The sequence below is a fragment of the Paramormyrops kingsleyae genome, chromosome 20, assembly GCF_048594095.1.
Source record: "Paramormyrops kingsleyae isolate MSU_618 chromosome 20, PKINGS_0.4, whole genome shotgun sequence".
NCBI lineage: Eukaryota > Metazoa > Chordata > Actinopteri > Osteoglossiformes > Mormyridae > Paramormyrops > Paramormyrops kingsleyae.
In genome coordinates this window covers 1333996-1622353 of record NC_132816.1, presented here as the reverse complement: position 1 = coordinate 1622353, position 288358 = coordinate 1333996, and the positions used below count along the sequence as shown (strand labels likewise).

Here is a 288358-nt window from a genome sequence, read left to right as displayed (position 1 = left end):
GGGAGAGCCCAGACACCCTGCGGAGAAACCTCATTTTGGCCGCTTGTATTCGCGATCTCGTTTTTTCGGTCATTACCCATAGCTCATGACCATAGGTGAGGGTAGGGACAAAGATGGACCAATAGATCGAGAGCTTGGCTTTTTGGCTCAGTTCTTTCTTAGCCACGACGGACCGGTTAAGCGCCTGCAGAACTGCAGACGCCGCTCCGATCCGTCTATCCAGCTCCCGATCTCGCCTACCCTCACTCGTGAACAAGACCCCGAGATACTTAAACTCCTCCACTTGAGGCAGTACGTCTTCCCCAACCCGAAGAGGGCAAACCACCCGTTTCCGGCTGAGAACCATGGTCTCGGAATTGGAGGTGCTAATCCTCATCCCTGCCGCTTCGCACTCGGCTGCGAATCGCCCCAGCGCATGCTGGAGATCCCCAGCAGATGAAGAAAACAGTCTGCAAAAAGCAGCGAGGCAATCCTGAGGTCACCAAACTGGACACCCTCAACACCTTGGCTGCGCCTAGAAATCCTGTACATAAATATTATAAACCGCATTGTTCCTCCTGAATCCGAGATTCGACTATCGATCTCACCCTCCTCTCCAGTACTCCAGAATAGACTTTCCCAGGGAGGCTGAGAAGTGTGATCCCCCTGTAGTTGGAACACACCTTCCGGTCCCCTTTCTTAAATAAGGGGACCACCACCCCAGTCTGCCAATCCAGTGGCACTGTCCCTGACCTCCATGCACTGTTGAGAAGGCGTGTCAGCCACGACAGCCCCACAACATCCAGAGCCTTCAGGTACTCCGGGCGGATCTCGTCCACCCCCGGGGCCCGGCCACCACGGAGCTCTTTAACCACCCTGGCCACCTCAGCCCCAGTGATGGGCAAGCCCCCCCCAGCACCCTCGGGCTCTGTGCCCTCAGATGTCTCAAAGGCAGTGTGCATAGATGTATTTGAGGCAGGGTTGAGGAGGTCCTCAAAGTACTCCTTCCACCTCTGGGTGATGTCCCCAGGTGAGGTCAATAGCCCCCCCCCCCCCCCCCCCACTATAAATAGTAGGAACCAGGAGCTGCTTCCCCCTCCTGATACTCCGGATGGTTTGCCAGAACCTTTTTGAGGCCGACCGAAAGTCACTTTCCATGGCCTCACCGAACTCCTCCCACGACCGGGTTTTTGCATCTGCTACCGCCCGAGCCGCGTTCCGCCTGGCCCGCCGGTACCTGTCAGCTGCCTCCGGAGACCCCCGGGCTAATAATTCCTGGTAAGCCTCCTTCTTCAGCTTCACGGCCCCCCTTACCTCTGGTGTCCACCATTGGGTACGGGGGTTACCGCCACGACTGGCACCGACCACCCTGCAGCCACAGCTCCGTACGGCCGCTTCCACAATGGAGGTCCGGAACAGGGTCCATTCAGACAATGTCCCCAACCTCCCCCGGCATGCAGTTGGAATTCTGCCGGAGGCACGAGTTAAAGCTCCAGCGAACAGGAGCCTCTGCCAGACGTTCCCAGCATACCCTCACTATGCGCTTGGGTCTACCAGGTCTGACCGGCTTCCTCCCCTGCCACCTGAGCCAACTCATCACCAGGTGGTGATCAGTTGACAGCTCTGCCCCTCTCTTTACCCGAGTGTCCAAGACGGAAGGCAGCAGATCAGACGATACGATTATAAAATCGATCAGCGACCTGTAGCCCCGGGCATGTTCGTACCAAGTCCACTTATGGACACCCTTATGCTCGAACATGGTGTTCGTTATGGACAAACCATGCATTGCACAGATGTCCGATAACAGAACACCACTCGGGTTCAGATCAGGGAGGCCGTTCCTCCCAATCACCCTCTTCCAGGTCACACTGTCATTGCCCACGTGAGCGTTGAAGTCCCCCAGCAAAACGATGGAATCCCCCCGCGGCACGCCAAATAGCATACCGCTAAGGGAATCCAAGAAGGCCGGGTACTCCGAACTGACATTCAGCGCATAAGCGCAGATGACAGTCAGAGACCTATCCCCGACCCGAAGGCGCAGAGAGACAGCCCTCTCGTTCACCGGGGTAAACTCCGTTGTTAATGCACCGAGCTGTGGGGCCACCAATAGCCCCACCCCAGCCCGGCGTCGCTCACCCGCCGCAACTCCAGAGTAAAAGAGCGTCCAGCCCCTCTCCAGGAGATTGGTTCCAGAACCCAAGCCATGTGTTGAGGTGAGCCCGACTATATCTAGTCGATACCTCTCAACCTCCCGCACAAGCTCAGGCTCCTTCCCCACCAGAGAGGTGACATTCCATGTCCCGAAAGCCAGTTTTGTCAGCCGGGGATCGTACCGCCAGGGCCTCCCTTGGCTGCCACCCGATCCACAAAGCACCGAACCCCTGACATTCCCCCTGCGGGTGGTGGGCCCACCTGGGGACAGTCCCGCGTGCCTCTTTCGGGCTATGCCCGGCCGGGCCCCACGGGCCAAGGCCCGGCCACCAGGCGCTCGCCAACGGGCCCCTCCCCCAGGCCTGGCTCTAGGGTGGGGCCCCGGTGACCCTAGTCCGGGCGAGGGAAACGGGACTTTGTTATTTAACTTGTTCATGGGGTTCTTTTGGAGTTCTTTTGCTTGGCATTGATGTTGGCCTGCATTAAACACCATGTGGGACAGATGAGCAATAGAAATAATGGGAAAGTCAATCCAAACACAGCTGACATGGAGGTAAATGGCAAAATAGTCAGTTTTGATATTGACACTGGATGCAGTCTGACTGTTATGAATTAAACTAATTACGAAGAAACATGGGGGGAAACAAAAGGCCCCCCACTGCAGATGACTGACATTAAACTTGAGACATGTACAGGTCAGCCTATTAAAGTAATATAAACTGCTGAAGTTGATGTTAACTATCTGGGGCAAAAAACTTCTTGTAGTCACAGGCAGAGGACCTAACCTCTTAGGAAGAGGATGGTTAGAAGAAATCCAATTAAGGTGGGATCAGATAAGGCGGACAAATCAGTTGCACCATGTAAAAATGGAGAAAGAGGCACTACAGCAAGTTCTGGCAGGCAATGAAGAGGTCTTCAAAGAAGAGTCAAGCACCTTATACGGGGCCCAAACTAAGATTCATGTATCCCCTGATGCTACGCCTAGATTCTTCCAACTGCAATCAGTGCCGTATGCAATGCATGTGAAAGTGGACCAGGAAATAAACAGATTGAAAAAGAAAGACATCATTGTTCCAGTGAAGTACTCCGAGTGGGCAGTCCTAGTGGTCCCATTTTGAAACCAGACAGGTCCATAAGACTCCGCAGAGACTTCAAGCTGACAGTGAATAGTGCTGCATCCTTGGAGCAGAACCCCACACCACGGCTGGAAGATCTTTTTATTACACTGTCTGGGGGGATGCAGTTTTCAAAACAATGCATGAGCTATGCATACCAGCAAGTGATGGTGGATGAAGAGTCCAGGAAATACCTGACAGTAAATACTCAGAAAGGAATGTTCACGTATACTAAGCTTCCTTTTGGCATAGCATCAGCACTGCCTATTTTTCCAAAGAATCATGGAGCGTTTGCTGCAAGGTGTTTCAAGGGTGGTGGTGTACTTGTCACCGGTTTGGACCTGGAGGAACATCTACAAAACCTGGGTGAAGTGCTGAAGGGGTTGTCTGATGCTCTGAAACCTCAAACTCACCTGAAACATCACGAGACTCTCTCTCATCGGCTGTGAGGGGAGCTTCGCTACCAATCGTTTATATTACCTGGTGACGCAGCTCGGTGGACGAGCCTTCTAACCCAGGTTACTAAGTGATACTGGTAATTAGTGAATCCCATTTAAGTCTCACATTAACAGATTCACGGGGATACTGCAATCGAGTTTGGAGGAGCCGACCATTCGGCATAACAATTGGTTAATAATCAGCATTAAATAATAATTAATTAAACTTTAATTAATTCAAACATATTGCTGGAGATATTAAAATTTACCTGAGCTAATAATTCCTACAACAGAGAATAGAATACAATAGAATAGAATGCCTTTTATTACAGTAGGTAAGAATACGTTAACATCCTAACATGTAATAGAATAGAATAGAATAGAATAGAATAGCTTATATTACAGTATGTAAGTATACCTTAACATTGTAACATACCTTAACAAATTTATTACACATATAAATATGTATTGTATAATCATATAATTTTTGCTACTAATGTATACTAAAGCTATTAAAGTATGTCAGGTTGTTAAGGTATACCTACATGCTGCTTATAAATGCATTATGAAGGTGCATGGAATGTTCCATGAATGCATAATAAACGCATTTTGAAGGTAAGGTTAATGTTAAGTGTTATCAATGGAGACATGGAGATTTTCATCAGCACTGTGATTGTCAGCCCCTGGTCCATAACAAATCTCTACATCATAGTTAGCCAGGAGAGCGGTCCACCTCTGTCCATAGTCCCTAGCTTAGCAGTCTGGAGATCCTCCACACGTGATCTTTGACCTTCTCTGTGATCTGTAGTTCTTTTCATTTCACTGACGTGTATGCCAGCTGTGGCTCGCACAGGCGATAACCCGCTTCTTCACTTCCTGCATCGAAATCTTCAAGCCCTTAGAGCAGTGCTATCCAAATCACGATCCTCAAAGGCAGAGCACTGCTGATTTTCCAGCCTTCCTTTATCTGTGAGCCAGGTGTGAAGCCTCTGACCGATCAGAATCAGTAGTTATTAGTTATTAACTAACTGGAAGAACTGAAAACACGGCCTAGATTTGGAATTTGGCTACAATTGAAGAGTCCTGCCTGGTGAGTTGTGTCTATAAAGAGGCAAATGGGCATTTCAGGATCAGGGAAGGCCAGCACTGGAGCTTGCAAACAGCACCTACTGCAGCCTCTGAAATGCCCACTGCACAAGCCCACTGCACTGAGGAGGTCTTCACCCCTCACATCCCACTTAGCAGGCCATACAGTGGTCTAGCCTTCTAAATGGTGGATTTAATGCTGTCACCCCTGGATGTGGGCTCTGAGATGCAGCCTCCCAACAACGACACATTCACATTTGTGCCATCCTCAAGGTACTAGTCATCTATGATAACAACCTGCTCACCTGCCCCCGCCTCAGAATCCAGGACTCCGTAGGTGAAGTCCATTCATTACCTTCAGAGTGTGTAATACATTCAGAGAGCTTGATAAAAATTGCCTATGGTATAATTTGAAGAGCTGGCAAAAGTAAAATTTAAACCTCTCTGGTAACGAGTAATTTTCATCAGAATTAGCTTCAGGCAGTCAGTTTGGATTGATGTTGCGTATGTAATTGGCAGGTTGGACCTCTGTCTTGATTTTAGTCTTTTGATGAAAATGGAATTTAGTTTTAGTCATCTGATTATTTTTTTTTAGTTTCAGTCGAAAAAATACATTTAGTTTAGTAATAGTCTAATACATCATTTTCATATTACTAGAAAATTTCACCTCTCTTCGCGGCAGAGTCCTGAAGGAAGCATATGTTATGACGTTGCATTAGGATTGAGTATGCGGTCTTTCAGGACACAGAATTAACTGTTGTAAAGATTGTAATATAAAACATTATACTAATTCAAAAATAGCTTCATATTAACTTGATTAATCATTTTATTTATCATAATCAAATAAATAAATACATAAATAAATAAATAAGACTTGCATATGATGTATCTTCATTCATATTATAAATAAAAACACCAGCCCACTGAACCTGAATACAGAAAACTCAAGTGTCCTCTCTCAAAAGCATAAACAGATAAGTGAAAATCAACTGGGTCGTGCTTATTTCTATATATAGTGCATTACATGACAGTGAACTTTTCAAACACACTAAAAGAAGAAGCAACTATTTGTTTCTGTTCTAGTGTATGATGTTTTCCCCTGTTATTTCCGCTCCACACGGCCTGCACTAAGTCTTATTATCTTTCGCATCAAATGTGAAATATATTAAATTACTTATTTTGGTACATTTCTACATAAAACTTGGGTGGTATGTAATTTTTCATACCATCATGCCATCCAGAGATTACACAGCAGTATACAGTATTTTCAAAAACAACACTATTCTGGTATTTTAAATCTTGCTGATAAAATTTGCAAAGCTGGGAGGGGCTCCCCACAATTTAAATTCACCGAAAGCCCAGCAGCGAGATAATGGCAGAAGAGTTTACAGACAGACATTAGGGACAGAGCTACATGTTTTACATGTTTGAAGTCGGTTAAATACATGTAATCCAATCAGGCGCCATGACAATCAACACTAACTAAAGATGCTGCTTCTTATTGGATCTCTTCCTAACATTATTGTCTTGATTTTATTTGTTGACCACAGTGCCAGTGCATTTCCTCATGGTTTTATTAATTTTTATTATCATCTTGTTTTCATCAAATAAAAGTCTTTGTTGACAAATAAGCGTTGTCAAAGTTTTCATCAACAAAATTAGCACTGATTGGAATGTCACTGATTTCAATCCTGTGCTCAACAGAATAGTGGCATTATCCATGGACCCTTGAGTCCCTTTAACCCCCCCCCCCCCCCCCAAAAAAAAAAAAACGGTCCTGGGGTGCCAGATAAATGGCCTGACCCTGTGCTCTGATTGCAAGCTTGTCTCTCAACTGTTTATATGTGTGTGTGTGTTTGTCTCAAAGGAGAGCAAGGTGGGATATGTGAAAAGAAGCATTCCAACGTACCTATACTCATTCATTTTGTGTGCCTCGTGTTTCACAGTATGTGTCACAGGTTTTTAGACCAGATTTTCAGGTATTAATGTTTAGAGCCGAATTCAATTGGATTCAAATAAACAAAAGAACGTTTCTTTCAATGAGATTACCTACCCGATGGCTTTGCCCTCCAGCCCAACCAGTTTGACAGCCTTGAAGTTACTCGTGGCTTCTCCTGAAAGATGTCACAGTTCCATCTGCTGTATAAAAAAACAATCTGGTCGGCAGCAACACTGATTCCAGGGCATTTTTGTGCTGCAGCTTTGATTGTTTTCTCTCTATTTGATTTGATCCGTCAGACACATTACGCAACTTTGTCTGAGAGACTGAGGATTTATTCAAAGTTGTAAGAGGGTCTCTAAATTTGAGTTCATTTGACTCACTTGATGCTTGAACCTTGACTCATGAATAGAGGTATTCAGGTTTTAGCCTCAGGACACACGTTTATTCACATGGCTAATGTGCTTTTTAAAAGTACACTGCATAAGAGGCTACATTAAAATATTCAATTTGCACTGAATAAAATAACTGAATGAATTATTATGCAATTTAGGTCACAATGTGCCCCTTAACTGCCCCCCAACCCCCCCCCCCCCCTTCCTTTAACTCCCTTCTCATCTGAGGCCAGCCCCCCCACTTCTTAGACTGTCTGTTTCTGATGACCTGCTGAGGAAAGAGCTGGGCATGCTTCACACAGGCATGGCCCCCAGGGTGCTGCTGCCTCGCCAGCCCATTCAGCCGCACCTTCAGACCTCCCCCTCTCCGATCCTGAGGATGCCCCCCCCCCCCCCCACTCTGAAAGAAATCCCAGTGCTAAAGAACCCTTAAGACCTTCAGATCAGTCGCTCACATTTCACACATCATGAAGATCTTTGGAAGGCTGGTTCTAAAACATTCCAGATCCCTGGTCACCAGGATCATCTGGATCGCGTGCAGTTTGCATGCCAGACACATATCCGGTACCCGTCAAAAATCTGGACACACCTACTGAAAATCATTTGCTTTTCAACAATAAAATAAGCCTAAGCATACCTTGAGGTTATGTAAGCGCTGTATTATCTTGTGAACAAGGAAAGAGATGGAGTGCTGTGACAGATGACCTGGCCCCCACAATCCCCAACCTAAACCTTATAGAGTTTGGGATGACACAGTAACGAACAGTAAGAGTAAGGTAGCCAACTAACTGTGGCCCTCTTATTCGATGTTCAGGGAACACATATAGCGAAAGTGGAGGGGGGGGGGGGCTGATGATGCAGGAGGCCTAACCCTAACCCTCCTGTCGGACGGTAAGAGGACACACAGAGCATGTGGGGGGCGGGGGCTGATGATGCCGGAGGCTTTGCTTTTCTCCTGTACCTCCCGGTGTAGATATCCCTGAATCTACCCATGATCCTCTGTGCAGTCTTTACTACCCACTGTAGCACCAGTCTGACAAAATGTGGAGATGTAGAACACTTCTCTTAGTTGTTGTAGCATCTGATATGCATTACTTCATTGCCTCGAGGCCTTTTCCTAAAAGAGGAATAACATAGCTAAAGCAGAGACAAATGCATTCCAAGCAGGCAGGTCTATGGACTACTACTGTAGTCGATAGATGATTCAAGAAAAACTGCATTCCCCAGGATACTTACCTTTATATTTCCTTATAAGTACATATGGAAAATGTTTGCCTGTATGGTGACAAAATCACTAAATTATAATAAAAATATTGCAAGGACATTGATGTGTGTGCATTTAACCCACTGCGCAAAGTGACGTCGGAATGACGTCTTTAATATGTCGTTTTTGGACGTCCAATTTTGGTCCACTGAAGGGGTTGTTTTGTAACGCCAGGCGACGTCTTTTTTTGACGTCTAATGAACGTCTAGTATTGACGGCCGTGGGACCTCCATGTATGGGCTATTTATAGTCCAAATGTGGTCGTTGTGGACGTCTTTTCAACGTCTTATAATATCAAAAGCAGACAAATTTTAGACATTGTGTATGTCGTGTCTAGACTAAATTCATATATAAATGAACAGTTTCTCCATGCTTTCAATTAAAACTTAAATTTAAATAACGTATTGCTGCGACGGGCAGATGGAGGTATCGCTAGCAGAGAAACACGGAGACTACCCTGTCGGGGGAACACCCACTCAATTAATAATCCGTACAAGGATTACATCAGGCACCCAAAGACCACCAAACATAATTATATGTAAGAAACACAAAGTTGTCAGACAACAAACTGTAAGACGCATACACGGTCGGACATTTATGTAAGCTAATTACACACGAGGATCAGACCCGGAACACACAAGACACATGTAAACACATGCGCAACAATAAGGAATTACCTATTAACAATAACAGCAACAACACAACAATGGCTATTTACAACTGCACGCGGGGCATGCTGGGACATGGGCCCCGCCGGTGCTACAGTGTAGACAACAGAACAGTACAGAGCTAAAGTATCATGAAAAGTAAAAAAACATAATTTAGCATTAACCTGGTTTAGCAAGCTGGATGATAATTTGTTCGACCGGGCATCAAGCTGCTGCCAGATTTTGAAATCCCGCGTTCTGCACGTGCACAAAAGTGTCCGCGAGGGACGTGGATAAAACTGTAACAGCTGCTCTGCACTACTCAGTTTTCACATGGTTTTCAGAACGAACATAAAAAACAATGCACGATATAATTTATTGTCATATCAGCGCAAATGCACATAAAATACTTACGCATTTGCATAATAAATCATGTTTGTTTCGAAATAATCTGTATTCACATTTATTATGTTGATAACAACAATGTTGATATTTGTAAATAAAACTATATTTCCTGCACCTGTCATAGTCGTCCAAATAACGTCAAAAAATTACGTTCAAATGTTGAATGTCATATTGACGTACAAGTTGGGTCGTGGATGGACGTTCATATTGTGGACCTAGTTTGGACGTTGTATAGATGTCCAGAATTGGTCATGGACTGACGGACCTAATATAGACATGATCTGCACGTCTATCCGACGTCAAATGTTTAGTGGGAATGATCTAATTGGAAAAATAAAAAATCAAGAGCAACATATTTGTTGTAATCCAATGTCATTTTGATGGCGTTTTGAACAGATCTGGTCCGATTCAAAAAAATAGAATCACTGATCGCAGCTGCATTGGCAGATATATTGGGCTTATTGAAGGACCTTATAGCCAATGAAATTTCACCCCATGTCAGCCCATTCTCATAACATAAAAACCATAAATGCAACATGAAGAACAGATCTGCAAAAATGAAGATCTATTAGGGGAAGGAGATACCCGAGAGATTCTCAAGAACGGCAGAACATCCAGATGAGGACGGGGCGTAATATCTGCGGCACCAGATGACAAGCTGCATCCAGAACCAGGGGTGCACTTCCCACAGCAGACAGAGACATGTGTGTGACATTCCAGGCAGCAAAATACATTGTCACAAAAGCAGGCCTAATTTTCCAGGGTGTGTTTTGGGAGGTGTTGTTGGCTCAGCAGAGCTGGTTTTTCAGGTAGTGAAGTTATCTTCAAAAGGGGCACCTGCTGGTCTCTCACCTCAGTTGAGGAACAGTAAGAGTGCAAATACCTTGTAATGTCCAATACTGCTCAGGCAATGGGCCATTTACCCAGCGGCACAGGAGTATGCAGCACCGTCCCTGACATCTTCTACATCCCCGAGCTGGTAAGCCCACATCCGCACTGCATGCTTCTCAAACACACCAAACTTGGGTGGCAGACAGTCTTCAGCTTTACGGGTGACAGTGGCAGATCATGGTTCCAGCACTCAGTCTATCCCTGTCTGTTTCTTCTGTATGGTTTTATTTCCTAGCTTATTCGATGTCACATATGGATTGTACAAAATAATAACAATAATAATAATAAAAATAATAATACTAATTATCTACTTAGATCTAAGTAGTTAAGACCCTGTTTAGGAACAAAATAGGCAGCTGTTTCTCAAGATTGTGCTCAAGAAAGCTATGCTGCTGCTTGTTTTGCCCTGCTAATGGAGAGCAAACATTTAATCACCCTCCTGTCAGTTTAGTGTATGATATATTATATGTGTGGTATTTGCTAGTTAAAGATAATCCTTGGTTGCTGCAGTTCTGCTGGGGGCAGAATTAATAAGAGAAGCTGTGCTGTAATTGAAATAATGGAAATTTCATTATTTATTTGTATAATAATTGTGTATTTGACAGTTAGACACACTGCAGTGAAACTTTCATAGTTTTCTTTCACTGTCTGAAAACACCTGGAAATATCTTTGAAAAAGTTGTTGCTAATGAGTCAAATCTAAGTAACAAATCTTAGTAATTAATAAGTAAATAATTATTATTGTGGTTTTTATTATTAACAACATTATGAAACATAATAATATAGGTGAGGACAGTGTGAGTGTTATGATTTATTGACTTATGTAATTTATCAATTTTTATTTAAGCAATAATTCAAGAGAGTGTATGTATTGTATTTTTGAATAAACATTTTGTAGTGTTAAAATTCTTAGAACTCCCTACTGTGCTTTTGGTAAATGTGAAATTATAACTATTGTGAGCAAACCTTGGAAATTATTAACATAAAATTATTTTATATTATGTTGCCTGGTTGTATTAATTGTTAATTACATCAGTTTACAGAAAATTTAATATGCCACAATCCATATTGCTGTCTTCACAGTATCCTCAGTGATTTCCAGAACTGCAAAATCTTTTCATATTAATGAAATATTATTCATACAACAATCTAATGCTGTCTAGTCTTGATCACAATAATTATTTCATTTTAACCAATTGTTCATTATATGAGAGACTACATCAAAAAATTATACTCATTGACTCATGATCTAAGCAGCTGAGACAGCTGTCTCTGGTTCAGCACTTAAGCCTACATTTACAATAAATGTATGTAAACATTGTTGGGGGGTTATGAATTGATGGTCAGTGACTCTCATGTGCAGCTGTAGTAATGTGACTCTTGTTTGCAGATCTTCGGCGCCCTCGTGTGGTGCCTGGTGGCATCCACATACGTATTTCCCCCCAACCCCCTGGGATGGGTGATGTTCGTGTCTGTCTTCTGCTTCGTGATCACGTTCATCTGGTTCTTCGTCTTCCTCTGTGGGGGCCACAGGAACAGCGCGGGCTGGGCGGCTGCAGTAAGTAGCACAGCTCGCTTATGGCTGCGGTTCTTAGTCAGGAGCTGGACTGGCTGCAGATTCCAGCATGGTGCCAGGTCTGAGTGAGTGAGTGAGTGTGTGTATGTGTGAATTATTGTGTGACCTTGTGTGTGTGTGTGTGTGAGTGAATATATGTGAGTGAGCATATGTGTGTGTGAGCACGTGTAAATGAATCTCTGCTGGAGCATGTGTGTGAGCGTGTATGAGTGAATTTCTGTTTGAGCGCATGTGTGTGTGAGCGTGTGTGAATTAACTCGAGTTAAATCAGCATGTATGTCAGTTCTAACCTCTTCAGATGTATGCAGTAATTATACTCATTAACAGTGTTCAGTGATCACTCTCAGGCACAAACACTCTCTCACCCTCTTCATTCTGATACGTTGTCAGGTTCATGGATAACATGTTCTTGATATTTGTCACTCATAGGACTTTGCATACCACGGTCTGGCTGCTTTCTTTTACCTGAGCTCGTCGGTCACCCTGGCCTACATAACCTTGATTGTCGGCTCCAATCTTCTTGAGCTAAAATACTATCGGATGGAAATATCGGCTGTAGTGAGTATCCTGAGGACTCCTGTCCACAACCACTTTACCTGCATGCTATTTCTGTGAGCCGCACTTCGATGTGACGTGTTCTTACTGTGCGACTCTCTTTCAGGTCTTTTCCTTCTTGAACACATTGCTCTACTTCATCCACTCAATCTTCTCTGCCAACCGGTGGAAGACTTTCTAAAGATTTCACAGAAGATACAGCCCCTTGTCCTTTCTGACAACAATGGCAATACTGTGAACACCACATAGTGTGCTTGTTTGCTAGCTGATCTCATTGAACACACATAATTTCAGCATTTGAGCATTTTGGGGAAAAAATTAATTTAGCATTGGCCAAGTGAACATGTGAAATATGGACTGCTGTAGGAAAAACACACACCTGTGTTAAACTTTTTTTCAATGGCACATATAAATACTCACCCCTTTAACTGCTGAGTTGTCTGCTCTAGTAAAATGTTTATTATGTATAATGTTGCTTTATGTTCTTACAATTCATGACATTCCCTCTATATATACGAACCTATCAAATTCTACCCATGTGTTTTTCCTTCATAGATAATAAATTGGAATAATGTATGTTTTGGTGTGCATTTTATGTAATATAAACATAACTAAAACATGCTGAAGTCCATTAATTTCAACTGGTTTCCTGGAACTCACCAGGAGTTCACACACACACACACACACACACACACACACGTCTTTGTGGGGACTGTCCATTCATTTCTATGGGCATAACCCTAATCCCAGCAATGACAACCTTAACCTCTACCCAGCCCTAACCTTAACCATAAGTAACCAAACAAAATACAACACTTCTGGCATTTTTACTTTTTTGATTGTATTCACAGATTTTTATAAAATTGAGGTTATCCAAATGGAGGCCTGAAAAATGTCAGGTTTCACCACACTTTGGGGACATACAAATATATTCCTGTTCTAAGCATTTTCCTATTCTGCTGAGTCATTGTGGGACCTTTGGTATGCACGCTGCCATGGGCTGTTGCGTGTTTACTTCTCATGTATGTTGTGTTTTTCTTAACACAATAGAAACAAATGTCAATGAAAAGAAAACAGCATGTAGGTTTGGAGTCCTGTCACTGACTGAAAGGCCCATTGTCTGCCACCTGTCATACTCTCAGCCACACCTGCGGTTAAACGGCAGCGCATAGCCGAGTCCCATTTAAAGGCAGAGCAGAAACCAGGCAGATATTATCATAGAAAAGCAGTGAAACCTGGCCTATTCACACATATACTACTAAAGTAACCTGGAGGAAATGACAGAAAAGGATGTTTTTATGTGTGAACAGATGTTACGTGCACAGATAACGTGGGATACTACAAAGTGCTATGCTGTCAATCAATTAATATTTAGTAGTTGCTGCAGTAATCGCAGTAGTAACAATACCAGTAGTATTCTTAGTAAGAATGCAGTAATAATAGAAGGTGGGGTAGTGGTACATGGCACAGTATCTATTTACACAATCGTGTGTGTGTGTGTGTGCATTAGATTAGGGAAGATAAGTTGGAAGGTGGATCTACATGTGTGGAGTTTGTTTGTCCACCATGTGCTGTGTGGTTTCCTCAAAGGTACTCCGATGGGTGTCTTTTCCCCATATGCTCCCCCATATCTCAACGACACCTTAGTTCACACACATGTACACCATCAATGATCAAGGTGGGTGGGGGGCGGTTGGGGGGTGGGCGGGGTGAGGGGTCCTGGGTGTGGCGGGGGTGGCGGGTTGCCGGCGGGTGGGCTCGGGGGTGGGGCGGCCGCATCTGTGGGGCGCTGCCGGTCTCCGGCGGGGTGCCCGCTCGCCTGCGATCTGGGGGGGTGGGGAACATCCTCTGGGCCGTCCACTGGGCAAGTCCAGGGCATCTGCTGCCGGACTTCAAAGACGAGCAGGTGTGACTGGGAGTGTGTGTCTGAGTGTGTGTATGAGTGCATGCATGGATCGGTGTGTCTGCATGTTTGTCCTGGTACGGGGAGCACGTGGATGATGGGGCGGTGTGGGGGCGGCAGTGAGGGGACTTGGGGGAGGGAGGGTGCGGGGGCTGGGGAGGGAGGGTTGGGATCTGGGTGGGGGAGGGGGGGTCGGGGTAGCCAGGGGCGGGTGTGCTTGGTGGCTCTCGGGGCGTCCCCCTGGTCCCCCGGGTGGGGGTTCTTGGGGGGGGGCGGGTCTCCCCGGGGCTGGCGGGGCCCCCACGGGGTGTGCGGGTGCCGGCGCGCTACCGCCTGTGGCCGTGGGGTTCCTGCCTCGTGCTTGCCGGTGGGGGGGGCCCGGTGCCTCCTTCCCTGCCTTCCTTGGGTGGGCGCGCAGCCTTCCGGTGGCGGGGGCCCGGGTACCTGGCCACTGTGGGGCGGCTGGGTCCGTGACCCGTCGGGGCTCTCCCGGCCGTCTGGGGGCCCCGGGGCGGCGTTGTTGTGGCCTCGCACACACACTGGGAATCATTCCATGTTAACCTGCACACTCATACATACACTCACAACACACAAACATACACACATACACATATGCGTACACACACACATGCACGTACATATGCACACGCACACACATACACTTAGAACGCACACACACATAGACATGCACGCACACGCACACACACGAGCGCCTGGGGCTCTCTTCCCCTATTTTATCCCTCTTTCCCCTTGTCTGGGTGTGTGTGTGTGTGTGAGAGTGTGTGTGGGGGTTGGTGTGTGGCTTCCACTCCCTCCTCTCGGATGCGGATGCGGGTACGACAATGTTTGGACGGTGTTCCTGGTGGTCTGCTTGTGCCTACTGTATATATTTATTTTCTTTCGTTGGTATTGACGTGTTTGGTTCCAGGAGCGGATACTGGCACAGGCACGGTCCCATGTCGTGGCGGTACCACTGGTTTCTTTGTGTGTATACTGTTTGTGTGTGTCCCTGGATCTTATCTTTCAGCAGCTGGTGTGATGATACGGTGTAAAGCAGCAAGATGCAGAAGCTGTCCTCATCACTCTTTCCTTTTTTGTTCTATTGTTTGTTATGTATTATTTCTCTTTCCCTGTCTCTCTCTCTCTCTCTCTCTGACCCCCCTCCTTATTTTATTTTTATTATGCATTTATTTATTTTACTGTCTCTCACCCCTTTCTCTCCTTTCTCACTTTCTCTCTCGATTTTTTTTTCCCACTAACCCCCCCTGTCAGCTCCGGCTTTGTGGCGCATTGACATATAACTGATTAATAAAGAGTATACCTCAAGTAACAAGAGGAGCTTAAATCTGAAGCTCCACTTGTTAAAATAAAAGTGTTGGCACAATAAAGCACCCAGACTAACATCCTGCTTGCTAAACTGCCGGACACGACAAGGGGGAAAAAAAAAAGAAGATAGGAGCAACAACTGTAGAATACGAACAAATAACGCAAAAATAGGAGTAAATAAAATAAATGAAATAAGACAAATGAGTCAACTGCCAGCATCTTGCAAGTCATCAAAGGCTATGGAAAAAAAATGGGTTTTAAGAAGAGATTTAAAAACAGTAAGGGAAGAAGCCTGTCTAATGTGCAAAGGCAGTTTATTCCACATTGTTCGAGCTGCAACAGCGAAAGCCCGATCCCCTCTAAGCTTACGCTTAGTTTTCGGCACACACAGGAGCAGCTGATCAGCTGACCTGAGAGAGCGGGAGGGTGAATAAGGGTGAAGTAGCTCTGACAGGTAGGTCGGGGCCAGACCATTTAATGCTTTATAAGCATACACATAAATATATATATATATATACATATATATATATAAATATATAAATATATATATATACATAAATATATATATATATATACATATATATACCTACATACATACATATATACATAAACACACACACACACATATACATATATATATATATACATACATACACACACACACACACACACACACACACACACACACATATATATATGCATACATATATATGCACAAGCAGACCACCAGGGACACTGTCTAAATATTGTCGTACCCGTATCTGCATCTAAGAGGAGGGAGTGGAAGCCACACACCAACTTTTACACATACTCTCACACACACACACCCATACAAGGAGAAACAGGGGTAAAATAGGGGATGAGAGCCCTAGGCTCTCCTGTGTGTGTGTGTTCTAAGTGTATGTGTGTTGATATGAAAGTGTGTGTATGTGTGTGCATGTGCATATGTACGTGTATGTGTGTGTGTGCACGCACACGTGCATGTGTGTGTGTACGCACATGTGCATGTGTGCATGCCTGCGCGTTGTGAGCATATGTATGAGTGTGCAGGTTAACATGGAATGATTCCCAGTGAGTGTGCGAGGCCACAACAACGCCGCCCCGGGGCCCCCAGACGGCCGGGAGAGTCCCGACGGGCCATGGACCCAGCTGCCCCACAGCGACCAGGTACCCGGGCCCCCCGCCACCGGAAAGCTGCGCGCCCACCCAAGGAAGGCAGGGAGGGAGGCACCGGGCGCCCCCCACCGGCGAGCACGAGCCAGGAACCCCACAGCCACAGGCGGCAGTGCGCCGCCCCCCCCCCGGGGGCCGGCCACGCAGGCACGGATAGAGCCCGGAGCACCCGCCCACCCCGTGGGGGCCCCGCCAGCCCCGGGGAGACCCGCCCCCCCCCCAAGAACCCCCACCCGGGGAACCAGGGGGACGCCCCGAGAGCCACCAAGCACACCCGCCCCTGGCTACCCCGACCCCCCCTCCCCCAAGCCCAGATCCCAACCCTTCCTCCCCAGCCCCCGCACCCTCCCTCCCCTAAGTCCCCTCACTGCCGCCCCCACACCACCCCATCATCCACGTGCTCCCCGTACCAGGACAAACATGCAGACACACCGATCCATGCATGCACTCATACACACACTCAGACACACACTCCCAGTCACACCTGCCTGTCTTTGAGGTCCGGCAGCAGATGCCCTGGACTTGCCCAGTGGACGGCCCAGAGGATGTTCCCCACCCCCCCAGATCGCAGGCGAGCGGGCACCCCGCCGGAAACCGGCAGCGCCCCACAGATGCGGCCGCCCCACCCCCGAGCCCACCCGCCGGCGCCCGCCGCCCCCGCCACACCCAGGACCCCTCACCCCGCCCGCCCCCCAACCGCCCCCCACCCACCTTGATCATTGATGGTGTACATGTGTGTCAGCTAAGGTGTCGTTGAGATACGGGGGAGCATATGGGGAAAAGACACCCACCGGCCCCCCCAAGCCCTAAGTGTCTAAAGTGGAGTTAAAATAGAGGGGAAGGGAGCTGCGCAGTCCAGCTGCGGGCTACAGAAGCAGCCGACCCAGGACCTGCCCAGCTCCCCTCGCCCTCCAAAGCCCTATGTGGATGAGTGGTGTGACGTGGATGTATGTCTAAAATGCAGTTAAGATAATGAGGGGGGGATGAGTGGCTAATCGCCCCCCCTTCCCTCTGTGTGGTGCGGTGTGATGTCTAGATGTGGCGTCTAATGTGTAAGATGGGGGGTGAATAGCTGATCACCCCCCATTACCTATGTGTGGTGTAGGTGGATGCGGGCCGGCAGGGGGGGCGCGGGGCGATAGTCCACAGCGTCGCAGGGTAGCGGGCGCCAGGCAAGGCACGCCCGGACGCACGACGCCTACACCCAGGGGGACACCCCCGCCCCCCGCCGCAGCGCCCCCCCGCCCCAACCCAAGGAGGTGTCTGGGGCCTCATCTGCGCCGGCCTCGCCGACGAGCCATTCATACCCAGATACCCACATTCACCAAACACTCGCACCCCACCACACCCGCACCACCCCAACACCGACGTGCTCCCTCGTCCCAGGCCATACATGCAGACAAACAGAGCATGCATACTCACCAGATACTCACCAGATACACACACAGACACGCACGCCCACACGCACGCCCTCACCAGATACACACACAGACACGCATGCCCACACGCACACACTCACCAGATACACAGACACGCACGCCCACACGCGCACACACTCATCTCGAGGCCCAACAGCAGATGCCCTGGAATTGTCCAGTGGACGGCTCCAGAGGCTGTTCCCCTACCCCCCAGGTCGCAGGCTAGTGGCCCCTCGCCGAAGGCCGGCAGCCCCCCGCGGACGCCGCCGCCCCGCACCCGGGCCCGCCAGCCAACACCCGCCGCCCCCGCCATCCCCCAACTCCCCCGGTCAACCCACCACCCCCCTTGGCCAGTGGGAATGGGCGTGTGTGTGGAGCTAGGGTGCAGTTAAAATGTGGGGGGGGGACACAAGTGGGGGATGGATACCCCAGCCAGAGCTGCGGTCCACCCCCCCCAGCCCCCACAGGCCCTCAATGTCTAAAGTGGAGTTAAAATAGAGGGGAAGGGAGTCGCGCTGTCCAGCTGTGGGCTGCCGAAGCAGCCGACCCAGGACCTGCACAGCTCCCCCCACCCTCCAATGCCCTATGTGAAAGAATGGTGTGACATGAATGTATGTCTAAAGTGCAATTAAAATAATACAGAGGGGGGTGAGTGGCTAGTCACCCCCCCCCTTCCCTATGTGTGATGCAGTGTGGTGTTGTGGGTGTGGTGTCTAAAGTGGAATTAAAAGAGATGGGGGGTGACTAGCTGATCACCCCCCAGTACCTATATGGAGTGTGGTGTAGGTGGGTGTGGGCTGTAGGGGGCTGTGGGGGAATAGGTGGTAATGCAGCAGGGCAGCGGGCATCCAGCACGACGCGCCCGGATGCGCGGCGCCAACGCCCACGGGGGCGCTACCCCCCCCGCCGCAGCACCCCCGCCCCAACCCTATCCTATCTTGTTTGATGTTTTTTGTTTATTTCTGTTATACTGTATGTGCTATTAAGCTTTTTAGTTTTTATGTTTTTATTTGATTCTGTACAGCACTTTGGTCCAGTGTGGGTTTGTAAAGTGCTTTACAAATAAAGTTGGTATGGTATGGTACACCTCCAGCAAGTGTGAGGGAGCCAGAGCCCATGCCTCCAGGTGAGTGGCACCAGCTAATAAAATAGCTAATAATAGCTTACGTTTTAGCTACTGTGGTCTAATGTATGTGTAAAAGGTTAAATATTGTTATATTTTATTTTTAGTTGACGAAGCTGAGCGAGTCAAAAGAAAAAGAGATGAGTTTAGTGAGTGGGAGGATGATACTGAAGACGTTGCCGAGAGAGACGAGGTTCAGCGCTACATTGAGGGCCAGTTCTTCTGGGACGGAGAGGACATTCTAAGCTTCTGGCAGTCGCAGTCAAATCGCCTTTCCTGTGCTTGCCATGGTGTCAAAAATGATTCTCTGTATCCCAGCCACAAGCGCATCAAGCGAGCGCACATTCAGCTCTGCTGGCCAGGTGCTGGAGTCCAGGCGAAATAGATTAAACCCCGGTACAGTGGATGCCATTCTTTTTTTTCCACAGCGAACATAAAAACGCTAAATGAACATTTCCGTGTGATAAATGAAAAAAAAAAATGTCAGTGGTTATTTAGCGTAGGCTGTAATCTGTAGGCCTGCCCTATACAAATCTAAAATAAAAAATTGTTTAGCCTAGATTACAAACGCTGCTTTGTAAATGTTTAAAATGTGTATCATTATCTTGTTATTAATATGACCTGATTTATCGTTCATATTCCTAATCATATGTTGTTGCCAGTTTACAGGGCGATGTTTCCAAGCACTTTCAGGCTGAAATAAAGGCTGTTTTCATTTGAATTACAATGCCTAGTATGTCTATTTAATGGTCGCGGGTGCGGGGCGGGGCGGGTTGTAAAAATAGATACAGTGGTGCGGGGCGGGCTGGGGCGGGCCAAATAATTTCATAAAAGCGGGACCCGCGGGTTGGAAAAATACCCGACCCGCGCATCACTACTACACAGTATCTAGAAGGAACTACGTGCAAAATCAGTGCTGGGCATTTCAGGTCCAGAAGCTACAATCCAGACCAAGATTCTGTTTCTATCAACCAGCTGAGTACTCTGACTGACTCTTTATGCTCCACTGCTTGTGTAACACCTGTGTGGCACCTACCTTCTAATAATGCCACACTAGTCCATAGGCCAGGCTCTAGGTACGGAATGGGAGGCAGTAAATAAAAACAACACGGTTTGAATTTTTTTTAAACTTAAGTTTATAAGAAAAACAAAATAAATATGCATATACTCCTACAGTTTAGTCACATACAGAAATTGACATAAAGTGAAATAAAACAGTAATTGTAATGGTTTGGGCTATTTAGTTAGCTTCTCATATTTTGGTGGGATCTAAATTCCTAATTTAGTTTTCTAATTTTGTTCTGTTAATACTAATGTTAACCAAGCAGATTTTAGTTATAGAGTTCAATCAGAGTATTATTAACCAATTTGACACTAATTAATTCTCTTCTAATTAAATGAAAACAAATTATTTTAGACGTTTAATTTATGTCTAATATTTGACTGATGAGGTAACTATTTAAAGGTTTAACTCCATATAAATAGTGATTTCGGTTTTTTAGTTCGTCAACACCCAAAATTAAACAAAAAATGCAATTTACCATTTCTGACATCAAGCAGTCAACCCTTAAACAGAACCTCTTTTCAACACATTCACATTTGGTCCAAATATATACCTACGTAATGAAAACAACAAATGGTAAATTTTCCCTATTCTTACCAGAGTTCAGTTCAATTAAATTATGAAAATTAAAATAAAGCAAACCAGTCTTTCTTTTTCCGGGAAAAAGAACGTATTCAGATCCTGCTTAAAGAAGAAAAAAGGAAATGGTCATCCAACCGTGTCAAAATCCAGAGGTCTGTATTAACCGTCCGTCTCCAAGTCGTTTTCAGTTTGGGAGGCTCGCCATCTTGACTTCTGTTCCAAGTGTGAGGATTTTGCCATCCACAAGTGCACTCAACAGTTTCAGCCAATAAAAACGGGAAAAAACACTTGACCAATCCCTTTAAGTATTACAGCAAAGTGTAATGTAGTTCTTCCACCGGGGAACTAGTGATGGGCAAAATAATACTTATGAACCATTTGATGTATTTTTTGACTCCACTAGATGGTGCTGTCTGTTCAAAAAAGTGCTCAAAGCATGCCCCGAAGCAAGCCAAGAGCACCATCTAGTGAGGTCAAAAAATACAGCAAATGGTTCATGAAGCTTCATTTGTCCATCACTACGGGAAACCATACATGAAAAAAAAAAAGATAGTCTTTCCTTCACGCTATGGAGGAATCAAAAGGCATCATTGAATCGCTGACCAGAGAGGGTAATATGGAATGTAAGTCCTAATGAAGTGACACACAGGGGTATAATGTGAGAGCATTTAGACTGATTGGCATTTTGAATCATCTGCAGCAGGCAAAGAGTTACAGTAATCAAGTCACGAGATAACAAGTTGAGCTTAGTATTCTAATAGACAATGTCTGAATGGTTCCTGATGTTATGCAAAGTAAAATGCCAGATCTGAGATAGCTGCAAAATGACTAGCAAAGTGTTACGGGTCCCACAAAGCGGTACCGGGGTAACATATATAATCTGTATTAAACAGAAAAGAGTTGCAGCAACAAGGACACATGCGTTGCTTTTTGTGATAAATCGTCTCTGAGGGAAAAAGCGGAAACGCATCTTTTTCCCATCTGCCCAGAGCGACCCCCAGTGGGCGCCACGCACCATTTCCATGTTTTTTGTTTTTGTTTTTGCCATCCTGAGCTATTAAATGAATGGCCATTAATTACACGCCTATAGATAAATATATAAGTACTTATTGCCACCCCCAAAAAAAAATATTTAAATGTTTAAACCTTAATTAATGGTGCATCACAAAAGCACAGCTGGTCACCTATCATCACCCCCATGTTCCCAGAAAACCTTGACGATTCAAGGTAGACAGTGATGTGTTGAATTGTAGGGCAGGCAGCGAATACAAGAAGCTTGGTCTTCAAAGGGTTCTACTGGATGTGGCTATGCTATGATTTTAAAGAGTTTTTATTGTTCTTTGATTATTATAAAGTATTTCAGAAAAGGAATTCCAAAGCGTTTCCTCAAATCCATGTGGATCACATCTGATAAGGAAAATGTACTGGCTCTGTGGCTTAAGGTTAAGGTTAAGGTTACTTTATTGTCATCGACGGCTTTATACAAGTACAAATTGTGATGAGACAACGTTTCCCCATGGCTCCGGTGCAACATCTAGTAACACTGAACATCACATACAACAGGGCAAAAAGGTGCAAACAGGCAACACAATAAAGCGCAAAGGGTGCGATCACATTACAGTACACAACAATTTACAATGAATATACGGAACAATAAAAGGACAGAACAGTACACAACACTACACAACACTCCAGTATTTCCAGTATTTTTGATTGGGGAGCCTTAGTGACTGAAATTGCACATGGTAATTATATTATATTGCACGGTACTATTGCACTGGTTACTATATTGTACAGAGTAACCATGAAAGTGCAGGTATGAGGTATTTCAGAAGAGCTATGATCTAAATTTAAAGTGCGTTCAGAGCCCTGATGGCTTGTGGAATGAAGCTGTTACACAGTCTCGTGGAGGCAGAACGGAAGCTACGATACCGTTTGCCAGATGGTAAGAGTGAAAAAAGTCCATGTAATGGATGGTAGTGATCCTTCACTATGTATCTGGCTCTGTTGCAGCAGCGTGTCTTGAGAATGTCTTTCAAGTGAGGTAGGGGCACACCGATAACCTTCTTAGTTGCTTTCACTATCCGCTGCAGATAGTGATGGTCCGAAGCCTTGCAGTTCCCGTACCAGACAGTGATGCAGCTGGAGAGAAGGCTTTCGATGGTGCTGGTGTAGAATGTCTTGAGGATCTGTGGTGGGGGGCGCTCTTTTCAGTCTTCGTAGAAAGTGCAGCCGCTGACAAGCCTCTTAGTCCCTCAACTCCTCCTCTAAAGCTAAGAGAGGTCCTCCGTGATATGGACGCCCAGGATGTTTTGCACCCTCTCGACAACAACGCCGTCGATGGTTAGAGGTGGATGCACAGAGCTGGATCTCCTGAAGTCGATGATCATTTCTTTTGTTTTGTCCACATTTAATGAGAGGTTGTTGTTCTTGCACCAGTCTGCCACTCTTCCCACCTCCTCTGTGTATGCTGAGATGTCATTGTTTTTGATGAGGCCCACCACAGTCATGTCATCTGCAAATTAAATGATGTGGTTTGAGCTGAGCTCTGCGGTGCAGTCGTGAGTGAGTAGCGTGAAGAGCAATGGGCTGAACACACAGCCCTGCGGCGCGCCTGTGCTCAGTGTGATAGTGTTGGAGGTGTTGGAGCCGATCTGGACAGACTGTGGCCTGTCAGTCAGGAAGTCAAGGATCCAGTTCACTAAGGGGGTGTTTAGGCCCAACCCACTCAGTTTAGGTGACAGTTTCTGAGGGATGATGGTATTGAATGCTGAGCTTACATATGAAGATAAAAAAATGAAATGATTTTATTAGTCTTTTATGGAATTTCCTGCCAATTTTCTCATGTCCCATTTTAAAAAAATAATTTCTGACATATGTGGCTCTTTTGAAAGTTCTCCAAATTGTACTTCCATTCTTTATCTTGGGTTTCCAGGTTATTCTGTCAATGGTCTGCAGGGGCATTTTCTCAGGTACTAGCCAAGTTTCAGCATCACTGAGTAAAGTATTACTACATCTTACCCATTACCTGCTGCTGGGAGACTTAAAAGAATTTGCATGTAATCTAAGCTATTATTCATGTTTCAGGTGCTATCAAGTTTATATCGCCACCTGGTGGCCACATATGGTGTTTCTCCAGAACTTTCTGTCATCATTTCAGGCCTACAGGCTACCCAAAGGCATGTTGTGGTAATCGAGTCCACCTTGTAGGTGGTTGGCCTCTTCTCTTTTACCTTTTCTAAACATTATGGCTCATAAAATGTTCTTTTGTGCTTTATGTGAAACCTAACCCTTTCAGACGCTTCATTACACATGCGAGAGGACGAGCTGCCAAGTAAATTACCCACTGGCTAAAATGTGATAGCGGTTGTTCGTCATATATATACAGCAACCTATAATCCTATAATCCTCATGAAAAAAAGTGAAAAAAGCTGTTTTATTTGTACAGAAAATATTATTGACAGTCAGCTGAAGAGTGACTAGCAGAAAAGACACGCCATGAAACATAGAAAAAGTTGATGGTTACATTGTAGTGCAATTGCCTAATAGAAAAAACTTTTTTAAGTGTTCCCATCATACCCCTGGCAGGACAGGGCATAGGGCAGGGTACACTCAGGATAGGACACCAGCACTCTGCAGGGCACAGCACAATAAGCAGAGGTGGATTTAAAGCCCCAGCTGTAGAGTTGTGAGGGTAAGGTATTATCCAGTTCTTTTATTTCTTATATATTTTTTTTTTGGGGGGGAAAGTTTGGGGAAAGTTTAACAAACGTTATGAAATAAAAGAGAAGGCATCTGCCTCATCAAAATAGAAACACACAGAAAAGCACAAAAGGTTCTGGATTACAACAGAGTACGGGATCAGGGGTCTTAGAAGAGGAGGATTGGGGGTCTTAGAAGGGGGGACTACAATAGAGTATAGGATTGGATGTCTTAGGTGGGGCTACAATGGAATACAGGAGTGGGGGTTTTAGGAGGGCTACAATGGAGTACAGGATTGGGTGTCTAAAGTGGGGCTACAAGTATGGGATCAGGGGTCAAAGAAGGGCCTGCAATAGAGTACAGGATCAGGGGTCTTTGGAACCTAACGCAGCAAAAGACCGCATTGACTTTTTCAGAGATCCTGTCTGATAACTTACCGCTTGATCACTTGAACACAAACAGCCTAGGATATCACATCCCCATGCCAAATCGTTCATAATGGTTCCAATGGAAAATGATTTATGATAGTTATCTGCTAGGCTCTTGGGAGATACCTCATTGGTAGAAAGGGATAATAGTCTATATGCTGGGCCGCTAAGCAGCAGACATAACAAATGCATTATGTCACATAACTGCATAAAGAATTCATTTTCCCATAATTCCTCTGACCTATATGTTTAGCTTTGGCATGAATGCCCCATCATACAGTGTCATGGTGAATTCCATACCCGAGTGGTTACCTTTCAGGTTTAAATAAGGTTAGGATGTGTTATTACCAGTGTAGTACGCTAAGCTTAGTAAAGTACATAAATATTGTCAAATTCCCTTCTATAGCTTCATATAGTTCCCTTGTGTAATACTCAAATTGCCTCCATTATCTTTCTCTCCAATCTACTGAACAATTATTACCTTTGAGTGAAATAATTTCCCTGCTCTTACCGATTAATGGCTAAACCGTCATGGCTGAGTATAGTTCCCCTAATCGTTCACAGAAACAATTTAACCATAATTTAGTCCTTCCAGGCAGCAGATGGCAGTCATGGATCAGCAGTGAAGGAAGAAGCTGGAATCTTAAGCTCAATGAAGAAGAGATGGTTTGGACCCCAGACTGATTTACTTACACACCACTGTGTCAAGCTAACTGGCTGCATTATGTACCAAGCTGGTATATTTGGGCAGAAAAATCATTTGTCCGAAATATGAAGACAGTTGTATGCCTGCGAAGTATATTACTGGCCCCCATGGGGAGATTGGCTTCTTTCGCTTTGCAAGCTACCCTGTGGCAACATATCACTGCCGTTCAGCTGGCATATTTTTTTAAATACTTTGGCAATAAAGACACTTTGAAATAACCTTATAGTCTAATGTCTCAAAGTACTGCGTAAAATACAATAAAGTTACTGGGAAACCTCAGGTAGACAGCAGAGACACTCTGACTCATTTGTGGTGAATGGGACTTACTCCTGAGGCAGGGACAGACCAATCAATGACTCCCGTCTGGACCACATACAAAGAATCAGAGAAGGACTCATACAATGATAAAAGGCTGCCCTGGAATGGGCCCAAAAATTCAGACAGGTATTGAGAATATTCTTGGAAAGGCCTCTAACAAAATTTGTTCAATTTCCTGTGTGTTAAACTTGTGTTCAATTTAGTATGTGGAAAACATCCCTTAATCCCAACGCGCTTGAGGGGAAAGTTAAATTATTAGATAGAAACCAGAAAGAAAATTTTGCACTAAGGTTTGAAAATGCTCCACAGAGACATTTTTACACAACAGCTGAACAGTCTAGGAATGGTCAACTTGAGCCATCTGATGTAAGTTGTTTCTAAAAACATTGTGAACACCTTTAAGGAATGTTCTGTTTTTCACAACGCTTTTGACAGCCCGAAGGGATGTTCCCCAATGTGCTGCAACTTTCTGCAAGAATCAGTTTTAAGGTCAAGGCTTAACAGATGGACGTAGAAGTACAGTACAAGAAGACAGTGGCATTTAAAACCAAACAAGACATGAAATTATGCAGGCAATGTCCTCATTCAGATTTGTGGCGGAACTGTAGAAACCAAACTGTATAATAAAAATAATCTTAAATTCAATATTCTATATTTACCAGTAATTTTAATGATTTCTAATTCTCTGAAATTGCCTGAAGAATGAAAAGGTGAAAATTTCAAAACTTAATAGATTTATTGGCTATATATTATCTCAGAAATAGAATGAGGTTGTGATGTCATACTAGCATTGAATGCCAACATAATCTAACCGCCTCATTGCTCATATGCTTTTCTGGTGATTTGCTTTGCTATCCGATGTCATGAAGCGCAAACCACTCATTTAGGTTCACTTTGAAACTGTTGTACAAATCCTGGCAGAAACCCTAATACACCAAACTGACCACTAAAGCAAGTAGCAAATGAAGTGCAGCCAGAAGAATGTACTGCAGATGTTAATATCATCCATATTCCATATCTATTGTACTTTTAAAGGCCACGGAGATCCTGAACATGATGCCAGTCCATCACAGGGCACACACTCTCCTCAGGAACCACAATGGTAATTCAGAAACAATGATTTACCTAACTGCCTGTCTTTGAATAAGAGCATCTAGAAACTTCAGAATCTCCATGAATAGAGCAGGGGAGATTTTCCATATATATAATTCAATCCATAAACACTAATATTCATTTATTCCCCATACAAATTGGACAATTAATTGAAACGAATGATTTTTTTGTGAAAATGTCCGAGGTGTTGTTTATCTTTATAATACATGAAATATGATTTATTGGGACATGGATTTGGAATAAAAAGCAAGCTCTGTCCACCACATTCTCTCTGATTGGAGTGGCTGAGAGCTCCTTGCTTCCTGCAAATAACCAGTTGGTGCTCAGAGCTTCAGCATGCTGCACCTTGAGAGCTGGTTAACACTGGCCAACTCCACCATCTTGTGTACAGGACATCCACAGAGCCAAAAGACTAAATAGCTCAGGATTGCCTGGCCTTTTCTAAGCCTGTACAATCAGCATCCCTATACAGTGGTACCTCAGAACTCGAATCTAATCCGTTCAGAACTCCGGATCGAATCCTAAAAAGTTTGAGTTGTGATCGAATTTTCCCCATAAGAAATAATGGAAAACCAATTACACCTAAATATGTTTTTTTAGCATTTAAACGAAAATGAACCGGATAAAACAAGAAGAGCGTATACTGTACTAAACACATCTAAGCACATTTATCAAAACAGTAATTTGTAAAGTAAGAAAATAAATGTATCCAAACAATGTGTCCTGCCCCGATCGTCCGCTCCTTCTGTGTGCCACGCCCCCTAGTTAACCCTGTGTGGAATCCCCGTGTGATCAGCTGTTTCTAGTTGTTTTCATTAGCCCTCTGTATTTCATTCACATTTCAGTTTGTTTCCCCAGTCCGGTCATTGTATTGTCTGTCTGCGTTTTGCCTGCCTTACCTGTAATTAATTCCCTGATACCCTGACATCTGTGCCTTTGTCTCAGTTCCGTCCCCGCTCGGCACAATATTATAATAATTAAACGTATTAATGGTTTATTATTAATATTAAAATGAATATATTTTTTTTTATTTTAAAATATATTTTATTATATGATAATAATTACTGTTACTGTCTATCATTATCTAAATGTATTTTTACTGTCTAAATATACGTATTTAGTTAGTGTAAGTTTACATGCATGGTGCTATCACAGCGAATGCGAGGCTGAGACTGAAGCTTTACCCTTTGTTTCTGCTGAGACGTGCCACGTGACTCATTTCCAAGTGCGTACAAGTTATCTTAGGTCGGCGTTCACAGTTTGACTTCTGAGATTCAGATCGAGCTCTAGGTAATTTTTTTTTCGAACTGGTTGGTTCGACTTTTAAGAAATTCGAGTTCTAATGAGTTCAAGAACTGAGGTACCACTGTACTGTGTTCATTGAAAGGCAGGGGGGGGGAGTTGTGGGTGAAGGTTTGAGCAACCTGTCCCCATTCCCACATTTATGAAGCTTGGGGCTTATCCTGATCCTTATCCTGATCCTGGCCGCCTCTGGTGAAGGTGTATAGTGTAAAAGGCCGAAACACCCCATGAGCCAGAGGAGCACTACTGATGATGCATTCCAAATTTTTCAACCTATACCAAGCTTCTCCAAGTCTAGTATTCGCCATTCACCAACAAGCTTAACAGTGAACCTGTTGTACGTGCTTGCACAAAGAATAGTAATATCTTTGCACAAAGGATAATGACATCTTATCCTGTGTTTCGGAATCTTATCCTTGACGGCTTTCATTCTCTGAGACACAAAGGCGTTCAGCTTCCCTTTCAGCATGACTTTGTCTCTCAGGCTAATCTAAAAATGCAGGATTTTAAGTTCTGTGGACTAGCATTACTTCCTTCTACAACAGTCCCTTATTGTAATTTGTAGATACTTAGTAAATATGCTTTTATTATAACCAGAAAGTATTTTGATGCCTGGCACACTGGCCTTGCAGCCAGCAGGTTTTGGGTTTGAATCCCGACTATGGAGTTTGTATATTCTCATTGTGTTCACTGGAATTTACGCCTGGTCCTTCAGAAAAACGTGGTTGGGGAGCTGGTGTATCTGCATTCCTGGGACAGTGTGGACCAGGGCTTCCAGGAATGGCCTCTGGACTCACGGTGGCCTGGTTATAGATCTGTGGATGGGCTAATGAATTTGAAAGTGCGTGTGAATGCAGTCAGGTTCGACATTAAGGTTTATTTTGAAGCAAATCAGTCTTTCAGGCTGTATCTGGTTACATGTGGAAAACTGGCTTTAGGGGTAAATACTGTATGAAGCAGAATTATCAACACTAAATCACACCTTCAGGTGTGACATTTACAAATCGAACAATGAGATCATTTCTTTTGCATGATGCTTGTTTTTCATCCTTTTGTTTGCTACATTTCAGTCCATTACTAATAAAATGAGAAATCAACAAATTAGGATTTTTTTTCTCTTTTTTCTTATCTTAAGCTGCCCAGTTTAGAGTCATCATCAAATGTTCAAATCGGTGAAATTGTGCAGCTCTGATATAAACAGCATAGTCTCTGTACAGCAGTGCCAGGAATAAATTATACATTACAAGTTACAAATATGATGCATTTCAGGACAATTTATTGTTTTTCCTGAAATGATTTTAATATTACCTGAGTTTATATTGCTGTAAGCTTCAGTCTAGATTAATCGAACGGCAGATTAAGCTCTCGGTAGGAAGGAACATTAACAAATACACTTGTGTGGTGGCCACTGATTGGTCAGTGCAGATTAGGTAGGGAGGGGTGTAATTAGCAAGGTGCCAGATGGCAGAAAGGGTACGTGAAGCGATACTGTGGAGTGTGATTTTATGAGCCTCCCACCAGGAGATCAGAGCCTAGACCCATGGATTCAGGAAGCATGTTTTATTTTGATTTGTTTTAGCCTGAAGACAGGGCTGCTCCAGCTAAGGTCTTGTTAACTGCTTAATGGGAAATTGGAGGCAGTAACTGATACAGTAAAGACAGAGAGACATGAAGATTTAAGAGCAGATGGTCGGTTTTCTGTCTGTTCCCGTGTGATTGCCATGCTGTAAAATGTGTTAATCAGTTTTGCTAGAAATTTCAACCATTTATAGAGGGACAAAACTAGCTTTTGAAATAATTGATATTTTGATGACTGGTTATGTACTCTGCAGAGATATTTTTTGAATCTCTTCCCACAAAAGACTGGTTTATAAGATATGAACTTCTGACATTGCTAAATTATGGATTTTAGGATTTGCTGGCCCCCAGGGGAACATCCTCACGTAAAGTTTTCAACATAGTTGTATCTTGAGGAATAATTTTACATTTGGTCCAGTTCATCCTGAGATTTCCACAGCTGTTTGTAAGTGACACTGTTGGCTGCAGTGATTTATAGTATAAATTACACTGGATGTACATCAGGGTATTGTTAGCATCAGACTGCTTATATGAATGATTCATACAAGTGTTCATTTTGCTCCACGGTTAGAAATTAAGCCAACAGTGTTTCTTTCCACAAGTTTAACAGGTTGGATGTGGTGTATTTGTGATTAAAGGTGTTAAGAAAGACTGTTGGATATTAATCCATTTAATGAAATGATGTTGGAGAATGGGGCTGGGGCTCTCTCTCACCTGCATTCTCTCCACACAGGGAAACAACCTTTAGATTACCATAGCTGCTCATCCATAAGAACTATACAAACGAGAGGAGGCCATTCGGCCCATCAAGCTCGCTTGGGGAGAACTTAACTAATAACCCCATGATGATAGCGATCAAGAAATATATAGCCTTGCCCAAAAGACTTAGGCCTTCCACCTGTAAGGGGGGGGGGGGGTGGGGGTGGGCATGGGGGTCTGGTACTATGTGGAATACAGCTATGTGCTGGATGTAGATGAGCTCACTTTAACTCATTATTCCCCACTGTAGTTTCCCTGGGTAAGAGGCACCAGGCAGGTGTGGGTCTACTCATAGCCCTGCAGTTAGGCTCCAATATGTGGGAGTTCACACTGGTGAATGAGAGGGTCACCTCCACTTCAACTTTGAGTCAGGAGATGGGCTCTGACTGAAGCCTTCTTGAAGGCTTTGGGTTGGGAGATGGTAGGTGCCCCCTCTTTGGACTCCATTGATCTATTGGGGGTCTTTAACGCTCATGTGGGAAATGACAGTGAAACCTGTAGGGGTGTGAGCCATGCTCTGTTATTATACATCTGTGCTAACCACAATTGGTCTATAATCGTATTTGAACATTAGAGTGTTCAGAAGTGCACCTGGCACCAGAGCACCATAGACATGTTTAAGCACCTTTAATTTGGAGGCCATTGTTCTCAACTAGAACTAGAACTAGAATTGCCTCCTCCAATTGGGGATGACATACTACCTCAAGCAGAGGAGTGCAGGTATCTTGGGGTCTTTTAAGCGAGGGAAGAATGGAGTGGGAGAATGACAGGCAGATCAGTGCTCTGTCGGCAGTAACGCAGACGCAATACCATTCTGTCGTGGTAAAGATAAAGCAGAGCTGGAAGGCAAAATTAACCGGTCGACTTACATTCTCATCCTCCCCTATGGTCACGAGCGCTTTGTAGTTACCCAAAGAATGACATTGTGAACACAAGTGGCAGAAACAAGCTGCCTTTACAGGGTGTCTGGGCTCAGCCTTAGAGATAAGGTGAGGAACTCAGACATTTGGAAAGTAGAGCTGCTGTTCCTCCACATTGAAAGATGCCCAAACCACCTCAACTGGCTCCTATCTAGGAGTCTCCAGGGCAGACCAAGGACATGCTGAAGAGATTACATCTGACCACGAGGGGTCAAACCAAAGCAGGGTACCAATAAGGACTAACACAAGGGAAAACTAACACAAACACATCTATGGGAAACACAGGTAAGTAAGCCTTAAAGGATTGGAGCAGGTGACTATAAGTACAACTAATGAGGCAGAACGAGGAACAGGTGTGGACCACAGACAATTAACCAAACACAGCTAACAAGGGACAGGTGTGGGTAATTACAATCAAGCACTACAAATTTAAAACACTAAAAGACACCTGGATACAGGAAGGGTAAATTGTAAACAAGAACACAAATGCCATATCCTAATACAGTAAAACAAACAAGGGACAAACCCGAATTCAAAATCGCTAACAAAATTGAGATGGCCTCTGGCCAGCCCAGAACTCACAATGCTGCTGATGTCTGGTCCATAGTTGCACGCTCAGCCCATACAGCCATGTGGCGGCCCAGGGAGCAGAGAAACACAGTAGGGTAACACCAAACGGGATGGTCAGTGAGAACTGCTGGCCAAATGGGGAGAAGATACATGGCACACGGCTGGACAGGTACCAATCCTGACAGGTCTCGATGGATAACCATAAGCAATTTCTATATAAAAGAGTCTGTCTTACTAAAGTCAGTCTAATTTAAAAGAATTCATAACCAACACCAGTCTGAAGGCCAGGGTAGCACTGCCATTTCACAGTAAAGGAGTGCAAAGTTTTCTCTTTATTCTTTAATACTAAATAAATGAAGACAGGAGATATCATTAAGATGCCTCTTTGTAATGTGGCTCATGTCTGGGGTGTAGAGATTTCATAGAAATACTCTGAGGCTCTCTTGGAGCTCATTTGACGGCATCCGTCATTGTTCTTTATTGTATTTTTTCCACTCATCTCTTTGACCCGAGTGTCATGTTTGCTTTGCTGTTGTGTAATGAGCCATCTGTTCATCACAAATGAGTGAGTGAAATGTTTAATTTAAAAATGGTCTCTAATTTATTATCGAGTTCATTGACTTTCATCAGTCTTGCAAACACTTATCCTGGTTAGGGTTGGGGGATGATCAAATTTTCTGAGACACCACCTAATGTTAGTATTTTGATAGGGTTCTTATCATTATAACAGGCTGAAGACATAAACGTTAACTGTAATTTCCAACAATTATTACAGACTTTACTCACATAAAGATAATACTTACATAAAATAAAATATATTCTATACATAAACCTTGTTTTTTGAGTGAAAGGCATATGAAATTAAAATGAACCATACAGACTCACCACTCCGGACGACTGACAGCTGGACATGCACAGACTATGGCACCACAGACACCAGGTGTCACATTAAAGGGGTTTTATTCAACGTAAAAAAGAGGCAAGACAGAAACCAACAGACCACAAGGGGTCAAACAAGGAAATCAACTAAACTTAAGAAAACCCAAGCAGGTACTAATATACACAGACTGATGCAGACTAAACGAGAGACAGCTGTGGCTCATTAGAGACACACAGGGGAGGAAACAGGATTGGTAACAGTGACCTCTGCTGGCCAAATGGGAACATGACAGCAGATCTTGACAACCGACACCTGGCAAAACTCCACCCCTGTGTGGCACGGCCCAGGTCAGCTGATTACTGTGCTATGGCCATCTCTCTCGCATTTCCCTTCACCCTGCTTTGCCCTAGTCATGTGTAGTTAAACTTGCCATCCAAGACCAAATCCCATGAAGACCACCAATGCCTGTTTAAGTTTATGTCACACCCACTACCTGCGAGAAGCAGGAAGTTCACTCTCTCCCTGCTGACGGAAGCTGTGTGTCACTCCAGAGGTGCCTCTGCCTGCCTGCCAGTGTGAAGCCGTCATTTTCAGCAGCTGCAATCAATGTGAAACTGGTATCCCAGAATCCTCAGAAAACTGCTAATTGTTTCTTCATTGTGCTCAGACTGTGTCAAAATATCAGTCCTCTTCATAGAATTCTCCAAATAATTACCCGCACACCATATATAAAATGGCAGCCAAAAAAAAGTTAATTAAACCGCTTTTTTGAGCAGTTCAAATTCAACTGCAGTTTTCAACAGGGCAATAACCAACAATTATAACAAAATGACAGTTTTTCACTGTAATGCACATCAGTCTGTATTAAAGCCAAAGCCATGCTGATGTTTTTAAGTGGTTCTTACGCAATTAACGCTGTGTGTGCTGCTTCACATTCTGCGAAGTCTCGTAAGGGGCAATAATTATGAGGGTGTTGCACACTACATTTACAGGGGAAGAAGGAATTGGCGGAATGGTGATGAATGGTGGCCATACTGGAAGCTCACGGGTGCCCCTGTTTACCTGGAGTCTTACTCTAGTGAATTATGCATCCAGTTTTATTATGAAGTTTCACATGGGCGAAGTTGATACTGCAGAAAATTACCATAGGGCCAATATAAACCCATGACAAAAAGCTCTTAAAGAGCACTTCAAGTGGTTTACAATAAAGGTCTTAAATTCTGCAGGCTCCCAAATTGCTTTCTGGGAATCGCCAGGTGCCATAAATGTTTGTACTTTGTATTTTTTATTGGGTTACTAACCACATATTGAGAGTGAAAAGCATGAGTCCAGAAGTAAAAATGCAGCACACTTAATGCATGCAGAGTTTCTATCAGAAGAGAGGCTGAAACAGTCTTTGATGTCAGACTGCAATGGTGGGGCTCATAGACCAAGGATGGGTGAAAATTGAGGGTCTTTTCTCATACTGACAGGCCAGGGTCATGTCCCATCACATGAGGTTTTTTTTTGACATATCTCAGTAGGTCACTCATTGCTGCATGAGACTCTGCTGTTGAAAGGCAATTTAAGATACATACGTTTGTCCATCCATCCATCCATCCATCCATTTTTCAACTGCTTATCCAATATTGGGGTGGCCATGGCAGGGCTACACCCTGAATAGGATGCCAGTCCATAACAGGGCACACACACACACAAGCACACACACATGCATGGACAGACAGACCTGTATCTTTGTGGGGTCTGTCTATTCATTTCTATGGGAAAAAACAAAATCCAGCAATGGTGACTGTAACCCCAACCTAGCTCTAACCTTAACCATAAGTAACCAAACATATACAAATATTTTGACATTTTTAGTTTTTTGATTTTGTTAATAGATTTTTATGAAATCTAATTTCCCCTTGTGAGGACAGAAAAAATGGTCCCCCCAACGTCAAAATAACAGGTTTCTATGTCCCCACAATGTTAGGTATATGTGGACCACACACACACACACAACTAGGAACAGTATGGGAAATTTTGAGACACCAGTCATCCTAACTGCAAGTCTAGGAACTGCAGGAAGAAACCACGGTACCCACAGAAAACCATGCAACATGGAAAGAAAGTGCAAACTCCACAGCCACACATACAGCAGATGTGGGAGTCAAACTCCTAACCATGTCAGGCAACAATGCTACCCACTGAGATACTGTCACCCACAAATATTTCTCCCCTCTGTCACTAATTATGCTAACTATGGTATAATTATGATTCAAACCCAGATAAATCACACAGTCTCTCAGTGCTTAGGTATAATTCTCCATCATTCAAAGTGTTTAATGCAATAATGGTTACTATAGGCTGTCCCCGTAAGACATACTGTATCTCTGAAATGTGTTGCACAAAATCTTAGCCACAGTGAACGTCGAATGATTTGTGCTCCACCGAGACCGTACCATCTACGGCAGGGGTGCCCAACTCCAGTCTTAGAGGGCCAGAGCCCAGTGTAGCTTAGTTCTTTCCCTGTTCCACCATAAATGATTCGGCTCAAGAGCTGTGTGGTAATTAGCACAAGGAGTTGAATCAGGTGTGTTAAATAAGGGGAAACCCAAAAATGTGCAGGTCTCTGGCCCCCAAGGACTGGAGTTGGGCACCCCTGATCTACGGTTTTAAAATGCCGTTACAAATCTCTGTCTGAGTGTAATTACTCCCTAGCAACCTGCCGAATGGTACGAACTTGCAGGAAGCCGTCATTCAGTCAGCAGTCAGCAATCAGCCCTGATGGCAGCAGTGCTGGTAATTACCGTTTGGCAAGATGCGAGTAAGCCGCGGCATGCACACAATTACGCGTGATTCAGCGCAGGATCCAGAGCGTCGCTTTATCAGCGAATGCAGGTCCAGATACTTACCAGACACTCGTTAACTTAGCTGGTTCAGCAGCATGCGTGTATTCCAACAAACAGGAAAACACTAACATCTTCATGTTTGCACCACATAACCATCCAGATAATATGCCCCAACCTTAACATAGGTTCATTGCTCATAATTGTCCCATTGAAAATTTCAAGGTACTTCAGTTTTAAGAAAACACTGTTAAGGCAATTTATTATAACATTCATTTTAATATGAGCATTTAGAAAACATTGACTAGTTTTGAAATTTACTTTTCTAATATCTGTTGACTCAAAGCACCCCCAACACCTGCAAATGTAATGTACTGTACTTGCATACATAACCTAGAACAGGGGTGGGCAATCTTATCCGCAAAGGGCCAGTGTGTATGCAGATTTTTGTGATAACCTTCAGCATACACAGCACAGATTATCTGTCAGTTGATGTAAATGGAGGCTCTTTGGGTAGCACGGTGGATTTGAGCCCCACCCCTGTAAGGAGGCTTTAGGTCAGTGTTTCCCAACCCGGTCCTCGGGGACCCCCAGATGGTAAGGAGCAAAAATGTGGACCTTCTGGGACTTGAGGTGGCTTTCTGTTTCCATGCTGCCTGAAGCACATGCTCGACACAGTGAAGGGACCATGCTGGGCTGCCTCCCTTTTTGGGAGCTCCAGGACTGTGCCCTCTGCTACCTGGAACAGGCACCAGGGTCCCCCTGCCCCTGTGCTTAACAAGTGGCTGGAAAAAGGATGGATTATATAAATTCAGTAATTTTAATGAGGTTCGGCTAAATGAAACCTAGAGATATAGACTTCCACTATGATGTTAATGGATAATGAATATTTCGGCTGTGTCTGAATTCAGGGGTTGCATCCTTTTAAGGATCTGGTCTACGATGGTGGAGCCTTTGTAAGACTGCGTACTTCAAAGGTCGAACAGAAAGTAAGGATGTCACGAGATCTCGCGATATTACAACATGAGAAGTGAACAGCGGTCTTGCGAAGGCGCTGCAAATCAACTGACGTAAGCATGTCAGCGTCTGACAAAATTACCATAGTAGATGATTAGACACGTTTAAATCTTTTGTGTGGCAGCATTTTAGTTACCCAGCGGAAAATATAAATGGCAAAAGGGTGACAGACAAAACACAAACCATCTGTAAGCACTGTAGGAAAATAATGCCGTGCACAGCAGCTAATGCTACTACTATGCAAAGCTATTTCCAGCACCATCATACAGTAGCTCTTTACTTAAATCCACTGCACCGGTGAAGAAAACATAAAAAAAATGTTTTATGTTTGTTATTTATATTGTCTTATTTCTATTTTTTTATGTTCAATTGAGTAGTCAAATACGAGAGAGCAGCCTGTCGTTTGAGTTTGTGGTGAAATATTTTATGGTGCTAGATATTTGTTCTGTTCTTTACCGCATATGACAGGGGTCTCAAACTCCAGTCCTGGGGGCCGAAGCCCTACACAGATTTTGGTTCCCCCTCATTTAACACCTGATTCAACTCCTTGTGCTAATTACCACACAGCTCTTGAGCTGAATCATTTGTGGTGGAAAGGGGAAAGAACTAAGCTACACAGGGCTCCAGCCCCCCAGGACTGGAGTTTGAGACCCCTGGCATATGATGATGGTGATTATTTAATCATTTAATGATGGTGATGTATTAATCATACATCTGCCTTATTTAGCATTTTTTGTCTTTCAAATTAATCAAAAGGCTGCTTTCCAGTAATATATTTCCTCTTTGAAGTTTTCCTTAAAATATTTTTAAAATATTGTCTCGTCTCATCTCGCCTCGTTCTCGTGAACCCAATATCGTGTCTCGTCTCGTCTCGTCTCGTGGGCTGAGTATATCGTTACACTAGGGTGACCAGACAATCCATGTCAGGGAGGACACTTTGAGCTACTTCGGGTTTTACAAACTACTTTCTAATTGAAAGGCTCCTGTGCTCGGCTAAATAGTTTAGCTCTTCTTGTGCTTTGACTGGTTTGTTATCTTGACTGAAAGACTCATCCAGCTGTTTCACATTAGCATTAGTGACACATGCACATACATTATAGGAGACTGACCAATCAGCACACAGCAAGAGCTGAGTGCTCAAGTGAAATCCAGGTCCGTTTAATTGAAATGGTAATTTACAATTCCTGTCCTAGCTCAGAGTGTCCTCCCTGACATGGATTATCTGGTCACCCTACGTTACACCCCTAACAGAAAGCGTTGTCAAATGGGACCTATGGATAGTTACCTATTGTCACGATCCGCTCCGTTCGATCCCGATGTGTGCCACGCCCCCTCATTATCCACGTGTGCTTTCCCAATCGTGCCCAGCTGTTCCTTGTTATTTCGACTTGTCTTCTGTATTTAGTCCATGTCTGAGTCAGTCTTCCCCAGATCCGTCATTAATGTTTAATGTTGCCTATCGTGCTTCCCCGGACCTGTTTTCCTAATAAATCCCCTTTGTTCCTGATTTCCTGGCTCCGATCGCTTGCTTACCTGCACCGCTCGCCCGCGATCGTAACAGAATGACGGATCTCCACAACAAGCCTCCGCGGATCGAGGACCAATGCCTCGATCTGCTCCAGGAGGTCATATACTGGCTGAACCTGCCGGAGGTCCAAGAGGACCCCGAACTGCGGGATTTAGCCAGCCGGAGCGGGACCCTCTTGAGTGAGATGTCGCCGTCCGGGAACGCGCACACCATAGCGGCTGTGCGTGAAAACCTCCGGCAGCTCGTCGACGGGGTGACGGAGAGGGGGCTCCAGCCGCTCACCCTCTCTCTGGCAACCCCGTCGCAACCACCCACCCAAAGCCGGAGGAAAAAGAAGAGGCGCAAGGGGAGAGGACTGGAGGAAACCCCGACCGTCTCCCTGGGGGCTTGCTCTCTCCGGTTTGCCTCTCTCCTCGCTGATTATCGGGAGGAGTCCCTCCCGACGCAGACCTCAGCGGGGATCACTGCAGCTGCGCAGCTGCCGTCACCGGCAGCCTCTATATTCCAGGGTGGCTACCTGGAATGTGAGGGGATCAGGGCCGTTTGGGATGCAATTCCCCGGATCCCCAAGGCTCTTAAAGGGGCAGCGCCCGCACGCCCGGCGCCGATCCTGGCGCCTATTGCGGACCTGCCTGCTCCGGACGTGCCCGCGGCTGCGCTGCCTGCTGCCGCCGCCGATCTGCCCGCAGCTGCTGATGCCGGCGCTCTACCCGCGGCACCGCCTGCTGCTGATGCCGCCGCTCTGCCCGCGGCACCGCTTGCTGCTGCTGCTGCCATCCTGCCAGCAGCTCTGCTTGACCCGCCTGTCCTGCCTGCTGCTGCTGCTGCCATCCTGCCAGCAGCTCTGCTTGACCCGCCTGTCCTGCCTGCTGCAGCTGCCGCCGCTCTGCCCACGGCACCGCCTGCTGCAGCGTCCGCCGCTTTGCCCGTGGACCCATCTGTTCCTGTCCTGCCTACAGCTCCAGCTGCATCGCCTGCTGCAGCTGCCGCCGCTCTGCCTGCGGCACCGCCTGCAGCACCAGCTGCTGCTGCCGCCGCTCTGCCCGCCGCACGCCTGAGGTACCTGCTGAGGTGCCCCCTGCTGGCCACGAGTCAGCGTTGCCCGCTGCCGCCACCACGCCGGCCTCACCGGTCTCGTCTGCCCTGTCCGCCTCACCAGCAACCCCTGCTGGCTATGAGGTGACAGTGCCCGCTGTCGCCGCTACGCCTGCTGCAGCTGAAGCGACCCGCTTGTCTGCTGCTGCCGCCGCCCTGCCCGCGGCACCGCCTGCAGCACCAGCTGCTACTGTCGCCGCTCTGCCCGCAGCACCGCCTGTAGCATCAGCTGCTACTGCCGCCGCTCTGCCCGCGGCACTGCCTGCTGCTGCTGCCGCTGCTATGCCCGCGGCACCGCCTGCTGCTGCTGATGCAGCTGCTGCCGCTTGGCCAGCGGCACTGCCTGTCTCGCCTGTCCTGCCGGCGCCTGTTCTGCCTGTCTCGCCTGTTCAGCCGACACCTGTTCTGCCTGTCTCGCCTGTTCAGCCGACGCCTGTTCTGCCTGTCTCGCCTATCCTGCCGGCACCTGAACTGCCTGAGGTGCCCGCAGAGGCGCCCCCTGCTGGCTGCACGCCTGAGGTGCCCGCAGAGGCGCCCCCTGCTGGCCGCACGCCCGAGGAGGCCGCTCTGCCTGCGGCACCGCCTGCAGCTCTGGCTGCCGCTCAGCCCAAGGTGCCTGCCGGGGCGCCCCCTGCTGGACTTACGCCCCAGGTGTCTGCTGAAGCACCCCCTGCAGCTGCTGGCCGCACGCTCGAGGACGCCGCTGCGTCCGCAGCGCCCCCTGCGGCTGCTGATGGCCACACGCCCGCTCTGCCCGCGGCCCTGCCCGAGGCCGCCTTTCCTGTCCTGCCCGCGGCCCCGCCTGAGGCCGCCGTTCCTGTCCAGCCTGCGGCCCTGCCTGAGGTCGCCGCTCTGCCCGCGGCCCTGCCTGAAGCCGCCGGTCTGCCCGTCCTGCCCTGCTCGCCTGACCTGCCCGTCCTGCCCTGCTCGCCTGACCTGCCCGTCCTGCCCTGCTCGCCTGACCTGCCCGTCCTGTCCTGCTCACCAGCAGCCACGCCCGCAGCTCCCCCTGCTGATGCTGCCGCGCTGCTTATGGCGGCCCCTGCGGACCGCTCGCCGGCCCTGCCCGTCTCACCGGTCCAGCCCGGCTCGCCTGTCGGCACTGCAGCCACGCCCGCGACTGCCGTCGCCGCTCTGCCTGCAGCACCGCCTACAGCTGGCTGCTTGCCACTCCCTGCTGGCCGCGTGATGGCGGCGGCCCCTGCTGGCCGCGTGATGGCGGCGGCCCCTGCTGGCCGCGTGATGGCGGCGCCCCCTGTTGGCCACGTGCTGGTGGTGCCTGTGGCTGCGTCTGCGGTTCCGGCGCTGCCTCCGCCTGCACCCACGCCCGCCGAGGTGCCTGCTCTCGCCGGTCCTGCCCGTCTCGCCTGTCCAGCCGGCCGCGCCCGCGGCCCCGCCTGAGGCCGCCGCTCTGGCTGTCCTGCCCGCGGCTCTGGCTGCCCTGCCTGCGGCCACGCCCGCGGCTCTGGCTGCCCTGCCTGCGGCCACGCCCGCGGCTCTGGCGGCCACGCCTGCGGCTCCGGCTGCCCTGCCTGTTGCCTCTTTAGAGGCCTTGACTTCGGTCCGCCCAGCGCCGACCTCCCCCTTGTCTCCCTTACCCTTGCCTCAGCGAGGTCGACAGACCCCAGGACCCCGCCTGTCCGTTTCCCGTAAGGGACGGGGACACAGGCGTCGGGTTTTGGTCCCACCTGCCCTAACCCCTGGCTCGCCCGTGCGCCCCCTGGCCGTGGCTCGGTGGCTGCCTGCGGGTCCTGCGGCTCCGGCTCGGCTGTCGCCTCCGGGCCCCCCCGCTTCGGCTGGGCATCGGACGGCGCCTTCCCGGGCTCCGGCTGCGCCTCCGCCTGCTGCGGCTTCCTCCTCCTGCCTGCCTGCGCCGGTGTTCCCTCCTGCTCCCTCCTTGTTTCCTTTGTCGGTCCCTACGTCTGTCTCCTTATCCCCTGTGTGGTCCTCTCCTGCTCCGGCCTCCCTTCCGCCTGTAGCCCCTGCGGCTGCCTTCCCTCGCCCGCCTGGGTTCCCTCGAGCTCTCCCTGTTCTTCCTCCTCCCTTTGTTCCGTCTCCTCGTCCCTTTGTTCCTCCTGTCTCTGTTCCTCGTCCCTCTGTGTCTCCTCCGTCTCCTCCTGGTCCCTTTGTCCCTCCGGGTTTTGCTACTCGTCCCTCTGTGCCTCCCGTGTTCACTCCCGGCCCTTTTGTTCCTCCATTTTCTGTCCCCTCTGTCTCCTTTCTTTGTCTGCCTGTCCGCGTTCCCTGTCCTCTGTCAGGTCTTGTCGTTTTTCTGGTCCTTGTTCCTGTTCTGTGTCTCTGTCCAGTTTTCCGGTGTCTCGTTGATGTTTTACTTTTGTCTTCCAGATCCTGTTCCCCGGTCTCGTCCGTCGCCTCCTCTCAGGCCCGGTGTGCGCGCCTTTGGGGGGGGGTTCTGTCACGATCCGCTCCGTTCGATCCCGATGTGTGCCACGCCCCCTCATTATCCACGTGTGCTTTCCCAATCGTGCCCAGCTGTTCCTTGTTATTTCGACTTGTCTTCTGTATTTAGTCCATGTCTGAGTCAGTCTTCCCCAGATCCGTCATTAATGTTTAATGTTGCCTATCGTGCTTCCCCGGACCTGTTTTCCTAATAAATCCCCTTTGTTCCTGATTTCCTGGCTCCGATCGCTTGCTTACCTGCACCGCTCGCCCGCGATCGTAACACCTATTTGCCTCACCAGTTGTTCCTGCCCTTACCATGCAGTCGCTCCTATTGCCTATGTGGGACACACCCACTCTACCTCTGCGCTATGAATCTTGGGATATGTTGGGCTGCAAAGGATCCATCAGGTGGATCCTTTATGACTCAGCAAAAGAAGGATGCATTTCTGGACTGCATTTGAAGGAGGCTTCGACACGGGAAGACTTTCTCTCACCGCTGTGATGCATTCGCTCTCTGAATGCAACCTTCGAAGGATGCAGCTCCTGATTTTGGACGCAGCCTTTGTGTGTGGGTGGCAGATTGTGGTGATGTGAAAGGTGTCACATGTCCTACCCTTCTAGACTCATCCCTCTGTCATAATCTGCTGGCCTGTCAAGATGCATAATCCAGTTTCCTCCAGTAAAGCTGTACTGATTGCTGGTCCCTCTGTATGTAGCCCTCTCCAGAGGCGTAACCCTTTTTTCCTCAAAACATGGTCTCCATCTTTGCTGACCTTGTCCCTGCCCGTTCCCTGTGAGCGCTAATAGCCATCTTTCTGTAGCCCACTCCCTGGTCACATTTTGGTGTTTGCTGCAGTCCTCACATTAACACTCTATGGAGTATTAACATTAAATGAAGCAGAATGTGATGCCTGAAGGCCAGCAGAGAGTGTAAAGCCAATGGAGGGGGGTCTGTGTTACGCGTAAAGCAACATTATAGTCTGATATGTTTTAATTCATAATTTCAAACAGTTTCCTTATTATCATGGCTCATGGCTCTCAGCGGAGGCGGACGCACTTCTCTCCCTCCCCTTATCTTCCCTGCTTTGCTCCTCTCGTCTCGTCTAGTCTACTGTCTTATACTTAGACTCTCTCAGCCTTGCTCTCCAAACTAAGAAAAATCATGGATTTGATCAACTGGTCTCTCAACGCAATTGACACCATCTTCTCGACGAGAAGCCCAGGTTCGGGGGAACCTGACTGTCCTGCAGGAACGTATGCAGCCGGCTACACGATGGACGGATGGGAGAAGTGGAGGGTCGTGTGGCTGGCAGCTCTTTCTGTGGAGGACATCGAAGATATCTACCTATTCGGAACCTTGATTACAGGTCTTATGCTGATTGGATTAGGCTTTGCCCTGGTTTATCGAAAACTGAAGAAAATGGTGACAGCCGCTCAAAGCCCAACTAGGCTGGCCGGGATGATTGATGGAGTGAGCAGAGCTGTTAGCACTCAGACTGTGTGCAAATTGGATAACATCACGGAGAAGATGACGGCTTTGCAAAGGATTTTGGATTTTTGAAATTACAGCTTCTCGTCCGGAAACCCAAACAACCCCATTCTATCTGCTTTTGGCTCCCCCCTAATCAGCACGGGCCTTGGCCAAAGCCGCTGCTGAATTCGACAACTCCCCCGGAAGAACAAGGCAGTGAGACTCTCTTGCATTCCTCTCCCCCAACCACAAAGACACCCTACCCCCATCCCACGCCTTCGCCGCTTCATACCCTCAGCGTGAACTGGCGGGTCTGTGACCAGCGCCACTATGGCTGCAGGACCGGATGGATGTATGTCTATGCTGGACTACCTCCACCTCCCCATTTCCCTCCCCTGTTGCAAGTCACAACTTTTTATGTTGTAAGGTGTAGTGACCATGTGCTTATTCGCTGAGGTGTTTTTTTTCGGTTCCTACAATGTACTGCCTACTGAGTACAGTCTGGGGGCTGTTTTTTTATTCTCCTCCTCTCTCCTAATGTAATTCTGTTTTTCTCTGTTCTTCCTATATCCCTGTCTTCATGACCTGTCTACCCCCTATAATGTGATGTTTGTGTATATGTATGGTCGAGTAGATGGCCAGTTTTTGCTGTAACTTGTGATTAGTGACATGGCGTATTGCAGCAGCAATAAAGGGTTTCATCATCATCATTTATGACATTTATTTCGGTCAGCGTGAGTGCTTGTCTGTCCTGTCTGTTAATCAACAGCGCGATTATTACCGACGGAGAGCTGCGGGTGTCGCGTGCGCGGCGTTTTTCTGTCCGCGTTTAAACTCCGTAACGAACACCCGCGGGGCGATTATAACTAACAACATCTAACGTCGGTATCGCTACCAAGCGTCGGAAAAGGACAGTTGCTCCTGAGCTTTGCTCGGTCGCCAGTCGGGGCCGGGAGGACATTTTCCACTTTTTTCCCGCTCCGGCAGTAGCCTGCTGTGAGGGGGTTTTTGTGGTTTTTCGACCTCCCAAGAGCAACTTCGATTTCGCCTTGTTTTTAGTTCATACTTGGTTCAGGCAGAAGTTCTTCTGGTAAGTAGTAGTAAGTTTATCAGGTTTAAAATTTTTAATAAAATAATAATTAAGTTCCGTTTTAACACAAGTAATAACTTATTTTAGTGTACTCCGCACGTTACTGCATTTATTGTTACGCAAATTAATCTTTATAGTTAAATACACTATATAAATTTACTGGGCTGGGAGTACGGGGTCATAGTGAGTTAGTTAATTATGGGGCCAGCTCAGTGTTGCGTTTGCAAGATGTTTGCCCTTCTGGACGTTAGTGTCCAGTCGGACTTCATCTGCGAGCGATGTAAGCTAGTGGACTCACTCATGGTCAAGGTTCGCGACCTTGAGGAGCAACTGGCTCGCATCCAATGCAACAGTGAGTTAGATGAGCTAGTTGATACGCCGTTTAGGGAGACGGTGTGTACGCCACTAACGGGGGGGAGGGAGAATGAAGAGCAGAGAGGTCGAGAGAGCTGGGTGACCGTAGGTCGTAGACGCAGGAAAAGGCGTACACACGTTACAGAGGCGGCATCACCTGAGGTGTCTGTGTCTAACAGGTTTCAGGTGCTTCCAGCTTTAGAGCCGGAAGGGACTGGGGAAGCAGGTGGGCCCTTGGGCACTGAGGAGCCCCCTCCCCCCAGAAAGAGGGAGGTTGTGGTAGTGGGGGATTCAATTATTAGGGGAGTAGACAGTTATGTGTGCACGCGTGATAGAGGGTCCCGTACGGTGTCTTGCCTGCCTGGTGCCCAGGTAGGAGACCTTCCAGATCGTGTGGACAAGCTTTTGGCCCCAGCTGGGGTGGATCCAGTTGTCGTGGTGCATGTTGGCACCAACGACATAGGCAAGGGTAGAAGGGCTGTTCTGCAGGATAAATTTATAGAAGTCGCCAATAAGCTTAGAAGCAGAACGTCCATGGTGGTATTTTCCGAAATACTCCCCGTGCCACGCGCAAGTGAGGCTAAGTTAGCTGAGATAAGGAGATTAAATGCGTGGCTAAAAGGATGGTGTAGGAAAGAGGGGTTTAGGTTTATGGGGCACTGGAGGACCTTCTGGAACAGGTGGGACCTGTTCAAGCCGGATGGGTTGCATCTGAACCGGAGGGGAACCAGTGTACTGGGAAGGCGTATTTGTAGAGTAGTTGAGGAATGTTTAAACTAGGGACTGGGGGGGCAGGGAGGTTAGTTAAGTATGTAACTGGGGGGAAACGGAAAGCCCAAAAAAATCATATTATAAGTAGGCACTGTAATAAGCCTACCCTTTGTTGTCTGTATTTAAACGCCAGGAGTATTAGGAATAAAATTCATGATTTAGAGGCTCTTATCTCATTGGACTCTTATGATATTATAGCAATAACTGAAACGTGGTTGAGTGATAAGGATGGACAAGAATATAATATGGATGGTTACACATTGTTCCGTAAAGACCGTATAGGTAAGAAGGGAGGTGGTGTTGCAGTATATGTAAAGGAAATCTTGCAGGCAAGGGAGCTTACTGATATAAGTAAAAGTACGGAAGCTATATGGGTAAAATTAGATGCTAAAAACTCAAATAGCCTAATTGTCGGTGTTTGTTACAGAGCACCCAATGTAGCTGCTGAGGAAAGCAGATTGTTATACAGTGATATTAGGATTATGAGCAATAAAAATGATGTGGTAGTTATGGGTGATTTTAATCTACCGGGGATACAGTGGGACATTGTTGCTGGCTCTTCTGAAAATGAACTTGAGATGGTGGAATTAGTACAGGATTGTTTTTTTACTCAGTTTGTTAACACCCCTACCAGGGGAGATGCCATTCTTGATCTTGTTTTGTCTAATAACCAGGACAGGATTGGTAAATTAGATGTTTTAGAACCACTTGACAGTAGCGATCATAACATGGTTAAATTTGAGGTTAAGTTTAGTGCCCGAAGAGCAAAGTCCAAATCAAAAATATATAATGTTAGGAAGGCTAACTTCAATTGTATGAGATTAAAACTAGAAACCGTGAACTGGATGGAGTTAAATAACAAAACTGTTGAAGAGGCATGGGAATTTTTTAAAAGCACATTATTGCAAGTACAAGAGGACTTCATACCTGTTTCTAGCAAGAATAAATCTAGGAAATTGCAACCTAGGTGGTTTAATAGGGACATAAAGTATAAAGTAAGGAGGAAAAGGGCTTTGTTCCAGAGATGGAAAATAACTGATGATGACATAATAAAGCAAGAGTATCTAAATCTACAGGCTGAATTAAAAAATGACATTAGACGAGCTAAAAGGAATGTCGAAAGGAAGATCGCATTGGAGGCTAAGGATGACGTTAAAAGTTTCTTCCAGTATTTTAACTCTAAAAGAGCTCTAAAAGCTGAAATTACTAATCTGCAGGATAGTAAGGGTCTTATAATTGAAAACGACATTGACATAGTAAATGAGTTCAATGATAGTTTTGCACGGGTATTCACTGTCGAGGACACTAGTAACTTACCAGTTCTTATTACTAATTCAACATCGTCTATAACTAATATATATATAACTGAAGCTGATGTTTTGCAAAGCCTAGCTAAGCTCAAAATAAATAAATCACAGGGCCCTGATGGCATCTTACCTATAGTGTTAAAAGAGATGAGGGATATTATTTGCCGACCCTTAACATTACTGTTTCAAAAATCCTTATCTGAAGGTGTGGTACCTTCTGATTGGAAGCATGCCAACATAACGCCCATTTTCAAAAAAGGGGATAGAAGTAATTTGTCAAACTATAGGCCAATCAGTCTAACTTGTATAACTGGTAAAGTTATGGAGGCTATAATCAAAGAGAAAATGGTAGATTACCTGGACTCAAATAACATTTTGAGGGATAGCCAGCATGGATTTAGGAGAGGTAGATCCTGTTTAACAAATCTGTTGGAGTTTTTTGAGGAAGCTACTCAGGAAGTTGATGATAAGAAGGCCTATGATGTCATCTATTTAGATTTCCAAAAGGCTTTTGATGTTGTTCCCCACAAGAGGCTCTCACTTAAACTCAAAGCGACAGGTATTTTAGGAACTGTAGCGACTTGGATTGATAACTGGTTAACGGATAGGAAGCAGCGAGTAGTTATAAGAGGCTCGATGTCACAGTGGGCCTGCGTTCATAGTGGGGTACCGCAGGGTTCAATTTTAGGACCACTTTTGTTCCTAATTTACATAAATGATATAGACACCAATATATACAGTAAACTTATATATACTAAAATTTGCAGATGACACCAAGGTGGGTGGTGTAGCAGATACTGAACTAGCGGCTCAGCAGCTACAGCGGGATCTTAATTTAATTAGTGACTGGGCTGACACCTGGCAGATGAAATTTAACATAGACAAATGTAAGGTACTCCATGTAGGGAGCAGAAATATAAAGTACAGGTATTTTATGGGACCTACTGAAATAAAGGTAGCTGATTATGAGAAAGACCTTGGTGTGTATGTTGATGCTTCCATGTCTCATTCTCGCCAGTGTGGGGAAGCAATAAAAAAGGCCAATAGGATGTTGGGGTACATCTCCAGGTGTGTGGAGTTTAAGTCAAGGGAGGTAATGCTAAGATTATACAATTCCTTGGTGAGACCTCACCTAGAATATTGTGTACAGGTTTGGTCACCATATCTTAAAAAGGACATAGCGGCCTTAGAAAAGGTGCAGCGTAGGGCCACAAGAATGATTCCTGGTCTTAGAGGAATGTCATACGAGGAAAGGTTATTTGAGCTAAATCTGTTCAGCCTCAAGCAAAGGAGACTGAGGGGGGACATGATCCAGGTCTATAAGATTCTAACAGGTTTGGATGCTGTTCAACCGAATAGTTACTTCAGCATTAGTTCAAATACAAGAACTCGTGGCCATAGGTGGAAATTAGCGGGAGAACATTTCAAACTGGATTTAAGGAAGCACTTCTTTACACAGCGTGTAGTCAGAGTATGGAATAGTCTTCCTGATAACGTAGTGCAAGCTGAATCCTTGGGTTCCTTTAAATCAGAGCTAGATAAGATTTTAACAACTCTGAGCTATTAGTTAAGTTCTCCCCAAGCGAGCTCGATGGGCCGAATGGCCTCCTCTCGTTTGTATAGTTCTTATGTTCTTATGTTCTTATGTTCTTATGTGCCAAAACTGCTATTTATGCAAAATGGTGTTAAAAATGCAGAGAATAGTACTATGCTGTTTTTTATTAATTTTTTATGTGGCTGTGAAGCAGTTATACAAACCCAGGGCTACATAATGTAAGATCTGTTGCATTTCTAAATAGGGCTCATGGACAGTACAGTCCTTTCTGCAGACAGCACAAGTCATCCACCTGTATCCATGTTGGCTCTGCCTCTAGGGTGCCTTAACATAACGTCTCTTCTACCTTGTATAACATCTACCAGGGTTCTGAATGCTGTAAGCTGCCCCATTTACAGAAGGAGTTCCAGTTCCACATTGATTCAGAGCATGACGTCACCATCAAAGTCATTTCTGGACACTGAAGGCCTTTGTCTGTCGTCTAAAACAAAAGTCAGCACTTGATCTAATCTTCATTTGTTCATTTTTAATTCTATTTACTCCTTGAAAATGAACATCAGAGAATAAACCCATCCCTCAATCTGATTGGAAAACCTCCCACCCAGGTGAGGGTCAGAGCTTCACACGGCCTTAATTCCGTTAAGTCTTATGGTTTGTTGCTGTGATGTGATTGAAGATTCTTGTGTTTTGTTTAAGAGCCGCCAAAGTCGATCACAGCAGCCATCATATGGACACAAGCCCTGGCGATGACTAGATATTCATCCATCTGTTTGGCTGTAATCCATTTTTCATTCAGGTTTTTTTTACTGTATCATAAAGCTTCCCAAGGCATAACAGCTTAATCTAATCATTTTTATGAGAAAATGACTTAGATACTCCCCTGGGGAGTTGATGTTTGCTGTTAATTGGTTATAAATGTAAAAAAAAAAAAATCTCCTGCCCCCACTCTGTGTGTGTGGTGCTTGTATGCCCCCCAGTGTAGTTAAAAAAAACACACAGTTAGGCATATTAGCATCGATAAACTGCTTACACTTTGTATGGGAGCGTGTGAGTGTGAGTGGCGTGTCATTCAGAGTGTCACGTGACCTGGGCATCCCAGCATGGGACCCTCTACCTATAAGCAGTATGGAAAGTGGATGGATGGATGATGTCCCTGATCCAGCCGGAGGTGTGGCTGCCAGTCGCGGTCCCTATTCTGCATCTGAACTGCAGTTTAAGGCCCCATCCATACATTCAGGTCACCATATACATACGTTTTAATCAATCACCATAGACACCCGGCTGTCCCAGTTCTATCACTATGCAAGCTATCATGACTCGTTACTGCTCAGCATTGATATTTATTTCATATTATTAGTCCTCCTCCATAATGTTCTGTTCAATCAAAATCATTAGTATACTGGTTATTAATAAGAATATTATAACAGTGTTTCCCAACCTGGTCTTTGAGGACCCACAGATAGTCCATGCTTTTGGTGCTGGGAGGTGGGAGGGAGCAAAAATGTGAACTGTCTGGTAGGGAACTCAGAGGGAGCAAAAACATGGACCGACTGCGGGTCCCCAAGGATCGGATTGGGAAACACTGCATTATATAAAAAAAAAAAATAAAGAAATTATAGCAGGTTGGTTCACCTTGGTCTTTAATCTTACTGCAGTTTGTTGAGGAAAACAATCTATTATTTATTTGATACAAAGCTGTTGGAATTTCATTACTATACATTGGTGAGGAAGATCATCTTGGTGATATTATAATTCTGCATTGAGATTCGTCTCAAAGACTCTGGAATGGCTCTGGAATGCTCATGTTAATTTCCATATTTTGTTTTCACTCCTTTTTTAGAGAAGTACCCCATTATCTTTTGTTATGGAGATATATATCGACTATCACAACATGCCACATCCCTTTGTCTGTCTGTAATTGGTTTGTGTATTCTTTTAACTTTAACCTGTGGCAGTTTGTTCATTGAAATAAAACCACAGATGTAGGATGTGTGTTCCTCAAAATTTATGATCTGAAGTTTGTTCCACACAGAGTCATCAAAGTATGCAGGTCTAAGACCTACATGTACTAAATATGTTTTACTCTCGATTGACTAAGCTGCTTATTTAATATCACATTCAAATTCATATGTAGTATTCTGGTAAAAAGAGACAAATTAGCTATTGTACCATTTAAGAGCAGGAACGTACCAGGTTTTGGTTTCTCACTGCTGAGAGTACCAGACCTGCAGAGTGTTGATTGTTAAATCACAGACAGGTTTATTTGTCTCCAGACACACAGAAGAACTATTTTGACAAATCGTATTGGTTTTATACAGAGTTTGTTTGCCAGAGGGCAGAGAAACACAAGGCTGCTGTGGTGAGTAAGGCTATAGAGGCGTCTCATTTTATTCATCCTACTCTGTACTGAAACTACAAGGGATGCAGAGATACTTCCAGCGAGACCTCAAGTGCTTTGTCTGAAATTAAAAGGTGGTTGCTTTGAGATTTTCTGGGGTTTTTTTTTTGGACCGAGTGTGGCCATTTTCTCACTGACAACATTGTCAAGGGTGAGAGAAAAGGAGGGAGATTGAGGAAGGTAGCAAATGTAAGGTGCTGTGCTCCTGTGCCCAGGGCTGTCTGTCCTTTATGATCTTCTGTCGCTGATGACTCTCTGTCTCTGATGACTCTGTCTCTGATGACTCTCTGTCGCTGATGACTGGCTGTCGCTGACTCTCTCTGATGACTCTCTTTTGCTGATGACTGTCGCTGATGACTCTCTGTCCCTGATGACTCTCTGTCTCTGATGACTCTGTCTCTGATGACTCTCTGTCGCTGATGACTGGCTGTCGCTGACTCTCTCTGATGACTCTCTTTCGCTGATGACTGTCACTGATGACTCTCTGTCGCTGATGACTCTCTCTCTGATTACACTCTGTCTCTGATAACTCTCTGTCGCTGACTCTGTCTCTGATGACTCTCTGTCGCTGATGACTGGCTGTCGCTGACTCTCTCTGATGACTCTCTTTCGCTGATGACTGTCGCTGATGACTCTCTGTCGCTGATGACTCTCTCTCTGATTACACTCTGTCTCTGATAACTCTCTGTCGCTGACTCTGTCTCTGATGACTCTCTGTTGCTGGTGACTCTCTGTTGCTGCTGTCTCCGATGACTTCCTGTCTCTGATGACTTCTTGTCGCTGATGACACCGACCATCTGTGATAGGATGTTATCAAGATGGAAGAGTGGCAAGTCTACAAGCCTGAGGAGGTTAGAACACCGTAGAGGTGGCCTATGATATTTCCCAATTAAGCAGAATTCAGGCGGTGGATGTGGTTTTATCACTGATCAACAGGGTTTATTGTCCTCTGCTGGTGGGAGCTTTTACTGGATTACATCTGGCTGTTTTTTTTTAATCACTTAAGCAAGAATGAGTCACTTGAATGTTGTGTTTGAATTAGTGGCAGGACAGACAATTTCCACTAGGGGGTGATCTTGTTCTGGGGCAAAGTCAGGGCTTACTGAGCATTTGTACTTTGCATAATTCCATTCAATGCTGTATGATATAGAATAAGTTCAACCCATCCATCGTTCTTCTAGTGAGGATCATGGGGTTCGGGTAAATTTCCCTCAGTTTGCAGTAGCAATAACATTATAGCTACATCTGTAACTGCAGTACACTCAGGGTAAATTAGCAATACAAGATTACTAATTGCACTTTGTGTATTCTCCCTATTGTGCAGTTTTACTCCAGGTACTCTGCTTTCGACTAATATATGTGTGTGTGGGTCTGATATACATTACATTGTGGGGACCAAACTGACATTGTGGAGACCATTTTATTGGTCCCCACAAGGGGAAATTCAGTTTTATAAAAATCTGTTACTGTGTCTGTGTCAAAAAAGCAAAATTGCCAAAAGTCTTGTATTTTGTTTGGTTACTTATGGTTATGGTTAGGGCTGGGTAGAGGTTATGGTTGTCATTGCTGGGATTAGGGTTATGGCCATAGAAATGAATAGACGGTCCACACAAAGATATAATTTTATGTGTGTGTGTCCTGCGATGGCCTGACATTAAACCAGAGTATCCCTGCCCCCCTGAGTTGTACGCTCACCATGACAGCGTAATGGTTACTGGATAAACAGTGAGGAAGATGGATGGGTTTACAATGAATAATAGGATCAAAAGCTTTTAATGTCACAACACGCAGAATAAAATTTTGTGAAATTCATGTTGATGGAAAGGTGCAAAAATGCCTTTAAAATTTAAAAAGTTTCAACGTTAATTAAAGGAACATTAATGAGGTGCTTTTGGTGTTTAGAACCTATCAAACACCAAGAAAGTGTTTTATGCCAAAGTTTTCAGGTGTATAATCTAAACAATGGACTGATATGACATTTTATCTTGATGTTACTGTCAGCCACAGTCTTATATCATCTTATAATAAAGTAGGAGTTGTCTTCTAATGATGTTTTAATTTCTGCATAGACGTCTGATCACAATGCACCGCCTACTGGGTCTGGGGTCTTTGAGATATTCCTGAAAATGATGGGCAACTAAAAAAACAGATCACTTGGGCAACTAAAAAAAAACAGATCACTTAGCATGGCTCCACTGATAAGAGTAGCATGAGAAGATGGGGGTGCTTTGTGATGACAGAGATGAGGTTTGAGGTGTCAACAAATGCCTCACATCCACACAAACGCACCGTATCGTAAGTACAAGTTTAACCGTTGATAACAATGTCCTCCCACACTGACCTAGCAGAAGGGTGACAAAAGGTCATTTTATTATCTCTGCTTCAATCATCTCTGGCACATCAAGGTCTTATTTGGTTCCTCAAACATGTTGGGAGACACATTCTACATGGATATTAATAGCAATGACCTGCACCTCCTTTCCAAAAGGAAGGAGGTCAACGTGAAGGTCAGAGGTTCCCAGGGCACAGCAGCCATTCAGGTAGAATGAAAAGAAAAGGCGCTGTCACCAAATGAACACTCACAGAGTGGCGGAGAAAAGAAACTTATTCTACATTCCACATACCCATACCTTACAACACTGAGCCCGCATGACAGCAGAAGCACTCTGCCCTGCAATTCTCTGCCCAGGTTAGACAGGTTATTTTGCTTCTTTGTTTGTCTATTTACCCACCATGATGCCAGCCAAAAAAGTAAATAATTATTATACAAGTTCCCTTATACATGCCCGCTCTTCCTATGGCAGGTGGCGGGGTGTCTGGACCCTATTCCGGAAGCTTGCAGGTGTAAGGCAGGGAATAACCCAGGATGGGGCACCAACCCATCGCAGGACACACTCACCATTCATGATTTTCAGCATGATTTTGGACTGTGGGGGCAAATCAGAGTATCTGGAGGACCCCCCTCCCCCCACCGACGACCTGGGGAGATCATGTAAACTCCACACACACAGAGCCATGGCGGAGACTGGACCCAGGTCATTGCTGCACATATTAAGGAAGCAATAAGCCGTGTGACTGGCATCTCATCCAGGGTGTTCACTGCTGCCTGGAATAGGGACACTGTACTTCATAAGTGATTGGAAGATTGATAGCAAGATATTTATCCATATAGTACGACAGTAGCCTTTTAAAAGCGCTGTAATTTTGAACAAATGATTCAGTGTTATTTGCAATGACTCATGTTTTCACACACCCAACAACAACAAGAAAGCAGAAAGTAATTTAAAAGTCAGAAACAGGAGTGACATCTGTTGGAGATTTCCTAAAATCCATGGAATTACATAAATTGTTTTAGTCAAAACAATCAGTGATTTATGCATTTGAAAATTTAACTGTGTTGTTTAAAGTGTCAAGAAGACTCAAAGCTGACATGTCATAACAACATTCTTAATTTGAGTAAGACTTGTTACTTTAATTACTTAGCCAGTGTTTAAAGCCCAGCTTTAATTCTCACTTCAGACTGTTGTGATTTATAAAGCTGACAGGCAGAGGTTAAATACTCATCCGTAACCCTTCATATAATAAGAAGTCATTCAGCTACCTTATGATAAATACAGTACCGGACAAATGACCTTCCTTGTTCTGATGAACTTTATATCAATATTCAAAACTGAGTCAAAAAGTGCAATTGATAAAGGCCGTCAGAGAGACATGAGGCTACGTCAGCGTCTAGCCCTCAAGCTATGACCAATGTCTTTCCGCGGCTGTTGATTCCTTAGTAAAAACAGAAATGGATGCTTGTTTCACTGTCCCGGTTTGTTAAAGCACAGGTGGTCCGTCCTGCCGGCCCTCATGGATCAGGGTAGGAACCAGTAGAATCTCTGCTTTTCTGCCTCCACTGCTCTTTTAGATTTATGAAGTTCTTCTGGGCAACAGAACTATCCTGCCACCCCAGGCTTGGCTAATCTTAATATATTCAGCTTTTGTTTACTGCTCTAATTATTTATTAAAAACTAATTACTATTTTAATTAAAAGTGCTTCTGCATTTTAAATAATGGAGACCAATAGTGGGGTAAATTGACGAAATATTAATTAAGAACAGGCATGCATTTGGTCACCCTTAACAAACTGTGTCAAATATCGCATGCTCTAATCCTATTCTGGAGCTACTTTTGAAGACACTCACACTCACAGATGGGCCTAAAGTGGTGGTCTGTCCCTTGATGCTTTCCCTCCTTGCCTGCGTGAGGCACCATTTTGCATAATTGCCTGAACCTCCAGTGATCCCATGAGCTTGTTCGGTTGGAAGCATGATGAATGTCCCCATGGTAATACTAACGCTTGTGACTGTGGGCTCCTCCCATGTTCATTGGCTGCATGCTTTTGCTGTGCAGCCTGTATATCAATGTTCTTGGTGATAAAATTGCGCTCAGGTATTTCTGCTGCAGTGCAAACACAAAGCTTTGGGACAATCACTGTTTCCAGAAGTGCCCTGTACTTTATTGGCATCCTATCCAAGGCACCCCCTACCCTGTTCCCCGTGCCTCATGGAACAGCCCCCAAAATTACCCTGAGTAATAGCTGTAACTATTATGTACAGTATCTTATACACAGTTACCATTTATTTCTGTACATAGTCATATATATATATTTATCATTTGTTTAGTTTAGCTTTTGTGTACAGGCAGTCTTCAGGTTACGAATGAGATCCGTTCAAATATGTAGGTAAGTTGGAAAAATAATAATAGAGTACATAATCATAATAATATTCATACACTAATAGGCTTTTTTATGCAGTAATAATATATGTGTTTATAACATTATATATAATGATTTCACAAGTGTCACAGTGGTGCATGCAATCGTTATTATGAATCAGTGTATTTAACCCAAATTGTTACTATGAAAGGCTTTATGGCCGTCCGTTCATACGTATGAGTTTTCTGTAAGGCTGACACTCTTAACCCAGGGACTGTATGTATTTTGACCATGATGTGAGTCCAAATGAAAGGATATAGTCCAATGAAATGGGAGATTTTTCTGTCTGTGCGAATCAAAGAAACAAAATCGCTTTTTTTTTTTAAACGAAAGCTTATAGCTAACAAAGCATAGCTCCAAAATGCCAGAGCTGAGAGGACCGTGTCAGAGATAACAGTGACATGGGGGGGTGGGGGTCCCTCGGACGTCTCAGTGACACCCCTTACCGTCGCCCCTGCTCTGTTGCGGTGGCTTCATTCGAAATGGCACAGCATAACAACAGTAATTCAGAGACTACTGCTTTCATCCCTGAATACTGTCACCCAAACAACAGGCAATCAGCCTCACTCACTCTAATGTGCTGGAAAGAGGCAACGACTGGATTTTAACAATGTAGGTTTTCCCTTTCAAATCTAACACTTAGCGATAAACATAAAAGTGGCCGGGTGTTGCAGAATCCATTGTGCGCTTTTGCACAAAACGCTCTCTGCGATTTCTTTACGCATAAAAGAAAAACGCCAGCAAACGGCTCTGAGTAATGATGGGGAGCAAGTCCACAGCAAAGTCACTTTCCTGTGAAGGGGAAACTTTCCTGTGCACACACAACGGCAGACAAACCCTATCGAGGAGCCGGACGACCATAAACCTGCCTCTTGGCAAATTGATGGGTGGGGTTGGGGGTTCATTTCTCAACACTGCCATCAATGAAAGCATCTTCATTTCTCCTGCACCAGATAGGGCCACTGGCCAAAACAAAGACCTCCAGCGTTGGGGTCATCCTAGAATAGCGGGATGCTGACAGAAAAAGCAGGGAAACTAGTCTGCTCCACTCACATCTGCTGCTATCTCTGACGGATCACATACATCTCAAACAGACTGCTGATTACAATATAGGTCATGAGCCTTTGTTTGGAGGAAAAAAAAAAGACTGACCAAATCCTTACCAACACTGGCTGCTGACCAAACTTTTTATGAAGTAACAACAAACAAACAAATTTATTTTTGTATAGCGCATTATCACAACATTACATAGTCTCAAAGCGCTTTACAGCATCCCCACCCAAAGCCCCCAGTGAGTAAGCCATAGGCGACAGTGGCAAGGAAAAACTCCCGAGAAGGAAGGGGAGACTATAGGCAGTGCTAAAAGTTAGATGAGTGCAATATTTGAATTAAGTGATCAGTGGTCATTGTCAACACATCACGCAACAATGAAATGTGTCCTCTGCATTTAACCCATATGTGGCTTTCGTGACATAGCAGGTGGCAGCTAATTCAGCGCCCGGGGAACAGTGCTTGGGGGCTGTACCTTGCTCAAGGTACCTCAGTGGTGCCTTGCTGGTCGGGGATTCGAACCTGCAATCTTTCAATTACAAGTGCGCTTCCTTAACCATCAAGCCACCATTGCCTATATGAAGTGCAATGTGCAAGCTCCGGCAGATATGACTATGGCAGCATAAGTCGGAGGGAGAGGTGAGTGGGAATGCAGGCATGGAGAGTCCCTGAAATGTCAGCACTCCAATCCCACAAGCGATTGTGAAGCTAGAGTGACAGCACTGTCAATTCAGTTTATCCAAAGCCAATGGCACCGATCCCCACCCAGCTCTACACCTCACACTATAGGTCTAACTGGGAGTGAGGAGTTAGCTAGAGCTAGAACTAGTGTCCCTATAAGCTAAACTAAACAGGTGTTTTTTTAGTCTAGACTTGAATATTGAGAGTGAGCCTGAAACCCGCACATCCGGTGGAAGACCATTCCACAGCTGAGGAGCTCTATAGGAGAAAGCTCTGCAGCCTGCCATAGCTCTTTCTACCCTAGGTACTAACAGATATCCCGCGCCTTGAGAACGAAGCAAGCGCAGGGGGTTGTATGAAGTCAGCAGATCACTAAGGTATTCTGGTGCAAGGCCATTCAGTGCTTTATAGGTTAATAGCAGTATTTTATAGTCAATCCGAGACTTAACTGGTAACCAATGAAGGGAGGATAAGACTGGTGTAATGCGATCAAATTTTTTAGTGCTTGTGAGAACTCTGGCTGCTGCATTCTGTACCAGCTGAAGTTTATGTAAGGATCCAGACGGGCAACCAGACAGGAGGGCATTACAGTAGTCCAGTCTGGAAATTACAAAGGCATGTATTAATTTTTCTGCATCACGAAGTGAGAGCATCTTAGGAAGCTTGGCTATGTTCCGTAGATGATAAAACGCAGTTCTAGTAATACTTCTTATGTGAGCATCAAAACATAGATCTGAATCAACTAGAAGACCAAGATTTCTAACCACCGTGTTAGGTTGTGTAGGAAGGCCACTAATGCTGAGGTGGTGAAACTTATTTCTTGCAGCCTTGGGACCAATTACCAGTACTTCTGTTTTTTCTGTGTTTAACATTAGGAAATTTTTTGCCATCCAGCACCGGATATCTAACAGACAATCTTCTAAATGAGATAGGAATGATGTATCATCAGGGTTAACAGATATATATATAACTGTGTAGCATCTGCATAACAATGAAACCCAACACCATGATTTATATTAATGTTACCAAGAGGTAGCATATATAGGATAAACAGTAGTGGGCCCAGTACTGATTCCTGTGGGACACCATATGCGACTTTGGTGGTCTTGGATGATTCGTTGTTCTCATGGGCATACTGATAGTGATCGGTAAAATATGAGCGGAACCAAGAGAATGCTGTCCCCGTAATGCCAATTACACCTTCTAACCAGTCCCAGAGGATATTATGGTCCACAGTATCGAATGCTGCAGTTAAATCTAGTAATACCAACAGAGATATAGAGCCACGGTCAGAAGCCATAAGTAAATCATTCATTACTTTGACTAGAGCAGTTTCTGTGCTATGGTTTGGTCTAAAGCCAGAAATCATTCTAATCATTTAGTGCCATGAATTCATTAGTATTATGCTTTTGTAGGAAAGAAGACAACTGACGAACTACAACCTTTTCCATGATCTTTGAAATGAAAGGAAGATTTGAGATCGGTCTATAGTTTCCTAAAACACTAGGTCAAGATTTGGTTTCTTTAGGACGGGTCTAATAACAGCCATTTTAAAAGGTTTTGGAACATATACAAGCTTAAGAGATGAGTTTAACACATTTAACAGGGTATTGCTAATCTGCGGTGCAATTTCCTTGAAGAATTTTGTAGGAACTGGGTCTACAAGGCTAGTAGAGGATTTACAGGAGGAAATTAAGCTCAAGAGTTCTTAGTGTTTTATAGGAATGAAAGATTCAAAGGTCTCATTATTGGTAGGCATAAGACTAGCAGGAGGCTGGCAGCCGTAGGTAGCTAAGGACGTGCACTGGATGGTCTGTCTAATCTGAGTTATTTTACCATTAAAAAATTTAATAAAGTCATCACTCTTAAGAGCTTGCGGGACTTGCGAGTTTAATGAAGAATTCTGTGTTAACCTAGCCACGGATTCAAATAGGAATTTTGGACTGGTTTTGTTCCCGTCTGTTAATCTGGAGAGATACACAGGCCTAGCAGTCACTAGTGCTTGTCTGTATTTAGACAGGCTCTCTTTCCATGCAGATTTGAAAACTTCTAGTTTAGTTGAGCGCCATTTGTGCTCTAGTTTGCATGATGCCTGTTTGAGTTCACGTGTATGATCAGAGTACAAGAGGGCAGGTTTCTTATCTCTATGCTTTATCTTCTTAAGTGGAGCTACAAGATCTAGTGTGCTACAAAGGGATTTTTCCATGTTTGCAGTTGTCTGTTCAAGTTCATTTATACACGATGCTTCAGGACTGTGGAAGTTGTTTCATAAATGTTGTTGTAGTTAGTGAGGCAATGGAACGTCTGATTCTGTACTTTGGAGCTGTGGTCAACGGGAGGCTATTTTGGATTTAAAACGTTAACAAGTAATGATCTGAGAGCAGAGGACTCTGAGGCATAATAGATACATGTTCCACCAGGATGCCATGACTAATAATCAAATCAAGGGTATGGTTACAGGCATGAGTAGGCCCGACTACATTCTGACATACACCAAGGATAGCTTCAAACGCTATTTTCAAAGGATCACTATCTTTCTCCATATGAATGTTAAAATCACCCACAATAACAGCTTTGTCAGTACTGACCACCAGGTTTGTTAAAAAATCAGCAAACTCCTTAAGAAAATTACTGTATGGCCCAGTTGGTCTATACACAATAACAATGATGATTTGGGGTGAAGAGCTAGAAAGAGATGAGCCAGCAAGACTAAGAACAATAGTTTCAAATGTGCTGAAACTCAAACTACATTTCTCAGACACTCCTGTTCTGAAAAATTGCAGCAACACCACCATCTTTGCGTTTTGGTCGAGGTATTCAGCTGGAGTAGAATCATTTAGTGACATGAATTCATTCGGTTTAAGCCAGGTCTCCGTGAGGCATAGGGCACCAAGACTAAAATCAGTAATTATTTCATTTATTAATAGTGCCTTAGGGGCCAGTGATCTTACATTCAGAAGTCCAAGTTTAAGTTTAAGCCCTGCATCACAGCTGTTTTCTAGTAACGGATTCATTGTAATTTTTATTAAGTTATTATGGCACACACTACGGTGGAATAGGCTTCTATGATTAAAAACGCGGGGAACAGACACAGTCTCAATAAAATGAACCCTAGGTGATGACTCTAAGCGACTAGCAGGCGGTCGGTTATGCCGGTTTGCCTGCCGCCTGGACTTAGCTCTAGTTAGTCAGCGATATGCCTCAAGGCTATGAGCTATGCTTTTAGACAGGAGGTCGGCACCAGCCCGCGAGGGGTGAATACCGTCCCTCTTCAAAAGCCCAGGCCTACCCCAAAACATCCGCCAGTTGTCTATATACCCCACCCCATTTATCAGGCACCATTCCGACAGCCAGCGATGCAGCGACGATAATCTGCTGTACATTTCATCGCCACGTCTAGCAGGGATGGGGCCAGAGCACGTTACTGACACACACATCTTCTTCGCAAGGTTGCACACCTCTATAAAATTTGACTTCGTGATCTCCGATTGCCTCAATCGGACATCATTAGTGCCGACTTGGATAATAATCTGAGAGTATTTACTTTTACTTTTAGCCAGCACTTTTAAATTTGCCGAGATGTCGGTCGCTCTGGCACCAGGGAGACAATTAACTATGGTCGCTGGAGTCGCTACTCTCACGTTTCTTCACCGATTACTAGAGCACTTTCAACAGGTACGCCTTTTATCAATAGAAGTGAAACCTGTAATTGTATACTGTATATTAGCACCTGTGTCTTATTTGTGATGCATTAAATCGGTTGTATACACAGTACTGTGGACATGTTGCACTGTTATCAACTGATATTGCTAACAATGAACTGGGGTAGGGATATCACGGTGGTGCAGTGGTTAGCACTGTCACGTCACAGCGCTGGGGCCAGGGTTTGAGTCTCTGTCAGGGTTCCATGTATGTGGAGTTTGCATGTCCTCCCCATGTCATTGTGGGGTTTCCTCTGGGCACTCTGGTTTCCTCAACAGTCCAAAAACCTGTTGAGACTAATTGGAGTTAACAAATTGCCCATAGGTGTGAGTGTTCCCTGCAATGGGCTGGCACCCCATCCTGGGTTGTTCCCTGCCTTGCGCCCCGTAGCCTCTGGGATAGGCTCTGAACCCCCTGCGACCCTGAATAGGACAAGCAGTTTCAGAAAATGGATGGATGGGTAAACCTGGGAATACCAGAGGCAAGTTTCAGAAAGCAGGATTTTATAGTTAGCTGGATAACATGTCAGATTTAAGGTAACCTGAGCTAAATGTAAGTAAATGAAGATAAAGGCAATTTAAACTGGGGTACCTCAAATCTGACCAGTCATCTGGCTAAACAAGAAATCCTGCTTTGTGAAACAGGTCCCTGATGCTGCTAAATGGCTTCCCGGCTTGTTCTGGAATGTGGTTAACTCAGCTGTGACCTCATTCCCAGCTCCGACTTCCGACCTCCAAGTTGTCTTAAAGAAACTGCCATCAATCCTTACATATCCAATGGCATAGAGGCTCAGTGGCCATTGCTCTGGCCTCACAGATACAAGGCTGTGAGTAATTCCCTCCCCTGCTTCTCATACCTGGATTTCCACCCTCAGTATACAGACATGCAAATAAGGGGAACTGCTATCTCTAAATTGCCCATAATGTGTGACTATGTGCCCTGCATCCTGTCTTAGGTATCCCCCACCCTGTGCCCTGCAATAGACCGACATCCTTTCCCGGGTACTATTCCCTTTATAAAAATTGTAGGTAAGCTAAATGGAGCAACGTTTCTTCTGTTCTTAAGTGGTGATTACAAAATGCGGGTTGTTACGCCCTGTAACTAGTCGTGTTCGGGTGGATTACTAAGGCCTTGTGAGTGTGGGTAGTAGCGGACAGTATTCCCCATTAGTGCCTAGCCGCCTCCTAACCAATGTAAAGTTTCATTCTTTATTTTTTTTACTGCTCCTGTGTATTTGGTCAATAATGAGGGGTTACTAAGTGTAATCTTGTGTTTTGTGCGTATTTTGTTTAGTAAATATATGCTGTGTCGATCCGAGGTTATGCATTTTAATACTATCCGAACGCTAATACACTGTTAGCGGCTTCTAAGTTGCCCGGGAACATAAAACTAGTGGGCTGGTCCACTGTGTAGAGTGAAAACTTAATCTTTTATAATGGGTCACGATATTTATGTAGTACGTGGGCCTGCTTCCTAATTTGTGTACTATGTGTTTATTTTGTATATGCATATATGTATATGTACGCATGGATGCAGGTCTTTTTCTTTTAAAACAAAAATATATATAAATATAATGTTACTTCAGTAAATCTGTTAGCTTTAGAGATTACGCAGATGAATAAGAAGACAGGAAGCATTGGTAAAGTGTTTAATAAATTCTGGTAAGACCGACCCGGCGAACAGCAGCAAGTCTCCTTCGCGTCTTTCTTTATCCTTTTTACAGAGACAAAATCTGCTTGCGCGCCAGTCATGCCCAGGGGCCTGTTACAGATTTTTGAGGGCTCGTCCGGGATCAGCTTCTCCTGAGGGACGATTGCATGCTGATCCAGTGATCTTCGAACCCAAGGACCGGGGCTGACAATGTGTTGCTGGAGTCAAAAAGGGGACTGAGCCTGAGGAGCACAGGACGGCGCACCTTGGATAACTGCAACACACACCATGTCTGACAACGAGAGGAAGAAACTTAGCTGGTCCATCAAGAGGAGACTCTACCAGCTGACGGCTGATGAAGCTTATGAAGTTGCCACTCACCTCGATCCGGTGGATGGACTCGACCCAACGGAGCCATGCAGAGGCGACGAGAAGAGCTGTGTTGAGTATATTACCGCCTACATGAACAGTACGGCACTCTCTGAGTTGGAGGATGAGGGCATGACATTGTTGTTATGTCTAAAAGATGCTGTTGATTCAGTTTTTGCCAACCGTAATAAGAGTCCCACTTTTTTTAAAGATAGCACAGTGGGCGAACCTCGTACCTGTGTAAGGTCACCTTTGATGTCATCAGCTAATGCTAGCAAGACACAGGGGTTACCCACTAGCTTGGGGGAGGGACAGGACATACTGTGCCAATATAACGTCACCATTCCTAGTTTGGACGAACCACAGCCTATTTCTGAGGGCCACAGTCACTTTAGCAGGCAGCGCAACGCCAACTTACCCCCCATGGTTGCGAGAGGACAGCCTGTCCCCGCTTGGGAAAGTATGATTGCCCTTCGTGATCTCCCACTACTTCAGAGGAGGGAGTTTAAGACACACGGGGGGCAGATCACCGACACTACATCAGATATTAGCTTCAACAGTCTGTGCAGGCAGATCAGCATAGTGACGATGAAATTGTCAGAGGGGTCTTACGCATAATTTAGAGTGGAAACTTTAAGGACATGTTGCTCAACAAGGAAGATCTTATAGTCACAGAGTTGAAGAGTTTTCTGCAGTCCCATCTAGGGGAAGAGAGCAGCACAGAGCTCTTTCAGGAGTTGATGTGTGCTAAACAACATGACCATGAAGCCCCCCAGCAATTCCTATATCATATAATAGGACTGAAGCAGAAAGTAATGTTTGCCTCCAGGCAGGCAAATTCAATCATCAAGTATGACGCTTCTACACTTCAGGTAGTATTCTTGAACACAGTCTACCAAGGCATGGGAGAGAAGCATGAGGATGTCAGACAAGAATTGAGACCACTCCTTGCTGATCCCACTGTTTCTGATGAAGCGCTATTAAGACAGGTTATCCAGACTACCATGGAGGAGAGTGAGCGGAGGCGCCACCTTGGACGCAGCACCAGTTGCAAGGTGACCCAAGCTCATAGTATGCTCGCTGAATCAGAAGAGGCAACTGGCAAAGAAGGAGAAACTAAGGCCAGAGGTAAAGATAATGCCCTTCAGAGGTTGAGTGCCCAAGTTGAGGCTCTGGCCCAGGAAATGGAGACACTGAAAAAGCTGACCATGCGTGGTCACATGTTTGGAGGGCCTCGTCAAAGCACCCACCAGTGTGACCCTGACAAGGCCAGACCAGAAAGGAAGACACAGATGCTTTATGGATGTCCACAATGCATCCCCAATGCCCAACAAAACTGTACCCACTGCTTCTCCTGTGGGGAAGAAGGCCATCGGGCTATTGGTTGTTTGAAGAAGCAAAAGCAGATGGGAAATGGACACCGGTCAGGGCAATGGGACAACCTCTGACCGACCAAAAGGACAAGTCCCAACCCAAATATGCTGTGGCGCCAAAGCGTGGCAAGGATGGCACAACTCGCAATGCACTGGCACATAGCAGATTCCATCCACCAGAGAAGATAGCCCCACTAATTGGCCGGAAGTCCCTATTGAATTGCAGCATGAATGGCTATGCTACAACCACCCTATTAGACACTGGGGCCAACGTTAACATCATTGACTATGCCTGGAAGGACAAGTACTTACCTGGGGAAGGGATACGTCCCCTTGGTGAACTCCTGGCGGAAGATTTGAGTGTGACTGCTGTCACAGGGGATGAAGTACCATATGACGGGTGGATAGAAGTGGTAGTAAATTTGCAAGGTAACGATGACACAGACTTATCCATTCGGGTACCTTTCCTAGTGAGTCGATTCAAATTAGAGAAACCATTAGTTGGTTTTAATGTCATACAGGAACTCGTTAAGAGTAATGAAAGCAGACCTAAAGTCATGTCTGTCCTCGTAAGCTTACTTACTGGTGCTTTGGAGATTGATAACATTAGTGCATAGGCTATGGTGAGCTATATACGGGCCGAGGGACAATGTGGAGAACAACATACTGCAGTAAGAGTGGGCAGGAAAGAAATTACTGTTTATCCTGGCCAGGTAGCTTATGTTAAGTGCAGGGTGCCAGTAGCTATTAGTGACTCCAGCTCGCTTGTGTTATTTGAGCCCAACCTAGGAACTATGGCACTGAAACCACTGAGCATTGGGGAGGGGCTAATGGAAATCCAACAGGTATATAAACCCTTTGTAAAGGTACCCGTGTCTAACCATTCCAAAGACACTGTGACCCTACCCAGCTCAACTGTCCTAGGCACCGTTGAAGCCATCGGAAGGGTGATAGAGACTGACAGTCTGAGCAACGTGGATGGCCGAACCCTGGCGAACACCGTTGACTGTATACCATCACTGAGCTCTGACGGTCACCAACCCAGTATTGCACTGTGGCACCCACCTGTAGATTTGAGGCATTTAAGTGGTGAGCAACAGAGGGAGGTGAGACAGATGCTGTATGAGGAGTCAGGGGTTTTTGCTCGAGATGACGGAGACATAGGGTGCATCCCAAGCCTACAGATGACAATCAATTTAAAGGATAACACACCAGTCCAACGTACATACGCAACGGTGCCGAAGCCACTTTACAAAGAGGTCAAAGAATATATCCAGGACCTGCTCACTAAAGGGTGGATACTTAAATCGAAGTCACCATTTGCGGCACCTGTAGTCTGTGTCAGGAAGAAGGATGGGTCCCTCAGGTTGTGTATAGACTACTGACTTTTGAATCAGAAGACCGTGGCAGACCGTCACCCATTGCCTCGCATCCAGGACCTCATAGAACCCTAGGAGGCCACAGCTGGTTCAGCATCTTAGACCAAGGTAAGGCCTATCACCAGGGTTATATGGCTGAAGGATCCCGACATATGACAGCCTTCATCACTCCTTGGGGCCTGTGCGAGTGGGTGAGGATACCGTTTGGGCTTGCTAATGCCCCTGCAGCATTCCAGCGCAGCATGGAAGAGATGTTGGAATCCCTCCGTGACAACTGCTGTATCCCGTACCTTGATGACATCCTCCGCTACGCTAAGTCCTTCAATGACCATGTCGAGGGAGAGCGTAGAGTTCTGAGAGCATTGCAGGCCCATGGCGTCAAGCTTCGGCCAACTAAGTGTGAACTATTCCGGCTAGAAATCAGGTATGTAGGGAGGCTGGTCTCAGCTAATGGTGTCAGGATTGACCCAAAGGATGTCAAAGCCACTAAAGGAGAGGAGGCCCAGCACAATTGGTGAGGTACGGAAGTTGTTTGGGTTCCTCAGCTACTATCGGGTGTATGTCCAGAATTTCTCCAGTATCGCAAAACCCATCTATGATCTGCTGAAGGTGAAGGGCAAACCTGCAGTAGCCCATGGGAAATATAAGGAGGGAAGAGGAGCGCAGCCACCTGCCAGAACCCCTGTCCAGTGGACTAATGAACATCAGGGGATCCTCGAGGAGCTGACTGACACACTCTCACACCCAACTGTGCTTGCTTATCCAGACTTCGAGCTACCCTTTGTGCTGCATACTGATGCCTCCAGCCAGGGGCTTGGAGCCGTGTTGTACCAGCAACAGAGTGGAAAACTGAGGGTTATTGCTTATGGGTTTCTTGCCCTAAAGTGGGTGATATGTGAGAAATTCAGGGATTATGTGTTCTATGCTCCACAATTTACGGTCTACACGGACAATAATCCACTCACATATGTGATGAGCACTGCGAAGCTGAACGCAGTGGGCCACCGATGGGTGGGTGAGTTAGCTGATTTCCGGTTCGAAGTTAAATACAGGCCCGGTAGGGTAAACATTGATGCTGACACACTCTCCCGCTTTCCACTTGACATTGACACTTATGTACGGAGGAGCTCACGGGAGAGACAATTCAGGCCATATGGGGGGGCTGTGAGTCCACAAAAAGACAAGATATTGCCTATGTCGCTGCCCTGAACCTGACATCAAGCCCAGAGCCACCAGTGAACTGGTCACCACTCGCAATTGGCCACAGTGAGCTAGTCAAATCCCAGAGAGAAGATCCTGTCATTGGTGGGCTGATCAGACTGAAGGGATTAAGGACAGAGCGGGGGCCAGCGGTCCCATGAGGCGGCTTATGCACGAGTGGGGAAAGCTGCACATAGAAAATCAACTACTGTACCGGATAGCTGGTGAGTGACGACAGCTTGTCTTACCATCATAATACCGCCCCCTGGTGCTTAAGTATCTCCACAATGATATGGGCCATGTTGGGGTGGAGAGGGTCATCCACCTGGCACGAAACCGCTTCTACTGGCCTTTCATGAAGAGGGACATTGAGACTTACGTGACCAGAAAGTGCCCCTGCATCAAGCAGAAGAAACCGGTGAGGCACATCATAGCAAGTATTACAACCTGTGCCCCACTCAAATTTGTGTCAATAGATTATCTGCACCTGGAGGCCAAGAAGGGGGGTTATGAATACATTTTAGTAATTGTAGACCATTTCACTAGGTTCGCTCAAGTTTATCCTACGAAAAAAACAAGTCAGGCAGAACAGCTGCAGAACGAATATTCAATGGCTTCATTATAGGTTTGGGTATCCGGCCAGGTTACACCATGACCAAGGTTGAGAATTTGAAAATGACCTCTTCAGGACCCTGAGACATCTAGCTGGAGTTGCTCACTCCAGGACAACCCCATACCACCCTCAGTGCAACCCAGCGGAAAGATTCAACAGAACGTTACTCCAGATGCTGAGAACACTGGAGGAAAATAAAAAGAGCAACTGGAAGGAGCATTTACCCCTGGTAGTGCACGCATTCAACTGCACCAAACATGAGGCAACAGGCTTCTCCCCCCATTACCTCATGTTTGGCCGGCACCCCTGCCTCCCAGTTGACCTGATGTTTGGCCTGTGAACCAAAGAGCAGATGGGAACACCACAGGGCTATGCTAAAAAGTGGGCTTTGAGGATGAAAGAGGCTTATCGTATTGCGGCCCAGAACAGTCAGCATTCCAGTTCAAGAGGGAAGAGATACTATGATCGTCATGTCAGGGGAGTTGCCCTCCAACCCGGCGATAGGGTCTTAGTCCGTAACATGAGCGAGAGGGGAAGTTGAGGTCCTACTGAGAGCAAACTGTACATGTTGTCAAAGGACAAGTGGGTGATGGCCCCATTTACCATGTGGGTCCTGAGACCGGTAGTGGCAAGGTTCATATCCTCCATAGAATCCTCCTGCACCTTGTAAATAACTTGCCCATAGACCTACCTGACCTGCCGGAGGGTCCAGCACCACCAAGAGGGGAACGAGAGAACAGGAGTAATCATGTTAGGAGGCATGAGCGAGGAGGAGCATCCCAAAGCAGTGACCCAGAGGACTCTGATGATGAGGCGCCCAGAGTACAATACTGGCTAAGAGTGCCATCACGGGCTGGGCCCCAAACACGGAACATGGCACCCACCTGTGGGCTTCCGAGAAACTCTGAGTGTCCCCGTGGGGTGCACGAACCGCATAGACGCATAGTGAAATCGGGAGGGCAGGAACCAGGATGGCCTCAAGGTGTTGTACCTGGAAGAGAAACCAGCCGAGAACAACCCAGAAGTTATACTGATGAGGAAAACCTACCTATGGATCCAGAGCAACTTGGAGAGCATGAGTATGCGCAAGTTACGAATGACAGTGACCTACCCGAGGCACCTCAGGATGAGCTGATAAGAAGATCCACGCGAGATAGGAGGCTTCCTCGGATTCTGACATATGAGTCCCTTGGTCAGCCATCTTACTGCCCACCTGGGCTGAAGAGCCTCGTTGGACTCTGTGGAGCACAAGCCCTCCCAGTCTGGGGAATGCAGCCCATTCTCATGCCCCATTACACCACTTACCAGACAACACCATATGTCATATACAAACTCATACTAAGACGAACGCATATATGCATGCGAACATTGTCATACAAATTCACCCTAAATCTTCTAAGGAAGCACCTTTATGGGACTGAGTTCAAAGGGTTTTTTTTTGTGGATGTCGGGAGCCATATTTTGTTTGTGGGGGAGCGTGTGACCCGCATGAAATGTGTGGTCACATTTTTGGGTTAAATGAGGATGGGTTAGTAATTGTAGACCATTTCACTAGGTTCGCTCAAGTTTATCCTACGAAAAACAAGTCAGGCAGAACAGCTGCAGAACGAATATTCAATGGCTTCATCATAGGTTTGGGTATCCAATATGTTGTTCTATCTTTCTTAAGAGAAATAAAAAGAGGAGAGTTCCAAATACCCAGGGCGAATAAGTCCGCCAAGGCTTTTAGAAAAAAAAGGGAATAGTACTGTATATTTCATAATGAACGGTAGGGAGTTCGCGGTAGTGGGACTGCTGTATGACGTAGCGGACGTAAGCTTGCCATTCTGGTAAGACCGACCCGGCGAACGGCAGCAAGTCTCCTTCGCGTCTTTCTTTATTCTTTTTACAGGTTAGTATAATACCATTAATATACATATATAAATATTGCAAGTAAGCTAAACGGAGCAACATTTCTTCTGTTCTTAAGTGGTGATTACAAAATGCGGGTTGTTACGCCCTGTAACTAGTCGCGTTCGGGTGGATTACTAAGGCCTTGTGAGTGTGGGTAGTAGCGTACAGTATTCCACATTAGTGCCTATAGCCGCTTCCTAGCCAATGTAAAGTTTCATTCTTTATTTTTTTTTACTGCTCCCGTGTATTTGGTCAATAATGAGGGGTTACTAAGTGTAATCTTGTGTTTTGTGCGTATTTTGTTTAGTAAATATGCTGTGTCGATCCAAGGTTATGCATATTAATACTATCCGAACACTAATACACTGTTAGCGGCTTCTAAATTGCTCGGGAACATAAAACCAGCGGGCTGGTCCACTGTGTAGAGTAAAAACTTCACCTTTTATAATGGGTCACGATATTTATGTAGTAGGTGGGCCTGCTTCCTAATTTGTGTACTATGTGTTTATTTTGTATATGCGTATATGTACGCATGGATGCATGTCTTTTTCTTTTAAAACAAAAATATATATAAATTAGTGCTGTCAAATGATTACAATTTTTAATCAAATTAATCATAGGGTTCCTGTGGATTAATTTTGATTAATCATGATTAAATATCATTAATTTTTAATCTATATTAATCACATTTAATTTTGCATGAGCAAACAGACTCAAGAAAAAAGGGAATGTATATGCACTTAACATGTTTATTGAACATCTTGAACATGAGTCGGATGCATTCCATCTGCCACAGAAGTGCAATACCATGGATGGACCCATATCAAAAAGCAAGATTTTTTGCTTAGCCGGACAACTTGTCGGATTTAAGGTACCTCAGTTTAAATGGTCTTTATCTTCGTTCGCTTACAATTAGCACGAACTACCGTAAATCCGACAAATAATCCAACTAATCATGAAGTCCAATTCTAGCCCGGTTAATTGCCATTGTTAGCAATATTAGTTGATAACACATTACGCGCGGTGCTTTACATATAAAACTCCGTAGCAACACATCCACAGAGAAGTTGGACGGTATAGCGTGTGCGACCGATTTAATGAGCCACAAATGAGAAGTAGTGCTTAAACAGTATAAGACTACAACTTTCCCTTCTGTTGATAAAGGGCGCAACCATCTTGGATTCTGAACTCGGGATCCTCTGTGCTGCTCCGAGATATTTCTCGGATGTCCGAGAAACGGGAGCGCACAAGAGTGTCCAGCTGCAGACGCCTGTATACTGGAGCTCCACCGGAAATACGTCACCTCCACAGGAAATACGTGATTTTAAGGGGCGTAAAGTGGAGCTCCACAGGAAACACGTGACCAAACTGTGTGTTACAGCGGAATTTCAGTTGTAAAATTCTCAAAAAGTATGTTTTTGTTCATTTATACGCTAGAGAAATTATATATATATATATATATATATATATATATATATATATATATATATATATATATATATCTGGTCTGATCTAGTTTGTGGAATATATATATTGGTCATAAGATGAGCAGTTATAAACATGCCATACATACGCAATTGCTATTATGTTACTTTCCATACACATTACTAATATATATATTGGTCTTGCCTTAACTGTTATAAACATATACTATATACGATTGCTGGAACAGCGCAAATGCACATAAAATACGTACGCATTTGCGCTGTTCCAGCAATCGTATATAGTATATGTTTATAACAGTTAAGGCAAGACCAATATATATATTAGTAATGTGTATGTAAAGTAACATAATATATGACAAGAAATTATTGTGCATTTTAACCTGTATATGCTAATTCGTACTTCATTTGCGGTATATAGGTTGAAATGCACGGTATTTTCTTGTCATATCAGCACAAATGCACATAAAATACGTACGCATTTACACTGTCACAGCAATCGATTGCCGCACGTATCGCTTTTATAGGTGAATGCGTACTTGCGTACCAGTTATATGCAGCCCTGTATGTGTTGTATAAATGATGATCACCATGTAACAATTATATTCAATCAACTGCTAAATTTATTTAGACAGCAACAACAAACAGAATGAAATTTTTTTAAAAAATCAATCAACACACTCATGTGCCAGTAATTTAATCTTTCTCATAACAGACAGCATTAACCCGGAGGGCCCGCTGGTCAACACAGGCATGTAAAAATAATTCCATGTCACGTGTTTCCTGTGGAGCTCCACTTTACGCCCCTTAAAATCACGTTTTCCTGTGGAGGTGACGTATTTCCGGTGGAGCTCCACTCTACAGGCGTCTGCAGCTGGACCCTTCTCGGAGCGCATGTAGCCACTTCCGGCCTCAAAACTCCGGAATCCGACTCGGAATACAAGTTCCGAGGGGAAATGGAACGCACTAAAACTACCCGAAATGGGTTAGAGACATTTCAGTGATTTTGAATCATTCTGCGCTGCAGATGGGTTAATTGCGTAAAATTTTTTAATCAGATTAATCATGATGATGGATTAATCTGCGTTAACCTGTTAATTTTGACAGCCCTAATATAAATATAATACTACCTCAGTAAATCTGTTAGCTTTAGAGATTAAGCAGATGAATAAGAAGACAGGAAGCATTCGTAAAGTGTTTAATAAATTCTGGTAAGACCGACCCGGCGAACAGCAGCAAGTCTCCTTCGCGTCCAAATGAAGTGATGCATAGGACTGCGGTGGCACCCAGATGCATTGGAGCAATCTATATATTGTTCTTTCTGTGGCCATCTAAACTGCTGGCACACCAGAAACTCTTAGGAACACAAAACTCCAACACATCAAAGGTAAATCCCTTTTACTTTCCTGTTATTTCCCCAGCTTCTCTTCTCCCCTCCCCTGCAATAGATGCCTGGTTATATATCTGCCTAATGAAAATAATTTGCGAGCAGTTTACAAGCGACAAACAGGCCTGTCATGCAACACCACTGAGCCCAGAAGTGTTCAGCCAACAAGGCTTTCACTCCCCAGACAGCAAGTGAGAAATTATATTGTGTTAACATGGAGATAATTGCATCTGGCGTGTTTTGAAAGAAAGATGCCTGGTTACCCTCATAAAAGCTTCAGCTTCTCAAATAATTTCAAAATGTTTTATTATGGTATTAAACAGCAGTATCTATCCATCCACTTTCAAAAATCGTATTCAGCATTACACAAAGAGTTGCTTATAAAATTCATCATCTTTGGGAATCGTTTTATAGGATTGCAGTGAGGGTCAGGTATGTTACTTTTTATTTATTTACTAGTTTTAAATTTACATAACTAGCATCTCATCCAGGCTGGTATCCCTGCTTTGTGTCCTATGCTGCCTGGGACCCCGACTAGGATAAGTGGTTGGATGGATGGATGGATTGATGGATAGATTGGGTAATGCATGTCTCCTGGATTTGAGCATAAAATTCTCACTTTCTTTCAAAGTAATATTTGGGGATTAAACCACAATTCTCCACATATGCTGTTATAAATCATAAAATATGGAACATATGTGCAGGGATACTTTATAATTCAGCAGCAAAGTCATTGAACGATTCTGAAGCCAAACACACGTTTATTTGTAAAACTCTGATAAGCATTAAATTGTGCTCTTGTTTTTTAATTATACGGCTGGCATGCTGAGTTGTCGTACAGGCGGATTCCAGATGGAAATTAATGCCAATGCAACTCTGGAAGATAAAGCTGTAAATGAGAGTGGAAAGCTAAGAGGGAATAGCTGCTTTACAGCATGGTAATGCAGTGCACTAGAATCATGGCGACGTTCAGCTGGTTCATCCCCTCTCATCAGCAAGAATTTGCAGTGTTCATGCGGCTCCTTCAGGTGCAACATTGGGCCTCCTGGTCTGGCTCTCAGCAGCCGCATCGCAGCCGGAGGCTCGCCAAACAAACGCGGCTGCATTTGGACCCCGAGACTGAGCCAAAAGTGGGCCTGTGATCCCTCCCCACTTTCTGGCAGCTCATACCTCCAAACTTCCAGAAAACTCTGAACAAAACTCAGTGGAAGTTTCAAGGAGCAGGCGGTCACTTGGAATTATGTATAAATTAAAATGTTCTGTTACATAGTGAAAACTTTTTTGTTATCGATGACAAATTTATCATAATGTTGATCTTTCTGAAATGCTTAAACATGAACACATTTTTGTGTGTCTATCATAGCCATATGATGAATTCTTTCATTCATTTACTAGACCTTTTAGTTGCTTTTTGCTGTAAAAGAAAAGAATTGTTGATTACGTAAAGCGTTCAGGCCTCTGAACTGAACATTTTGCAGGAACTGCTTTGGAAGCAATGAGGAGCGATTCGGGTAAATCTGTACTGGCAGCAGCCCTTTGCAATCAACCCCCATTGTTGTTGAGAAACGTACTCAAAGCCTCTAGAGTCACTCATGGACAGGCAGCTTCCAAACATTCCCACCGTTCCTCGTTAGCATTCAAACATTCACTCTAGGGTTTTTCATATTTCTATGTTTCCAGTGATACTCTACCTGTTTTCTATAGCTACTTCAAGGCTGAGTAACTCACTAGCATACATTTTGTAAGGCAGCACCTAAGGTTCACGATCCAGTTCTTAGTAATTGTGTTATATGTAATACAAGCCAGAAATCATGCACACAGCATTCAATACAGCTTTGTAGCGATAGAGATGAGTATCTTACATGTATTTGAAAATTGATTAAATTAGATTTAACCTCTAATGTACAACTCCCCTGCCTCATTGAGCATAACCCACCACACATTCTCGAACCTCATCCTCCCAGCACTTGTCCGGGTTTGGGTTGCTGTGGCAGCACACTGAGAAGGACAGACTAGCCCTCTCTTTCCAAGGCTGCTCATTCTACGGGATCTTTACATGTTAAAAAGCCAGATGATCTCATTCCTCCAACATTCCCAGTAGGACGTGCCCAGAGAAGCTCCCTTGGTAGATGACCAGGTGGCATCCTTATAAGATGCCCCAACCATCTCAGCTGGCTCCTCTGAATCTAAGGAAACAGCGGCACTGTTTCAAGGTCCCTCCGGATCTCCAAACTCCTCACCCTGTCATGGAGAGCGGGTCCAGCAGTGCTGCAGGGAAACCTCATTTCAGCCACTTGTACTCGCGACCTTGTTCTTTCTGTCATTACCCACAGCTGATGACCGCAACTGAGAACAGAGATGCAGATCGCAACGGAGAACCACAGACAGGCATGGAGACAAGATTCACCCCTGAGAGAGGCCAGCCTACACTCCAAGTTGCTTCGATCTTGCGCCATGTTTGCAAACACATGCTAACTGTGTTCATACAGGGACAGTGTAGCACACTGTAACAGCCCCAATACCCCATATTCCTGCAGCGCCTCCTACAGAATGCAGTCATGTACCATGTCCACTCATACAGCATATGTAGACTGTTAGCATATTCCTACAAATCCTCATACAACTTTGTTGAAGAGAAATGTTGGTCCACTGTGCCAGTGCCAGGCCAGAACGTGCAATGGTCAACTGGGTTCAACTGGGCAAAATCAACTCTCCAGTACTCTGGCATAAGCCTTTCCCGGGAGCCTGAGAAGCATGATCTCCAGGCCTGCTGGACATAATTCCTGCCCCGTGACACCCTGTCATGACCCCCCTGGGCTTAGGCCAGGGACAACTTCCCCAGTTCTCCCCCCAAGATGGTCAGCCAGGTGACCATGGCATAGTAGAAACACACTCTCTGCCCACCTTTTTATAAGTAGAGAATACTGCCCCTTTTTTGAGTCCAGAGGAATGTTACCCTCCCTCCATACAGTACTGATGTTCATCAGTGTGATATGCATCAACCATGTGACCCCTGCAGCACTGCATGCTTTCAGCATCTCATGGTCACATTTCATCTACCCCTGCCGCCTTTCCACCGCAACCTCTGACCACTGCAACAACTTGCAGTGATAGACTCTGATCCACCCAAATCTTTAAGTTTCAATGTTCCGATATTCAACAGAGGGAGGCGTTAGGGAGCCACTGAATGCAGTGGCAGCTAAGAATCTATTTACCATTCGTAAAAGTTGTGTTGCAGCGTGATTACTATTCTTCCTGTACTTCCAACATTTTTAAATATACTTTTTAAAGATGCACTACCGAAATTCCACCAAGGCCTTTTTTGTCTGCATCCCTATTGCATGCATCCTGCCACATGCTCTACACAGTGTCCAATAGCCGCTGCCTGCAGTGAGATAACTGATATTTAGGGGTCACCAGCCTGTTCTTTGTGCTTATCAACTTCACAGGCTGAGATTTCGAAACAGATAACGGAGTGCCGGGATGTACAGCCTCTCTCGTGCCTCCGTGGGATCATTTGGAGGCAGGCTTTCTGACGGGAGCATAGCTGGCATTAATTTGGAGCCAGCTGGGTCCCGTTGATAGACTGAAAAAAACCCACTACAGTAAATAGAGCAGTACACTCCTCCGAGCAAAATGAGACGGAGCCACTGTGTGATTAAGTGGCCTGACCACAGAGAGGGTGGTCATTGCTTTAATGGGATACTAGTGAGGAGGATTTGCTGAGTCAGGAATCTGGCCTATTATTTAAGGGTAATTCAAAGTGCACAAACTCCAGTGACGACTTTAATTAATCTATATTGTGGGATACAGTACGACGATGGAGAATTTTATTGGTACAACAAGTAAGGAGAAGCAACAGAATTGGTTATCCTGCCAAACAGGCCGCTGTCATCAAATGACAACACCCAGTTCGTATTGTACAGTATAAGTAAAGACTGCTGCAAAGTAGGTTACTGATTTCTTTGTGTTTGGGATTGGGCAAACCATAATGAGTCATATTTCACTGAACCGCAGTATAAACATAGTATAGTGTTCGTTTGCAGGACATTTTGCAGAGCTGATGTCGTCAGTGATGTGCAAGGTACCATGGGAGCCTTGGAGATGTGCTCAGAGCTGCCGGTTGTGCTAGAGATTTTCTGTAGAACACGCCCAGCCTGTGCTCATTTGCACTTCACTTGCAAAATTAGAAACTTCTGTCAGTAATTCACTGTGATCGAGTATGGCCAATTATCTGTTAAAAGATTCAGCTCATCTGCAGTGGGCACAAGTTAGTCAGAATTGTACAATCACACCAAAACATATTTAGTATATCGTGTGTGTGTGTGTGCGTGACATACCAAATGTCCCCGCAATGTGATAAAAACCAGTTATTTTGATGTTGTGGGGACCATTTTTTCACCTCCCGAAGCGAAAATTCAATTTAATAAAAATCTGGGCCTGCAACCATAAAACTAAAAATGCCAAAAGACGTGTATTTTGTTTGGTTACTAATGGTTAAGGTTAGAGCTGGGTAGGTTGTCATTGTTGGGATTAGGGGTTTTGCCCATAGAAATGAATAGACAGTCCCCACAAAGATATGAGTACAGGTCTGTGTGTGTGTGTGTGCGCGGGGTCCCCATAAAGATCTATTTACCCGACATGTGCTTGCGGGTGTGTGTATGTGTGTTTGTGTGAAGACTTTCATCTGGAACTGACCTTGATTCTTACAGCCTGATTCCTTTTATATGCAAATATAAACGTGTATATTACTGCCACATATAAGACACATTTGTGCATCAAGGCAGTTAATATGCTAAACAGCAGAATAATGACCATCCCTGTAGGGAAAGTCTCTTTTTCCCAGCTTGCCATCAATGAGATACATACAGGTGAGAAAATGCTTAGGGGTCCCAGTGTTAAAGTAATTGGGACTTAAGAGCCTTGCTTATGGACCCTAGTGGCAGTATTATTCTATCTACCAGGCACAGGATTAAAACCAGCAACCTTCTGTTCACAGGCACAGAGCTCGAACACGCAGAGCCACACACTGTTCTCACCTCTCAGCTGGGTGAGAGTCTATCCACTCTTCCGCTTCTGCCAATAACCTACCATCTTTTCTTCTTATCTGATTGCAGAAGGCTCTTTAGGGTCTTCCCGTAATTTCCAGTGCTTCCAGCAAGTCTGTCTGGGGGTATGTAACTTGAATGTTGAATAAGGTGGTGCCACAATAAAACAGCACAGGCATTATATTTAAGGATTCTGACTCACAGAGAAGTCTTACAGTTTCACAGAAGGTCCTTAATGGAAATTCTCCAGATTAGATTAGAACTTCAAAAATATGTATATATTTAAATAGGTGAAATCACTTTGATTTATGAATTATTAAAAATCCAAGACACATTATAGGAGAGTAGAGCTGATGCCTTTTGGTCATTTTGCATTGCTGTCCTCATGCCTAAATTAAGGCATCCCTGTGGCTCCTGGCCAGATTAATTAAGTGCTTGCTGATGGTGACTTCTCACCATGACAATGTTTATGCTTATTGATTGCAGCCATCAGTAGGTCTAGGTTTCTAAGTACCGTGGCATGGCAGTGGAAACAGTGATCCTGGTGCAGGCTCTGTCTTTTGTCATACAATCCAAATTTTTTACAACTGTTTGAGAAATGAGTGGGATGTGCCTTGACGCATGTGTCTGCAGGGCACAGAGAAGGTTGTGGCGTCCGCAGCCTCAGAAGTTCCCGCCTGTAACTCCGATTTGCACTGCCGGGCAGCTGCCTGACATTCTCCCCCGGGGGCTTTCCAAATCTGCACCCGAAAATCCCCCCCGGGCTCTGAGACGCTCTTCGGCAGCCAATAGGAGCGCATGCCGGCTGAGAGCGAATCTCAAAGGTGTGCGTTTATTTCTGTGCTAATGCGACAAGACAAGCAGCACGTGGGTAAGTGGTGAGATAATACAACTTAGCAGAGATAAATGCTGAGCTACAGTGCTGAGTGTAAAACATACATTTCTGCGTTATAATAAAATCAGACACATAGCAGTCCCAGGAGGGTTTCGGAGGCATGTGTGAGATTCTGATGTCATTTCACTGCATAAATGTTGTTATTCTTCGATTGCGAGCTATTTAAATAAATTGCCCTTTGCATAGTAAGTACAGAGTGTGTGTGAACAGTCAGGAGAGAATCTGAACCTCCATTCCTGTGCACAGGAACATACCAGTCCATAGGCAATGTTCCCACTAAAGCTGCTGCCTAACCTGCTAAGGTCACCTCTACCTATTAACTAGGGTGACCAGACAATCCATGTCAGGGTGGACACTTTGAACTGCTTCAGGTTTTACAAATGACTTTAAAATTGAAAGGCACCTGTACATGGCTAAAAAGTTCAGTTCTTCTTGTGCTTTGACTGGTTTGTTTCCTTGATCAAAAGACTCATCCAGCTGCTTCATATTAACATTAGTGACACATGTATGATTATAAGAGATGGACCAATCAGCACACAGCAGAATCTCAGTGCTTAAGTGAAATCCAGGTCTTTTTAATTGAAACGGTACTTTACAAATCCTGTCCTAGCTCAAAGTGTCCTCCCTGACATGGATTATCAGGTCACCCTATATTAACAGGAAAGAGGTTTGGTTTTAGGCACAAATTCTAAAAATACATAATGTTCAGAGCACTTTAATGGCTTCACAGGAAGCACTGCTTTTTTGGGACCTGTAGGCTCTAGTAAAGTCCCACCTGTGTCTGTGGAGCTCATGTTTGACTGCAGTTTCTTTATTACACTATTGACTTACCTCACAGCCTGGCATGTGCTGTTGAAATGAAGAGGTGAGTTGCTTTACTGTCAGCCTCAGTGCATGTCTGTTTGTATATGTGTGTGTGTGGGTTTCCATAGATCACATTTGTGCACCAAATTGTCCCCAAAGTGTAGTAAAACCTGAAATTTCCTTACTTTTGGGGACATCTTTTGAGGTCCCCATTTGGATAACCTAAGTTTTGTAAAAAATCTTTGAATGCAATCAAAAAAGTAAAAATGCCAAAAGTCTTGTATTTGGGTTGGTTACTTATTGTTAAGATTAGGGATGGGTAGGGGTTAAGGGTGCCGTGATTGTGATTAGGGCTTTTCCCATAGAAATGAATGGACGGTCCCCATTTAGATCAACTTGTGTGTGTATGTGTGTGTGTGTATACCTAATATTGAAATGGTGTGCTACCTAAGACATACGATACTTCACAAACCTACCTGCCCTTGATAAACATTGGCTCTCCATTATTGTATTGTAGTAATCCATCAGCAATGAACCATGCTTGGTTCATTTGGTTCTCCTATTATTGCTATGAAATGACAGCACCTGAAAAGCATCTAAGCACATTCCTGCAATATTACAGATGTTACCCATCAGACATAATAAAAAATATTGAATGTAGACCAGAGTAATTAATCAATCCTTTAATAAATGTAAGGTGTCCACACCTCACCCAAGACATCCATGATGAATCGCATCGGGAAAACGGGAAAAGTTCTGGAAAAACACTGTTTATTCTGCTGTCAAATCTCCTCAGTGTTATCGCTGCATTAAATTGCCCTTTGGCTCTACCCTTCAGAGGGAAAGCGGCCTGTTCTCAGCCATCAAGCTTTCCGCCCAGAGATCTGAGTGCTCTATAAATCACATAGCAGGACTAGCAAGTGTCAAGGGACACTCTTTCTCTGTGAAAGTTCTGTCTTCGCTCGGTGTGTGGCGTGCCGTGCATCCTGAAGGCAGAGGCAGCATTCCTGCCGTGGTGAGACTCTGCTGGTGGAGCGATGCAGCTGACCGGATATGAATTATGATTAGTGTGTATGTTATATAGCAGCCTTAGGGACCGTGCAGTCCCATAAAATATTTAACAGGCTGTTGGGCCTGATGTATCTTCATTCCCATAAATTGAGAGTCATATTTTAATAATCAAAAGTTAGTATGTGACGATTTTTCTGTCCTTATTAAGTGAATTTTTTATTTTTTCATTTTATTTCCACTGCAGTCTCCGTTAATAACCCGCACCCCACTGCATGAAGCATGCATCTCCTTCCCTAATCAGTCACCTAAATGTCGCCTAATTCCACAAGGGCTCTTGTCAGTTTACTCCGGCATGAACTGCACAGGCATCAGCCGGAGACCCTCTGCCCAACCTGCCGTTCCCACACTTTGCTTGATTTTCATAAATCTATCAGGATTTGCCATGAACAAATTTCCCCAAAAAATGCTCTAAACCTGCATTGTCAGCCTCTCCATTACAAACTTCAGTCATTTCATATCTACAGAGTACTATACAGTGGTACCTCAGTTCTCAAACTCACTAGAACTCGAATTTCTGGAAAGTCGAACAAACCAGTTTGACCTAGAACTCGATCTGATTTGAATATCAGAAGTCGAACCGTGAACGCTGACCTAATATAAATTGTACGCGCCAGGAAATACTACAATGCAATTCTTACTTGAGTGCCTTCTTCACAGACTGGACGATTAACCAAATAAAGCAGCGCAATATTACAGTAACTAACAATAAATAAACCACTAACTCACATGTACTATTAGAGCATTTATGTCATTTATTTAAACTTTATTTTACCAGGTAAATTAACTGAAAACCAGTTCTCACTGCTTTACGTGATATTCGTGAGAAATAGCAGATTACACATCGGAACTGCCTGGGATACAAACGTCATGCGTGTAACTAAACTCTTCAGCCAATAAGGGCAAAGGTGTGTCGTCACGGAGGCGGTTCCAGTTTGTGCAGCCGGGTGAGAGGTCGCAATGCATCTAACCGTAATACGAGGGGGTGTGGCACACGGAAGGAGCGGACGATCGGGGCAGGACAGAGATAATGTTAGGATAAGATCTTTATCGTTTTGGAAGCCATTAAGAAAAAAATGCTCTTCTTGTTTTATCCTGTTCATTTTATGTTTAAATGCTAAAAAAAAACAAAAACATATTTAGGTGTAATTTTGGGGGGCCGGGAACCAATTAATTAGTTTTCCATTATTTCTTATGGGAAAAATTCGATCAGAACTCGAACTTTTTAAGATTCGATCCAGAGTCCGGAACGGATTAAGTTCGAGAACCGAGGTACCACTGTACTTAATAACTCAACTGCAGGCAATGCTACAGCATTAATCACATTAACAGAGAGTGAGGCCACTGCTTTTAAAGTAACGTCATTCCCTGCAGTGACGCCATTCATTTGGAAGAAAGTGTCAGGGTTGCTTCACTTTTGTGTTAAAGCAACGTTTGGAGCCAAAATCTCCCTGACAGCATTTGATCCCCCTTCCCAAAACTCCTTGCAGGATCATGCAGAATCTGGATCTGCTTTACATTTACTAATTTCCAACTTTTCTAACCCTGACGACAGCTATGTAAAGCTGTTGTACAGGGGGGGTATGTCAGGTGATGACCTCATTGAAAGACTGCTTAAGGTCTCGCACCCGGGCCGTGAGGCTCCGCTCTGCTCCCCAAGGCTGCCTTCTCTGACTTTTTGTTTTTTTTTGCTGTGCTGGTGCTGAAACGGCTGACGTTTGGCACTCATTCTCCGTCCTGCATTTGTTATTTTCTCCTTCACTACTGTCCCCTGAGAAATTCCCTGCTCCTTCCTCCCACCTCCGTGTCACCTGGTTCCATTTGCTGTTCCCTGTCACGTGAAAACCACAAAGAGCGTCGCTGCCCGCATACTGTAGTTTCTACCGATTCCATTGAACAGCCTGGCCCGTCATCCAAAACAAAAGCTTGATCAGATTGTATCAGTCTTCTGAATCTGTCTCCTTGTTCCCTGATGAACAGTTTACTGCTTTCCCTTTCTGGTGACCTTAATTTCTCAAATGAAATCCCCCTCCAAGGGCAATCGTCTGGTGCCTATTCCCTCTCGCTTTTGTCCTCTGCTGAACCTGCCCCGTCGCTCCGAGAAATTTTCCAGAACCTGCTTCTTCAGCACTGCACGGCTCTGAGTTTCTTTAATGATGACCATCTCAACTCAAAGGCATGCAGCTATTTACAGACACGGCACCTTCCTTTGGCTCTGGAGGTCATTATTGAGGCCGTCTGTTTTCAGTCCAAAGGCCCTCAGAGATCTCTACCTCTTGCCCTCCAAAACTTTATCGCCCACACAACAATGATGTTCTAGAGATGCCTCTTCATTCCTTTGGGACTTTCAGACAGCACCCAGCTGCGTACTCATATACCTCGAAAATACAGTCGTCATTTACACTACAAACCAGAGCAGATCCAGCTGATACTGCATCTTAAACTTACTTAGTTAAAATTTATCACAATGTCTGAATACATTACTATAGAATGGTAAATCTCATGTTTAGTTTCAGAAATTCTAAACCTAGCTTCTATATATAGACACAACATCCATTCAGAGTTCTCCATACTTTATACCTTACTGGTCAATGACTTCCCCATAAGCTACCTCTGAAGAGAACCTTACTGGTCAATGACTTCCCCATAAGCTACCTCTGAAGAGAACCTTACTGGTCAATGACTTCCCCATAAGCTACCTCTGAAGAGAACCTTACTGGTCAATGACTTCCCCATAAGCTACCTCTGAAGAGAACCTTACTGGTCCCCATAAGCTACATTTTGTAATCATACTTCCCACCCATCAGATTACTCGCTACCCTCACATGTTATTCTCAAATACTCCTCCAATGTTGGTTTTTCCCACCCCACCTATATCTTCCTCCATAAACCATGTTTAAGCTGGGGGCAGGGGGTACGGTCAGGTGATGAACCCATTCAGCCAATTAAGCCATTTTACTGATAATAACAACAACCCTATTTTGCCTCTAATGTCCAGCCCATGTACCCAGATGCTGATTCTTGTTTTCTTGGGTATTTTCCTGGCACTGAAGCCAAATTGGCTGTTTTACTATTTTTGTTCACCAAAAATATTTTTGTTAAACTCATAGCGAACCAAAGCCTCCATTCCACTCTCCCTCCCATGTCACATGGTCCTGCTCTCTGTCTCCGCTGAGGCAAGTCTTACATCATGATTCTTTTTTACATTCCTATCCATCACTAACTCTTATAACACTCTATTCCACTTGGCTCCACCTGCTTGTCTAGATCAGAAGACCATTAGATTCTCATTAAACAAAGCGAGCAAGAACAGCATTCCACAGGCCCTGCTGCTTAACTCAGATCCCCTCCCAGATCCTCCCAGACACTCAGCTTACACTTAAAATGTTTTATGACTTAACTGTGCATTCTTTCAAAATCCCATTTCATTATCAAACACCCATTTCCTCCTATGAGGTATCAGGACTGAACATGATTCAGAAATACTTCCACTTTGTTGTTTTTGTCCCTCCTTTTTGGGATTGGATCTGCTACAATTGAAACCAAAATGAACTAATTAGAATCCCACCTCTTATTGCACACACACTGGTACCAAACAAAATGTCACAGTGGGCTGTTACTGCCGCCATCTGCATAAACACCATACCAGCAAAGATCAATCTGCTGTCCCTACTCTTTGGAGGAATCAATCTGCCCAACATTTGGCCCAATTCTTCTGTGGCCTCAAAGCCAAGAAACATACCGTAAGATTTACCATTCGACAAAAATACAGACTTCTAATTATTGAAATAACAAAATGTGACAGGTACTAAACTCTGTGTTAAGAATCGATTGGCCACCAGCCAGATGCACTTTCAGAATCAGGATGAGATTGACTGGGCATGTAAGTTCCTACTTGCTTTTTTTGGTATGGAGTTTGACATATAATAAACAGCAGAACACTGTTGGGGAGCCACTTCAGCCACCACCACTGAGTAGTACCCACCTGGATGATGTGACACCAGCCATTCTATTCCAGTTATGCTCACCACACAGTAGTTGGAGAATTCACCAGTTAGATATAGGGGATGATTAGGAGGCTTTGAAAGGCCCACAGCAGGTAATTTAGCCAGGACATCGGGATACCACCTCTACTCTTTCGAAGGATGCCCAGGGATCTTTTATAGTCAGGACCTCGGTTTTACGTCTTATCCAAAGGACGGCACCATGCAGCAAGCGTGGCACAGAGGAGTGCCTGCAGTGGCAGACTGCGCACTCTGAAGTGCACTGAGGAACACCTACACAAGGCCTTCATTCCTGCTGCCATCAGGGTCTACAGCCCTGCAGACTGTAACAATACTCACATTGCCTGCTCTTATTCAGCCGATGCTCGGGGGTGCAGTGGTTAGCACTGTTGCCTCACACCTCCATGTGTGAAAAGTTTGCATGTTCTCCCCATGTTTGTGTGGGGTGTCCACCAGGTACTTCGGTTTCACCCCAACAGTCCAAAATTCTGAAGTGAATTGGACTTACCAAATTGCCCAAAGGTGTGCATATGTGAGTGAGTGGTGTGTGAGTGTGCCCTGCATTGGGTTGGCGCCCCATCCTGGGTTATTTCCTGACTTGTGGCTGTACCTTCCATGACAGACTCCCTACCACCACCCTGCATAGGACAAGTGGGTACAGAAGATAGATGGATGAATTGCACAACACAGGCAATGTGCATTGCATATTTTGCACTGTTACGGTCTGCTGAAATGCATTTCACATCTGTGGTTACTTACTGTACAGTACTATATAGGGATGCACCGATCGATCGGCTAGCAATCGGAATGGGCCGATTTTCTTCCTGATCGGCCTGATCAATGATCGGCTGATCAGTCTCATGTATTTCCAATTACGAATCGATCTTGCGCATGCGCAGTCATGCGCACTTTCAGACATGCAAAAATGTTCGTAATTTGGAAATTCTTCAGTGTGAGCCAAGCGGATGTAAAATTCGCTATCTGCAGCAAGTGTACGGACCAGGTGTAACTGGGGGGAACCAATACAAAGACATTTTACACAACAAATTTAATGAAACATTTAAAAACACGTCACCCCAGTGAACACGCTCAGTTTGGACAAGCTAATAAAGCAAAAGCTGAGCACTAGCAAAGCATGTTGGAAGCCATCTACGAGCCAGCAGTCTGTGTTACCTTTCGTTGGTATAAGCAGTGAAAGGAGCAAAGAAATTACGAGGAAAATTATGGAATTCATGGCACTGGATGACCAGCCGTTTTCTGTAGTTGAGGATAGTGGCTTCAGAAATCTGATAAATTACCTCAGCCCAAAATATAGAATACAGAGCAGGCGTTTTGGACGTCGAGCTACCTAAGTTGTTTTACCTAGTGTCATATGTCACACACGTTTACTTGCTGCACTTATAATTATTTTAAAGAATATATTAATGTTTAGTTGTAGTTGGGGTTTTATTTATTTGTTTTAGTTTAATTTATTTGAATTTGTAAAGATTAATAAGAGTTTATGAAAGTAAAGTTTTGAGGTGAAGAAAATATGACTTTTGTATGTATTTGCTGTTCTCAGGGCAAAAATCGGTATCAGAAAAATCGGGTATCGACCGATCGCACATACCAAAAAATCGGTAATCGGGATCAGCCAAGAAAATTGCAATCGGTGCATCCTTAGTACACTACTATATGTCCATGGGGGGGTGGGTTCGCGAGCACACTTTTGTACATGGTACCTGAAGTGCAGCGTTCCCTTGGGCAGCAGATTCATGTTGGTCCACAGGAAACAAAGCAGATGGCGCTTCACTTAGGCTTATTAGGGGAGGAAGAACAGAGATGGGAGTGGCCAAGGCTCGGGCAGTCGCAGTCCAATCAGTAGCCAGGAGAGAGAAGCATGACGAGATGTCATGATGAGAAACAACCTATATGTTTATATTTGGCTTAGAAGCCTGCAGAACTGGGACGAGCCTATCATGTGGTCATTATTATCGGCCTTTTTCTGGCCTGAACCACCCCCAGTGGAGCGCTGAGCAGGATGAAAGGCTAAAGTGTGAGCAGAGTTTAAAAACCGCTGTTTAATTTGATGAATGCATTTAAATTGGTCCATCACAGGCTAAGCACCCTGCTTTTGAGATTGATCTAAATTAGATTTACAGTTAGATTCAGATTAATTTTATATTAACCATGTAGACATTAATTAATGACTTTTTATTTAGGATAAATTAATTTCTTTGTGTTTAAAAGCATTTTGACATTAAGATATTTAAAATTATTTCAGCACCTTTATTTGTTCTTCATTAATCAGCCACGCCTTCTGCAGTCAGGTGAAGCTGTTTAAAGGACTGTGGCGTGCACTGCTGTGTCAGGTAGGGGGGTGTCTGACATACCCCAGGAGGGACAGCAGTGTGCACTGCCGTGTCGGGTCGGGGGGTGTCTGACACGCCCTAGGGTGGACAGCGGTGTGTAGTGTCGGGGAGGGGGGTGTCTGACACGCCCTAGGGGGGACAGCGGTGTGCAGTGTCTGGGAGGGGGGTGTCTGACACGCCCTAGGGGGGACAGTGGTGTGCAGTGTCGGGGAGGGGGGTGTCTGACACGCTCTAGGGGGGACAGCGGTGTGTAGTGTCGGGGAGGGGGGTGTCTGACACGCCCTAGGGGGGACAGCGGTGTGCAGTGTCGGGGAGGGGGGTGTCTGACACGCCCTAGGGGGGACAGCGGTGTGCAGTGTCGGGGAGGGGGGTGTCTGACACGCCCTAGGAGGGACAGCGGTGTGTAGTGTCGGGGAGGGGGGTGTCTGACACGCCCTAGGGGGGACAGTGGTGTGCAGTGTCGGGTAGGGGGGTGTCTGACACGCCCTAGGGGGGACAGCGGTGTGCAGTGTCGGGTAGGGGGGTGTCTGACACGCCCTAGGGGGGACAGCGGTGTGTAGTGTCGGGGAGGGGGGTGTCTGACACGCCCTAGGGGGGACAGCAGTGTGCAGTGTCGGGGAGGGGGGTGTCTGACACGTCCTAGGGGGGACAGCAGTGTCGGGTAGGGGGTGTCTGACACGCCCTAGGGGGGACAGCAGTGTCAGGGAGGGGGGTGTCTGACACGCCCTAGGGGGGACAGCAGTGTGCCGTGTCGGGGAGGGGGGTGTCAGACACACCTTAAGAGGGATAGCAAGCAGAACCAGGCATCAGGGAGAAGAACAGGGGACTCTGTTTAGGGAGGGACATAGAAATGGGCTTCACAGAAACAGTGGAGGGACAAAACCACGTCAGCACAAAGAAAACAAAGAGAAAAATCTGAGTCAGAAAAATGGCAAAAACTGGTTCTGGGTTTGGCCATGAGCCCACCATGAAGATTAGGGCGCAAAGAAAAATCAGTAACCAGTCTTATATGGTAAGAAGACATGGGTGATGTGAACGAGCAGGTGTGTCACCTGACTTTGGCCTGTCCAATCATGTCCAATCTCATCCCTCATCTTACACAGTGGCTTATAAACTCAGAACGCCTTTCATTTTAAAAGCATTAGCTTGGTGATTGAAAAAGAGTGCAGCTCGATTCCACTTTTCATACTGTCACGCCCTATGAAATATGAAATCCTAATATATACCATCCCAAATCCGGGCTAATCCTTTACTCTTAATCGAAAAACCCATGTTTGTTGTATGTGGTAAATTGATTAAGTAAAAAAGCGTTGGGATGCCGTTTCTTGGTTAGCAGGCTCATGGTGAAAAAGGTCCATGGGATAAAAATGGTCTTAAATTCCATTTGTAGCCTCTCCCTTCCTTGCAAAAATATTCACACAATATTCACATGTGCTCGTTCCACTTCTCCTGGCCCGGCCTGCTCCGCTTGTCATTTACGCAGCATTTGTATTCGCTTAGTCGGGAATCATGAATCTCCTGCCTGCATTATGGCTCCCGGTACGTTTCTCATTCTGTTGAGGGATGGTGTTTTGCGTCTCGGCTCGGCTCGGATTGGCGCCGATGCCGTGCCCCGCAGCGAAACGAGCAAACTAATTAGGAAAGTGGGTTCTCTCGGAATGTTCTTCTGCCACTCCATTTTTCATTTCCCGTCGCCTCCCTCCCCCGTACTGTGCCTCCATGCTGCGACACCCCCAGCGTTTATAATTCCAAGCCGCTCCGTCGCTCCGTCCCCTGCCCGGTTCGCTCAGGGGGTGGGCGAGCGGAGGTCATGTGATGCAGGGATGGGGGGGAGGGACGAGACTGTCGTTTGGAATGGAGGCTCATGTCTGACACAAGCAGTGAGGGGGGAGTAGAACAGAAGAGATGATTTAGTGGGGAGACAAGAGGTGTGGGATCAGGAAAGGGTCAGCTATCAGGCTCTGGGGGGGGGGGGGGGGGGATGGGGGGTGTCAATTTCATACTGTTATATTATATCTGTAAGGACGGTCCCCCCCCCATTAGTGTAACCCAGGAATAGCAGAATAAATTCTTTGCTCACAGCAAAAGTGCTGATGCTTGTGAGAGGAAGCATCTTTAGGGATGAAACGTAGATCCTCAACTGCTCACATGCAGAACCAGACAAAAACAACCCCCGCCCCCCAGGGGCGTGATAACAACAAAGCACATGTGGCTGGACTGGAAGGATGGAAGCTGGTATCTTCCAAAATGGGGGGGGGACCTTCTGCAGCCTAATGCCAGATGTGGGGGTTACTGACATCACTTAGCAGATACAGTATGTCCCCCATGTGCTGCCCTCCTAATGGTGTTAAATAACCAGAAGTAGACAGCCAGCCAAACTCCCTCAGCAAACAACACGAGAATCAGGACGTAGCTTTCTTGCTGTGTTTCATATTGACTCTTGTAGTGCATGTTGGTGTGGTAGATGAGAGTAAAACTGAAATATCAGAAATAATGATATTAGAACATAACATACATAAACATATATTCTGTAAGGCATCACAGGTAAGGTCTAAGTCACACAATTACACTCAAAACATACAGAACAATTTGTTACTAAAGGTTAAGGTACAGAACATGTTGGCCAGTAAATATCACTCAGCAATTAAGATGAACTAAATGTAAACACAAACATCCCATTAAAAGTAAATGCCCATCAGTACTGAAAGATAAAATTGTAAACAATAAAAAGGAACTTACAGGCAATGTTTACAATGGGCCAAATCAATGATTGTAACAGATTTAAAAGTGCTGTATTGGGCCTCCCTGCACCTAATACATGGCACCACTTCCTGCTTCCTGTACAACTGCAATACCACTTTTTACCAGGGGCAGTGCTAAAACGATCAAACATTAAACAGACTGGGGCAGAACACCCTGTATCTCTTCAGGATGGACAGGCCCGTCTCGTCCATCTGCCTTGTCATTTCCGAACCCGTCTCAGTGCTGGCAGGGAGAGGCATCGACCGCTGGCCCTCCTTGGGCCTTTTTATAACTCCGCTGCTAGTTACTTAGCAGAACATTACATTTCAGATACTATCCCATTATTGCAGCCAATAAAAGGCAGGCAAGGGAATCTCAGCCACTGAGAGACGTTCATTGATATCGACACTGGCATTTCGGGGATCACAAATCATTCCGTGGCCCATTTGATGTATGAAGGATATGTCTACATTTTCATAAATGAATCGGTCAGAGAATCTGACATTTGGGCCAAATGTTTTAAGCTCCATCATGATGTTTCTCTCCAGAATTATGTTAAGCTTGCTTTTCATAGAAAAGCTTGCAGCCTAAAGCTCAGCGTTCCCCACCCAGTAGGCGATAGATTCATCCCCCGAGCTGATCTGCAGACTGTATCATTGGCAGCCCCCCTGCGTGATTGGCTGTGTGCTGCTAATCAGGTAACCCTGCTGTAGGTAAACTCTAGTACATGCACTGTTAATGGGTAGCTTCTCTGTTGTCCTTAGAATACATCCCAGAATTCCCATGTCGCCTGCCTTCCTGATAAGAACATAAGAACATAAGAAATTTACAAACGAGAGGAGGCCATTCGGCCCATCAAGCTCGTTTGGGGAGAACTTAGCTAATAGCTCAGAGTTGTTAAAATCTTATCTAGCTCTGATTTAAAGGAACCCATGGTTTTAGCTTCCACTACAATAGCAGGAAGACTATTCCATACTCTGACTACACGCTGTGTAAAGAAGTGCTTCCTCAAATTTGTTTTAAAATGTTCTCCCGCAAATTTCCACTTATGGCCACGAGTTCTAGTATTTAGACTAATATTGAAATAGTCATTTGGCTGAACGGCATCCAGACCCGTTAGAATCTTATAGACCTGAATCATATCCCCCCTTAGTCTCCTTTGCTCAAGGCTGAACAGATTCAGTTCCGCTAACCTCTCCTCGTAAGACATTCCTCTAAGACCAGGAATCATTCTCGTAGCTCTTCGTTGCACCTTTTCTAAGGCAGCAATGTCCTTCTTGAGGTATGGTGACCAAACCTGCACACAGTATTCTAGGTGGGGTCTTACCAAGGAATTATATAAGTGTAACATCACCTCCCTTGACTTAAACTCCACACATCTAGAGATATAACCCAACATTCTGTTCGCCTTTTTTATTGCTTCCCCACATTGGCGAGAGTGGGACATGGAAGCATCAACATACATACCGAGATCTTTCTCGTAATCAGCTACCTTTATTTCAGTGGAACCCATAAAATATCTGTACTGTATATTTCTGCTCCCTGCATGGATTACCTTACATTTATCTGTGTTAAATTTCATCTGCCAAGTATCAGCCCATTCGCTAATTAAATCCAGATCCCGTTGGAGCCTCTCTGCTGCTAGATTAGTATCTGCTACCCCGCCCACCTTAGTGTCGTCTGCAAATTTAACCAGTTTACTGTATGTATTTGTGTCAATATCATTAATGTAAATTAGGAACAATAGTGGTCCTAAAATTGAACCCTGCGGTACCCCACTATAAACGGAGGCCCACTGTGACATAGTGCCTCTAATAACTACTCGCTGCTTCCTATCAGTTAGCCAGTTTTTGATCCAAGCTGCCACAGTTCCTAAAATTCCTGCAGCTTTAAGCTTTAACAAGAGCCGTTTGTGGGGGACAACATCAAAGGCTTTCTGGAAATCTAAGTAAATCACATCATAGGCCTTTTTGTGATCAATTTCACTTGTAGCTTCCTCAAAGAACTCAAGCAGATTCGTTAAGCAGGATCTACCTCTCCTAAATCCATGTTGGCTATCCTTTATAATGTTATTTGCATCTAGGTAATCTACCATTTTCACTTGAATTATAGCTTCCATTATTTTTCCAGTAATGCTAGTTAAACTGATTGGCCTATAGTTTGCCGGATTACTTCTATCCCCTTTTTTGAATATGGGTGTTATATTAGCATGCTTCCAATCTGATGGTACCACACCCGCAGATAACGATTTCTGGAATATTAAAGTCAAAGGTTGGCTAATAATATCCCTCATCTCTTTCAAGACTAAAGGTAAGATGCCATCAGGCCCCTGCGATTTATTTATTTTGAGTTTAGCTAGGCTTAGTATCACATCAACCTCAGTTATACATATATTGGTCATAGACGATGCTGTATTCGTATTAATTGGTGGTAAGTTACTTGTGTTCTCTATTGTGAACACCCTTGAAAAATAATCATTAAACTCATTTACCATATCAATTTCGTTATCAATTATAAGGCCCTTACTATCCTGCAAATTAGTGATTTCAGCTTTTAGTGCTCTCTTGGAGTTAAAATATTGGAAGAAACCTTTACTGTCATGCTTAGCCTCCAATGCAATTTTTCTTTCTACATCCCTCTTTGATAGCCTAATGTCATTTTTTAACTCTGCCTGTAGACTTAGATACTCCTGCTTGATTTTGAAATCATTAGTTATTTTCCAGTTGTGGAACAGAGCCCTTTTCCTCCTGACTTTATTCTTAATTTCCTTAGTAAACCACCTTGGGTTGTTGGTTGATGATCTTTCTGCTCACCTGTTGCCTATATTCAGGCAGTCCTGAGATAAAAAATGTCTACCTTACGGACAACTTGCACCTACTAACAGATGGCCCTGAAGCATACCATAGTAAAGATTTGAGTTAAAGATAAAGGTTTATAACAACGAATGCACACACTACTTTGTGACGCTCAAAAACCATTGTGTGGCTACAGTGGCTCATCAGCTCAAGGTACAGACTGAGTACTGTACGTAATTGCTTTTTTATTACTGTATTATTATTATGATGTATTATTATGTTTTAGATGTTTTAGTGTATTTGGAAAAGTGTTTAAATGTTTATATGCTAAGACAAACCATTTGACTAGCTAAATAAGAAATGCAAATTTTACTTATAGACAGACTTAGGTAACCGATCTCATTCATAGCCGAGGGACGGCCTGTGTATATTTTGGTATTTCTTAAACGTCACTGGGCCTGAGACACGGGGATGACATGCAAACTGCTCGCATGCAGAGCAGAGACGGGATACAATCCCTCACCTCTGGAGGTGTGAAGCAGCCATCCCACCCACTGAGGCACGGGGCCACATGGTAAATGAAAGTGAGACAACTGCTGTTCGGTATAAACCCTAACCTCAATGAAACTGCTGTTCGGTAAAACCCTAACTCCAATGAAACTGCTATTCAGTATAAACCCTTACCCCAGTGAACAGGGTGAAAAACAAGTTATTTCCGTCTGTTTTGCTATTTAGTGTTACTGTCTATATATTCAGAATGAATAAATCAATCAACCAATCAATCTATCTATCTATCAATTTGGCAGTGTTGCATGTACAGTTGAAACCAGAAGTTTACATACACTTCAGAAACGTTTTTCTCACTGTCAAACATTAAATCAGAATAAACTTATTCTGTTTTAGGTCAGTTAGGATCACCAAATTTATTTGTGTTTGTTAAATGTCAGAATAAACATTTTTTTTATTTTTATTACTTTCATCAAATCAGAAGTTTACATACACTAAATTTATTATGTCTTTAAACAACATAGAAAATTCCAGATGATTCCAGTCTGAGCTCTAGAAGCTTCTGATATGTTAATTGACACCATTAGAGTTAACTGGTGGCACACCTTTGGATGTATTTTAAGGCACACCTCAAACACAGAGCCTCCTTCTGTGACATCATGGGAAAATCAAGAGAAATCAACCAACACATCAGGAAAAGAATCATGGACCTCCACAAGTCTGGTCCATCCTTAGGTACATTTTCCAGATGCCTGAAAGTCCCACGTTCATCCGTTCAAACAATAATATGGAAGTATAAAAACCATGGAAGTATACAGCCATCGTACTGCTCAGGAAGGAGAAAGATTCTGAGTCCCAGATATGAATGTTTGGTAACGCTTTACATTAACTGCATCTTCATAATGCTTTTATATTCCATTCATAAAACGTTCAGTACACCTTCATAATGTATTCATTAAGTATTTATAAACATCATGTATGTATACCTTAACATCATAACATCCCTTAATAGCTGTAATATACATTAATAAGAAACATTGTATAATAATAACAAGCATTATAATTGTATAATCATGTAATGTTTGTTATTAGTGTATATTAAAGCTGTTAAGGGCTGTTAGGATGTTAAGGTGTACTTGCATGCTGCTTATGAATGTTCTATGAATGCATCATGAAGGTGCACTGAATGTTGTATGAATGCATTATGAAGGTGCACTTAATGTAAAGCGTTACCGAATGTTTTTGGGGCAAAATGTGCAAATCAAATGCAGGACAACTGCAAAAGACCTTGTGAAAATGCTGCCTGAAACTGGTAAGATAGTATCATTATCCACAGTAAAACGAGTCCTGTACCAACATGAGCTGAAAGGCCACTCAGCGAGGAGAAAGCAATTGCTTCAAAACCACCATAAAAAAGCCAGACTACAGTTTGTGCACAAAGATCTTAAGTTTTGGAGACATGGTCTGATGAAAGTAAAATTGAACTGTTTGGCCATAGTTATGTGTGCACCTGTGATAGAGGGTCCCGTACGGTGTCTTGCCTGCCTGGTGCCCAGGTAGGGGACCTTCCAGATCGAGTGGACAGGCTTTTGGCCCCAGCCGGGGTGGATCCAGTGGTCGTTGGTACCAACGACATAGGAAAGGAGAGGAGGGCTGTTCTGCAGGATAAATTTATAGAAGTCGCGGATAAGCTTAGAAGCAGAACATCCTAATGCATGCTAATATAACACCCATATTCAAAAAAGTGGATAGAAGTAATCCAGCAAACTATAGGCCAATCAGTTTAACTAGCATTACTGGAAAAATAATGGAAGCTATAATCCAAGTGAAAATGGTAGATTACCTGGATGCAAATAACATTCTGAGGGATAGCCAACATGGATTTAGGAGAGGTAGATCCTATTTAACGAATCTACTTGAGTTCTTTGAGGAAGCTACAAGAGAAATTGATCACAAAAAGGCCTACGATGTGGTCTACTTAGATTTCCAAAAGGCCTTTGATGTTGTCCCCCACAAACATCTCTTGCTTAAGCTCAAAGCTGCAGGGATTTTTGGAACTGTAGCAGCTTTGATCGAAAACTGGTTAACTGACAGGAAGCAGCGAGTAGTTATTAGAGGCACAATGTCACAGTGGGCCTGCGTTCATAGTGGGGTACTGCAGGGTTCAATTTTAGGACCACTATTGTTCCTAATTTACATTAATGATATTGACACCAATACATACAGTAAACTGGTTAAATTTGCAGACGACACCAAGGTGGATGGTGTAGCAGATACTGATCTAGCAGCAGAGAGGCTTCGGGATCTGGATTTAATTAGCGACTGGGCTGATACCTGGCAGATGAAATTTAACATAGATAAATGTAAGGTAATCCATGCAGGGAGCAGAAATATAAAATATAAAGTACAGATATTTTATGGGTTCCACTGAAATAAAGGTAGCTGATTACGCGAAAGATCTCAGTGTGTATGTTGATGCTTCCATGTCTCACTCTCGCCAGTGTGGGGAAGCAATAAAAAAGGCCAATAGAATGTTGTGTTACATCTCTAGGTGTGTGGAGTTTAAGTCAAGGGAGGTGATGCTATGATTATATAATTCCTTGGTAACACCCCACCTAGAATATTGTGTGCAGGTTTGGTCACCATACCTTAAGAAGAACATTGCTGCCTTAGAAAAGGTGCAACAGAGGGCTACGAGAATGATTTCTGGTCTTAGAGGAATGTCTTATGAGGAGAGGTTAGCTGAGTTGAATCTGTTTAGCCTCGAGCAAAGAAGACTGAGGGGGGACATGATCCAGGTCTATAAGATTCTAACGGGTCTGGATGCTGTTCAGCCAAATGACTATTTCAATATTAGATTTAATACTAGAACTCGTGGCCATAAGTGGAAATTAGCGGGAGAACATTTTAAAACAAATTTGAGGAAGCACTTCTTTACACAGCGTGTAGTTAGAGTATGGAATAGTCTTCCTGCTAGTGTAGCGCAAGCTAAAACCCTGGGTTCCTTTAAATCAGAGCTAGATAAGATTTTAACAACTCTGAGCTATTAGTAAAGTTCTCCCCAAACAAGCTTGATGGGCCAAATGGCCTCCTCTCGTTTGTAAATTTCTTATGTTCTTATAATGTTCAACAGTATATTTGGAGGAAAAAGGCGGAAGCTTGCAAGCCTCAGAACACCATCTCAACTGTGAGGTACGGGGGTGGCAGCATCGTGGTGTGGGGCTGCTTTGCTGTAGGACGGACTGATGCACTTCACAAAATAAATGGTGTCATGAGAAAAGAAACTTATGTGGATGTATTGAAGCAACATCGGAAGACATCAGCCAGGAAGTTAAAGCTTATGTGCAAATGGGTCTTCCAAATGGACACTGACCCCAAGTATACCTCCAAATTAGTTACAAAGTGGCTTGTCAATAAAGTCAGTGTATTGGAGTGACCTCCACAAAGCCCTGACCTCAATCCTATAGAAAATTTGTGGGCAGCACTGAAAAGGCGAGTGTGAGCAAGAAGACCCACAAACCTGACTCAGTTACACCAGTTCTGTCAAGCGGAATGGGCCAAAATTCCAGCAAACTATTGTGTGAAGCTTGTGGGAGGAAACCCAAAACGTTTGGCCCAAGTGAAACAGTTTCAAGGCAATGCTACCAAAAAGTAAGGAAGTGTATGTAAACTTCTGCCTTTGATGAAAGTAATAAAAATAAAAAATAAAATTCCCTCTATATATATTTGACATTTAACAAATACAAAAAAATTTGGTAATCCTAACTGACTAAAACAGAAAAAGTTTACTCTGATTTAATGTTCGGCAGTGAGAAAAAAAGTGTTTGTGTCTTTTTCTGAAGTGTATGTAAACTTCTGTAAATATAGAAATGCTTGGTTTTGTTTTTGGCTGTGTGATGTTACAGGCCCTCCGATTCACAGATGATCTCTCAGAATGGGTGTGTTTGATAGTGGCATTCATTATTGAATAACAGTGCCCCCCCCCCCCCACCCCCACCCCGTGGAACATGCAGATGTTAGCACTCCCTCAATGTGAAAATGGAAATGGGCGAGGTGAGAAGCAGGGACAATGTTGGTTGATGCCACGGGGCCTGACCAGCAGGTATGGCGAGGGACATGGGAGAGGAAGGCGTGGTGAGGTTGCAGCGTGCTGGCGTATGTATGGAGGCAGGGCGGCGGAGTGGCAGTGGGCAGGTGTCTGCAGGGCGGTATGGTGGCAGTGGGCAGGTGTCTGCAGGGCGGTATGGTGGCAATGGGCACTCGTCTGCAGTGTGGCGGAGTGGCAGCGGGCAGGCGTCTGCAGGGTAGAGGAGTGGCAGTGGGCAGGTGTCTGTGGGGGGGGGGAGTGGCAGTGGGCAGGTGTCTGCAGGGCGGTATGGTGGCAATGGGCACTCGTCTGCAGTGTGGCGGAGTGGCAGCGGGCAGGCGTCTGCAGGGTAGAGGAGTGGCAGTGGGCAGGTGTCTGTGGGGGGGGGGAGTGGCAGTGGGCAGGTGTCTGCAGGGCGGTATGGTGGCAATGGGCACTCGTCTGCAGTGTGGCGGAGTGGCAGCGGGCAGGCGTCTGCAGGGTAGAGGAGTGGCAGTGGGCAGGTGTCTGTGGGGGGGGGGAGTGGCAGCGGGCAGGTATCTGCAGAGTGGCAGTGAGAAGGCGTCTGCAGGGCGAGGTGGCAAAGGGCAGGTGTTCGCAGGGAGGCGGAGTGGCAGTGGGCAGGTGTCTGCAAGGCAGCGAGGTGGCAAAGGGCAGGTGTCTGCAGGGCAGCGGGGTGGTACCAGGCAGGCATCTGCAGGTAAGAGGGGTGGAAGTGTGCTGGTGTCTACCGGGTGGCAGCGCATCGGCGGCTACAGGGCAGCAGAGTGGCAGTGGGCAGGTGACTGCAGGGCGGTGGGATAGCAGCAGGCAGGTGTCTGCAGGGCAGTGGGGTGGCAGGGCTCGGGCATCTACAGGGCAGTAGGGTGGCAGGGCTCGGCATCTGCAGGGCAGTAGGGTGGCATCTACAAGGTGGGTAAGCAGGCAGGAGTTAGCACAACTCAGGGACCCGTAGACAGTCTACTGCGAGCTGGGAGGGAGCAAAAATGTGGACTGTCTGTGGGTCTTCGAGAACTGGGTTCAGGAACACTGGTGTATGGTGATGAGAGTAGAATAAGGAGCTGGGCAGAGACCCGCACTGCGAGGATGACTGTCTCTGTGGGAGACATCTGTAAATCGAATGTCATGCAGGACACAGTTTATGTGGAACAGTGGGCCTGGAGCATATCCCAGGCAGCACAGGCACAAGGTAGGGCTACAGCCTAGATGGGGTGATGTTATCAGTCAACCTGAGATTTAATTGCAAAAGCAGCTGAAAAGTACTGAAATGAGACACGGAACAGCTAATCCTCTGAAAGCGAGTTCAATCAACAAATGCTAATTTGGGGGTGTGCTAAATTTATTTATTCATCCATTCATTTATTCATCTGCCAACCTCTTATCCTGGACTGGGTAACAGTTTATATTCATATTTCTGTTTCTATCTTATATTTATATTTATATAAGCACATCATTGGCCATCAGCAAACATTCAGCTGGCCCCTCTTACTGTGGTTACACTTCATAACTCATCCACTAGCTGTCTGTGTGGTTTATATCAAAAGGTTAAATGAGTGAAAGTGTTTTGAACAAGGCAGATGCACATACCACCAACATAAAATATGAATATTGTTATTGAATAATGGGACATTTTCCAATAATGTGTTATATGCACAGAGATTATGTTACTCTAAAATTATGTTACTCTAGTTCTGGCAGTTGGAACACCCATCCAGTTTCAGTACCCACTTGTCCTATTCAGGGTCACAGGAGGTCCAGAGCCTATCCTGAGGCAAGCTCACATCCATGGACAATTTGGTAATTTCAGGTAACACCCCAGCATGTTTTTGGACTGTGGGGGAAACCGGAGTACTGGAGGAAACCCCACGATGACACGGGGAAAACATGCAAACTCCACACACATGGAACCCTGGCAGAGACTTGAACGCTGGTCTCAGAGGTGTGACGCAACAGTGCTAACCACTGTGTCACTATGCCACCTCACAAGCAAAGCAAGTAAATATAAATAATGAGTTAAACTAATCAACAACAAGAACAATTTGAAAAATCATCAAAATCAAAGATTATCCACTGCAATATAACAATAGTAGCCTATAATGACATACACTTGAGTAAATCAAGAGCAGGTACAACATTTTAAACTCAGTCAGGCACACTCTATAACCTCAAGGGCCTTGCTGGTATATTTATAGCCCAGAGAGACCGAGAAGAATTCGCGAAAAATGTCAGGAACTGATGACAAGGTGGAGGAGCAGCCATTTTTATAGTTGGCTGGTAAGTAGGCTGTCACACCTTGGGGGGCAGAGATCAGGAGCATCAGGTCTGCGCTGAGGGGCTGTGGATGAAACGGGGCTGCCAGATATGGGGAGGGAGATAGGGGGAGAGTCCTATCACAGGAGAAGAGTTTAGCGCTACACAAAGCTGAACGGTAACAGGCTGGCTTTCAAATAGTTATACAAGATGCAAACAGCATGTTCTGTATACACTCACCTAAAGGATTATTAGGAACACCATACTAATACGGTGTTTGACCCCCTTTCGCCTTCAGAACTGCCTTAATTCTACGTGGCATTGATTCAACAAGGTGCTGAAAGCATTCTTTAGAAATGTTGGCCCATATTGATAGGATAGCATCTTGCAGTTGATGGATATTTGTGGGATACACATCCAGGGCACGAAGCTCCCGTTCCACCACATCCCAAAGATGCTCTATTGGGTTGAGATCTGGTGACTGTGGGGGCCATTGTAGTACAGTGAACTCATTGTCATGTTCAAGAAACCAATTTGAAATGATTCGAGCTTTGTGACATGGTGCATTATCCTGCTGGAAGTAGTCATCAGAGGATGGGTACATGGTGGTCATAAAGGGATGGACATGGTCAGAAACAATGCTCAGGTAGGCCGTGGCATTTAAACGATGCCCAATTGGCACTAAGGGGCCTAAAGTGTGCCAAGAAAACATCCCCCACACCATTACACCACCACCACCAGCCTGCACAGTGATAACAAGGCATGATGGATCCATGTTCTCATTCTGATTACGCCAAATTCTGACTCTACCATTTGAATGTCTCAACAGAAATCGAGACTCATCAGACCAGGCAACATTTTTCCAGTCTTCAACTGTCCAATTTTGGTGGGCTTGTGCAAATTGTAGCCTCTTTTTCCTATTTGTAGTGGAGATGAGTGGTACCCGGTGGGGTCTTCTGCTGTTGTAGCCCATCTGCCTCAAGGTTGTGCGTTTTGTGGCTTCACAAATGCTTTGCTGCATACCTCGGTTGTAACGAGTTGTTATTTCAGTCAAAGTTGCTCTTCTATCAGTTTGAATCAGTCGGCCCATTCTCCTCTGACCTCTAGCATCAACAAGGCATTTTCGGCCACAGGACTGCCACATACTGGATCTTTTTCCCTTTGCACACCATTCTTTGTAAACCCTAGAAATGGTTGTGCGTGAAAATCTCAGTAACTGAGCAGGTGTCTGGGCTCAGCCTTAGTGGTAGGATGAAGAGCTCGGACATTCGGGTAGTAGAGCCTCTCTCATTGTAGAGCCGCTGCTCCTCCACATCGAAAGGAGCCAGTTGAGGTGGTTCAGGCATCGATCTACAATGCATCCTGGACTGGATGGGGGTACACCAAAACAGACAGGGAGAATCCAAGAGAATTGTCGGGTCGGTCGCAGAAGGTCAGATGCCGGGAAGGTCAGTCCTATGTAGAGAGACGGGACGAGGAGACAAAGGGATGGGGGACACGAGGAGATAGTACCGGGCAGGCAGGGCGAAGAGGGCAGGATGGCAGGATCAAGGAGGCAGGCAGAGCAGATGAGGCAGGCAGGGCAGGCGAGACAGGCAGGGTAAGTGGGGAGAGACAATGGACAAAGAAATGCTTAGTATGCATCATGGAACTGGCAACAATACTTTGCGATTTTCTAAGCCATCGCGTCTGTCTAAATAGAGCCCTTCTTTAGGTGATTATTGCCTGCCACTATGCGGCTCCGCCTCTGTGGGCGTGACAGTACCCCCGCCCCCCCCCCCCGACGGCCGCCTCCAGGAGGCCGAGAGGGTCATCACGGACGACACCGGGGTCTCTGAGCCAGCTTGTCCGGGTGTAACCGATGGAAGTCTGCCAACATGTTCGATCTAGGATGTCAGAGCGTGGGACCTAGGATCGTTCCTCTGGACCAAAGACCTCCCAGTCCACTAAATATTGCAATAGTCCAGTTCGTCGTCGGGAGTCCAGAAGCGCTTATACTTGGTAAACAAGAGACCTGTCTTGGACGATGGGAGGCGGTGGAACCGCCACGTCTATAAGGGGGTGAGCAGGACTGAACTGAGCAGGTTTCAGGAGAGATGAATGAAACGTTGGACAGATGCGATATACCTTGGGAAGCGACAGTCGGTATGTGTTGGGACCAACCCTCTGCTCTATTTTAAAGGGTCCTATAAATCTGGCTGACAACTTACGGCATGAGGGTAGTTTAAGGTTCCTCATGGATAGCCAAACGCGTTGACCCACCCGATAAGGCAGAGGGGGACGCTGCCATTTATCTGGTTGAGTCTTCTGCCGGGTACCTTGATTGGAGAGGGCTCGCCGAATGCGATGCCATACCCTCTTGGTTCCTTGATACCATTCCTCTACTTGCAGTACATTACTGGGTTCAGCATCCCAAAGGAAGAGAGGTGGGGAATACCCTAAAATGCATTGGAAAGGTGTAATATGGGTGACTGGGGTTACCCGGGCATTGCCCATATTCTGCCCAAATGGGATGAGTTGCCCATTCAGCCAGTCTGTTCTTGCACAGGAGCCGAAGGGCTTTCGACACCACTTGATTGGTCTGCTCCACCAAACCGTTGGACTGGGGATGATAAGCAGACGTGAGATTCAACAAGATACTCAGTTTGTGGCACAGGGCTTTGAATACACGGGAAGTGAACTGGGGACCCCAATCTGACACGATGTCCTCAGGTATCCCATAAAAACGAAATACCCAGGCGAGGAGAATCTCTGCTAGGTCGGTAGCATTGGGTAACTTAGGTAATGCGATTAGACGACACATTTTGGAGAAGCGGTCAGCAGGAGAGGTTGTCTAGGGGGTATTGAACTGTCGAGAGACAGCATCGGCTTTTGTGTTTTTCTTACCTGGGAGGTAAGTAACCTTAAAATTAAACTGGCCACGTATTCTAAAATTAAACAAAAAACATGGTCCAGTGGGCTTGGTGTGGGTTCAGGCGTTTGGCCTTCTGCAGATACTCAAGGTTCCGATGATCAGTGAACACCTGGAACGGGTGGCGTGATCCCTCGAGCCAGTGCCTCCATTCCTCCAAAGCCAACTTGATTTCCAGCAGCTCTCGGTCACCCACGTCGTAGTTGCGTTCTGTGGATGTTAGTTTCAGCCAACCCATAAGGCATCACAAGATATTCATATTAGCCTGTATTAGTGATGAAGGAGGTCTTCTACTCATCCCCTTTGCAAATCTGGACTAGATTGTAAGCACTCCGAAGGTCTAGTTTGGTGAACACCATTGCTTTCCTTAACTGTTCGAATGCAGAGGGGATTAGTGGTAGTGACTCCCGTCTTTTCACTGATATGGCATTGAGGGCTCGGTAGTCGATACAAGGGCGAAGTCCACCATCCTTCTTCTTTACAAAAAAGAACCCGGCCGACACCGGGGAGGTGGAAGGGTGAATAATACCTTGTTGTAGTCTCTCACATATGTATGTCTCCATGGTCTCCTCCTCTTGGACAGAAAGGGGGTACAGGCAGCCCTTAGGAAGAAGCACCTCCTCCAGGAGATCTATAGCACAATCACGCTGTCGATGGGGTGGCAGCCGGAACGAGAGGGTCTTACTGAAGACATCGCGAAATTCCGTGTATTCAGCCAGAATCTGAGACAGGTCCTCTGGTTCGGGACTCTCCACTGAAGAGACGCAGCAAAGCAGAGCCATACGTCGGAGCAGACATTGATTCGAACATGTGGCTAGCTCACCTGTGCTCCAATTGATCCGGGGGTTATGTTCTTGTAGCCAGGGATGTCCAAGGATCACTGGGTCTTTAGCCTGAGGAAGCACTAAAAAGCTAAGGGACTCCACATGGAAAACCGCCACCTGAAGCTTGATTGGTTCTGTGCGATAGCTTACTTGTCCCCCATGAAGAAGTTCTCCATTAACACTCAGTACTGTGATGGGTTTGGAGAGTACCTGTAGGGGAAGCTTAAGCGAAATCCATAAAAGTACCAGCTGCACCAGAATCCACCAATGCCCGCGTATGATGTTCCTTCACCCAAACAGATGATAAATACTGGGACAGTTATTGTGTCAGGGAGATCCCGATAAACAAGGAGGTGCCTACCTTAGTCAGGGCCGTGGTGGTCGATTAGGGCAGGAGCTTAAAAGATGCCCCGCCGACCTACAGTACAGACACAATCCCTGGGTTGTGCGTCTGCGCCGCTTGGTGGTGGAAAGTGGGGTGCGTCCGAGCTGCATGGGTTCAGCAGGATCTTCCGGGGCAGTTGAGAGTGCAAGAGCGTTTGTCTGGCGGGTTCATCTGCGACGCCGCTCCCGAACACTGTTGTCGATCGCAACAGAAAGACCGATGTAGTCCTCAAAGGACAGGGTGGCTCCACGTGATGTCAGCTCGTGACAAATACGTCTTGACCACACACCCACTAATTATTCCTACCTGCTATATGCATTTATCACATTTAAAGCCTTCATACAGTGATATTTTGCATCTGTTGGAAGCTTACAGTGTGTTTGGTAACAAAAACAAAAACCGTGTCAGAAGGGTTATGCAAAGATTATTACTGGTGTAAAAGATCCTATAGGGATGGATATGATACACATGAATGATCACATCCATCACTCATGGAATATGAGCTTCCATCCAGTACAAGGCTCATGCCAGGTTTTATATTAGATTTTATAGTGCGCTATTTAAGCACAGCACCCATTGCATATTCTCAAAAAGCATATGTATATATTAGAATAGAGCAGTATTCTTCTATAATCCACACAGCCTCTTCAATTTGCATTTATAGACCTATGAGCTTTCTCTGGTTTTGTGGAGAGGCATAAATCCAGGCTGCCTCTGAGGTATTAAAGACATTTTGCCTATGTGCTTACTGAACAAATGCAATATATCGTTCCACATCTGCTCACATCCTTTTATAGCCAGCAGGCTCATATTATCTTTATAGGCAACCAGATAGTTTTGGTCTATAAAGTAAAAATCCAGACCAAGATTTTGCTTCAACAAACCAGTTGAGTGTAAAGAGTCACAGTCACAGAGTACTCAACTGATTGGTTGAAAGAAAATCTTGGTCTGGCTTTTTCCTTTCTGGACCTGAACTGTCCATCTCTCCAGACATCTAAGTGCAGCTGGCCATCATTTTCATTTTATGAAACTGATGTTTTTTACAAATGGTTCAGACATATTTGCTGCAATTACAGATGTTGTTCCTGAGTCAGGGGCAGGTCTGGCTCCTGCTGAAGATGTCAGGTGGGTCACAGGATTTGCTTAGGGGTCCTGGGCTAATATTTGGATGTAAAACCCAATCAATTATAATAACAAAAACCTGTGATTGGTTGGCTATTTGCTAGCTGGGGGTGGGACCGGCTCACCTTGGCCCCCACCATGCAGTGGGCCTGCTTAGGAGTTCTATCAATGTACTGACAGAAAATTGGGTTTTTATAATTATGACAGATTGTAAAGGATCATCTGATATTGCGCTGCTCCATATCTCATGAATCTGTCTGTGGAAAATCACTAAGCTTCAGTAATGCCCTGAACGTACTTATAAAAGGGATCAATCAGATTCAAAGGAGCGATGCGTGTCTATCCCACAGGTAACGAGCAGCGGTTCTGCGTGATGTAGGCGCACAGGACCAGACTGATTGCTGAGTCATGGGAAATGCCTGAAGAGACTCTTTGTCATTGTGGAAGGGGGAAATTCTTCTCTCTTTAGCAGAAAATGTCATTAAAAGCCGCTGGTGAGTTTCACAAAAATCAAAAAACAGAATTTCACTAAACAGAATTGTGTCTTTCTCAGGGATACAGCCTTTGTCACTGACATGACTCAGTGCTTAAAGCTGCAGGGTGGAGATCAAATCATGGCCTACGTTTCTGCACATGACTTCAAGAAGGTCTTGTTTTGATGATTTACACAGTTGGAAACTCCAGATATACCCTGCTATTTTTTAAGGGGGAATTGTGTTCAGAGATATCAGGCTGTGAATCTGCATTCGACATTCGGCTGTTCATATACCAACGATTTATTGAGCAGTTCTCGGAGAGCATAGAAACAAAGTCATTTTTTTACAATGACCCACTTTCTGCAGCAGTGAATGATCAGGCCACTAGACTAGAGCTTGCAGGCTGAACTGCGTTTTCGCTCTGAAAACCTCCAGTGATCAAGGTCAAAGCTAAAACAACCAAAGTTGACCAAAATGCTTAACAGGCAGTGGTGTGGATGTGGAGAGCTGCTACCCAAGTCCTGTTTTCCCAATTCTGAGAACCTCGAAAGAATGTAGAAATACACAAGCAACTTCTCAAAAAGGAAAATGAATAGGGACAAGAGCTGGACCCGCTGATTACATCTTTCGGTTCCTCTCAAACAAGTTGGACCAAGAGTGATACAGAAATGCCATCTATTGTGTACTGGCATGTTTCATTGACGCTGTTTGAAATCTTGGTTAATAATTCTAGGGACATGGGGGGGCGGGGGTTCTGTCCCCAAAATTACAATGATTAGTCCTGGGTCTTTCCATAAGTATTTAAATATATAACTAAAATAGTATTAATCATGCCATAAAACATCAGTCATGATTAGTACCCTCATAAACATAAAAAACAAACATAATTTGACTAAAGTTATATAATCCTGATTACACAAAACAACACAACATAAAAAGAGTTTATTTCCCATTGTGATTTTAACTTAATGATGTTCTTTATATGTAATTACATAACAGCCATGACATTTGCAGATGCCTATTTTCATGCCAGCTCCCATTAAGCAGTTCTCTGTGCTTTGTGATGGATGCAAAGCCATTTAACAATGCCCTTTAAACAAAAACTGGGGCTTTTAACAAATATGTCACTGTCCGCTGATTACTTACCACTAACATGCTCATTCTTCGTGGCCACGCCCACCTCCAGGCGAGCTTCGTGGATAATCCCGCAGCCTGACTATCACCTGACTTTATTTAGTTCATCAACACAGTCCTCTGTGTTATCCATTGAAACTCTGGTCTAAATTCCTGCTTAACCATCTCTACCACATCTTACAGTTTTTCTCCATTGGTTTGGCTCATTTCTTGAAACAGAAATTACATTCTCAAAACTCTAAGATCATTTGGCAAAACACTCTTACAGTTTAGCACAACACTATAGCTCACCTGCAAAAGCTCATATCTCTTCCAAAACTGTTCACTCAGGCTTCAATCTAAATCCCTTTCTCATTTAAACAGTCAGTGTCTCCAAAATGGCAAAGATCCTTCTCAATAGCTTTGGCTCATTTCTCGACACAGATCGGACATTCTCATCATTCTTGGTGCTTTTGTCAAAATAAACCTGGATGGTTGATCACAACAACATGGTTCACCTGCAAAAGCTCATAGCTCTCCTAAAACAGTTCACTCATGTGTCAAAACTACATTTCTTTCTAATCTGCTTAGTCAGTGCCCCCAAAATGCATCGTCCCTTTGGCATTGTGTGAGTACTGCCATACAAAATGTTTAGATGTTTTGTCACTATGGCAGAGGACCAACAATATACAACAGAAAAGAGTAGCCTCCAAGGTTTGACATCACAGATTGCACTCACACTACCAAGGAAATTATAACCATTTTTTATTCACATGCAAAGAAAGTTTCATACATATGTAAAAAGAAAATGTACATTACAGTAATAAATTGTATAAACACAAAATCAAAAAACAAGGACTTATTCAGTGGTCGCTGTACTCATTCTCCCGCTCTTGTCCACTGTCTTCACCCTCCTGATTATTTACACGCTGTTGTCCGTCTGGCCACAGATTCTCGTCCACATCACAGCGGATACTTTCTCTTGCAATGCAACGAGGGAAGAAACGGTGTGCATGCCGCAACCATCCCCTGCATTGATCTCCTGTAATGTCGTCACACGCTGCGTCCATAGCATGGAGCAGGGACGGCTGATCCTGAGCATGATGCTCATACACTCTCCACCTCCAAGCAGAGAAAAACTCCTCTATCGGATTGAGGAAAGGAGAGTAAGGTGGTAGGAACTCCATGACCATCCTTGGATGCGTTGCAAACCAGCCCCTAATGAGTGGGCTATGGTGGAAATTGACATTGTCCCACACAATTACATAAATGGGTAGGTGAGGTCCTATGAGACCTCTCTCATTTTCTGGGATAACATCGGTATAAAGGCGATCCAAGAAGATGAGGAGCTTGTGTGTGTTGTATGGGCCAAGACTGGGGATGTGAGTGGCCACACCATTCTCAGATATGGCAGCACACATTGTTAAATTGCCCCCTCGCTGGCCTGGGACATCCACCGTGGCCCGCTGACCAATGATGTTACGGCCACGTCTGCGGCCCTTGGCCAGGTTGAAATCAAATTTTCCAAGAAATTCATATATGATGTTCATGGTATTATGTTCTTGACTAATTTTGACATTTGAACAGACTATTGTGCATGTGATGACTTACACGATGAAATCATGCTGACATGTTTTGGAGAGAACAACCATTAGACTGAAAATCAGCTAATCAGTTTAGATCAGCAAGATCTATTTTTTTGGAAAATGTGCTAAATGTGGGCTCATTGTGCTAACTGTAGCTACTTGTACATAATCATTTGAAAAAAAGCACAGAGTCACTTGAGACATGTACTAAAGCATTTGCAATTTGATAAAACCAATGAGAAATGACATTCTGTTGTGAACAATTGCAAGGTGGTTTGGAGATTTGTCCATGTTATTTTGAGAATGTCATCTCGGTTTCAAGAAATGAGCCAAACCAATGGAGAAAAACTGTAACTGCATGCCTTGCAGGTGGCAGCCCAAGTCCAGTAAAGATGAAAGGAGCAATAGAACACCTGTCCATGTGAGTGTAAGATGGAAGGAACGATAGAATACCTGGCCATGTGAGTGTAAGATGGAAGGAACGATAGAATACCTGGCCATGTGAGTGTAAGATGGAAGGAGGGATAGAATACCTGGCCATGTGAGTGTAAGATGGAAGGAGAGAGAGAATACCTGGCCATGTGAGTGTAAGATGGAAGGAGAGATAGAATACCTGGCCATGTGAGTGTAAGATGGAAGGAACGATAGAATACCTGGCCATGTGAGTGTAAGATGGAAGGAGGGATAGAATACCTGGCCATGTGAGTGTAAGATGGAAGGAGAGAGAGAATACCTGGCCATGTGAGTGTAAGATGGAAGGAGAGATAGAATACCTGGCCATGTGAGTGTAAGATGGAAGGAGCGATAGAATACCTGGCCATGTGAGTGTAAGATGGAAGGAGAGAGAGAATACCTGGCCATGTGAGTGTAAGATGGAAGGAGAGATAGAATACCTGGCCATGTGAGTGTAAGATGGAAGGAACGATAGAATACCTGGCCATGTGAGTGTAAGATGGAAGGAACGATAGAATACCTGGCCATGTGAGTGTAAGATGGACGGAGCGATAGAATACCTGGCCATGTGAGTGAAAGATGGAAGGAGCGATAGAATACGTGGCCATGTGAGTGAAAGATGGAAGGAGAGATAGAATACCTGGCCATGTGAGTGTAAGATGGAAGGAGCGATAGAATACCTGGCCACGTGAGTGTAAGATGGAAGGAGCGATAGAATACCTGGCCACGTGAGTGTAAGATGGAAGGAGCGATAGAATACCTGGCCACGTGAGTGTAAGATGGAAGGAGCGATAGAATACCTGGCCATGTGAGTGTAAGATGGAAGGAGCGATAGAATACCTGGCCATGTGAGTGTAAGATGGAAGGAGAGATAGAATACCTGGCCATGTGAGTGTAAGATGGAAGGAGCGATAGAATACCTGGCCATGTGAGTGTAAGATGGAAGGAACGATAGAATACCTGGCCATGTGAGTGTAAGATGGAAGGAACGATAGAATACCTGGCCATGTGAGTGTAAGATGGAAGGAGAGAGAGAATACCTGGCCATGTGAGTGTAAGATGGAAGGAGAGATAGAATACCTGGCCATGTGAGTGTAAGATGGAAGGAACGATAGAATACCTGGCCATGTGAGTGTAAGATGGAAGGAGGGATAGAATACCTGGCCATGTGAGTGTAAGATGGAAGGAGAGAGAGAATACCTGGCCATGTGAGTGTAAGATGGAAGGAGCGATAGAATACCTGGCCATGTGAGTGTAAGATGGAAGGAGAGAGAGAATACCTGGCCATGTGAGTGTAAGATGGAAGGAGAGATAGAATACCTGGCCATGTGAGTGTAAGATGGAAGGAACGATAGAATACCTGGCCATGTGAGTGTAAGATGGAAGGAACGATAGAATACCTGGCCATGTGAGTGTAAGATGGAAGGAGAGATAGAATACCTGGCCATGTGAGTGTAAGATGGAAGGAGCGATAGAATACCTGGCCATGTGAGTGTAAGATGGAAGGAACGATAGAATACCTGGCCATGTGAGTGTAAGATGGAAGGAACGATAGAATACCTGGCCATGTGAGTGTAAGATGGAAGGAGAGAGAGAATACCTGGCCATGTGAGTGTAAGATGGAAGGAGAGATAGAATACCTGGCCATGTGAGTGTAAGATGGAAGGAACGATAGAATACCTGGCCATGTGAGTGTAAGATGGAAGGAGGGATAGAATACCTGGCCATGTGAGTGTAAGATGGAAGGAGAGAGAGAATACCTGGCCATGTGAGTGTAAGATGGAAGGAGAGATAGAATACCTGGCCATGTGAGTGTAAGATGGAAGGAGCGATAGAATACCTGGCCATGTGAGTGTAAGATGGAAGGAGAGAGAGAATACCTGGCCATGTGAGTGTAAGATGGAAGGAGAGATAGAATACCTGGCCATGTGAGTGTAAGATGGAAGGAACGATAGAATACCTGGCCATGTGAGTGTAAGATGGAAGGAACGATAGAATACCTGGCCATGTGAGTGTAAGATGGACGGAGCGATAGAATACCTGGCCATGTGAGTGAAAGATGGAAGGAGAGATAGAATACCTGGCCATGTGAGTGTAAGATGGAAGGAGCGATAGAATACCTGGCCACGTGAGTGTAAGATGGAAGGAGCGATAGAATACCTGGCCACGTGAGTGTAAGATGGAAGGAGCGATAGAATACCTGGCCACGTGAGTGTAAGATGGAAGGAGCGATAGAATACCTGGCCATGTGAGTGTAAGATGGAAGGAGCGATAGAATACCTGGCCATGTGAGTGTAAGATGGAAGGAGAGATAGAATACCTGGCCATGTGAGTGTAAGATGGAAGGAGCGATAGAATACCTGGCCATGTGAGTGTAAGATGGAAGGAACGATAGAATACCTGGCCATGTGAGTGTAAGATGGAAGGAACGATAGAATACCTGGCCATGTGAGCGTAAACTGTTTGCCACTGGATCACAGCTGTGCTGTTTTCATGGCCAGATATGGTAATTTTGTAAAATAATCAACATTCCAACTATCTAGGTTTGCACAATATCTCATTGCTATTATATGACGTATGTACAATAATCACCAGGGCTTTAGATGGCGGGCGTAAACATTTGTCTGGACGCCGGCCTTTCGGCTCAAAAATTAGTAATCTGTATAAAATTGGCATAAATATCCTTATGTTCAATAAATGTGTTGGACTTAATACTGCCGCACCACCGGTGTCTTTTTTCCTGGTTAATCCATGATATCTCCTCTTTGTCCCTTTCTTCAGCACCACTTCAGTGCTTATCACTTTCATGATTTACCAGATTTACCAGCATGAGGATGCACTGCTAACCGAATGTAATAAACATAATAATATGTAGTCTCTCCCTGGAGGGCATGCCAGTCCATTGCAGAGCCAGCATCACTCTCTGAAGCTTTTTTTATTGACACTCGGTAGATGCTCTGTCATATAGTGAGTCCCCTTTGAATGTTATTTTTTTCTCTTTGCTATTGTATAACATTTAATCTTCACAGAGACTTCTAAGATAAAAAATAATATTTTTTAAAACATTAGATTTTTTTATTGCACTGAAATTAAATGTCAGTATAAAGAGGCTATTAATTTAAGAGTAAGACTTCAAACAACATCAAAAGCTGATATTGCATTTAATCTCTAAAAAAAACTAAAAAGACAGACAGAACAAGAATACTAAAATGAGTTTTACAAAAAAACCTGTCCCAATTTAGTCATTGTAACTGGGAGGCACTGTAATTGTAGATTTTAAATCCAAGATAAATTCAATTGTTTTTGTGTGTTCGGAAGAAAAGAGGAATTTCCTCACAAAGACAGGCAATTAAGTCATCAACAAAAGGTTTTACAATAGCCCTTGACCGCAAATGAGCTGAAAATCAAATTGAATGAGACAATGGGAAACCTTTTAAATTCACAATGGAATAATCTGGCCTATTTCATACTATGAAGGCATATTAGGGTCTGATGACCTATGTAGGACAAGGCTGTCCAACCCTGGTCTAGGTACGTTGATGTTAAGTTGGGTCTACTGAGATGCTACTGAAGGGGCTGATTATCTATATCACTTTCTCAGCAATAGAAATCATCAAATAGTAAAGATTAAAAACACCCTATTTCAAATTCATTTTAACTTGTTTGGTATTCTATAAAGTCTATTCTAAAAAAGTCAATACCAAGCTTGGATTCATACATTTAACCAAAGATCAGCTGATGTACGTCATTACAGAAGGGGGACTGCATGCCCTGAATCAGGTGGTTTTCAAGCCGTTTTTTATCCAAGGACCCCCTGTGTCCAGGAAAACATGTACTGGCCCCCCTGCACAGGTAATGGTATTGTTTCTCTTGTAAATGAAGCTTTAAAAGAAAGAACACCATACCTACTGTGAAACATGGAGGGGGCTCGGTTTTGTTTTGGGGCTGCTTTTCTGCATCTGGCACAGGGAACCTTGAATCTGTGCAGAGCACAACGAAGTCTCAAGACTACCAAGGCATCCAGGAGCGAAACGTACTGCCACAAAATATTAAATTAAGGGTGCCATTTTTTTTGTCCGTGCCATTTTCATTTCTTTAATTATATAAAATATTCAACTAAATCAATAATCAAAAACAAAGTCTGATTTGTGTTAAATATGGAATGAACAATAATTGATGTCATTAAAGTTTTGTGAGTTTCAAGTTATTTCAGAGAGAAGGGTACCAACAAATTTGACCACTTCTGTATGTACTTGAAGACATTATTTTCATATTTACGAACCAATACGCATCTATTACTAGAACTACTATTTAGGCTTGTGTGGAATAACGTTGACATGGCAAACTTTGGGGGCAGGGGAGTAGCTAAACCTTCCCCCCGTTGCCCTTTATATTGAATTCTTATTTTACACATTCAAGGGCCCCTGTAAAGAGCTGGGTCCCCTGAATCTGTCAGCCTATGCATGCCCCTCCAGCACCCCTGTGTGGGGGACCCTCCTTACCCAGAAGATTTCAGGGTGCCAGAATAATGGCCGGCACTACATGTGAGGTTATAGAAAATGAATTGACACCCTTTGAATGAAAGAATTCCACAGTGCGATGGTAAATGCACACATACACAGGCTTAGGCCTGCGTATCTGTGCATGTAGCCCCTTACAGCCTTTCCAGAAAGCAGCTCCTGTTTTGTTTTCGTTTGTGTTTCCAGCGAGATGATGCCAAACGACCAGTCCTTTCATTTCTCTCCAACATTACTGTAAAACTCTAGTCCTCTAACGAGTCCCTGTCCTTCCCTCCCACCCTCCTGTTTGACGCCCTGCATAGTCTTACATTGCTGTAATCATTATTATATAACTTGATGTCATTATAATATATTCCTTTTAAATTACATTCTTTGGGAATGTAAATTCCAAAAACCGCATCCTGTGGCCAAACCATCCTTTACAAGTAGCAGCAGATTTCTGCTAATTAATTATCCCTCTTCTGCTGTTAGTCTTCTAGGTATAACCCAGAGAAATGACCTCACACTGTACCTGGCCCCAGTTCCTGATAAGTGTGTCCCCCCATCCGAGACATACTGAAATCGGCTGGCTAAGTCAGTGCCCCCTCAGAAGATGATGGCCTACGTGGCCGCCTGTTTTGCCCAATGGGGTGACCGGCACTGAGACCCAGAGCAGTCCTCAAGCCGAGGAGGCCGTATGCATTTCAGGTTAGGAGGAGGACACCCCGTATGCATTTCAGGCCGGGAGGAGGACACCCCGTATGAATTTCAGGTTGGGAGGAGGACACCCCGTATGCATTTTAGGCCGGGAGGAGGACACCCCGTATGCATTTCAGGCCGGGAGGCGGACACCCCGTATGCATTTCAGACCGGGAGGCGGACACCCCGTATGCATTTCAGGCCGGGAGGCGGACACCCCGTATGCATTTCAGGCCGGGAGGAGGACACCCCGTATGCATTTCAGGCCGGGAGGCGGACACCCCCTATGCATTTCAGGCCGGGAGGAGGACACCCCGTATGCATTTCAGGCCGGGAGGCGGACACCCCCTATGCATTTCAGGCCGGGAGGAGGACACCCCGTATGCATTTCAGGCCGGGAGGAGGACACCCCGTATGCATTTCAGGCCGGGAGGAGGACACCCCGTTTGCATTTCAGGCCGGGAGGCGGACACCCCGTATGCATTTCAGGCCGGGAGGAGGACACCCCGTTTGCATTTCAGGCCGGGAGGAGGACACCCCGTATGCATTTCAGGCCGGGAGGAGGACACCCCGCATGCATTTCAGGCCGGGAGGAGGACACCCTGTATGAATTTCAGGTTGGGAGGCAGAACAGAGGCTCTGCTGGGAGGCAAAGGTGGCTCATTAGACACTGTAGGTACAGCTGGGGGCACCGCAACCATAAAATACAAGCATAGATAAAACACTGTGATAACCGCAGGGAACAGGCATAAGGGTCATTAAAAGGGATGGAATATATAACTTTTATCTTCCTGTAGACTATTGAATCCTTCCTTTTGTGCTAGAATGAGTCATTTATATCTTGGCTCTTTTTAAATCCCTAACAAAATGATGTATGAATTTGGAATGAGTCACCAGCACAACTTCACAAGCACTCAGGTACACGGGTGTCACTGGGCATTTAACACATTTCAGAGAGGTTACCAAGAGGCCAAAGACACATCTCTAGGCCTGTGGGTCTGCATCTATACCCTGCTTTCTGTACAGGGGCTGCATGTATACAGGTTTGCCCATCTGCTCTGACTTCCTGCCACACTGTACTGACACACGCTCTGGATAGTAAGGTGGCCCTATGCCCATTAAGAATCAGGATCAAGTAGCACACAGCATGTGTTTGGACAAAGAAGGGTGTGAAGATCTTACTTAAAAGTGAATTATTTTATCGCTCCAGTCAATGGGAATGAGCGGTGGGGGATAGAACAAGAGGAACTTATTGGTCCTGTTTTATAAATTGTGTCTGATTGTGGCACCCCTCCGAAGTGACAGCAGTTTTGCAGGGGTGCCATGTTGTTTAAAGACAATGTCTTTAGTCAAGGACTCAAGGTGCAGTGTAATGTTTTGTTATATTTTCTCGATATCACCTCAGGAGCTTTTGATCAGCTATTATTACTGTACATCCCTATGGCCAGGAGAACATTCTGGTTGTCTATGAGGACCGAATTTATCCTAGGGGGGCAGCCTTATAAACTTGCAGAGAACAGATGGAAACAGCTGACATGCTCACACTTGAGACGCCCCACATCTGCAGAAGGAACCATCTGCCAGAAGGAGCTGCATGTAGCACGATGATGGACACATCCAACACGATGGGGAAATACAGCCCTCTCATTTACATAAAATAACCAAGCCCCAGAATATAGGCTTAAGAGTTAAAAAAAAAGCATGTACACCAGTATATTGAAGTTCATGTTCAATATTAGTGATTAATCTCTAATTGTCATGACCTGCTCGTCCGATCCTCCTGTGTGCCACACCCCCTTGTTACCGCATGTGGAATCCCGGTGTTTTCAGCTGTGTCTAGTTGTTGTTAATTGATCCTGTGTATTTAGTGCTTCTGTATCCGCCTTACCCCTGTCCAGTCATTGACGTTTGTGCTTGCGTTGTGTCCTGTCATTCTGTTATTTCTAATAAATCCTGGCATTTTACATATATATTGTGTTTCTTTAGCAGACGCGTTTGTTGACTTTGTCAAAGTCAGAGTACACAGACATGAATAATCAACAAAAGTTCACGTTCAGGAAATCCTGTTTAGTGCTGACTTTTCCCTTCACATACAGGGTGGGAAAAGAACCAGAATATACCGCTTAGTAACATGAAATGGAATCAATTATGTGGATTTGTATGTCTTTAAGGAGAGACCAGCTGCATATGGTGAAGTACTGAGTGATAAAATCTGAATCTACATTCTGCTCATATAAATGGAGCTGATTTGTGGTTGGAGAGTCAGGCGAAACTGAGGCAACTGTGCAGGCAATCTGTCACTAACCAGCTATTAACCGTCCACTAATCGCCTAACAGCAAGTCCTGAGGAAGAGGGGTAGGGACTGATAGTGAGCAGCGACGGTTTATGTCAGTGCCAAGGACACGGTGAATATCCCTCCTGGCGTGGGCCGACGCTGTGAAACATGGAAGCTACTGGATGCATTGATGGCTCTTCTGTTCCTGGTATTTATCTGAAAACAGGTGTAGCTCATCATAAGCCCGGTAGGATGGAAAACCTACAGGACAGTAGCTCACCAGGACCAGTGTTGCAGACCACTGGTGTAGGGCCTGTTTGCATTTGGTTTTAAAATGCATCTTGGGTGATCAGGTCACAAGTGGCCAGTGGTAAGTACAAGTGTAAATGCCAACCCACATGCATTGTGATCCAATCACTCAAACCACTTATTGTAGTGGTCTGGGGCGCATTTGACCACGTATCTTTTGTAGGGTAAATGCTAATGCATACTGATGTGTCCCCAGCAAGGACGTCACAATAACTGTGTGTGGGTCAGTAACAAAACCTGAACATAAGTAGTGGTCACCTGGACACCTTGGAGAAGCATGACAGACATTTGATAAACAGGGATGTCTCTCGTCTGTCTACTTGTTATCCAATCGCCCGAGACGCATTTTAAACCTAAGTGTAAACTGGGCCTTATTGACGTATGGAAGCTTATTTCAGAGCCCGGTAGGAGAGTGGTTACAGAAAATGAATGTGAATGAAGGGAGATTGTGAAGAAATGCACTTGTCTCTGCCTGAGTTTGATGTTAGTGAGGACAGGGGACCATGGTACATGTGATCGAGCGAGCATTAAGCTGTGCAGTGGGTGGCTGCAGTATCCCTTCAGATCCCATTCTCCCGTGTAAAGCATACAGGAATTTCTCAGCCTAAGGTTTTCCTGGTGTCTTCCTAACTTCTGACATCGACAGAATGGCAAAAATGGCATTTTATGTGATTTTGGAAATGGTATCATTTGGGTCACCTACACAATACTGCACATATTGTTTATGAGTGATACAATTGTATTCATTCTTCAAAAGAACAAGGAACTTGTCCATCAACACTCATGAACAATCCCTAGTATCTCATCTTATTTTGTACAATGATTTTGAGTTTCAACTATCTGAAATGTTTTTTATTAAATGAAGTGGGGTGTTAAACAGGCAGCACTTTGCTGACTTCAAATATTTCAAAGTGATATAATAATTCTAGCCTCTATTGGAGCATGTACATCTTTGTACCTACTTTGTCAAATAATTATAAGAGGTGAACAAAATACACAACTCCATTACTTGAGTCAAAGTATAGATAGTCCTGGTCAAATATTACTTCAATATAAGTGAAAGTTGTTCAGTAAACTTTTTACTTGAGTACTGGAGTACTTGATTTTAAAAATACTTAAGTATTCAAAAGTACATTGTCACGCCCGGCTCCGTACGATCCTTGTGTGTGCCACGCCCCCTCATTACCTTGTGTCAATTCCTGGTTGTGATCACCTGTGTCCTGTTATTTCTGGATAGTCTTTTGTATTTAGTCCGAGTCTCAGTCTGTCTTCCCCAGATCCGTCATTGTAATGTCATCGTAGTGTCACGTTTGATGTTCGCTGTCGTCTGAATAAATCTCCGTCTTGCCCTACCTACCACCTAATTTCGCCTGCTTTCCGGCTCGCTTGCCCCGCAACCTGACATACATTTTCTTTTTAATGTCAGTACATTGTTGTAGTGTTGCCAAAATGCATTTACAGAACCTAATGACTCTGTAGCAGCCTACTGAATGCATTGACTTGCTACTAGAACCTGTAGAATAAAAAGCTTGTGCATTATGATACAATAACTGTAGAAACAAAATTTAATCGACTAAAGGGCAATCATTGTCACGTTTCATGTCTCAGCTCTGGCAGTGTGTGTGTGTGTGTGTGTGTGTGTGTGTGTGGGGGGTCATGAATATTTCACATTGTGGGGTGGAGACCAAATGTCCTCACAATGTGATAAAATCCTGTTATTTTAACATTGTGGGGATTATTTTTCTGGTCTCAAGGGGAAAACTCAACTTTATAAAAATCTGTTACTGCAATGAAAAAACTAAAGATGCCCAAAGACTTGTACTCTTTTTTGGTTACTTATGGTCAAGGTTAGGGCTGAGTTGGGGTGATGGGCGTAATTGTGTCTGATCACTATTTTAAGCCCCAAGTATTTTAGCCCCGATGCCAGTCTTCCTTCAAAAACCCTGGGTAAACTTGACTTAGCCCCTGATTTTTTTTTCAATAGCTAGACACGGTCCTGGTAGGGGTTACACTTGTCATTATTGGGATTAGGATTTTCCCCACTGAAATGAAAGGACAGTCTGCTCGCTTCAAAGCTTTGCTTCAAAGTAATACGTAAGAAGAACCTTTACAGAAATGTAGTTAAAAGTACAATATTTGTCATTCAAATGTAGAGGATTAAAAGTCATACGTTTAAAAAAAATTAATACTCAAGTTATGTACAAATACAAATGTACTTAAGGACAGTACTCAAGTAAATGTACTTTTTTACTGTCCACCCCTGATCATTAACATTACAGTATAGCATATGCGGACTGTGTGTTTTAAGGAGGGTGCTTAATTCATCCTGTCAGTTCAGTTGTTACCTGCTGTCTTATTGAATTGAGTTGAATGTTTCTCCAGTGATGCCATTTCTATTAATTTCTATTATTTTCAGTTCATTAGTGGATTATTCTATAACAATAATGTTCTCATTTATGTCCACATAAAAGGTGCAACAAATACTGATGTAATTAAGGGTTTTACTGTAATATACCTTGTCCCAGAGTTGCTTATCGTAGTACTTACTGTTATTAATATAAGATATATATGTATTTAAAAACTACTGTTTGCATGTACATAATACTTCTATTTCATATGCATTGAAATGCAATATCGACTTGTCTGTGAAAGTCATTTTGAGTATGAATTAGATGCTTAACCATTTGAGAGTATTTCATTGATTTATCTTATGCTACTTTTCCAAAATACATAACTGATGTAATGAATGAACATTATTAATCTAAATTTCATCATAATGGAAAATAACAACAAAAAATTAATGAATGAAGGTTTATGGTGCATCACAGCGATGCATTTTATTATACTAAGGGCTTATTAATATTGTCCTTTACATTCCAGTAAGACTTAAACATAAGCTATCAAATATTCATAACATGTTTCCATACATTTCCGGGGAATACTTCACAATTTTTATCCCCCCCCCCCCACACACACACACACACACACAAAAAAGAACTGATAAAATACATAGTAACAACATTTTATGTACTAAACACATTAACAGATACGTATGGAATCCTTATTGTAGTACTACAAATAGCAAAAGCTCCGTGAAGACAAAGTTGTTAATAAGACAGCTAAAACAAAATAAGCTTGGTAATTCTATAAACAAAAGAGTACAGAAACAACAACCAACCAGACAAACCAATGAAAACAAAGTGAATTCCTTTCCTGATCTCAGATCCCCTGTCGATTCAGCTGCGTCTCCCTTGCTTTCCAGGGAGACCTTTAGCACTTGTTTTTGACATGAGTAAATGCTGATGTTGGGTAACTCGTGTGCCACCCAGGAGAACGGAATGCTGTGGGAATGGAAGATTTCACCAGCAAAAATCAATTCAGGCACAGTGACTGATATTTTAACAAAGCCTGGCTTGCAATGTTACAGAAACCATATTGGTTGACTGTCCAGTCCTCTCCAAACAATCTTACCAGTTTGTGTTTAGCGATATATATATATATATATATGATAAATCACAGAAATGAACACTTCCAATGGTATCCATCTAACTTTTATTGATGCCCGATATTTGTATGATATAATCTCAGTACTGACACGTCTTGTTATCATCCAACTGTTATCGATATCTGAATTGTGTATGATATAATCACAGCAGTATGATATCCATCTGACTGTTTTTGCTATCTGATATGTGTAATATACAATCACAGCACTGACACTTCCTATGATATCCATCCAACTGTTTTTGCTATCTGATATGTGTATGATATAATCACAGCACTGACACTTCATATGATATTCACCTAACTGTTATTTATGTCAGATATGTGATGATCATTTCCTGTGATATCCATGCATGTTACATCTGCTCATCCAGCACAGGGTCACAAGAGCTATACTTATATCTTATAACACAATCTGTAGGTCTGTCTGAAAATAGCTGGAAGTAGTTTTATTCTGCCCTTTCAGTTATTTCCTGAGTTAGACCATTGAAAAGATGGCTATACCTGTTGGTAAATGATAGTATAATGTGATCTCAGCCACCAAGGGCTCTGAAGCCAGGAAGACCGTCTTTAATGTCCATCCACTGTAAATCAATTGCTTGCCTGTCATGTTCCACAGCTTTTTCTGGACCTATATCCTCTCAGCCACAGTATGCAGTAGTGAGCTTTACACACCTGTGAGCTTCATAAACCGTCACTGCACACGACAGGAGACACTGTTCATTATAATATGGACATGATGGGTGACAGAGGCTGGACTCCGCCCCCTGGGTACAGCTTACATAACTGCGTCTCTCTTGCAGCTGTGAGGTCAGAGTGTCTTTGCACAATCTCTCGGATACCTCTAGCTGACCACGACTTTTCAGAACTCCAGCTGGCCATGCCAGTGGGGGGGTGTGGTGGATGCAGGAGGGGGACCCAAGCTGTCTATAACCAGGCAATACGCAAGCTGAAAGCTACATAGATCAAAGTGTAGAGACAACATAATAACATGTGCACCTCAGTTAGCTAGTGTGTCTTTGGATAGTACTTTCAGTCTGCTGCTATTTCTGAAAACGAAGAAATACTATAAATAGCTAACCCTCCATTAACCTGTAGGGGGTGCTATAGTGCTGATGGTAGGAGAAATTGACTAAATAGAAGATACATTAAAGAATAGATGAAATAGGCAACACGTACTTCCTTTAATTAACAATATCTATCATGAGTTTGACTGGTAATCGTCACACATCTAACATGTCTTTCTCCTAGTCAGAGAAAATGATGTTTAAATGATCTTCATACTGGTGTGAAACTATGACATTATGTCTTTGAAGTGTGTCCGCTTAACCATATCAAAACCTCTCCTAAAATCACTCCAGTATTTGCAGCAACCATCCAATTGTGGTAGAAAAATCAATGATAATGCAAATACAATTGTAATTTCAATCAGTAATTACCAAAGAAATTCATAATGACACTGTTAATTTAACTACAATGATTATAATGATTAATTGCTGCTTTGAAATAGTTATTATACTAAACATGTAAAACAATAATGCAAGCTTGCTTAAGTAATGGGTTTTTATTTTAAAAGTAAGATGAAGAAAGTAACTGAAAACAGCCTGTCGAGATGGGGTTGGGAAACCATAAGAACAATGGGCTTCTAACAGGCTGACTTTACCTCGAACTGATAACAGGCCCCTGTAAGCAGAAGCAGCTGGTGTCTGAGGATACCCAGCCTCTTCTTAAGTGTCTGTAAATTGTTGCGTTTTTTTGTTATAAAACAGGTCACAAGACGCATGAAAGACTGCTGAGTGTCTGTTCCCTCAAAGCTTTGCGGTAATAAAGTGTTAGACTCTTATACAAATCGACTTCAGCGAAATTTCTACCACACAATACACCCATGTGTTTTTTGACTCAGCCATTACCTAACTTTACTTGGCTAATCAATAACTCATTGAGTTATATAAGTAATTAAGTTAATTACTTAATTGAGCTGATGCTGTAGTTTAGCAAAAACATGGAATGGCTGGGGTGCCATCTAGCCATCCAACACCATATTAGTGACTTTTTGACATAAGAAATTCATATTAGTTTTTATTGTGTTAATTTGCATGTTCTGTTTTTGTGCTCACACTTACTACAGAGATAAACAGCCTAAAACTTTTGCACAGTACTGTAAATATATAAATTCCGTCATTTACAATTTTAATGTATTATTTTTACATCTATCTATCTATCTATCTATCTATCTATCTATCTATCTATCTATCTATCTATCTATCTGTCAATTTATATGTGTTCACTTTATGTAATTTTGTTGAATACATTTCCATTTATTTTTAATTTATTATAATCTATTGTGCCTATGGCTGCTCCTCTGACCTCACTGACTTCATTTCACCCGCTAGCTAGGGAGAAGTGTCTCAATTTAATTTCTGCTTTTATGGTGGTCGATTCCCTCAGATAAGGTCTTCTTACTTATTGAGCATGATTTAATGCATTTATTCAGAGCTAAGTAATGGGTATAAGCATTCCGGAGCTCTGCTATTAAAGAGACTATGATTAGAAAGTGACGTGAGCGGGACTGTAGAGAGTGGATTTAATTCTGACCTGCTACAGATAGACTGTATATAATCCACTGAAGAACTAAGACTCTGATCTAATTATGAAGGCTAAACCATGTCCTTATCCTTCATTATATCCATATCATTAAAATGAGTACAGTGCGCCTTCAGCCTTACGGAGGCAGACATTGTGAATAGAAAAGTTCTATATGTATGTATCAGTCGAACATGCAGCATGAATGCAGATAAGACAGAACAGCTTATTTATCATCATCACCATTATTACTACTTTATTATTATCATTAGTACTAGTAATAATACTACTCCTAATACTACATGGACAGCTTTCTCTCTGGCCATACTCCTGGAGGGCTGGGGGTTCGGCTCCCGCTGTGGGTTCTGTGTATGGGCAGTATGAATGCTCCCTGTGTTGCAATGATGGTTTCCTCCTGCCTCTCAGTTTGCTCCTAAGAGGTGAGCTGGTGTCTCTAAATTCCCCAGCGTGTAATGTGTGTATGACCTGTGATGGACTTGCATCCTGTCGAATGTGTCGTGTGATGTCAGGACATGTGACAGCTGCCCGGGATGAGCTCCTGCCTCACTGTGTACTGACAAAGAGAGGATTATTATTACTGTTGTTGTTGGATAAGTGGTTGAAAGATGATGGATGAAAGAGTGGACGGATGAGAGAGAGGTAAGGAGCGCGTGCTGTTACAGCGTGTTGCCGCACCCACTACATGATGGGATGAGAACCCGAGTGCCACCGTGCGGAGGATGATACCTCAGCACCACACTATTTCGAGTGGAATGGAACAGTGTGAAGTTTTTCCTGGTGGTTGGAGTTCCAATCCTGCCACCAACTCCCAAGTATTCCCTGTAAGTTGGAGGACCTGCTTACAGAGCTGGATGTAGATTAACGTCATACCCAGGATGAAGCAACTGCAGGTTAAGGGCCTTGCTCAAGGGCTCAATGGAGCAGAATCACTCCTGGCATGAATAGGATTCACACCAGCAACTTCCTGATTGCTGGCACACATCCCTAGCCTCCGCTTGATGTATGGATGGAAATTTTTTTCTGGTTCTCCAACACCCCCCACCAGGAACCTGAGAAGTCACCCAGCTCCTTAATCATTAGGTCAAATGCTGTCATTTAAAAGCTGAGATATAAAAGCAAAGGAGGCCCGAAGCTAATATAAACACTGCGGATGTCACATGCGATAATCCGCACACTCACCAATTAGCGGGCAAAGCCTGCGCAGAGCTAGCAGGGCGCCTGGTGAGCGCCGTGTGCTCGCACGCAGAACACTGCTGCCAAAACATGAGCAACTGCTAACTTTGGCTGCTATTCAATCGAATTAAAAGCCACACGCAGCACTAATGCATCAGGACTACCATGGAAACACTTTTAGCCTGGTGCTTATACATTGAGGGCTCAGAGCTTGAATATAAAGCCTTTCTGCTTTTGTGCCTTTGATTATTTCCTGTGAAAAGTCTCTGCTGCTGTCTAATGGTCCCCGCTCAGCCTCTCCAGCCTAATTTAAAACTGGATACATTAAATGACCTAGAGAAACATGCAGTACATACAGCGCTTTACGTAATTCATGCCTGTCTGCCATTTCATTAAACCTCGATTATTTACTCCCAAAATAATCCCCCGTTCCATATTGTCAATTCCAATGATGAAGGCAGCAGTGCCGGTGTATGTCAGATTACACTTTAAATGGTGCATTATGACATCAAACTGCAGGCGAACTGAATTTAAGTGATATTTTCTGCTGAAATGTGTAACAGGTTATATAATTAAAGAGGACAGTTCTGAGGAGGAATAATATAAAAGGTGGTAAAATGTATAAGAGGAGTAATTTAGGGTTTGCTTCTGTGATTGACTGGATTAGGGATCACGGGTCTCTTTAACAGCTGTGTAACGACTGACCCCTCATTAGTGAATCCTGTTATTGACTAATGCTAAATGTAATGTAGGTGTCCCTAAATGGCAAAAGGGCCAGCTCTGGGTGTTCTGGCGCTCTAGAAGAGACCCTGCTGAGCCCCCTCCCTTCACCCCCAAGATCAGCAGAAAACAAATGTTGTCAATTCATTTATATTTAAAAACATTTCAGTAGCATAGGGTTTCTGGCTGCTAACCAGCTAGCTTGCACCTGTTTCTCAAGTAGTGAAATGTCAAACTAGTGTAAATAACTGTAATGTCACTGAATGCAAGCAGAGGAATTTCTTCTGATTTTTTTTCGCTTGCTTTTGCGCCCCCTAATCAAACGGCACTCTAAGAGATCGCCTGTGATGCCTATATATAGCCCTCTGTAGTGCTGCGATCAGTGCTTTGGAGAGCTAATGCATACATACAGCTACGACATGGGGCAGGAAACTTACAGGGCTGTCATGGAGTTAGCAAATGACACCGAGGTAAACAAAGCACTGTGCTGACAGGTCACATGATTAATCGACTCATCAGGCAACATAGGGATGAGTGCAGATTCTGAAGATGGGTTTGTCAGAAAGCCTCTTTCGGTCAGTCCATTCAAGACCTTGCTGGCTGAGTCACCGAGACTCTGAACTAAACTGTGCCATGGAAACAGCGAGTCACATTTTTTACGATTATTTACAGATGCCTTTATCCAAAATGACATACGATTGAGCGAGCAGGGCCAGCCACTTGCTGGATTGGTTGGGGGTTAAGGGTCTTGCTGAATGGGAGCGGCGATGAACTCACCACAGGATTTGAAGCGGCGCCCTTTCGCTCACACGCACAGCGTGCTCGCCCGCCCAGCTGCACCCCGCCCCCGACATCACCTGCTCCCATTAAACCTCCCACATTCCCACCTTGGCGAAAACTCACACCTTCGGGATGGCAGGCATCGCGTGGGAAGTTACAGGCAGACTGGCACTGATTACAGCTTAATTACAGTCTAATCATCAGAATACAGGACTGAAATGCTTCATCATTCAGTATGGGGGGTATTTTGAATGTATTAACTGTGATAATTGGATGCTAACTGAATAAAGTGGCCCCTGAATGTGGAGTTCCTGTCAGGAATGCGGTCGGAGGGTGTATCTGCGGAGGGAGTTAAGGGTACGGCTGAAGCGTCTTAGAATCAGCATCACTGCAAGTCACATGCCCCCCCCCCTACACAAACTGCCTACAGAGACTACTGATCTGGCCCTTTGCTTTCTTCTAAATCCAGTGAATGATACAGCATCCCCAAACTCTTCCCGTAAGACATGTGCTGTCTCCATAGTGATAACCTTAAAACATTACACTCTGATCCAGTGCTTGTCAACTGCATGCACAATGCGCACTCAAGATACATTTACAGGGCTCTCAAGTCTCACGCATTGACCGTGAGACACCCACATTTGAACCAGTTTACATGGCCACACGCCACACCTTGTGTTTCTCATAAGAACATAAGAGGCAGTAAGGGATAACACCCACCAAGGTGTCCCATTAAATATAATTATTGGATGATGTGCAGGCAAGTGGAGTGGAGTTTTCCACAGAGTTCATAACTGTCCTGAGTTATACAGAGTTAATAGCCACCTACCAGCCAATCAGAAAATAGCATTTGTTGTTTCTGGGTAAATTCCAAAAAATGAATGCGGTAGGCAGGGCTCTCAGGTCTTATACATTGACAGTGAGACACACGCTGCGCCTCTAACAGATGTAATCTCACTCCAAACTTTTCATGAAACTTGAGACCCTCGCATTTACCATAGACAGTATAAACCAGAGGTAGGCAGCCCTGACCCTGGAGTGCTGGTATCCAGCAGGTTTTCTATCCTACCTGATGAGTTACTATCTGCCTGAGATCAGGTGTGGTTCACCATTTAGAATTGGCCTGCCCATTCAGTTTTAACCAATAACAAGCTAGTTTACGAACAACCAAACAATACTTTAAAAAATAGCAAAAAAAATGATAATAGATAATCAATAGGGCCCCCTAATCAATCTGGGCCCATCATTCTCTCTGTCTGCCTGGCTGTTTGTCTCTCTATCTGCCATTGTGTCTGTCTCTCAATCTGATTTCCTGTCTGTCTGTCTCTCTGTCTACCAGCCTGTCTGCCTGACTGTCTGCCTTGCTGTTTGTGTGTCTCTGTCTGCCTGTCTGTCTGAAAGATGAAGCCTGAACTGGAACAGCACTGATATTAAAGAAACTTTTAGCTAATGGTTTTCAGAAGAAAGAAGTCAAATCACATATCCTTACCATCCGTGAAAAGGAATCTTTTTACTGCACTGAATTGATATTTGTGTTATTTATTGTGCAAGTTGTGTGCTATTCCTTATGGTAAAATATTTTTAAAAATATGTATATGATATATGTTTGAACTGAGAAATGCAGCATTTATTCAGGGACTATATTGAGTAAACATCATCTTAACCTGTTTACTTGTTTAGTTATTATGAGTTTGAGCATGAAACACACTTGATAATGAAAAACACTTCCTTCACAAGGGCTCTGTGAATCATGAACTGCATTCCTGAGTTTTTCTTACAACAAATTTAAGAAGTTTTAAAAAACTTGAAAAATAGTAACATTATATCCACATTTCTTAATCCTCTCAAACTCTTCTTTAGAAGTCTTTTTTGAAACATCTTCCTTTATAATACCTGAAACACAGAATAAATCGATAAAATTCAAGTGAATGCCCCCACTGATAGTATCGACAAAGATCTGAGATGAATATATCATCACAGGGTGATATTTCAGGGCACTTAACCGTCAGAAACACCATAAGATGTTTTGGCGAATATCCAGGGAAACCTGCCAGTGGTGCTGCTCTTAGGTGAAATGCAGTCACACAGCCTGCATTAAATACTGACCGTTACAGTGTTTCCCTGACGCTCCTCATTCATGCTAATGAAATGTCAGAGAATCCAAGCGATCAGTGTTACTGCAGTACTGCATCTGCGTGACAGCAGCTAAATGCTGCAAACAGCAGAGACTTAATCTGCTTCATTATTTGAAGGAGATGTGCTTTACCTGGCAAGAATGGACATGTGTTCAGAAATAAATAATCTGATATTGATGGATTCTCCATCCGCTGCCTCCTATCCTGGGGAAGTCAGAAAAACAAGCTTTGTTGACTTTACACACTGCAGTCTGACTGTAGCATTTTTTTTTTCAAAGCTGTGTTTCTAAGTATATCTCGTCTAATGTGAAACTTTTGAATTCAAAATGTACCTGGAGCATAAAAAAGCTGCTTATGTAAAGAGCCAGAGAATCCTACAGTCAGTCCTTATGAATTTGTATTAACTGTGAATCACTGCTTTGAAACGATGGTTCCTAAATGAGAATTTATGATACACACTGAATACACTTCATAAATAAGTAGCACTTTTATCATACACATCCATTACTCTCCAGTATAAATTAGTATACAATATATAAACAGAAAATGTGTTGTTTAAAGGTCTAAGACCTGATATGAGCTCGATGGGCCCTGGCAAAGTATCGGGTTTTGGGTCAGGTTTGGGTTGGTCTTTTTTATGCACAAATCGTTTTTTGTGCTTGCTGGGTCCATTGTTAATTTTCGTTTTCCATACCACGCTAACACCCCTCCCCCCCCCTTTCTCTCAGGTGTACCAGCTACCTAGCAAGCATCCAACTAGCAATGGAAGAAATGCACCCAAAGCTCTCTAACGTCGCCATATACGTGCGTGACTAATATCACCGCAATTTCAGGTTTGGATTTTAGATTTGCTAGTGCAGTTCGGGCCAGGTCAGGCTCTGTCTCAAGGTCTTGGGTACTGGGCAGGCTTGGACTTTAATTTCAGGCACGTTCAGGACTCTACTGTAGTAACAGGTTTGAAATCATATTTCACATATGTTTCCATGGTTTTCTTAAGTGCATGAGATATCCAGCTATGTTTTCTTTGTATCAGGGTAGCACTGCCTCACACCTCCAGGGTTTGGGGTTGTTGCTACAGATGCCCAAAATTAAGGATGCCTGATACATCTCTGAGTGAAGCTGCACTGCCCCAGTGTGAACTTGGTATGTACTTGGATTTTACGTAAAACATACGGATCTAGGATCTCTTCTATTGTCCATTATTGTCAAGTATCACTTGAGCTTTTAGAAAAGCCTTAGTTCTGACAAAATTGTCACAGTCACTGGGGTTTATGTTGGTCCACATAAAGCCAGATACATGATAGCCCCAGTGAGAGGTAGCTGATATTCCCTGACATATCGAGAAAATTTGAAAAGTAAAAAGTACCTCTGAACATCTGTGAGACATGATAGGAAGCAAAGAAAGGGGAAGGCGGTGGGGAGAAGACAGGGGATGCCCCCCCGGGGTGACTGGTTTGGAGCAGAAAGAGAAATGAAAATGCATTATCAAAAATTTACCAGGTTCTGGGGGGGGACCTGATTTTTCACAGACACACCTAAGCATTAATCAGGCCCCCACGGAGGGGCAATACTGACGGAGAGAGAGATGGCAAGAGAGTGAACATGTGACCCGACCCCCCCCCCCCCATCAGCTCTTACAGACACTGCCCCCTATCAAAGGTCATTAAAGAGCCTGTGTGTCATGAAAAGGGGTGGTACTTAAATGCAGGGACACGGGAAACAACACAACGGCAGCTTCAAAATCGGGGAACAAGCGGGAGACTGGAGGACACTGCACTGTCAATGACTGGCAGAGGAACAGGGCAAGGGTAGACATACATATACACAGATGATGCTGTCTGAAGGAGGGATAGGTGCGAGGTGCAAACATTTAATCAAACACTAAGGACAAGAGGCAACAGGGAATAGATGAGGGTAGAACAGGATGGCAAGTTACAACCAGTTGGCTAAACAGGGACATGACGTGGACATATCCTGACACTGTGACGTTTAGCAATTTAGACGCACGTATTGGTGCCTAATTTATACTGTAATTATTTAACAGTTGCATGTCTTCACTAACCTCAAGTACAGTCGACAGCAATACAGTTACTATAATTAGGATCTCTAAACAACAGCGTTGCTTTTTCATAATATGCTGTCAAAATACCAATTTAATATGAACTTGATGTCATGACGGCGTGAATCAGCCAACATATGCCTTCTGGCATCAGAGGCAGCAGTATCATGGGTGCCAGAAGCTGTTACCATGACATGCTTTCCAATGCTGTTTAAATCTGGTACCTAAGGTATGTACCAGTCTCCAGGTGTGACGGCATGATGAGTCTCAAAGCGGCGTACAGCAAGACTTATGACGGAAATGTCAAGCAACAGTGTCCCTGCATCGGCTTCAGTCGACGTCGAGCTGCTTTTATAAAACGGCTAACCTACATTCAGCATGATTTAACAAGCGTAGCACTGAGGATGAGAAAATTCTGAATTCCTAAGCAGCCATTATATCGGATGACAAAGCTGCTGGGCCCAGCAGTGAGGTAGTGAATTCAGCTTTATCAAGAGAACAGGCAGAAATAAAGCCGTACGATGAACTGCCTCATTAGCGGCTCAGAGCAGAATGAGAAAAGCTTCCCAAAGGCTGTACTGTCCTTTCTCTGTGAAGGAGACCTTTTGAGTTAGGGAGGGGGGTAAGGCCACCATCCATCTCTCGAGGCAGCACCGGGCGAGTCCTATCGATCTGCCCCCCTAACCCTCATTCTCAATGGTCACTCCTTTCTTATTTTTCTAAGCTTGCCTTTCGCACTAAGATCAGAAAGTTTGCCCAGTTGTTGTTGTTGTTGCTGCATAGTATAATGGATGGCTAAATTTTTTTTAACAACTCACCAAAGAGCTATTTTATGCCTGCATATTTGGTAATGTCTCTTTCATAATCCGCTTCATCTGAGCTCTCCCGTTCAGCCCTGGTGAAATCCCAGATGAAGATGTACTGTAGTCCATCCTGAAAACCATCACACCAAAGAAAGCTGGGAAACAAGTCAGCTTATCAGCCTGGGATTCTGTACATGTATGTGCTGAGATTGTTGTGACCAGTAAAAGAGCAGTTATGCAGACTTTTTGAGGGCCAGGTACTCAAAGGATAAAGGTTAAAAGAAGGGTTACTCAGCACCTTTAAAGCTCATGCACAAGTTGACATTAAATACAGTAGTTTGGTCAAAACTAGCAAGAACCCCCAGCCCCCCCGCGCAAGCAGGCACACACACACACGCACACACACACACGTTTGAAATTACATCTTTGAGGGGATTCTCCATTCATTTCTATGGGGAAAACTCTAATCCCAACATGAAAAGCTTAACCGCTACCCAGCCCTAACCTTAACCATAAGTAACCACACAAAATTTTTTGATTGCATTCACAGATCTTTGTGGGGACCTGAAGAACGGTCCCCGCAACATAAAAAAACAGGTTTTTGCTACATTGCACACACACACACACACACACGTGCCTGCAAAGGAAATTCCTGGTGCTAAAAAGATATTTTACATAAAGTTACCAGCATTATATTTCTGTTCTGGCAAAACAATTATGGAGACTATATCATGTGAAATGTAAACAATGCTTTTTTTAAATTTTCATAATTGTTTTGCAAAATAACTTTATATGGTAGAGCTGAATGTTTTGTAATATGTGTATAATAATTTAAACAATTTAATTTTAATGTAAAAATAAAATTCCTACAAAGGTTATATTGGAATTATGTGCACAGGCAAGCTGTGCAGAAACACTAAGGTAATTTCATTTTAATGTTTTATTTTTAATTCTAGCCAAAATGGTATTAAAGACCCTGACTAGGATAAGCGATTGTAAGATGGAAGATGGAAACATTAAGCTTTAAAATGAAATACATCTCTTTTAGCTTATAAATAATATTTGCTTTCATCTAGCCGATATATATAGCGTACAGTATAATCAAAGATACCTATAAATCCCGATCCTTATAAATGTTCTGATTGTGTCGTTATCATTCCCTAATTTACTTTCACTGCTGATACTGAAATTTCAATTCCAAAGTGAGGATACCTACAATAACAGAGTTTTAAAACTATGGTACAATTTCCCTTCTGTCACAGTAAGATTACAATATTCTAAAGATAATTCAAGGTAGACTATAACCCTACATAGAAAGAGAATTGTCAGATAAACAAGCTGGAATTCTGAAGTACGAGGAATAAGATGTAAGGGAACTCTGGATGATTTTAAAAAGGAATGCCCAAAGGATGCACATTTTTGAATCCAAGAAAGCCTTTGATTGGGAAATGTTTCTAGAATTTTGGCCATTAGGATCCAGCGCTGTCTATATGGTCACCAGCAGTCATCAATGACTAGATCAGGGGTGGGTAATCTTATCCGCAAAGGGCCGTTGTGTATGCAGGTTTTTGGGATAACCTGTATATCAGCTGTTCAAACCCAGGTGTGAGGACTCTTCAGCCAATCAGTCCTCTAATTAGTAATCTAATTGGGGAGTTGCAGCGAAAACCCGCATATACACCGGCCCTTTGCGGATAAGATTGCCCACCCCTGGACTAGATGGTATCTGTAAGTTTACCTTGATTTCCTCTGTTTTATAAATTCAGCAGGAATATTTCCCAGTCTGTGTCATTTAAGCACCTGACTTCAGGGGGTAGCAGGTAACGACTGAAATCTGAAATCTGGAACAGAATTTGAATTCAAACCCCAGCCTGTGCTGTTCCTACAATCATCCAGTGTCTGTAGCTTGTAGCTATAGAGAGTAAAATAATGTCCACTTGTTCCACATTACTGCACAGAGGTGTATCAACTTGAATAATTGTTATTTTTCTTTCAAAGTTTTGCATATTGTTTAAAAAGTGTGTAAACCTGAGAAGAACAAAAGAGCTTTTTTTGGCAACTTGAGTTTCTGTTACTTTGCGGGTGAAACGAACCAAAGCCAGATTGTGTTAGAAACAGCACTTCTGCCATGGTTTATTTGCACTGTGAAAAATTCACCAATTATTTCCATGCTACGACACTCGTGACTCATGCATTATGCATACGGACAAGCTCTACCTGTTGATGCAGGGTTGTGTTGTGTCTATAACTATACATCTTGGGAAGGTTAAATAAAATCAGTTTACCCTTACAACAGGACAAAGGAGCAGAGGAATGAGCTGTCAAGTGGCATTACATTAAAACGCAAATACTGTGCAGACCACCAAACTCTGGAACCAATATAGAAAATGGGATTCAGTAGGCCTACAGATAGGTACTTTTCACTGATAAGATAATGACATTTACCAGGTTTCATCTGAATGTAGCAGCAGATAGCCTGGTGTAGCACTTTTAACTGTGTTGGAGAATTTCAGTTCAAATGCATCTATCATGAACCACGATCTCTTAGCGTCGTTTAGTTTTTCCGGATTTTGCTGAATGATGATTTTGAGCGTTTTGGCAGGCCAATGGAGAATGTTTCCAAATCAGATTCTGCCTTCCTACACCCTATTCTGTTTCCTTTGCCAATAAGTCCAGTTCTTGCTGAAAGATCATGTACACTAGTGGACAAAATTGTGGAAACACCTTGCATTTTTGGCATTACGCTTTAAAAATTAAAATATTACTAGTAATGTTTATAAACAATCAAAGAATGTTTACAAATATCATATACTGGACGATTAAATTGTAACTGGAGTAACTGAAATGTAGTTTTGCGATCTCTAAAAATTGGAAATGTTTCTGCAATTTTGGGCACTAGTGTATGACTGTATAATATAAAGCACAAGTGCCAGCATGTCAGGCAGCATTTCAGCTCACAGTGAAGCACTTTCTGCTCCCTCTTGTGCACCAACACACACAACCAGCAAAGCTATCAAATCTCACATCCATCTACTCTGTCGCACTTCTAGTTACAGAGTAAGCCTCCAGTCGGACCCAAATACAAATCCCACTTTGACAAATCTGCTGAAAAAGTATTATAAAGGATTGTTAAGGATTAAATTGTTTTAATTAAATTTTAATTGTTTTTTTAATGATGGTTGTCAGTCAGATGCATAGTAATTACCCAAATCAGAGTCTAATCAGACTCTGGTCTCTCTTTTTTTTGCTAGGCAGACGACATGGTTTATCTTGTTAAGCTCCCAATGCATTTTCTGATTCATTAATGGTCTCTTTTCCACCTATTATATATAAATATTCATGATTTTCTTTTTTTTTTTTATTAATTTACTTCTCTTTCACTTTGCTGATGCATTTACTAGGTGAATTAAATGCATTATGTAGTCTGGGGGATATTCAATAATTCACTAATGACACATCATTTTAGACCTGATTTACTTAGACAGGGTCAATATAAACATACAACTGAACAGAAATATGAATGCTCTATGTTCATATGAGATATAACAAATACATTTAGCTTGAATATAATGTATGTATTATATAATGTATAACAATATAATGTTATTCTCAGTGGAGCTTCTATGGATTCCTGTTCAAAGTGAAGCATCGCATTATTCTTTTCCCCATTTTTGGGACACCGTGACCCTGAGTTAATCACCATTATGGGGTGTTTACAGCACCCCCCTGTTTGGCCCCTTGCTGTCCCACCAGTGTGTCCGGAGCACTCTGCCCCATCCAAGTCACGGGCTGTTTTTCAACTTCCCGAGATACAAGCGTGTGAACCAGACCCATCTGTGGCTCCCGATCTTGGTTTATATCTGACGTAAAACACTCAGCGCTGGCCAGGACAGCAGAGAGTGCCTCAGGACAGCAGTATGTCAAGAACGCCCTTGGCTGCCACCCCAGGGCACATTCCACCTCCTCACCAGCCAACCAGCATCTCTGATGTGTCTATGCTGAGTGCCTTGGAGATCTGCACCGTGAACAGTGCTTCCTCATTGATACTTGACTGGAAACAAAATGGACACACAGGCTACTGCATCAGAGACAGAAAATAATACATTTCACCGTTTGTTAGTGTTTCTCACTGTGGTCTTCAGGGACCCACAGCCAGTTCACGTTTTTGCTCCTTCCACGGTCCCTTTCAGACAGTCAACATTTTTGCTCCCTCCTCACTCCCTACCAGGAGCTCAGAGGGAGCAAAAACATAGACCGGCTGTGGGTCCCCAAGGACTGGATTGGGTATTACTGGTTTAAATCGCTGGATATTATCCATTGTCACATCATAACTTCTTACCTGTCTGGTTATAAATGTCTATACTATAACTATAAAACATACTAAAAAATCTTCAAAAACATAAAAACTATGGTGCTAATTAAGCAATTAGGGGGAGATGCTGGACTAGTGAGTTTATTATCATTGCTGTTTGATGTTGTCGGTAGTTTGATAGAATTTTCTGGTCACATTGAGAAAAATGCTTAGTTTCAGTTCACAGGCATAACTTTGGGTCTACAGCCATGGTGAAGTTTCTGGAAAAAAGACAGAAGAGAGGTAAGGGTCTATCAAATTTCAGATCCTTTCGAATGTCAAAAATGTTGAGCAGTTTGCTGTGCAACTACTGACCTTTCTGGACTTCACAATCTTCAGTTCCCATGGTGACAGGACAACAGCATTTGTTGTGTTGCACAGTTTGCTCACCCATTACTAGTTTGTGTAACGTAACGAATCAAACATAACTCAGGTCCAGCATAATAGCTATGTCCTCATGTATTGTAATGGAAACTCAGTCTTATGTAACTATGGCTTATTGGGGATTGAAACATATTCTCATTTTAGCCCTTATTTTTATTTATAGCCTTTTTAATGCTGCAAATGCAGTTAGAAGGAATGTTTTTATACCTGTCGAAGACATTTGATCTGTATTATATATTGCAAAATTAATTGCATCCAATGGTCGTCATAAAAGCCATCATATTTTTCCCACAGGCGATATAATGATTCATTTGTTAAATAGGCTGTTGGATAGTGAAGGACACAGCCGTATAACTTGCCTTCCCTAGTAATGTAAACCAGATGCATGCTCTGTCGCTTAGTTATTCTTCACAGACATTGGTGTCCCACCCCAAGCCTTGAATCATCTTGTTTCCCTAATCAGCTCTCATTCTTGTTTGTTCCTTTTCCCCAATTCCCATAATGTTCCCTTTCCCTGTGTCCCATGTAGAGCTTCAACTGGAGCACCTCTGGACCATGTGTTTATAAACACCTTTAAAGGAGGCGGGACAGAGCTGCTGTCCATCTCAGAGTCATGTGACAATCACAGCCCACATGCATTTCATCTGTAAGGTCCCTGTACAACTATGCACCACAGTGTAAGATCCTCAGTGATCTGAGGCCAAATTTTGCTGGACCCAATCACCCGAAGAGCAAGTTTCTCATGTATTCATCAGTCTATGAAGGACTGGCTTGTAGCTCTGTGAGCTGCTTGTAATTGGAAGGTTGCTGGTTCAAATCCCAGGGCTAGAGTGATATCAATGTCGGACCTTTGAGTTAGACCATTAACCCTAATTTCTCCAGACATACTGTCTGACCCTGGTCTCTGATCTTCACTTTGCATGTCTCTCTGGACAAAAGTGTCTGCTGAATGGGTTATTAGACTAAGAGGATTAGACATTTTAATGTGCAGGAGACTGAAAACAAAGATTACTATAATCTTAAATTAAGTATAAGTCTTTGGTGACCCCATGATGTACAGTATCTAAGCACATAATGCTTTGAAATGCACTTACATCATTTCTTTCATTTTGCTCGATAATGTTTACAACCAACAAAAATAATGTTGGGTCCTTTGCCAAGACAACAGGGAACAGGCAGATAAGAGAGAAGTATCCTGGAGGTGTCAATTCAAAACCAGTACCAAATCAACACAATGCATATCTGAAGCTGTTCAGCATCAGGACCAGAATGTGAACGTTACTTTTTCTCTTTACGTAAAATAATCCTGTCCCGTTGTTTTACATGGCACCTAAAATGATTTTCAGCAGTGGAAATAATGACTATTTTAATCCACAGTAAGACAATGGTACCTTTCATTAAGCAGCCAATGACCTACCAGCTCTCAGCGCTATTTTATCTAAGAGATTATTCATTTTCAACATGACTGAGTCTTCAGTGTTACAAATACTGCTGCATATAAAGACAAATACTGGGTTTTGACTCTTATCCACACTTTTCAGATCTGCTGGGAGGCCTATATGTATATCATGAGCCCTTATTTTATTTTATTTGTTTAACATCAGTGGGTTTTAAGGCTGTTCTGTGGTTGGATCTGCACGATGGGGCCAGGAGAGTCTCTGCTCAGGTGGCACGGCAAAGTGGCCCATTTTCAGAGCCTGTTTTTCCTGATATAGAACGGAGCGCGTCCTCTGTCCTCGGCTCAGATCGGGGGCGGTGTGTCTCCTACCATTTGTCTGGGCTCTGCATCCGGCGTGGAGCTCAAGCGACGACAGGGGGCCTCAGGTTGGTAAGGGGGGTGCAACTCAAAGCGGCCTGAGCAGCAGACATACACAGAGATGGCTGCACCGCCCAGACAGGCCCAGAATGCCCATCTGATATGCAGAGGAATATGGGGAATCAAAGCAATACCCATTGCCTGTGTGGTTAGTAATAAGGCCATCACTCTGTTGTACCAGGAATCTGGGCATGTGTCCAGAAGGTCATAGATTCAAATCCCGTAGATGACAGTGTTATCATATCACTGTTGGGCCCTTGAGTACTTGCCAAGCCAAAAAACATTAAAATAGCAAGGTTGAGAACGCTTACGCGGAACATGAGTACTTCTCAATCCCCTTGTGGTCCAGATGCTCCTGTGCCTGTGCACATTAACAGCAGATCTCCTGATCTTCAGAGTACAACCTCTTCACTGCACGTCCTCATGGGCTCCTTAGAAAAACACCCCCCTGGCCAGCTTTACCCCATGTTCTGAGTGTGCCATTCCGTTCCCCATATCTGCAGTCCCCCACACCGAAATGTCACAGTTGGAGGGTTATGTGTACACCAGGATGCTCTTTGCCAGGCATATGGGAGCGGTGAGTGGCTCAGTGGGCTGAGTCTCCATGCTGGTGATCGGAAGGTTGCTGGGTCAAGCCTCAGCAGAACAGTCACATGTCTGTGGGCCCTTGAGCAAGGCCCTTAAACGCCAGCTCCAGGGTTGCCACACAACCCTGTGCTGTGGCTCCCAAGCTATGGAGAACATGATGAGGTAGATAAAGCGAAGGTTTCCATTGTACCTGTACACAAACATTTGAAAATCAAACAAAGGGTTTATCATCATTTGTCATACAGCTGTATTTACACATGGTGACACTGCACTGAAAGAAAACCTGCACTGGTTCACTCCTTAGAAAAGTAAGATGGATCAGAGGGGACCCAAAATGTGGAATAACTTCTCACCTGATTTGCTGATATATTGCTTTAGTCAGCCTGCGACTTAAATATAATGGAAGTAAAGACAAAAGAGTGATAGTTTGATTTTGTAAAATGATGCTAGCTTAGCATCCCTGCTACTCCACATGTGTTTCTTCAAAGGTAACGAACATTTAATCCTTCACACAGAAGAGCCCAGGCCTCAAACAATGCAGCTAATCAGGCTCCCACTGTCGACTGCTGACAGTTCATCCCCCGCCAGTCCACCTGGATGCCTAACCCTGCCCAAATCACAGGCTCCCACCGATCGCTGTGCTAATCAGGAGCTGTTCTGACACCTGGATCATCATCAGGGTAAATGGAGCATGGCTGTGATTAGCAGGCAGTGTGAGGCGTACAAGTGCGGCGAAACAGGCGGGGACGGGAGCTGAAGGATATTACAGTGTCTGTAATACTGCTCTACCCCTGCCCTATGCCCGGTGCTGGTCTGTACCCATGCCCTACACGCTGTGCTACTCAGTATCCCTGCCCTACGCCCTGTGCTACTCTGTATCCCTGCCCTACACCCTGTGCTGCTCTGTATCCCTGCCCTACACCCTGTGCTACTCAGTATCCCTGCCCTACGCCCTGTGCTACTCTGTATCCCTGCCCTAAACCCTGTGCTGCTCTGTATCCCTGCCCTACACCCTGTGCTGCTCTGTATCCCTGCCCTACACCCTCTGCTGCTCTGTATCCCTGCCCTATGCCCTGTGCTGCTCTGTATCCCTGCCCTACACCCTCTGCTGCTCTGTATCCCTGCCCTACACCCTCTGCTGCTCTGTATCCCTGCCCTACGCCCTGTGCTGCTCTGAACTCCTGGCCTGTGCTGGTCTGTAGCCCTTAGCACCTTTCCCACAACTCTGAACAGGACAAGTAGTATTTTCTCTCATTTGGTGGGTGTGTCAGAGGTGTTACCATATCAGCAGCAATGGGTACATAAACCCTGCCGAATTAGAAAGGCAGTGCCCACAATGGATCCTAGCCATAGTTGCACAGCAAGGTGTTCAACACACTACCATTTCCATTTGAATGCTTCATCGGAGCTGAATGTGGCCCTGCTAAAGAATCATTCTTGGTCATTGGCCAAGAAAAGTATCTTAGATCAGGCTCAGTGATTGGTCATATCAGTGACCACACCCTCCTCGCAGATCAGTTTCAGATATTGCCAGATTTGCTTTACAGTTTTACCTATAAGTTTGTTTGAACTTCGACTGACCCCCTCTAATGCAGGAAGTGTTAAAGAAGAAAATTCCCACATTGGAATCGGGAGGAGAACTTAAATATAGCCTAGTTGTGACTAAGGGCTATATCTGTGCTATCATGGCAACACTACGCATTATCGAGTGCGTCGTCAGGCTACCTCGGAGCCAAAGCAGCCTCCAGTTATTGCTGTCACTGTCGAGGGAGGGGGTGTCAGGAGGGGTGACGATGTTACTGGTCGAATGAAGGACACCCTTAGTGCTGTACTTCATGGAGGCTTCGCACGGATTGCATAGGAGACGCTCTGATGGCTACATGTGCTTGTTTAATTACTGACTTAGGGCAGGAGATGCTGGTATAAATAGTGATGGGGCAATTACAGCTGTTTGTTTAAGGAACCTGCACTGCAATCTCCCAGGCAGCCAGCACTGCAGTTAAGTGCAATGATGCCACATATTAGGCTACAGATCATGAAAACACTAAAAAAATACAATAACATTGAATGTTTGCTCGCGAGATTACTCCTAAGTGTTCAACACACATATAGTGGCAAAATTGCAGAAAGAGACCTGTGTTTGGAATTTTCAGTGCTCACATCAGCAAACAGGGGAAATCACAATTTCCAAATATTTATCTAACCCTGCTGTTACCATTTCAAGCATCAAGACCTTAAAAGTCCCCAGAAGAACTTCAAATCCTTGAGTCACAGATCATTAACGGTTATAGCAAGAATTTAAAGGAAAGAAATGAAGTGTGTTCAGTGCAGTTTGCTCAGGTTAATGGGTAATTGTTGGGGCCGGTGGTGACAGTGACAATCATGGAAAGAGGGCACTTGGGGGACCTTGAGGAGGCTGCATTTGATCTGCCATGAGATCGGTGCCGTGGATACCCTTTTAACCAATCAAAATCCTCCAAAAAACAAAACTCACCTTCCAGGAAGCACTAATGTAGGAAGGGCACGTTGTTAATGTAGGTTGATATTTCATGGATTCAAGACATTTTAAAAATACTGTTCTTGGCCTAAATGTCTTGACAAAAAGTACGTTCATTGTTGAAGTGGTATACATCTAGATGCCAATGTCATAGAGGTCACCCTTGTTATTTTGTGTGTATGAATGTGACCCTGTCACTGCTCTTGTTAAACCATGGACAGTTACTTGATTGTGTTTCTTGGCAGGGCACCAGCTCTGCCATTGCGGAGAGTTCTCTCGTCCTTTCACCTTGGTTGTTTCTGTGTTGATTATTCAATAAAAGGGCACTGGGGGGAATTCCACAAAGCAGGATTTTTTTCATTAGCCAGATAACTAAAGCCAAATATAAGGATTGTTCAATACAAATGTCACTTACCTGTCCTCCTATTGGACAGTTTCCATTTTTGACTTAAGCAATCCATCTATGTGGGAAATCCCGCTTTGTGGAGTAGCCCCTAGATGCTGGAAGTTACTGTACCAATCAATTACCAATAACACATCATGTGGAGAGTCAACCTAACTTCCAAAATGCTGGTAAGATTTCATCAAAATCCGGGAGCTCCCTCCTTATACAAAGACCCAAATAATATCAGATCTTCTTTGATTAGTGTCTTTTCACTCCATATATTTTGGGATTAAAGGCTTAAACGCTTCCCACAGCACAAGAGGACTCAGCAAACAGACACTGCCAGCTGGACAGCAGCGGCCAGTGGAAAATCCCAGCACCACTCATCGCGAATTCTTTACAGATACAATCCGGCCGGACAATGACAAAAGGTACCTGCCAAGAGAGCCCCTTATCTTCTACATGTCGGGGTGACAAGAAGCTGCCAGATACCACAGCCCCAGTGGAAAGAGGTCCATGTATGGATACGGGCTGGAGAAAAGGAAGATAAGCAGGCAGCAGTTATGCAAACCATGTTTAGAGGCTCTTGCAGGACAAGCTTCTCAAAACATAACCGCCTGTTACATTTAGAGAAGTTATCATTTGTTAGTTTCTGCTATAGTCAGTCTCTCCGTGATCTGCAGGAAGTACACATACATAAGTGAGTATGGTGTCGTTATTTCTCAAACTTAGTCAGACATTTATTTTTCAGGAAAAAGATATTACAAGCTCAAATAATTGATATGCAATTGGGGTCGGAGCTGCTATGACAGGAAGAGCAGTCCTACATTAGGGACAGTGGTTGTTTTTATTTTAGCTAAACAATAGCGCCAAAATCAGTAAAGTTCTTTTTCCTTTAAATAAAGTGTTAATGTATTTTAAGAAAAATATTTTACTGTACACTTTAATAAACCTTTTCACTTAACCTGACATTGCAATTTTCACAACAAAACAGTGATAATATGTATTGTTTGTGTAATCAACTTCCGAACAAACCTATATATACACAATATCATATAATATGAATATATCATACAGAAATTTATAAATTTCAAATGAAAAGGTATTAAAAAATCTTTTTTAGAATGCCTTGTTAACATCAGTATTTTGTATATTTATGTTTTGTATAATACTGCAAGCTCCTGTAAAAGTGCAATTTCAAAACTAAAAATATCCTAAGTCATTGGTGGTGATATAATGAATTGGTGGTGATATAATGATGAGTGAGGCAGTTTAGGGTAAAATGGACGGATTAATCAGTTTGTGAAGCTGCCCTTCATTTGCAGAGGACAGAATCAACAGAGGTAAATAGACAATACATGCTAAAGAGTTACCCATATAAAATGTATATTTCAAAAAAAGTCACCTCTGCCGACAAGATTGTGATTTTGCATCTTGCAGTGAAATTACTAAAGAATACATTCAGGCTTGTCTCAAACAGTCATCAATGCAAAGTGTTTAAAATGGTCAAAAACAGCGAAAATGTTTGTGCTTGTGGATCATAAGAACATTTCTAGTTTTGGTTAGTGACTGTCTCTGCAACTTGAAGGTCACATTGTGACAGAGGAAGTACTGACTATTCCTACTTATAATTATTGACAAAAAACTGTTCTTGAATAAAATGCAAAATTATTCAGTCACATATAGGTTGAACATTGATAATAACTGATCATAATTATTATCTGTAAATTGCAATGAATCCTTATGCTCCTTTCACATTCATTTATTTATTACATGACACATATGTCCACATATCACAGTACCTGATAACTAATTTATTTTTGTTTTCTTATGAATATCGAGTACTATAAACAATGCTCAGTCTGCCTTGGTCATTATGATATTTAGCCATTATGGTACCGTACTGTCAATAGCAATTCAGCATTCCTGTTTGCAGAGCTAAAACTAAATTTTAACCTAAGTTAAACTTAAGTTAGCAACGTTTTTTTAAGAACTGACACAAATGCATTAAGAACAGCCAATTTAATATTGCCACTTCCAGCCTGCTTCCCTGTGATCGTACCTTTCTCACTGACAGGAAAATCAATGGCGAATGAAAATTCCAAAATATGCAAGTTTCAGGTGAACTTCTCTGCACTTAAGAAACACACAAAAGGCGGAGCTCCATATCTGCTGGGTTTAACCAATCAGAAGCAGGTTCCCCCGGTTACCTGGCAGCCCCTGGTCCATTCCAGAGCTTCAGCCACCAGCTGCCAAACTGTAATTGAAATTTGCATCTCTGTATCCTGCACAAATTCATGGTGATTGACAAGTGCTGAAAAATGTCCTTTTATACTGCGTATGCTTTCCTTATGAGAGCCCAAAAACTACTTTATGGCAAAAAATGTCTCCGGATAATAATTCACCCAGAAGGGCTCTGCAGAGGTAGAGAAATCTTTCTGGTGACATGCTGACACATAATTACACAATATCACACAGTCGCAATTATGTCAAATTTACATCTGGCCATTATGCTGAGCCTCTGTGCACCATGGAATATAGTGCAAGTGCAACACATCATTTCCTGCAGTCACTCAGGGGCTGGATTGCCATCAGTCTCCAGGCAGCTTTTCTAAGGCTTACAAAATATTTCAATTTGCAGGTTTCGGCCCAGACTTTTGCAGCTCATGCATCATGCGTACAATAACATGTAATGGATGAACTGCCAACTCATTTTTCATACTGTTTTAATTTTTGATTATTGCATTTGCCATGCACTATGTGTAATGCATATTTTCTTGGCTGAATAAAAGGCTACCATTTTACATATACTTAATGAATTGTTATAAACATGTTTCAGCAGAAAACCTGAAAAAAGCCAAATCTATATTTTTCATGGATACCAGGTAGAAGACACTGCCAACATCCAGCTGCATGCCTGATAGTAACAAAAAAAGTCACAGATTCCATAAAGAGAAAAAATAGAAGCAACAAAATGCATTTACTTATAGATTCTTTTCTAGCATATAATAAATGGAGGAGAAGATGACTGGCATGGGATGAGTAAGAGATGTAGGGTTCATGGGCAGAAATGATGGAAACGTACCGTTTAGGGACTCGACTGTGAGCATGCGGCAGCAAGGTGACACGTGTCAGACAGGTCCAGGCACTTTGATCATGTTGTTTGGGCGAAGGGTGCAGAGAAACTATCTCCTTTGGATTTTCCTCAAATCCAGATCCAGCTATCACAGGTTAAACTTATATTTTCTCAATATACAATGCAATGCATATACCAATCGGACCGATTCTCAAAAAAACAGACCAGTGTCCCCATGAACAGATAGATATCATCTTAAAGACCTCCGACTGAGAGATGCTTAGAAATACGAGTAAAACTGCAAATTACTGTTAATGACAAGAGTTATTATATTAATTTACAATTTTAAATAAACAAATATTCTGAAAGTAATGGCTTCCAGAAGCAACCTGATGTTGTGCTTGTGTTGTATAACTTATTACGCTGGCTTTCCTGATTATTTTAGCCGTCTTCCTAATTACTCTAAAAGAAGCAGTTGCTGGTGATATTGCTCCTTTCCCCTTTGTCCCCATGCAAAACGGCTCTCATTACACTCGTTAGCCTAACGAGTCCCGCAGTAGGCGAGACCCTTACCTAGTGCGCAGCGCTGTCACCGACTCACAACTCCCCCACTGTCCAAGTCTGGGAATTACATGCTGTGCGCTCACCGCTGAGAGCAGGACCGCCGACTCTCACCCCTGTTTTACACTGGATGCGTGTCCGCTGCGGTGCGACTGCGCTGCATTCCCATTCCGTCCGAGGCCGTCCGCCAATTAGCACTGGACGCGTTTGTGGTCCGTATCTGATCCGGCGCGCCGCTGGTTTGCGGGATCACATGATCACGGGAGAATAACATTTAACATAACATTTATCTATGTTTTTATGGATAAAATAATGTGTCACTCCCATGTAGGTTACTGAACACTTTATTAGGAGTTTACAAGTACTTCACAGTACAGGTTACATTCATTAAAAATCAAGTATTTACATAGTTAATTCTACTATTATCCTTGTAAAAAGGATGTCTGGGGTCGTACACAATTCCGTGTTTCTCCACCTCAAAATTAACTTTTCGTCGTCCATGATGTGAAGGGGAGTTGGCGCATGCGCTCTGTGTTACGTTCTTGATCCGTATCCGTCAAAAATAGACTTGATGCGTATCTCGACGGACTGCCGGACATGTGACGGAACAGAGACATAGCGGAGACGCAACGCAGCGGATCTGGTGTAAACTGCTGCATTGACTTTATTGGCCGCGATTACCTGCGGCTGCCGTGTCGGAAACGCATCCAGTGTAAAACAGGAGTCACGCATCTGACATGACACTCACGCTGTCAGGTTCTCACGCAAGAAATCATATGGCAAAGCTATATTATTCCATTTTAGGCCTGAAATTAGCTGCATCAAAAGCGCTGGGGTAGTTTGCCAACCATATAGACTATTTGCAAGTTAATAAAACTGTTACATACATGTAGCTTAAATTGTGTGTGTAGACTTGTCTCGAATTGAAAACCTCACGCCAGCCAACTGACCAGTTGGCAACCCTGTGAGGAATTTTTATCTGCTTCTAATTTTATATCACAAAAGTCATATTCACTGTATTACTAATTATTGCTCACGCATATATTACCCTTAACAACCCACCTCCCGGTTCCGATATTGGAGGGAAGAGATACACCGACCGAAAAATAAAAGGCATGTTGAACTCTGTGAAATGGTGTTTGATCCTGACCCGTTTCATTGTCTCCATTAATTTTTGAACCGTAATGTTCATTTCTCCCCACAGGTCATTTGTAAAAGCTATCATATTGCCTTCGGAGAAGGTTCACCGGTTTGTTTTTATCACCAGATTGTTTTATGCATAACGTTCTACACCTTGTGACGAGCCTAACAAAAACGCATAGGCCATGAAGTGTATTCTGTTTTTCCGTTTACCTATTCATGAAAAGCTTATAGCTGACAATTGCTTATTTATTTCATTGTATATAGACATGTTATACAAACTGCTTGGTTTAACTCATCTGCAAAATACGTAGATTAAAAAGTAGGCTAATAGCGGATTGATATGCTGTTCAAATTTACGTCGTGATCAAAGTACACACTTTTAATTAGGCCTAATGCGTTGATTGATTGATTGATATAGGCTTATTGAATGGATGCCGGTGACACTAATGAATACCTCCGGCCAATTCATTGCGAATATAGCTGCATAATGACTAACACGCAATAAATACTAATAATAAAAATGTAATCTGAATATTGGACGACGCCGATTTTCTATACTGCTTTGAAAATATGAAGTGTATTTATCCGCACCACGATATGCAATATGCACCATTAATCTAATGTAAGTAAGTCGCTGGTAAATTGTATGAAATACATAGAGATAAAAGTGTCTGTTGCGTATTAATATTAATACTTTAAAATGAAATAGGCGGTTAAGTAAGACGGAGACGTGCTGTCGGTGGGAGGTTCTAGGCATCGATAAGGAGGTGGGCTCGAAGCCGTGCGACATCCAGGGAGCGCAGCTGTCAGTGAGCCTGCGAGCCTCACGGACATCGGGACGCGTCCCCGCAGCGCAGAGCCGAAACAGTGAGGGAGTGCGTTTATAGCAAATTCAGGTCAGCTTTTTAAGTCAGAAAAGCCGCAGCAAAGAGAAGATCGGGAAGCATGAAAAGGAGGGGGAAAGAGACCGCGATGCGCTCTTGAGCCACACCATGCGTACTCACTAGCGGCGCTGGTTTTGAGTTTATCCTGCCGATTTTGGACGTAAAAAGGCGTATGTTCATGGACTTGTGGTATATTTTTACTTTGCAAGGGAGAGCCCTTCTTTGTGGTCTCGCATAAAATAGGATCCAATTCAAGCAGTGACATCACTACCGCTACTCCAGTCTCCACAACTACTGCTACAAATACCGTATAGTACCACCACTACTGCGACCAGTACAAGAATCACTACTAAAACCATTGATTTTAAACAAAAGGTACGGTACCATTTTAATCTCATTTAACCATATTTTCAAGTAATACTTTAACTTTGCGTATGGATACATGGCTGAATAAAACATTTAGGCTCAGTCTTTCTTTGCAGTTCTATGCTTGCAATTACACAGTGCGCGCTGTTTTTGGAAGGCATTACAGCACATGACTATATATGGCTAGAGTGATGGACTGATTTCTGCATGCAGTAGGAAGTACTACTTAAGTTGTGGTTTGTTTCTCTATTAAGCGTAACCATAAACCAGTGGCTTGCTTGTACATAAACTGAGAAATCCTTTCGCGGGAGCGCGCGAGGCTCGCTGACTTGCTGTATTATTACAAGTTGTATAGATGATGTATTTCACTATTATTTTTTTATTTTCAGTTTTTAAATTGCTGTATGTTTCGTTGGAATCGTCTTTTTGATGCCTTCCATTGATTTACGATCGACGGCTTAGGAGCGCAAGTGATCAGCGAAGCGTACAGTTTAAGAAGTTGCTGGTAATATATGCTGTGCGATTCGACATCGATGATTAGCGCTCGGATTTAGCAGAGAAGAACAGCTATGGGTGGACATCGGCTGGGCTGCGTGAACAGGTGGCAGCCGCGGCAGCAGTGATTCAGTGCCGTTTCTCAATACGGTGAAAGTGCTTATAGCGGCTTCAGGTGTGTCTATGTAGATTTAAATAAGATGCGATCCTTCTCACGCGTGTACATATATGTTTGTTCTTTTATCTTCTTATGTATAAAAGAGGAAAAATGTAACAGGTCATCACCGTTATTATTATTATTATTATTATTATTGATAATAATAATGATAATAATTTTGTTATGTTGAGTGCTTGTATACAAGACACTAAACGTGCGTTTCATATTCCTACGAGAACAGACCACACGGGCTTAGATATTAGCAGTGCAATTTTTCACTGTATTAGTTCCATACTTGCCGAATAATACTGTTTCTGCGCGGATTTTTAACGGCATGTTTAAATCTTGCACACAGGCTCGGTAACAGCTGGAAGCTATCCTGTTGGCAGTATGAAAAGATCTGGGATTTCAGCTTGCTTCTCCCTAAGCCTCCAAATCAGCATTGTGTTGGCAGTACTACTCTTCAGAATTCAATGTGTGACTTCAGAGAGTGCGGAACAGAGTAAAAATGATGACTATTCTCCAGTTTATAATGAAACTAAATCATGCACTGGAAGTTACCATTGCAATGAAGGAGTGATTCTGCCAGTCTGGCAGCCTGAAAATCCATCATACGGGGACAAAATAGCAAGGGCAACAGTCTACTTTGTTGCTTTGGCTTATATGTTCCTAGGAGTTTCTATCATTGCCGATCGCTTCATGGCATCCATTGAGGTCATCACATCACAAGAGAAAGAAATAACAATCAAGAAGCCCAACGGTGAAACCACCACAACCACTGTGCGGATATGGAATGAGACTGTTTCCAACTTGACTCTTATGGCCCTTGGCTCGTCCGCTCCAGAAATCCTGCTCTCCGTTGTCGAGGTGTGCGGGCACAACTTCAACGCGGGCGACCTTGGCCCAAACACCATCGTGGGCAGTGCCGCATTTAACATGTTCGTCATCATTGGCCTCTGTGTATATGTTGTCCCGGATGGAGAGCACCGGAAGGTGAAGCATCTGAGGGTGTTCTTCGTCACTGCAACCTGGAGCATATTTGCGTATACGTGGCTTTACTTGATCCTGGCTATTATCTCTCCGGGTGAGGTGGAGGTATGGGAAGGGCTGCTGACCCTGTTCTTCTTCCCCCTCTGTGTTGCCTTTGCCTGGATTGCTGACCGCAGACTTCTATTCTACAAGTATGTGTATAAGCGCTACCGAGCCGGGAAGCAGAGAGGGGTGATCATTGAGACAGAAGGAGACCGGCCTCTGCCCTCAAAAGTCGACATCGAGATGGACGGCAAGATGCTTAACTCCAACTCGGTGGACTTTCTGGATGGAAGCCTTGATATGGAGGATAAAGACTTTGATGATGAGGAAGCCAGGAGAGACATGGCTAAAATCTTAAAAGAACTTAAGCAGAAGCATCCTGATAAAGAAATGGAGCAGATCATTGAAATGGCTAACTATCAAGTGCTCAGCCAGCAGCAGAAGAGCCGCGCTTTCTATCGCTGTCAAGCAACCAGACTGATGACCGGGGCAGGGAATATCTTGAAGAAGCATGCCGCCGACCAGGCTCGGAAGGCAGTGAGCATGCACGAGGTGCGCACTGAAGTTGCTGAAAATGACCCGGTGTCAAAGATCTTCTTTGATCCCGGCTCATACCAGTGTCTGGAGAACTGCGGCACGGTGGCCCTCAACATCGTCCGACGCGGCGGTGACCTCACAAACACTGTGTCAGTCGGATTCCGCACTGAGGACGGTACCGCCAACGCCGGCTCCGACTATGAGTTCACGGAAGGCGTCATGATCTTCAAACCCGGTGAGACGCAGAAAGAGATCCGCATTGGTATCATCGATGACGACATCTTTGAAGAGGATGAGAACTTCCTGATTCACCTCAGCAATGTCAAGGTGCTGTCGGTGGGAGCTGGGGAATCGAACCCTGAGGCCAATCACGTGGAGACCTTGGCGTGCCTGGGTCTGCCTTCCACCGCAACCGTAACGATCTTTGACGATGACCACGCCGGCATTTTTACTTTTGAGGAGCCCGTGATGCACATCAGCGAAAGCGTTGGCATCATGGAGGTGAAGGTTCACCGTGCGTCTGGGGCCCGTGGCGTGGTGGTGGTTCCCTACAAGACCATCGAAGGCACGGCAAAAGGAGGAGGAGAAGATTTCGAAGACACCCACGGTGTCCTGGAGTTCCAGAATGATGAGATTTTGTAAGTACAAGTTTACATTTACCATTTTTCCCCACTTTGGCCCTGCTTATTTTTATCGAAAGCAGGTTTTGCAAATAAGTGATTTTATATATATATATATATATATACAGTGTATGTATATATATATATATATATATATATATATATATATATAATTTAAAAATATTTATTTATATATATATATGTATATATGTGGATTTACTTTATATTAAGCTGCTCGGTGTGCTTTCAGCCCCCATTCAATAACGCGATTGTTGATCGCTCACATTGTTGTTTACATTGTATTTCCATTTTACAGTGATCCCAGGTACCTCTTTGCTTCAAACAGGGCTTCTTTGTCAACTTCTGCCATCTCTCTGTCCCTTCCTTTGCTTTCTGTTTCTTACTTTCTGTCTTTCCTTGTGGCTTTGCTTTTAACTGTGGATTTGTCATCTATGACTGTGCCATGAGAAAGAACTTAATCTCATAGTCTTGATCTCAGATCATTCTGCATTTTCCTCAGTTAGGCAACACAGTGCAGCACAGGTGTAAAAATTTCCTTAGGCTGAGCAATTAGTTAGTATTTCTGCAGATGTGGTTCTTTGTGGTGACAGAGTAGGACCTGGTACTCATCAGTATTGGTGGCTAGTAAATTCAAATGTAGAGTGGTACAAACTAACTTAGAGAGGTAGCTGGTGTATGCTCATGTGGAGTAGTACCTGGTATATGCGACCTTGGAGAGGTAGCTGGTACATGCTAATGTGGAGTGGGACCTGGTATGCATGCTAATGTAAAGAGCTAGCTGGTATATGCTAATGTGGAGTGGAACCTGACACAGTAATGTAAAGTGGTAACTTGTATGTGCTAAAGAATTTTTCTTTGACAATCCAACCGTATAATTTTATGATACAATGGTCATTCTATGTATTTTTCCCTCCAGTCATTTCTAATTAGACACCAGGGTGATGTTGAAAGTTTGTTGACATGCAGCAGGTTTGATTAATTACGCAAAACATGACTGCTTCAGTAGCTGGCTTAATAGCTACCTTGCAATTATCTAGCGATCTCATCGCATGCTCACAGTAGTCTGGGGGGCCCTTGTTACGTGTCCCACTGGAAAGTGCCATACTGCAGGATTTTATAACTGTAGACAGTAGACATGTTTTAATCATAGGTAATGCCTAGCTGCAGTGGAAAGACTTTAATCACACTCTCCAAAGGGTGGATTAAGGCTGTGAATCAGGGCTGGCTTTTTCATTTGCCCTCTCTCTGACATCTCTACGGAACACATAAAGGCACAGCACTGGGAAATATTTCAGAACCGTTTTGCAGCCACTCACAAACATTCGCGAGGGAACACAAATCTGTTTAATTGTTTAATACTTTCCAGCGCTATCCCTTAATGGGCTCTGTACACGCTGGGAGGGGGAGGGGGATGCTTTGCGTATTTAGGCTGGCTCCTCCTCTCTGTCGTAGTAACAAATATACTTACATTAATATATGAGCCTGTGATGTGAAAAGACAGTTGCTTTGAACAAGGGAACCTGCGTTCTCTGAGATGATATCTTTAAGCACAAGTCAGTCCATAAGCGCTGTCTTCTACATATTACAAGACATTTTTGCCTAGGGTTGTAAAAATGTATGTATGTGTGTGTGTGTGTGTATATATAATGTATGTATGTGTGTTTGTAACATTATATGCATACAATACTATAGTCATACTGAATGTTGTTACATCTCTATGAAAGTCATGTGACCAGTTGTCCCCACAATGTGATAAAGACCTGTTATTTTAATGTTGTTGGGACCATTTTTTTGGTCCCCACAAGGGAAAACTCAGTTTTATAAAAATATGTCACTGCAATCATAAAACTAAAAATGCCAAAAGATTTGTATTTTGTATGGCTAGTTATGGTTAAGGTTAGGGCTGGGCTGGGCTGGGGTTAAGGTTGTCATTGCTGGGATTAGGGTTTTGCTTATAGAAATAAATTGAGCATCCCCACAAACAAATGAATACAACCCTGTGTGTCTGTGTCTGCATTCTATACATGTGTTTGTCACATGAAAGTGTTCTTTGACCATATTAGATGTCTGTGTTTCTAGAGAAGGCGAACCATCATATTCGTTGACAGTAAGTGAACCTGAAGACCGAATGCTGCGTTGTTAGATGATTTTTATCCACCGGCGTTTTAGCTAGACTGTATGACTGTTTGATTTTCTTTGTCCACAGTCCATGTCACCTGCTTTCATATGTTACGGCTAATAGGTCTCAGCCATTGACTTGCTGGAAGGAACTTTATAAATAAATTCTGCCGAGGTTCCCCTTATGACATTTGCTTACTTTTGCCACAATGCACCTTCTTTCGCTGTTACATTGAGTTCAGCTATATGAGAAAATGACTGAATGTCAGAAACGGCTGATTTTTCATTTATAAGTTAGTAGGATGGCCATGCTCGTTCCCCCAGGCCCTTGGTATGCCTGGGCCTCAAGGGGGCGACGATATCCTCTTGGTCCCATCAGGTCCGGAAGTGAGTGGACGAGTGGGAGTAGACGGTCATTTTTCAATACTCACAATGCAGTGCGGTCACTGTGCTGCAGGAGCGATATTCAGGTTGACTGTGCTGACCAAACCCCCCCCAGAAAGGGCCTGAGAGTCAAGGCTGGTGGCATCTGGACATTGGCACACTCCCATGGAACCCCCCCCCCCCCCAACTTAGATTTAACTCTTAATATGTAGGGATCAACCTTTCAGCCAAGCAAATATAAATGAATACATTAATACAGTAAAACATTTTGGCACTTACATTTTAAGAGATGAATAAGAATTTGGGATTCTTATTACGAGTCTAAGAAATGCAGGGCAGCAAGGAATATATCATGTGGCCCAAGGGAAGAAGGAAGAAGGCTTTATGGGGGGGGGGTGTTAATGAAATCAGTGGGGGGGGGAAGTATTTCAGCCTCAACACAAGGGAAAAAAATTATGTAGGAAGACGAAATGGCATCAGATGGCAGAAGGTTTGTGAATGGGCCTGTCAGCTGACCCCATCCTGCCCCATGGCACCCGTCCATATTTTACAAATAAATATAAACTATAAGAAAAAAGCAAACTAGTCGGCTCTCAGTATCCACAGGGGATTCGTTCCAGGACCCCCTGCAGGTAAGCAAGTCCTGTATATAAAATGGCATAGTATTTGCATATAACCTACTCACATCGCTTTAAATCATCTCAAGAATGCTTGTAATACCTAATACAACGTAAATGCTGTATAATATTGTTATACTGTTATGTGTAGGAAACAATAACACAATTGTTTGCCCATGTTCAGTACAGACACAACCATCATAGTCAGGGGCGCCGTCAGGGGGGGAAAGGTTAGAACGATTCTAGGGGCCCAGCACTGACATGGGGCCCTGTTAGTAAAAGGGGGGGGGGGGGCAAAATTCTAATCTTTCATGGGGCCCAAGATTTCTGGCGGCGCCCCTGATCATAGTACATATAGAAAATACACTTATAAATGGAAGATTTCTCACTTTATTCACATAATTCAGCATAGTGTTTGGCATGCAGCAAAAAAAGATTCACTGTTTGGAACTTTCTAGAATTTTTAATTCCCCCACCTCCACCCCCCCGAGTATTTGTGACCCGCAGTTGGTTGAATCCATGGAGGTGTAACCCATGCATAGGGCGTTGGGCGGACTGTGCAAATGCAGCACTAATATGCCAGTATTTCCAGTGAGAGGGGCGACAGGCACATTGTGAACCAGAGTAAAACAATGAAATGGAGAAGATTAATCATTTATCCCACATTTTTATAATGAACTCTGGTTGAGAAGGAGGTCGGCCATGACTCCTGACAGGAGCCGTTTCACGGGGACAGTTTTGATTATCATGTGGCTCACAGGTAACACCACAATGGTGGAATGGTGGAGCAATGACCTCGAGGTGGCCTGGCTTTCTCAACAACAACAACAAACAAATTTATTTTTGTTTAGCGCGTTATCACAACATTACATCGTCTCAAAGCGCTTTACAGCATCCCCACCCAAAGCCCCCAGTGAGTAAGCCATAGGCGACAGTGGCAAGGAAAAACTCCCGAGAAGGAAGAGACCTTGGGAGGGACCAGACTCAATGGGGGAGCCCATCCTCCGGGGGCCGGCAGGGAGAGTCAAATTGGAGAGATGGCTAAGTGCCGAGTCATACTGTCCAAATCGTGAAATTTGAGACACAACCGGGGAGCAGGGGGGAGATGACAAGCCGGTGCCGACGTTCCCTCCAATCGCCAGGCAATCAGAAGTACAGCAGAACAGCGAGCTAGATGCAAGGACGTCATTCCTGCTTTGAATGGCCGGCTTCCCACATGTGGGGGGGGTAAAGTCACATGACTTTATCACACCTGTGGGAGTGGCCAGAGCCATCCACCCAAGTAGATGGGCAGCATCGCATGCCTGAATGCCTGTGATGCTCAGAGGTGGATAGTTCAGGTCCGGAAAGTAAAAATCCAGACCAAGATTTTGTTTCAACCAACCAGCTGAGTACTCTGTGATTGTGACTCTTTATACTCAACTGGTTGGTTGAAACAAAATCTTGGTCTGGATTTTTCTCTCTGGACCTAAACTACCCAGCCCTGGTGATGTTATATAATGGACCTGGAGAGACTCCAGCAGTTTCAGAACCTACTGAAGCTCTTAGCTAGAGTAGGGTGACCATATAATCCATGTCAGGGAGGACACTTTGAGCCGGGACAGGATCTGTAAACTACCATTTCAATCAAAAGGACCTGGATTTCACTTAAACACTGAGTTCTTGCTGTTTGCTGATTGGTCTCCTGTAATCATGTATGTGTCACTAATGTTAATGTGAAACAGCTGGATGAGTCTTTCAATTAAGGAAACAAAACAGTCAAAGCACAAGAACTATACAGCCAAGCACAGGAGCCTTTCAGTTTGTAAAACCTAAAGAAACTCTGAGTGTCCTCCCTGACATGAGTTAGGTGATGCTGTGTGTTGTGGATAACTTCAAATTGTCTTAAGCTGAGGTGGTATGGTTTTACAAAGGCAAATTCCATGGCTACCGTGGTTAATGGATGCTGAAACTCATCACAGCCTGCCTCTTTGGTAAAAGCTGCTGTAGTTTTGGAGTATTATTCACGCTAAAATCTGCCACTGAATAAGATGAACTGCAGAGAGCAAGGCTGAATGAAGGTGGAAGTGCCACATGTGTGCAAAGGCATCCGGGAGGGAGAGGCGGCTGAATTGTCAAGGGCAGCGTGATGTCACCACACACATGTGCCCCAGTAGGCGAGGGCTTGTTCTATAATTCATCTACCTGATAGTGAGCGGAATTGCATTTACATCAGCTGACATTTAACTTAGCCCTGTCGCCTCAGCTGTGTCGCCCATGACTGTAGAGCAGATACACGCGTCACTGTCACCACACACTGGATTCTGCATGCTTTGCTGCCATGACAACCTCATTCCCGCATGCTGTATGTGCACTTTGCCCCTGCTGGCCACCTTTTGACTCTGCTCGCTTACCTGGGATAGGGCCATTGAATGGGCTTTCAGGGGGCCTAACAGAATACCTGTGTTGGGGGCCCCCCCACTCGTGAAATTTACTTCAAGGGACTGGTTCCCTCCCCCCTGCTTGGTGAACTGTACCGAGGGGGCACAACTGACATTTTATCCAGGGGCCCAGAACATCTAGCTACTCCCCTGATCTTGGATGTCTGCTAACTGTTTTGGGGGTGGAATTTGGATAAAAGAGCACATTTTGTCTGTCTGCCTTCTATGTGAACCTATTGTGACACCATCTGCCTGACCTGTCGCTGTGGAAATGGTTCCTCGACGACCTGCGTCTAAGGCTCTGTTTAGACTGACCTTGATGCTTAGACATGGGAAATTAACAGTAAGTCTTCTGTTCAGTGAGTCATTGGATGGTATGTGCGATCGGTCGATACCGATTTTTCCGATACCGATTTTTCCGATACCGATTTTTGCCCTGAGAACAGCAAATACATACAAAAATCACATTTTCTTTACCTCAAAACTTTATTGTCATAACAAACTCTTATTAAACTTTACAAACTCAAATAAATTAAACTAAAACAAATAAACAAATAAATAACCCCAACTACAACTAAACATCAATACATTCTTTAAAACAATAATAGGGGCAGTAAGTAAAAGTAAAAGAACAAGGCACCTTTTTTGTCTTGGAAACATATTATAAAACAAAATGCCACTATTTAAGCATTAATGGCAAGTTTCTCTTTATGAACAGAAGCATTTCTGCCTTGTCACCTGAAATTCTATTTCTTGTCTCATCTATCACATGTCCAGCCAAGCTAAACAAGCAAGTGCAGGGAAACGATCTTTGTTGAATGAAAGACAGCAGACTCCTGGCTGGTAGATGGCTTCCAACATGCTTCGCTAGCAGCTTTCGCTTTATTAGCTTCTTCAAACTGAGCGTGTTCACTGGGGTGACGTGTTTTTAAATGTCTAATTAAATTTGTTGTGTTAAATGTCTTTGTATTGGTTCCCCCCAGTTATACCTGGTCCTTACACTTGCTGCAGATAGCGAATTTTGCGTCCGCTTGGGTCATGCTGAAGAATTTCCGAATCATTCTTGCGTGTCTGAAAGTGCGCACGACTGCGCATATGATTTACTGTGCATATGCAAGATCGGTTTGTAATCGGAAATACGTGAGACTGACCGGCCGATCACCGATTAGGCCGATCAGGCTGAAAATCGGCTCATTCCGATCGCTGGCCAATCCGTCGGTGCATTGGTGATAAATAGTGCATGTTATTAATTATATACTTTTAGCTAGAAGTAGCAATTTATGTTTTGAGTCACAAAACAGGTAACAGAAAAAAAAGGATTTTGGGCTTTGTGGAAGAGGTTGTTTTGGAACAACACAGGTCAAATTGGAGGAGCTGGCTAAATTAACAGTGAAACAACATCTGTTTTCACAACAAGGCAGACAGGAGTTGGCTAAATTAACAGTGAAACAACATCTGTTTTCACAACAAGGCAGACATGATAGAAACAGAGCAGTGAATCAATAAAGTAAACTGGGCATGGTGTAGACTGCCTTCACAAGAAAAAACAGCATATCTAGGAAGGGAGAGTGGAGACAGAGGGACTGAGGATCAAAGAGCAGAGACAGAGGCTCGGATAGCAGAGTCAGAGACTGTGGAGCAGAGGCAGAGAGACAGAGGCTCAGAGAGACAGAGGCTAGGGGAGCAGAAACAGGCTTGGTCAGCAACCCTGCTTGACGTTAACCTCCTGATTCCTGCATGTAGAATTAGCGACATTTTAAAAGTGCTATTTCAGAAGGTTCCAGTGGTTTGGGCTGATTAAGCAATGTCGTAGTTCTGTAGGCCATTCTTAATTCCCGCATGTGTCTGCAAGAAGTTGCGAGAAGCATTGCAATCTGACTGGAGAATCTTTTTGGAAGCCCTTAGTGACAGAATGCCATTGGCAATTACATAGACGACCTTCAACAGCTATGTTCCACTATCCTTTCTTCCTGTCTCTTCATCCCAACCTTTTTGGATACCTTTTTTAATTGACCTTTTGGGCTTGAGCATAAATCCAAGATGGCTTCTCCCCCTTTCTTCATTGCAAGCTGGAGGGTGTAGATGCCAACTGTACCGTCCCCTCGTGCCAGCCTGCCACAGGCCAGGCGGGAATGAGCAGAACCGCCAGTGGCCACTCTGCTGTGACACCTTGTGACGTTTCGTTTCAGATGGCAGATGGCTCTGACAGCAGATCTAGTGACACTTTTCTGAGCAGAAACGTACTTCGGGGTCTCTTGGTTTTTCAGAGCAAATACGTTTTCTTGCACTATTTTTAAGCTGCATCACTGTGTATTTTGTGTCTTTTTTTCATTGGATTGCAAAATTTAGATGGTAAAAATCTTCTATAGCAGAGTGCAGGCTGAGAGATTGCTGATATTTGTCAGTTAAAACCCACTCAACACACTTTTCCGAAGACCAGCAGGCTGAAAAACCTGAGGTTGTGCCTGAACACACTGTTAGTCCTGCTTCCTTGATGTTATGCCACGGAATCTATTACTACATTGTAATTTAAAACCATCCATCCATTCCACCATTCACCTTCCAATCCTTCATCCAGCACAGGATCAGGGTGAGTCTGGACTCTATCCCAGGCAGCACAGAGCACATGGCAGGGGGTCGCAGGTCAGGGTCCGTCGCAGGTCAGGGGGACACCCCGAATGGGGTGCCGGTCCGTCGCAGGTCAGGGGGATGCCCTGCACTTTTTACATTGAAGCAGTAACATTATTTTGTTCCTTCACTTCATGCTACTAAATAGTTGTGAAAAGAAAACTGTAGCTTTGTGATTTTACTTGTTAAAGATAATGACTCTGGTTTTAATGTTTACTGTTATTTAAATGACACTCTTATCCAAGTGGTACATAGCCTTTTGAAAGGGCTATCAGTCTGTCTCTGGGGCAATGCCAGATTTTGCTCGAGAATCCAATGATGAAACCTCTCTGTCAGTCCTGAGATTTGAACCCCAGACCTTCAGAGCACAAGCACAGCCTCTTAACCCCCTGAGCCACACACCATCCACATCTATAGCTGGCCTCTCAGTATTCAATTATACTGACAATGTTCCCAAACAGAGCGTTTCATTAGCAATGCGCGACGAGTACATCATGTCGATACCCTGAATTTGTTTGGCACCCTCTTCAAAGTTCTGGGAGTTTCTGTCCCTCAGAGGCTGGGTAGCACTTATTACATTCTAGCACTCTTCTAAATTTACATTGCAGGACATTAGCATTTTAAATTTGCCAGTATTTCACAAACTTCCCAGATTTATGTAACCACTTTTTATACCTCTTAATAGACAAGGAAGATTACTGTAGATTTACGGCATTAAATATCAGATTTCTTCAGATTATACACTTACTGTAGTTAGCATAGTTAATCACAAAAATTTGTACCTTTGCTTGTCACTACACTGCCAGAAAAAGGGCAAAAATTTGTACCTTTGCTTGTCACTGGGGCTGTACCCTCAAGGGTCTGCCAGTTGTACCCTTAGCTGTAGGTAATTGTATCTTTTAAGGTGTAGAAATTGACTCTGAGGAACATTTCTGTACCATTGATGGTACATTAATGGTGTTTGTACCTTTGGAATCTTCCTCAGAGTCCATATCTGTACCTTAAAAGGTACAATTACAATGGTATAGCCCCAGTGACAAATAACGTTTTTGAGTGTATAGAGATAAATGTACAAATGTTTTCTAATAGTCGAGAATATTCTGAACCTCGTATTCAGCCTCGGCAAAGATAAATGTATTTTTTTTTATTTCATCATTATCACTTGGTGAAAAGCTCACGCATAAGCTTCGCATGTAATTATCCATTATGATTGCTAAAATAAACCCCTTCACCTCCAAAACAGTCACGGTGTTTTGCTTAAAAAATTAACCCTTACATTTCTGAATTATTATAAAATATTATATATTATGATATCATAAAAAGATTTTTTCGAGACCTCTCCAACATAATACCAGATTTCATATACCTGCTTCCTTCTCCTGGGAAACACCTGACGTCACTTGATTGTACTTTCCCACAGATCCAGTGGTTACCAGCATCTTATCCAAAAATAGCCTTCAATAATTTGTGAACACCATACATGAAAGGAAATAAAACATAGTTGTCTGAAATGACAATCGTTACTGCCCTGGATTTGTTGAGGTTAAACAGTATAAGAATGCTAAAGATATTTTGTTTAATTGTCTGTACGAGTCCATAGGGTGAGGATAATGTAACTTGGTGTCTTTCACGATGGGGTTCTTTCGAGATATTTGGTGTGTTTAACAAGGTTGCCAATTCTCACACATCTGCTGTGACACTCACGCTTTCCGACTCTCACATTCGCAATGTATGGCAAGTCCACATTATTACATTATAAGCCTAATGTTAGCTACACCAAAGGCGTTGGGGTAGTTTGCAAACGCTACAGACTATTTACAAGTTAATAAAACTGTTGCATACATGTAAATGTGTGCACATGTGTGGGCAGAATGGTGTCAAATTGAAAATCTCACGCCAGCCAGCTGACCAAAGCTGCCAACCCTGCTTTCATGACCATGTTCTGTAGAGACCTTTGATGTCCTTCATGGTGGTGTTCTTTGGAGATCTTTGGAAACCCCACGACGACACAGGAAGAACATGCAAGTTCCACACACATAGAACCCAGGTCCCAGAGGTGTGAGGCAACAGTGCTAATCACGGCACTTCTGTGCTGCCCCAGAAACAATTGCCTTGCCACTGTTATTATGGCCACAACAGTGTAAAGGATAAGATTGGATATGTGTAGTTATGCAAATAACCTCAATCCTGTTTGGTTTTTACAAAATCTGTCATGCATGTGACCCCTATCACCCGCACAGTATCCATCGCTGGTAATCTGTGTTCTGCATCAGGAAGAACCTCTGATCAGTGGCACAGTTCAATAGAAGCCCTCAGCCTGCCTTCGTCATTTTTACCAGGAATGTGTCGGGAAATCTGAACTCCTCCTCCTCACTGTCTGCCGGCAGGCTCGCCTTACAGCGTAGGGACATCAGTGAGAAAGGCTGTGACGGCAACTTGCCCGGGCTCCTGAGCTCCGTGTAACACTCCCTCCACTTGGGTGCTCGTGATATGGGGGATGGAAGATAAAATGGGGATTTTATAGCCAGTTTAAACAGCACTGATTGGGGGGGGGGGGCAAGTGGATGAAAGCCATTTTTGGGTCTATAGGCGGGATCATGTGTATATTTAAGGGTCAAGAAGTTATATTGGCCTTGTGCAACAAGTACATTGGGTGCTGACTCGTTGAATCACAACCAGTGCAGGAAACGGCTACTACACACATAAGCAGACAATAGATGTCCAGTATATTTATTTACCAGCTCCTTATGTCCAAAGCAACATGCATTTGATAAAGCAAGAAAGTTAAGGGTCTTGCTCAAATCACTCTGCTGACTATGGGATGTAAACTAGCATCTTTCTGGTCACACTGTCCTAACCGATGAGCCATACACTCCACTCCCCAACCTAGTCAGCTAGTTGGAAATGATTATGTGGTGCAGTGAAAACAAGTGACGGGCGTCACGATTCACATAAAGTGCAGGTACCATCAGTGTCGCAGTGGTCCAGATTTAGCTATTGCGGACGGCTTGGAGGAGAAATCGCTCTGGAATCTGCTAGTCAGTGTTCTGACGCTAGGAAACGTCCTCAGACTCCAGGCGTGAGAATAGGTCTGGTCGTCTCATCTGCAGAGAAGAATCCTTCATATACTTTGAGGATCGCACATGTTATCCATTATATGAATGTAAACAGCTCTGCGGATATTATTATCGATTATATACACAGTGAAGTTTATTTACTCTCTCCTGACATGGCTATGAGGGCGCTAGCCGGTGGGTGAAAGGCCTTTATTTAGCCTCCAGGTCCGATCACAGCGGGCGGTGGAATCCTGTCGGCGGGATGCTGCCGCTGTGTTCCAGCACGGGGGGGACTCCACACCTGTTTGCGCAGCTGGGGATCCGGCTGCGCCAATCAGTGCTTTTTAGGCCGATCGTCACGGGTTATCACTTCTAGAGCTTTGGAGTTCATGTCGGGCAGAGTGACGCCCAGTTTGCATTTCATCCTGACATTATGATGCGTACTGTCCTGTTTCCTGACAATAGTGGTCAAGTAAACAAGCACCTATAAATTAAAAAAATATTTCATTCTTTAATGGGGTGCAGTGTATGGGTCAGTGGGTCAGGCCTCTGTGACTGGATGGTTGCTGGTTCGAGTCCTGAATTCTGGAGAATAGTTATATGGCCGATGGGCAAGGTCCTTATACCCCTGCAATCTGCCGGGGGTGTAGCATAAATGGCTTGGACCCCAAGGTTAACTTGTACATGTGTTTGTCTTAAAGGAGATCAAGAAAGACAGGATTTGTGAAAAGAAGAATTCCGATGTACCTGTAGTAATTTTTGTGCAAATGACAAATAAAGCATCATTTCATTTTAAGGAAAGCCAAGAATCTGTTATGGTTTTTAGAATCTCTACCAGGTGCCTCCTCTGTCTGGGAGCTTTGAGGAAGGTTCCGGAAATGACAGTACCGGCTGTCTTAGGGTCGAGGGTAGGAGATAAGAAGCGCCAGCAGACAGCACTTCTGTGGGAATATAATCTCAGAGGGGGAAAGACGGAGGATTTTCCGTTTTTCTTTTTTTTCAGGGGAATTAACCTACTTCCCTGAATAATTTCCTTCACCCGCAATTATTCTGGGCGGCCCCCCCTACTTACGGCAGCGGATGGTAATGCGTGAAGCTGCCGCGACTGTGGCGGAGTGGGGGCGGAGGTCACCGTGACAACGTGGGGAAGACGCCCCCCCCCCCCCCCCCCCCCCCCATGGCATGCATCCCTCGAGCATTTCTCAGCATGTGGGAACTGCAGCTGGAGATTTTTCAGCCCTATTTGGTGCCTGCAGAATGCGAGCATGCGGACCATTCCCTGTGTTTTATTTTAAGTGCCTCGGCTTCCAGGGGGGAGAATGGAGCCTGATATACTGGTGATGGCCAGGAGCCCATATCTCTTAAACATGCCCTTTGGAGGATTACTGTATTGTGTGCTTATGCCTTGATTGCTAAAATGTTATGGGAAAATTAATCACCATGTTATTCATTAATTTTAGCACTTAAGATGTCTCCAGCAGCTAATCCCTATTATTTACAAAGCATTCCTGACAGTATATTTCTGTTTTATTGAATCGAGTGGAGCTACTGACATTGTTTCAGAGGGGATGGGTGGGGCTATAAGGTGTGTTAGAGTGTCTGAGAAAGGAGTAAAGTGTAATACAAGAAACTCACCTTGCAAACCTGACCAGGAAAAGCCATTTCAAGATGGATGGATGGATGGGTCGATGGATGGATGAATCGCTCAACAAAAACATATTTACTTTCACAACTGTCAAAGTGCCCTGAACCATACAATTCCAAAGTTTCCATCTGACAGCGCCTAAGTCCACTGGATAGCACACTGAAGGACACAGGTAACTGTCTGGAACAGGGGCTGCTGACAGAATGGCCGGCTCTGGGATACACTGCGTACTGATTTGGAGAACTAGAGGAACCAGGAATAAGATTAGGAACCAGGAACTCTGATGACAGGGGCTTTAAGCCGCAGTACAAAGCCAAGAAGAGCAGAACAGCAGAAACCTGGTCAGAAATGTGTCATCTGCGCTGCCTGTGTGTGGCAGACAAAGTGTGAAACTGAGTAGCAAGGAGCCTCCTCACACTTATCTGAGCACAGCGTCGATAAAAAGACAGCAGACAGATGCTTCCGACAATGACAATGAAAATTAAAATAGACGTCAAACTGTCCTGAAATGTGCTCTTGTGTTTCGGACCATCTTGAGTGGCGTCCTTACTGGTATTTAGACTGTCCCTGTAACCCTGCACATGACCAGGGTAGACACTTATGAGATCGAAGGATGGATGGAGGAATGAGTGGATGGACAGATGAATGGGTGATTGAGTGGATGGATGGATGTTTATGCTGTGCTTGAACCATGGGAGATCCATCCAAGCCCCGTCTAAGCTGCTCTATTCTATCACTTCTTCATGAACAATGTAAGGCCCTAAGAATGGGACTCTGCCTGCTTCCCACGTCATGCAGCTTCCTGTTGGCTACTCTGATTTCCTCTCGCAATCCAAAGACTAGCAGTTAGGATGAATGGCTCCTCTGAATGGCCCGTAGTGTGTGACTGCGGGTGTGAGTGTGTGTGCCTGAGCCCTGAGAAGGACCGGCATCCCGTCCAGGGTATTCCCCGGCATCGTGCCCTGTGCTGCCTGGGACAGGCTCCAGCCGCCCGTGACACAGACTAGGGCAGTGTTTCCCAATCCGGTCCTTGCAGACCCACAGACAGTCCACATTTTTGCTCCAGAGCAGAAATGTGGATTGTCCGACAGGGAGCTCAGAGGGAGCAAAAACGTGGACCTGTTATGGGTCCCTGAGGACTGGATTGGGAAACACTGGACTAGGGGATTAAAAGATGGATGGATGGATGGACGCATTTTTATTTCATACAATCCTTTTTTTCATTCCTTTTTATTGCTGCCAAATGTTCAGAATGTGAGAAATTAGAAAGTGAATTTCTCCTGAATAAATCCTTTAAACCTTCCACATATAGTATAAGTTTACTTGCCATAAACAAAACCTTTTATACACTCTGGAGAAATGGCTTGAATGCTGAAGTGAATGATGTTGGACGTGACTGTGCGATATGAGATATGTTTCTAAACATTTTGGTTCACAGACATTTTTTTGGTAGCTAAATTCTTGACTTTACTGACTCAACTCCTGCTGATGCAATTGTATTCAGGTCAGGGCTCCACACAGACTGCATATGACATCTCAAATTTAAGGGGCAGCTGACATTTTAGGAAGGGGAATCGCACCATCCTGCCTCTTCAGAGTGAACTCATATGGAGCCCTTGTTCACTAGAAAAATATGCTTCAACATAACTGTGCTTCACTAAGTTGTATAAAATGCAGACATGCTTTATTTACTTCAGGGGTCTCTGACCCTCTATACGCAACACATGAAAATATGGTCTAAGAGCCTCATGTTAGTAAAACCACACCGCAAACTAATATTAACAAAAGCACACCAAAGAGACACCCTCCATGTCCTCCAGTCCAGGTCGACTACTTATACAAGGTCAGCCATGCAGGTCAGTGCGCCTCTCCGGGGATTAATTAGCAAGGAGGAACCTGTACATCAGGGTTATCTCAGTTCTGATCCTGGAGGACCAGATTCTAACACAGTTTGCAGATTTCCCTGCTCAAACACACCTGCTAAACCTGGGAATTAGCTGATTAAGGGAGATCTGCAAACTGTGTAGAACTCTGGCCTTCCAGGACCAGAATTGAGCAACCCTCCTGTTGATGGTCCTGTCCAAAGCTTCTGGATGCTTCCTGCCATCGTAGAAGATCACGGTTTGGTTCCTGTAAAATTTTAGGAATGGATAATTAAGCTGAAGTGCCAGCATTTTTATATTAATTGAGTTTGGCTGTGGTTAAGATGTTGTAGTGCTCTAGGTGTTGGTGATCGCAGAAATGTCCCTTCAAACATTGTTTCTGCCCCTTCGATGATCTCCGTAGGTACATGGAGAACTGTCAGAAACACTGAAAATAGATGAAACCCCAGTGTGATTTTGTGTTAATAAACACCAACTGAAAGAAGTATATCTGCAAGACATTGCAAGCATACATGACGGACTCCTCGCGACCCACTTCGACGTCTTAACAGGGAACCTCAAAGGACGAGGGAAGCTCGTGCTGAGCAGCTGAGATAGAGCTACCAGTCATGTGTAACAATGGAAGGCTGGAGACGGTGTCTCCGTCGGACGGGAGAGAACGCTCACATGCTGCTGTTTCCTTTGAGATGCCGAAAAAGGCCAGATCGTCTCTGAAATAACCCTGGGGAACGTCTCAGAAATAATGACTCCCGTCTCCAGCTTTTCGGGAGGGGAGAGGAGCAATGGCAGTGAAGGATGTAAGTGATTGCTGTTTCAGGGGCGGGCAGTTCAATTTTTCGACAAATTCAGTGACTGGTTTGACATTTTGTGTCCGTCTTGGTGCTGAGCGGTGATAATCACCCAAAGACGACCAAAGAGCGACTGTAACGTCTCATTCATGTGCCATGAAAGCTCAGCTCAGTGACGCATGCTGGAAGTTTGATGTCATCAGGCAGCTCATGATGAAGAATGAAAGGCAGTAGCTTCTCTGGGTCATGATGGGCGCGTCACGCCATAAAGAATCCTTCCAAAAACAGCAAACGTATGCATTTGCTGAACTGGACCCGGGAACATTTTGCCTGCCAGGTTTCCTAAAGGCCTCAGATGCTTTCCGAGGACCTCTTGGTTTTGCTCTGCTACTCTCAGCCTACCTTTAGGTCTTTATGCCAGACTTGGTTATTAATGACCATCTATGAATTATTGCAGATATTTTTTTTTGTCATCATGAGAACAGGGCAAAATTGGCAGAGTGAGTGCTGCAATATATAGACTGGATATTATTACTGTAGAGTGGATGTGAGTGTATGTGATTCGTATGTGCTTGGAATACAGCTATTAATCCCGAATATAAATATTTAAAATGCTGAGGCCGACCTATTGATCCTTATAAATATGGCTGATGAATCAAAGGAGCTTCCCGATTGGAGAAACTTATGCATGCATTTGGATCCTGCTATTATTACCAGGGTTATTTCTTTGTTAAGGTATTACCTTATTGCCTCCTTCAGATGTGTATATACTTCTCAGTGAACCTGTGTGTGTGTGTGTCTTTGTGTGTTGGGGGGTACCTGAGTTATCCCAAAACATCTGAGTCCCAGTCATGGTCTTGGCTGTCCCTGCACCGCTTAGGGTAACATAACGGTGGACGGTGAGGAAGCGTCCTGGCGAACGGCACTGTTTTCCTCCGTCTCCAGACGAGACCTCCCAGAAATGTGCTCTGGGACGTGTATCTGGCTGCCTGAGCTGACAGGGGCTCTGGCCCCTCTGAATGGGGATGTAACAATAACAGGCTCCGCTCTTCTGCCGGTAAACAACACTCCATCCCAGGGCTTGGCATAGCGCCAGTGACACCGATGCCCGCTTCAGCTGATTAATGTGGCGGGATCCACGTGCCCACCCACCCCCGCCTCCAAGTGCGCAGCATCTCCACTGCCTTGGAGCTGCAGGGCCATATATAGGGAGGCCAAAAGCCTAAAAGCTGGGTGGGGGGGCAGCCTTCTGTAGAATGTGTCAGCGTGGCAGTCTCTGATCCTGCTCTAATAGGACATAGCTTGGGCCTCTTCCCTCCGTATCTAACGTATAGGCTTTGGACTTTCATCTATAGTGTTGTGTCTGACATCCATGGAGTATTTTCATGCCTGATGCCTGGGAAGCTGTCTTTATTGCCTTCTGGTGAAAACAATCTCCAAGATTAGTTCTGAAGAGTTGCAGGAGACAATCCACCAACCCCCCCATCCCCCCGCAAAGAAATTTTATATATATATTTTTTTTTTCCTCTTCATTGGGGATGTAATGAACTGGCAGGGAGCTGTGTGGTCACATGATCTTGCTGAAGACTCTTTACCAATAGCTGCTGTGTGCACTGTAGTCACATGATCCTGTTGAAGACTCTTACCCAATAGCTGCTATGTGCACTGTACTCCGCCCTAAGTCTGCTTAATTAGTAACAGGTTTACAAGACAGGCGTCACACATTGATGGCTGCAGATAGTCAGTAATACCTTTTTGGTGCTGTTTTCCTCAGCGATGACCCCGAAGTCGGGCAGGAAAAGGACGCGAAAAAATGAGCTGCATGGATACAGAGGAGTTTGTCTGACTATTATTTGTTTATTTCTGTGCTTGGGATTTTCACCTGTTACAAGGAGCTTTGGTATATCGCCAGTGAAGGACAGACCTGCCTTTGCAGGTAAATTTCCGATTGGAGTGATTGTGCCACATTCAGCCATTTTATTGATATTTTACACATATTTTGTGTCGTCCTCCTATGAATCTCTATCCAATCATACATTCTCCATCATTATTGACATGTATTTTTCCAAAGTAGAACTTCTTTCAGAATGCTCTAATCAGAACCAAAGGCAGACGCCATTTTTAATGTTCGACTTTTTACTCACTGATAACTTCTGGCCAATAAAAACTGTAGAGAAGACCTCAGGTTGGTGTGGATGAGAGGGTCAGCAGGCCTCTTGTAGGACTCACAGACATCCCACCTTCGGGATGAGCGGCATCGGGCAGGATAGGGGTGCTGGCTGGTATTATGGCAATATCGTATATATATTGCCGACTGGGATGGGCGGGTGAAACTTGCCGACAGGGCTAAAGAGTGGTGGTAAAATCTGGGACAAGACTGCAATGGCAAAACTTCTTGCCAGCTAATGTTACCACTGCTGAATGACGGAACATCAGATTTCTGGGACATTGCGCATCTTTTGCAGGGGTCAGGGAGCTGCTGTCAGTTTACAGGAGACTCCTGGAACTTCCGGGAGAGGTGGGATGTCTGGACTTATGCAGTCTGTGAGTGTGTCGTGCCTTTTGATGACGCTGTCTGCTCATTGACTGATTGGTGACAGGTCAGGCGTCCTTACAGCACGAGGCCCAGGCTCATGCAATGCTGCACGTGCTGTGGGGGCTTCTTACAACGGGACAAACAGCTTTACAGTAGCTGAACCACAGCTTGTGACTTCTGCCATGTAATCCCGCCCCCCACCGCCCCCCTAATATGGGTTTCCTTCTTTGTTTAAATGTTGGTTTGTCTTTCTTGCTTTCAAACCACAGAATCATTAGCGGTGCCTGATCGATGAGGGTGTTTCCCTAAAACGAAGCTTCGTGGTTATAAATCATAGGGCCATTAGCAATGTGTTTGCGATAATCCTACCCTAATCCCGAAGGATGAAGTCTCATCTGGGACAATACTGAGCTCAGTGTCCTCAACCAGTGGGGGGGAGACGGACCCCGCATTGAGCGCCTGCTACAGACGCATGGATGAAGATTGCTTCAGAACAGGAGCCATGAAGGCAGAGCTGTTTGAAGATGGGCTGGAGACGGCTTAGAGCTAAACATTAGTGACTCTATTGGAAGCCATTTCTGCAGCACTCAGCCGTTTATGTTCATTTCAGTCACACGTTTTTCACCGTCCTGTCGAAATGAATGAAGTCAGCCTTGGTCTGCGGAGACACATTAAGGAATTCATGTCTGCTCTGTAAGTAAAAAAGAAAATACAGCAGCACAGACCCATAAATAGCGGCCGATGGGGAGAGTGTTTATCTTGGCCCCGGAGACGGAGTGCACTTGCAAACATGGGCAGACGGTTTAACATGAAGTTTCCATGGCCCCGTGGAGCCAGAGAGCAGCCCTTCTGCATTTTCTCTGGGGGTGGAGGAGACCCCGAGCTGCTAGCTAAGCACAGACATAAATATTAATGCGGATAATTAATGTTACACCATATTGTGTATAAATTACTTAAGATTTTATTGCCATTGGCCCGACCCCATTTTAAAAACGGACTCCTATTTTCATTCAATTGATTAATATATCACTATTGACACTTTTGTTTCGCTACTTGTAGAGAGAAACATTATTATTGGCAGGGATGGACATAACTGGTACGCAAGTACGCATTCACCTTTAAAAATGATAAGTGAGACAATCGATTGTGGTAACAGTGTAAATGCGTACTTATTTTATGTGCATTTGCGCTGATATGAAAACAAAATATAATGCATTTTAATCTTTATATGCTAACTCTACTTCATTTGTGGTATACAGCTTAAAATGCAAGGTATTTTCTTGTCATAGCAGTGCAAATGCACATAAAATAAGTATGCATTTGTGGTTTTACTTGTCCTATATTGTTGCACGTATCATTTTTAAAGGTGAATGCGTACTTGCGTACCACTTATGTCCATCCCTGAATATAGGAGGCGTAGCCACAGATAGCACTGACTGGAGCGTGTCAGGCAAGATGTAATGTAATGTGCAAAATGTCAACCACAATATGTCTAAGTCCATTCATACTCTCCTTATGCATGCATAGTATGTCCTACATTATCAGTCAAGTAGTAGCCTTACTACTTACTGTGTTTATGGTTTTGGACACACCCTGTGATTTACAACCATAAGAGTGGGGCAGTCAGGGGTTTAAGGGCCTATTGAGGCCAAAAGGGACATTAAGCTGCTGAGGCTGTGTGTATTGCTGGTGCTCCCCAGACGGACCTGAAGAGCCTGCATCAGACGGCAGGACAGGCAAGGGTTTCCATCCCTGACTACAAGGGCATCGGTTCAAGTGAACATTACAGCTAATCAGAAAATAGGCTGAACTGCTGCAGTGGAAAATTCCACTCAGACTGCCAAAAGTGAAAAAAGTAAGCCCGAGAAGTCAGTTTAGATAAACATCTGCTAAACAACAAATAAATAAATCACAGAGGATACACCACGCAGGAAATACGGGTTAATTCCAACAGTGTATGCAGTAGTAGTGAATATTTAGTCCATTAAGGGTATTGCATGCATTTCATTACACATCCCTGCCTTCCATTATTGTTATTCCTGTTTCTTGCCATGTAATTGTACGTGAACTGAGTCCAAGTTTCAAGTAAATCTTTGGTAATAGGTTTTCTGTCCGAGCTACTCCCCAATGATTGGATTATACATCTTTCAGGCTCAATTACATAATCCCCGGACTGACCTGGTCTCTTACCATTCAAATTCGATCTGTGTCATCATTGCAGAGCTGCGGCATCAGCATGTCGTCATTACAGAGCCGTGCGTCGTGCGCGTGGCTTAATCTGCCAGTGATGTTTTCGTGGAGGAAGTTCAGGCCGTTCCAGGGTAGATGGGAAATCAGCCACCGTTTGCCTGAGAGCCACACCAAACTGTATAAACACACGAGGGTGGCTGTGTCAGGTGCCCGCTGCATGCAAACCGCCGCTCGGCGTGTGAATCGGTACAGGCCAACTCGCCTCTTACTGGGAGTATAAACATTTTCCCAGTCTCCATTTACCCCCGTCTCTCTCCCTTTGGTATCTTCATTAGTATCTTTGTAGAACCCATATCTGATCAGCAGGTCGCATTAAAAGTCATATTTGCAGTGGGTCCAATGTCTGTTTATGGAGTACCCCACCCATTCTTCCTTAAAAGTTGATCTGAAGCAGGGCTGCGGTGAAGTGCAGGGTGGGAACTGCTCCATCACAGCTATTGCAGAATAATAATACCGCATTAAACGCCGTAATGCTGTAGGTTTGCCCATGAAGTCACCATTATTCCCTATCGATCTGCTTCCCTCTCGGCCCCTCAAGCTGTGCCTATCCTCCAGCAGCTCCCATTCTTTTCACACACAGAGCGCCGTCAGCCGTCCTTGTACAGTTTTTTTTCTGCCCTAATTTGAGGTTCACTTCAGTTTCCTGGGTTCAGTGAAGCCCAGTTCCTGAGGAGGCCACCTCCAGTTCCCAGAAAGGAGTCACTTTACTGACCCTGGGCTTGGCTGGCTGTGGCTCTTGTGTAAAGTTGTCATAATCAGAGGTGCGCTGTCATTCTGTTTGTTTTTGAGGCACAGTGTCCTCATTCCCAGGGATGGGAATCATTTTGCACATGCTCAATGTTACCCAGCCTTGGCGTGTGCGGTATCTCAGCCATAAATGGCACCTCTCTCCCTGCGCAACGCAAACCCCAGGGTGTCTCTCGTTTTGTCCCTGTAACAGTGGGGGGGAGGAGCAGGCTGTGTAGCTTTACCTACTAGCCTAGCGGATGCAGGAGGGGTCCCCCTCTTGTGTTCACACTATTGCAGGAAACATCTGTGGGTAGAAAGTAGATAAACATACCTAGAAACCTCTTTGTGTGAGTTGCTTTGGGTAAACAGATTTTCAATTGGTTATATGATGAACGAGTTGGTATTTCCTGTTTCAGTGGGTGGCACTGGTGCCTCACACCTCCAGCTTTAGGGGTTGAAATCCTGTCTCTGCTCGGCACCCTAGCTGAACAGTCAAGAAAGCCCACAGCTGCAGCATACTATAAAAACACTACATACTGTGGTAAAATGTGCAGATTGAATGACGGTATGATAAACTGAAAAATGAAATACTGCCCAAGCAGAGTTAGATGTTGCCTTGATGGCTTAGGCTGCTGCATGATGATGGGCTGGCTCTGTAGTGTCACTGTCATTAATATTCAGATTTCTTTGAATGATACATCTGTTATAACATTCTAATGCCTTTTAGAAGGCATTTCCCAGCCATATTGTGTGCAGGGTGTCTCTGTACCCATGACTCCTGGGTTATAATCTTCAGGATACCTGTATTCCTGATGTGGTACTACCGATGGATGGATGGATTTAAATGCAATACTTTTTTTCATTCCTTACTATAGCTGCCAAATGTTCAGAATGTGAGAAATGAGAGTGAATTTCCCCTCAATAAATCCTTTAAACCTTCCACATATACTTTATGTTTATTTGCCATAAACAAAACATTTTATACACTCTGAGAAATGGCTTGAATGCTGAAGTCAGTGATGAATGGGTGGATGGATGGATGGATGGATGGATGATATTTCCTACATAATTTAGCTTTTTTGTTTTCTCTTCCACGTAACCATGAGTTAATTTGTCTATTTTTACCTCGGTTTGTTAATCCTGGATTATGACAGTACTGACATTAATCGTGTAATGATTGTACTGCAGATGACTCTGAAATGCAGCAGTCTGGCGACAGGGCAGAGTCCTCCCATAATTCAGAAGGATATTTCTGCCCCAGTGACTGCAGGCATGACTGCCAGGCAGCTCTGTGCTGCTCACCATTCTGTCTGGGGAAATCATTCCTAGGAGATGAATCGTATTTTAAACAGAACTGAAAGTTAGAATATGGAAAACAACAATTAACCATAAATCACCACAGATTTACGTATCATTTCTTAGATGAATGGCACTTTGCTTTGACCAATCGTATTTTCGGGGCGGGCTCCGGGGGGATTGTCCTCCTGGGTCAGTTCCACTGGCCCTCCTTTCCTTTTTAAGCTGGACCCTACTTATCACCTGCCCCAAAGGCTGGAGCTGTACCCCCAGGGGGTAGATTTGGGTATGGACACTAGGGACATGTCCCTACCAATATTGTAGGAGTACCCTGTGTGTTTGGGCAGGGTTCTGTGCTGAATTGGTTCCTACCAGTTCTGAAACCAAACCATTGCCTTTGCTGTACACTTCTTTACCTTATAGTCATTGTACATGTACTACATGCATAGGAGCACAAGGCCACTGCATTTGGACTCGCCTCACCTTGCCATGTTTTTGAAACATGGTGAGAACCACACGCACACAGGGCTGGGGGCAAAACTCGAACCCACAACCCTGGAGGTCTCTGGCCACAGTTCTTCATATTTAGTAATGGTGTCACCATGGTGCAATATTTTACAAAGAACAATAATAATAATAATAATTTGCTATTGTTTTATTTTTATATTTCTTATAATATTGTGATAGTTAATAATGATGATGATTATTATTGTTGTTGTTGTTATTATTATTATTAGAGCATAATTAAAATAGAGTACTCTTTAAAATAATTATTATTTTCACAGCTGGAAATTCCTGATACAATTCATTTTAAGCTCCTTCCCTCCATAATCATAAACGCAGACCCTTAGCTGTCACGCCACCTGCTGTCTCAAACTGCAGCCTTCATCAACTGGTGTGAGTCCCCCTTAGGGGCGCCATGGCGACATCAGCCCTGCCTGCTGCAGAGTTTACCCAGCTCTGGCTGTGAAAGGTTACAGCACATCAGGGAGTCTGATAGACATCAGACTATAAAAGCAGGGATTGGCTGAATAGTTGATGCCTTCCACCAATGAGCTGACAGAAGGAGTGACACCAGCACATTAACTTATTTACAGTTATATGGTTATTTAATCCTATTTTAGAATACTTACTTAGAAATATGATTTTTCATCAGAATTACATCCTGTAAATTCATATCTCCACAGCAGGAAATTCTAAGAAATTTAACCAAATTTAAAAACCTTTTCTCTGACCATTTTCATTGCCGAATGTTGTGTTTTGGATTTGACCCATATATCAAGGTGATTCTGCTTATTTCAAATCCACAATTGCCAGCCTTAATAATTAGGCACATGGCTTATACAACAAGCCACCCACCAACAGACACCATACGCAGACATGTCCTGTCACCCCTCTGCGTCGTTGTGTTGACTTGGATGTATTTTTGTTGCCGTCACTGTGGCTTAGCACTTCAATAGCAGTTAAGTGATACACCGTGTTAAAAAGGAACACCCCAATTAAAGCGGAAGCGGACAGAAAAGCATCCCCAACTCCGCTCTCAAGATTGTGATCACCATCAACCTCACTATCAACGTATGACCTGCGAAAAACTGCCTGCAATATCAGCGGCTAATATTCAGCGAGCCTAGAGGAATTACCATTACCAGGCAGTAGTCAATCATAACCAGCACTACCTTTCAGAAAGTGAGTTCGTATCATCCTGACTAATACTGACTTTTCAATAATCAGTCCATTCGGCCATAGCTTTACATAGAATCATACAGACATACCAGTTGGCGGCATGCTCTTGGTACTGGGTAATGTCGCCATAGCTACCAGGCAAGGCACCAGCGACATCAGGGCTTTCCGTGACAGGCGTGACGTGTGAACACCAGCGTCTCTCTCTTCTTTTCCCCACCTACATACCACATGTATGTACAGTACATTTAATCAGCATGGCTGGCTGTTGGCTGTATAAGTCAACCTGCGACCAAACGAGAATGGGTAACCTCGACTAGACACATGAACACAGCCGCTCATTTTCACATCCGCTGAAGGTGTCGCATAGCGTGTCTCTCCTGCACATTTTTGAGAGCGGCTTATGAGGCTGGTGGTCACTATGGCAACCCTTCTGATTGGCAAAATTTGGTAAAGTAAACAACACCTGCTGTCAGGTTTGATGGCCCGCTTGGTCCAGCCGGGGGCGCCGGTGTATATCATCGCTACATAATGAGGCATCGCCCGGCCGACGCTGGAATCTCACCCCGGTGTTCGTTAGTCACGCCGAAGAGGCTCGGTACTTGGTGACGTTTCTGTGTGTGTGTGTGTGTTTTTATCGCTGGTTGTCCAGCCCTCCAGTGAAGGACAAAATTCAGAGGCCGTCCCTCAATACTGCACACTTTTGTTCACCATGTCTGTTTCTCACATTATTGGTGGCTGCTTTTTAACACCTTGTTTCTATGAATCTCTGCTCAGTTTTTCAGTGAACTTCAAGATTCTGGCACTGACTGACTGGGCAGTAGAGGATGATTATTCATGTTTGTGTTTTTTTTTTTCCAGCAGAATTTTCCTATTTAAAATGAACTTCAAATGCCAGGACTGGAATCTACTGATTTTGCTTTTTCTCTGAATATTAATATTTCAGTTAATGCTAATGTTAATCAGAACTGCCACATTGCTTGTACATGTGTGTGTGAATGGTGTGTGAATATGCCCTGTGATGGGTTGGTGCCCCATTCTGGGTTATTCCCTGCTTTGTGCCCTGTGATGGGTTGGTGCCCCATTCTGGGTTATTCCCTGCTTTGTGCCCTGTGATGGGTTGGTGCCCCATTCTGGGTTATTCCCTGCTTTGTGCCCTGTGATGGGTTGATGCCCCATTCTGGGTTATTCCCTGCTTTGTGCTCTGTGATGGGTTGGTGCCCCATTCTGAGTTATTCCCTGCTTTGTGCCCTGTGATGGGTTATTGCCCCATTCTGGGTTATTCCCTGCTTTGTGCCCTGTGATGGGTTGGTGCCCCATTCTGAGTTATTCCCTGCTTTGTGCCCTGTGATGGGTTATTGCCCTATTCTGGGTTATTCCCTGCTTTGTGCCCTGTGATGGGTCGGTGCCCCATTCTGGGTTATTCCCTGCTTTGTGCCCTGTGATGGGTTGGTGCCCCATTCTGGGTTATTCCCTGCTTTGTGCCCTGTGATGGGTTGGTGCCCCATTCTGAGTTATTCCCTGCTTTGTGCCCTGTGATGGGTTATTGCCCCATTCTGGGTTATTCCCTGCTTTGTGCCCTGTGATGGGTTGGTGCCCCATTCTGGGTTATTCCCTGCTTTGTGCCCTGTGATGGGTTATTGCCCCATTCTGGGTTATTCCCTGCTTTGTGCCCTGTGATGGGTTGGTGCCCCATTCTGGGTTATTCCCTGCTTTGTGCCCTGTGATGTGTTGGTGCCCCATTCTGGGTTATTCCCTGCTTTGTGCCCTGTGATGTGTTGGTGCCCCATTCTGGGTTATTCCCTGCTTTGCGCCTGTAGCTTCCAAGATAGGCTCAGGACCCCCCACCACCCTGCATAGGACAGGTGGGTTTGGAAAATGTATGGAGGGATATACAGATTCATTAATGTAATGGTTCTGTATGTATTTGGGTTCTGGATTGTAGTTTAGCTACTCTATATTTAAGGTAAGTTTATAGAATGAATAAGTATTACAACACATATTTCCTTGTGTATAACTTAATTTGCATTTATCTGGCACTAGTGAGCACACTTACATTTTCCTTGCAGCACTCTGGTATTCTGCAGGGTTCTCTTGGGAGCAAATATCACTTAAGATTAACTCCCGTAATTGTATAATACAGGCAATCTGATAAGCTTAAATTCTGCAAGAAACTATAAATGTGCTATTTTTCTTTCTGTAATCCTGTGTGGTCCAATTTATTCATTTATCTGTTTCACAAGGAATAATTTACGGTACATGTTATTGTGCCTAAACCCATTTAAACCAAAGAGAGATATAAAAATTGTCTGCCAATATAATGGTGTTTATATGCTTTTAATAATTTATTCCTTTTGCTTTTTCTGATCTTAGTCTTAGTCTGATCTTAGTCCTAATAAATGATCCAAAAGAAAACTTATAATAAAACTCACACAAACGGAGGGGGTCCCAGTCATGCAAACGGAGGGGCCCTAATCACGCTAACAGAGGGGCCCCAGGAGCCCCTTTTGCCAGTGGCTTTTCCTGCCGTAATCCGTCATTCCTCAGCCACTGCATGGCGTTCCCACAGCTTGCCATAGCTTTCCAGGGAGTCACTGTGTTAGGAAAGGGATGGTTTCTCTGCCAGATGAAGGACAATCTAGAAAAGTGCGAGCCCTTAGTCTACGGACATTACCTTTTTTAGTGAAATACAAAACTAAAAAGCAGGGCGACTTCAGCTGGTTTCTTTTGAAGTTTAGATCAGTGTGTGGAAGTGAAACTGTTTACCGGTACTGGAACTATCTTGATCTATGGAAATAGTATAGATGTGTGTTTAGTAAAATGTAGGAAATGCTCATACATGGATGCGTTATTTCTGTAGGCTTTGATACATTCACTGATGAGCCAAAGCGTTATGATCACTGCCTTGAGAGCTAAATAATATTGACTGTCTTGTAAAAATGGTGCCTGTTTGTCAGTGCATGTTATGACACACAGTGCATCAAGCTCTGCTGTGTTTGGGGCTACATAGCTGTGGATTGGACTTGTCAGTCCGGGCATCCCACAGATGCAACAGAAAGCGAGATTCATATTCATATTGGCGAGGTGGCCATATTACATTGATCTATGGTTCAGATGACCCTGAGCCCCACAAGCCTTGCCCTTTCGGAGATGCTCTGGCCGTAATGATTTGGATCATGTCATGATCACTCAGATCTGTACCCCTGCCCATTTGTTCTGCATTCAACATGTCAACCACGAGTACCGAATGTTATCCTACTGTCTAATACATCCCCGACCTCAACATGCACCATTTTTACAAGACAGTCGACATTATTCTTCACATAGGCATGGTCATAAAGTTTTGGCCCATCAGGGTGTACATACCAGTATAGAGCTTACTCTGTACTTTAGATTGTATTTATACATTTATTTAATCATTTTACCCACCACCATGTGCTGGAATAACCGCTGGAAGCTTGATGGATGGATTTTTTTTTATTATTAGTATTTACTCCACACCACACTTCATATTATCAGATTCTACTGAATCACTTTTTGCATATCAACCTGAACTGTCTAACAGATTCATTTGTATTAACGGTGTGTTTCATCGCCATGGAGTTTATGATTTACAAGCACAGCCCCATTATAAATCCATGATAAGCTTTTCCAATTAGTCCAGGTGTCTGATTATGTAATGACACAATATCTGTAAGTATTAATTAACTGAATTAAAGCCCCACCAGCTCACGTGTTTATCCCTTAACAAAGTGTTTGCAGTTTTCATTTTCTAACAAACATTTGGCCCTTAAACAGAGAAAAATCTCTCTCTTTCAGTTACTCTGTTGCTCACCTCTCCTGTCCATTTTCCTTTCTTTTTTCCCTTGAATGTATCCTCCTTTTGCCCTCTTTTTCCCTTCCTTTTTTACTTCCTGGCACCGTACATCATTTTTGAAGAGCCAAATAAACACTAAAATATCTTCCCTTTCTTGAAGCGTCATAGTCTGCCCGCTCAGTGGTAGCACCAGCAAGGTCGTCTGCGAGGGTGAAGGTGGACATCACAAATAAAACAGCCTTTACCTACTTGTTTTGCATGTTAAGGTCATTTTGTTTTTTTCCCACTGGCAGTTCACGGTCTTCAAATTACATAGAGTAATTTTACATGATCTTATCATTTATGTTGGATCCACTAGTAACGACCTTAATAACATTATGCTACACAACTTCTCTCCCATCCGAAGAGTAGTAATGACATGCTGTCTGGGTTATGGGCCTCAATCTAATCTACAAGTAACATGTATATTCGATGGCTTTTGATGCTCTTGGTAAAACAGCCAGCCAGATGCTATACAGTATCTTTATAGCATGGCTCCAGACAAACAAACAAAAACACCTTAGGAGACATTGGCTCCTAAACCCAATATATTTAGGAGCTAAATGCTTTTATTTTAGGCACCAAAATCTCCATCGCATGCCAAATGTGAAATAAATAAAAAATACTTACATAGCACATTTTGTCTCCAGTCTACCTCTCACTGCCTCCTATCTTAGCTATTTGATCTGCCTGCTATTGCCTTCTGCATTCATAATAACATAATAATAAATGACACAGAAATATGCAATATGTAAGCAAGACAGCTGGGCTATTGAACCTGAAGTGCACACACAAACATTTAAATATTAATTAAAATTTGCCCATAAAGAAATCTGGAAAACCAAGGGATGTTGCTTGCTTTGTTGAGATATTACAGCCGGAAAACTGAATATATTTTAGGTATACCTCCCTGGTGTTATTGCTTGATAATGTATGTATGGATGTGTAGCTCTATACTGAAATATTCCAGAATGTTTAAACCTTAACACCAACATCACAGTTAAGTTAGTTTTCTATGCAGTTTTCTGGCTGCAATATCTTTCAATGTTTGCAATATATAAGAACATAAGAACATTGTGTGTGAAAATCACGTTCAATAGCCCAGCTGTATGGTAGTGAATGGACACAGTGTAATTATTAATAAATACGTATAAAACACATGATATTAAAGTTACATCATGTGCATTGTCCCACATAGATTAGTGCTTAAAGCACACTTCACAGGACATCTGTATTATTTATCAGTCCATAAATAAATGGCATCTATTTTACATAGTGCAGTTGTTAATGGTAACGAAAAAGTATTGTGGGATCTCACAAAAGTCCATCCCACCTCATCTGGCTCTCCATACACTCTGCAACAGGCTGCCAGAAAGCGTGAAAAGTTCCCAATGCAATGATATGACAAAGCCCACCCAATCTGTCAACACTGCTCTGGAACAATCCACACTTTAATCACATGATAATGCAGCAGGAAAGGCAGACGCGGGTTAAGAGTGCACATGGTTAAAAGCTGCCACTTTTCTTTGCCTTTATAGTATTATTGTTTCTTGGATTGTGAGAGGCAGTCACCATTGGCAACTGGAATGAAAAAACTAGTTGGGGGAAGAAAAAAAAATCTAGTCGCGGCGACCATTTTAGTCGCCATATGGAGCCCTGTATAGGTCACTTTGAAAGCCTGTTCTTTGTAGACCAATGCAGTGATGAACTTTGAAATTCCAAAGGGAAACCTGAGCATTGATAGCTTTTTTGTATGTTCACACATCTACCCATTTTCAAGAAGGAACAAAGGTAGAAGATACAATGAACTTGCCTCCTGATTGGTGACTCTTGGCTGAAGATGTTTGTGCAGTAGGAACAGGGAAGTTGCAGGACACATGTGGAACATAACCACATGGTTTAGTTACTCTACACCCCAGTATAACACTCTTTAGCTTTTCTCCCAACCTCTGTTTGCTCAGAGAGGGCCCTGACCAGCTATAATGTTGCATGGTGGTATACCAGTACTCTCAAGTGGACATTTGTGATCACACTTAATATCAGAAACCTGGCTGCCATGTCTTTTTAATAAGGAACATCTTCTGGAACAAACAGAGGGGCTCCTCTGCCAAACGAGGGACTAAAGCGTAGCCATTAATAAACTCGTCACATTTCGCGAGTGTGCCAGAGCCGTCGCTAGCCGTTGTTAGCTTCCGCACTGCACCTTGCCTGCAGGCAGGATGGGGGAAAGGTTTCCTTCCCATTTCTTCTTCAAATGGTGCCAAGGTCTAAGAAAGGCGGCGTATGTTTCTGGCTTTGGGGGGCATTTGGGGGAGGGTGATTATTCTAAATCGCTGCACTAAAATGACTTTGGGCTGATCCACTTAAATGTGTCAGCTAATGTAAATGGGCTGCCAGTAACTATCAGAGTCTATTTCAGCAGAGAGACTTAGTCCATGATTAACTTGGGTTGGGTGGCTAGTAGATCCACATGACAGGATGGGAGGATAAAACAAGACTTTATGAAGCTTTGGGGAGTATAACAGACTAGATGAGATAAACGTACACAAAGGATGGTCGTTTTGGCATCAGGCGGGAGTGGGTCAACAGGCAAGGACAACAGTATGGTTCTGAGCTTAAGAAATCAGGACACAGTGACAGTATATGTGTTCTGGTCTCTTTGAGCTGAGAGAGAGCAGAGGATTATTTCATTAGGAATTTCATTAGGACTTCTCCCTGCCCCAGAAGGTCCAAACCTGCCCTCCCACATTACACATAGCTGTTACATCCATTAAACGGAAGTAATCATGCTTCTTGATTGATTAGAATAAGCTACTGACAGCGTAGCATAGTACAGAAAATCCTGCCATCAAGCTCAATGATGAGAGAAAGACATGTTGAGTAAAAATGGAATATTCAACTGCCAACGTGTTCATTATGTGTTACGAGAGTGATTGTCAGCCGCGGAGCGTTGGTGAAAAAGTTAATGAGCTGCCTTTGTGGGAGGCCTCATCGACGAACGTGATGAATTGTAGGTTGGTATCAATCTGTCTCCTAGTTTTTCTGTGAAGTCAGTATTCCCTGCAGAATCTCATACTACTTTACATCTGTTTCAGCATTTTGGGCAGTTTCTTCAGTGGTAATGGACTGTTTGGAACAGGCAGGGTTAGCAGGGACAAAAGCCAGGTAGCTTTAACAAAATTCAGGTATCGTCTGGCCATTCTTTAAAATCATATGATATCATACTAAGCCATGACTGCTGTGCCAACAGGAAGAGTCAGGTAAGGGGGTTCAGGCTTCTCATAAGGATGCTGACTGGTCAGCTGGAGCTGCTCTGAACTTGTACGAGAAAGACACTTTCGAATCAGAAGCAAATGCTAACTCCTGACCTGTAGAAGGCAATGCCTCTTTCACCTTGAGGTACACACCAGCCATTTTCAAGCATCCTGGCAGCAACTTCCTTTGCTAATGGTATGATACCGGCAGAAACTCACCAAATCCATCATTCTAATAGCCGTACATCCTTTTTCTCCCCTAAGGTAACAATAGCAGCCATTTACGGACAATGCTACAGAAAAGAGAATTTCATCAGCCTCTCAAACAGCTGGCTTCACCGATTGGCTGAACAGCCTGTCAGTCAGGATATTTACACATTCAGTGCCCGCCTCTAAGAGGTCATGTAAGATCTATGCTTTAGCAGAAGCTTGGTGAGACTCATAGTGTCCACATCACAGTATATTGCATTTCAGACCCAGATGGTTAACATTTCAAATGACATTTTTTCCCTGTTTTTAATTTGATCTCATATTTTAGATGAACAAATGGATGAAATGGAGCCTTTTGATATTCAGATTACACTTATCAATGCATCCGCTTTGCAGTCAGCCACCGGTTTACATACTCAACAGAGAGCTATTTATGAATTGCTTCATTTGAACTCTGCAAGAACTAGAACTTCATGACCTTTAACTCTAAAGGGCTCTTTAATGAGTCGTCTGTATCTGCTGGGAGTGATAGGCGCAACCCCAACCAGACCTAGATTCAGTTTTGCCTGTTTTCTTTATTTACGCGCATGAGAGAGCAGATCGCAGCTGTGAGGGACTGTTTCATGCCTGTACTCTTACCATCAGTTAGCATAAAACAGCAGCAGTGCACAGATGCAGCTCCTCAGACAAAGCGACCTGAGGCAGACATGAGGTCCAGCTCAAATCACTTCCCAGAATTGCACATAATAAAGCAACAACAGAATCGGTTATTAATGGAATGGGCATACAGGAAATAGGAATACCACAGGAAGTCCCTCCCCAGCTTTTCTCTTCATTCCCTCCCTTATTACAGGAAGTCCCTCCCCAGCTTTTCTCTTCATTCTCTCCCTCCCTCATTACAGGAAGTCCCTCCCCAGCTTTTCTCTTCATTCTCTCCCTCCCTCATTACAGGAAGTCCCTCCCCAGCTTTTCTCTTCACTCTCTCACTCCCGTATTTATTTTCTGGCCTACCTCCCATTTTGCCTTGGTCCAATAATGGATGCTGAGACAGTGGGAAGGAAGGGTGTGTATTTCCAAGCACCAGAAGACACAGGCCTGATCTACAGTGTCTAAGATGGTGGACCCTGAGACCCCCTGGCCAGTTTATACCATCCTAACTAGCAAACTCTCTGGGTCTAAGTGTAACATGGTGGCAGCAACAAACACTGTCATACAGCTGCTGGCTGCACTGCTTGCCCTTCTGTCTCCTGACATTTAATCAACTAATCCATGAAACACGAGACAGAAAAAAGCATGTATAATAATTATCGCCAAGAGAACAAAACATTCTTTCAATTCCTCTTTTATTTTTTTGTTTTCCTTGTGTTTTGGATAACTGTTTTTTACTACCAGAATAGAGGTGGAAATGGAGAGACATGATTGGAGCAGACCGATCTGACTGAGCACAGATTGGGGAGGAAAATGCGGGAAGATGTTTTATTGAATACGTATTGCGCAGACGTGCAGGGTGGGGGTGCAAAAATGTTCTCAGTCTCCTTTAGAAAGTATGAAAGCTTTGTGACTGGAGCTGGCTTGGGGGTGTGAATGAAGAAGAGCATTTAAAATTACATCATTATTGTCCACACTTTATATGTGGCTAAGGGGGGGCAGTCCTGGGAGGCATGGTGGTTCAGTGGGCAGCATTGCCACTTCACACCCCCCAGGCCTGGGGGTTGAATCCTTCTCCATTGTGTGTGTGTGGAGTCTGCATGTTCTCTGCGTGTTCTCCACTTTCTCTCTACATGCTCTCGGCCTGACCTCTGCATGTTGTGCAGGTTTCCACTTACAGTCCAAAAGCATATTCTTAGGAAAAATTGTATCGCTAAATTGCCCACAGCAGGCATGTGCCCAGGGTGTACGCTGTCATCAGCACTGTCACTTCACACCTCCGGGACCTGGGTTCGAGTCCCTGTCCTGGCTCGCCATGTGTGTGGAGTTTGCATGTTCTCCCCGTGTCACCGTGGGGTTTCCTTTGGGTACTCCGGTTTCCCCCCCAAATCCAAAAACATGCTGAGGTTAATTAGAGTTGCTGAATGGTGCGTCTGTGTGTCTGTGTGTGAGTGTGTTCTGTGATAGACTGTATCCCATCCAGTTCATCCTCTGCCTTGTACCCTGCACTGCCTGTGATTGGCTCCAGGCTCTGTACTGGACGCACAGTTTTATGTTGGATCAGTTTTTCTGCATATGAGTTCATCATTGCCCATGTTCAAATATCATGATCACACATTCCAACAGAAGATGGTCCTGGCAAAACAGTAGTGAGAATATGGTCTTGTAGGGTATCAGTTTGAAGCCCCAGAAAAGGGCATCAAAATGTAGCCTGAAATAGATCAGAATAACTGCAGTGGTAACATGTAGGGAGCACTTTGTTTTGGCTTAGCAAATACAGTGTTAATGTGACACATTTATTCAGTGCTCTTACCCTTAATGGCTGTGAGTTTGCATCCTGGCCACACCATTCCTCTTTGCTTCAAAACCAGGACTTTAACTTCCTTAAAATATACCCAGACCGAATAAACGGTAGGCCTCGTTCTCTTTGCTTTTCAAATTACAATAATATTCCCTAAGCTGCTCAAGACTCGGATTAGGGTGTCCTTGAGCAAACGGGGATTATGAAAATAACCTGGTTTTAAACCAAACCGCTGTCTGACCTGTGGCAGTTTTACTGGCTCACCTCCAAAACTCTAGGATGAATATTGTAAGGTACAAAAAACAAATAGTGTGGCCATTCTAGTGCTCAACCTGAGCAAAACACACAGGCTAGTTGTCTGGCCAAAGCTTTCTATCATCATGTTTTATCTATCAGACAGCAGGGGAAATGGCAAATTGCAACTGGTTAGAATTTCAATTGGATTTCCCAGAGAGTCCACCAGATGATTATTTGGTCCTGCAGACAAATATAATCCCCTTTTTATGCTCCCAGATCAGGAAGGTAATGAGATCTCGTAGAGGTCAATCCTAAGAGGCGTGTGAAGACTCACTAAGGACAAGTTCTCCGCAGAGCTGTCTTTTTCGCTAGACTTTTACTTCTTGTCAAATGTCTAAAATAAGGTTAATTAAGGTCAGACCCCTTCAAAGGGGACATTTCTGCAGTGGCCTAATGGATGAGGAAGTGTGCTTGTGAAGGATGCTGGTTCAAATCCCAACCAGTAAGGTCCTGCTCCCATGCCCTGCTGCCTGGGTCCCAAAAAATAGCTGCCCACTGCTATGTCACATATGGGCTAAATACGGAGACACATTTCATTGTTGTGCACTGTGTGTTGTACTGTTTTTTCGTGGCAGATGTAATGCTTTTTCCATACCTCATTGTCCACTGAGCCAGTCCACTTTAGATGGTTTAAGTCAGTGCTTCACATGTCAGGTAGCTAAAGTAGTGGACAGATGCCTTGCAAAGTTATGAGTGATAAGTGCATGTGTTTGGTAATGAAACAAACATGGTCGACCTTCATGGTAATGTTCCCTGATGCATCCAGTCTGTAGTCACCCAAACCTGCTGTCTCTCAGTCTGTTTAATCTCTGATTCATGCTGGCCAGTGTGCTGGAAGCCCACGTAAAGCCCTCGACAGTTTGCTAAGGCAGCACCCCCTCAGAAGGTGGCGTCCTATAGGGGGGGGGCGTGGCCCTCGTTATAATGCTGCGCTTTCAGGTTTCTGGTTTGGAATCCGATTTATTTTTTTTTTGTTTCTCTGGTTCTGTTGGTTCCTGTGATTAGAATTTGTTCTGGTTCTGACTTTAAGATTGTTCTCTGGTTCCTGGATTTGCTTGTCGCCCTGGCTTCTCTTTGCTTATTGCGCAACCTTGTTTAGCTAATGTGTGGCCTATTTTTTGGCTTTTTGATTCCTGTCCCACCCCTTGCAGACAGTGGCTCCAGTCGTGTCACTGCTGAGTACCTGGAGACTCTGAAAAGCAGAGGGCTGGCAGGTTGAAGACCTGCTATGTTGGTGTGTTTAGCTCAGGTCATGAACTTTCTCTTGTGTCATTGCACCTTGCTCTGTACCTTGTTAATAAAGCTATATTATTAAACCTATAATGTAGGTGTTACCTTTCCCCCAGGCTTGTTGAGTTCATCACCGTGTTTCATCTGGACTATTTTAATGCTCGAGCTCCATTTTACGCCACGAACCAGCAATTCGCAACTACTTTGGCTTAAATAGAAACAGGAATTAGCTTATTTGAATGCGTTCTCCTCCGTTAATGTAACATTCGTGTTTAAATGAGGCATTGGGAAATAATGCTGTAGCTAAAAGATAAAAAATGGAAAGATAAGCAATGTACCACTGGTGATGTCTGTAGAGAGAGAGAGAGAGAGAGAGACGGGGGGAGGAAGGAAAAGGAGAGAGAGGGAGGGAGGAGGAGAAGGGGAAAGGAGAAAAAGGAAGATAGAGAGAGGGGGGGGGGAGAAGCAGAGAGATGGATAGAGAATGAGAGGGAGAAGGAGAGAGAGAGCCGCTGGATCCAGCTCTGAACAGACATTTCCAGCTGGGGGTCTGTCGCTGCTGGCATTCCTCACATGATGCACTCAGCCTATCCAGCTTTCCTTTGCCGCCGCCCCCGTTTCCCAAACGGGACTCTGTGCCGGAGCCCCATCTCCCGGCACGTCTGCAAACCGCCCGGAGGCGTTCCGCTTCAGGGCCCCAAGGAATCCGCGTCCTCGTGGATCATGGCGGCTATGAGCCGTGCTCTGAGCACCGGGTATGCAAGCAGCCCGTCCCATCATGCCCTGCATGAGCCGTCTGCTGCCGGCGCCCCGAGCACTGAGGAAGAACGGGAATTGAAATGATGAAGGTGTCAGAATGGTGTGCATATCTCTTCCACATGATGCAGGGAAATGACACAAAGTTGGGGAAATTTGGGGGATGGAGGGGGGGCAGCAGAGGTCCCGTCCACCACAGAGGCCAGTGTGAGGACTCGGAGAAAACTGGGAATTCCTACATTTTTTCCAAAAACAAGATTCTCAAATAAAACAACTTAGACTGAACATAGTTAATCATAGTGACATTGTGGGGTGATACGACAAACTGTGTATGACATGTGATTCCGAGGCAGCTATAGTACAGTTAGGAATAAACAGCTACTGATATGGAGGCCACAGCCATCACTGTGTCTGTGCTTGTTTTATCAGCTGCTTGATTAGTTCCCTGTTAACTGCACTCTGTTTTTGTTCACAGATAAAACACGTGGCAGTTGTTAGTTAATTTATGTTAGTAAATTATGTTCACTTTCCTACTGCACATAATGACACATTTTAATAAAGCTTTTCTGCTGACCATAAACTGCAGACATCATTGTTTTTACATACTATGTAGCTAAAGTTGGGGGTGGACAACAATAGGTTTGGATGAATTATATTATTAATGATCAACTCCTATATTGATTCTGTAAGTTGTTTACAGAAGAGGTGACACATAGCATGTCCTGATGGGGTTTGAGGGAGGCTAGAGTCTATATGCGATACTATCATGCTCAGGTCTGTGGTTTTCATAAAACAGGTATGTGTTTGAGGATGGTGTGACTCAGCTGGTTAGGGCAGCCTGTTATCGTAAAGCCGCTGCCTTAAATCCCGTTGTTGGTCGAGTGCTTTCACTATCGGGGCCTTGAGCAAGGTCCTTACCACCCAACTGTTCCAGAGACCAGCTGACCCTGTGTTCTCAAATGTATGTCATTTTGCATAAAAGTGTCTGCCTAATAAATGTGAAATGTGCTTGTGTGTCAGCTGGACATGCTGACTCTGTCATGTGGGGTTTACACATGTAATGGCTGCTGCCATTTAAGTTTTGTGTTTGGGTTTCATGCATAGAAATTGCTTAGCACAGTTTACAGTTAGTAAAATTCAGTAAAATAAATACAGTAAAATTCACTGTAGCTGAATGTGGAAGTTGAAATGGCTGCCTCAGCAGCTCGAAATGTTCCCCATCTTTCACGACAAATCACAGTACTTGGAGACAGTCACAGTAATTGCTGATTGATATTGATGCAGAGCTGGTGAAAAGTCAGTTTATTATAAGGTGAAGAAATGATTTACTAAAAATGACTTTTGCTGTGGAGAGTGTTACTGCAGTCCCCACAAGGACACGGTACCATGGAGGGGCTGGGGCCGTCAGCTGCCAATCTGAGGGGGGGCAATCAGGTGACTCTAAGGGTTTGGCACCCCAACCCAGCATCTATCGATCCCCGAATATTGTTTTACTGTATTGCTGTTCAACTCCACCCCCCACCATTTCCATCCCCCACCCTGAAAGGAACCCCCCCAGTTCCCCATCACTATATGTGACTGAGTTTTGTTGCCCCTCCCTCGCTGTAAAAGCCCCCAAATGGTGATTCATGAGACCACACAGCTTTTTCCATGACCCGCTTTCTGTTCTGTCTTCTCCTGTCTTTCCCACCTTCATTCCTCCCAGCTTCAGTTCCTCTTCTCTTACCTTCCTTCCTCTCATGTCACATGGTTCTGTTCGCCCCCCCCACCCAGAGTGAGACCTACATCCCCATAATAAAGTCTGCGGCTGCTTTCCCAAGTTCCTGCTGTCCCATAGTCCAATCCCCTTGGAGAGTCTGTGCTACACTCAGATGGATCACACACTGTGACTCCCGCAAAAAAAAATCTCCCGTATTATTACATGTAATATTCCTGTGAGTAAAATAAACAACTAAATCAAAGCATCTATAATTCTTGCGGCTTTCTGTTTATAATCAAATCTCTTAGAACTGAAATGCATATCTGCAAATATTACGGGAAGAGAGAGATACATTTTTTGTTTTGCCGAGTGCTAAGCAACAATGGAGGGCAGACAGATTACAGTTTATCGCAGAGAGGAAACAAAGATCTTGTGTGGTCCAAGCTAATCGTGATTAACACAGCAACTGACTTGCAAGTAAATACAGAACAACGGCCTTTGACACACGGTGCTTTGTCTTAGCTATTCCAGATCATTACTTCACAGTCTATCTGCGCAAGATCTGTGTTAGTTAAAACATTATAATTTCAGTATTGATCAAACAAATACTGTAGTTCTACTGTAAAATATTTGTGGATTTTGGCAATTACTGTGATTGTAGGAGACGAGAGATATGATCTAGCGACAAGAAATGGTAAACCTGAGTCTAAAATAACCCAGGTCAAACACATTTGGGCTTTCTGAGCTTATCATTTTTATTCTTCTGATTTACCAATTTAAACCGCCAGAATTATTTTAAACCTTGCGTTACTGACTTTATATACAGTATGTTATGGCTTAAATAGCTTAAACTGTGGTTTAGTTAAATTTAATTATTTTTCTCCCCTTAAATGATAAATTTCTTATTAGAGACAGTGGGTTGTGGAAGAGGAAATAATCCCAACTTCAGCATTGGGGCTTACAGTGATAGGGTACTGCAGCATTGGAGCTCACAGTGAAAGGGTACTGCTGCAATAGGGCTTGCAGTGAAAGGGTACTGCTGTATTGGGGCTCACAATGGTAGGATACTGGAGCATAGGGGCTCACAGTGAAAGGGCACTGCTGCATTGGAGCTCATGTTGAAAGGGTACTGCAGCATTGGAGCTCACAGTGAAAGGACACTGCTGCACTGGGGCTTGCAGTGAAAGGGTACTGCCACATTGGGGCTCGCAGAGAAAGCATACTGTTGTATTGTGGCTCGCAGTGAAAACATACTGCCACATTGGGGCTCGGAGTGAAAGCATACGGCTGCATTGTGGCTCGCAGAGAAAGCATACTGTTGTATTGCGGCTTGCAGTGAAAACATACTACCGCATTGGGGCTCGCAGTGAAAGGATACTGCAGCATTGGAGCTCGCAGTGATAGCATACTGCTGCATTGGGGCTCGCAGTGAAAACGTACTGCTGCATTGGGGCTCGCAGTGAGAGGGTACTGCTGCATTGGGGCTCACAGTGAAACTACTGCTACATTGGGGTTTGCAGTGAAAATCTACTGCTGCATTGGGGCTCGCAGTGAAAGGGTAGTGTCTTTCTCAGCCTGTGTTGGGTTAGTCCTCCCATCACAGAGGAGACCTGCGGCACACAGTCAGCTGTTGTAACCTGCCCTAGGTGTGTCCGCCTAAGTGGGACAGGTCGCTGTCCTGGGTACTGAACTCAGTACTGCCCTGTGTTGAGGTCTTTCATGCTGGAGATGACACAGATACACTGGTTTCATGAGGAGGATGTGGAGTTTCAGGAAACACAAAATGATCCCTTTTACACCAGCTCATTTTCTTGTTTATTCCTATTCTCTGTTATACTCTGTAGACCTCACATCAGAATTTACTCATTTGAACATCTGTAGCTTACATTCTGAGAAAGACTGAATGGGAAACAGGAAATGTATAGAATGATAATCACTATATATATATAGTGAGTGAGAGAGGGAAAGAGAGAGAGACAATGCTGGTTCATCTCTAATATGACTAAAAGGCATAGCGATATATAAGCCGTGTCCCACGGAAGACAGATTCACTAACAGCTGGCATTTGCTAATTCTGTGGGTTTAAGATGTTAAACTCTTTTTAAGTGACACTGATATCCTTGACACTGCACAGCCTCTTGAGGGGAACCCTGTTATCTGTCGTTTATGACTTATAGGCCCTTGTTACCAGAAAGGCTTAGATACATCTGCTGATAATCAGGAAGCCTGCTTGTGAGCCGGGTCCTTGGTCTGACAGGATGTCGGGTGCTGGTTTTTCCACCAGTTACTGCCCACAGCCTCAATTCATGCAGTTTAGGTGCTTCGGTGACTCTGAATTGCCCATTGGAGTGTGGCTGATGAGTATGTGATGGACTGGTGTCCGGGCTGGAATGTTGCTTGCCATTTTCCCTGTGCATTCTGGGAAGGGCTTTCAGAGATCCCACACTGGATAAGTGGCTATACAGGATGGATAGATAGAACGATGGAGTTCTGTGATTGCCAAGTTAAAGGGTTCCCCTATCACTATCAGCTCCATTACAATTGTGGCGGTCGCTTTCAGCATTGTCAGTTCAGCAAACATAATATACACACCGCAGTTAGGAAGCAGACAGGAGGAACGGCATCTACTGGCGAAACAAGAAAAGCACACACCAACACTTCAGTGCCTCGCTGTAGCAATGCTGGGCAGGGCTGGAAACAGGGAGCTTCTCTATTAGTCATGGACAGCATCTATGAAGCACTTTTCTGAAGTAGCAAAAGTGCAGTTCTGTGTAAAAGTCTTAGGCAGCCAAAAGAAATGTTTAAATCTATTTGTCTGGGTAGTAAGTACACATTTGCTCAGAACAAAAAACACAATTTAGCATTAAAAAATATGCAAATTAAGAGTAACAATGAAAATCAGTAAGAGATCCTTCTGTTCTCCAAGAAGTTACTGATATCTTGTTGGATGGCTAGAAGACCACTGCTTCAGTTGCAGTATTGGATGGCTGCTGCAAATACTGGGTGATTTTAGCATAAGTTTTGAAATGGCTCACTAACACACTTTGACAAGCATACTATCATAGTTTTACACCAACATGAAAATCATTGAAACTTAATGTTCTTTGACTGCCTAAGACTATTGCATAAAGTTCAAAAGAATATCGGCATGTTTTCAGCTGCAGCTTGTTGCAATCCCCCCCCCCCCCCCCCCCCGAGTCTGCTGGCCCAGTTTTCATCACACGCAGCCTTAAAATCGGCAAGAAAATGTGCGCTACCCTCAGTTCCACGCATCAGTGCTGCACTTTAATGTACTGTGGTGTCTTACACATGATGCCCAGGGCGGTTTACAGATGGGACAGACAGAGCTTTGATTACAGTAACTGAGATTAGATGTCAGGCACTTTATCACCCCTGGCTTATCCTACGCACTCGTATATACCTCCCGGCGCGGGCTGCTGGAGCCTGGGCAGGATCTTCTAAATGTACCGTTAATGCTTCTAGAAATAAACGCTCTGGAATGTTTTCATGAAAGGCTTTCTTAAATGTATAAACATGTTTCAAAATCAGCATGCATTTGAGAATAAAATAATTGTGTGCTGCTTTAACATCTGTGACCTTGTATTTGTCACTTTACATTTGCACTTACTTAACTAGTAAATTATTGGTCCTGGAAAACATTAAGGAACAAAACTCCATCCATCCATCTTTCAGTCACGTATCCCAATCAGGGGTGGGGGTTGGGGGAGGGAGGGACAGAAAGACAAACAACCACGCTGCAGGTGTGTGCCTGTATAACACAGACGCACAGGGTGCATCGACATGGTCATCCGCCCCAGGTGGGGGCGCCGTGGCAGGGCAGGGGGCCGTGGGAACAGGCCGACCTCCTGGGCGAGTAGCGGCCTTTCTCAGGCAGCGTCTGGCAGAGGAGGCACCCCCAGCCGCTCTGCTCCGGCCTGACAAACAGCGGCAGGTTTCATAAATAAACACCGACTGTGTGTGACACGGTATTTGGCCGTTTATCCTTTTTGTTTGCTTTCTTTGGTCTGCGGTTTCAAGCACAATCATGTAACATGAAAGAGAAGCTGTAGCTTTTATTTGGCACAAAAAACTATTCAAATACAAACAGGCTAGGATTTGGGTTAGGTTTAGCAGGCTAGGCTCTGCTTATTTATAAGGTACATTTTAATGAATGACATTCTGCAATTTCTATAAGTTCTGACCTTTAAAATAGTTGGGTAGTAGACTTGTTCTTATAAGTGATACTGATGCCAATCTGTCACCATTAAAACAGCACCTATCCTCGATGTGTCCTCACTCTCACAGATCTAAACAATGCCTGTCAAACTCCTGGAGATATTTAGTATATGTAAGTCAGAACAGGATATGAGTTCTGTGGTTTCTCAGGGAAATGTGGATGTTTCTTATATTACAGATTTAGCAGTGATAATGGTCACCTTTCTGATGGGGGCATATTGCTGGAACTGAGTTATTTTACACCCAGGACTGTGAAAATGCAGCCGTGCCACATGAAATGTGATTTTTACACCAAGGAAGCAGAAAACATGCAAGAATACAGTAAGACCTGGAAATCAATGCTGTAACTTATTGGTAGCCCCAGTATCTTATTAATCAGTTAACATTAATTCTAAACATTAAATGAACATCAGTTAGAAAATGTGTGAAAATATGTCGGTGGAAGAATATGGATCCAGTATTAAAGTGCTTGACTAACTCGTATTATCAGATGAATAGAAACAGGGGGGCTGTGCGTCTCAGTCTGGTCCTCTAGTTTGTGCTGTGGCTGTTAGCAGTGCCTGCTAGCTGGAGCCGTCAGCTGACACACGGATGTGAATCCCACAGGCCGCATTCGCACACGCCGCCACCTCGTGTGTCTGGGTTCTGGAGAACGCATCTCGAACGTCAATTATCTGCTGGCTATTTCTGCTCCGTTTCTGCCCAGTTTCACCTTTTGCGCTTCCTTTGGATTCCTGCATCCCAGGTGAAAAGGACTTCAATGGGATTTTAGCAATTTTTAACTCGGACAGAACATTTGTCTTTGAAAATCTGATAATTTAGTTGTTTACCTGTCATATCTTCCGTCTGGCAGTCGATAAGAAAAACATGCCCTGGGAGACTCTCGCAGAAAAACAAATCTCAGAATTCCTGTCTTATATTTTCTTTCACTAAACATTTTCTTCTTAACACATGAGCCACGTAAATATTATCTCCAGCAATACAGGCCTGTAGGCATAAAGTCAATATTTCTTGTTTGTTTAAAGTAACAAACCTGAGGTGCTGGCTTTCGTTGTAGTCTGGCGAAAATCACAATATACAGCAGAGTGCTTATTCTCAGACGTAAATGGTAAATACCTCCAAAACATGCGAAAAGTCCTGCAAACCTGAAGCCTGTTTGTGATTTGTCAATTTCCTGTTAACTCTGGCACATGACCTGCAAACAAACATAAGTACCTATTAAAGTTGTGACAGTTACATGTTTTGGATATATAATCCTCATGCATTGTGCCTGATTGTTTTATAGTGCTAAATGAATTTGAGAACATATTTTTGCCAAGGATCAGTGTACTAATTGTCATTACCTACATTATTATAATTAAAATTATGTATAGTCATCTAGATGGTGGACATTGTGCTAGAGCATATTTTCACCTTGATGATTTAACCACTTATGCTTATATTCATTATACCGTTTCCTCACACCTCGAGGGTAGGGATTTTTAATTCTGCCCCAACTCTGTGCATGTTTGCATGTTCTCTCTCTGTTACTCAGGTTTCCTCAAGATCCTCCAGTTTCGAAACCACATTCAAAAGACATGCAGCCAGGTGAAGTAGCAGGGACCCATACAGGGTGGGGTCACAGGGGCACTGACACCAGCTGAAAGCTGATTGGTGCTCCTTCCCATGTTATTCACTGATTCAAAACATATCATTGATTGGCCCCTTTGTATACTATGGCCTGTGTCTGTATACAGTATATGTGTGTGTATGTCTGTGTGTGTGCGTGTGTGTGCATGTCTATGTTTCTCTATACGTGTGTGTGCATGTCTGTGTGTCTGTATATGTATGTATGTGTGTGTGTGTGTGTCTGTATATATGTGTGTGTGTGTGTGTGTGCGCGCCCCCTGGTGGACTGGAATTCCTTGTGCCCTGTGCTGTCTGGGATTGGTTGTAGCCTCACCCACCCCCTCCACCCTGTACTTCATAAGAAGATGCTATGTACTTCTATTTAGTTATTTATTCCTTGCTTTTGTGTTCAATAACATGCATATACACCAGCACATAATAGAGTAGAGCCTCAATACAAATGGAGCCTCTAGGCACAGAAAAAGTTACTCGCTGGCTCAGCTGTGTAGACGCATATAACGTCTTAAGAGTACTCAGAGTCGTACAAAGATACTCAGATTATTTATAAAGTGTTGTATAACTGCTAGCATTCAAATAACGAGGCGAGAGCCAGAGACATTTAGTATTTCCAGGCTAAAGTGCAGTTTGAAGAGCATTTTGAGTCTTTTCTTGGTGAAGTTCTGCAGAATAGCCTACTTCCCACACTGACAGGCAGTCTTATGACAAGAGAGAGTGTAATGTCCAGGCAATGCAGACCATGCAGATCTTCAGTGGGGGGGGGGGGGGGGGGGTGGATGGCTAAATGTAAGAGGGGGGATTCACCAGGACATGGAATGGGAGGGAGGTGACAGACAAGGTATCCTCAGGGAGTTAGAGAGCTGGGGGAGGATTCTGGGTGAATTCAGGTGTATGTTTGAATATGATGCTGTCAGTGCATTGCTGCAGTCAAATATGAGCTATTATATATATCATATTCCACAGCCTAGTTAAAATGTTTTTTTCAGAATGTAGTAAATGGAATTTTTCTGTTGCCTTTGCATAAGAGATGTTATTTGTGACCATTATTTATGACTTTCATTTTTAAAATTTTATCTATACAGCTTTGGTTTGCATACAGTATTACAGTGTGGGTCCTGCACTTTATTACACTATGTAAATTTGAACATGTATGTCATAACTTGGTAGTAAAAAATAAATTATTCCCTCCGGAGATGTATGATATTAAAATAGAAATGGCTATAAACTGTGGGAAATGTGCCGTTACATATATGGCAAGAATGGGGGGGGGCGGAATTATTTGGGTGTGGTTTTCCCTTTGAGTTGTAACATGGTTGGAGATATGAACAACCCAGTATAACAGCGGTGACTAAACAGCATAATCTAGGGACTGCAATCTGAGCCTTGGCTCAGCTAACTGGGAGAAAACAAAACAGACCTCGTTAATTTACACATGATACAGGACGTGAGATACAGGAAGTAACAGTAAAGAGCTTGAAAAAGCCCAGTCGCTTAACCGTGTATCCGAGGTGGTCATAGGAGCCAGATCCCCTCAGAGCTGTACTGTACTTATGAGGCTTAACCACAAAAATCAGTGTTTCCCAATCCAGTCCGCGGGGACCCATAACCAGTCGACATTTTTGCTCCCTCCCAGCTCCCTGCCAGACAGTCCACATTAGAGAGCTGGGAGGGAGCAAAAACGTGGACCGCTGCAGGTCCTCGAGGACTGGATTGGGAAACACTGACATAAATCAAGAATGAAGAATGATCCTGACGTGAGTGAGAGTCGCTAACGTGAGGCACAGTCACCACCATTGAGTACTCTCCTGAGGAATAATCCTCAGGCTCCAGATCCACGGGCCCATCGGATATCAACACCTTTAAATCTCGATTGTTCAGCAGAGGACTGTATCAGTGGCTGGAGAGAAGGTAGTGCTGGAAGGTTGTTTGTAGGAAAGTGATGAACGTGCATGGATATAAATGAATGATTACCCCCATCATCGCTGCCTGACTGACTCCCACCTCTGGCCCTAAGACCGTCACTAATAAGTTTTCGGTTTCACTGACATTTTTTTTCTGAGCCGTGGGATTTTTTCCATAATGGCAGATTCTTTCAAAATGCAAATTGTCTTGTGTTCATAGAGTCACTCAGCTGTTGGAGGTTGTTCATTTTTAGGAAGTATTGCTACCTGGCATTTTCAACAAACAATTACATTTAGCGACTTTGCCTTCTTAAATGGGCCTAATGCCTCGATGGGTAAGTGCTGCTGTTTCAGGGCTGGAGGCTCGAATCGCACCCCTGCAACATATGTAAGTGTTCCTGCTTTCCCTATGTTAGATAAGTCTTCCAGCTTTTGCTGTTTGTGTGCGTCTTCCTGCTTTCCCTTTGCTGTGTGAGTCTTCCTGCCTTCCTTGTGCTGTATGAGTATTCCTGCTTTCCCTGTGTGTGTGACTCTTCCTGCTTTCCCTTTGCTGTGTGAGTCTTCCTGCCTTCCTTGTGCTATGTGAGTTTTCCTGCCTTCCTTGTATTGTGTGAGTCTTCCTGCCTTCCATGTGCTGTGACAGTCTTCCTGCTTTCCCTGTGCTGTGTGAGCCTTCCTGCCTTCCTTGTGCTGTGTGAGTCTTCCTGCTTTCCCTGTGCTGTGTGAGTTTTCCTGCCTTCCTTGTGCTGTGTGAGTCTTTCTGCTTTGCCTGTGCTGTGTGAGTCTTCCTGCGTTCCCTGTGCTGTGTGAATCTTCCTGCTTTCCCTGTGCTGTGTGAGTCTTCCTGCCTTCCATGTGCTGTGTGAGTCTTCCTGCCTTCCCTGTGCTGTGTGAGTCTTCCTGCTTTCCCTGTGCTGTGTGAGTCTTCCTGCTTTCCCTGTGCTGTGTGAGTCTTCCTGCTTTTCCTGTGCTGTGTGAGTCTTCCTGCCTTCCTTGTGCTGTGTGAGTTTTCCTGCTTTCCCTGTGCTATGTGAGTCTTCCTGTTTTCCTTGTGCTGTGTGATATTCCTGCCTTCCTTGTGCTGTGTGAGTCTTCCTGTCTTTCCTGTGCTGTGTGAGTCTTCCTGCTTTCCCTGTGCTGTGTGAGTCTTCCTGCTTTCCCTGTGCTGTGTGAGTCTTCCTGCTTTTCCTGTGCTGTGTGAGTCTTCCTGCCTTCCTTGTGCTGTGTGAGTTTTCCTGCTTTCCCTGTGCTATGTGAGTCTTCCTGTTTTCCTTGTGCTGTGTGATATTCCTGCCTTCCTTGTGCTGTGTGAGTCTTCCTGTCTTTCCTGTGCTGTGTGAGTCTTCCTGCTTTCCCTGTGCTGTGTGGGTCTTCCTGTTTTCCCTGTGCTGTGTGATATTCCTGCTTTCACTGTGCTGTGTCAGTCTTCCTGTCTTTCCTGTGCTGTGTGAGTCTTCCTGCTTTCCCTGTGCTGTGTGATATTCCTGCCTTCACTGTGCCGTGTCAGTCTTCCTGCTTTCCCTGTGCTATGTGAGTCTTCCTGCTTTCCCTGTACTGTGTGATATTCCTGCCTTCACTGTGCTGTGTGAGTCTTCCTGCTTTTCCTGTGCTGTGTGAGTCTTCCTGCCTTCCTTGTGCTGTGTGAGTTTTCCTGCTTTCCCTGTGCTATTTGAGTCTTCCTGTTTTCCCTGTGCTGTGTGATATTCCTGCCTTCCTTGTGCTGTGTGAGTCTTCCTGTCTTTCCTGTGCTGTGTGAGTCTTCCTGCTTTCCCTGTACTGTGTGATATTCCTGCCTTCACTGTGCTGTGTCAGTCTTCCTGCCTTCCTTGTGCTATGTGAGTCTTCCTGCTTTCCCTGTGTGTTACTCTTCCTGCTTTCCCTGTGCTGTGTAAGTCTTCCTGCTTTCCCTGTGCTGTGTGGGTCTTCCTGTTTTCCCTGTGCTGTGTGATATTCCTGCTTTCACTGTGCTGTGTCAGTCTTCCTGCTTTTCCTGTGCTGTGTGAGTCTTCCTGCCTTCCTTGTGCTGTGTGAGTTTTCCTGCTTTCCCTGTGCTACAGTATGTGAGTCTTCCTGTTTTCCCTGTGCTGTGTGATATTCCTGCCTTCCTTGTGCTATGTGAGTCTTCCTGCTTTCCCTGTGTGTTACTCTTCCTGCTTTCCCTGTGCTGTGTGAGTCTTCCTGCTTTCCCTGTGCTGTGTGGGTCTTCCTGTTTTCCCTGTGCTGTGTGATATTCCTGCTTTTACTGTGCTATGTCAGTCTTCCTGTCTTTCCTGTGCTGTGTGAGTCTTCCTGCTTTCCCTGTGCTGTGTGATATTCCTGCCTTCACTGTGCTGTGTCAGTCTTCCTGCCTTCCTTGTGCTATGTGAGTCTTCCTGCTTTCCCTGTGTGTTACTCTTCCTGTCTTCCCTGTGCTGTGTGAGTCTTCCTGCTTTCCCTCTGCTGTGTGATATTTCTGCCTTCCTTGTGCTGTGTGTCTTCCTGTCTTCCCTGTACTGTGTGAGTCTTCCTGCCTTCCCTGTGCTGTGTGAGTCTTCCTGCCATCCTTGTGCTGTGTGAGTTTTCCTGCCTTCCTTATGCTGTGTGAGTCTTTCTACTTTCCCTGTGTGTGTGTCTTCCTGCTTTCCTTTTGCTGTGAGTCTTCCTGCCTTCCCTGTGTGTGTCTTTCTGCCATCCTTGTGCTGTATGAGTATTCCTCCTTTCCCTCTGCTGTGTGACTTTTCCTGCTTTCCCTGTGTGAGTGAGTCTTCCTGCTTTCCCTCTGCTGTGTGACTCTTCCTGCTTTCCCTGTGTGAGTGAGTCTTCCTGCTTTCCCTCTGTCGTGTGACTCTTCTTGCTTTCCCTCTGATGTGTGAGTCTTCCTGCCTTCCCTGTATTGTGTGAGTCTGCCTTCCTTGTGCTAAGTGAGTCTTCCTGCCTTCCCTGAGCTCTGTGTTTTTGTCTGTCAGCTCTGGTTGGGTATGCTGTCAGGCCAGTTGATATCTTTTAATTAAGCAGCATGCGCACTGAGACACTCTGGCACCCCATCCAGGGAGTACCCCATCCTTGCTGCCTAGGATCAGTTCCAGGCCCCCTCTGTGACAGCAAGCAGGATAAGAATTGAAAGATGAATGGATGAATTCCCTGATGTGGTTTTAGTTTGGTAAACTAACATCGATATTATCATTATAATATTTTTATAATTGTTATAATTTTAATGATTGGCTGTACAGATTTTATACTGTTTAAAAAGACATTAGATGTTATTGCTTAGGTTTGTGTAATTATGGAACCTATTGCTGACGCTAAAATGTTAATTGTTCTTAGGAAGTGCATGTCATCATCCATATTGCTAAAACCAAAAGATTTAATACACAAACATGAACAGATACTGGTTACTGAATTGCTCTTGTTTTACTTACAGAAGCCTGATATAGAACTGATGTTGTTCTTTTTTTTTTTTTTTTGCAAAAAACCCAGCAGAATGTCAGCAAACTGACACCCTTTTGTGTGGACATGACCGTGTAGGGCTACATGCTGAGGGATCTGGGGTCTCTTTTTCTTCCTCAATAGGTCTTTTTCCCAGCTTGGGGAAAGGTAGCCTCAGACAATAGACTTCAAATCCATTAATATAAAAAACATGCTCCTTTACAAACATGCTGATGTATCTGTAATCTGAAATGCTGGCAGCAAACTGCTTCATGAGTGTACTTTGCAGTCTGTCACCTCAATTATCATAAACTGACTAGGTTTGCTCTGTGTTAATCAGCCTGCTAATAGAGATATAGCAAGTTTTGCTGCTGCTATATACAGCACGGTATATTGCAACTCAATCAGTAATGTCCAGTCTGCCGTATGCTATAGTTATATATCATGGTGTTTTTTGTTCTGAATAGATTACAGCGATTCCTGTCCTGGGCTTGCAGTGTCCATGTGGCATTATGTCTACATAATTACCCTGCTGTGATGAGACACTGTGTTGATGGCAGGGATGTGCATGTACTGTTGTTCACAAAAGTGAAAATAAAGGTCTCGTGTCTATTAAATTCTCATTGTTGATATTATTAATTCACACTTCATAGTGAAATAAAGGTAATAAATGTTACCATGCCAGGGGAGGGGGAGTTTGAGGGCCCCATGGAGTTTTTTGCCTCAGGCCCCCAGAGTCCCTAGAATTTTTTTAACATCAGAAAATATTTGCTAGAAACTACCAATGAGTTGCCAATACTAACTACATTACAATGTTTTTATTTATATCAGTTTTTATATCAGTTACATCGGCATGACTGACCGCCGGTGCAACAACAAAATGACAGGAGAGTGTTTTGAAAACCACGCCCACTTTTCCCGATGAAGCCACGCAGCGATCGCAGCGCATTGAGCGGACACCGCTGTTGTTTTGACTGGATGCGCAAACCTCGCGGCGTGCACAACGCATGCCGCGTTTGGTCTGTGAAGCCCTAGAGGCGGCACGCGGCGCGGCTCGATTGCGGGTTTCAGACCCGCAAGTGGGCGTGGTTTTCAAAACACTCTCCTGTCATTTTGTTGTTGTACCGGCGGTCAGTCATGCCGATGTATCTGTGCCTTGTTTCTATTGATCGCGCGACAATGCGTCACAGCGCGCAGCGGTCAAAGTTCAACAAAATTCAACTTTGACTGCGGTGCTGGCACAAGCTCCCCGAGCGGCGCGCGATATCGCTCTGGCGCTGCGCTTGCGCTTTGCCCGGCGCAGCGCGAAACCGTCCTTGCGCCGCGCAAGCCATGGGAAACAATGGGTTTCAGAGCGCAGTGCGTGCTGCGTTTGGTCTGTGAAGCCCTTCTCACTGTGTCTGCTCCGAGGGAGGGTGTCGCACGTTCACCGCCTCCCCGCGAGAGCGTCGCGTGCCGACAGGTGGTCCGCGGCGGCGCGCTGACAGACTGGTTCCTTGCAGAAGCGCTTGGCTCCCACTCTCACGCTAACACTCAGTATGTCCCCGGTGAGCGGCCTCTAATTTTTTCTCATTTCGACACCGATTTATCAGCGAGCGACTCCTGACCCCGGGTAATTTTTCGGCAGCAGTCGCTCCATTAGCGCCTAATTGCACTATTTCGTGAGGAGGCAGGTGAGTGGGAGTCGGCACTCGGCACAATGGGGTCTGACTACAGGCGGTGTGTTTAGGTTACTTTCTCTCTATCAAAGCCGATGTGCAGCTGGAAGGTCTGCTTCTTTTCAAATAACGTTTCCTCCTCATACTTCTCCGCAGGATCTGTGAGACCTACCGCAAACATGCTCATTTTATAGCCAAATTCGGACATTGTGCGGATGTCTCTCACTCTCTGTCTGATTTTCTGTTTACATTCTTTTTACTGTTTTACTTTATTTCGCTCGCTTTTTATTTCATACGCCAGCAGGGTAACGTATGTATTTAGGCGAATGTTCAACTATTAGGAGGAGGAGGAGGAGGGAGGGAGGATCGAGAGCCACAGAAGGTGGAAAAAAATGCAGGAACTAAATAAATAAAATCAAAAAGTACAAAATATGTCGGTAATAATTTACTACTGCCACTAAAGAGTAATAAAAGTGATGTTTAAAGGTGTTTGGTAAATATTTTTAGGTAGATTTGAATTCCCTTGTCCAATGGCATATGTACTACGAAGCGGGGTCACTTGTCGGATTTAAGGTACCACAGTTTAAATGGACTTCATATTCGTTCACTTACATTTTGCCCAGACTACCTTAAATCCGACAAGTTACCCCGATAAGCCAGTAACCCCGCTTCGTAGTACAGGCCACAGATCACTGACAGGGTTGCCAACTCTCACGAATCTGGCGTGACATGCTTTCTAATTCTCACGCTCAGGCAAGAAATCTTACATTAAATCTATATTATTCCATTATAAACGTAAAATGAGCTACATAAAAAGCTCTGGATTAGTTTGCAAACCCTATAGCCTATTTACAAGGCAATAAAACTTACATAAGTAAATTCATGTGCAGAAGTCTGGAATTGAAACCCGTACTCCAGCCAGCAGACCAAACTTGGCAACCCTGATCACTGATGCAGCTCTTGCTGTGACTTAAGCCCATAAACGAGGATAGATGGAAGTCACTCAAATTTTTAAATAACAGAAACCTTCTGATTTGTGTTGTCTTTCAGGATCCAGAGCGCAGAGCAGAATTTGCTTTAAATGCTTTGGGTGTGTTGAGTGTGGCTCCGTGTGATATTTACACAATGACTGTGAGGCCCCTAGGAGGATGTCTAAACAGCTTCATGAATATTTGAGTCGTGTAGGGGTCTGCAGAATCCGCGATCGCCACTGTGCTCACATTAGTTTAGCTTGAATAGCTTTTATTAGTGTTCATTTGTGATCAGAATTAACCAGAGTGTGAAACACATAGGTCAGAGTGTGTGACTCCCCATTGCTGCTGTCAATCTTCACACCTGCTCGCTACTCTCCCAACATATTACAATGGCAAGACTCTAATAATACTGTAAATCTGATTCTCGTTTACCGAGTCAGTATTATGGCATGTAAGAATATTCTTCTGCCGTCCTGTACTACATAAGCAGTTAGAAGAAGGATGGATGGGTGATGATGTGGCAAACGTTTTGCCATTTATTGGTTTATCCTATTTATGAGTGTTTGTGTTGGAAGTTCCCTCAGCTCATGGGGGAAATGAGAAGTGTAAGATGTTTTTACAGCACATATGGTGAGATAAGCTGCCCTAAAGGGGATGGGGGACATGCTAAGATAGCAGGATAATGGAAGCCGCAGAGTATGAAACTGGGCTGGTTTTATCTAGGCCTGCTTGTATTTTTTCTTTCTAGTTTGAGCAATTTATGACTTAAATTGCTGGAGTGATCTCTAAGCTCTCCTTAAGGATTTGTCTTCATTTCTTCTTATTTAATAGCTGCTTATCAGGCCTCCCATAAAGCTCTTTCTGTTTTATGGCTTACTAACCACCCTACTTAATGGGGCCTTTGCATTAGCATGATAAACAGCACTTAGTTTAATACAAGCCATGCTATTTGAACAACAAACACCAGGACCCAGGAAGTATTACCTTTGTGTTACATTATTTGGCTGCTTACTACTTTTTCCTGACTTCTTGTTACTTGTTAGTGCTGACTTGAATGCTTGTGATTTCCATGCCTGCACTATCCTGGGGTTTATTCTAAACCCCTGCACATTCCCGCAGGTCGTTTTTGTTCTGATTCAAGTCTCTGTCTGTATAAGTTTGCATTTTTATTTAGACGCTTAGTTGACATGTTGCTCCAGATCATGTTGCTGCTTCACCATCATACAACAGGTTATTTTATTGGGGAAATTTTGTTTTAAAAAATCACAACAGTAGGCATTTTAAAAACCCGTGTACCTGTTCCAGCAATTATGAGGTTAGAAAGAGTTCTTGTCCTTAATCACAGCAGCACCTGCTGTCATTTTGTTCTTAAAGTGGTGTCACTGTGAAAGGTGTCCTCAGGATAGACCTTATGTGAGCCGTTCTGGTTTTATTGTGTGCCTGGATTATGTCATTTTTCAGTTCATTCCAGACTAAAGACATTTAGCACTGCTACTCAAATAATTCAAGAAAACAAATACAAAAATCGTTCTCAAAAGTGGCTTGAAAATAACACAAAAGGAAGAATTCCTTTCACTACAAATATCCCCCTTGTTGATATTTACATTCACATTAAATCCATTGAATGATTGACCAGTTTAGTCCGGAGTGGGCCTGGTCCACAACTGTTTTTCATAATCCTCCATTCTAACCCCATGGTTCCAAATATCAAGAGTGAAACAGCAAGTGAGACATTCAGTTTGGGGTGATCCTGCGCCTTTAGAACATGATTGTCCAAAAGCATCTCAAATGGCCGTATTCAGATTCAGCCTGTTCAGTTTAAACTGGGCTGCGGTATCTCCAATCTGCAGCCAGTGTGGAAGTAAGGACAGCCAGACACCTCGGATCTGCCACTACATTATTGCTGCAAGTTACAGTGAATCTCTATGCAGCTGGGATCCAAAGATCTATTGAGACAACAGGGCTTTTCTCTTCAGCGTTTAATCCTTTATGCAAGGGGCTGGCGGCTCTAGCCCTCGCAGGGTACACTGTGTTTCATTCCAGTTCAGATAATTAATTTGGCTCCACCAAGCTGTGGATTGAATTAATAACAATGACACAGTTCATATTCTTCAGCAGAAGACTGGTATTATTTTTAAGAGCTATTTCTGGAGAGACCTACAGCTGTAAAAAAAAAAAAAGAAAATCACTGTTACTTTTGTTCTTACAATCTAAAAATGTAATATTTTATCTACATTTAATATTTATTCTGTTGTTTTACCTAAATACTATTTAGTAAAGAAGCTCTATCTGAACCTTGATTTATTGATATTGACATTATAAACTCTGATCGTACTGTTTCTTTAGAGTAAAAGCCTTTGTCTTCCGGCTGCTTACATGGGAGTTACTTAATATGAAGTTTAGGTGTTTTTAATTATTGCTGGAATTCCAGCATTTTAGGTGAACATTCATCTACTAAAGGTTCTACTGGCCTGAACACAACCATTCACTGGAGCTGTACTATAGGGTTCATTAGGTAAGTGAGCTAGCTAAAAATGTGGGATTTCCCATTGGTTTGTATCTGTCATCCAGAGTTTTACTTTGTGGAGTTTCATTCCATAATCCAAGTTACTGGAAATTATTGAACTGGGGGGGGGCACATGTAGAGGCAGTCAGAGGACTGTTTACATCAGTGTGCCTTGCTTTTATCTCTCCCCAGTAACTGGCCACGACCTGATCCTGGTTCCAGACTCTCACACCAGCAGTCGGTCTGCTTTCTGTCTCTGCCAAAATGGCAGCATTCCGCCCTATCCCGTTTCCACTGAGAAGGACAGTCTGTCCCTAGATAACCATGTCCTTCATGCACTATGCCACCTTGCTCTGTCGCTCGACCCGAATGGGGGCTCACATTAGTGGCATGCCAGTGCTGACAGGAAGCTGGTTCTCAGATGGTACAGAATGGCATGACCTGAGAATCGGCCTGCATTCCCACTGGTTAAAACCAACAAAACCGAGACAAAGTGTTGTTGGCCCCCCACCCCTGCCTTTGTTGCCTAATGGGTTGACTGACTCTGGTACATTATGTTACTTTCAATAAGATTCACCTTGTGAGTTGGGCATCATGGGAAATTGTTTATGAGTTGCGATAAAGCTCGATTTTTGGTACTAATGTCATATAATTGAATGAATGGGTCATTACTCCAGGGTTTAAGGGTGTATTGACCACATGTCACAGTAGTTTCAAAGCAAAACAGCTTTTCAGCAACAAAATCTTAGGGAATATATCAAGAATGTCCATGGTCTTTGGTTAGAGAAGAAAATGTTAGAAACCTGCTTACCATATCACCAAGAGAGGGACATTTATATGAGAAATAATCATTCTTGCTAGCCAAAAGGTAAACATACAGGAAATACACTTCTGTTAAAAGATTTAATTTAAAATTTTAGCTGATTGTTGCATTTTTATTTAGGCGCTTAGATGACATGTTGCTTCAGATCAACAAAAACACACAACGTTGTGTGTTTTTGTTTTCAAAGGCATTAAAAACACCTGAAGCCCTTTGTGCTTGTGCGAGTGCAGTGATTAATCTCCAGTGGAGACGGTGCATAATCGATTATGACAGCGCTGTATGAATAAGCCGAGTCTGCAGCTGACTGCACCCAACAAAAAGGCATTTTAGTCTGTCTGCTCGGCCCTTTGGTCTTGTGTGGCTGCTTAACCCACTCAGTAATGCCTTTTCAAGGTTAAATAGTAAAAAGACACTTATTCATAGCTGGGAGGCTGGGAAAACCGGGGCTCAGTGATACAGGAGATGCTGTCTGTAAGGGCAGAGTGGATGATACTGGGCAGAGTGAAGTCAGGTGACATTTCCATTCATTTATCTCAGCTGTGTCCTGTTCCCAGTCCTATAAGGGCAAGTCTAGTTTTGGTCCCGAACCCACATCCTGCTGTAGTTAATTCTGCGAACCAGTGCCCATTTTGCATTTCTTTTGTTTTCAGACATGGTAATGTATTTCTTTCATTCCTTCCCACCATTTCATTAAACCCAGCTTGTCTCCTGTACCCGTAAAGCACCTGTTCCTTCCGCTCATACCCATGGTACATGTATGGAAGTAAATTAATGACAAAAGTCGTTGATGCCAAAAAGCACGTTGAATTACACTAATTGAATAAAAATGCATTGCATTTAGTAATACTTGATTAAAAACGCATTGCATTTAATAATGCTTGATTGAAAATGCATAAAATAATGCTTGAATAGAAACGCATTGCGTTTAATAATGCTTGAATATTTGGGGGCTGTAATTTAATGTGAATGTACATTTAAACATGGAATATTTCAACTGAATATATTTCATTTGTAATTTCATTGGTAAAAAAATAAATGCAAAAATATTTGACTTCCACAACTCAGTTCCAAAACATACAGTTTATAAAGTTCATTTATATAATTCAATCACCTGAATTTATTTAATTTACTTTTGCCTCAAAATAAATTTAAATACAAATTTAGAATAAATTTCAACAAATTCGATGTGTTTTGATGCCATTTTCATGATTAATGAGGTGATATTCAGTCCTTTCATTTTTGCTTTACAAATACACTCCCAAATTTTCAGTGGTTTAAAATACATTCCGAAATTCAACCTTCTTCTTATATAATATGGACACCAACGTTCCAGTTTTGTTTTGGCCCATGTAAAAGATGCTTACTTTCCATTTAACTTAAGAGGTTGTCTATGTGTATCAGTGCATCAGACATGGTTATTCTGAAAAGGGGCTTATTATGCTCATTTAAACTGTTCATTTTTTATTTTTTTTTATGGTGTACTGGAATAGATTTACATGCTTCAATGTTCCAAAAACATCAGAGTGCACATCTCTATTCACTTTTAGAGCTTTAAGCCCCACCCCCATTGAGCCCAGTTTACTCTGATTGGTCAGCTTCCCTGATTGTTCAGCTTGCCCTATATGTTCCACCGCTGTCTTGCAGTCTGCAGTAGTGGTGTGTGATACTACAAGATTTGGTATCGATCCGATACCAAGTAAATACAGGGCAAGTATCACCGATATCGATACTTTTTAATAATTAAGGTGGATGCATCATCAAATTGCTAAAGCTGAATTAATTTTCATTACCTTTAAGTGTTTTTGTGATTTTTTTTATTAATTAGTTAAAACCGAGGGCAATATTTGGGCAAAATTTATAAGTAAATAAATACTTTATTAAAAAACACAAGTAACACAAGTTTCTTAAAGTGCACAAAATTAGAGAACTGGCTTTGAAAAAAAATAAATAAAATACAATACACAAAGTACAACCCACTTTTGAATGTTTTCTCATATGCTTGTATAAATTAGTTGTATTACCGTGATTTGACGGCCTTTTTACACATAATACAGCTTGCCGTTGATTGATCTTCGGCTTGAAAATAAAGCTGCACAGCACTCCTCTTTCTCTCGGCCATAATGTCTTACACTCCGTATAGTGTGTGAGTGTGTGTGTGTGTGTGCGTGTGCGCATAATCGGGCCTCTTTAAATGAGTTAATTTCATTACAGTCTGGTTTTAGATGTAGATATGGATCGTTTGACCATTTAATCAAATGTGAAGTGTACAGCATAATCTTCTGATAAGTGGAACAGTAAAAGAATAATGTGCAGCGCATGGTTCTAACAAACGGAACAGAATGAGCCCCTTTGCCCCAAAGTTCAGTTTAGCTAGGTTTACAAAACGTCATGCCTCATTCCGTTGGCGTTTCACTGAGGTAGCCGCCAACCCCGGGGATGGCATATGACGCAGTGCAAGAAACAGTTTGCCACAGCCCAGTTGTGTGCAGGGCTGCCGTTTATCTGTAGCATGGCAGAGTTTGGGGAGTTTCTGAGGCGACGGTAACTTAGCAAGTTGATTTCACTTTGTCTTGGATGGCGTGCTACATGCTCCTCATGCCTCTAGAGGTACTCATGCCCGCTGCAGCAGAAGCAGAGCTTGGCTAGAGCTCCACATGGAGTTTGACGAGCACTGAGGGCGGCCTGACGCATTTAAAGATGTGATAGTGGCAGAGATGCAACTGGTGGTGGGAGAGTAACAGGGAAGTGGTAGAAACTCACAGTCCTTCACTTATTGAGCAGACAGGAGAGGTTACTGTTTACCCCGTAGGGCTGCATTGCAGTCTTGCACTGGCCATTAAAATGCAGAAGACACTGCCTGCAACATGACATGAGATGCGGGTGGATATGCTATGCCAGAGGCCCCATTGATAAGGCTGGTCTGTCAGATATTTTCAGGAACCTCAGATGGAGTTTGTAAGCAGGCTGAAAACAGTGCAGGAAGTCATATTAGCCAGCAAAAGTGCCGGCTGCGAAAACCAAGAGTCACTGGAATACATTTTGGGCCTGAAGGTTTGTAGGAGCCTCAAAAAAAAAAAGCAAAACAGTAGTACTGCTACCGCTAATGCAATTCAGTTCAATTCTTTATTTTTTTTCATTGTACCAGTAAGCACAATGAGATTGAGTTAGTAACTCCATTTACAGTGCAAACTAAAACACAAGACAAGACATTGAATATGTAAATAATATGTACAAAATAGCCAGTAATTATACACAAGACTACAAATGTGATAAATAGTATGTGGCAATGTGGTATGTGGGGGTTAAATGTGAGAGTGCTTTAGTGCATCAGCCTGGTTATTACATTGGAGAAAAAAGTACAACTAATAATACTACTAATAGGAGTAATAGTAATATACTCACACACACATTTAAAATGTAGCAAGTAATCCTGAACAAATTACTTTGATTACTATTCTTTTTTGTACAGCGACACTTGTATTCTTCTAACGGTCAGTTGAAGAAGTACCCAGGCCATTTGGGACAATGTACGGCTGTGATATTTGGCTCCATGGCACTGGGTATTACTTAAAGCAGTGTTACTCAAAGTGGTCCTTGGGGACCCCCAGACGGTCCATATGTTTGTTTGCTTCCTGTCAACTCCCTACCTGCCGGAATAGTCAATCCTGTGACCCCAAACCAAGGGCCTGAGGCCGTTACGGTGTAGAAATATGGTGGACAGAGCTGCTTTGCATGTAAATGACTCATTCATGGGACTGCAATTTAACATGAGTTCTGGGGATAATTCATCAGGTTGCATTTTTTGTGCATCATTCAAGCTACTTTGCCATGTAATGCTATATGCCAGTGAGCAGGTGGGATATAAGAATCGTATATACCTGAATCATGTCCCCCCTTAGTCTGCTTTGCACGTGGCTGAATAAGAACATAAGGAATGGATATGGGTGTACGCCTGTCACATGACACATTGCCTTTATGCCGTGTAACACATCCCCTCATTATATTATAGTAAAGAAGGCAAAGACTTTTTTACAAGAAGGAGCATGAGCGCAAACCTGCAGACTTTATATGCCATAAATGAAGGACATTACCTGCCTCAGTGAGACTTCATTTTAAACTTTAAAAAAAAAAAAAGTTTTTAAAATTAAGGTTTTAAATGGATTTATTTTGTGATTTATTAGTCAACCAAATTATTGCTAAATTGCACTTATGTCTTGTGCTATGTACTTCATTAGTATACAGAGAACTACCACTACCCAATATTCAATTAAATTTAAACTAAAATAATGTATTTTAAAAATGAATTAATTTTGACTCATTTGCATATTTCTACCGCATTATTAATTAATGCCCATTATTACCATACAATTATATTCTTGTTCTTTCAATTAAGGTGATAAAAATGTAATCTGACATTAATGCCGTGTTTAGTTGTGGTTTCATCTTGGTATTTGATAATACATAAAAAGTCGCTGCACGGACTTTGTGTGACAGAGCATCCTGCCACCTGGGGGCCTTTTATGAGTCTGCAGGGTGTAACCCCCAACCCTGAATGGCACTTTTTAGGAAAAAGGGCAGGTCTTTCTTTGAGGGGGGGGGGGGTTGCTGTGTGTAGCTCAGTGAGTTAGGCCTCTGTGCCTGTAATCGGTAGGTCGCCGCTGTAAATCCCTTGGTCTGCAGAATAGTTCTATCTCATTTGAGCCCCTGAGTAAGGCTCTTTAAATCCTGAGAAATGATACAGGGGTGCCAGATAAATAGTCCACCCTCCACTCAGACACCAAGCTTTATTTTCACTTGTATATCCTAAATGAGAGCAAGATAGAGTATGCATAAAACTTAATAGGATAGATGCTAAACGCCACAAAAGTGCAGCCTGAAAAATGACCACAGAGCCTCTGTGGTCCAGTCTAAAAAAAAAAAAAACAATATGCAGTACAGTGAACATTCCAACAGCTGAACCAAGACTAAAACGAAAATTGTCAGCAAAGATTTCTTATTGATGAAAACTCAGATACGAAAATATAAATTAACATATGATACCAAAAACTATGATGAAATGTTCTGACATTTTCATAAGATGATAAAAATGAGACAAAAATGTCAGGACGCAATGAATTTGAAATGGTCCTAATCAGAAGTAATATCTTTAGGTATGAATAATGTTGATCTAACTGGCTTTAAGCATGTTAACCAGGCAGTTTTGTCTGTGAAGTCTGTCTGTAAACTGTTTGCTGTTGTGCCTGTGTCACAGTTGGCTTTAGGCAGGGAAAAATGTACCAGTACATTGATAAGTTTCATATTTGATATGCAAGAAAACAATCCTCAGTACAAACTGCATGGAGCGGCAGTACCAGGTACAAACACCACAAACAGCAAAGTGCTTTACTGAAATGCATCGAAACATAGACTGAGTGTGATGTTTGCACTTGAGGGGGCCAAAAATCCACATCCTACTTAGCTTATGTGTTAATGTTGTTTTGTCTACCTATAGAGTGCGTATGTGTACGTGTGCGTGTATGTGTGCAGGGGTTTAGGAACCGGGAAGAACGTGTACCCCCAATATTTAATTTGGTTTCAAGGAGCAACAAACATAGACCCCTGAATAATTGAAAAAATAGCATGATCTGATGAGTCATCTTTCCCCCTTCATTCGGACCGGTTAATGTTTAACAGAAGCCTAAGGGTGCCTTATGCCGTCAGCCCACAAGGTCTGTTGCCAGCTTTTAAATATGATCTATGATGCTATGGGCAGCCATCTTGTGGGAGTCAGCAGGTCTGATGAATTAACTGCATTCGTCGTCAAACCACCAGGGAATGAGAGGCCGGTTTACAGGACCAGGTGCACCTTAAGGTCCAAACATGATTCCTTCATGGTGCTAACCTGTTTCAAGATGACAATGCCACTGTACACACTGCTAAACAAATTCATGAGTAATTTCATGAACATAGGAATTATGTCCTTCGTGGCTTCCACTATCACCAGATATAAGCATCATCAGACCTTTATGGGAAGTTCTGGAGTGTAAAGTACATATCTGCCGCTGTCTTCCGTAAATAACCTGGACAGTTTTCTTCTTGGAAAACTGTCCAATGTACCGCTATGCACAGTTCAGGGCCGGTATGCATAAAACTTCTCAGAGTAAAATTTCACTCTTAAATGCGTCACAATTTTAAGAGTGACGTGATTTTGCTCCTACTCCCAGACTTAAGAATAAGTGGCATGCATAAACATTCTTAAGTGTTAAGAGTAGGTCTCAGCTCCTAAATTATTTAAAAGAGCTGGAGAGGACTCCTAAACCGGTTAGGAGTTGCACGATGGCAGCAGCACTACGTGCCCAAAGACAGAGACCATGCACTTTCCGTGAAAGAAAGGGCGTACTGCAGACGTACGACAATAATGAACTGATAAAAAGGTACAGGCTCGATCATGAGGGCATTCTTTTTGTTACTAACCTAATTAGGAACCGGATACAATCTCCTACATCACCTAAAAATGCACTTACAGTTGATCTGAAGGTGATAATGATGCTACGTTTTTGGCAACTGGAAAAATATAATAATTATTATTATCATCATCATCTATTATAGCGAGAGTCATAAGAGCAATATAAGTAATTATACAAACCTGTAGCTTGCATGCTTGCTTTATAAACTGTGATTTCCTTTCGCGAGGTTGATAAAACATTATACCACCTTTTTTCACATTCCTCTGCTGAACGCCTTGTCCGAGGTGATGCAGCATTTACGGAGCTTGCAATAGCCCCCTAAGCTTTTTTTGTCCGTGCTTGTAACAGCTGGGCCAAACTTTCCTCGCACTACCTCCTTCCATTTATGCACCAACTGTGCCAAAAGAACCGTTTTGTTTGTCGTCCAGTTTGGTTTTCTTTTAGAATTCAATGTCTTGCTATGAGTTTTGCGTTTGACCCATAATTTATACAACATGTGCATCTATTAGTGGAAATTGATTGGTGGTGTGCTAGGTAGATTTTCGTACAACTAATTAAAGGTATGATCACAGAAAGGTATGTTGTATAAAGCTGTACATTAACGGTTTAACGTCACTAATATATTCACCGTGCAGCTTCTCTATTGGTTGAACTCAGTATTTGAGGCGGGATTTTCTTTGTAGTCCTCATTTCACGACACTTAAATGCTGGCTCCGTCAGCACTTAGGAATTGGGCTTAGACTTAGACCATTCTTAGGAAGTTTTATGCATACCGACCCAGGATTTTTAGGACTGCATTCTAAAAGACTGAAGCAGTTCTGAAGACAATGTGTGCCCCTGTTTGTAAATAGCTTCTTGATTTTAATATATTGTTACATTTTTTCAGTTATTTCATCCTGTATATATGAGAAACTTCTTCCATGTCCTGTATATATGAGCAACTTCCAGAGGACAACCAAGAACAAACACAAGGAAAAAGCAAAAGCATTCCCTGTTTTATCTGTGATCATGCCCTAAAAAGAGATTTTCTTTTATTTTTTTCATGTCCCCTTGCTGTTTTCCCCTACGTTCGTTCACCATCCCTTGGGAGGGAAAAAATAAAGCTGGTTTCTGTGTCCTTGTAGAAAAAAGAATCTTTCACACCAACAAGATGCAAACAAATGCGGACTACTCTTCAAGTGCAAAAACAGATATATTACAGTGTTATATTTCATGCTTCCTTCACTTGATAAACAACAGCATTAATTATCAGCTCTAAATGTCACTCCCGTGAGTTTCTGGAAGGTAGGACAAGGTCGCCTAAAATCAGCAAGATCCCACACATTCATCCACAAGCTTGACGGAGATTAATAAATGCACAGAAAAAAAACATTCAACTGCAAAATACCCTCCCTGTCCCTGAGGCAGTCATGCTAGACATTTCAAACATATATTAGTCCCTGAAAGAAGCTGTCGGACTGTCACGTTGGAAGATTCTGAGACAAAACTACGATAAAATGATAAACATTTATTTATCTGATGTAGCATTTGCTGGGAATCACTTTAACTGAAATACTCATATAAAAGTACCCCAAAAGGACATAAATTGGAATGGGGGGAAAGCAAAAAGGCAGATCAAGCTTTATTTTGGCACATAAAAATGAGGTCTTGGATTTGAATGGATGTGCCTAACTTGGGCAGCATCCCTGTTTCTCCACTCCAGCAGAGGGCTGAACCATTGTCAGTAGTGGAAACAGACAAAGGATGACATTTCATGTTCTAGAAGAAAATACTGTATTGTACCATCAGGTAAATCTGGCTCATTAATCATTACAATGAAAACTGTCATCTTTAGATTAAAGCTCCTGCTACACAGTAATAATTTTATCATCAGAATCGTATTCACTGCAATAGTAATAATGATGTCAAAATCACAGTAACAGTGATGTAATCAAAAGAAGATATAGTAATAGTGTTGTAATCAGATGCATAGTAATCACAATAATAGTGATGGAATCAAAGGAAAAGTAATTATAGTAATAGCGATGCAGTCACAGGAATGGCACACAGCAATAGTGATATAATATTATTAATAATGAGGTCAGTGTTTTAGCACCGGGGAGTCACGACCCAAGCAGGAGACTTGAACAGTTTTATGCATAAAACTTCCTAAGAATGGTCATACAATTGGACTTAAGAGTAAAAAAAAAAAAACATAGCAAAAAGTAGGACCTAAGAGCATTGTATAAAGCTGCTAAAACAAACGCAAAATTCATAGCAAGACATTGGATCCTAAAAGAAAAACAAACTGGACGACAAAACAAAATGGTTCTTTTGGCACAATTGGTGCTTAAATGGAAGGAGGTAGTGCGAGGAAAGTTTGGCCCAGCTGTTACAAGCACGGACAAAAAAGCTTATTATTATTATTATTATTATATTTTTCCAGTTGCCAAAAACGTAGCATCATTATCACCTTCAGTTCAACTGTAAGTGCATTTTTAGGTGACGTAGGAGATTGTGTCCGGTTCCTAATTAGGTCGGTAACAAAAGTAATGCCTTCACGATCAAGCCTGTATCTTTTTATCAACTCGTTACCATCGTAAATCCGCAGTACGCCCTTTCTTTCACGGAAAGTGCATGGTCTCCGTCTGGGTGCGCGTAGTACAGCTGCCATCATTCAACTCCTAACTGGCTTAGGAGTCCTCTCCAGCTCTCTTAAATAATTTAGGAGCTGAGACCAAGTCTTAACACTTAAGAATGTTTATGCATGCCACTTATTCTTAAGTCTGGGAGTAGGAGCAAAATCACGTCACTCTTAGAATTGTGATGCATTTAATTAAGAGTGAAATTTTACTCTGAGAAGTTTTATGCATACCGGCCCTGATCTCCAGGAGGTCACAGTGTTAGCACCGGGGAGTCACAATCCCAGCAAGAGGCCTGAACAGGACCTGGTCTCCAGGAGGTCACAGTGTTAGCACCAGGGAGTCACAATCCAAGCAGCAGGGCTGAACAGGACTTGGTCTCCAGGAGGTCACAGTGTTAGCACCGGGGAGTCACAATCCCAGCAAGAGGCCTGAACAGGACCTGATCTCCAGGAGGTCACAGTTTTAGCACCAGGGAGTCACGATCCAAGCAGTAGGCCTGAACAGGACCTGATCTCTGGGAAGTCACAGTGTTAGCACCAGGGAGTCACAGCCTGGATTCAGGGAAGGCGCTCATGTCCACAGAGGGCAGAGTGTTTTTGAAAATGCCACATGAATGATTCATGTGGTCAGGGCAGCCTGAGATGGCTGTGAGGCAAGGACCCCTAACACCTGCTCAGTGGCCTGAAAAGCCATCCAGCAGAAACCAGAACAACATGTGAGTGGAGACCAGCTTTGCTTTCTTCGAGGTCAGGTCAGATCCAGATATTTACTTCTGTTTTAGACAGTCTTGTTGTGCTGGACTAGGGACGAAACACACTCTCCTGTATTTGACCTCAAGTGAGGAACTAGTTCCCTGCATTCTGCTGATTAGGAGAACCATTACAGTTATTTTTTATCATTTTTTAAATTTTTATTCTCATTCCTGCATGAACCATAGCTTTTTTATATTATTATTGACTCAGATTACATTTACAGTTTTCACCCAGTGTCTAAAAATAGAGCCTTCCTATGGAATCTTTTGTAAGCTTAATTGGCGTAAAACGAAGAAACAATTACTGTTAATTTGTAAGGGAAAATTTTGATTCATTAATTTTGGTATATAATTATACCAAATAATACACAAAACCTAAAATAACATATAGTAAAAGCAGGAATGATGTGATAAATGCACAGCCTATATAAAGCAGAAGTAATATATGTACAGTGTAGTTTCACCTACCAGAATCAATACAGTCATGCGTCACTTAACAACAGGGATACATTTTGAGAAATGCATCATTGGGTGATCTCGCCATCATAGAGAGTACTAACCTAGATGGTATAGCCTACTACACAACTAGGCAATATCGTATAGTCTCAACAATAATAAAAATTAGTGTAGTTAATACATAAACAAGTAAAAGTTTTTAACACCAGCATCACCACAAACACGTGAGTAATGCGTTGCGTTATGATGTTGTGATAGCTACAACGTTGCTAGGCGACAGGAATTTTTCAGCTCCACCCTTTGGGACCACATAGTTGCGGTCCAACTTTAACTGAAATGTCATTATCTGACGTATGACTTATTGGCTTGCTGATAAACAAATGCTTTTCTTTTTTGGTAAAAGCAAAAATCCTCTTCGGATTTGTTTCCGGTTAGCAAAAACAGCTGCTAAAGTGTGTCTTTCGTAAAAGCAAAGTGGTGCAACATGGGGCATATCTGTATTTATTTTGAGAAGGTTTGGTCATCCAGTCCCTGAGGCATTTGGGGTTAAGAGCCTGGCTCAAGGGAACAATGGTGACTCTGCCAACCACGGGATTTGAACTGCTGAGATTACTGTTATCCTTAGTCCTATCTTGCTAAACCAAGTTTTAGTTGTGTATGACATTCCAAAGGTTTAGTTTGCTTTCAGAGTGGAAGTATTTGAGCTTTGAGCCTTTCCCTCATTAGCCTCTTTCACAGAAGACCTACTAACACAGGCCATCATCAGGATAATCCTTCACATCCCCACGTGGGACTTGCACAGGATGGGAATTCCCCTGTAATTCACCGTTTATCTGAAATGCCAGTAAATTTTTGGGGTTTAAATTTGACATGACCTTATGCTTTGTTATTAGTACATGACAGCAGCGTTTATAAAACACTTGTGCTCAGTTAGTCTAAGTTTGTAAAAAAAAAAGGTCACCAATAGACTGCTGCCTAGTTTAATGGCTTGTTGAGGAGATGCACTGCTTGTGAAATGCTTGCATTTTTTAAAAAAAAAAAACAGGCTGTATTGAATGTGGGAGGTTCTGTCAGAGAAAATCTGGAGCTAAGAAGTCTGTCCAGATAGGAGCTGACCCTGTGCACTCTGGAAATGGCTGCCTGTTCTGAGTTCATTCGTTAAGAAAGATACATTTATGAAAGATGTAATACGACATGTTGATGGTTATCGTAAGTTGGAATTTCTGCCTGCAGAGCCTAAGAGGAATGGCTTTGAGGACATATTGTTCTTACATGTATTCCAATATAATGGTTGACATCATCATCCTCCTGTGCCAGGTGCTTTTGGGAATCAATGACGGGAAGCTCTAATTGGATAATTAAGTAAATATGTGAGTGCAAAGGCCTTCATTTCAGAGAACTGGCAGTTGCCTTCATGTTTTTGTGTTCATTCAGAGGTAAGGTCCAGGTGAACATCAGAGTAGCCCTCACAGAGAGATGATCATGAAGGGATGAGAATGTTCAGGATCATTCACTATAGTCTCACTGGGATAGGCTCTTCTTTAAAAGTGGAGATTACTGGTACAGTATCTTACTTCTGACTAGCTTTAGGCTCCAGCTTGGGTGGATCACATGGATTACCTATGGGATCAAGGATCAAGGTTGATCGTGTTCCATTTCTGCACTGGCTGAAGTGACATTTTGAATCTATGGCATTTCACCCATCATGCATCATCCAGTCCAACATGACTGTCAGATTCAGTAACTTTCACAATAGAATTTGTCAGTGCTGCCTTTGGTCTGACATCCTCCATTGGACAAAACATAAGTACATGTTAAAATAGCCCTGTCTGATTTGTCACAGAATGATAATGTTTTGTGATTGTTTGTAACACTTTTACTAATTTGATTTGCAAATAGTTAAATCAATCAATTTATAGATGGGTACTTAAAAATACCACTCAAATCTCTTATATTGATATATTTCATATTGGTGTCTTCACTCATAATACAGCTATGGAATTCTCGATAAATTATTCCAATCGTTGTAGCATTTGATTGATATGTTTAATCCCAGATTTCAATAAAACTTGCGGTGTCTATGTGTAATCCCTTGTTGCTTCTGACACGTTTCCCAACCATTTACAGTTTAACCCAGTTTAGTTTTGGATTTTGCCTGTGGATGCGAGTTGCTAGGCTGCTATCTGGGGAGGTGTGGATCAGCTTAGGACCACGTTGCGTGTAAGAGTCCATCAGGCTTACGTTCCTGCCTGAGGGGAGGATATTCTGTATCTGATGGGTCATAAATATTCAAGTATCACTGGAAATGGCCTGCAGAAGGTGACCAAGCCAACATACCAAATATACCAAACAGAGTTATGGCTGAACGTTCAAGCTATAATGTAGACAAGCAGCCCGGAGAGTCTTAAGATTTTTCCACCTTACCAACTGCCACTTCGAGTCTGAGTCAGATTCTTGGATTTCAGAAAGTTTTGTGTGTTGTGGTGCAGTTTGGGCTGAAACAGATGGTCTGAATACTGAGAGGCTGGTTGGCTGACATCCTGCCTCTCTAACTTGTCGGTGGAAAAAGAAAAAAGAAGGAAAAACCTGCCACTGACGGAAGAATAGTTTCAGGGATGGTGATGATGGTGAAGAGAAAGTGAAGGTCGGATTATTTCTGAAAGATGGATTTTAAGTAAGATACCTGCCAGCCATTAATGGTGAGAACTATTTCAAGGCAATTGGTAGCATAAGCAAAAGCAGATTACAGATTGGTTAATTACAAGGAGACATCCACCCACCTGAACTGATATGTTTTTAGCAGTAAATCTATAGCATCATTTTACTTGAGCAGCAAGTTGATCTGACTTTTACTCCTTTACTAGACTGGTTCTGGCAGCTCATGAATGTAGTTAAGGTGTCTATGGGACTGTTCAACCAGCCTAAATTCCTTGCAGCAGTTTCAGTTCTGCATTTGCATAATGTATAAGGCATGCCTTATACAGCAGATCATGTAACTCACGGAGAAACTGCTCTGGAAGGAGGTAATGATGGGCTACACTTCAGGAGGCAGCTCATGAGGGCACATCCAGGAACCCCCAGACGGTCCACGTTTCTGCTCTTTCCCAGCTGGGAGGAGTGTCTAGGGCTCCCCGAGCACCGGGTTGGGAAACACTGCTTTAGCAGACCTTTCTATTCACATCATGCTATGTGCATTGAGAGTATTACAGTATCGCTGACATTTATGTGTATAAGAACATGGGCTTCTCTTGAAAAAGTATACATTCGCAGATGAATAAGCAAGCATTTTTATGCAGCTAAAATAACAATTGATTGCAGGAATAATTTTCTTCATTACATGGGGAATACCAGACTCTGTTGTTTATAACTTAAGCCACACGGGTGCCATCGCTTGCGATTTATGTAACGTGTGAACAGTCGGTATCACGACACAAATACAGAGCAGCTTCATGTTGTCTGGAAACAGGCTTCGTCATTGAAGCAGCCATGATAACAGAACGACTATGGAGCAGAAGCTGGAATTGAGGCTAATGGCTGCTGTGTCCCGTCTTGCTGCACTGCTTGGTTCGCCTCACGGCTTGGTCACAGCAATGCTCAAAGGCAGGCAGGTTGACCTTCTCTGGATCCTGGAGTTACTTCCCAAAATGCAGACAATATTCACCAGTACCTCGCACTTAAGGAACATGGAGACTATACCAGTATGTTTCATAAATTTTCACGCATCCGTTATTTATATTCCACCTATTTTGAATGAGAAAATGTGTAGTTTTCTTCAAAGTGAAGGAAAAAATACCCATGTCCTTGCAGTAATGAACTGTAGATATCAGTAGTTTTTTTTTTCCATCTATTCATCTATTTTTTTATACAGCTTACCCAATTCTGAGTCACGGGGAGCCTGGAGCCTATCCCAGGAGGCACAGAGCATGAGGCAGGGGACACCCTGGACACCCTCCCTCACATTGCCTCACAATGCTTTCCTATAAATATAGTTAGGTCTCTGTGGATGAGCTACCAGTCAGCCCCATGTCCAGTTTGTGTTCTGCTCATGTTATATAGTGCGTCGACCGAGAAACTTTCTGCTTCTCTTGACACCAAATTCATTAAACCACTGCAGAACCATTTCTCTAGTTCACATTTCCCCTCTTACTGGTTTTATCAGACTGGGTTCACACTGCCACTCTTTGCTGGAAAGATTTGCTGAACTTGCAGTAACTTTCCAGGAATGTGGAAAGCAAATGTGGATAATTAATGGTATATGTTTGAGACCGGTACTGTATGGAAAACACACTGCATTGTATCTGGGGATAGTGGAAGCTATCCATATTACACAATTGCTGTGATACCTAAAGCCTTATCATCTCATGTGCTGTCTAGTATGTATAATACTTACCAGTACACTATTTTTCTGTTACCTTTCTGTATAGTAAACATAGTGAAATCTACTGCACCTAATCAAAGGTCTCTTTACGGGGATGTTCATGGGTATTACATATATAAACTTAAGCTCCAGGCACTGCGCAGGGAATTTCCCAGGATGGTGCACCAACCCCTCACAGGACACACTCGCACACCATTCACACCTATGGGCAATTTGCCTAGTCCAGTTCACCTAAATATGTTTTTGGACTGTGGGGGGAAACTGGAGTACCCAGAAGAAACCCCAAGACTACAGGGGGAGAACATGCAAACTCCACACACACAAAGCCAGGACAGAGACTTGGACAAAAAAAGTTCATTTTATTGTTGTAAGTAATGAAATAAGATTACTTGATTCGGTTTAAGCATCCTCGCAAATCACCATATCCTCAGAAGGTAGTGGGTTCTAATCCCATGTTCAGTATAGTAACAATACTCGGTCATACTTCACATTAACTTCACCTTCATAATGCATTCATTATGCATTAATAGAACATTCAGTGCAGCTTCATCATGCATTCATAGTGTATTCATAGAACATTCATATGTAGCATGTAAGTATTCCATTACTTAGTATCCCACCAGTAACATCCTAACATTCCTTAACAACTGTGAAATACCTTAATAACAAACAAAATGTGATTATACAATTATATTGTTTGTTATTATCATGTAATGTTCTTTATTAATGTATGGTACTACTTTTGAATGTTCTGTGAATGCATTATTAAGGTGCACAGACTGTTCTACAAATGCATTATAAAGACATTATGAAGGTGCAGTTAATGTAAAGCACTACCCAATTTGGCCACTGGGCCTTTGAACAAGGTCCTTAACCCCACAGGCTACAAGGGCGTTGCATGCTGGATCACCCTGCTCTCCTCTTTGGGGAAAAAAACATCTCAGCCCTTCTTCTCGATCTTCTGGGTCTTCCCAGTTTGTGTTTTCTTAGTAAAATTATTATGTGAAGCTATGTCATTGAAAAGAGAACAGAATCTCCACCTTGGGACGCTAGCTTAGATTGCCAGTTAGCCATAAACCTGGTGACACAGCAGAATATGTACGTTCGAAACACCTTCCGGTAAACACATTGACCTCTTGTTAAATCAACCTGCATTTACAAATGAACAGGCATCTTGTACAAGATTTATTTATTTACTGTTAACCTGTCAGCCTAATGGGAGCTTCAATTTAGTGGACTGACAGAGACAAGGTTACGTGTGTGAGAGCTTCGCTCCCTCATGATGGGGTCTACACCCACCGTTTGTTCGTGGGTAATCATGCCTCCCAGCCCTGTGGTTAGATGGAGGCTCAGTAAACTTTCATGAGAGCCTCACGCTGACCTCACGTTCACGTTGTTAAGCTGTTGATTTTACAGATGGGCACTGAGAATTCCGGAATGCCAGATGTCTTATTGAGGTAAAAGAAAGGGATGGAGTTTTAAAAACTTAAAGTTTTTAGGTCATAAAACATGCAAAGCTATTTACTGACTCTCTTGACTATTTATTATACAGAAATGCAATGAGATTTAAACAGTTTTTCAAACCAGTCCTAGAGGAGCCCCAGGCAGCCCACATTTTTGCCAAATACTTGTCTTAATACCAGGCCCCAGAAGGTGATATTAACTGTTTAGCACAATTTCAAACTAGTTCTTGACTTCAAGAATTTACTGAGTCATTTTTATTTTGGTTCAAAGATATTTATAAAAAGGAAATTTTATGAAAAGGAAAATTATGCACATTCCTGTTGATCAAGTTGACATATTGCTTGTGCTAGATGTTATGTCCAAACTCAGTTCAGCTAACATTAATTGTAAACAGTGTTACATGCTAGTTCAAGTAATTGAAAGTATAGACACCAATTTATTATGTAACTTGTGCCTGTAACTGGCTGACGTATCCTTTTTCTGTACCATTAAGTAAAATGTTACAGCAGACCATGCACAGCCCTGTAATATGGCCACACTGATGGCTCCCTCCTCCAAAACACCCAAGTTTGATTCATGTGTTGAATTTTTTGGACCGCCGCAGAATGATTTCCCTGTTTCACGTTTCGCTCTTACTGGTTTTATCTGACTATATTTTCTTCTAAGCCAATGAAACACAATTTGTAGCACAGCTCCTAATCTACACTTAAGAAATTGCTGCAGTCAGGAAGGCACACTGAATCGTCTGAAACAGGAAAAGGGGAAGAAAGACAGGCTGTGCCTGAGCAGGATTAGTGAGGGAGGAATCAAAAACTATTACAGCAGTGTTTCCCAACCACGTCCTTAGGGCCCCCCAGATGGTCCCCGTTTTTGCTTCTTTCCAGCAGTCCAGGGAGCTGGGCGGGAGCAAAAATGTGGACTGGCAGGGAGCTGGGTGGGAGCAAAAATGTGGACTGGCAGGGAGCTGGGCGGGAGCAAAAATGTGGACTGGCAGGGAGCTGGGAATGAGTAAAATGTGGATCATCAGGGGGTCCCCAAGGACCGGACTGGGATACACTGATTTACTGCACATCTGGAGGGGAGGAGTAAGCCCCCTACATGTCACACCATCTCCTGAAATACACATATTTTGTTGCATATTTCAGTGAAAGATTTTTTAAATCATTACAATGAAAGGTTGTCTCATGTGGGGTGGCTGGTTGACTCTCTTGCCTCACACCTCTGTGGCTGGGGGTTCATATCCGCCCCAGATCTGTGCGGGCGGTGTTTGCCCTGTGATGCCCTGGCATCCCATCTCAAGTCCTACCATGTCCCATGGTCCCTTGAAGGATGTTGTCTTATTATGTAAACCTTAAAGAACCAAGCGGGAAATATTTATGTAATTCACAATTTTTCATGCAAATACAGCATTAAAATGCACCTCTATTAACTGCTAGAGAAGGTTATTCTCACAGTGTAATTATGCAAAGCACTCCCTGTAACTTCCTGTCAGAGAGTAAGCTGTCTTCTTTGAAGGAGAGGGTCTGTGAGCTCATGCTTCCTTCAGCTACTCTGCAGCTGCTCTCCCATCGTCATGGCATTTTCCTCCACTGGCCTTTCCTATACATCCATCTCCCGTCCACTTGCGTGTCACGCACCCACCCTGGGGTTTGTGTTGCATTGTGGCAGTACGCTCTCCCCTTTGACAGGCCCCATCTTCAATCCTGTCCAGAGATAGGCAGCCCACCAAGGGGGGCAACTTTCCCGAGTAGAACCAGCAGTTCAGTTGTAAATTAAATGAGCTGAATGGCAACTTTGCTCCAGTAGGAGGCGCTATGCCCAAATTCAATTCCAGTTTTATTTATTTTACTCAAAGACACCCGAAGAGCCTTGGTGTTTTTGGCCAGCAAGCTAAGTCATACATGTGGGCCCTGGACTGTAAGGCTGTGCGCGTTGTCTGTGGGTAATTACTGATGTCGACCTTTTGGGTCCTCAATAGTTTAACTTAGTCATCTCAACTGCATTTGCCTCATTTGCATTTTTTTTGAAGTTGTAAGAAATGCAGGGCTCACCATAAACACCTCACCTTTAATCGCTTACTATGACAGCACATCCCCGCTGCATAGACTATATTTACACATCACAGTGCCCGATTATTATGCTCAGGCTTTACTCTGTATTTTATAATGTATTTTTCTCAGGTTTTCACTCATTATAAATATAACTCGCTTGACTATAAAGCATAGCTGATACATGCATAATGTTTATAAAGATTTCAAGATTTCAATTTGAAGCTCTAATGAAAAAGATCCAACAGACAAATAAAATGTACCAGTTGTGCTGGCTTTAAATCTATATGTAATTTATCCTGTAATTAAATCCAATGCATGTTTGAGTCCATCCATCCATCCATTTTCTGTACTTGCTTGTGCTATTCAGGGTTGCTGGGGGTCTGGAGTCTATCCCAGAGGCTATAAGCACAAGACGGGGAATAACCCAGGATGGGGCGCCAACCCATGACAGGGCACACTCACACACCTGCATGTTTGAGTCACAAAGCTACTGTAATTCATGTGAGTGATGTGGAAGAGCAAAATAAACTAAAATACAGCTCATACTGCTTATTCAACTTGAAAGAATCGCATTAAAAAGCACTACAATCTCAGCTGAAACATAACTAATCAGAGAATGAAAAAGTGTGTTCATGTGCATTTCTTTTCATTATGTAAGTACAATATGAACAAAATGATAGTCGCTGTACTGTATATTGACCGCATGAAAGTCGATTTAAAAGAAAACCTGTCACGTGTTCCTGATGTCCAGCAACCACACCCCCCACATGGCCATATTGAAGCAGTTCAATTGAGTTTGGTTCATGACATAAAGACAACAGAGAGATGAGACACCTACTATAAATGGAGGCAAACGACAATGATGATGTCACTCCATCCAGCTCCGGCTGACTCGGTGTGATTGTTCTATCAGCAGTGTCACCTGATTGGGTGACAGGACTGGGTGACAGGAATGTGTCACCTGAGCAACATGAACTGTCCCTCTCTTGCAAATGAAAGGGGGATTCCATCGTGGGGGGCGGTGTATGGGGGCGGGTCACTGCATATCATCCCAGAATCCCTTGCTACAGCAAAAATCTGCACATGCTGTGCTGTCACTTTTGTAAAAATACAGCTTCCCCTGGCCGTCACCCAGGTAACAGGTAGCCTTATAGTTTAAATATTTAAGTGGCACAAGGGAGCTTGCTGTCACACTACTGAGCAAATGTTTTTAATTGAAAAGAAACTTCTTGCTGTATTGATTTAAGCATCAAGCTGCTAGGCTCTTTGCTTAGAGCTACACATACATAGAGCTGCCGAGCATCAATATTTGATACTCTTTGTCCTACAAGCTTCTTCGATTAAGATATCCAAGTCAACAATGCTGAAAACTTTTTCCCTCAGAACTTTGGTGAAAACTCATAACAGAGAAGTTGCAAGTTATCTGATGTTGCAGTTATACCTAATAACGTAGTTTTTCATGAACCCTTGTGATGTTAGAGACTGATGTTTGTGTCTTGGACCGGATTTTAAGAATGTTAACACGGACAAGGCATCACAGTTCCAAACATGGCTGCTTTGGTTTTGCCACATATGCACTTCATTCTCAGTGAGGAGCTTGTCAAATATACATGTATCAGTCAAATGCCCCCCCCTTCACTACAGAGGCTGTGAAATCAGTAAACTTGTTTCTAATTTGTTTCTCAGTTTTGTTTTTGTTGCATCTCATCCAATGTGAACCCCATTGCCACGCCCCCACATGACCACACCACCACATGGTCACGCCCCAGTGCGACCATGCCCTAACATGGTCAAGCCCCCATGTGACCACACTCCCACATGGTGATGCCCCCACACGATGGGATGTGACATCCTCTTGTTCTTATATAATACAGTGTGTAAAACACAAATGTTTCAGAGAGAGTGTGCCAACAGTCCTATGATATGGTTAGACTCAGAAAGGCCAACTTGTTAATATTATGCTGCTTTTGCTTACTGTAGACGCGACACCATTATTTCATCTGAAGGAGATATTTTTGTATAAGCCGCTCACAGTAATTGTTGGTATTTAGATTCTCTGTCAAGGTTTTTCTTCCTGAAAGTTTTAATTATTCTGAACAGTTCTTTTTAAATTAGAATAAATTAGTGAAAACAATGTTTTTGCATATGAAAGCCAGACAGAAAGAGTATATCTTAACAACGGCTAATAAATATACAGAACTAAATGACCTAATTTGTGTTTATAGGTTTTTTCCCCCAAGTACCTTGGATGAGGTTTTACATCACAATTAGATCATTATTTGCTCTATATTTTTGCTGTGGTAGGAATCTACATTGAATAGTACATATTTTATTATTCATACTTTATGGTTTGTGAAACCCAACCAGTTACCGTTTCCTGTTAGCAGTTTCCCAGCATCACTTAACTCGGTTAACAAAGTCGATGTGGGAATCCAGAAGTGAGGAGTGACAGTCATTAATTAGCATGTATCACTAGGGGTGCATCGATACAGATGCCAGTATCGGTATCGGGTCTAACTTAGTGCTGGGCGATAAAACGATCTCGATTTTTATATCGATAAAAAATGAGGACGATCACGATGATACACACAGACTATAAAACTCGATCAACCAAGTTTGCTCCGTTTTAGAGAATGCCCTGAGACAGACAACTCCCATGGCCTATCGCGCACAGGTTTACTGAACGCCAGCACAACAGCCAGTCACCGACGTCGTTGGTAACGCTGACGCTACATGGAACGCCATCTTCCGGCGGCTGCAGGGGTGGAGTATAAACTGACTGCAGCCAAGTCGGGCAACTTCTACTACTCATAGTCTGCGAGATCTTACTGCAATGGCAGCACTGCCAGAAGGGTGTAGATAAATCTATACAAATATCACCACATTACTTCTTTTACAACCAACGCTGTTACAAACTGTAAGCAGTGAATAAAACTATTGTGTATAGTGACTCTGTGTAAAAAGCTAGCTGCCAGGAAAAAGATCAAATACATGTATTTCAAGGATTCAAAGTTATTATTATCATGGACAGAGTACAATGCAATTCTTACTTGAATGCCTTCTTCACAAACTGGACGATTAAACAAATAAAGCAGCGCAACATTACAGTAAATAACAATAAATAAACCACTAACTTACGTGTACTGTTAGAGCATTTATGTAATTTATTTAAACTTTATTTTACCCGGTAAATGAACTGAAAAACAGTTCTCACTGCTTTACTTGCTTTTCAGGAGAAATAGCAGATAACGCATTGGAACTTCCAGGGATACAAACGTCACGCGTGTGACTAAAATCTTCAGCCAATAAGGTCAGAGTTGTGTCGTCACGGAGGCGGTTCCAGTTTGTGCTGCACGGTCTGTCTCAGATATAATATGGAAGGCCAACGGGGCCAAAACGTCTTAAAACTTTACGCCTAAAGATGTCAAATATTAACGGCTAGAGATGTAGAAAAAATCAACACGTCGATTTTTCACATGCAAAACATCAACACGTCAATTTTTCACACCTTCAGACATCAAAAACAGTCTGCAACATTTTGCAACGTGTGCTGATGTCGACAAAGCAACCCTTTCAAAATAAAAGCACCACCAACTCCGGTCCACAAACTTCCCTTAATTGAGTATTTCCCTCTTTTTTAATTATCCATTCATTATCCATTCATACAGTACATGCACACTGAACATAAAAAACATGGATATACTGGCTTTTTTTGCATACAAACTATCTGCTGTCACACACCTGCCTCAAGTACTTTTGTCCATTAGACAAACAATTGCACATACTTGTAACTTCCATCCAGTGACTACATTCAACATATTTATTCAGCTATCCCAGCACTGCTGGTATTTAATGGTGTCTATATTGGAGTCTTATTATCTATGTATAAATGGCTTTTTACATACAAGTTGTGGAGACCTGCGCGAATGAACGAGCAGGGAGTGGAGAATCAGACTAAGTAAGCCGTGAATACGGGTAAACGGGGTTTTATTAAAGCAGCACAGAACGAATGTTAATGACAGACCTGGGGAAAACGGACTCAGTCGCAGACTAAATACACAGGACAAGGCGAAAATAACAGGCAACAGGTGATCACAATCGGCAATTAACACAAGGTAAGGAGGGGGAAGAATCATAATAAAGGCAGAATCACCTTGTGCTCTAATTTGAATAATCGAAAAGAGGAAATACGACAACAATAGTTAACCTACATCACTGTCAAGTGATTTGCAGTCACACCTCAACGATCCACGCATGTACTTACGTCATAGAAAAAAATTAACATACTATAAATATTTATTATTACGAAAGTGGACGTTTTGTGTCGCAGCAATGAATACATAAATTATACCAATATGCAGTGGGACGTATCGCCGAAGGTGTTTAAACGTACGCAGGTCTTCGCCGCAGGTACGTATTTCTGCATCACTTTACGTTTTTGATTACGGATTCATTGCGTGGTTGTGATGAGCCACAGAAGACTGCTTAACGGAGGTGTGCGTGCCATTTAACTAGATAGAGAACTTGGTTTGGAGTGCAAAGGAAAATGGCTCTTAGAAGCTTTCTTTTGAACTGCTATCATATTTACAGAATACACCCGGCTGGCATTGTCTAATAATGTTCAAGCTAATGTAGACACAATACTGACGAAGTAACTAATTTTTCGCTACTTTAATATAACAGCTGTTATTATGATTTATACCCTTAGCATGTCCTTGAATATCTCTATTTTGCTATAATAGAATGACTACAATGGAAAGCAGTGTACGTTGGGCAAGTGGGCGATTGATTGAAAATGAATTTGCTGATGAGATGATAACAATTTCGGAGTTTGTTGCAGAGATTCAAACACTCACTCAGCAACAAGGTTTGTCAAGTTTATTTTATTAAACATACGATTAAAATCGTATATTATTATTACAGCATCAATTGTCTCAAAGCATAAAAAATCACTAGACACACTTGCACTGTGCACTGTGCTGTGGTGACAAATAATTACTCACTTTGATAATAATAAGAGTAGTAAAAATTGTTAAATACAACTACTAGTAGCAACAAGAATTGTAATTACGAATATTAATAATACACGCATACATGCACATATTTTATTATATTTTTAAATAATTAAGTGTATGTCCTCATTTAAAAATTGAGAAATTCTACCTGTTTTTGACGTCTGAAGGTGTAAAAAAATTACGTCTTTAGGCGTGAAAAATCGACATGTTGACTTGCATGTTTGCGTGTTGATTTTTTACATCTAAAGACGTGCAAATTGGACGTCTCTGGCCGTTAATATTTGACGTCTTTAGGCGTAAAGTTTTAAGACGTTTTGGCCCCGTTGGCCTTCCATAATATGAACACTAAATGTCGCGTTGAATACAGCCGTCTATGGGAGCGAATGCGTCAACAGAGCCGCCATCTTGAGATGGGGTAGAGCTCCTTTTAAATGAATGAACGTCTATCAGGGCCAAGGTGGCTTAGAGAATCAAAGAACTATAAATTCACAAATTTGAGAAGCGATTTTTATTTTCTTGGTTCCTTATAAATGTCAGACATGTATTTACGACCGAGCTTCGAGTAAAATGATAGCAAAGCGGTTTTTGTTAACATAGCCTACTTTTATGTTCAAAATGTAATGCACATATATTTATTTTTTCCATTCGAAATAAAAAATTACACTCCTACTACATGCAGAACAATGCAAATACAAACACCACAAAAAAGGCCAGCGACGTTAACTAAAAGACCCTGGCAATCTCCATGATAAGCCGGCCCGTACATAGCGTTACCACTAATACATTTACATTTATGCATTCAGCAGACGCTTTTATCCAAAGCAACGGGCATTTGTATAGATTTGTAGAGAACTATAGACAACGAACTATACACAATACATTTTCCAGACAAGGAAAATACTTTTTTTTTTTTACATTTAATATGAAAGATGAACATCCATTTATCTGCTTATTTGGAAAAAGAACTATACAGAACTATACAGGCATCTTGTATAGATATGTCAAGAACTATAGACAATGAACTGCAATATATACAAGTTTCAGTACAGAAGATGTGTCTTTCCTGTGGGGTGGGGGAGGCTGTAACCCACCAACAGCCTGCTTCTATAACTTTGGCAAAAGATCTACAGACAATGCACTAATATATAAACTCACCTAAAGGATTATTAGGAACACCATACTAATATGGTGTTTGACCCCCTTTCGCCTTCAGAACTGCCTTAATTCTACGTGGCATTGATTCAACAGAACATTTAGAACATCAACATTTAGAAATGTTGGCCCATATTGATAGGATAGCATCTTGCAGTTGATGGAGATTTGTGGGATGCACATCCAGGGCACGAAGCTCCCGTTCCACCACATCCCAAAGATGCTCTATTGGGTTGAGATCTGGTGACTGTTGGGGCCATTGTAGTACAGTGAACTCATTGTCATGTTCAAGAAACCAATTTGAAATGATTCGAGCTTTGTGACATGGTGCATTATCCTGCTGGAAGTAGCCATCAGAGGATGGGTACATGGTGGTCATAAAGGGATGGACATGGTCAGAAACAATGCTCAGGTAGGCCGTGGCATTTAAACGATGCCCAATTGGCACTAAGGGGCCTAAAGTGTGCCAAGAAAACATCCCCCACACCAAAACACCACCAGCAGCAGCCTGCACAGTGGTAACAAGGCATGATGGATCCATGTTCTCATTCTGTTTACGCCAAATTCTGACTCTACCATTTGAATGTCTCAACAGAAATCGAGACTCATCAGACCAGGCAACATTTTTCCTGTCTTCAACTGTCCAATTTTGGTGAGCTCGTGCAAATTGTAGCCTCTTTTTCCTATTTGTAGTGGAGATGAGTGGTACCCGGTGGGGTCTTCTACTGTTGTAGCCCAGGTTGTGCGTGTTGTGGCTTCACAAATGCTTTGCTGCATACCTCGGTTGTAACGAGTGGTTATTTCAGTCAAAGTTGCTCTTCTATCAGCTTGAATCAGTCGGACCATTCTCCTCTGACCTCTAGCATCAACAAGGCATTTTCGCCCACAGGACTGCCGCATACTGGATGTTTTTCCCTTTGCACACCATTCTTTGTAAACCCTAGAAATGGTTGTGCGTGAAAATCCCAGTAACTGACCAGATTGTGAAATACTCAGACCGGCCCGTCTGGCACCAACAACCATGCCACGCTCAAAATTGCTTAAATCACCTTTCTTTCCCATTCTGACATTCAGTTTGGAGTTCAGGAGATTGTCTTGACCAGGACCACACCCCTAAATGCATTGAAGCAACTGCCATGTGATTGGTTGATTAGATAATTGCATTAATGAGAAATTGAACAGGTGTTCCTAATAATCCTTTAGGTGAGTGTACAGGTGTCAGTCCAGAAGCTGTGTCTTTCCTGTAGGGTGGGGGTGGGAAGACAGATAGAGGCTGTGTCTAGTATGTACTGTAGTATCCATGTAACAATACTACTTTACACAGTTTCTTTCTCAACCTGCTGCTCTGTAGTTGGTAGAGGTGCACCGATCCGATATTCGGATGCGTGACCGATCCACGTCCTATACTTACTTAATTCGTTTTTGGCAATCTCTAAAAAGACAGCTCCTTTTTCATGTTAAATCTATTTGTACAATCAATCGCACGACAGCTCTTTCCCATTTTACATGTGTTTTTTGTGGCATTCAAATTGAACGCTAATGCTGCCCCTCAGTCTTTTTTGCTACTCAGTGGGTGTGAGTTCAGTGACTTCCGCCTGCTGAGACGTCATGCGCATACCCTTGGCAGTATGAGGCACGAGGAGCGTAAGATATAATTAAGACAGAAACCAGTAGCACAGCGATTTGCAACCTTTGTAAAATAAAGTTTTGAGGGTGGGAATAGCGTTTAATGGACAATCCCACTTAACAAAGCAGAAAAAAAAACAATGGATGATTTGGGAGTAGATTTGGGAGTAAGCATTCATCACTTTGTGCATACTGCTTTTGAAGATATTCATATTGAACTGCAAATGCCTCAAAACGCTTAAAACAAGACGTACAAATGAGGTGGAACAGTACGTTATGTGTTTGTACTAGCTTAATTAAATATTTTTGTCATATATTTTTTCCACCTGTATATATATAATAGCTTAGAAAAATTAATATATAAAGTATAACAAAGTAAAAAGAGATCTTGTATCGGAATCAGATCGGAACTGAAAAAATGTGGATTGGCCCACCCCTAATAGTTGCAGAGCATGTACTTTTGCCACATAGCAAGACAAAATAAGCAAGACAAAATAAGTGAAATTAAATTGAAGTGATGTTTGTCGATGCCATCTTGAGTTTCAGCAATGTGATCACAAAGATTAAATATATCCTGGTCGAGAACCTGTATCTCCTTTCACAACCCTGTTCAGCAAAAGTCCGGCATCTTCGCTGGTACTGACCGTCAAAGAAGCGTGGTTGAATGAGCTTGGAACCCCGTCCCAATATGGCGAGAAGGGTCCAGCTGCAGACGCCTGTAGAGTGGAGCTCCACAGGAAATACGTCACCTCCACAGGAAACACGTGGCCTCAACTCTGTGTCACAGCGAATAAACCCTAACCTTAACCTTTACCCTAACCCTAACTGGAGCTCCACTTTATGTCCTTAAAGATCACGTGTTTCCTGTGGAGGTGACGTATTTCCGGTGGAGCTCCACTCTACAGGCGTCTGCAGCTAGACCCTCTTGAATATGGTGGCGGTATTGACGCATGCTGAGAAGCTGAATGCGATATCTAGTGTTTATATCTATGTGTCTGTCTCAAGTCGTCTTGCTTTCGCGAGGATCTTGTACCATGTGACATGGTGACACGTGGTGACGTTTTGCAGCGCTGGACCAAAAAAATCTAACCATGATTTGGCATTTTTATTAAGTGTTTATGGTTTGATTTAGATACTTTTCTACCTCAGAATTTTAAAAAGTTTTTAAGAGACCAAGAATAGAGGAAGATACTTGTTGCAGTTAGTTCTGTCCTGCTTTATTTTATGTTTACCCTTTAACATATTTGCAATATTATTCAGTTTTGCACATTGTTACATTATTATATGGTTTTGTTCATTTGAGCTATATTTCTTTGACTACTTGAAAATCAATAACCTTTTATAATTTTAAGGGAATTTTGTATGTAAACATTCAAATTTGTTGGAAAATAAATATTTGTTTACTAATATTGTTTATTTCAATGTATTCATTCTATTTGTCAGAATAGGGTTATTTTAATTATTATTTTGATTATTACATTATTACATGGAACAGCATTGTGAAACTATGTGAAATATTGACAATTATCGATATCGGTCAATACAGGAAAAAATATTGTGATATTTCTTTTTGCCATATCGCCCAGCTCATCCTTTTGGCAATGTGCCAGCACCTATAACTGAGACCAGAATCATTAACAAGCAAATTAATTAAACAGGACCACAAAATGTGGTGTAGATGTACTTCAGTGAGAGTAATGAAAACCAAAGCATAGCGGATTGCCAACTTCACTGCATGTGCATAGAGCACAAGTAATGTAGTTAAACGTTTGAGAACTAAACATCAGAAAGGGTTTGGCGAAACCGCCACCAGCAGCACTCTGCAGCAAATACTAGCAGAGAGAGAGAAAATGTCAGACTATGACCCTTTTACAGGGAAGATAAAAGAAGCCAGTATATCCCAATATATCCTGACGACCAAGAATAATGTTGTTTTCGGTGAGATTTTTTCATACTTTAGGTTTTTTTAGCCTAAAAAAATGTGAGTTATCAGCTTGTTACCATGTACATGTGTGCTTGTGTGTATGTTAAAATATTGCATATTGAAATATTGCATCGCCCAGCCCTAATTCAGTATCAGTGAGTAGCACAAAGCAAGCATTGGTACTCAATCTGAAAAAAATGGTATCGATGTGTCCCTATTTATCACAGCATAACAATATTTAAAGTCTAGAGTACATGAGGAAAATGTTGGTAGAGAGATCAGAAATATATGGTCAATATTCAAGGTAATAAGCAAGCTCCTCATTAAATTATAACCCATGAAAGTTGAACGTGTTTTCTTCATAGGCTTGTACAATTTTTAATGAAACAAGTGGCACTTCCTGTTAAAAATTAACCATTGAAACTATCACATTTTATTGCTGGACATTGAGCCACACACGAGCCTTGTGACTCTTTTTCATTATGCCTGTGACATGCTTTTCAGGGGCTTGTGCGATAGACCAGGAGCATGCTCCTCTCCTGAGGCTCATTTAGACCATAATTAGTGACAGAGAACACATTTGGTATAAATATCTACAGATGGAAAGGAGAGTAGGGCTCTTACCCAAGCCCAGTAGCTCTCCAGTCTTGGGGTTATTTTTTTGTTAGCACTTTTTGTCACAGACTCCCAGTGGCCATGTCTTGCCACTGAGATAATCAGCTAATGAAGGGGCCCCTCACATGCAAGGCAGACACGCACGGCATGCAGGCGCTGACTGATGTCACTTGTGGGCAGTAATCAGTCCCCTGGAGCACCGGCAAGAGAGCCTCTGTCTGAGGGACGAAGGAACTGTAGGAACAGTGGAGTGACTATCTGGCAGCATGAAGAGTCCAAGGAGGAGGTGCTGTTCAGTGCATAAGGATAATAGCATGAAGAGGGTCCGTGTTAACGATCAGGGGCGCCACGTTACATTGTTGCTGTAACGATCAGGGGCGCCACGTTACATTGTTGCTCTAACTATCAGGGGCGCCACGTTATATTGTTGCTGTACATCACTTGGCAATAATTCATCACATCACTCCAGGTCCAGTTCTTCAAAATGAGCAAGCGTATCCCATGTCGAAGTTTGGGAAACCTGTAGGCAGTGAGGGGTGATGAAAACCTGGGGAAGAGCATCTGGTGTGGGGAAGATCTGAAAGTTGGAACAACCAGTAGACTTTACTGAAGTTGTTTTGCGTCACTGGTAGCTACAAATAGCTAATAGCAGTAATTGGATGAAACAGACCAGAGGGTGTGCCGAAGCGCCCTTAGCACACCTGCTTCCGGCGCTACTGGGAAGGTCGCCTCAGGCGTGCCGCTAATGTCCCTCCTAAGGGGTACATGTCAGCAGTGAAGGTCTTCCCTACACCAAAGGGCTCCTTTGTTGGTCTAACTTCATTGCCTCCTCTCTTCATCATCTCTCCTCTTCATCGTCTCGCCCTCATATTATAAGTGCTAAATATAACAAAGTTTGCCTGATAATTGCCGGCGTCCTTTGGAATCCGACAGTCTTTGCTACTTCTCATATTACGATCACCTGGTCAGTGACTGGTTAAGGCATTGCGCATGATATTGTCGTCATTTAATTATGAAGTAAACAGCAAAAGATAATAAACTAAGCAGCCAAGGAATCCATCAGCAATACAGAGAGCATAAAACAATTATCAGGAAACAGGTAAACATGATCCAAGCACGCGATTAAGATTTGGAGAAACTGTTCTGCATACTTGGCCTGAATGACACTCTTGTTTCTGCACAGCTGTTCATGTTTTTCAAGTGCATTGGTAATTAAGGCATTTTTTTGCCCTGCTCTTTATGTAGGAACTCTAGTAGTTCTGCTCCCAGCCGTTTCTTACAGGAAACTGACTTGTGGTTACGGAGATCTGCTCTCTAGTTGAGTTGTAATAAGTGTGAATCCTGTTCACCACAGGCTGCAATGGCAGCACATATCCCTGTAGCCCATATTGAGTTTTTAGCGTGTCTCTGCAGCCGGCCGCGCCGCTGCTGTCTCTCTCATGGCGCTGTCTGTCTGAGCTTGGCCGCTATGTCACCCCTCCCTTCCCCTCTCCCTCATCGCTTGTCGCTTTCTGATGCTCTCTCCTGCAACCTCTATTCTCTTCTCTTTCTGTTTCAGCAAAACTATAAAGATCAGAGTAATTGATGATGAGGAGTATGAAAAAAACAAGAACTTCTTCCTCGAGATCGGGGAACCTCGCCTGGTGGAGATGAGTGAGAGGAAAGGTGGGGTGTCTGCTGGCTCCACCTCCAACACATCCACAGCAGCTCTGGGCACACCAGCCCCTTGAAGGGAAGCCACAAGGAGGGGCGCCCCAGTACTGCACCCTAGTGGCGATTAAAATTCAATCATTGCTTGAAAAGCTGAATTTTGAAATTGGACAGTTGAGTTTCGGGGGATATAGATATTGCGGCATGTTCGGGGGACGCCGGTAATTTGGGAAAGAACTTGTGGCCCCTTCTTGTGCACGCAGAGGGGCTGGTGTTGACCTGCTGTGGCTCAGCTGGCGGTCATCATAACCTCCCCTCCCTCTCCAAAGAAGCATCAAGTGTCATCCATCCACCCTGGACCAAATGGGGTGGATTGTATGTGTGTGAGTGTGTTGGGGAGGACGCGTGTGCATACCTTTAACATGCATGATTCCAGCCCCCTGCTGAATCTGTCTTGTGTCCCCGCAGGAAGACCATAACCATTAATATTGTTGACCGTGAAGAGTATGATAAGCAATCCTCCTTCTACGTAGAGCTGCAGGAGCCAGTGTGGAAAAGGCGAGGATGGACAGGTGTGAGAGTGTGCAGGAGCAGGCCCCCCTTTCCCCGGCCCTCCCCGCTGTCTCTGTCACGCTCTTGACTCTCACACTGCCTCCTGCCTCTGTCTCTGGTCAGCCTCCCAAACCTCTGATTGGTGCCCAAAGTGAACCTCACACCCAGCAAAGCGGCCCGTTTGGCTGTAACACCAGCACTCAACATGGTGCCTGATAATATGCATCTCGCGGGGATTAGAGCCTCATGAATATCATCCACCACCCTTTGGCACCTCTGGTATCATCATCCAACAGCCTCCACCCCCCTACTATCATGGTGTAACCCCGCACCGCGATAGCCCAGCCTCTTGTAGCTCACAGGACCGTTGGCCAGCCCTGATCCCAGCGTGCTTTAGGGAATATATTTTATTTAGAACTAGATCCATGCCCCGATGCAACTTTAATTATTACCCAGATAATCGGTTTACGAGATGAGAGTTAAGAGTCAGAGAACGGCAGCTTAATCTGTGGCCTACTGGGACCAGGGTTACCATGATAACCAGGGTTATCACGGTTACGTTACCGTGTGTAGTAATTCCAAGCAAATTATGTTTTTTATCTTCAATGACTGAGGACACAGGCATTTTGCACAACTCTTATTTATAGGTGTTTATTCAATGATATCTATACAAAAATAACTGTTTACAAACTAATTACATTTTCTAACGATAACAGGCCTGTGTACTTTTATCTATCAAAAACGTTTGAAGGATTTAAAGGATATTTGTATGAATACGAACACCTTACATTTTCAAGTTCAAAATCAAATTTGTGATAATATGACTTCTCAAAAAACGTCCTCAATGTGCTTATAGATAGTATTCCTAATTATTAATCTGAGCATTAATAGAGCAATCGCTTTTGTTATACGTACAGTAACAGATTCTTTCATTCTCATTGTCACTGCAGCGATTAAAATCTGCGGCCTTAGTGCCGTTAATCTTTAATGTCCCAGATGAATCCCTGGATCAAACAGCCCCTCTGTCATTTACAAACGATCAGGAAACCATAACATTTGGTTTTTAAACCTAGCCATCATTTTTCATTAATAAAACATACTAACTCCATCTGAGCCCTTTATGCTTGACTATATTCTTATCCATCGACACAGTTTTATGTTTTCTGAACCTGTAATATCTCCTCACATGTTTAATATTCGCTCCTGTGTTCCTGAGGCATTGTGTAACTGCCTGTGTTGTTCTGGTACTTGAACACGGCTCTAGGCAAATGCAGAGTGCAGAAGAGGTGGTGCTGAGCGTAGCCTTTGGCTCAGGCATCACCCGCAAATTATTACACCTTCGCTTTGTGTTTTACAAGCCGCTGGCCCTGGATCGATCCTTAATGTATCAGACAGCGAGCCTAAATCAGACTTCTTACTGGGTGAGGGGAGCATATTGAAGCAGCCCGACCCCCGAGTAAATGATAGCGAGCCCAGGGAGGGGACAACCACCAAGGATCCATGACGGGTGACCAAGAAGAGCAAACACAATGATCAGAGAGCACCTGTCTCAGAGAGCTCAGAGCTCTTTAGACAGCTAACAGCTTGTTTGACACCTGAAAGGCAAACGGCCAGCAGCTGCTGATCTCTGCGATTTGCCTTTTCCATCCGGATTTCTGCCAGATAACCCCAAACCTTAATAATTTCCCAGCAATTAAACCAAAGTAAGACTTGCCCAAAATGCCATTAATGCTGTCTCAATGCTGAACAGAGTCAAAAATCAAGATGCATCAATATGTGGCCATGAGCAATCTATACCAGGTTTTTGTAGTGTTAAAGATGACAGTAAAGATAAAAAATGAGGGGAACTCAGACTGCTGGCTCACTACCCAATATGCAAGTCAATAACCCTTAATTAGAGTCTCTGAAGCAGCTCCGGTCTTTCTCACTGTCCTTGGTTCTACTTTGTTTACGGTGCAGAGCGACCATACATTACAGAGTGAATGACAGAAAGCCATAACGCTCCAGGCAGACTTCCTGTCTTCTGTGTTTTTGTTCATTTTCTCATTCGTCTGTTCTTTATTTTCTGTGTTTCTTCATCTTCTGTGTTTGTCTCTCTCTTTCTTTGTCAGCCATACTGCTGAATGAGCATGGTAAGCCTCCTTGTCCTTTTTTCTGAGTTTCTGAGTTGCATTAATGGTACAAAGTCCTTTCTGCCATCTCTCATGTATGCTTCAGATTTTGCTGGTTCGATTACAGTTGCTTTGACTTTTGATCCAAGTCGAGTGAACAATGACACAGAATTATACAAATACTGCAGACATATGGATATGTTTGCATATATATATATCTATCTATATATATATATATATATATATATATCTATATATATATATATATATATATATATATATATATATATATATATATATAGAATTGATGTGTTCCCTTTCTTGTTGGTTGAAATGGACAGTAATGCATCTTCATATCTGGCATGTCATATAATATACATATATGTTTTCTGAATATTTAATAAAATGTCAAATTAATTACCAAAATGAAATGCCATAGAAATATACAGCTTAATGCTTCATCGAGTATATTATTTCTGGCATAACAGTTAACTTTAAACGTATTATAAAGCCTATTGTGAGTATATTTCTGTAATTACCAGGATATCCCAGAGAATAGTTTTATAAGACATTTTTATTTGTTTATGATTGTAGGTGGATTCGTAAAGACAGGTATGGAATCCCCTTCCTGAAAAAGATCACCTTGAATTTAATGTAAAATGCATTTTTGTATATTCCAAGTTTTTATTAACCTATGATTATTTCAATAGGACAACGTCTCTATGGTAAGACACATCAAATACATCAAAAACAACATCTTTGTTGTTAGCATAAACTGACTTTTGTAATGCAAAAACAAACTAACCGCACAGTATATAGCTAATAGTTGTTGCACCCTACCACTAATCAGGATAAGTTGTTTTGGCCCCCTTACTTGGATAACCTAGGCTACAGAACATTACCGGACAGATATTTTGTTTTGAACAATGTGTGAAATTATGCAAGATAGTAGATAGATTAGCAATAAATGCCAAAGACTCATTATTACAAGGCACACTAGTGCCCCAAATATTTCTCGGAGATGTTTTACTGATGTTGCTGTTTCCTTACTGAATGACCTGCACCACAGAGAAGATCATCTCCATCTCGACTAACACAAAGGAACTGCTTTCCTGTGGAGTCATCAGGTCTTTTCTGAAGGAGGCCAAAATTGCTTTCACATTATTAACACTCTCCTACCATTTGTGTTTGTTTCAGTAATTAATTTCTTTTGGAAATGTTTCCCTGCCAAGGCCAAAGCTAATTTAAAACTAGTGTTGCGCACAATTTGTATAAAGTGATTTCTATCTCATTTGGAACATCATCTCAGCATTTCCAAAGCACCATGTAAGGTCCGGACTTCAGCCAGCTTGCAAGATACAATCACAGTCACATAAAACCTCAGCAGTGCCAAATAGCATTACATGAATCAGGAGTACCACTGTTAGTTATGCTTCTCATTAAATATTTCTCCTTCCACCTTTCATATCCATGGCTCCCAAAATGGATGTTTTGCCTGCCCCCTTAATTAAGTAATAAGTTACCTAGATAAAGTACCCATCCCAAGGGAAGCCACATTAAAGCACAACACCTCATAGCAAATCCTTGTTTGGACCTCCTGTCCAAGAGCCATGCATGCCAGATTTAATCTTTAAAGAAGCATGAGATTTTTTTTTTAATCAAGACTTACATCTGGATTTAAATTACCGTTCCACTGAACTCTCTGTTGCTGGTTGTTGTTCACGAGTTGCTAACTAACAGCTCTGATCAGATAGAGGAGGTGTTTCTTACCTCGCGTCTGCTTTCTGTGAGCTTTTTGAAGGGTGCTGTTATTACTGAGTGCATCTTTGAACTGTTTTCAAAGTCGACTTTGGCTGTGCACCACCCCTAACATCCAAAAATAAATGACCGTCCTTCTCCCTTCCACCTTAACCCAATTGCAAACCATGCCATGAGTTTCTCCTAATGGTTATCGCTCTGTTAGGCCGGGACGTCTACAGGAAAGTGCAGGGTAGAGACAATCCCATCCCGTCCACGGTAGTCCACATCACAGGTATCGCTTTCTCTTCTTGTCACACGGACTGTCTGCATGGTCATTAACATGCCGCCGTGAGTCGACTTGCGTGGAATGGAGTGTTCTGGAAATGGCGGTGGGTGTGTTGTTTATTCACGGTCTTATGTGTTGGATCCACTTCCTATTCACTGCTAATCGCAAGGTGACGGCATGCGTGTCATTGGATCACTTTCCACACATCGATATTATCTGGTGTCCACCTGCACGGCCCCTGGTCTGGCCCCGCCCCAAGGAGGGGTTTGTCTCCTCCTTCTGTCCTTCCCCAAATCACCTGTACTGCTGTGCATCCCTTCCACACTGTGCCCCCCCCCCCCCCCCCACACACACACATCCCAGTGTATCACTTAAGCTGGAATGCTTAGGTCTCTTTGAGCTCTTTGAAAGAAGTCCTGTTTCGCAGAAGGACAACCATATTCCATGACATCACCGATAAAGCAGGTAGAGGGCAGTTCAGCGTCGGCGGTGGGCATGCTTACATGTGTTAAGGGGCGGAGCTCTATGGCATGTCATCCCCAAAGTAAATGTTTGCTAACTGCTGTTAGCCTGAACCTCTGTCACATAAATACATTTGAAGGTGTTTTTATTATTTAAATTATAAATTATTTTATTATTTATGTTATTGTTAAAAACACCGACCTTTGATTTATAGCATTCCTCTTCAGCAATATAAATACAGAAGAAAATATTAAAACAGCTTCATTAGTTAAAGGCAGCACAGAATTTAGATTTTATGTAAAATTATTCCTTGTATTAACCATGGAATCAATCAAAACCCATATATTTTACCAACAGAAAAGCAAACAGAAACCTCACAAAAATGTGAGGAAACACTTTCAAAAACTCCTTCTATACCGGCACAAACTTGAACTGGGGCCCCTATGTGAAGCTGCCTGCTGAATGAATGGCAAGACCAGTGTAAGAAGGCACTTGGAAATCAACAGGGTGAAGGCCCAGCCAAGGTGCCACTCTTTCTGAAGGCCTCCCCTTCAAAAGCAAATGATCCACCAGCCCTGGAATGGTGTGGAAATATTTATGCTGTACCGTATCCCCAAGTACATCTTCAGATAATTAAATGAATTATCTGATTAGCTGGAGAAATCCTGCTAACAAAGGCTCACGAAGGCTTTAAAGTATTCACTCACACTAGCGAGCTGAGAAACCGTACACAGAACTAATAGATTTTCCCTTTTGGTTCATATAGAAACCAGAAAGAATTACTCAGCTGCTGTAAATTGGAAATTTCCCACAATGCTCTGTATGGAGAAGGCCAAAGTTATTTAGTGAATTTCAAAGAATTTGCAGCTTAAAAACAATAACAATAAGCCAGGTCAAAGATGTAAGACTTTATATTATTCCTTCCCAAATGCTTGGAGATAAGGTTTGTATCCCAGTTATTATTATTACTGTCTAGTTGCATAAAGTGTGGAGCTTGACAGATGGATTTCAAGGTGTCCAAAGTTGTGCTTCCAATGAGGCACTTTCCTCTTAGAATATCTGTCTTTGAAAGAGCCTTGGAGTTCATACATACGTATGGGGCTCGTGTGGCTTTTAAACCTCACAGTTGCCGGTGGAATATCACGTCCTCCACAGATGTTATGGGAAGATAAAGACTGAATTCCACACAGGCCTCCTGGTTCTTTTGCTGTATCTACTGGAAATTGCAGTGAAAGCTCAGGGTCTGATAAACTGGCCTGCTCTGCTCTGTTCTGGATCACGCCACCCGCTGGTCTCTGGCTGCATTGTGAATGTGTGCAGGAAGGTCATATCAGCATGGAAACAGCTCGGACGCCTCTCAGGAGAGCCTGTTTTACAGGGGAAGGGGAGAGTGAGGAGAGTCCTACCGGAAAGGAGGAGGAGGAGCGACGGGTGGCCGAGATGGGCCGACCCGTGCTAGGGGAGCACCCCAAGCTGGAGGTCATCATCGAGGAGTCCTATGAGTTTAAGGTATCGTTTCCGTCTCACCTTTCCACATTTCTTTCCAGAAACTTATTCTCTCATGGAAACCCCTTGAGCTGTTAAATTAAAAGGGCAGCAGGTGCACCTGAAAGCCCAGAGTGCAGCAGTGTGGTGACAGGCCTGATCTCCTCCAGCTGTCTTTACCAGGAGCTTGGCTGGTGTGGCAGAGGATTGGCACTGCCTGGGTTTTGCTGAAGCGTCAGTTTGCGTTTACAGCGTCCTGCTCACAGCTGTCGGCCTCGGCTGAAAAGCCAGCACTCGGAATCCAAATCCCCCGTAATGAACCGTGGCAAATTACCTACCACCGAAAAGTGACTATGAGGTTCTGCTCAGTCCATATGGCACCTTGATGACCGTAATCCATAGATCCCAATAACTGTATGAAGGCAGTAACTGCCACAAGGCAACTAATAGATCTCCAATGAAGACTTCAAGCACTTTGGAATTGGTTTTGATGGATATCTGTTATTCTCCAGCCTAATATTGGTGTTTCGTGATGCCATCAGGAAGCAGACACAAAGAAATAATTAAGACATTGAGATTTTGTCAATAATAATTTGTGTCCTCCTCCCTTCCGTCCGGGCTGTTTCGATTGGGTGTTATATGGCCATTTTCTGAATTGACTATGTGTTTAAGGAGATCGATCTTGAATGTTTCCAGTGTTGGCACTCTTTTCAGGGACTGACCTTCCAGCTCAGTGGAGTGGATGATTTACTGAAGTGCACAATATCAGCCGTCTGTGATGTTTTCTGGCATTTGTACCAATGCTTCTGTCAATGACTGAAGTAGTTTTTTGGTATAATTTACATGAGAAAGTCTTCTTTGTTCCAACTCCAACTCTCTCCGAAGAACACGGTGGACAAGCTGATCAAGAAGACGAACCTGGCCCTGTTGGTGGGAACAAACAGCTGGAGGGATCAATTCGTTGAAGCCATCACCGTCAGTGCTGGTAAGAAGACACACTTTGGCCCTGAGGCAGTATTTTGGAGCTGGGAGGGAGCAAAAATGTGGACCAGAGGACCAGTTTGAGAAAAATTGCCCAAAAAAAGGTTGAATAGTTAAGGGTTTAGGGGTGAGGGACCTTAAATGGTGTAAGTATAATCAAGCTCATCAGCCATAATTTAATGGCAAAGACTTATTTTACAGACACTGTTATTTTCATCGCTGTAAATTTTCATCACAGGACACAGAATGCTAATATTAGTGGTGTTTTAGAAGATAATTCATCTACTTTGTTTTCATCTACAATCTCAGTATATCTCACACTGATTTTGTAACATTAAAGTGCACATTGATGTCAGCTGAGAGAATAAAGTGTTGTCCTGAGTCAAGGCGTGTGTGTCTGCGCGTGCGTGGTTGACTGAAACACAAATGAAAGCATGACCCTGCAAGCTTTTATATTGCATATGAAATGGCCTGTTTTGTTTGGAGCAATTACATCAGTATGCCTGTAATCTGTAAGGATACTGTAATTCAGGACTGCTCTTGGTCTTGGAAAGAATGTGAGACAATATCTCTGCTTCTTCAGTTTTCCTTTTCTGACACTGCGGTCAAGTTTCTGCATTCTTACTGTTATATGTAGTAAGGCTGCACGTTGTGTTTTCTTACAGAACTAATGAGATTGGTCCTCATAGGAGTTTAGTTATGTACTGGTGGAGTTTCTGTATTCCTACTGAAAGTAACTATAATCGAGGAAGTAGGATTTAAAAGAAGGGGAAGAGAAGATGGCGGTGCTGAAGATGCAGGTCTGTGGCCGTGTGGTGAGCTACGAGAAGATGGCAGTGCTGGAGGTGCTGGTCTGTGGCTGTGTTGTTGGGGTACGATAACATGGCAGTGCTGGAGGCACAGGTCTGCAGCTGTGTGGTTGGGGTACGATAAGATGGCAGTGCTGGAGGCACAGGTCTGCGGCTGTGTTGTTGGGGTACGATAAGATGGCAGTGCTGGAGGCACAGGTCTATGGCTGTGTGGTTGGGGTACGATAAGATGGCAGTGCTGGAGGCACAGGTCTGCGGCTGTGTTGGGGTACGATAAGATGGCAGTGCTGGAGGCACAGGTCTATGGCTGTGTGGTTAGGGTACGATAAGATGGCAGTGCTGGAGGCACAGGTCTGCGGCTGTGTTGTTGGGGTACGATAAGATGGCAGTGCTGGAGGCACAGGTCTATGGCTGTGTTATTGGGGTACGATAAGATGGCAGTGCTGGAGGCACAGGTCTGCGGCTGTGTTGTTGGGGAACGATAAGATGGCAGTGCTGGAGGCACAGGTCTGCGGCTGTGTTGCTGGGGTACGATAAGATGGCAGTGCTGGAGGCACAGGTCTGTGGCTGTGTGGTTGGGGTACGAGAGGATGGCAGTGCTGAAGGCACAGGTCTGTGGCTGTGTTGTTGGGGTACGATAAGATGGCAGTGCTGGAGGCACAGGTCTGTGGCTGTGTGGTTGGGGTATGAGAGGATGGCAGTGCTGAAGGCACAGGTCTGTGGCTGTGTGGTTGGGGTACGAGAGGATGGCAGTGCTGGAGGCACAGGTCTGTGGCTGTGTGGTTGGGGTATGAGAGGATGGCAGTGTTGAAGGCACAGGTCTGTGGCTGTGTGGTTGGGGTACGAGAGGATGGCAGTGCTGGAGGCACAGGTCTGCGGCTGTGTTGTTGGGGTACGATAAGATGGCGGTGCTGAAGGGGGCCTCATTTGTGTCCTTGGTTATATACATTAACAGTGCTGTGCTTGATGTTTCATAAGTTGCTGAAGGATCTCACCTTTTCAGCCATCCGTCTTAGTCAATCATACAGGCACATCCTGCTGCACATAACATTAAAGGGGAGATTTTAAAAGGGCATTCTCTCAAGCTGCAATTAGGTGATTCAAAGTGTTAAAGAGATTAGTGTGTCACTCATACAACTTTCCTGTGATATAAAAAATAATAATAATTACTGCCATAGGACCCAGAGTCTGAAGTAGGATTCTGTACTTGGAAAAGCTCTATTAAGGGCTTAAAATACAGAAAAGTCTGGTTATTACAGGTGAGGTTGGCACAGTGATGCGGAGGATGATGATTACAGGCAAGAGGAAATGGACACACTTTTAGAGACTGCTGAAAAACAAGAGAGCCAAGCTTATTAATGAAGCTGAGCTGCTGGGAGCCTGTGTAGGTCTGCAGGGTGAAGCCGGCACCCTGCTGTGGGGAGGCGCTTTTTATCGCTTATGAACGCGGCAGAGACACATTCTTTCATTGCCCGTGCCAGACTCACCTACATACAGCAGGCTAGAAATGCTGAGCAGTTTTTCCTTTGCATATTCAATTGAGAAAGAGACAATGTTGCATAATAATTAAAATTTACCATTTCCTCCAACCTTTTGGGTGTCTTTTACCTTTTTTTCAGCTCTGAATTTAAGAAGTGAACTAAGCAGAGTCACCGGCCCGCAGGCGTCATAAAGATAAAACAGGGGGCCTGATTAGGGGAGAATGATGAGAGGAGCCTGCAGTCACAGTCACAGCCGTACTTAATCGATTGTGTGACTGAGAGCAGCTGACACAAGCTCACACAACCCAGTGATCTGAATGAGGAACACAGTTTATGCCGAACCAACAAAAACACAATGTCCTTTACTATGCAAACTGCAGAACATATTTAAAATCTGCACATGTTAGCGTGCCACTAGCCCTCTTTTCCACCCCTGTCCCAGGCAGAGGTGGACATTTCAGGTCCAGAAAGTAAAAATCCAAGCCAGGATTTCATTTCAACCAACCAGTTGAGCATAAAGAGTCACAGTCACAGAGTACTCAACTGGTTGGTTGACATGAAATCCTGGTTTGGATTTTTACTTTCTGGACCTGAAATGTCCACCTCTGGTCCCAGGCAGCACAGGGCACAATGTTGCACTTCACTGGATAGAATGCCGGTTCTTTATAGGGCACACACAAGTTATGGGCAATTTCAACACGCCCAGTTATCTTAAATAAGAACATAAGAACATAAGAACATAAGAACTATACAAACGAGAGGAGGCCATTCGGCCCATCGAGCTCGCTTGGGGAGAACTTAACTAATAGCTCAGAGTTGTTAAAATCTTATCTAGCTCTGATTTAAAGGAACCCAAGGATTCAGCTTGCACTACGTTATCAGGAAGACTATTCCATACTCTGACTACACGCTGTGTAAAGAAGTGCTTCCTTAAATCCAGTTTGAAATGTTCTCCCGCTAATTTCCACCTATGGCCACGAGTTCTTGTATTTGAACTAATGCTGAAGTAACTATTCGGTTGAACAGCATCCAAACCTGTTAGAATCTTATAGACCTGGATCATGTCCCCCCTCAGTCTCCTTTGCTTGAGGCTGAACAGATTTAGCTCAAATAACCTTTCCTCGTATGACATTCCTCTAAGACCAGGAATCATTCTTGTGGCCCTACGCTGCACCTTTTCTAAGGCCGCTATGTCCTTTTTAAGATATGGTGACCAAACCTGTACACAATATTCTAGGTGAGGTCTCACCAAGGAATTGTATAATCTTAGCATTACCTCCCTTGACTTAAACTCCACACACCTGGAGATGTACCCCAACATCCTATTGGCCTTTTTTATTGCTTCCCCACACTGGCGAGAATGAGACATGGAAGCATCAACATACACACCAAGGTCTTTCTCATAATCAGCTACCTTTATTTCAGTAGGTCCCATAAAATACCTGTACTTTATATTTCTGCTCCCTACATGGAGTACCTTACATTTGTCTATGTTAAATTTCATCTGCCAGGTGTCAGCCCAGTCACTAATTAAATTAAGATCCCGCTGTAGCTGCTGAGCCGCTAGTTCAGTATCTGCTACACCACCCACCTTGGTGTCATCTGCAAATTTCACCAGTTTACTGTATATATTGGTGTCTATATCATTTATGTAAATTAGGAACAAAAGTGGTCCTAAAATTGAACCCTGCGGTACCCCACTATGAACGCAGGCCCACTGTGACATCGAGCCTCTTATAACTACTCGCTGCTTCCTATCCGTTAACCAGTTATCAATCCAAGTCGCTACAGTTCCTAAAATACCTGTCGCTTTGAGTTTAAGTGAGAGCCTCTTGTGGGGAACAACATCAAAAGCCTTTTGGAAATCTAAATAGATGACATCATAGGCCTTCTTATCATCAACTTCCTGAGTAGCTTCCTCAAAAAACTCCAACAGATTTGTTAAACAGGATCTACCTCTCCTAAATCCATGCTGGCTATCCCTCAAAATGTTATTTGAGTCCAGGTAATCTACCATTTTCTCTTTGATTATAGCCTCCATAACTTTACCAGTTATACAAGTTAGACTGATTGGCCTATAGTTTGACAAATTACTTCTATCCCCTTTTTTGAAAATGGGCGTTATGTTGGCATGCTTCCAATCAGAAGGTACCACACCTTCAGATAAGGATTTTTGAAACAGTAATGTTAAGGGTCGGCAAATAATATCCCTCATCTCTTTTAACACTATAGGTAAGATGCCATCAGGGCCCTGTGATTTATTTATTTTGAGCTTAGCTAGGCTTTGCAAAACATCAGCTTCAGTTATATATATATTAGTTATAGACGATGTTGAATTAGTAATAAGAACTGGTAAGTTACTAGTGTCCTCGACAGTGAATACCCGTGCAAAACTATCATTGAACTCATTTACTATGTCAATGTCGTTTTCAATTATAAGACCCTTACTATCCTGCAGATTAGTAATTTCAGCTTTTAGAGCTCTTTTAGAGTTAAAATACTGGAAGAAACTTTTAACGTCATCCTTAGCCTCCAATGCGATCTTCCTTTCGACATTCCTTTTAGCTCGTCTAATGTCATTTTTTAATTCAGCCTGTAGATTTAGATACTCTTGCTTTATTATGTCATCATCAGTTATTTTCCATCTCTGGAACAAAGCCCTTTTCCTCCTTACTTTATACTTTATGTCCCTATTAAACCACCTAGGTTGCAATTTCCTAGATTTATTCTTGCTAGAAACAGGTATGAAGTCCTCTTGTACTTGCAATAATGTGCTTTTAAAAAATTCCCATGCCTCTTCAACAGTTTTGTTATTTAACTCCATCCAGTTCACGGTTTCTAGTTTTAATCTCATACAATTGAAGTTAGCCTTCCTAACATTATATATTTTTGATTTGGACTTTGCTCTTCGGGCACTAAACTTAACCTCAAATTTAACCATGTTATGATCGCTACTGTCAAGTGGTTCTAAAACATCTAATTTACCAATCCTGTCCTGGTTATTAGACAAAACAAGATCAAGAATGGCATCTCCCCTGGTAGGGGTGTTAACAAACTGAGTAAAAAAACAATCCTGTACTAATTCCACCATCTCAAGTTCATTTTCAGAAGAGCCAGCAACAATGTCCCACTGTATCCCCGGTAGATTAAAATCACCCATAACTACCACATCATTTTTATTGCTCATAATCCTAATATCACTGTATAACAATCTGCTTTCCTCAGCAGCTACATTGGGTGCTCTGTAACAAACACCGACAATTAGGCTATTTGAGTTTGTAGCATCTAATTTTACCCATATAGCTTCCGTACTTTTACTTATATCAGTAAGCTCCCTTGCCTGCAAGATTTCCTTTACATATACTGCAACACCACCTCCCTTCTTACCTATACGGTCTTTACGGAACAATGTGTAACCATCCATATTATATTCTTGTCCATCCTTATCACTCAACCACGTTTCAGTTATTGCTATAATATCATAAGAGTCCAATGAGATAAGAGCCTCTAAATCATGAATTTTATTCCTAATACTCCTGGCGTTTAAATACAGACAACAAAGGGTAGGCTTATTACAGTGCCTACTTATAATATGATTTTTTTTGGGCTTTCCGTTTCCCCCCAGTTACATACTTAACTAACCTCCCTGCCCCCCCAGTCCCTAGTTTAAACATTCCTCAACTACTCTACAAATACGCCTTCCCAGTACACTGGTTCCCCTCCGGTTCAGATGCAACCCATCCGGCTTGAACAGGTCCCACCTGTTCCAGAAGGTCCTCCAGTGCCCCATAAACCTAAACCCCTCTTTCCTACACCATCCTTTTAGCCACGCATTTAATCTCCTTATCTCAGCTAACTTAGCCTCACTTGCGCGTGGCACGGGGAGTATTTCGGAAAATACCACCATGGACGTTCTGCTTCTAAGCTTATTGGCGACTTCTATAAATTTATCCTGCAGAACAGCCCTTCTACCCTTGCCTATGTCGTTGGTGCCAACATGCACCACGACAACTGGATCCACCCCAGCTGGGGCCAAAAGCTTGTCCACACGATCTGGAAGGTCTCCTACCTGGGCACCAGGCAGGCAAGACACCGTACGGGACCCTCTATCACGCGTGCACACATAACTGTCTACTCCCCTAATAATTGAATCCCCCACTACCACAACCTCCCTCTTTCTGGGGGGAGGGGGCTCCTCAGTGCCCAAGGGCCCACCTGCTTCCCCAGTCCCTTCCGGCTCTAAAGCTGGAAGCACCTGAAACCTGTTAGACACAGACACCTCAGGTGATGCCGCCTCTGTAACGTGTGTACGCCTTTTCCTGCGTCTACGACCTACGGTCACCCAGCTCTCTCGACCTCTCTGCTCTTCATTCTCCCTCCCCCCCGTTAGTGGCGTACACACCGTCTCCCTAAACGGCGTATCAACTAGCTCATCTAACTCACTGTTGCATTGGATGCGAGCCAGTTGCTCCTCAAGGTCGCGAACCTTGACCATGAGTGAGTCCACTAGCTTACATCGCTCGCAGATGAAGTCCGACTGGACACTAACGTCCAGAAGGGCAAACATCTTGCAAACGCAACACTGAGCTGGCCCCATAATTAACTAACTCACTATGACCCCGTACTCCCAGCCCAGTAAATTTATATAGTGTATTTAACTATAAAGATTAATTTGCGTAACAATAAATGCAGTAACGTGCGGAGTACACTAAAATAAGTTATTACTTGTGTTAAAACGGAACTTAATTATTATTTTATTAAAAATTTTAAACCTGATAAACTTACTACTACTTACCAGAAGAACTTCTGCCTGAACCAAGTATGAACTAAAAACAAGGCGAAATCGAAGTTGCTCTTGGGAGGTCGAAAAACCACAAAAACCCCCTCACAGCAGGCTACTGCCGGAGCGGGAAAAAAGTGGAAAATGTCCTCCCGGCCCCGACTGGCGACCGAGCAAAGCTCAGGAGCAACTGTCCTTTTCCGACGCTTGGTAGCGATACCGACGTTAGATGTTGTTAGTTATAATCGCCCCGCGGGTGTTCGTTACGGAGTTTAAACGCGGACAGAAAAACGCCGCGCACGCGACACCCGCAGCTCTCCGTCGGTAATAATCGCGCTGTTGATTAACAGACAGGACAGACAAGCACTCACGCTGACCGAAATAAGAACAATAAATAGAAATAAACAGCCACCCACGTAAACAGGTAAAGCACACAAACACTCAAAACACTCCAAAAAAACAATCCCAAACAATCGCTGCAGCTCAACACCACTCTCTCGCAGCAATCCCAGCAATCCCAGCAATCCTCGCAGCAATCTTTGAACTGTCTTTGAACTGTGAAGCCCAGAGAAAACTGGCACAACACATGGGGAACATGCAAACTTCATAAGCACACATGGAACTCGAACCCAACCCCTGGAGATGTGAGGTGATGATGCTCCTCACTGAACCACTGTGCCACCCGCCACTGCTAGCAGACATAATCATTTGCAATCCAAGTTGTCCTCTGGCATCCTGTGGTCCTCCTGTTTTCAGTTTTCAGATCCTCTCAGTCGTGTGTGGAGTTTAAGTCAAGGGAGGTGATGTTACACTTATATAATTCCTTGGTAAGACCCCACCTAGAATACTGTGTGCAGGTTTGGTCACCATACCTCAAGAAAGACATTGCTGCCTTAGAAAAGGTGCAACGAAGAGCTACGAGAACGATTCCTGGTCTTAGAGGAATGTCTTATGAGGAGAGGTTAGCGGAACTGAATCTGTTTAGCAAAGGAGACTAAGGGGGGATATGATTCAGGTCTATAAGATTCTAACGGGTCTGGATCCTGTTCAGCCAAATGACTATTTCAATATTAGTCTAAATACTAGAACTCGTGGCCGTAAGTGGAAATTAGCGGGAGAACATTTTAAAACAAATTTGAGGAAGCACTTCTTTACACAGCGTGTAGTTAGAGTATGGAATAGTCTTCCTGCTAGTGTAGTGGAAGCTAAAACCATGGGTTCCTTTAAAGCAGAGCTAGATAAGATTTTAACAACTCTGAGCTATTAGTTAAGTTCTCCTCAAACAAGCTTGATGGGCCGAATGGCCTCCTCTCATTTGTAAATTTCTTATGTTCTTATGTTTATCCTTCTGTCTTTCATCTTCCTCCATTTATCCTCCTTTCTGGTTCTAAAGCTGCAATCTAATGAGGAAATGCCAGAGACCAGCAACGCGCCGCAAACCCACCAAAAGAAGTTATTGACGTCTGTCATGCAGCGCCAGTTGTGTAGACCGCTTTGACCAGTAAAATGCCACCCCAGACAACGAAAAGGCTGACATCAATCTAATAAAGCACTTGCAGCTTGCTGCTGTCATTCCTCAGGAGGCTGACAGGGGGCAGCATGTGGCTCAGTAGGTTAGGAGGCTGTGTCCATGAGCAGAAGGTCACTGGTGTGAATCCCATGGTCAGAAAAGCTGTCTTCTCAAAAAATGTGTGTCATTTTGTATAAAAGCATCTGCCAAATAAATAAAATGTAAGTTGGGGGGGGATGCATCCTGCAAAGTAGAGTGCTATTCCACTACAATGTGTAATATGGCAAAGCTACATGGAGCTCTGAGTTTGCTATGATTTAATACTTCTCCATTTTTATCCCATCCTGTACCTCTTTACTTGGCAGCAGTTCTGATCTTTTCATCAGTTGTGTACCCTGGTTTATGTGATATACAGTATTGTCCTTAACTAGTGCCATTTTTATCAAATATTCATGGAAATTTAAGGAAGCACGCACAGGATCGGCTATAATTAAAATGGGTAGAGCGATTGCTGATGTCTGATAATAGATGTTTACGCTTGATGAGAAACAATGTCATTAGCAGCCAGTCAATCTGCAGGTTGATCTTTCAGTGTACGGTAAAAACAATCCCAGAATCCCCCAGTGCTGCACCTGGAATAACAAATAATAAAGCTAATATAATGAAATGCAGGGATTACTGGGGAGCCGGTGCGAGGCAGCCGCTGTCGTGCTGATTGGAACACGGTCTGCTTGGCGGCCTGCTTGACACGGGGTGGTAGGCCTCATTAGCGCTCTGGGAATTGCTGAATGCGTTATTCACGCCCGACACCCACTCCTCATTATCCATGAAAAGGTCGCGTCTGTAATGCGGCCCCGCAGCCGGAACTCAGGGTGTCTTCCGGAAAGTTTGGCCTCCGCACGGCAGCTGGCGCTGTCAGAAGTTGCCGCCGCAGCACTTTCTCCCGGCGGCCTTCCTGCTTTCGGCCCAACCGTCACGCTGACGCAAACCAGATTGAGACTTGAGACTTCCTCCCTGCTGTCCACACCAGCCTGAGAGCTCAACCCCAAACTGGGGGCCTCTGGCACTCGCTCGCCTTCATAAGGGACAGACCATGGCCTCCAAGAATCATTCCTGCCTGAAAATGGATTTATCTGTTAGCTATTTTCAAGCGCTGAGCATTACAGCAGTGCCGATTAGCCGAAACATCGCTCTCTGTCATGTGATAAGAGCCACTTTTCTCTGATTTAGATTTTCAACGGTCAGCCAACAGATGTGAAGGCCAAGGAGGTGGGCAGATCCAACACTTCCTGTTATAACCGCCGACACGGAGAGCTGGGAGAGTGGAGTAATGACCACTGCTCCCTCTCATGGGTGGGAGTCGATTCCTCAGTACAGTAGCAGAGTTGCCAAGGTTGAGCCGGGCGAATGAAGGAGTTTTGCGATCACAATAAATCAGATTTGTTTCGTGTTCAGAGTGATGCACCGGTTTAGCTCAGTGGAGATGGCCAGCAGGATACTGAATCACTTTTTATCTTGGTCTTTTCCGAACCTCTTGATGTTCCGTAAGAATCCAGCCAGACGTAAATGACGTGGGGAAATTTCCCTGCCACTCATGGAGCTTAATAATAATAAATAATAATAATAATAATAATTTCTAAGGTTGAATTGGTTAAAATTCTTAATATGCATGTTTTCTAGAGCAGGGGTTCCCAGAAATGCTAGAATTTGTCCATTTCTAAAAATAAACTACATTTTTTCAAGCCAGGCCTCTCATATGACCCCTAACGTTCGCATTTTCTGATCACATGCCGCCCTATAATTGACCCCTTGGCTGGCCATGTTTTACGTCCAGCACGCCTCACCCCTACCACCCCTAGAGCCAACAATAGTTAGCAGTTAACAAACAAGTTATTTATAACAATCGTGTGTAATTATCTGGTCCGTATGATGTTTGCAGTATTGTGGGGAACAGTGACAGACCCATATCAAAATGTATCATAAACCAAATGGCAATTAGATTTTCCCTCAGAAAAATTGTGAGTCCATTGAATTCTCAGTTCAAAATACCACACAGTAGTAAATACTTCCAGCAGGACAGTCTGCTAAGTTGTACGCTCTGCATTTGTGATGGCCCAAGGCCAAAGAGCTTATTACAGCCCCACCACAAATGAGTTTATGTCCTGATTTGTTTCTGTAATGACCTGCTGATTTAATCTAGGTGCACAGGGGTTTGTCCAGCGAGCAGAGCAGGCCATCTGCCTTTCTCTGTAGTGAGTGCTGATCTCACTGTGAATGTCATGCTCCTCACATGGTCTGCTGTATGCCTCAGTATTTACATCATATACAGTATACAAACAGGTTACTGGATGGAGCATGTAAGTCAGTGTGAAAGAGATGACCCCAGGTTAATCACGGTGAATATGCCACCTGCCCTCTCTCAGAAAGGAAACTGCGTCTCCTTGGGGTTGGGGTGGCCGAGCATCTAAGGTGCTGCCTTCATGGCCTCTGGCTTCCCTGGAGGTGTAGCTTCAAGTCCCACTTTTGACAGGTCATGATCTTTGTGGCCAGTTTGAGACTTTGAGACTGAGCCTCTTTTCCTGCAATCGGAAGTTTGCTAGTTCAAATCCCGTTTTCAGCAAATTCCGAACGTCTCCTCTGGGCCCATCAGCAAGGCTCTTATGATCTGAAAAATGCTGCAGGGTAATCAGATAAATAGCCAACCCCAATCTTCGCTTTCTTCTATGTCTCAATGGAGAGTGAGATGGCATATGTGAAACAGAAAGCATTCCAATGTGCCTGTATAAATGGCCAAAAGGTTTCATAACCATGTGCACGGCAGCCAAGCATAAGAAAATGGTGTGATGTTAAAATGTCTATTTGATATTGAGTAGCTACTGTATCTGCACTTGGAGATAAATGCACTTGGGCTATCTCAGTAATCGCCCTGGGTTTTCCATACTCCTGTGATTGTCTTTCTAAGTATGTTGCTGAGAGACTCCAGCTCAGGCCACTGCAGAGACCCAGAGCAAACTAACTGTGATTTATATGGAATCACAGAAAGCCTATGAGTGCCGCTCATCCCCCAACCCCCCCCTCCCCCCCCCCCCCCATTGATGGGGGTGCAAATGAGCAGGGCTGATAGCATATAAATGGATGTGAAGTACATACGGTGTGGTGGAGCAAAGTCATAATACAGGAGCATAAAGGAAGATTTCAATGGCCAGTTTGGCAAGTCCTAAATGGACTTTCCGTAAATGGCATTATGATATAAGCGAGCCATTGGTAGACAGCTAAAGCACTAGGAACACAGCCATCGCAAAGCCACAGTTATGCTCTGCATTAACTGGAGGTAAAATGCAGACGCGTACTTTGACTGTGCACAAGCAGATAGCCACGCCCAGTGTTTCACTACACCACTGACACACAGCACAGAGTCCTCCTGAGGTCCCCGGAGCGTCTGTCCATTTGGTCCCCACAATGTGATGGGCCACACTCACAGACACCCTGAAGAACCAAAACAATAAGAGCACTTTAACGAGTTGGATGCGGGAGAAATGGACAAGCATAAGATCTGAGTGACTCTGACAAAGAACAAATTGTCTTGGTCAGTCCTGGGTATTAAACGGCAAGGCTTGCATGGTGCTCCAGGCCAGCGGCAGTGAACTGACAGAGTTCCGAGGAGGGACAAACCACAAACAGGCAACAGATTCTCAAGGTCCCATCTGGTACGGAGAGACAGCAGGGCTCCTGTGGCATGACTGGTGGAAAATGTTAATGCTGCGCAAGAAATGACTGTGTCACGACACACAGGGCATTGCACCCTGCTGCTTATGCTGCTGCGTAGCCATAGACTCATCAGAGTGCCCATGCTGACCCCCTCCACCAGCAAAAGAGCCTGCCTTGGGCACGTGATCATTGGCATTGGACCTTATACCAGTGGAAGAAGGTCACCTGGTCCAATGAGTCCTGTTTCCCATTTACATCATGTGGACAGACGGCTACATATGTGCTGGTTTCTCAGAGAAGAGATGGCACGAGGATGCACTATGCGAAGCTGGTGAAGGGAGTGACACTCTGAGTAATGTTCTGCTAGGAAACCATGCCTCCAGTCTTTCATGTGAGGGAACTTTGACACATTACACCAACTGCAACATCCTTGCACACCATGTACACCCCTTCATGGCAGCGGTACTCCCCGATGGCAGTGGCCTCTTTCAGCAGCATAATATGCCCTGCCACACTGCACGAGCTATTCCAGTTTGCTTTGCAGAACATGATGAAGAGTCACCCTGTTCACTATAGTCCCCAGATCCGAATCCTACTGAGCATCTCTCAGATCTGTTGGAACAGCCAGTGTGATTCACAGGGGCTCCACCTCACAACTTAGGGGACTTTAAGGATCTGCTGCACTTTGGTGCCAAATACCACAGGACACTTTAAAAGGTCTTCTTAAATCCATGCGGCACACAGAAGACCAGCAGCATATTAGGCAGGTGGTTATGTTCTGATGTTTTATGAGCCACATCATCACGAGAGTAATGTGTCCCTAAACACAGTCCATGGAGCCCTGCTGAGAATAGAGCTACATATATAGGGCTACATAGCCGTGAATCAGACTTGTTGGTCGAATGGGTTTCACAGATCCTCAAAACATAACCAGCGATCCACATGATATAACAGAAAAGTGGGTACCATTGGACCAGGCAACTTTCTTCATTTGCTCCAAGAGCTTAGGGTCTACTTCTGACACTTGCCTGCCCATTCTGTGTGCTTTCAATGGTGGATTGGGGTCTGCATGGGCACTCAGCAATAATCTGTTCAGATACATTTCCTGCATGTTTGTCTGGAGTTGAACATAATTGCAGTGTATTTTCAGCAAAGTACTGTATAATGTGATTGAATATGTGATCAAATTGCAATGCAATTCTAGATGGTATAGCCTACTACACACCTAGCCTATATGTTATGGCCTAAATAATGATCAATATATCAATTTATGAACTCAATTTATGCAATTAATCGCAATTAAGAATAATGACAGCCTTAATAAAAAATTATGTTCTGAGATTCTACTATTTTAAAATGTTTTAATAATCTGTAGCTGTACATTTTTTCAGTGAAGTTTAGATTATCTAAATATTCGAGCTGCAGCATTAAACTTTATGAGTTTGTTTTGTGTTCTTGATGACAATGGATTTATTTTTGCTACATGTGGCTCAGTGGGCTAAGCCTGTGTGCCCACTACGGGTGGCAGCCCTTCATGGACAGCTTACTCTACAAGAGCAAGTTGAGGAATGCATAAAAACAATTTCCCCATGGGGATCAACAAAGTACCAATATAATAATATAGTATAATAATATATAGATTTCAGTTTGGATAAATCCCAGTCAGATTTCATTGCTAATTTCAGGGAGGTACAGTATCTATAAGAAGACTGCAGTGACTGTGAAGTAGAAGTCATGTTCAGATAATCCTGTAGCGGGGCTGCCAACTATCACACGCCTGGCGTGACACTCACACTCTCAGACTCTCAAGCTCACACTAGATATCTTACGGCAAATCTACTGTATATCCTCCTGAGACCCAAGGAAAAAAGTGTCCTTCAATTTTAGGTTATTTGTCTTTGGAGGAAATAAGACATCTTACAATTTAGATTTTTTCAAATTTATTTTTAATTTCACAGCATATCCTCTTTAGTGTACAACAGGAATAAATACATTTCCTTACATCAGTGAGAAGATGTCAAAACAAAAATGTTCACTACAATGGACATAAATGTATGGGTGGGGTCTCAGGAGGATATTACTCCATTATAAACCTAAAATTGGCTACATCAAAAGCATTGGGCCTGTTTACAAACCCTACAGACTATTAACAAGATAATTAAACTGTTACATGCATGTAAATGGGAGTGCTGATTAGTCTTGAATTGAGAACCTCAGGCCAGCCAGTAGACCAAGGTTGGCAGCCCTGCTGTAGAAGCTGGGTGACAGAGGTCACAGACCATAAGAAGCACAAACAGCTTGGTACGTCCGGCCCAGTCAGTAGTTTCAGTGACGATACCAGCCTGGAAGGGTCTTTATTCACCAAGTCAAACGGAAGCTCCATCCCAATTCTCTTTGTCTGGATTTTCTGGACCCAAATACACAGCAAAATGTCATCCAGTTGATTTTTCTTGTGGGAGGCATGTGATCCTGCTTTCTCAGTAGTATGTAGCTTTGGATGTAAGTGTGTAATAGCTTATTGCCTTGGAAATTGTTACATTGTTTCATTAATTATTTTCTTTTTAGGTGATATCTCTCAGTGCTGCAGTGACCCAGCGTTATATGCTTTGGCGTAGCCATGTTGGGGTGGGTTGGGGCGGTGGGATATATCGTACAGCTGTTGAATCCAGCTGATATGCTGCTTCTGTCCTCTGGCCTTCAGGGGAAGATGATGACGACGAAGAATGTGGCGAGGAGAAGCTGCCCTCCTGCTTTGACTACGTCGCGCACTTCCTGACCGTATTCTGGAAGGTCCTGTTTGCCTTCGTGCCGCCTACGGACTACTGGAATGGCTGGGCTTGCTTCGTGGTGTCCATCCTCATGATCGGCCTGCTGACAGCCTTCATTGGTGACCTGGCCTCACATTTTGGCTGCACCATCGGCCTGAAGGACTCCGTCACCGCCGTGGTCTTCGTTGCCCTGGGGACGTCCGTTCCTGGTGAGAAGCCCCCCCCCCCCAGCCTGGTGTCCATCATGATGGCTAGATGTTCATATTCTGCCTTCGCTCGCACTTGCGGTCAACACACTGGAACAGGGGTTTTGTCATCCATCAGAATATCCTACCTGGGGGGATTGCACATGGGATAACGGTCAACTAAGTAATAGATCTACATTTGAAATCCTCGCCCACAATTTTATGCTACCCCAATAATGTCCTATGCTGTTATGTAATAGATCCAAATCTGAAACAGGCACCCATAATTTTGTGCTGCCCTATATTCAATTCAGTTCAATTTAATCCAATTTTATTTCTATAACACTTTTTTACAACACCTCTCCTTTAGCCAACACTTTATCGTGGTGGGGCCTGATGGCGAGCACCTGGTGGCCAGGCCTGCACCCATGGGGCCTGGTCAGGCACAGCCTGAACAAGGCACGTGGGTCCCCCCTCCAATGCGCTCACCTCTCATAGGACGGGTCATAGGGGTGGGGCACAGTGAGAGTTGGGCAGTAGCCAAAGGCAGGGACCTTAGTGGTCCTATCCTCGGCTGCAGAAGCTAGCTCTAGGGACATGGAATATAACCTCTCTGACGGGGAAGGAGCCTGAGCTGCTGCACGAAGTTGTGAAGTTCTGACTAGATATAGTCGGGCTCACCTCAATGCACGGCTTGGGCTCTGGAACCAGTCTCCTTGAGGGGGGTTGGACTCTCCTCCACTCTGGAGTTGCTCTCGGGGAAAGGCACCGAGCTGGGGTGGGTATACTTATTGCCCCCTGGCTGGGTGCCTGTACATTGGGGTTTACCGCAGTGGATGAGAGGGTAGCCTCCCTTTGCCTTTGGGTGGGGGGACGGGTCCTGACTGTTGTTTGCGCTTATGCGCCCAGCGGCAGTTCAGAATACCAACCCTTTTTGGAGTCCTTGGAAGGGGTGTTGGAGAGCACTCCTCCTGGGAACTCTCTTGTTCTGCTGGGGGACTTCAATGCTCACATGGGCAATGACAGTGAGACCTGGAGTGGGGTGACTGGGAGGAATGGCCCGCTGATTTGAACCCGAGCAGTGTTTTGGTATTGGACTTCTGTGCTCATCACGGATTGTCCATAATGAACACCATGTTCAAGCATAAGGGTGTCCATATGTGCACTTGGCACCAGGACACCCTAGGCCACAGTTCCATGATCAACTTTGTAGTCGTGTCATCAGACTTGCGGCTGCATGTCTTGGACACTCAGGTGAAGAGAGGGGTGGAGTTGTCAACTGATCACTACCTGGTGGTGGGTTGGCTCTGCTGATGGGGGAGGAAGCCGGCCAGGCCTGGCAGGCTTAAGCATATAGTGAGGGTCTGCTGGGAACACCTGGCGGAATCCCCTGTCAGGAGGAGCTTCTACCGCTGGCAGAACTTCTCCCATGTCCTGGGGGAGGCGGGGGACATTGAGTCCGAATGGGCCATGTTCCGTGCCTCCATTGTGGAGGCGGCTGTCCGGAGCTGTGGCCGTAAGGTGGTCGGTGTCTGTCGCGGCGGCAATCCCCGAACCTACTGGTGGACACCAGTGGTGAGGGATGCCGTCAAGCTGAAGAAGGAGTTCTATCAAGAATTTTTGGCCTGTGGGACTCCAGAGGCAGCTGAAGGGTACTGGTGGGCTAAGCAGAATGGACACAAGGACAAGAACAATTTCCAAAAGACAAGAAGAGTTTTATAGAACATTTGCTTAACTAATGAACATGAAAGTAAGGTTAAAAATATAACTTAGATTACAAAATCTTCAACTCAAATCAGGTGATGCAAAAATGAATACGTCCCACAACAAAAACTACTACATCTAGTATTTTGTATGATCCCCATGATTTTTAAGGACAGCACCAAGTCTTCTATGCATGGAATGAACAAGTTGGCGACATATTGCAACATCTGTTTTTTTCCAGTCTTCAAGAATAATTTCTTTTAGAGCCTGGATGCTGGATGGAGAGTGACACTCTTCAGAATTCCCCATAGACGTCCAATTGGGTTCAGATCAGGAGACATACTTGGCCACTGAATAACTTTCACCCTGTTCTTCTTCAGAAATGCAACAGTGGCCTTAGCTGTGTGTTTTGGATCATTGTCATGTTGGAAAAGTGCACGATGACCAAGGGCATGGAGTGATGGTAGCATCTTCTCTTTCAATATAGAGCAGTACCTCTGTGAATTCATGATACCATCAATGAAATGCAGCTCCCAGACACCAGTAACACCCATGCAGCCCCACATAAGGACCCTGCCGCCACCATGTTTCACTGTAGGCACCATGCAATCATCTTTGTACTCCTCACCTTTGTGTTGCCATACAGTTTTGAAGCCATCAGTTCCAGAAACATTTACCTTGGTCTCGTCACTTCAGAGTATAGAGTCTCAGTAGTCTTTATCTCTTTCAGCATGGGCCCTGGCAAATTCTAGACGGGCTTTTTGTGTGTGGGCTTTAGGAGAGGCTTCCTTCGTGAACGACACCCATGCATGCCATTCCTCTGCGGTGTACATCCTATTGTGTCATGGGAAACAGTCACCCCAGTTTGTCTTTCACCTTCTTTACCAAACTACAGTGAACTTGCATAGTGATTTTCTTCAACCCTTCTCATTAGAAGACACTTCCGTCAAGGTCATACCTGTCAAGTTTTGTATTTGAAAATAAGGGAAATTTTCCTGCACCTGTCGTGAGCCACCCCACCACCCCAACCAAGCTCCAGTATCTCTTACATTTTAAGACAGGTGTACAAGAAATCGAAAATAACCACTTGACATTTACATTTTATTTTCATTACACATTTTCTTTTAATTTCTCATGTTCACTCATGTGGCTCTCTGGCATTCACTAATGACTTATTATACAGATTTGTTGCAGACTTTGTATCCTTGTTGAAGTCGTCACAGAAGGTGAAAGTAATGTTGTTTTTGGCACACAGCATTGCCATTTAAACCTCTGCATTTATGACCTGGTTAATGTTGTAAATGACCTGCAGTCTACTGCAGGTGGCAGTTCCCACAAGGCTACTGACAGTTCAGTTTGGAGAGGCAGACTCTCACGGTCACGCAAGAAATCTTATGGCAAATCTATATTATTTTTTAAATGATATTATAATACGGGAGATTTACGGGAAAATACTAATACGGGAGGACGGCGGGAAAGAGGGGTAAAATACGGTAGTTTCCCAGCCAAAACGGGAGACTTGACAGCTATGGTCAAGGTGGTACTGTAACTTCTGTGGACGGCCTGGACATCTCTGTGAGACGATTGCGGTTCCATCTTTCTTAAATTTTTGTATCATTTTTGCTACAGTATTTTGACTGATAGGTGCAGCTTTGCTGATCTTCTTGTAGTCTCCACCTTTCTTGTGTAAAGAAATTATTGTCTTTCCCAGGTCTTGTGACTTTTCCGTTCCATGTGGTGCCATCGCCGACAGCATGGAATGGGAAGGGGTTTCTTTGTTAATTAATGCCCTTTTATAGTCAAAATGCCTGTTTAATTAATAATTAGGCTCACCTGTGGTTTATATCTTGTTAATTAGAATTTTGTAGTCTAAAATTATGCTTTGCTCCTAAGACTTTCAGTGGGGTGTACTCATTTTTGCAACATGGTCTTGAATGAATTTGTTAGGACATTTACTTTTTTGTGGGAGCGAATTAACAAATTTAGTTTGCAATCAACGGCCCACATATCCTAACATATCCCACATATATCGTATAACTGGCTTTTGCTTTTAAACATCCAAAAACAGGAAGGGTCTTGGCTGGCTTCACAGCACACACTCAGTCAAGGCTCCTCTTCCCGGTCTGACCTGCCCTTACAGAAATCTGAAGTAGTCTCCAGGTTAAATCTTAACTTACTGCAATGGCCACTGGTACAGGGACTCCTCTTAGTTTGTGTCATGTATTCCTGTTGTTTAATTTGGTGAATGGAAAATAATATTTATAGTGCAGGTTAAAAAATTATTCAGGTTATAATGGTCCTTTATTATAGGAGTTTAGAGTAAATATAAATGAGGTGGTGCAGCCGCTCAGTGCTGTTGCATCCCGCTGCGGTGGTTGTAGGTTCAAATCCCATCTCTGTTTGTTGTGTAGCATGTTTTCTCCGTGTCATTATTTAGGTTGGGTTCTTCCTATTTACTGCCATAATCCATAAATACACAGTTAATTCCTAAAAAGCTCATAGCTTGTGTGTTCTGTGGTGGGTGGTACTCCATTTAGGCCCGTCCTGTGCTGCCTGCAATGGGCTCCACGTGACTCTCAGGATAAGTGTCTGGAAGATGATGGAAATTCAGAACTAATATGGTTTCTGTAATGGTCCGTCGGTTTGATAAATTGGTATGGATTTTCGCTCACAGATAAACACATAAGATTGTCTAGATGCATAAAGGATAGTGTCGTTATGGTTTGTGGTTTAGGGATGGTTTGTTCCTTCCTGTTTCTAAAAACATTTTCAGCATTTTAGTTAATGTCATATCTGCACGGGGGGAGGATTCTATAATAAATACTTTAAAATTAATAAAATACAAAATGAATATGGTAATATGAAATGGTGAGTTTGACCTCCGCAGCAGGACACGGTGGTGGCCATAGCGGTAGGGTTTTTATTGGAGGTGGGTGAGTCATGTGTTTTTCTAGGTGAATCTGCAGAACATTCTGGAAAAAGCAGCAATTGTTTTAAGTGCTGTTAGACTCCTCTGTTTTCTCCTTCTGCTGGGCATTAGTTTAGCTATCTCCTGAAAGCTTCAGTCCAGTAAACATCTGGGCCTGAGATTGTCACTGTTACTGGCCAGATTCAGCTCCAGGACACACAAATCCAGGACAGTTGCACTCGTCCTAAGAAAGGCCAGACTTTAAACCAATCACGGTGCTTTTGATCATGAAGGGGATCAAATGCCATCCACCCGTTTCCCAGATGAACTCACACAGTAGATGATCTTCCGTCCAAGGATTCCGAGGATTTGGATACATGAGGATCAACATTGATTGCAAGCCAAGGAGAAGGTGTGGAGATTATTGCATCAGCCCGACAGGCTTGATTGTTCCATGAGAATGTTGCAGGATGTCTTTTTTGGCTCTTATTTTAGAATCACTAATGACTTCAAGTCAGCCCAGGTTTCTTTTCCAGCTTGGAGAACATGTCCTTGGGTTCAAAGACAACATTTCTGGAATATGCTGAGCATGTCAACAATGACCCTTACTGTATGTCCAGATCTTCAAATAATTCTGAGGTGTCCAGTTTCCTGTAACTGCAAAGTATGCAGAGATTTTCTGTGATAGAGTATGAAAGGTCTATGTTTAGCTAATCTTTGAGCTCCACAAAAATGTGTCACGCAAACTTGATGTAATGTACCGTTTCATTTGAGGTGAACTAATTTCAAGGAGGGAGGGATTTTATAGTTTTGTGATGCCAAATTACTCACACTAAACATAAATACCTTTCAGGAAGTACAGTATGACATTGGATTGTCCTCTCACTCTACCAACAATCTAAACAAGAAGAGTTATTCATGACTATGGCAGAAGACCATGGGCAAGACAGTGAGCAGAAGCCATGGTACAGGGGTGGGGGGTGGAGGGTGGAGTGAGATTCTTACTTGGGAGCAGGAATAGAGATGGAAGTAAAACAAAATGCCATTTGGGTGTCATCTCAAGGGAAACAAGGGAAAACAAACACGGATGCCAGGAACAGGCTTTCTGATTGGGCATCAGGGTCCGAGGAGAACGGGAGTTTTAAAAAGAGGCCAGTTCATTGGTTATTAAAATTTTATTGGTAATAAGACCCATGATAATGTGAAACAGCTTTGCAGTTAAATGCCTGTTTTTTGCAGACTAATATTTGTCAATTTGTGCCACGAACAGCTACAGCACTCACTCAGCCCACATGGATGGTTATCACTGTGGCTCCGTACGGGCAATGAGGAGTCCTGGGAAAGGGCAGGAGATTGATCAAGTGGATTAAAACAGCAAGAATCAGGGCCAGACTAGATAGGGCCCCTCAGGGCAAGGATTCCGATTGGATGCCTGAAATCCCCCACAGAAATTGCTCAGTCCATTAATAAAATGTGAACTAGATGTTACATGCCAGTCATGTACCAACTTCCAGACTCTGTTCTGATAATGGTTGGAAAAAAATAAATAATGCAATAAATAATGTGTTTTGTGCAACTGAGGGGAAAACAGTATGTGAATCAGGAGAACCCAGACTCCGGTGATCCTGGGATTGTGCAGCCTTCTCCATCTTTGCTGTCACACTCTGCAGCACTGTAGGTGAATTATTCCACCTTGGGCCTTTAATTGGCTGTTAGGCACACGCTGGGTTTTCCAGTGTGACTCTGAGTTCATGAGGTGGCTGGGGAGGAAGACAAAGTGCATGATTTTGATAATCCGCAGCTGCAACAAGGTGTGTGGGTGCAGATAAAAAGCCTGCTAATGTGCAGGTAACATGCAGTGGTCATCTAAGCCAACACCAAAATGTGTATATGTACGCATGCTTTTGTCAGTCAGTCATTTTAATAGATAAACAGCCAAACAGCACTATAGATCAGATTGGCCAGCTTTGGTCAGCTGGCTGGCATGGGATTTTCAATTTGAGACAAGTCTGCACATGCATGTACATGTACGTAACAGTTTTGTTACCTTGTATACAGTCTGTAGGGTTTGCAAACTATCCCAACACTTTTGATGTACTTAATTTTAGGTTTATAATGGAATAATATAGATTTGCCATAAGATTTCTTGCGTGACCGTGAGAGTCTGAAAGCGTGAGTGTTATGCTGGATGCATGAGGGTTGGCAACCCTGAAACAGCTCTTGAAAATCGATATGTTGAGTACAGGTTTGGACTGACCCAAGATGTACACAGAGCTCAATGATAAATATTAAATTGCATTTTATATTGTTTAACAAATGGGCAGGTTTGGAACTGTTTTCCTCTGCAGCTTTTCCTTATTGTATTATATCTTACTTAATAGAATCTGTGTAATACGCCAAATAATGCAATCTGTGGCTCCATTTAATGTTATTGGTTCGCTTTCATTAGAACTTGAATTTCTACTATGAAGCTGATGCCAAATGGGTGTTTTTATCATCTTTAGACCAGTCACCATAGGAGAAAATTTCAAGCTAATTTTTCATTTGATTTGATTTAGTTAGACATTACAGATATGGTAATTTCAACATAAGCGACAAAGCGTAACACCAAAGTGCTCATATTATGTAACTGATGTTGACTTGGGTGCCCCCCCCCCCACCCATTTCCCCCTCCTCCCTCTCCAGACACTTTCGCCAGTAAGGTGGCCGCCATCCAGGACCAGTATGCTGATGCCTCCATCGGCAATGTCACCGGCAGCAATGCGGTAAATGTGTTCCTGGGCATCGGTGTGGCCTGGTCCATTGCCGCCATCTACCACAACAGCAAGGGCCAATCCTTCCGCGTGGACCCGGGCACGCTGGCCTTCTCTGTCACCCTCTTCACCATCTTCGCCTTCATTTGCGTGGCCGTGCTGCTGTACCGGCGCCGGCCAGAGATTGGCGGTGAGCTGGGGGGGCCGCGGACTCCCAAGGTGCTCACCACCCTCTTGTTCTTCGGCCTGTGGCTCATCTACATCCTCTTCTCCTCCCTGGAGGCTTATTGCCACGTCAAGGGCTTCTGAAGCAGCCCCTCCCTAGGCTTTAAGGGGGCACGAGGGGTGGGTGGTAAAGTGGGTGGTCGAGCTTCACACCAGTACATGCAGAAAAGGAAAAGAAACAGCCTTCCTATCCTTTTATCCTTCTCTTTGCAACTTTAAAATCCACTTCATCTAAGCTGATGAACATTTTCAGCCATAATTTTCACCTTCTTTTGGCAAGATTGGGAATACATGCAATTCCTAATCCTGCAGCTTCACGTCAGATTAAGGAATTTTTTATATATTAGTATTGGAGGGGGACTTTACTTTACTTTACTTTTTGATAGTAAACTATGGTTGATGAGAAACCGTTACTTAACAACAATGGTACTATTAGCGTGTGTTTGTGTTGCTTCAAAATATCGGAAAAGTTTTCAAAAATAACAAAACATGTCATTTGCTTTGAATCGTTAAAAAACAGATGGCAGGCAGCCCCAAACTCAATACACAAGACGCTGTCACTGGAAAATGTGATCAATATCTCTTCTGAAACCGGCAAAATCACTTTTCATTATATTCTTTGCTCAACATCTTACAATGTCTTGCTCAGTATAATTAACATGTTCCCTTTGGCGTTCTAAATCAGAATAAAATCTACATATTAAACAAGAAAAAACACGAAACAGCATAAAATATAATACTGTTTTAAAGCTTATTGTTAATAATTTTTACACTAATTTTGTGCCAATGGACAAAGAAAACTCTGCAAAGATGTCACCCGCATTGTCATGGTCAGTGTTTAGCATTTAAGTACTGTAGAATATAGGAAAACTGTATTTTACCATATTATCAACCTTAGGACTGGCTTTCCAGTAGCATGACAGCTGCCATGTGGCTGTGTTATTTAGCAGAATTGGGAAAGCGCAATTTGCAGTTACCCAGTGGAAACTGGTCTCTCTGTGGTCATCTCATACCCTTTGAAGCCACTTGATCGTCCCGCTTGAAGCCAGGGGGTTATTTGCCGTGCATTCTCTGCCCGCTGGATTTACGCTGCAATGTTCAGCATGAGCTTGTCTAGCTATCCGGCTTGGCCATGCCAGTGTGTGAAGTGCAGTGCCAACAACAGGAAGCTTACTTTTGGCACATCCTTTGAGTGACTCAGTGCTGGGTATTACTATATTCCAGTGTTTCCCAATCCGGTCCTCATGGAACCCCTAACAGTCCACGTTTTTGCTCCTACTGAGAGCTGAGAGGGAGCAACAATGTGGACCGTCTGGGGGTCCCCTAGGACCGGGTTTGGAAACGCTATTGAACTTGTTTCTTGCATCTTGTAACATGAAGGCCAGTCATGCATTGTGTATATATTTATATATGCAATATACAATCTCATGTAGCCTTGCTGTCCACACTTATCGTATGGCGTGACTATTTGTTTATGGCAGAATCTCTGTCTACTACAAATACAACAGCAGGTTACGACAAGGTAACATTTCTGGTTGGTTTCTGGTTTGATTAAAACACTGTCATATCAAAGACAACAGCCTGAAGCTGTAACAAATGTTTGAAACACACTACACAGCAAAGTGATTTGATGGCCGCTGTACATTTACTTGATGGTTAAACTCTTTTTGACTACTGAGAAGTTGTTAGTATAGATTTCTTACTGATTTCTTTTCCATTTTATATTAAAATTCCATTTAGAAATATGTAAAATATATTCTTCACATTTCTTGTCAACCTGGCTTAAGAATACGTATACTGAAGTTTTTTTTTTTTTTATGTCATTGTAACTTTAATTTTACATCTAAACTTCTGCCAAGAGGATAATGGAATAGAGTAAAAATAAGTGGCCTAAATATTTTGCCAAAGGGTATATTTATAGTGGAAAAGGACACCGAACCAGAGCAGCCAATTGTTTTTTTTTTAACCTATTGAAGTTTATTAATAAAAGCAGTGAGTGTTTCACTGTCATTTACTTAAAAATCATTGATTCTTGTGCAACTCTCTCGATCTTTTTACTGGAAAGAGAGTTTATGGTTTCTGTAGCTTAACTAGGCAGGTCAATAAGCATGGCCGCCGTAGTTCATCCAGCTGAGTTTGTTTTGTATCGTGTTTCTTTCCGCTTCGTCTCAGTGTATCTAACGCATACAGTTGCTTCGCTGAGGTCGATAACTGAGCCAGCTTTTCTGGCCCAAACTAAAGGGAAACACTGCACTGGTGACTGATCTGAGAGCAATGAGGGAGGACTCTGCATGCTGCAGTCTTCCCCATGGCTCTGTTAAAGACTGAGGCTCGACCCTTTGAAATCAGGGCGGAGGGGCCTAACGGCAACGTGTGAAATGACAGCCTTACGGCCCACATCCATCACCATGAAGGAATCCCCCCAGCCCCCCGGCTTTGCAGCCCCCTCTCCCTCGTCGACCAGGCTATGCCCATTTTTGGGAATGTTAATGTGGTTTGTGTAAACACTGTGCATGAATGAAAACACGCCTGTATATAGACAGCAGTATCCACTTGTCACTGTCCAATGACACTCAGCTCTGTAGATGTGCCATAGATTATATGAGTGTTTTTATACCCTGAAGCGTTATATCTGAAAGTGCTCTTTTCATGTCGACTTACACATTTAAAGTTTTAAAAAGGCAATATCTGGTGGTCTTGTATTAGAAGGAAACATACCGGAACGGTTAGAGTTCGGCTGGTGTTTAGAATAAAATAATACTTTGCTTGCAGACTTAATTTTATATCAGAGTCAGAGGGAGCCATATATATCGATTGGTACTGACGTCATTTACAAACACAACTTGTATATAGTGTACAGTGCTGTCAGATTGCAATATTAGCCTCCACTATATAAATGTAGATTTCTGCATATTTATTTCAGAACCCTTGTCAATACAAGATAAACAAGTATTGCCCTTTTTCTTCGAAAAGTCCTGCCCGAGATGCTTTCTCCTTTTGCGTGTGTGTTTTATAGTAATACGTCTTTTCACTCTTGCTGACTTGCCACTGTAGGTGCAGGATAGCTGTACGTGTAAGAGTATGACCTGATGTTTAAGTAGAACAGAAGCAGCCAGCCTGCGTGCCCAGCTCCTGGTATGGGGTTGTGATTGTTTGTGACACAATTTTACTGCTGTTGGGGCCGAAACTGATGTTACAATATTAATTAACACATGTTAGGCAGCAATGACCCCAACAGAGTCCTACTGAAGCTATATGACTACTGTAACTGTAACGTAACCTATTTGCAGTTGTTCTTCGTTGATATCAGCCACACCTAAATGATGAATCCCGCACAGTGCTACACTGCAGTGTTGACAAAGATGACCTCTTCCTGGTGTGGGTGAACGTGCATTCTGACGGACGGAACGAGAAGCGGGGACAGGCAAAAATTTATTTATAAATAACACTGCATCCTGCTGCTCAGACCGACTCCTGTTGTTCAGGGTGTTTTGGTTTTTCTACTTTTTGGGGTTGGATGGGAAGGTCTGTTTCCAGACTGAGTGCTCTGTGTTATCCTGCATTGTTCTTTTAAGTTGTTTATTTTGTTTTGTTTTAATTTTTTGTCATTGTGTTGCACACAAACTGTGATTGCTATACATGGTACACTTGACACTGAAATAAAGTTTGGGATACCCTATTGCAAAAAAAAAATACAGAAGTACAAAAAAATGCCTTTGGGAGGTCTCTTTCAATAAGCAGGGAAGCAGGCCAAAGAGAAACAAACTGCGAATCAGGCAAGAGATAATATTGCTCAAATCATTTTACAGGAAATTGGAGAAGCCTATCCTTAGCACCAGGTGAATACAGCTCTCTGTAAATGGACAGTTCTGTTTCATTAGTATACATCCATTTATCCCATAATACTCATTTGGCTTTGACCTTTTATGCTAATGAGCTACAATACATGCTCTTTTGCCTGCAATAGCAGTACAACAGTAAAATTGCTGCCCCCCTGCCAAATATAGTAAGCACCGCACCACCTGTTGGCACAAATGGAGAATTACATAGAAGTAGCTGTTTTCTTATTACTAGCTTGATATGTTGCTGTTTATATGCAATAATAACTAGGTACACGTTAAGCACACGTTCCATACATCGACAGCAGTATTTCATCAGCAATTCAACACTGTTTAATAATTACCATAAAATGTAAATGAAATATGCAGCAATCTGGCAAGCAAGTCTGAAGCCAAACAAATGATAGCCAAGCACATTTCTGAATTGTTAATGAGCTAGGCAATTAAATCCAGCATTAGCATGGTTCAAACGGCTGGAAGCGAGTGGGTAATAATTATGCTGACAGTTCAGAGTGGCTTTGCTATGGGGGTTTGGTTTGCTCAGTGGGTAACACTGAGCTCTCACACCTCCAGGAATGGGCGTTTGAATCCCACTGTGTGTGTGTATTTGCATGTTCTCCTGTGCTTGTGTCTCCAAAAACATGGTGCTAATTTAATCATCTGTGCATCTTCTCACCTCTTATGTTTCCCAAAAAAATAGTTGCTAACACTGTTACAGCTGGAGAGCGAGTCAGGATAGGGCACAAGGCTGGAATACACCCTGGCCAGGACACTGGTTAAATCAGTGACCCTAAACCAGTGTTTCTCAATCTGGTTCTCGGAGACCCCAGGCGGTCCATGTTTTTGCCTTGTCAGACAGTCCCCATCCCTTGATCATTTCTGTGGATGAATATAACCAAAGATAAATTGTACCTTTAAATGCAAAAGAGATTATGTGGAAATGAGTAGAAATGTCCCAAAAATTCCAATTTAAAATGCTGGTCACAGTTATTTTATTCATTCATATCCAGTACCTTTAAGTCTTATCAGTACATTTAAAAAATAAATAAATACTAGACTTTTATTTAATTCTGTGTTGTAATTACAAAATGGTACTCATGTTTCCCAGATGCAGCTAATTCATGATTAATAGCTGACATAAATTAGCAAAACAAATTTTTAATGCCAAGCTATGAATAAACCATAGCTAGAAATATAAATAATCCTTTAATTAGAAGCTCATGTATGCACAATAAGAATTTTGCTGATCGTGTCCCTGCTTGATATGAAAAAAGAGCAATTTTTCTTTAATGCAAAGTTAAAACCTCTATAAGTAAACCCATAAAATTTTAATCCCTGACTGTAATGTTGTGCAGATTATTGCAGTGCTTCGAAACATGTATAATTGATGTGCTTTCCGTTATTGTGTCGCATGTTCCAGGGGAGAATTGACCTGTCTCCTCTAGGAAATTCAATTTGCTGCAATGGTGAAACCTGTCGGGAATTAAATTAATATTTTTTCTGGATTTCAATACGGGAACGACTCCTTTATATATAACTCTGTATATATGTTAATGTGAAATAACTGCTCAACAGTCATGTATATTAATGACGTCCTCCACTTTTTAAAATATTTTATCATTATTTCAGAACATAATACTTGTGGTTAACACTGTTGCCTCACGCCTCTGGGACCAGGGTTCCAGTCTCCATCATGGCTACTTGTGACCGGAGTTTGCATATTTCCCCCTGTGTCATTGTGGGGTTTCTTAAAGGTATTGTGGTTTCACCCCAGCTTCCAAAATCATGCTAAGGTGAACTGGAGTTACCAAATTGCGCGTAGGTGTGCATACTGTATGTGAGTGAATGGTGTGTGAGTGAATGGTGTGTGTGTGCCTTGTGATGTGTTGGTGCCTCATCCTACATTGTTTCCTGTCTTGTGCCCGTAGTCCCCGAGCTCCTGGACCCCCACTACTTTGAATAGGACAAGTGGGTACAGAAAATGGATGGAAAAACAAAAAATTCCATGCACTTATTTCAAATGTGACAGCAAATTATCTTAGTGACTCAGGAGAGTGACAGAAGTAAGAAAGTCAAAGGATTAATAAGGGCCCCTTTGTTTTGTTTTATATGCGGCCTGACACAAACTGCAAGATGTTTTTACGTACCGCACTTTATTTTGTTCATCTTGATTGTTTTGTTTGTGCTCCCTAAACCCACCCGGGGGCGCCGTGTGCTGCTAATGGATGCCGCAAAATTACATGAATGTGTAACATCCTAATTGCTTAATTGCACAGCTGAAAAAAATCAGCAGCCAACTGAAACAGGCCAAAATTGTGGGAAACAGAAAAATGCAACATGTTTTGATTGGAATCTGCCTTGTAATACGGGCCAAGATGGGAAAAAGCGCCACATAGTCTGACAGATAATAATGACACAATGAAAGGTAAGCAGCCCTCCTTTACACTGGCATTTTAAAGAAGAATGTTTTGTCTTAAACAGAGGATACTAAAATTTGGCTGTTTCTTAATGACAAATAAAACTGCAGTGACATTTCCAACATACACATTTTGGCTTTGTTTTATTTAAGACACAGTGTGTCTTGCACATGAGCCTGTCTCTACCACAGCTGAAATTTCTTTAAAAATTATAAAACCATCTAGTCTGAAAGGGGGTAATTTCCTCCTTGTTAGCTGGATTTCTTCTCCTTGTGTTTGTCGGCTTTTTCCTAGCAGCAATCAACATTGCTGTCAGAAGTCAGTCTGCTGTAACGTTTAGATGGAGATAAACACGCCTTTGGTGCTCATCCAACGAAAGTCAATCAAGGACATAAAATAAGCAATGGGGAGCATATTATACGGGTGAAGAGCCATAATCACTCCGTCATGACATTTTAAACAACAAAATGTTTTTGACTGTTTGCATCATTTTTTGCTTTTTCAAGAAAAAAACAATTGAGCAAAGCTGTATAGTGGCAATACAGGTGGCCATCGACTTTACGACTGATCGACTTTACGACCATCCTGAGACTGCAGATCTGGGGCCACAGCTGTGTCGACTGCCAAAAGCAGTGAACTAAGAAAATGGTAATAAAATTATTAAAAACACCAAACAATATGACTTAAAGCTGATATAATTTTATTATACTGTACACTATACACATGATAATTTTTGCATATAAAATAAAATAAAAGGCCGATGACCAAATCTCCGACCAGTCACTTGGAGCCGATCGTGGTCATAACTCGGCGACGACCTGTACAATGCAGACTGCGGTGAAGATGCGCATAAACATGGTAATTTAACAAGGTTATGGCCCAACAAACAAATTTGGTGCTGAGAAGATGGTCTTTGGTGTTAACCTAGCGCTTGCATTTTCTTATGGAAATTGTGCAGCTGGAGGGAAAAATAAATTGTAATAATCATAATAATGACCATCATCATTATTTAATGGTGACCCATGGAAATGCAGTAGTCCTACTAATTTCGCAGTGTGGGTAGTTCAATTTGTGAATCACACCTTGCCTTCAAAGCAGTCCTGGCTGTTACTTACCATCAGCTTGTTAGCACTATGCTAAATGAGGGCTTGGTCCTCACAGGACATTATCCAGCCCGGTTCAGAGTGGTTCTGCTTGGGGAAATGCCAGGGCTTTTTCTAAGAGGTGGCAACTTAACTAACCACCAGAGCCAATCCCTGCCCTCCATCACCAGGGCCACTCACCCCAGGACAGGGTCAGGGGTGGGCTTGGACCCCTGCAGGCAGAGGGACTCTCCATTCAGCCAATACCCCCTGTTCCTGCTGACGTGTCACCCTGTAGGGAGGGGACATCAATGCTGCAGGGAAGGAGGGTCACCAAAAAGTTAATAATGCATAAGTAATGCAGATATAATGTGGGCAAGGCTTTAAACGTGTTTAACCAGCCACTCGACTCGAGCGAACAGTTTGGCAGCAGGTGATGTACGGACAGCCTTTATAAACTCTGAGCTGTGGATTCAGAAAGACTTCCACTTGCTTTTACAAACAGTGCACATGATTTAGTGTTTACCTCCCAGCCGGCTCCCTGAACAAGGCCGAGATCAGGCAGCAACGCAAAGCAATCGCATGCACCCTCTAGGATTTCACTGCCGCCGCTATGTGGTCGTTTATTCTCCCAGTCGGGAGCAGGAGCTGAAGGCCTCACAAACGTCAGCACGTCTGCCTCCTGCCTTGCTCCAAAACTGGCCTGTGCCAATTCACCCCATGCCCGCCAGGGGCTGTTAATCTAGTGACAGTCTGATGTCCGGTAGCTGCGAGGCTCTCTGTGAGGAGTGACTATCCCTGAAAACGTATATAGGCTGCAGAGGATAAAGAGCTTTTAAATCCATGGCTGGCTCACTCTATAGGTGACATAGGCGATCGCCTTTGGGCACTATTTCATTAGGGGGTGCAAAAGAGCGAGTGAAAAAAAATGGATGGATGGATGGATAGCCTTTGATAAAGCTCTGATCCTTTTTGAGGCATATAATGTGTGTTACACGCTGTGTCCATTTGATCTTATTAGCATGTGTCATACAAGGGACCTTTGAATTCCACAGTGTATTAAATGCCTTGACTTGCATAGGTTGCCTGTTCTTGTCCTTGGTGAAAACTTACTGTCATATCTCTGCACAACTTCATTAAAGAAGTTACCGACAGATCTCTACGATATGGTAAGGTGACATCACTCATGCTCCATGAACGCCTTCTTTCAGCAGCTCTTTGCCTGTGCAGTTACGCAACGGGTTGATGGATTTACGTGTCCCGCCATTTCCTGTGCTTGAATTCAGAGAACATTCCAGAAAGTCCCCGAAAACCATCACAAATACCAGCGTCTGGGGGGGGGTCACAACTCCTTTGAGCCAGCAAATCCATAATCCATCTGCCGGCATTTTAACACGGCGAGTCATGGAGGAAGCTGCGATATTTGGCCGTGTTGTGGAGGTAAGACTTCTGATGCACAGATGCATAAATCAGCCTCCCTGTCACTACGTTCATGTTCAAGTGCTGCCACCTATTGGTGTTACTGGTGCCTGTTCATCTGTTCATCACATTTGTTTGCATTCTGGCGACTGCAGGAATGGACAGTGTCTACGTTTACATGTCCTGCATGCATTTACGTCCAAATTCCACAGTAAATAATAAACATTGATGGAGAGACACCTGAAAGTGAACGCAGTCAGACGTTAGCAGGTGTATCGCTTAGTGTAACAGGTGCAGTTGAATGGGCAGCACTGCCAGCCGTATAATGACCCATTGTCATATCTAACTATAATATAATACAGTATGTTTACAGTAATGTTTATGTGATGGGCAGCTACAATAACGAGATACGACCAAATTGACTTGCGGCTGGTGGTCCTGGTCCCAAATGCGAACACAAGTCGATGTAAAGCTGTACATAGTCACCATAAACCATTTATATTCAATTATTTATCAGACTCATTTATTAATCCAAAGCAGTACACAATTGAGAAGGTTGGCTCAGCCAGTCCCTGGGGCATTTGGGGTTAAGAGCCTGGCTCAAGGGAACAATGGGATTTGAACCGACGGCCACCTGATCACAAGTCACATAAGGTACTGATAATGTCACTAAGCACCGCAATAGCATGACATATACAGCGTTGAGGAAAGAAAATTTAGCATGAAATGTTGAATATAGTTTTGGTGCAAAGTCTCCTGGTCATCCTGTTGTTGAGAAGCCACAGGGATGCGAGGAATGTCTCTGTAATGGCTGTGCTGCTCGGTGGGGCTGGGTGCCCCACAGTAATTGAGAGGAGATAAATTAGAGGAAAAAAAAAACATTGGCTTCCTTGTGTGCTGCAGGTTTTATAAACCCTAATATAAGTTAATGAGAGCTTCATGGATACTTTGTTTCTGTGAACCAGATTCTTTCTGCTTGCTAAGATAAAGGTCCACACTATCCTTTGGAGATGCTGGATGGTAGAGATGATATGAGAACCGCTTGCTCTTGTTTCCCACACATACAATGCTGCATCTTTTCCATGACTTGCAGCAACAGTGCCCCCTAGCCATGCACCTACAGCGATGCTGCCTTTGCTCTCAGTGGCAGCTTCCTGCCGCCCCCGAAATGAGGAAGGTGGCGCTGGTCCCATCGCGAGCCAGGCCGCTCGTCTCTCAGCGTGTCGCATGCTACTGCAGCCCGGAGTCCTTCAGGGGCCTTTCATGGTATCTGATGACCTGGAAATGAGCTCTGAAGCTGCCTGTGACCCCAGAGGCTATCATGAATTATTCAGCCTTGAAGGCTCCGTGCTTATCAGAGGCTGCCTGAAGTGTGTGTATGTGTCTGTCTGTGTGTGTGTATGTGTGTCTGTTTGTGGAGCTAAGTGTGTATGCATGCTTTTGGTTGTGTGTGTGTGTCTGTGTATGCATGCTTTTGGCTGTGTGTATGCATGCTTTTGGCTGTGTGTGTATGCATGCTTTTGGCTGTCTGTATGCATGCTTTTGGCTGTGTGTGTATGCATGCTTTTGGCTGTGTGTGTATGCATGCTTTTGGCTGTGTGTGTGTGTGTATGTATGCTTTTGGCTGTGTGTGTGTGTGTATGTATGCTTTTGGCTGTGTGTATGCATGCTTTTGGCTGTGTGTGTGTGTATGTATGCTTTTGGCTGTGTGTATGCATGCTTTTGGCTGTGTGTGTGTGTATGTATGCTTTTGGCTGTGTGTATGCATGCTTTTGGCTGTGTGTGTATGCATGCTTTTGGCTGTGTGTATGCATGCTTTTGGCTGTGTGTGCATGCATGCTTTTGGCTGTGTGTGTGTGTATGTTTTTGGCTGTGTGTGTGTATGCATGCTTTTGGCTGTGTGTGTGTGTATGCATGCTTTTGGCTGTGTGTATGTATGTTTTTGGCTGTGTGTGTATGCATGCTTTTGGCTGTGTGTGTGTGTATGCATGCTTTTGGCTGTGTGTATGCATGCTTTTGGCTGTGTGTGTGTGTATGTATGCTTTTGGCTGTGTGTATGCATGCTTTTGGCTGTGTGTGTGTGTATGTATGCTTTTGGCTGTGTGTATGCATGCTTTTGGCTGTGTGTGTATGCATGCTTTTGGCTGTGTGTATGCATGCTTTTGGCTGTGTGTGCATGCATGCTTTTGGCTGTGTGTGTGTGTATGTTTTTGGCTGTGTGTGTGTATGCATGCTTTTGGCTGTGTGTGTGTGTATGCATGCTTTTGGCTGTGTGTATGTATGTTTTTGGCTGTGTGTGTATGCATGCTTTTGGCTGTGTGTGTGTGTATGCATGCTTTTGGCTGTGTGTATGCATGCTTTTGGCTGTGTGTGTGTGTATGTGTATGCATGCTTTTGGCTGTGTGTATGCATGCTTTTGGCTGTGTGTGTATGCATGCTTTTGGCTGTCTGTATGCATGCTTTTGGCTGTGTGTGTATGCATGCTTTTGGCTGTGTGTGTATGCATGCTTTTGGCTGTGTGTGTGTGTGTATGTATGCTTTTGGCTGTGTGTGTGTGTGTATGTATGCTTTTGGCTGTGTGTATGCATGCTTTTGGCTGTGTGTGTGTGTATGTATGCTTTTGGCTGTGTGTATGCATGCTTTTGGCTGTGTGTGTGTGTATGTATGCTTTTGGCTGTGTGTATGCATGCTTTTGGCTGTGTGTGTATGCATGCTTTTGGCTGTGTGTATGCATGCTTTTGGCTGTGTGTGCATGCATGCTTTTGGCTGTGTGTGTGTGTATGTTTTTGGCTGTGTGTGTGTATGCATGCTTTTGGCTGTGTGTGTGTGTATGCATGCTTTTGGCTGTGTGTATGTATGTTTTTGGCTGTGTGTGTATGCATGCTTTTGGCTGTGTGTGTGTGTATGCATGCTTTTGGCTGTGTGTATGCATGCTTTTGGCTGTGTGTGTGTGTATGTATGCTTTTGGCTGTGTGTATGCATGCTTTTGGCTGTGTGTGTGTGTATGTATGCTTTTGGCTGTGTGTATGCATGCTTTTGGCTGTGTGTGTATGCATGCTTTTGGCTGTGTGTATGCATGCTTTTGGCTGTGTGTGCATGCATGCTTTTGGCTGTGTGTGTGTGCATGCATGCTTTTGGCTGTGTGTGTGTATGTTTTTGGCTGTGTGTGTGTATGCATGCTTTTGGCTGTGTGTGTGTGTATGCATGCTTTTGGCTGTGTGTATGTATGTTTTTGGCTGTGTGTGTATGCATGCTTTTGGCTGTGTGTGTGTGTATGCATGCTTTTGGCTGTGTGTATGTATGTTTTTGGCTGTGTGTGTGTGTATGCATGCTTTTGGCTGTGTTTATGTATGTTTTTGGCTGTGTGTGTGTGTATGCATGCTTTTGGCTGTGTGTATGTATGTTTTTGGCTGTGTGTGTGTGTATGCATGCTTTTGGCTGTGTGTATGCGTGCATTGACCTCTGTGTGGAGGTCAGTATCATCTTTAGTGCTGCTCCACAAGTTTTGCAGCACATCTGTGCTTCTTCATTGACAATGATCACTCACTTTACTTAAAACTGCATTCCGATACCCGGATGTTTACATTTAAAGAGACAGGCCGCCTTTACTTATCCGCCATTACACATATATCAGCCAGGAAGATCAATTTTACATGTGACATGTGTAATACTGCAGAGTCTGGCTAGCAGCCCGCCAAATTTGAATCCATTCCCAGGTCTGTGAGGGGATTCACAAAGACGCGCACAGATTCTCATATACTCATCTAGAGTCGCATACTCACATAGACTCAAACAGACTCACATACACTCGCATAGATTCACATGGACTTGCATCGACTCACTCCTGCTCCCACCATCATGCAGCTCAGTCAAGACAGGAATCTTACTTTGTGTGTGCGTGTGTGTGTGTGTGTGTGTGTGTGTGAGAGAGAGAGAGAGAGAGAGAGACAGCACTGGGCATTCTTGTCAGAGGTGTACGTGGCTCAGTAACATTTTAGATTTTCACAACAGCAAAAAAGTAAAAATGAAACAGCAAGTCAGTTTCAACATTTCTTGTGTCAATTCAAATATGTATTTTTTATCTTTGTATGTGCACAATAACCGCACTTAATCATACTTGTATTCTCATGTACCCATTTGACATCATCTTCCTTTGCTGAAGACCAATTTGAAATACTCAGGAAGAGAAGTACAGAGGATGATAAAAATCCCTGGATGTTGTTCTTGCCCTGCGCAAAATATCAAGGACCCATCGATTGCATCCTCACCACGAGACCAATCCCATGATTCATTGCACCCCAAGTTTGTTCTTGGGAGGCACATTAGCAAGACCGCCCTTGTCAATATCACATGTATGATCGTCACATTCTTGGTATTGAGAAACACCTGTAGTTTGGTTCACTCTGTATGTGCCCCATAATATGTCAGAGAAATGGAGCTGCACTGCAGTAATCCCTCGTTTTACATGGGTCCATTTACGGGGCAGAGAAACACCCAAATGGACAGATCTCTCTCTCTCTCTCTCTCTCTTTCTTGAGGCAGCAGTCCGTAAAGCACTGGTGATATCTCTTTTCTGCAATATCTCAATTTTCCCTTTACTTCAGTGTCACCGGCTACTCGATAACTGATGGCTAATGGCTCCCAGAAATGCTCTGGAATAATCACTCCATCCATTTTCCACAGCCGCTTGCCCGCTGCAGTAGAATAACTGGAATTTAATTGTTTTCATTATCAGGTGATTCTCTGGGCTTATTTAAGGTGAATTTCTGCTACTGGAGGGAAAATGTTTGCTCTCTTGACTGCTTTGGAAGTAACAGGAATCTAACATCTAATGTAATAACCATGGAGGTCCCTGCTTTAGGAGAGAGCGAATTACCCATAGTACCTGTGCACTAACAAGACATGGCTACAGATTTTTAACCTAAATGGTTTTTAAATTACTCTAAATTACAGTCATACTCACTTACACAACTGAATTTCCACAGTGCATTAGTCTTGTATTTACTTTGCAAACGTCTTTATTCATGATGCCAAAGCTTAGTATAGACTTTTCCAGACGGATGTAGTTTTAAAATGTGTTTTATAGTACAGGACTTCTTAAAAGTACAACCACAGTTACACCTGAGAATGAGCGCGTAGCCTTCAGTTTACAAGTTGATACCTTTAACCAGCATGCACCTGCTTAACCACATGTAACTGAGTGCGACTGAATAAGAACATAAGAAATTTACGAATGAGAAGGGACCATTCGGCCCATCAAGCTTGTTTGGGGAGACTTAACTAATAGCTCAGAGTTGTTAAAATCTTATCTAGCTCTGCTTTAAAGGAACCCAGGGTTTTAGCTTCTGCTACACTAGCAGGAAGACTATTCCATACTCTAACTACACGCTGTGTAAAGAAATGCTTCCTCAAATTTGTTTTAAAATGTTCTCCCGCTAATTTCCACTTATGGCCACGAGTTCTAGTATTTAAACTAATATTGAAATGGCCATTTGGATGAACAGTATCCAGACCCGTTAGAATCTTATAGACCTGGATCATGTCCCCCCTTAGTCTCCTTTGCTCAAGGCAAAACAGATTCAGCTCAGCTAACCTCTCCTCATAAGACATTCCTCTAAGACCAGGAATCATTCTCGTAGCCCTACATTGCACCTTTTCTAAGGCAGCAATGTCCTTCTTAAGATATGGTGACCAAACCTGCACACAATATTCTAGGTGGGGTCTTACCAAGGAATTATATAAATATAAACATAGTATATTTAATATACTATATCCTCCTGAGACCCAAGGGAAAAAGTGTCCTTCAATTGTAGGTTATTTGTCTTTGGAGGAAATAAGACATCTTACAATTTAGATTTTTTTTTTTTAAATTATTTTAATTTCACAGCATGTCCTCTTTAGTGCACAACAAGAATAAATACGTTTCCCAACATCAGTGAAAAAATAAATGCAAAAGTACAATGTCCACTACAATGGACATACTGTAAATGAATAGGTCAGGTCTCAGGAGGATATGGCCTTTCACCAAAATGACTTGTGCCCCCCCTGGTGAGCATGTGAGGGTCACACCCAAGCCCCAAGACGTCCATGGCGTGGGTTCTGACGATGCCATTGGCTGCCTGCTGCTCTGATTGAACCAACATCTTAACATACCTCAACAACTTTAAAAGACATTAATAACAAACACAGACAGTCCACATTTTTGCTCCCTCACAGCTTCCTACTGGGTCAGATTTAACTTGTTGGATTTAAGGAACCCCAGTTTAAATAGACTTTATCTTTGTTCACTTTAATTTAGCCCAGACTACCTTAAATCTGACAAGTTATCCAGCTAAGCAAGAAATCTGACTTCCCCCCAGATATAGTTGGGCAACTCGTTCTACCATTGGGGAACTATACATGAAAACAAGTGAAATGCAGTTGCTGACCATGGAGGGCGATATGGAGCATAAGTCAGTGGAGTGTCCTTTTCGGCTTTTTTCACATTACAAGCTTAATTATTCAATTCCAATTTTTCGCTAAGATCTTGATGGTTCACAGTCATAATTACAAGTCACTTGTATCTAACTGTAACTAGAATTCATCTGTCCTCTGAAACAGCACACATGCGCTGATCAGTGGTGGAATGTAACAAAGTATTTGTACTTCGTTACTGTACTTAAGTACATTTTTACGTATCTGTACTTTACTTAAGTAAAAATAATAATGCATACTTTTTATTTTACTCCATTACATTTTGCGGCAACTGCAGTATCTGTACTTTCTACTCCACTACATTTCTACAATTTATGCCGTTAGTCGTTACATTTTGTGAACACAATTTCCTCAAAATCTTGCATGAAAAAATAGTTAGCCTATTGCATTCTGGCATTGTTTGCCATTTCCTACCAATCAGGTGGCTTTATTAGCTCCAATGATGGCAGACCGCGCGTCAATTAGCAGCACGAGCTGGTAGATTGGCTTGATTTCAAGAAGATGAGACATTCAACATGGACCCATTCAACATGGTTTATCTTAATGGTATATTAGTGGGTAATACTGTACCTAGTAGGTAACTTGTCATCCACATAACTCTAAGTTAGGGTAAACACAGTATTGCAGAGTGCACACACAATAAGCACACCAAACTTTCCAATACACATATACTGTATAGTTCCTTGTAATTATTACGAGCAATGACATCGGTAGAGGCGTAAGTCAGTATATCTACTATTCTTTTACAAAATGGCACACCCAAGACGTTGAGACAAACCATTGTGTGAGTACTTTTACTTAAAAAAATACTTTAAACTAAATTGAAAAGTAAGTACTTAGTACTTTCACTTAAGAAAGATTGTTGATGTAGCACTTCTACTTTTACTTGAGTACATATTTTGCAGGATATTTGTACTTTTACTTAAGTACTAAGCTTCAGTACTTCCTCTACCACTGGTGCTGATTGATTTGATTGATCTCAGCTCGAATCGCTTTCGCTGCGCTGCCGGTGCTGGTCGAATGCCTACAGCACTCAGCATATGCGTATAGGCAGAAAATCCACATGAATTCCAATCTGACCGTTCTCATTCATATCACATGTACGCAACTCGGATACGTATCTGCAGGGGAGTAGCTAGACATCCAGGGTCACCTTGCCCCCCCCCCCCCTCACTCAGATTGGCACTTTCACTTGGTCAGTTGATTTTGCTGAGGAGGAGGAGGGACTTTGGGGCCCCTACAAAGTGCTGGGCCCCCTGAATCTGTCATGGTATCCATGTCCCTCCAGTGCCCCTGAACGTATCTGATCTAGGACCACATATGAAAGTGACTCAAATTTGATAAGAAAAGATGGTATTTCTGTTTCCACGCAGTCCTGAAAAAATCTGATCTGTGTCATATTAAGGCAAAAATTCAGATCTGAGTCACTACATCCTGGTAATGTGAACGTAGCCTTTGAAGCTGGGCTGATAATGATGCAGAAGAGAACTTAATTGAGGACAGCACACTCAAGACTTTTAAACAGAACTGAAAGGAGAGAGAATTGTCTGCAGCTTCTGACTTGGTCAATTGTGGGATTCTTAACCAGTGGCATTACTCCAAACTGCTTCAGTGTAGTTGGGAATATACTGACCCCAAGCGATGTGTGGACAGCATGAGTAAAAAAGAGTTTAGCTAGACATATCTTATGATTAGGTGGGGGATTTGAGAAGCACAAAGGGGGTTAAATATTGAGCAGCAACTCAGCTTTGGGAAGCCCACTTATAAATTTAATAAATGTGTAGTATTTTCCAGAAACAAGTCTCTTGGAAGAGGCGATGTGATCGATAATCTTTAAAAAACATTTCTTTAGATTGAAGTTGTGCAGATTGTCAATTACTTGGGGTGGGAATTACAGCCAGTTACCTTCCCTGCAGATTTAACCAAACACATCAAATCTGGCAGCATGCTGGCCTCTGCTTTTGCTCTGCGCCTGTGGAGTCTGGCTGATTTGCAGGGTTTCTCATACAGCCCAAAGACACACAGTTAGTATCTCTAAATTGCCCATAGAGCGTGTGTGTTTGCCTGCAATGGACCCTGTCCATGGTGCCCCTGTCGTGTGCCTTGTGCTGCCTGGGATCGGTTCCCCGTGACCCTGTACTGGGTAGGTGGATGGAAGATGGATGGATGGGAGGACTGATCAATAGTTTTTTTATTTCAGGGAATGTCAAACCAAACACAGATGGAACAAATCATGATGAAATTCTATCAGAACATGATCACTTTTATTGGTGGGTCAATCTTTTGAAATCATTTGGTGATGTTCCCATTCCATTTGAGTGTACCAGAGACAAAGATCCGCAGGAGTTTTAAGGATTTGGCTGTCTTGATGACTGTGTCATTGATTCATAGGGGGGAGTTGCAGGGGGTGTGTCTGGAATCGATTAAACCCCCCACTGTTATGACATTCTTGGGCTCTGGGTTATTATCAGAAGCCAAGAAGCCAGACAGGTCACCTCTTTTCAGTATATCATCATGTCACTATTTGTGTGGAGGTCAGAAAATGTGGGCATTTTGAGGGAAGAGAAAGTGAGAGGGCACGCCCCCTAGTGGTGCCCTTGAGCAGTAAGCGATAGCGAGTGTGTCTGAAAGGTGGGAGTTCTTAATGGAGCAATTTATGAAATGATTGGTACATTTAGCATTAGTTAGATTATAGCATTATATTACTCTCTGCTTTTTACTAAATTAAGGAACACACTGTTCCTAAACTATTTTTGGGTTTTTACGTCATTGTCTTATCAGAGAAGTTATGTTCTTAAAGTTTGTAGGATCTATACCGCCCTCTTCTCTGGAACAATGATGATGCTGTTCATTCGTGGCTCCTGATGTTCAGATCTACAAGGTTTGGCTTCGACACTTTGAAGGTAACTGTGTGTAAGTAAAACCCTTCTGTATCTTACTGGCATCACACGAGATGCTATAATCAATAGGTACCCATGTACTGTAGATGTTTGATCACCTTGCGAAACACGTAAATTACTTCCATCAATTTTCTTTAAACGCTTGTCCTATTCAGGTTCACGGGGGGTCCAGAGCCTATGGGCACAAGGCATGGAACCAGGAAGGAGGGGGTGCCAACTCAACACAGGGTACACTCACACACCATTCACACCTACAGGCAATTTGGCAACTCCAATAAACCTCAGCATGTTTTTGCGGGGGGAAAACTGAAGTACCCAGAAGAGACCCCACAACAACACACACATGGAGTCATGCAGGAGACTCGAACCCTGGTCCCAGAGGTGTGTTACGACAGTACTAACCTATGTAAGTCCAAAAATGGAAAAAAAATTAAATTGCCCATTGCATCCATTTAATCTTAATATTATCCTAATATGTGTTTCCACTCTTTTTCATCCTATTTAGGCATCTCTACAAGTGGTTGAATCTGAGTGAAGGCTGAACTGCAGTATGTACAGTTTAAGTACAATTAGGAGTCTTTGCGACGCATAGCTACCCTTTTTTCACGTGGTGAGGGTGTTGATGTAATGCAGTGTCTTGTAATTCTCTCGAGTGCAAATGAAAATGTTATGGGGGGAGTGACGCTCCGTGAGGACCTGCAGGGTGAGGCTTGCGTGGTTCTTCACTTATCCATTAATCTAATTGCTTACAGAACATCCGTATAATAAAACGGAAAGAGCAGGCTAAGGTCCGGGAGAATGCCTTTTTATTTTGCACTTTTGTAATGCGATTTAATTGCAATCGGCATTACATTTTAATAGGTGGCTTGTATACAGATTAGGTTCATTTTTCGATTCAGTTTCACATCTTGTGTTTTGATTAAAATTAAAAAGGAAATGTTTTTCAAATCGTAAAATACTTATTCATGCACTTCATAACTGGGTGTGCTTGGTCTTTATTAAGTAACTTTTGGAAATAACTGCTTTCATTGCCTTTCCCAAATTCGAGAATGTCCCACGGGTTTTAATGAACAGTAAAATATCAGCTGGGGAGTATCTTGTGATGGGGGTGTCTTGAAATTTCATTTCAGGTTAAAAGGTCTAGATATTTAAGGCGCTATCCTTTCGGGGTATCTATCTATTTTTATTATACTCTGATATTAATTATTCATTTTGCTTTTGGGGAAATTGTTGCCTGAAAGTTTGGGTGTGAACCTGAAGTTGATAAAGGCAGCAAGACTTTATACCCCAGGAAGTGAGTAAACTGGTATGAATAATTCAGGTGTATGGTGGTTCCTCCACAGATGGCTGTCCTGCAGCTAGGGCGCTGGAGAAGTGGGCCGTCCTGCAGGTATGGGTGGGCCGTCCTGCAGGTATGGCCCTGGAGAAGTGGGCCATCCTGCAGGTATGGGTGGGCCGTCCTGCAGGTATGGCGCTGGAGAAGTGGGCCGTCCTGCAGGTATGGGTGGGCCGTCCTGCAGGTATGGCGCTGGAGAAGTGGGCCATCCTGCAGGTATGGGTGGGCCGTCCTGCAGGTATGGCGCTGGAGAAGTGGGCCGTCCTGCAGGTATAGGGCGCTGGAGGAGTGGACAGTTGCTCCTGAGCTTTGCTCGGTCGCCAGTCGGGGCTGGGAGGACATTTTCCACTTTTTTCCCGCTCCGGCAGTAGCCTGCTGTGAGGGGGTTTTTGTGGTTTTTTTTTGTGGCATCCAATGCAACAGTGAGTTAGATGAGCTAGTTGATACGCCGTTTAGGGAGATGGTGTGTACACCACTAGCGGGGAGGAGGGAGAATGAAGAGCAGAGAGGTCGAGAGAGCTGGGTGACCGTAGGTCGTAGACGTAGAAAAGGGCGTACACAGTTCACAGAGGCGGCATCACCTGAAGTAATGGTTTCTAACCGCTTTCAGGTGCTTCCAGCTTTAGAGCCGGAAGAGACTGGGGAGGCAGGTGAGCCCTTGGGCACCAAGGAGCCACCTAGCCCCAGTAGGAGGGAGGTTGTGGTAGTAGGTGATTCAATTATAAGAGGTGTAGATAGTTATGTGTGCACCCGTGATAGAGTTAGATGAGCTAGTTGATACGCCGTTTAGGGAGATGGTGTGTACACCACTAGCGGGGAGGAGGGAGAATGAAGAGCAGAGAGGTCGAGAGAGCTGGTCGGTGTCTTGCCTGCCTGGTGCCCAGGTAGGAGACCTTCCAGATCAAGCCGGATGGGTTGCATCTGAACCGGAGGGGAACCAGTGTACTGGGAAGGCGTATTTGTAGAGTAGTTGAGGAATGTTTAAACTAGGGACTGGGGGGGCAGGGAGGTTAGTTAAGTATGTAACTGGGGGGAAACGGAAAGCCCCAAAAAATCATATTATAAGTAGGCACTGTAATAGGCCTACCCTTTGTTGTCTGTATTTAAACGCCAGGAGTATTAGGAATAAAATTCATGATTTAGAGGCTCTTATCTCATCGGACTCTTATGATATTATAGCAATAACTGAAACGTGGTTGAGTGATAAGGATGGACAAGAATATAATATGGATGGTTACACATTGTTCCGTAAAGACCGTATAGGTAAGAAGGGAGGTGGTGTTGCAGTATATGTAAAGGAAAACTTGCAGGCAAGGGAGCTTACTGATATAAGTAAAAGTACGGAAGCTATATGGGTAAAATTAGATGCTACAAACTCAAATAGCCTAATTGTCGGTGTTTGTTACAGAGCACCCAATGTAGCTGCTGAGGAAAGCAGATTGTTATACAGTGATATTAGGATTATGAGCAATAAAAATGATGTGGTAGTTATGGGTGATTTTAATCTACCGGGGATGCAGTGGGACATTGTTGCTGGCTCTTCTGAAAATGAACTTGAGATGGTGGAATTAGTACAGGATTGTTTTTTTACTCAGTTTGTTAACACCCCTACCAGGGCAGATGCCATTCTTGATCTTGTTTTCTCTAATAACCAGGACAGGATTGGTAAATTAGACGTTTTAGAACCACTTGACAGTAGCGATCATAACATGGTTAAATTTGAGGTTAAGTTTAGTGCCCGAAGAGCAAAGTCCAAATCAAAAATATATAATGTTAGGAAGGCTAACTTCAATTGTATGAGATTAAAACTAGAAACTGTGAACTGGATGGAGTTAAATAACAAAACTGTTGAAGAGGCATGGGAATTTTTTAAAAGCACATTATTGCAAGTGCAAGAGGACTTCATACCTGTTTCCAGCAAGAATAAATCTAGGAAATTGCAACCTAGGTGGTTTAATAGGGAAATAAAGTATAAAGTAAGGAGGAAAAGGGCTTTGTTCCAGAGATGGAAAATAACTGATGATGAACATAAGAACATAAGAACATAAGAAATTTACAAACGAGAGGAGGCCATTCGGCCCATCAAGCTCGTTTGGGGAGAACTTAGCTAATAGCTCAGAGTTGTTAAAATCTTATCTAGCTCTGATTTAAAGGAACCCATGGTTTTAGCTTCCACTACAATAGCAGGAAGACTATTCCATACTCTGACTACACGCTGTGTAAAGAAGTGCTTCCTCAAATTTGTTTTAAAATGTTCTCCCGCTAATTTCCACTTATGGCCACGAGTTCTAGTATTTAGACTAATATTGAAATAGTCATTTGGCTGAACAGCATCCAGACCTGTTAGAATCTTATAGACCTGAATCATATCCCCCCTTAGTCTCCTTTGCTCAAGGCTGAACAGATTCAGTTCCGTTAACCTCTCCTCGTAAGACATTCCTCTAAGACCAGGAATCATTCTCGTAGCTCTTCGTTGCACCTTTTCTAAGGCAGCAATGTCCTTCTTGAGGTATGGTGACCAAACCTGCACACAGTATTCTAGGTGGGGTCTTACCAAGGAATTATATAAGTGTAACATCACCTCCCTTGACTTAAACTCCACACATCTAGAGATATAACCCAACATTCTGTTCGCCTTTTTTATTGCTTCCCCACATTGGCGAGAGTGGGACATGGAAGCATCAAGATACATACCGAGATCTTTCTCGTAATCAGCTACCTTTATTTCAGTGGAACCCATAAAATATCTGTACTGTATATTTCTGCTCCCTGCATGGATTACCTTACATTTATCTGTGTTAAATTTCATCTACCAGGTATCAGCCCATTCGCTAATTAAATCCAGATCCCGTTGAAGCCTCTCTGCTGCTAGATTAGTATCTGCTACCCCGCCCACCTTAGTGTCGTCTGCAAATTTAACCAGTTTACTGTATGTATTCGTGTCAATATCATTAATGTAAATTAGGAACAATAGTGGTCCTAAAATTAAACCCTGCGGTACCCCACTATAAACGGAGGCCCACTGTGACATAGTGCCTCTAATAACTACTCGCTGCTTCCTATCAGTTAGCCAGTTTTTGATCCAAGCTGCCACAGTTCCTAAAATTCCTGCAGCTTTAAGCTTTAACAAGAGCCGTTTGTGGGGGACAACATCAAAGGCTTTCTGGAAATCTAAGTAAATCACATCATAGGCCTTTTTGTGATCAATTTCACTTGTAGCTTCCTCAAAGAACTCAAGCAGATTCGTTAAGCAGGATCTACCTCTCCTAAATCCATGTTGGCTATCCTTTATAATGTTATTTGCATCTAGGTAATCTACCATTTTCACTTGAATTATAGCTTCCATTATTTTTCCAGTAATGCTAGTTAAACTGATTGGCCTATAGTTTGCTGGATTACTTCTATCCCCTTTTTTGAATATGGGTGTTATATTAGCATGCTTCCAATCTGATGGTACCACACCCGCAGATAACGATTTCTGGAATATTAAAGTCAAAGGTTGGCTAATAATATCCCTCATCTCTTTCAAGACTAAAGGTAAGATGCCATCAGGCCCCTGAGATTTATTTATTTTGAGTTTAGCTAGGCTTAGTATCACATCAACCTCAGTGGTCATAGATGATGCTGTATTCGTATTAATTGGTGGTAAGTTACTTGTGTTCTCTATTGTGAACACCCTTGAAAAATAATCATTAAACTCGTTTACCATATCAATTTCGTTATCAATTATAAGGCCCTTACTATCCTGCAAATTAGTAATTTCAGCTTTTAGTGCTCTCTTGGAGTTAAAATATTGGAAGAAACCTTTACTGTCATGCTTAGCCTCCAATGCAATTTTTCTTTCTACCTCCCTCTTTGATAGCCTAATGTCATTTTTTAACTCTGCCTGTAGACTTAGATACTCCTGCTTGATTTTGAAATCATTAGTTATTTTCCAGTTGTGGAACAGAGCCCTTTTCCTCCTGACTTTATTCTTAATTTCCTTAGTAAACCACCTTGGTTGTCGTTTCCTAGATTTAGTTTTGCTGGAAACAGGTATGAAGTCCTCTTGCACTTGCAACAATGTGCTTTTGAAAAATTCCCATGCCTCTTCAACTGTTTTGCTATTTAACTCTGTCCAGTTTACAGTTTCTAATTTCCGTCTCATACCATTAAAGTTAGCCTTCCTAACATTGTATACTTTTAATTTAGACTTTGCTCTTCGGACACTAAAATTAACCTCGAATTTAACCATGTTATGATCACTACCGTACAATGGGTCTAAAACCTCTAATTTTCCAATCCTATCCTGGTTATTACAAAAAACGAGATCAAGAAGGGCTTCTCCCCTGGTAGGAGTATTAACAAACTGAGTAAAAAAACAATCCTGTACTAATTCCACCATCTCAAGTTCATTTACAGAAGAGCCAGAGACTGTGTCCCACTGTATCCCAGGTAAATTAAAATCACCCATAACCACCACATCATTTTTATTACTCATAATCCTGATATCATCATATAATATTCTGCTTTCCTCTACAGCTACATTAGGTGCCCTATAACAAACCCCGACAATAAGGCCATTTGAATCTTTAGCATCGAGTTTGATCCATACAGCTTCTGAATTTTTATTTTTATCAGTGAGATCCCTTGCCTGCAAGTTTTCTTTTACGTATACTGCAACACCACCTCCCTTCTTGCCTTTCCGGTCTCTACGGAACAACGTATAACCATCCATATTATATTCATCACCATCATTGTCACTCATCCATGTTTCAGTTATTCCCATAATGTCGTAATTGTCTGAAGAAATTAAAGCCTCTAAGTCATTAATTTTGTTTCTAATACTCCTAGCATTGAAATACAGACCACTAATGGTAGGCCTTTT

At 43.6% G+C, this 288358-nt stretch overlaps 2 protein-coding genes across 5 annotated transcripts; both read left to right on the top strand.

The window, feature by feature from the left end:
• Positions 1–10244: 10244 nt before the first annotated feature.
• LOC111833397 (myelin and lymphocyte protein-like) lies at positions 10245–13016 on the top strand. Its single transcript, XM_023791620.2, has 4 exons — positions 10245–10397; positions 11700–11867; positions 12315–12443; positions 12547–13016. The coding sequence occupies exons 1-4, from the start codon at positions 10308–10310 to the stop codon at positions 12619–12621; spliced, it is 462 nt and encodes a 153-aa protein (XP_023647388.2). The 5' UTR covers positions 10245–10307; the 3' UTR covers positions 12622–13016.
• Positions 13017–140177: 127161 nt separating this feature from the next.
• Positions 140178–269374, top strand: slc8a1a (solute carrier family 8 member 1a). 4 transcript variants are annotated; one of them, XM_023791614.2, is made up of 11 exons: positions 140178–140322; positions 146660–148511; positions 233485–233591; positions 236240–236260; positions 236834–236851; positions 236950–236964; positions 238203–238271; positions 240106–240236; positions 241098–241197; positions 256183–256458; positions 263732–269374. In XM_023791614.2, the coding sequence occupies exons 2-11, from the start codon at positions 146695–146697 to the stop codon at positions 264106–264108; spliced, it is 2931 nt and encodes a 976-aa protein (XP_023647382.1). In that variant the 5' UTR covers positions 140178–140322; positions 146660–146694; the 3' UTR covers positions 264109–269374. The 4 variants fall into 4 exon arrangements, with proteins under 4 accessions (XP_023647382.1, XP_023647386.1, XP_023647383.1 ...); XM_023791615.2 differs by lacking the exon at positions 140178–140322 and adding an exon at positions 145196–145661; XM_023791617.2 differs by lacking the exon at positions 140178–140322 and adding an exon at positions 145963–146322.
• Positions 269375–288358: the final 18984 nt, after the last annotated feature.

Excerpts from the sequence above, each read along its gene's own strand:
- LOC111833397 (XM_023791620.2), top strand. The coding sequence starts at position 10,308 with ATGTCCAATACTGCTCAGGCAATGGGCCATTTACCCAGCGGCACAGGA. Across the intron at positions 10,398-11,699 it reads TCTTCTACATCCCCGAGCTG|ATCTTCGGCGCCCTCGTGTG; the intron begins GTAAGCCCACAT and ends TCTTGTTTGCAG. Across the intron at positions 11,868-12,314 it reads GCGCGGGCTGGGCGGCTGCA|GACTTTGCATACCACGGTCT; the intron begins GTAAGTAGCACA and ends TGTCACTCATAG.
- slc8a1a (XM_023791614.2), top strand. The coding sequence starts at position 146,695 with ATGAAAAGATCTGGGATTTCAGCTTGCTTCTCCCTAAGCCTCCAAATC. Across the intron at positions 148,512-233,484 it reads TTCCAGAATGATGAGATTTT|CAAAACTATAAAGATCAGAG; the intron begins GTAAGTACAAGT and ends TTTCTGTTTCAG. Across the intron at positions 238,272-240,105 it reads CACGGTAGTCCACATCACAG|GGGAAGGGGAGAGTGAGGAG; the intron begins GTATCGCTTTCT and ends CCTGTTTTACAG.